Here is a 239,026-nt window from a genome sequence, read left to right as displayed (position 1 = left end):
GAGTCATGGCGTTGTTGTTGTTGGCCTAATCGTTGAACATCCAAGAGTAAGTTGTCACAATTGTTATACTCTGCGTGTAAATTAAATCTAATAGTTACATGAAAATAAAATCAGCTAAATGTTTACATTGTGTTCATTGTTATTTAAATACATAGACAAAAAGTACACACCATTACGATCATCTGCGCATCTGTAAAACCAATATTATGATATCTTCCAATTGCGAGTGCGAATTCTGAAATAGACTTTAGACGAAAGAGGACGCCATTCTTTAAAAGAGTCAAACCTTATAGGCCCCTACATTAACGGTTAGTGCATGCGCTAGTTGATTTAATTTTGATTAAAACATTTAACATCAAAATTGAACATGTAAATGCCTTTTTCAAATAACGTTCATAATCAGCCAAAGGAACATTTCTTAATCTGGGTTTAATCCACTAACGTAACGTAACGGTAATAGCTTAACCAACCAATTCAATTTATTTAATTCGTCAAGCACTCTGGCTATGGCGTTATATGTTATAAACATAATAAGAATATGATAAGATGGGTAAAATACAGACAGAACGACACCAAAGGATAAAATACAAATGCAACAAACACTAACATTTCAAGAAAGATTAAACATGAAAACATCATAAAACGGTTAGAAAACATGAGTGTCATATAAAAATTGGATTTAAAAAATTGCAATAAAAACCCTTATATAGCAGATATATATATAGTGTGAACCAGACTTTCAGACAAAAATGCAACAAATACTAACATTTCAAGAAAGATTAAAGATGAAAACATCATAATGGTTAGAAATATGAGTGTCATATAAAAATAGGATTTAAAAAATTGCAAAAATAATTACGTAATTATTATTATAGTGTGAACCAGACTTTCAGACAAAATTACGATTTAGGCCTACTATTAGACAGTCATTTCAATTTCTATTATTTCGGAAATTTCATCTATATCAACAAACAGAAAAAAAAAAGAAAATTCGCCAACTATCCTTAAATATATAAGGATACAATACATGTTTTAGTTATGGAGCATATGTTTGCAAAACACAAGCAACAAGAATATTACAACTGGTCAACATACACATTGCATGAAACATACTTTACTAGTGATATTCCTAATTATTTGTCATGATAGACGACGTGGTAACAGTTCCTTCAAGAGTTTTACACCTGATGTAACACATCTGTAATTTGTTTTCATAAATAAAAATGTGAATTAAAGACAATAAAACGACAAATATCTTTTAATGTAAAAACTACGAAAGCCATTTGAGCAATTAATTATTTTTCAACTGTTTTTTTATCATTATTTTCCACATTTGAAAAGCGCCATCTCTGCCGATTTGCATTATTATTATTGTACCACGTGTTATGATTATTTGGCAATGAATGTGTATATAGTTGTATATTTAACGTGTTAATAACCACAAAATAACATGGAGCTGAGAATGTCATTTAAATGGTTGAGATTGTTTTAATTTGTTACATAAATCAGTGCATATAAGTGGTTCAAAGACTAATTTATTGTTATTATTTTTTTAGGATCATTTTACAGAGCATTTATATGTCTCTATTTTTTAGTACACGGGTATAACCTGACACTAATGAAAAGTAGAAAAATAGTACGACTACAAGTTGTAGCAAACGGAGCATTTCGTCACTTTATACGTTTGTTATTGTATTTTAGGATCGCATTTCAATGTACACAATACATTTTATTACTGTCGTTTCAATTCTTCTTTTTTTTTTAAATTCCAAGTGGGTCTTTTTCGTGTTGCAAGTATGTTACGCCTTCTCTATCAATCAATCGCCGTTGTTTCCCCTTTACGATTCTGTTAAATCGGGGGGAAACCGAACAAGAAAATGGTATAATCCAAAAAACATGTATTTTTACCGTTTATATAATATCAATGCCTGCCAATTGTATATTAGTATACATTTACAGACATAAAGAAACACTGAACCACCCAGTGATATTATATACCGTAGTAATGAACGTTATTTATTTATAAACTTTTGAAAACGAGAAAATTTCGTGAGAATGAGAGAAAGCCAAACAAAGATGCGCGACAAAATCATAAAACCGATTTTCCACTAGGCGAATTATTTTCGCGCGAATCGAAAGCGTCAGCTTATACGCATGCGTAGAGACAGATATGGAAGATGGAAACATGAATACGCATGCGTATAAGTTGACGCTTTCGATTCGCGTGAACAAATTGGTCAAGTGGAAAATCGGCTAAATGTTCGATTTGCGCGAATATTTTCATGTAGTGGAAACCGGCTTTCATTTCGGTGCGCAGACGAAGTATGTGAGAGGTTCACTTTCGATTAACACGTAAAATATCGCGATATATGTGGAATAAATAATTATACTAATGGCTGTACAAAAGCAGAATTAAGTTGTTATTCACTTAGTGTACGACTTACAAATTAATTACTATTCATAAACCTATATCACGATAATTGCTTCGGACGAGTATTTAATTAATTTATATTACTTATCTAACCTACTAAAGGGTTGCAATTAATATTATAGTTTTTATTGTATTTGCATTATTTTGTGTATGATGATATTTATAGCAAGTTGGTAAGATATCTTTAGATTCATTGGTTACACGCTTTATTTGTATTCATTGTAATCAAATCAAAATGTAAACCAACCAACCAAATTTCATTTGTACCTCGTTGTTAAAGTGACAATAAACAAGGTCAACAGCCATAAGTCGCGTGCTAAACGCATAGTGATACCGGACCGACAGACAGACCGACAGACCGACCGACCGACCTACAAAGTGAACTATAGAGTCGTGTCCACGCGACTAATAATATTGTATCATATCCAGCTCCTCATTAATACATTCTTTCCCGACCGCCTATCAATTGTTCACTCACTTGTTGGCTCGTCATATAAAACTAAATTACAAGACTGATTAGTTTATGTTATTATCATCAATATTGCAATTTATGTCGACTTGACATGCGTGAAAGTTCCTCACAAAAAAATCATCAAAACATTGCTGTCTCAATGTTGTTATAAATCTTGATTTATGTGTTGGGCAATGCAATACCTCACCATAAAAACCATAAACTATTTTAAAGATATAAAAAAAATCCGTCTAATAATAATCCCAATGACGGGAGATTGTTCATGACGTCATCATGAAATATTTATGTACCGTTATTATCATTAATGATCACCCATGATAAATATGTAATCTTAATGAATAAAATTAAGTGAAAATATTCTAAGATTGGCCTTCCAAAATGAATATTGTTAATGTAAATGTTACAACCAAGCAATTAGCAATTTAAGCAGTTTAATGAATGGATATCAAACAGTTAGCCAAACCCTCGATCAGTTGGTCAGCCTATAAAACATTCCTGTTTGTTTCCGATGTCTTCATAACGAGTGGGTATTGCATCGGGTGTGTTTAGCTAAAACTCTCTACTACTACCTACGTGAAATCAACTGCAAATTGTGTGTAGCAAGCAAATTTATATATTTGAAGAATAATATTGAAGAAGCCGGGATACTGACCATGGAAATAAAAATACTTCACTTTGGCCTAGTTTTAGCAGTACTTTTCGTCACTTTCAGCCACACAACAGGTAGGTCATCTATATGTAATTGTAATTTATCATTAAAGTCACTTGTAATTTAGTAAAAAAAATATAAGGGTTTCAATGAACGTCTTTCACTCCATTGTTAAATTAAATAGGTCTATACGGCAATCATCATCATCACTCAGTTTGGTGAACACACTGTACCGGATGAAGTTCTTTACGAAAAATACATAATGTTTCCAGAATTGACAACGAATTGTATTAGTGTATGCTTAAATATTTATAATTTAAAAGAAAAATAACATACAAAGAATTATTCGTAGACGGAGATAAATAAATCCAAAATAATTTCATGTAGTTCGAATTTTAAACCATTTTAGGAAAAACTGTTTGACTATTCAATATGAAGAGAAAATAAACATTCTTCATAATAAGACATCTCTTGCCGCTCAGTCTAAACTCTAAAAACGTAAACCTTAAGCTCTGTCTACACTATCAAAAATTATGTGACAAAAATGTGATGTGCCCATATATGGACATGATGATGTCATATCACTACCATATATGGGCATATCACCACCATATTTGGGCACATTACACTTTTTTGTCAAACTATAAGTTTGATGTGTAGACAGACCTTTAGACTACACTTACGATGTAATTAAGCTTGAGTCGTTAAGCCTGACCATTTTTCTGAAAACGTCATTCTATTTGACTATAGACAAGATTTCCCTTCGTGTATACCAAAGATTGGATTATGTAATGGCGTTTAATAACTGAGATTAATATACTTTATATGCTTTAATTTTATATGTTATATATTTTGATTTTGTTTTAGCTGAATGTATAAACCTACTACCATGTTTGTTGAAGCCAGGAGCAAATCACGTCAAATGTTTTGATGAATGTTCAACAGTGAAAGGTGAGATTTAATAATTTTTTACAATTTTTTATTTATATTTATTATTTGTAACGGTGGTACTCACTACCTGTAGCTCAGTAAAAAAACTAAACCAAAATGAATAAAACGTAAAGAGCGAATTTGAACAAAATCAGTAACGTTTAACATGATTAGCCTATAACATACAGTACTAAAATTGTCCATTAGGCATAATTCGTTATTAGGCCTACTGGAAATTTGGACATTATATTTTATGAAGCTTGGTAGCTGAGCTCGGCTTTACCGATTCGAGGGTCCTAGGTTTAAACCCTGTCAGATACCAGTATTTATTCTCATGACAAATTTTCTCACGAGGTTTAAGATTTTCAAACCACATCACCCTCAATCATCACCCTCAATCTACACCCCCTCCCACCAGCCCAGAAAAGAGGAAAATCAACCCCAAATGTATTATACAATGAAAGTCTATGTTGCATGGTGATAATGTGTGGTGTAACCTCGTTTCACATGAGTCAAAAGAACTGAAATACAAGAGACATTTGAGATAACTAGATTAATTATAAATTGATTTTAAAGCGCCTTGAAAGGAAATATACATTTTTATTAAAAGACTAATGATTATTACATTATAAAACCAAAGCCTTGAAATGAAGGCGATATTTAACATATTAATGCACAAACTCGAATGGTTGGCTAGGCTATATATAACCTGTCAGATCCAATACAAAATAAAATACACATTTTACTGTATCAATTCGATTCTCTACAAGCCCCGACCGTCGTTTAAATGGCTTAATGAGAAAAGACGCGTTCAAAATGGTCCTGTTTGTAACTCCAGCAATTTGGAAAATAAGATGCATTTCCACGCAAAACAAAATTTTAAAAAATATTTTGTCTTCATCTGTTTTTTGATTTTTTTTAATGATTACTGAGTTTGTTTCTATAGGCCTAATCCAGGTCTTATGAAAGATAGCGTTAGAATAATTTGTTGCGCGCTCATGGATAAAAATGCGCAAAACCAACGTTTTCAAATCGTGCGAATATAATAAATTCGGCTATTGAACACAGGCTGGCAATGTATAGGCAATATTACCATGCAATTGTATTGAATGGTATTGGTAATTGTCAATTTCACATTTTAATTATTTGATAACGATGAATTTACTGTATGCAGACCAAATGCAGGAAAGCACTTCCAAAAGACAATTATAACCTATTACTGTAATTTCTTGGTGTAATGTTCTTTTTTTATTGTTATTTTTGACAACTCAAACATCCAATCTTTCTTCTTATCAACAAAATTATAATATCTATTTGTTGATCATTATTTCTAAAATTATTAAATTATTGCTCTGAAAACGGTTGAATTGTCACTTATATTTTCAATACTGATTAAATTGTTTTTAAATTATTTTCAATATGTTTTCTTTCAGAAAAACGAGCAGTCTCTTGCTCTGCTAAATGTAATGGCATAAGCAATTACAGTTTGTGTTTGCACATATGTAGAAGTAGGTTTAATACTAGACCAGTATGAAGTTAAAGGTATACCAAAACGTTGTATATATAGACCAGTTAGTAGTGGAGCTGTAGCTTGGTTGTTAGGGACTTCCCATCCTAGGTCTAGTGTTCAATCCTGACTAAGGTTGTCTAACTAAATTAATTTTCTACTCCACTCATTAAGACTCACTCAAATGAGAATGATGAACTAGGCCTACTATCTATACGACGGTAATTTGCGAGTTCTCACTGAAAAAACTACTTTGACTCTATAAATGTAATATATGGTTTAATACCAGATGTGACAAAATTACAGATATACTTTATTACCGGTTCTATTAATTGTCTTCTGATCAAAATAGGCACAACTAACGAATACTGTATATTATACTATACTATATATATAATACTACTGTACTTCACTTGCGAAATATAGGCTACATCTTATTACTATAATGTATAGGCCTACTTTATACCCACCGCGCGGCATTTAAAGAAAAACAGTTTGTTGTGGTATATGTCTTCGACGGCGTCCAGACGCGTATTCTAACTCAATACCAGTTACATATAATTAGAGTCTACATAATATATATTTTTTAAATCACTAAATTATTATTCATTTTTACTCTTATAGTCTTGTGGTCAATGCATTAATGAGGCAAAGCTGGAAGAACATCACCGACTTTAATCATCTGTCCATTACTGTACAACGAAGAGGACAACTCTACCATAGCAACGCGACGTTTTTAAACAGTTACACTTTAGATGAAAGTTTTATGTCTTTTGCACACAGAGCGGCGTCACATTAAATCACTATGTATATATTATAAGATTATAAACTAGAGTATCAAGTATTTCAGAGTCATGTTCGCCTGTTTCTTTATTAAGAATGTTGGTTAAATACTGAACTAGATTTAAATCTGTAAATAAAACATATTTTCACTAAATTCTGCTCTCATTTACAATACAGCATGTATTTTTGGGTATTGGGAATAACAATAATGGAACAAATAGATATGTTTTGGCAGCCGCTGAATTTTAGTTTTTTATAGTTAGCAATGCACATTGGTATTATATTACATCAAAGTTTAAATTATAGAAAATTAATTGTTAAAAGTAACTTATCAGAGAATTAGCACGTATAGCTCCAATGCAGATTTATGATTCTCAACCCTTTATTTAATATTTATACATATATATTTAATTTACAATATGCAAATATAGTCATATCATCATACCTTAAGGAAAAGTTGGTCAAAGGGTTCGGCTCAGGAAACAACAATAGTGACCGTTAAAGCAAGGAGGAAATTTCCTCCATGGTTGAGGCGATCTGATTCTCAGAGTTTTCCATCTCCACATTATACTATAGGCCTATGTGACCAGTATCATGGAATGTTTGCTAATACAGCATCGGAGAAATTTAGATACAGTACATATAACCGAGTGTATAGGTAGAGATGTTTTTTTTTACCTTAGAGAGAAATGTTACAACAAATTTGGTCCTTAATTCCTATCTAAATATATTATATATAGATTTTTTCTATTCAACTAAAATGCTTACTAATAAATAAAAAAATAAATTTGAAAATTACAGTCGTATCGTTTAATTCAATTTCAATTCCTTTATCGACTTTCACCTTGCTTTACATTCACATTACAGTACGTCATAAAATAACAAGAACACATAATAAAAAAATGAAACACAGGATGAAAACAACAAATAAATGTTTTTTAAAAAAGGATAGGAAAAGTATAAACAACCAAAATCATAATCGAGATTCATGCGTAATACTTAATATAAACGTTTCATGAATAAATTTGGTTGCATTCGTCGTAGTCAGCAAAGCCGATAATGCTTAAAAAATTATTATTTAAATTGTTAAATATTATTACTATTAGTCAGTGTTGATGATTATTGAATTATTTTTATCATTATCCACATATTACATTATTTGTTGCTCTGATTTAAAAATGAATAAAACTGCAAAGGCACAATGTCTAACTTCAAACTATAATAGTCCACAATCAGTTTGATTAATATGTCCATTGTAGAAAATGTTAGTTAATTTTCAATCAAATATAAACATTTAATAACACGTAGGAGGATAACTCTTTGTTAAATTTTAATTTGAGAAATCTAGAAACTATGGAGTTTCATGAACCATCAATCAAGACTATTAGGCCTATATAACATAATTGTTCTTTCAATGTGGAATGGTTTGTTTGGTTTCACAGTGCCTTTTATTTATAATGTTGCCATTGATTAATGAAAATCATTATCATGACAATCGGCAAATAGGTCATCTTTTCCACCGGATTATTCAGAGCGCCTTATTATTCATCCAAGTGAAATTGATAACTTGTATCAAATTACAAGCGTGGCCTGCAGCTATAATTATTATATCACATTTTCTACAAACTTAATAATACTCAATAGGAAATACATTTTACGACTGACAGGTAATGGATATAAGGAAAGATCATCTATTTTTAATTATAATTATTAGTCATTTTTTTTTTAATTCCAGAGAAAGTAGTAACAAAACTAGTGTTGTTCAGTTTAATTATAACTGCATGAACGGTCCCCTTAATTAGAGACAAATTATAATAGCATAGATTTTGTTTAGATTTCCTTATCGTGGCATATAACAATAACAATAACAACAACAGCAACCAACAACAACAACAACCAACAAAACCAACAAAAAAACAAACAACCGCACACTACACACAACACAAAATACAACACATAACATAACACACAACACAAAATACAACACACAACACAAAATACAACACACAACACAAAATACAACACACAACACAAAATACAACACACAACACACAACACACGATAAACAATAACAATAATAACAATGTACTGTACTGTACTTTCCAGAAAGAAAAGACACGTCACTACTTTAATTGATATATACCACTGGTATAATAAAGAAGCAATCCTGTATGGGATTTCTGGTTTCCTGTACATCTGTCCTAACGTGTACCATACGCACGAAGGATGTGTTCTATACTAAAATGTAGGTAAATGTATTTGCGGAATCGAAAAAGTTGATGCGTTACATCATGGAACTAAACATTAAGGTCCGTGGTATATATTCATTCTTCTCAAGCTAGGTTGTTCCCACTAGACTCAACGCAAGGATTTAAACCACAACGTCAGTAATTTTAACGGAATCCGAACGGTCGATTGTCATTGGTCAATTCGCTTGTGTAGCGCTTACGTCCTTCGTTGTGCCCTATAGAGTGTGGGATTCAAACTTTTAAGTTCCCGATATACACGCAACACAAGGACGTAACGCAGAGGAAAGAGAGATTTTACCAATTTCAAGCGATGGATTATTTTTAACATTTGCGTGTAGGCTGGTTTCCTGTCGACGTAAGAACATCACTTTTGTTGCGACTACGTCGATTTGTCGTAAGAAATGCGGATTTTACAGGAAACCGATTACGATCGAAAATTTATAAAATCGACGTAACGTAAGAAAAATGGTAACGACAAACGATTTTACAGGAAACCGATGACCTAACAATTGTTGCGTTACGACGTTTTCTTCCGATTTTACAGGAAACCGGGATTTTTTATCTTACGCTTGAATGAACGCCCTTGCGTCACGTTTCTTACGTCTCTTACGAAAGTTGACTTGAAGTCAACTTTCGCAAGAGACGTAAGCGCAATCGTAACAAGCAACCAATGAGCGACAAGAGTTATGACGTAATGTGTATGACCTTACAGTGAAATATAGCCGGACAATAACATTTGTATGTATTTATCGTACTACTACAATTTTAGCCCACTTTACGATGTTGTACAATGTACATACTTTACAAATGCACAGTAGTTTCAATATAATATTGTTCTAATCAGGAAGTTTACAACTCATATCAAAATATAATACTCTTATTTATGGACGTGCAATAAACAATCCGCATTGAAACCGACATTCTTCTGTTCTATTTGTCGGTAGAAACGTCGCGATAATGAACATTTGCAACAAGATAAGATATAGAAAGCCCTTGTAAGCAATATAATATTATTATGTAACTTTAACAAAAAATGTTTGCTTGATTTTGTATAATTTATATTGTTTTGTCAAATTTATTCTTATTATAGGTAAATAATGGGTATCTTACTGCGTTAGTACTATCTCATGCTCGATTAGAGTATGGTATGCCTGGGCCCATAGGTAGGTCTAATAATAATAGGAATCCCGAAATGATTTGCCGTTTTTTAATTTTGAAAACTATTTAAGGCTAGGCCTACTAAGGCCAGAATAATTAATTCATATTTTGGTTCATACAATAGTGCATAGGCCTAGCCTATTAGCCTGGCTCCTAGGCTAGTTTGATTATATTTTGGTCAAATCCATTCCTATTAGTACAGTATTAATTAAGTATTATTACTAATACTAGGGCCTAGCCTATCTACTAAAAATAATATGTTGGTGTGCTGCACTGACACTGAGTAGCTACAGGTACAATAACAACATTCAACATTTCGCGCGAAAAATGATAAAACCCGCTCTAAAAAGAAACACCAATCATAGATGTTGTTTCAAATACGTCATAAATCTGACCGACGAAAGAAAAAAATTTCAACTTTCGTAACAACACTAAAATCGACGTAAGCATACGACGTGTGTTTCACAGCCAAAATTTCAACTTTCGGGAGCAGCATAACTACAGATGTTTCTCTACGGCCTGACACGATCTTGACTAACGTCAACGACGTCAATTTTTTCTCAACTTTCGTAAGAGACGTAAGAAACGTATGAAACGCAAGAGTCGTTGCAAAATTCGACTTCTTACGTCGACAGGAAACCAGCCTTCTCGCTTGCGTTGCGTCTCTAAACCAAGATTTAAAGGGATCAATCCTGCTAGACAAAAAGAATACATTTATTGCCTATGCCTATTCAAGTCTGTTCAGTTGAGATATGGATACGATGGCGTCATATTATTATCACTACCATTATTATTTGGGCACATTATACTTTTTTGTCAAATTATCAATACTGATAGTGTAAATAGAACTTTAATCTAGAATTAGCTGATTTAACGATAGGCGATAACTAGATAATATAATAATAATATATAAGTACACATTAGGGTAGGGCATCACCGCAACCATGGACCTAGGTCCACACTGTAAGAGATGTCGCTAATTTTACGTTCACCGTAATTATACTGTAACGGTCCCGACCTTGAAACTTTATTTTTACGGTTTTGTATACAAAATTACAACGGAATTGTAAATTACCGGTTTAAAATCTCTGGTAATTTTAACTAAAACAATTACGGATGTCTGTAATTGTACATTCGTGCATATGGTTGTATTAAACAATTATGTTGGCAACGTATGGTCAAGCTCTGTCTACACTATCATAATAGTTTGACAAAAAAGTGTGATGTACCAAAATATGGTAGTAATATGCCTTAATGTGGTAGTGATATGACATCATCTTGTCCATATATGGGCACATCATTCATATTTTTTTGTCACATGAAGTTTGATAATGTAGACAGAGCTTTAGACTAAAGTTTACTTTAGAAATTAAAGATCTAAATTATTTAGGCCTATAAATAATAAACCACTACTACTGTATACAATCTGGCAAAAAAGGTTAATATCAAAACATGCTGTTTATTGATTGAAATAGATTAAAATATATATTTATACTGGGTAACCTCTTCAGCAAGACTGGTCTCCCAGAGGGCCCAGTTATAATCAGTGGCTGTGATGTACTAATACACCGGGGTAAACCCCTACTCGTCCCGAAAGATGTACTAAGTTCTTTAAAGTGCACACGAGCTAGATGTGTACACTGGACCTACGGTTTATAGTCTTTATTCGAGAAGACTCGTTCTACCACCAGAACCATGGAGTGCGTGAGCCTCGAAACCCTGTCGATGTTATGGCTGCGTAATTACGGTTCCATTGTCTTAACCGCTCGGCCACTCACTCACTTAGGGAATTAAACAGACTCTCTGTCTACACTCTCAAACTTTATGTCCATATATAGCCTAGGAGACACGATACATATCACTACCATATTTGGCACATCAACATTTTGATGATCATCTTATAGCTTTTATTTCTTCGAACATTTATAAATAAGTTATAATACAGGCCTAACTTCCTTTTGTCGGGGAAAACAAATAGTATAATGTCTTCTTAGTTTTCATTTGATAGTTGGCAATACAGTATTATAAAGAAAACAAACATTTCCAGAAGCGGCCAATATAAACCTGAAAAAGATGATGTACATAACTATACGTCCTATTGGTGTGTCAGCCGCGACACACTATACCCATGGATAAGGTCTATGCCATACCTAATAAATAAAGACAAAATGGTTTGTAAAAGACAAATCATAGTAGAAACTATTGTTTGTTCAATAAAGCTTTAAAAAAAAACCGCCCTTTAACGAAATACAAACTGTATTTGTCTTTTTATTGAAAACTAGTATGACAAAAATAGTGTGATGTGTCAAAAAATGGTAGTGGCCATGCCATGCCATGTGGAAACGCTGACTTGCGCGAAGCGCCCTGTTGTGACGCTTTTACTCAAAATTGGCCTATGGGCAAAATGTCACCCTTTAATAGGCTAGTACCTCAGTTTTCAATATTCAAAATATCAATTTTTAATACATTTATAATAACGTGAAAGTCCCATTTCCTGGATCCACCCCTGTCACCAAGTGTGAATGATGAATACAGCCACTGGTTTTTACAAGTTGTATGCCACTCTTTTGTTACTTAATACTACAGTGTTTAGCGGCAGTGTGTTTACAATTTTGCTTCAAGATTACTTACAAGGATTATGTAAAATCATTCTCGCAATTTCTCATAAATTTAAGATTTCAAAAACATGTTATTTAATCTATTCTATTGTGTTGGGCGCCATAATTAAAAAGTTGATTAGAAAACCTGATATTCCTAAATAATTACTTGACAACATAATAAACACATACACTAAACATTTTAAACATTAATGCTCTTTTAATTTTATAACAATCCAATCATCTTCCATGGGATTACATTACGTTTTTTAAATATTAGTTAGTTGCTATTTTTGCTATAATCAAAACTTCAAACCGGTTTTCATGGACAAAAGCTGGTTGTTGATTGGTTGAATTTCTAAATGTGATCGTAATGTTATTGAAAATCCATGCTGCCTAGATGAGAAGCATCAAGTGTGACTTCAGTCAAGAAGTAAACAGTTCCAATGTAAACAGTTTGTGATTGGTAATTTCATACACTCAATTTCTTTTAAAAACATTTTCTAAACTTCTAACCTGAAAAATATAAAACATGATTTGGGTAGTACTAACATGTATTTATTCTATTTTAAAATTAAACAGGAAAAACCAAATTTTTTTCAAAATCTGTGATTTCCTTAAATACATACAGTAGTAATTTCCATGAATCTAACCACAATTTATCTTGGGTGCACCTGAACCCACAGACTAAATCAATTTTCTGATTTTAACGGACGAATAATCGATAATAGGAAGATATTCGGAACTTTACATGTGTATGTTACAAAATACAGAGTAAAATAAACAAGAAATAAATAACAAAATTAATTTTCCCTACTAATTGCTTTACAAAATAGAATAAAACGGAATTAGAGCTTGCTTCATTAAGGGTCCATATTATTCTAGTACTGTAATCCTAAAATCTGACATGTAGTAATTATACAAATAGTTTAAATAAAAACCACATTTATAGGGATTTTATTATGAGTCAAATTACATAAAACTCAGTTTTCAAAGTCCTCATGCGCATACATACATGCTTGCACATATATACGCCAGAAGTACACATAAGAGACACACACACTTGCATTGTGAAGGCAAAGAGTCTATAATAATGGTTGATTAATGCCGTTTTTTCCCCTTGTATTGTTGTAATACAGTATATATGATAACGATTAATAAAAGTAATTAGACTAGTGAGAATTAGGTGTTGGATGATTAATTTACCTAGATTAAATAGGTTTAAAATAAATTCAATGTCTTATGCTTTTGTAAGGTCAATCCCTTTTCATTAGAATATTATTATTCAGTAAATATTTAGCTACTAGTAGAAGATAAAATGGTTACATAAAATATTGTAGCAATTTTTACCTTGAGGTGTGTAGTGAAGATCATCACTATGTATTACAGTAGTTCTAGCAAAAGCACTCTCAAATATATAAAAAACTTTTTATTTTATTTTAACCAATTAATATTTTACCTTGAATTAACTGCAAACGACAATGTGTTCTTTAATTTATTCTTTTTAATTTAATCAATCTAATCTAAATTTCAAATTAACTTTGCTGAAAAGTAATCATCAATTTTTTTTTGCGTCTTAAAATTGATTTGTGTTTATTTATAGAAATAATTTATCTTGTAAACACACGCAAACTCCTGGTAATCAATTTAAGTGCAACATGTTTATAAATACTCAAAAAAATGTAGCGCCAGATGAATGTGTTGCAAAGTTTGTTTTCCCTGTTCACAAAGCTGATAATACCAGTTTATTTTTATTTGCAATATTCTTTTTTTTTTATTTTCTTATAATTTATAACCATAATTTATTTCTATTTTCGTCATATGACTGGTTTGCACAAATAAATTAACTAGACCACCTGTGTTAATGCAAATTACCTCTCTGAACAGGTAAAAGGCAGTAAACAAGTCTTCAAGAAAAATATTGGGTGTTATTTGTAAGCAAAGAAGACAGTGACTGGCTGGACTGGATCGAAGAGCACAAAAATAAATCATTTAAAGTTTATATGTACTGTAATGTAACCTACTTTTTCTACATTTCTATTATTAGATTTCAATGCTTCTTCAGTTGGAATCGTACAAGTAGGAAAGGTGTTGCAAATCCAGCACCAAAAAATGTTGTCATCACTGCTAAAAGCCGCCACTTGTTTTCAATTTGAAATGGAAGATTCTGTTAAAAAATCAAATTTAGTTTAATAATAATAATTTATTTAATATTAATAATATCAATATAATAAAAATAAATACTGCTGAAAAGGAAGGCCTCGTAAATGTTTCAGCCGAGTCGGCCATAGTGCGGTTCCATTAGAATGGCACGGACCCTAAAATCGTTAAAATCGACCTAGGCCACATATAGCTGAGCTGCGAAAGCCTCATTAAAAGGTGTTGAGCCAACTATCGCCCCTGTGTATAATTTTAGTCATGAGAAAGAATGGTAGCCAATAATCAGTGAAGGAGGAGGCCTGATTGAATTGAGTGAGGAGTTTTTGCTTCGAATACGAGTAATCTATAATCAAAATAATGAATATCCATCTCATTATTGAACTTACACTTCCAGGTCCTTCTCCATAACCAGCCCTACGGACCAAAGAAGTTGTAAAATTACGTCTTGAAATTTGCAGAATTCTAGCCAACGCCATTTTTTTGCTGTTCCAACCAACAGGATGTGTTCAGTAGTTGTGAAAATTCTTCTTATGACCACTCCACAGTAAACAAACTCACCGATGATGGCGCATTACTATTTCACCAAAAAGATGATTATGAGAAAGATTATAGCTTATACTCTGTAGCTTGGTTTTTAGTCGCGTGGAAGCGACTCTATAGTTCACTATGTCGGTCGGTCGGTCTGTCTGTCTGTCGGTCTGTCTGTCGGTCTGTCTGTCTGTCGGTCCGGTATCACTATGCGTTTTATCGCTTTCTGACCTTATCTTGATATCAGTTTAATCTAGCTAGGTCAATTTTTCACAGTATATTCCTTATGGCCAGGAATCAATGTGGTTATGTCTTCACGGTGCGCAATAAAAAATTACGCGGTCTAAGCACGATTTAACGAAATCACGTTTGTAATCATATCTTCACAACCATGAATCACAATTAAATAAAATTTGGTACTCATAAATTTCAGGGCATAAATCATCATATTATGGCAATACAATTACGTGTATAGCGCATGTAACGCATGCGTACGCGCGCTTAACATTTTCAAAATTTATTTTCGATGAAATAAGAGTACATTTTTCAGGCAATTTTAAGCGTTTACAAAATTGCCATGAGTGCGCATATTTTTGCGCGCGCACTGCGCGTTAAATGTTATTGCGCACTCTTTTTGCCCGATTTCTGTTTTCTTGACTTACTTTTCAACTCGAAATTACGTTATACGAGCACGTCGAAAGTGACAGGCTACGAACGTGTAAATTAAAAAAAAATAAATGTTTTTAAACATTTCAACATTTTTAAACATGTTCAGTAATTTCGGTCAGTATAGTTCACTATGTCGGTCGGTCGGTCTCTCTGTCTGTCTGTCTGTCGGTCTGTCTGTCGGTCTGTCGGTCTGTCTGTCGGTCCGGTATCATGCATTGTGTAGCACGCGACTTAATGGCTGTTGGCCTTGTTAATAAAAGAAGACTATTGGTCGGTACCGCCAATTTATAAAGATCACGACTCTTTTCCTTCAACCAATTCTATTTCAGTACCCATACAATTAAATTCAAATTATAAGTCCTTTTTCTCCAAACTACACACAATGAATTTAATGTGCAAATTACGCATGGAGGTATTTATACATGGAGTAATTCTTTACTCCATGATTTATACCTCCATGATTTACGTTAATAAATTTGATTTATAGTAGTACAGAAAAGTTTATTTCCACCACCTAATATTAGACCACATTTTGCTTAATGTATACAATGAAACGTTGAGCAAATTCCTGCCTATCCCCCCCCCCTCCCCCACCTTAACCCTACTATTATTATACAAGTACAATTTTTAAATTGATTGCTATTTTTGGTTTGTCTCCTCAAGTTTTTAAAAATTGTTTATAGCGCCACCTATAGTTAAAACGATTTTTGGTGAAGAGAGAGTCTTCGAAACAACGAAAACCAACTCTTGAGTTCATACTTTGCAGTTGTCAAGTTATACTCAGGCAAGAATTAATTTTTCTGTGCTGACATTCGTGCAAAAGCTAGACAATTAAAGTGTCTGGTGGTTCCCTAAAAGTTCATTTTGTTTACTCTAGCATAAATTTCAACAACGCTTTGCAAAGAAAGTTACCGATTTGAATAGGCTAGGCGGCTAGGTATCAGTCAGTATACTTTTTTTGCAGTGGAAAAAGGCCGAACGCGACAAACGAACGATGGTGAAGCTTACCGAGGGGCTCGTCCTTGCCAGGGCTCGAGCTTCGGATTTGGAAAATGTTCGTAAGCTCAATTGCTGGTAAGTTCCTTTTTTAGTTATATAAATTAAACTTAGAAACATACTTTTCATTCTCTCATTTACTGTTAGTTGACCGTGATGATTATAAATTTTTGACAGACTGTGAGAGTGAGACAGGAGCAGAGTACTTCTGTTAGACTTAACACTTGTTGAATTTTTGTTTAATGTTGCCCTCTTTTCAATTTCTGTTATCACTGTGTGTGTTGTTTAAGGCCTCCTACAGTGTTATAAGAAAAGCAGATAGACCTAGTTTTAATATATTAATTATTCGTATATTACTGAATTTTTAAATTTGTAAATTGTACAAGTGTAGGCCTTAGGCCTACATCTGTGCCTAGTAGGCTAAAATAATATTGAATAAGGAGAGTAGTAGGTAGTGGATTAAGAATTTCATGATTTATAAATGTTTGCTTTTTTAAATACAATTTATTTATACTGTATCAATAATCATAAAGTATAGCTGTCTCCTTCATTTATCAGCGAAACTAACTTGCCTAGTTCTGTAAGATATCCACTGTAAATTTAAATAGTTTTTACAAAAATTTAAATGCTTGACTCATTGAATATCTTTCATTCAGAAAAATGGACAAAATTGTTACAGATCCGGTGCCTTTTTCTACCATAGTTTTTACACCAATCTCCTCTTCTCAAACCTACAGTACACCCCTTGGCATCTCCTGCTTCACTGGGCCGCATCTGTTGGCAAAACTGCAGTCTGTAGGAATCAACCACTTTAAAAAAATAAGTTATAACATAATTTTAAAACAAATTCAACACCTTTTCACACAAAAGAGATCACAACAATAAATGCACAAAATGTATTTTTTCTACATGAAAAAAAAACGCAGTGGCTAAAGATACGGTACCGTATCCTAACTTACGTTTGCTAAAGGTACGTCATAGTCCGCCAATGGGGGTGCTGGTACGTGTGTGACGTCATTGTATAAGGATTTTTTTTTCATATCGCGCCTGTTACAGAATGCCTATCGGCGGCACCAGGCTGCATGGATGTGTGCGCTGATGATTCTGTGACTCAGCCTCTGGGCTAGACCTAGTAATGTTGAATCCAGAATCGTCGATGCTGTATTTAGTAATAGAGCAAGATCATGTGGTTGGTGGACGTTACATAAAGCGTTTAAATCATGCACTCAATCTCAAATATTATTTCATTATACAACATTAAACACTACACTACAGTAGAAATATGTTGATAGCCAAATTAGAAGTAAAGGAATTATAATTCAATGTTGGAAATTGTGTTGCGTCTAGTTCATTCGTCCATTGGCCTATAGTTACTATGAGGGTTTTATTTTTATTCCAAATGGCCTATTTAGGCCTATATTTTTTAATAAACTTTGTTTACAGATGGTGACCATAAACAAAAAGCAAATGCGGACAATAAAGGGGCCCTCAAATACTATGATTTAGACAATATGCCTAGCCCCATTTCTTAGTCACAGAAATCAGCGCACATATGCAGCTGGCCCCAGCCTGGCAAACAAACTAATATACCGAGGCTATAGCATGGTTATAGTACGTAGTAGGCCTCTTTTGAAACGGTAAATTTCTGTATTCTAGAATTAAAATCAACATGTTTTTGCCTATCAATAATAACAGACATAGTAGTCAATGGGATTTAGACTTTTAACTCACACAAATTGCAAGAAAAGGTTTTTTTGATGAAATGTGTTCTTTAGACCCTACTGAACACATTTATTAACGTTAGGACATTTTTCGACAACAGGAAGTAGCCTAATTTGCATAATTAAAAATGGCCGCCATTTTTAATAACGTACTCTGTATCTTGGAAACCGCTAGTCACAGATATTTAATTATGGTGTCAAAATCGTTAGAATATATGTTTTTATATTCACTTTAATGAAAAAGTTTGTCCAAAAATGAATGGAAGTGCTATTTCTAACATTATTGACCTTTGACCTTGATTTATCATATCTCAGCAACCACTAATCGGAGATATACAAATTAGGGCTTAAATTGTTCAGAAACTACACATTTATATCCAGTCTAATGGCATGTTTTTGCAAAAAATGGCGGATTCTAACATTATTGACCTTTGACCTTGATTTATCATATCTTAGCAACCACTAATCTGAGAGACACACAATATGGCTCAAACTGTTCAAAAACTACATATTTATATTTAGTCTAATGGCATGTTTTTGCAAAAAATGGCCGATTCTAACATTATTGACCTTTGAACTTTGCACTACATAAAATCGCATAACTTTGAAAATATTGTACATATGAAATTATTTTTAGTGTCAAATTGTTCAGAACATACATGTTTCTATAGAATCCAATGACACATTATGTCCAATAATGGCCTATTGTATGGTTATTAACATTTGAACTATATTTGAAAAGTCTTTAAACCCGGAATCTTCTTCATGTGGACATCCATTAGAACATGTGATTTGGCACTCTAAAATGTAAGAGTTGCAACGTTGACTTATTATGTTTAGTTTAAAGTAGGCCATGGTACATTAAATTTATAAGCATAAACTATTGCATTCATCCATAAACTGCCTACAATACAAGTTTACACGTTTGTTTATTTTATTTCTTATCGTTTTCGGCAGCTGAAGCTGAATTACAAGATATTTATATTAAAAGCATTAAAATTTATGGTTAAAAAATGGTAAAAATGAAACCACATAGAAACATGGTACATACACAATACATTCACGTAAAAAAAGTACAAAAACAAGTTATAAAAGGTTAAAAACTATACACCACTAGTAGTCGTACTGTAGTACGGTTATTGAAATAAATAAATAAATTCCATAAGAAACTGAGGTTTTTACTGTATACGGCGAAAATATTGCAAGTGGTGGTCAGCCTAATTATGAGTCTCGATAGCCAATTAATTAAACTAAACTAAATATGTTGCATTAACATCGATCTTTTAAAATTCCAGTTGTCAACAATGCGTCTATTAGTAGAAAATGCCTTCTTAATAAGACTATGTTTCAACCTAAAAGAATGCCCTTAATAGTGATGCTATCCTTAGCAAAATATAAACTAAATAATCTTTAGAAATTTGTTTTTTTTTAATATGCCATTTAATGGCAATTTAATATGATCAAAAAATAAATTACTAACTTGAAAAAAACGTTAATAAACCTGCAAAATTGCATGGCCTATTTAAAGTATGTACAATATATCATTAAAAAAAATACATTTTTGTTGGCTCTGAGTGTCAACACCAACTTTCTCCTGAGTAAGATGTAAGACCGAATTAAAAATGTATTAATAATCCAAACCTATAATGTATGTATATATAGTCTAATATTTTTTTTTTTAAGTGAATATTTTCAGTTTTTAAATTTAATTTAAATCAACTGGTTACATGCACTTTAAATTACCACCATATTCTAAACAAGTAGTGCCAAATCACATGTTCTAATGAATGCCTACATGAAGAAGATTCCGGGTTTAAAAATCCTTTTCAATAGTTCAAATGTTAATAACCATACAATAGGTCATTATTGGACATAATGTGTCATTGGACTGTATAGAAACATGTATGTTCTGAATAATTTGACACTAAAAATAATTTCATATGTACAATATTTTCAAAGTTATGCAATTTTATGTAGTGCAAAGTTCAAAGGTCAATAATGTTAGAATCGGCCATTTTTTGCAAAAACATGCCATTAGACTAAATATAAATATGTAGTTTCTGAATAGTTTGAGCCATATTGTGTGTCTCTCAGATTAGTGGTTGCTAAGATATGATAAATCAAAGGTCAGTAATGTTAGAATCCGCCATTTTTTGCAAAAACATGCCATTAGACTGGATATAAATGTGTAGTTTCTGAACAATTTAAGCCCTAATTTGTATATCTCCGATTAGTGGTTGCTGAGATATGAGAATTCAAGGTCAAAGGTCAATAATGTTAGAAATAGCACTTCCATTCATTTTTGGACAAAATTTTTCAATAAAGTGAATATAAAAACATATATTCTAACGATTTTGACACCATAATTAAGTATCTGTGACTAGCGGTTTCCAAGATACAGAGTACGTTATTAAAAATGGCGGCCATTTTTAATTATGCAAATTAGGCTACTTCCCGTTGTCGAAAAATGTCCTAACGTTGATAAATGTGTTCAGTAGGGTCTAAAGAACACATTTCATCAAAAAAATTTTTTCTTGCAATTTGTGTGAGAAAAGGGTCATTTTTTAGCTAAATCCCATGGACTATAGGCCTAGGCTACATTTAGTTTTGTCACACGACGGAGATAATAGCGATAAATGAAGCATAATAAAGAAAATGTTAAGCAGCCGGTTGATCACTGTTTTCGCGATATGAAAAAGAATCCCAAGTCCTTATACGATGACGTCACACATACCAGCACCTCATTGGCTGATTATGAAGTAATGCAATTTTACCGTACCTTTATGCAAACGAAAGTTAGGATACGGTACCATATCTTTAGCCACGGCGAAAAAAAAATAAGTGCGAGAAAACTTGTCCTACAGTATTGATCCTTGGATGGCATGTAGTCCAGCGAAAAAAAAATAAGTGCGAGAGAACTTGTCCTATTGATCCTTGGATGGCATGTAGTCCAGTACAGACATCCTTTCCTTCTTCTTAAAGTATTTGTCAAGCATTATATTTTTAAGCTTTAGTGACATTTTAAAGCTAATCATATTATATGCATGCCTGGTTTTTCTTCAACTTAAAAACTAGCCTCAGTGGACAAGAATAATGAAGTATCTACTGTACTGTATATTCCCTCACTACCATCCAACTAGATTAAAAAGAACCTGCCTACAGTATACCATAGAGAAATGTTTCTTCCGTTCCTGCACATTTCTTTATTGGATATGGCTCATTAAACTGCAGAAATAAAAATTCATTAACTAAAGAATCTAAAAAGATAACAGTATGTGACCTACATAGTTTTTGTAAAAATCTTTGTCTAGATACAGTACTGTATGAAATTTGTATTGAAAATGCATTCCAGGGATTTGTGTACTGTATCTTTGGTCCGATCAAAAGTATTGTTAAACACGTTTATTGTATGTCCACTCTGATTGATGTACTGTAGTGTACAATGTTAAGTGTTCATTGAATTAACCTGTAGGTAAAGACAATTATGTACTTTTAAACGACTTATACAGTATTCACAAAGTTTGTTTTAATCCAGATATACTGTACTGTAGGTAGCATGTTTTAATCCAGATACTAAGTAGCGTTTCAGCCTAAACATAAGTAATTATACTTATACAGTTAGTTAATTTTTCAGAATAAAGGTTTTATTTCTTTTTTTTTATTTTACATTGTCAAGTCTCAACAACTAGTTTCGCTCCATACTTTTTTTTCTTATTTAATATGATTAAGATTTGTTTATTTTTGTTCTCATAAAATTTAAGAAATATTTTCTTAAATAATTTGTCTATCTGCCTGTTCTATACTGTAAAATGAAGATTTTCTGATTTAGTGTAAATTTTATCAGAAATGTATGTTTGTTGGCTGAAATCTGAGCATTTTTAATCTATTTGTCTAACTGCACTAAGCTTCTGAATCATCATTGTAATGGTTTTCTAAGCATTATGTTCATATGGTTGTAGAAACATGGATTTATTAGATTATCCTTCTTCATTCCTTATTGATGTAAAGAAAGAGGATTTACAGCAAATAAATCCAAAATGTTACTTTTTGTGTCTATTGCTCTAAATTCATAAGCTGTGACATTATTTCAAAGTGGATAAATGTAGGTCATATAATTCTAAATTTATTTAAGATGCTTAGTGCGAAATGAGTAATGTTCATAAAAAAACATTGAGTTAAAATTTACAGTATAGTATTTTAGTGCTTACTTTAATACCTACAGTACAGTATAATTCAATGTTAAACCTTTTGATATTAAAAAAAACTTGTTCTAGTTAAAAGTAGGTCAAACATGTACATTATTTTCTTTCAAATATATTGTGAAATATCAGCTTTCCGGTGCTCAGCATTATTCTCTACATATGTGACAAAAAAAAGTGTGATGTGCCCAAATATGGTAGTGATATGCTTAAATATGGTAGTGATATGACATTATCATGGTATATGGTATAGTGTAGACAGTAGTACAGTAACATTTTGCCATCTATTTTGCTAAATACTTTAGTGTTTACTGGATAACAGCCTGCATTGTTAACTCTGATACTCAAATAGATTTCAGAGTTGTTTCTGATGTACAGTACTAACTTCAACTTCAGAATATACAGTAGGTTTTAGAGCTAAATAAATCTTGGATGTTTTTTAACCAGTGTATTTTTTGCATTTGAATGCAAAACAAGCTTAGCAGCAGTGTAACTCTGATAGTCCGGAATTTAACTCTGATAAAGAAAAAAGCATGTAAACACTATGGAGTCATTAACTAGGAAATTTTCTCAAGACAACAAATATTATTAATCAAAAATGTTTTGCTTTTTCCTTCCCCCATGAGATTTTCGTCAGACATTAACACATTCTGTTTGTCATCACCTACTGCAAAGATGTTGTTTTCAGATTGAGCACATTTTTCTAAAAAGATGACTATTTTTAGAATGCTATTTACAATAATACGAGTTTATTCATGTCATGGTTGTTGAGAAAGGAGACAAAAAAATACTGTTCATGTTTCCTCAGTTTGGAATATAAAAAAATAGTTTGACATTTGGAATTATGAATTCAGTTTAAAACATTAAGATTAATTGTTATGTTACTACACAATATACAGTAGTTATAACTCTTTCCCCCCGATTCTCTGTAGTGTATCCCCACATATGGCATTCTGTCCAGTATCATAGGCAATTTCTGTAATACAGTATGTCACATACAGTACAGTACTATGTATCACACGTGGTGCCTATAGTGTATTTTAGGCTTATGACATACTACTGTATGCATTAATGTATGTGATACTGTACATGTGACGCTGTATCACAGAATTTGCCTACTGTATTATACTTTGTAACTGTACAAGTCGAGAATCAGCTTTATGGTTGACACGATGTCAAGCATTATAATACCTGTCATCTTCAGGCCACTATTGTACCTACTGGCTATTTCATGTTTGGAATGAAAATTACACATTAAAATACTCTTTGGCATTTAATAATGGTTAAAAGAACTTAATTGTATTCAAAGAGTGTATACCCCTATTAAAAACATTTGATATTTGCACACATTAGATTTCAAAAGATTATTTATGATGTCTTAGAATCAAACACAACGCCAATTAAATGACAAACTTTATGATGAAAACATAGTCATAACCACATATATCTACTCTATAAGCACAGGAACTATGAGTTAAATTATACTGTACATTATCTACAATACTGAAAAGTTGTATTTATATAGAAATTCATCATCATTCAACACCTATTTATTGTTCACTTTCTTGGACCTTATTGGGAAAAGGTAGATGCACAAAAAATACTTAGGGCAACACCTCTTGCATGACCATTGAGGATGCAGCGTACAGCGTACATACTGTAGGTGCTACTTACGTCTGGAGTATGACGTTGCATGCGCCAAGCTAATGTATATTGTGTATCTTGTATTATTTTTTGACTACACACATTTTAATAGAACTTTGAGTATCGTCGCTCAACCCAATCCTCAAGTTGGCAATTTATAGCCAGATATATTGCATTATGTTTCTGTATGACTGGATACCCATTATGCCAGGCTCATAATCAAATAATTCCTGTGAAGCGATTGGGAACTGGTTGTAAGAGGTGTGAAGAGCATTCTCAAGTCTAGCATTGCTTAAATTTGGTGCGCAATGTACAGTAAAACGTGTATTTTACGAACGTTCAGTTTACAAATCGTTGATTTTACGAATGGGTTGTATAAATTCCTCTTCAAATCATCAAAAGTTTCAGCAGTCCCTTTCCTGTGTTTATTAAGTAATGTTCCCGAATTCTGTAGTGGGCAATAACTTGCAAACTCTGGAGCATCAGCAGTACTTAATATTGTCCTGTCTTGTAGCTGTCAAAAAAACGTTGTAATAGAAATAAAGTTAAACTATTTAAGCTTAGAGTTTGCGATTTTTTTTTTGGGGATGAAAAATTTCCGAAATAAAAGAAATTGAGTTGAATTATAAACGACACCCATATTTGATCATGTACTTAATTGTACTTAATAATCAAATATCGTATAGATAGCCAAAACATGCTACCATCATTTTCACATGGGAATTTATTAGTAGATTACAGATATTGATTGTTCAATGTGAAGAAACCTACGTTTTCGCTATTTCACTGTTGATATAAGTTTGCAAGAATCAACCTCCTGTTCACACACATAATTTGATCGACATAAATCCCCGAGTGATTTACTGTATGTAATGTTGTTATGTTCTGTATATTATTAAGATTGAATCATTATTTGGACAAAAGACACGACTCGTTAATCTGTGACTCATAAGTGTTAGTGTACTGTCTGTCTTTCATCAAGTTCTACTTTTCTCATCTCTCAGACATGTTAATTGTCATTCTTAATTAAATCACATCATTACCAGTACTTGTATAAATTGGCAATCAGCATCATCTTCGCTCCTCGTTATCAAAGATCAAATAATACCTAGCACAGTAGCACAGCTTCCTGATGAACCTGTAAACCTTTTCATGACATTTAATACTCAAACCTGACAACGACCTATTTTTTTTCCCCATCAAAAATTGGTGTTCTGCGTGAACATTATGTACGTCTAGCATATTCGTCCATGTATAAAGCATTGCACTACAGTAGCAACTCTTTAAAATACTGTAATTAAATTGATATTTGATGTTAAGAATAAATTTGAAAGAAAATATCACCAAATGAGAATTAAAATAAAATGTTTCAAATATTATTTATCGCCTTGTGGAAAAATTCAGAATCATTAATGTAATTTTATAATGCTGTTCAACTAATGTAATAGTTACCAAGAATCCTTTGTTACCAAGATTTCTCATCAGCAATTTTAAGTCTTTGTTAGTAATCGCCTGTTGCACGTCATAGTTAATTATTCAAATACAGTGTGTATGTACTGTATATAAATAATTAATTTTAATAAATGAAAATGCATTGAAAATACTGTAGTACATTTGAGACAATAAGCAATTGTTTGTCACAGTACTTGTGAATTGAAAAAATAAATTCTTTTATTAATGACAATGAACTACACATAATAATTATAGGCGTGGTGGTGTAATTAAAGTGTGTAGCTTGCCTGGATCAATGCTTTAATATTCCTGGGTGGAGCCTTTCCGGAATGAATCATGGAATTTAATGGATGTTTCCTTAATAAACTCTGGATGAATCATAAGGCGGACAGGCAGGTGTTTAGTTTATTCATAACAATAGTTAATTTGATGGTTGTATTAATTTCTATCTATGGTAGATGTACTTTATTAGCTAGGTAGAACAGAAGATTTGATAAAAGGTCAATAAACTTTCATGTACTATACTGTAGCATTAGGATCTATATCAAATAGCTATTTTCAAGAGAGAGAAATGATAAAGAAGTGGTACGGGATGTTCATTTTTGCCTTTCGTATCGCAACATAAATGATATGATATATGATATACATTGAGTTTGGACCTGTGTGCCCTTCTTATTGCCTCGTCCTTCAATGGATTGTTGAAACATTAATCCCATGTACAGTACGATAAAAAACTTTGTATGGGATTTGAAGATAGTACAGTAGGAGCATCATCTCTGAGATCTCTCTCGATACATTGATTGTGACTGGAAACACATTCACTATCAGGTACTTACTGTAGATGAAAACCTGCGTACAATAGTTTAGTTTAACAATCAATCATTTATAAAAAAAATAGTAGATTCATAAAATATAAAATCAAGGTACAGTACAGTAATGAATAGATTGTTTTGGTATATCGCTTGAACAAAGTTACCAAATGGTTGAAAGTACTGTTTTGATAAGTTTTAAAATCAGATTGTATGTGAAGTACTGTAGTGCTACAAATTCCATGTCCGTTGAGGGGAAATTCAACACCCATTTCTGAGTATTCTTTTACACTTAACAATAGAAGCAACACACAAAAATTCAGAGGATTACAAAAGTGTTTAAAATCTTTGATTTTTTAATCTTGAAAGGAATGATTTATTCATTCAGATTTTGATTGATAGAAACTTCCATGTTTTCTTTAAAAATACAGACCCCAAGGCATTTAACGTTTCAAGACAGAGCTTCACTGCACTCGCCTTTATTCTTTACACTATACCATAGGAATGAAGAACCTGCAACCCATTCAAATGTGTACCGATTGAAAGCAAAATACGTTTGTAAATTGCCTGTAAACCTGTTGCATGTGCTTTCTTACGATTGAAAAATACTTCGTTAATGGTGAAAAGAACTCAAGAATTCCAGCGGTACAGCATTCGTAGCTTTCCCATAGATTAAGATAATTTTATCTGTCACCAAGTAAAAAATAATAAAAGTAAATTTGACTGGCACAATAAAAAATACCAATGATGTAAAAATTTAAACTGTATACAAATTAATCGCACACAAAAATAGAAGAGAAGACGACAGCGCCATAGGGAATTCTTTTAGTGGAATGATTCTGTACAAATGCAAATTATCATTAAATAAAAACTTTCTTTACTGTTTACATTATAAATTTAGTTTATTATTTTACAGTGAAATAGTCATGTACCTGTATTTTATCACTTTGTTGTGTGTGCCATAAATCTATTGTAAATTTTCTTTAAAAAAAAATGTAGGCCAATTTCTGAGAATGAAATTGTTTTATAACTTGTGTAAATTCAAGATGATATACATGAGTTATTTTTGGCTATAAATCTTTCTCTACATTTTGATCTGTAGTAAAACAGTATAATAATATATATTCTAATATTTGGTTATTTTAGTAAAACAAATTACTAACAATAAATATTAGACGATAAAAATGTAAAGTTCAATATAGCAATATTTAAAATATTAATCGATAATCTGCAATGGTATTTTAATGTGTGAAGTATGAAAGTTTCAGTTTATACAAACATTCACACTCTAAAGTTGTATGAGTACTGTATGATTTGAAAACCCAAGAAATTTCTTGCGGATTAATCAATACAAATTTATACAGTAGGTAGTAGAAATCAATTAATTTACAGTTGCACACCAATATTCATGATTAAAATTCTACATTGATTTCTTTGCCTTGATGGTTATTTTGTCACAGATTTCATCAAAATTCACCAAATCAGGCCACCAAACTGATGAGAATTTTTTTTTAGGAAGCATAACGCATGAGCAAGAGGTTGTTTCTCTTATAATACAAGTTCAGGTTGTCACAAAATCAAAAGTCACTATACTATTTAAACAGTACAGTAATATATTCTGTTGTTAGTTAGTTTGAAAAATATGGTACTTTGAAATGTGATCGCCATACAGTTGAGTACTACTACACTTACTACAGTAAATGTGCCATTCTTAAAATGCTCAAACTTTGATGAACCGTAATGTTGTTTGCTATTGGTAGTCTTTATGTCGGTGTATAACTATTTTGACTTGGAATATTGACAGTACTTCGCCTGTTTACTCCCAAGATAGCATTCTTTATAATTTTATACCACCAGGGCATTTGGTTGGTTTCTCATTAAAAGTACTACTATGTATTACTATTTAATATGGTTAATTAATAAGTGAAGTTATTAACCCATACATACAGTAGCATGTGTGTACTGTAGTCCAGATGAATTTATAATATTAAGTCTCAAACAACTAAAATGAATGTTTGCCAACTGGAATGAACTTGTATACTATGAGTATCCACAGAATAACAATGTCAAGCGGCAAAAAATCTTTTAAATCAAAATGTATACTTTTTAAAAAAAAATGTAATTCAAAAAAATGTTTTTTATAATAAAGCATTGCTGTGTAGATCAAAGCACACATATTGCAATCCAATGCTTGTATCCAGCGGGCAAATGTATAAAAGTAATTGATTTCTGAAAATAAATCCATAACAATTGTATAGGATTTCAGATTGATCAATAGGAAATGTTTCTGATCAGACAGTTGGTTATCATCATTCAGCATAGATGAACGATAGAGAGAATAGAATTGAACAAAAACCAATGATACTTGCACCACTCTATGCATTGGAGAATCAAAGTCATATTGTGTACTGTACTGTAAAACTGCCTTTATGCTATCAAATGTACTGTACTGTATAAGATTGTAGAAGTTTTCCACAGTGATAGGCAGTTTAGTTGTGTATTGTGCATTCAGATGTTGTCATATACCATACAGTCTTTTGGTATTGAATACCAGTGATAGGTTTCCAGTACTTTGATAGGTATATGATAGGCAGTTAAGTTGTGTATTGTGCATTCAGATGTTTTCATATACCATACAGTCCATTGATATTGAATACCAGAGAGATTTCGATTTGCGATGACCTAGAAGTCAAATTAAAATTACAGTATGCATTTACGTCATTGCTCCCAAGTCCACTAAAAACGCATACGATTTGTTAGCGCCGACTGTCAATGTGAACCAGAAGTACTGTACTGTACAGTAATTCACTTCATTAGACCTGTGATCTGTTCTGACAATGGTAATACATTACTTCCCACATAGAGCCTAGGGTTCTCCACACACTTTACTATTAAGTTCTAGAGACTTCCAGTTGTATTGTGGACTTGGGCTAGCTTATAATTACTAGGATTAATTATTAGTGATATATTGTGAAGAAACAGTATTTAACTGTCGTAACTATAGGTCATATCGGATCCTACCATTTATATTAGAGATTATTACTTATAGAAATAGACAGTGCTTTAGTAATGCACTACCGCCATAGCCCTGAAGCATTAATTCAACTTCTGCACCCAACATCATAATTATGTTTATGTATAATAACTATAGTTCATTGCGTCACCAGTAGACCATTTTATAGTATGTACTGTACAGTAGTCTGTACATTTTATATTATCTTTAATACTATTCAACATTGAAAATATTTATTCTTCTGAGAAACAAGATACTGTAAATCGATTTAAAGCATAACTAATATTTATTTTTAAATTGTAAAAAATAATTGGCCTAATTAATTTAACCATTATTATTACTATTATAGTGTAATGTAATATCAATATTCAAAGGCTGTAACAAAAGGCACATTGCCAGAAACCAAGTACTGGCTTTAAGTATGTGACATTCCAGACATAATCCTAAAGCATACCTCAAAGTGTATGTATAGATTATCATATTCACAGGTAAAGCCAGGTAAGCATGTATTAATAACAACATACAAAGGTCAAGCTAAGGACACATACAGAGAAAGATGCCAGAAATGTTTGTGTAGATTAATGTTTTATAATGCTAAACCTATTAAAGTCATGCGATTTTCTATCAATATTCATTGGTTTGTCACTTGATTTTCTGCTGATGCAATTGTTATAATACAGTCAACCTCGGATGTGTTTTACTGGAATAGCTTCGTTCTTATGTATTATAGCTAAGAAGAGCTTACATAAAAGCTGAGTTAAGCTGATCAGAATCACATATCCCAGATACAAGTGATGTTGTGCTTATGTGATCTCTTCCTAGTCATTGGAAAAATGGCAAATAGTTTCTAGTATTTTTATCAGATAATCTATATTGGTTTTACAACATTTGTAACATGACCACAGTGCTGATTTTGCCATTTTTCGTCTTTTGCAATTGAAACAACTTTTTAATAGCGAAAAGAGCTTGAAACTTAGCTTATTAGTGTTCCTTTCGACAGCTTATCAAATGGTTTAAATAAAAGAAATATGATGTTCTGTCATTGTTGAGTTATTGTATATTGTAGTCCTCTATTCAAACCTTACAGCATTAAATATGGTCCTCCTTAATATTCTCCCTGAAAGCTGCAAAACTTGAATGTAAGGATTTATAAACCATTAGTTAAATTCCAAGTGATTCAACTAGTATTTATTGTTAAATCAGCATAATCCTACTGTTGTTATTCTAACATGTTTTTACATCCTTAAATAACTGAAAATGTGTACAAATTGGAACAGTATTTAAAGCAGTTTGAGTAATTTTAAATGACAAAGTTTAAAAAAAAAAGACTGCTTTAAACTTCAGTACAGTTTAACTGAATCAACACAATAATTTTCAAGAGAACCTCCTGTGGCCCATCCTGTTCAACCAAATTTGGCACGTTTTGAAGTTCAACACCTGTACAGTATATTCTGAGAATATTGTACCATATGTTTTTCAGTTATCGTTTACTAACTTTAAATGAGAACTTAGTTGTTTTATATGAAACATAGCAAATAAATAAGTACAGTATATGGTTTGCAGCTATCGTTTTTGCTGTGGAAATAAATGAATAAATTCACCTAGTAAAATATTATTAGACTGAAAAGAGTAAACTCATGTTTAGCTACATCATTAAAAATGTATAAAAGTTTGATTCTAAAAAATACTATGCATTAAAGCTGTAAACTGATGAGTCATTTTTTTTACTCACCAGTAGTAAACATGTTTTTTATCTTGGTGCTTTAATTTAAAGACACGTCATTAAAATCACATAGAGGGATCAGTGCGTGCCGTTTTCACATTTGATAGATTTGGACTACACAAAGATGTAGGATGACCAATTAGATTTGTAAAAGCCAATTAGATTTTGAATAGACATTTGTTCGCTACAATTTTTAATATGTTCTACAGTTCTGTTTATTATAGTAGAACCTCTATTAAGGGGACAGCTGCAGCTATGGAACCAAACAAAATGTTCATTTAATACGTGTTGGCCTTTTTATTAAGAACAAAATGATTGGCCCTTGTTCATTTCACAGGAAAGTGTGCTCTTAATAGGCCATTTAAACCATTTTTACCATTTTTGTAATTAAACACAAAAACCCATAAATGTTTAATCAACAGAACCTCATGTGGCCCATCTTGTTCAACCAAATTTGGCACTTTGGCACAAAGTTGAACACCTGTACAGTATTTGAGAATGTTCTTGCTGAGGATGTTTTAATATTGTTTGCAAACTGGTTGTATGAAGCAGTTGGAAATATAATACATAGTTGTTGCATACAGGAAAAGTGGATAAATTAATAGTCTTTTATGGATTTACACTTGGGCTGCTCCAAAATCCGGTACAAATTTATTTGGAGGATTTATTTAATTCATTTTCTCAAGCCATTGTTCACGGTTCAATGCATAAACCGGCTTAAGCATAAAAGCTGCTCCTGGACCCACCTCGAGAAGTGGTCCAAGTCTCCCTCCGGCCTAGGGTCGGCCTAATTTTATGGCCTAACTTTATCGGCCCAAATCCTAAGCGTAACTGGGGTCTTTGTTAGTATTTTTTGTATAGTAAATAAAATATAACACTGCAAATACTAGCCTGGCTCCTGGTGCAAGTGCTGTTAACAAAATTTCTCTTCCTTTAAATTATACTTTTAGTGTTATTTCCCATTGAATAACAAACAGTCTTCTCCAATTATCACATTTTATTGTACAAAATTATCTGCCAGACAACTTGGCTATATAAGTTTTATGTAAATAGTTGGCGTTTTTAAATGAAACTCATTGATGCATTGCAACCATTTTCTTCGTTGTCATTTTTGTTGTGATTTATTTGACAGTCCTAATTGATAATTGATGTGTTTGGTAGTTCGTCAAGGACATCATATTGGAGCAATGTCATAATTACTGAAGAATATGGAGAAAATATCTGACAATATAGATTCATAAAGCTGTTTTCGTTTCTCTAATTCTAAATAAATTGTTCACTCTTTTTCTTAAATTTGTTTTTCTAATTTTCATTGCAGAATTGCTAATATTTCTCCATCTACCTAATCACCGCATGTGTTTATGTTTTCATAAGGTATACATTTGTTCCTGAAATAACACTTAATTTGGTTTTTTGCCAATTGTTGTAAGATGTTGCCGTCAGGCTCTCTTTCTTATTTTACCAGATTCAGCAATCTAGTCAGACTCTGTACTGTACTGTACATTAACTCGGAACAAAAACCTGTTCATTTTTTACATTATTATTCAATCATTTTCTACAACTACTGATAAGACCACCACCACTGATTTACAGTTACTATCTATTTAAAGGCTTAAATCCATAGCTGTGTTATCTTACAGATGTACAAACAAATATTTTTTAATATGAATTGTACACAGTATTAAATCAACATACATATTTTAATTAATATAATAATTACAGTAATATTATTATACACAAATCTATAATAATCTTCTTTCTAATCTTTTCTTTGTAATTAAATCTCAAATTACATAGAATTATAAATAAAAGATTAAAATGTATCTATATGTGTGACAGATATTTTTACAGCTGTTTTAATCATCATTTTTTTAAAAAGATAGATTATTTGTAAAAGCGTGATTTAAGAGCTGCTACCTTTACACACAATTAGTCATTGAACGTGTGGAAGTACAAGTTCATCAAACGCTGTACACCAATGTTTATTTATTGTAAGGTGGAAAGTTCTCTCCCAGGTGTTGACAGCTGGAGGGGTTTATATAGAGGCCTGTTGATTTCTAGGGGGCTTGCATTTGTAATTAATAAGCTTTTTAAATTGCTCTAGTATTGGAGAGAAATGTTAACTGCAGGCATTTTAATAGAATTAAGACAAACACATGTGATATACAATACTCTACCTGAAGCTTGTGTGTTGTATTATATCCTGAACTAAATTAATCAAATCATTGAAATTGATCGAATTTTAGTAGTCTTTAATGAAAACGAACGAATTAGAGTATTAGAAAATGAGGAGGCGAGGGCAATAAGAGAATGCATAGGACAAACTATTATATTAGAACACCCTCTGTCACTCAGTGCATTTTTCCATGTATATTTCTCTCAGTTTTTGACCACTTCATTTTTATTCGCCAGTTTATGATGTGTAGCAATTTCATCTTTTCTACAACTTGAACTTGAATATATACATATTAAAAAGACCAGAATAACAGAATTTCAAGAAGGAAGTCAAATATTCAAATATTTTTTTCAAAAGAATATGTATACAGAATTACCAGTTCATGATTTGGTTATTATGAGTCTATTACTCTGTATGATCATAAATATAGAAATCAGTTAAGCTCTCATGAAGCCCCTGGATATTACAGCTCTTTTTAGAAGGCCTTTATGGATTTGTTATGTTTATTATGGCTTTTCTATTTTAATATTTCGTTGTACATTTACAAGCTTCAACATCAAACGATCCTATTTGGATTTTTCTCAACTTTAATACCAATGTGTTAGATGTTTATTCTAGTTAAAGGAAGTTCAGTCAGTTTTTAAAGATGTTTATTTTTTGTATAATAAATGCTAAGTTAAATTGTTAAGAACAATTTTTTTGGAGTTCTGATTTGAAGCCATTACATTGAGATCATTCATGCTAAAGTTTAGGAATCTGTCAAATCACAATCGCAACTGTACAGTACCACTTTAAGATGCTAAATAGTAATGATTTATAATGCTTTACAGAGTACTTACTTTTTTATTACTGATTGGTTTAAGGTTACAGTTGTACACTAAGCTATGATCAATAAAAATAAATCTTATTTTATATCTAATTATCTAGAATTTTATACAATAAAATTTTCAGGAAATTCGCATTTTACGTAGTTGTCGCTATTTTACTTAAAATCTTGCCATCTTCCTAAGTAGTATAATCATGAATTTCCAGCAGTTTTTTGCAGGAAAAAATTGGTTGAAGAACTCCGGTAAAGAAAAGAGAAGAATGGAAAGTTGGAGGAAAAAACATCTATTGCTAAGATAAATGATACTAATAAAAATACAAGAAATATTTTTACAATTTTTACGATGACATTGACTGATTACCAACATCAATTATAAGAATTATAAGTGTATATAGGGTCAAGCAATTAAGTGTTATTGCCACTGTAATCACATTTTAGCCAACTAAAGTCATTTTTTATATCTTGCCACATATCTTGAGAATTTTAATACCACTGATTATTCTGTAGTAATTCAAATTGCGAATTTCCTCAACTGTTATAATGTTCACGTTTTAAATCGTTGATGTCTTGACAGGAATATGAATGTAGTTTGTTCATCAATCAGCATTATATTTAAAACTCTATACCACTGATTATTATTATGTGATTATTTGCGTCGAGAATTTCTACCAACCGTGATGTTCGGTTTTATGATTATCGACAACGTCTCGACAGGAATATGAATGTAGTTTGTTCATCAATCACCATTATATTTAAAACTTTATACCACTGATTTTATTATTATGTGATTATTTGCGTCGAGAATTTCTACCAACCGTTATGTTCGGTTTTACGATTATCGACAACGTCTCGACAGGAATTTGAATGTAGTTTTTTCATCAATCAGCATTATATTTAAAACTTTATACCACTGATTATTATTATGTGATTATTTGCGTCGAGAATTTCTACCAACCGTGATGTTCGGTTTTACGATTATCGACGTCTCGACAGGAATTTGAATGTAGTTTTTTCATCAATCATCATTATATTATAGTTAATATATTGTGTGTTCCAAATTCGTGTACATTACTTTGCATGATTGAAGCCTGATTCTGTTCTTATTCTTCATTATGGCAACTCATTTTTCATCATATTATAAAGCGTAATCTTTGTAATATTTTTAATAATGCCTGCATTATTCACTAGACTCAAACTGTTGCCAACATTTGTGTACAATTTTTTTTCAGATATAAATAAGGCATTTGTACAATACTTGTATCATGTGCAGACCCAGAGGTGTCCTTCACATGATCACATGATCACTGCACTTTTTTGTGCATTTTTTTGGTGAAATCAACAATGAAATTAACTAAACAAAATTTCTAGTTTTTCATGTGTACAAATTTGATCAATGAAGTTTATGAATAAAGATAACAAATATAAAAAGGATGTTTAGGTTTAATATCCCTAGCTGGCTTACTCCAAACATGATTAAAATCCTTTGAATTCTTTACTTAGGCCTATATATTCATAATTAAAATCTAGTAATTGGTGAACGCTAGTAATTTCTTCATGTTGTAAGTAACTCAATGCTTCCAAGCATCCAGTTTCAGGATGCGAGTAAAATAATGTCACTTATGGGAAATCACATTGTGAATTTAAACAGAAAACTGCAATTATAACATCAATTTGTTTTTGGTACTACAGGGTGACATATATCAGCTCTTCTTTTATCTATGCTTTTATTCAGCGATAATTGAAGAGGTTTTTAATTGCTTTTCATGTTTGTTTGTTTCCGTGTTTATTTCTAAAAGCCTCTTGTCTTGTGCATTAACTCTTCAAATTAATTATAAATTCCACATATTACTATTTCAATCCGTCATAATTGAGAAAATTAGAATCTACCAACCAGTTTTGTTTCATTTTCTTTCAACTGTAGTGTTGTAGGTTGAACCCTGTCTTAAGCTCTGTCTACACTATCAAATTAGTTTAGTATGGTCCTTGAAGTATGGTTGTGATATGCTCAAATATGGTACTATGATATGCCCAAATATGGTAGTGATATGCCCAAATATGGTAGTGATATGCCCAAATATGGTAGTGATATGCCCAAATATGGTAGTGATATGACATCATCATGTCTATATTTGGGCACATAACATTTTTTTTGTCACATAAAGTGTCATAGTGTAGACAAAGCTTTACATCAGTAAATTAGGAAGATAACAGCACTTACAATTTCAGTGTTAATTGACATATGTACTTTTCAATGTTTAATTTAACAAAGTTATCTTTCAGTGGTGCAGTAATATTATACTAACATAACATTATTGATTCATGGCCTTAATGTACATTTACCTAGATAATAATATGGTACCTGGATAACATCAACCTGAACATTACGTTTTAAATTAACCATCCAAAATGGTTTAATGAACACGATCAATTATATAAGATGGAAATGATGATACTTTGATGTTACTATTGAAAAAAAAAAAACTTGTAATTGGCTGATGTAATCGATCATTGGAGATTAGAAGATTGTAATTTAACGTACCTGGGAAAAACCTGTTCACAATTATATACTTAAAACATCTTATTTTTACATAATATTGTATTAAATAGAAGCTAATTCGAAGGTTCAAATTAAGAAACCTATGGACTACACATAAATGTGTTTGATGCCAGGGTATCAATTATGAATTAATGTTTTTTGTTGATATTAAATGGATGCCAAAGAGCTGCATTCAAGATGAGGATGGATGGTCCAGCTACTTGAGAGCTTGAGGTCACTGTTGTTGCCACATAATGTAGTATTGTTATGATGGACACTACTAAAAATGTAGTGTAAACATTTGTTTTTGTATAGTGTTGTTTATTAAACATTTTCCAAACGTTTTTATAAACATATTTCTTTTTTGATTAATAGTTGTTATAGTTTAATATCACTTCAAGCACTAAGTATAGAATTTCATTGTCATTAACTTTCACCCTAACTAATGAACTGTTTGTAGGTACTAATTATAGTCCTGTCTGTTTTGTTTATGATTGACAACTGTAGGTTAATAGATTGTTAAATTGCCTAGATGCAAGTTTACCTAGAAAAGCCAGGTAGTTAAAGTCAGTTGCATAGCTAATTAACTTTGCACGTTTCATAAATTTATGAAGATGTTAAATCCAGGGTAGGCCTACACATTATTAATGAGAATACTGTGTTGTGTTACCGATTAGCTACGATAAATTATTATAAATATACTGTAGTTTTCAAAAAATGTTCTGTAAAATCCTTTAAACAAGCGGAAAATCGGGCTGAGTGTTCTTAAAAAAATTATTATATTTTCCCTGTTAATTACTATGTATTTGAACACCTTCTCATCTTTAGGATGTGGTGACATAATGTAAACAATTCTATAACAATACATTACAATACTGACGCCCTAGCCTAGTTACACACCTCTATATGTGAGTAGCAGCACATTATCTTCAACAATGAATGTACAATAGTTCTACCGATGACATCAAGAACAAGAAAAAACATGAACAGGTGTCCTGTATTTATTTTCTTTACATAAATCTCTATGTATAAATAACTGTATTAAAAGCAGTTCGAACATTACACATCAGGCACTTCCCATTGGGATACATACTCATAGTTGAGTAAATATTTATTCCTTAGTCAGTCACATTCAGTTTGGCATGTCATTGCGACAGGTGATCATGTTTTTAATCTGTGTTCAAGACATGATTTATTTTGTAAAATTATTTCTTTAATTCATGAAAATTGTGATTTTATGTTTGATATATTTAACTTGATGAGAAAGGCCAAGTCATAAAGCATTTTTTTTAGCTGTCATAATTAAGCCAGATATAAAGAATTTTTAGTTTCTCGTTCAGATTGATTCACAGGATCATGATCATGCAATTTTTCGATGGAGAATTTAAGGGTTTTTTAATTTTGCATTTAATGAATATTGAAAATACAGCAGCAGGCAGCTCCAAAACGTGATGATAGTGGGAACATGAAGCTTTTTTTTTATTTGACCTAGACATTTAAAAAAAGAAGATTCACATTCAAAAATACTATCATTCACTCAATTCATATTGTTGAGATATTAATTATTGCCTAGATTTAAATATTTAAATTTAAAATTTTCTAGGACCATGTGTTAAATCCAAGAACCAGGAAATAGTTTTGGTGTCACAATATTTCTGTGGGTGTGAGATCCTCACACAAGTTCAAGATGCAGTCAATTTTTGCAAATAATGATTACTGCAAATTCTTAGCATTCTCAACCCAGTCTGTATCACCACATATCTATCTCCATACCCATTACATACTGTAGCACAATAAAACTACTTTTTATAGTACTGCTAATACAGTTTTATTCAGTGGATACCATTATTTACAGCCCATGGCTTACGATTATATAACTCACACATCTAAAAGATCAAAAGGTTGATTGCTTTCTTAATGGTAGAGATTTTTTTTATGGTTAAAATATTCTGTATTCTCAAAGAAAAGGAGCCTATTTTATCATGCCATCAGAGCATGTTGACTTTTGTGTATTCATCAAATACATTTCATGGAACATTAAACCTGAAATCTGTATAAAAATAAAATAAACTTTCTTTCTTTCCAATTCACTAAAATCTTGAGATAAAATTTCAATAGAGAGAATTTCTAAAAACCTGATTAGTAATGTTTGTTACTGAAGATTCACACTGCCTTGTGATCTATTGTTGGCGAGATTGATCTTTCATGGCAAGTCTTTTGTTCTTTTAGAAAATTGCATTTGTGGCCTAATTGTGTTTTACTTCATACAGATATCTTAGAAAACTGTGAATGCTTTAAATACAAAATAATCTATTTGTCTTTTTGATAGACATTTTAAACTACTTCCGTAAACATTTTAAAAGTTTTACTGTATTTTAGGCCTTTTAACTTGTCAGAAACTAAGCAACCGTGATAGAACAATTTTTCCATAATGACTTTTGAACCTACAGTACAGTAGTATACAAATGTGCTGTAATTCCTTTATATTTCTTTTTATTTATTTTGATTATATGTGTCATTGTAAAAACGCTTGTTGGATGAATGTTACCGATGCTGCTATAACTTAATAAAACATATTTTCATATTTTTCCACTTATTGCCTAAAGTTCAGATTTGTCTGTATTTGTTTCCACACATAATTGACAAAACCAGATTCCTAGTTGAAGATTTTTATAACTTAATTTACTCTATTTCTTTCAACAGATCCATGTATTATGTAATAATTTGTAGTGTTTCAGTATTCCTATTACTGCTGTGAATTGATTGATTTAATATCGTTTTGTAGTCGCATTCCCGAAAGTTACTCAATATTAACACTTTGAATGAAAGTGATATTTTTCTTTATTTGTTGTGTTTAACATTTCTTTTCTCTGGCACAATGACGATTGTAATTAATCAAAGACAATATGTTAATGTCGGCGGCGCTACAATATTAATTTGTAAAACGGAAAACACTATGGTTACAGTAGTTTGCAGCCTTTTGATTTTTAGCTATTTGAAACAAGATTTTCAAGGCTTTATTAAAACCTTTCAAACATCTTACAGTTAGAATAAAAATAAATCCTTCAGAACCTGTTTAAATTTTATTTCTTGTATTATAAGATCAAGTAAAAATATCTTGATGCTTAGTCATGTCAAAAAGAATCAATTTTGAAATTGCCTGAACATAAAATGTAATGCTATTTTAGGCATTTATTGTTTATGGTTGTTATATCATAATCCATCATGATCTAATTTGGAGTCCCTTGGTACAATATCTATAGAAAAATTTGAAAAGATTTTTGAATAATTTCTGATAGATTAAACTTTTTATTGAAATTGTTTTTATCATAAATTGACTGAGATAATCTGGATGAAGTTTTTTTTACTCAAATATGTTTATTTTAAAACGTATTCTTTTATTTTGAGTTGAATTTGTAAAGGGTCTTGTTGAATTCCAAACAGATTTAAGTCCAGAACTATGTACTCTGTTATTCCATAGAGGATTCCTCCCTGGTTAATCCCTGGAAATGTGAAGATGTTCTTAACATTAATATTCCTGATTGTTTAATATCTGACCATTCTTTCCTATAATTGTTTAGATTTTATTGCGTTTTCGCATAATATTACCTCATGTGGTCAAGGCTGTAACCACAATCGGCGATCCCTATAATTACGTATTGTTTATTCCTATTGTTGACTTGGTACAGGAGGACTTTACTTTTTATCTGTAATTGCACATTGTGAATACTCTGGGTACTCTGCTCCACTTAAGCCATTTGACATTCAATTAGTCTTGTACTGTACTACTACAAATTCACTCATGCCTGATATTTCATTAACTTTGTTCACAAAAAAAATTTATTAACTCAAATACAAACTACAATATTAATATTTATTTCCATAACAAAATACTTTAAAATACTGGCCCATGATAATTTATGAATAAATATATTAGAATCATACAAATACATTAGATAGTAGCAAAATACATCTTCACTCGTGCCTGATGTTTTATTAACTTTGTTCACAAAAATAATAAATAAATAACTTAAATACGAACCATACTACTACTAGTACTACAATGTGGCCAATAACAATAAATAAATCAAATAGATAATACTGTAGGAAAATATAGTGATTTAAAATTTAAAAAATTTCGCTATAAAATGCCCAATAATAAAGAAACCAGAACTTTGAAAAAAGCCTCCACACTGGAAGAACTGCTTGTAGTGCTGTTTTTTCGAACTGTAAACTAGTATAGTATCTATTCTTGTTGTCATTAACACATTCCCCTGTTATCTAATTTTCATGATTCAATGTAATCTATCTGCAAAAGCATTATAAATCATCTGGGACTGATATAAATACTATTATCAACTGATGACATGTTATATAATTAAGTAAGCATCCTCTATTTACATATCTGTATTGTCTTTACAATACATTGTATCTTCTCACTACAATATTGGCGACAGTAAACGATTGTATTTTACATCAATAGGTGCAAAACACACACTGGGATACAGTCGTTGCCATTTTGTGGCAGGCTTGTGTCGTCAAGCTTGAAATTTCATTCAGTGCGTTGTCTACGGCAGCTGTTTGAAGTCCTATTAAATTGGTTCATAACAAAAGCTTATTTTCAGCTTCATAGAAAGAAATTGCTTTGAAATAACTTCCTTTTAATTTTTGAAATCAAATTCCTTAGAAATTTCAAATATGATTGTTCAAGAAATAATGTTTATACTCTTCAATGAAAAAGAAAGCTTAGAGAGAAAGAGAAACTTTGATCTTATCGATTATTTTCTATAGTATTAAATACAAACTTACATTTATTTATATTTTTCCAAAAACATTGCAGTTTTCATATTCTATATATTTATTTTCCATGTATTATTTGGCCTATTTATACCGTATATTTTTGTAAATATCGATTCCCATTTGTCTTTCATTTTTCTTACATTTCGCATACCCAAAAACATTGAACATTCCATTATGTGAACATTTTTATAAATAAATAATAATGACATTTTTTGTTTATATCTTTCAGGGCTGCCTGTTTGACGGATGTAAGTATCTTTTTCTTACCAATTCGTATACGCCAAAGTTAATATTCGTTGGAAATACAACCTCTTGTATTAGAATGGATCACTTAATGGCGAAAACAGTGGATTAAATTGATAACCCACTTACTGCTAAGCAGAAAGCAATCATTAGATTTCATGAAATTCTCTCGATCCATCAACTGCTGTAAACCTTGATCGTAGTCCAACTTCTGTAGTGCATCATCGTCAGTCGTCTAGATATCATAAATTTTATACAGATAATACATATAAATTTAAACTTTGCTATCAAAGTATTAGTTACTGGTATAGTATGACAGGTTTATTGAGAAAAAAGGGGCTTGTTTCTTCCTCTTTTAAACATAATAAACTCTAACAATACCCGATTCTTCTCGATCATGTCCAAAATGTTTATCATTAAAAGCACATTTGCAGACTTTTTAGACAACCAAACAATAAGCCCAACCCAAGTGTGTCCGGTATTGAAGAGTTTACTGTAGTAATATATCTTAATAATCTGAATTTAAAATGGGTTAACTTACCTATTATGAATTGTACACAAACACATATTTATGTGTAATGTAAGATGTTCCATTCAATGAGAACATTTCTTTTTACTTTAAATGGGCTTTCCAATGTTACACATTATTACCAGGGCACTTACCCATGGCTGACTTAACACGTCCAAGTTAACAGCCCTGAGATTAGGCTTATTAAAGAAATATGATCATAAGTTATTCATAGCTTGGCTAATTGTGTTACAAATTCATATGTTCTGAGAATGCAAATATTGAAAATCAATAACAAATTGAAATATCTCATCTTCAAAACTAATTTACCCGCTTCAATAATAGTAATCTTATTAGGAAAGCAATTCTAGGTTTTGGCGACAAATAGTATTCCATGACTATTTCATCTTATGAATTTAGTCAGAGATCAAAAGTTTATTTCTTAATGTCATCAATGTATCCTTGCTATTTGATTGGTTAATTTTCTATCTCTTGCCATGCATTATTTGGATCTGTACCAGTACTGTACATTGCAAGTTCATGTTCTTGTAAAAAATTAGAGAAAGCTGTACTGGTGGCAATGCACATTCAAAAACTTACTTTTAAACCTGTATTGTGGACTGTTTTTATGTCAGAGGTACATCCAATGAACTTCAGAATGTATATTAATAGACAAGCACTTCCCATCATTTCTGCAATTTGATGTATTTTTTTTATTATTTTCTAAATTATTTTCTAAATTATGCCAAGCAAAATTAATTTCCATTTTACTAAGTGGACCAAAAAAAAATGTCTTGAATCTTGATACTGTATATCAGATTTATCTGCATTTAAGTACAGAACAAGTTAAACTGCAATGAAACTCCTATAGACCTCAATTTACCTCAATTTACCTCAATTTACCTCCAATAGAAAAAAGAGCCAATGAACGTAGCTAAAGTAGTTATATGATTAAACAAAGCCAAATAATAACAACTTTTCATCTTTCTGTTTCATTTAATTTGGTCTCCAATCAAAATATTATTTCTGTAAACTTAACATGGATTTTTAATTAATGAGGGCATTGACTGTAAGATCTCTAGGACAAGTTATCGCTGACTATATTAATATTATTATTGAACTGTTTCTTGTCCCTAGGCCTACCTATATATGACAAACTATTAACATATTGTTCGTGACTTGCCCCTGAGGGCTCTGTAAGTTGTTACAGTGTATTGTTCATATTAGACTCGATGTTGTTCTTTAGGCTTATAGACATTTTATAGCTTTTAATACATTGACTATACACATGATGGCAGTTAACCTCATTTTTGCAAATCCTGAACTTATCATTTACTACATCTACATCTCAATTATAAAAAGCTCTGTCTACTTGCATATGGATTTGGTATTAGTAATGCATTTTCCATTATTCTAATGCATAATATTTATACCTGTATTAATACAATTGTAACAATATATATTTAATAATGAAACTGTCCATTGCAATTTTATATTATGCAATATAAAAACCTTAAAAACATTTTGTGTCCAAAGATTTGATTCATACTTTAGTATAGTAACTGAAATTTATTTATATTTTTTCATAATAGCTAACTGCTATTAAGTTGAAATTTAATAGAAGTATATAATGTTATGTGTGAGTTTATTACCAGTTATAGTCTTTTACATAGATGCATGATTCCCATAAAACATGCCACAGTGCCTAGCTGCAGATCCAGGGATAGCAAAACATTATGCACCCTGGAATGGGCAGTAAATTTGCAACGAGATGTAAAAGTTATGCAAAATGAAGGAAGATAAAAAAGAAGTTGGGAAATAAGAGGATAAAAAAGATTGCGAAATCTAATACTCTGGACGCACCTTCATTCAGAAGTGTGCCAGTGACTTTTTCAAAAAGTGTACCTTCCTAACAAAGTATTATTATTAAAATTTAAATATAACATATACACATAAACAATTGCTTGGTACACTCCATAAGAGTAAAAAAGTAAAATATACCAATATTTCTCATTTTTACCACATAAGCAAACTTGTTTTGCAAGTTTATGAAATGAACCACAAACTCCTTCTATGCAGTTAAACAATTTTATAAATTTCATCATATTTTATTTGTGTTGCAATGTCTTTCAGGTGTCAATACTAAGACAGATGCCAAGTCTGGAAATAATTGGTTTAAGTGTCAACAGCCTCACCACTTTGGAAGACTTCACACACTGTCCGAACCTCGTCGAGTTATACATAAGAAAAAATTGCATTGCGGATTTGTCTGAGATCTGGTACTTGCGCAAACTTCCAAAGTTGAGGGTGTTGTGGCTGGCGGACAATCCCTGCGCCGCAGGTGACATGTACAGAATGACTGTGTTAAAAATTTTACCAAATTTACAAAGATTAGATAATGTTGGTAAGTGTTTTTGTGTGTTCATGGTTTGGATTTCATTTGCATCATAATGAGGCTATACTGGGATTAGGTGTACAGGAGATAAACTCCAGTTTAGCCCTATTCTTAATGTATAAATGACAAGATAATATACCAAATATAAGAGTGAGACAAATGAAAAAAGTATGACATGATGTAATGACATTTTTTAAAATGTTACCATTTACGTTTATGTAAGAATTATATTTGGAAATTATGAATAACAATTGATAAGAAAAGTTTTTAAAAAACAATGGTGTTATTTATTATTCTTTTCTTGAATGTTTTAATCATGTGAAAGTTATATTATTATACCAGCAAGATGGTTCATTTCATAGCATGGTGAAAAATATTTTGACTAGTGGAATGTTTTAGTGACGCTAAAAGGTTATTGTATGCGTTTAATGTCACCGCATTGCTGTATATTGTTAACAGAACCGAGGAATAACATCTTTTCATTGTTTTAATTTTTTTTTTTTTTTTTTTGTACCTAGCTGTCACCTCTGAAGAAGTTCATAGAGCGTTAGAAACTGGGGATGATTTACCTTGCCCCATCACAAAATTCAACTCAAATGGTAATATCTCATTGTACAAGGACAAACCTGATGGTCCTATTGAGCTTAGTCTTGGTGAAACCAAGTAAGTACACTAAAATACTAAGCTCTGTCTACACTATCAAATGTTATGTGACAGAAAATGTGATGTGCCCATATATGGACATGATGATGTCATATCACTACCATATTTGGGCATATAACTACCATATTTGAGCACATCAAATTAGTGTAGACAGAGCTTTATTTATTATAAACCATGCTTAAATAAACCATGAGTTTCCCATTTTCATTCAAAACTACTGAATCAAAAAAGAGACAGAAGTGATCAAAATGACGATTGATCGAAAAGCATTTGTATCCATAGATGTATTGTACCCCTAGAGTGTCAACTCCAGCACAATCACAGCTATAATAGCTGTCACGTAGTTACCTCTCTAGTTATATTTAAATGCTCTATGGTTGTTTTATAATCTCTTCCAAATTCCATATTAAAAATATTCAAAAAAATATTTAAGAAAGTTTTTACATTTTAAATATTAAAAGATGAATTTAATGCCTCAACTTCAAAACTTGACGTTAATAGTGATCCTTCTTTATATGACAGATAATCCACTTATTCAACACCATGTACATTTGAAGTCATAATGGCATTGTTTACAGCTGAATGCATTGTTCAAAATTAAGAGAGGGATTTAAAGGGATTTAGACTAAATGCAAAAAGGTCTATAACAGATTACACTAAATCTACAGTGCTCGAAAAAATTCAACTTTTTGGATTTGTTTCTTTTCTGAAGTTTTTCAATAATATTTTATTAGCAAACATGCATTTTACAAAACAATAAATTATATTTTAGAGATTTCAATGATTGTGAATGACAATTTGATCTTTTTGGAAAGATTGTTGAATTAACATGATTGACGGTTTTTATATTTTTTTTTGACAAAACTGGCTATAAATTGAAAAGTTTAATACTACTTGTTTAAACATTAATTTAAAAAAAAATTGAAATGCTATTCTTATAACTTTCATAGTAAGTCCAAATGCTTAATATTAATAAGAGACTTGAACCCAGGTGTTCCATTTGGTAAGCAGATGCCTCGTCATTAGACCAATCAGCAATTTGTCCACTGTCACCAATTTTTCATCTCATTACCGTAATGTTCTATAAAACCAGAATTCAATGTGTGAAAGTAATATTCTGTAGAAGATAGATTCAATGTTCTTGATAACCTGAGTTCAATGCTCTGTGACTAACATGTTATAAAGTGAACATAAACTAACATATGATGATGATTTAACTAATACAAAGTAGCTTTGCGTTAAATAAGTAAGTATGGTTTGTCCTGCTCTGTCGTGATTATGTTGAATGCTCAGTAGATTTGAGAGCACTTTTAAGGGAGTAATTCTCTGGTGAGACTGGAAGCTACAACCACCAGATCACTAGCTCGACTTGGATTCGAGCATGAGCATGAGGTAGCCGGATCAAGTCTCACATTCCCTAAAAGAGTGTTTCCAATATTGAGCATTCAGTACAAATACATCAGAGTAGGCCAAGCCTAACTTAACTAACATAAATAGTCTAAATCAATAACATTATTGTTGACTGTGCTTAAATATCATTAAATAAATTCTATCCTACATTAATAACGGTACCAAAAGAATAATTAATTTATAATCTAACTTTATCACCAGTAGAAAATCCAAGAACATCAATCCATAACAATATATGTAGACCACGACTCTAAAACTTAAAGACAATCGTTCTCTGTTTTATCACGACCTTCATTCATTAATGTCATATTTTATGTTTCTTAATATTACCAATGACATAAAAATCTCATCATGAGATATGACTGCAAAACAGATTTATGTTGCAAAGTTTGAAAGACAAAGCAACGAAAGATTCCCCAAGGGAATGATAGTATTGAAATGAGGCTATGGAGGTTATCATTGTACAATATAACTATAGTATTATTACATTAAATGCTTCAATATTTATTTAAAATTTTACATGTCTAGCTCATTTGCAATTATATTTGATCTAAATCGATAATGTAATGACTGTATTGTGTTTGACAGTACTGTAGTAGTTCTGTTTAATGCTTTTAAATATGTTATCTTTTATGGGCATAATACATCTGCAATTAAAAGTTTAACTCTACTTTATAAATTAATTATCGTATCATGATTTTTCTAAAATTGTCATAGAGCAGTACATATTTTTTTTAATGTGTTTTAAAATGAAAATGTTTCTTTTAGTTCATATTTTTTTTAATATAAATGTTTTTGAATTTTGTTCTTTATAGCAAGATTAGGCAACAACTAGGGTTACGAGCACTACCAGCTGAGAAAATATCACCATTAAAAAATCATCAACGTTCAGGAATTTCAAAAACAAGGGTAAGTAGGGGAAGGCTATCGAGCAGGACATAACAAATAAGCAATGGTGTGGTATATACTTGATACAACTTGCTTTTAACGGTCTCCTTGCTTTTATTTAACCTATTGTTTGGGCAAGTCAACTCCCCCATCGCAATATCATATGGAATGTGTTAATTGGATTTACCAGAAACCCCAAAAGTGTTATATTGTTTATATATATTTTTCAGCACTCAGCAGAGTGATTTACCACCTAAACATGAATACCACACAAGAAATTATTGAGAATTTAAAATAACATTATTGTACTAGAAATTGATTTTGTAAAGTAGTTTGAGGGATAATCAGATGGTTGGTGGTGTCTACCATATGTCAGGCAACAGTAACACCATACTGTACTTCCCCACCCACCTTGTCTATTTGTACTTTGATTCTATATTAGAGTGAGTTTGTATGGATTTCTGTTTTTTCCTGTTTCATGCATCCATACACATGGCGTTTCAAAATGGCTGGGAAGGTTTGAAAACACATTGGATGGGGAAGGGTAGCAGAAGCCGCCCTTGGGGTGGCGTTCTTTCCTAGTAACAGATAAATCCTATTAATCAACTTATTGTATTATTTATTAGTATCCTTGAATACTCATTAATTTTCTGCAAATCATTGTCAAATCTGCATCTGTAAAATTGATATTACATTTCCAATTTCTCTTCCTACTTCTAACATTGCCACGCTTGATAGCTAGTAATATATCTTTAATTTTTTTATCTTATGACCCTGTCATATTGCTAAGCCAATCTAATAACTATATGTATTGATTCATTCACTTGTGTGAAAGTTGACGAGGCAAAGAAAGCTATTGCAGTCCATTAGCTATTATCTAAACATCAACCAAGCTAGAATCAGTACTTTGACGCCTACATTATGTTTATTTTTATATCAAGGATCTTGTTTTTGTTTGGTAATTGCAAATTAAGATAAATTGTATAATTATGGATTAGGTTGTCTGGAGAGAAATAAATAATAAATTTGCCTTCAAATTTTCAGATCTTGGCTTCACATTAAAAGTAATTTTATACAGTATTATAATGTCATTTTATTTATTTTAATGCCCATATATACACACAAAAAGTTTAATTAGCTTAATTAATTAGTTTGGAATTGATTCGTACAAATTAGAATTTAGCAAGCAAATCTGTAATCTAATACATTTTGATTAACTTTTGCCCAATGAAATATTATCATAAACAATTATTTATAATCATCATAGTAGTAACATTTTTTGGCTGTTAATTTTCAGACTGAGATCCACTGATACTAAATCATCAATTCACACGTTGTGTTTATGTGTGAAGTAGATTGTGTTTATAAAAGTTAATTATAAATTAAAGAAGACTGTAATTCTATTCTTTGTTTATCAGATTTTTAAACAAAAGCAGTCAGAAATTCATTTAAATATTGTGCCATAGCATACTAATTTGATGGGATAAAACATGAATATGTAGAATAAAAACCTGTAATTTTATACAATATTTTACTTTGAACTTTCGAACGTGAGTTTGTTTGACTGCGTCACAATTTTCCGCCGGAAATTCTTAAATGTAAAGGATGTGTGTTGTGATTTATTGTTTTGTCTGTTACCCTGTAAGTGTGCCGGCTAGGAACAGGAAAATTATTTGTAAGGTAAGTGATTTATCCGTGTCTTGGGAAAGGCAGGAAAAAAACTAATGCAGCCAAGTTGACTGCGGATAGTTTACACCTACCAACAATGAACACTTGATGTGGTGTGTGTGATTGATTGAAAAAAAATTTACAAACATAACATTTTTTATATTAAAGTAAAGTACTATTTAAATATGTATACTATTAAGTATGAACAGGACTATTTTATGTTAATTTATATTTAAATATAAGGTATATTTATATTTCTTTATTTTAAAATCACAACCGAGTAAGTGAGTGACCGAACGGTTAAGACAATGGAACCGTAATTACGTAGCCATAACATCGGCAGGGGTTCGAGGCTCATTCACTCCATGGTTCTGGTGGTAGAACGAGTCTTCTCGGATAAGGACTATAAACCGTAGGTCCAGTGTAGACATCTAACTCGTGTGCACTTTAAAGAACCTAGTACATCTTTCGAGACGAGTAGGGGGTTACCCTGGTGTATTAGTACATCACAGCCACTGATCACCAACTGGGCCCTCTGGGAAACCAGTCTTTGACTGAAGAGGTTACCCAGTATAAATATAAATATATAAATTTTAAACAGCAAAACAAATTTGTCAATAATTATAATTTCAAATAAAGTAACATCTCTCAATGTTTACACCATTTGTTGCACCGAAAAACAATTTATTACAAAAAATCAAAACAACTTTAGAAAGCTGGTTTCATTATAATTAGTATTATCCCATTTAAAAATGCGTATCTTTTCACGTAAACACTGATGAGTAAAATTCAATGAAATCACCAGAAACGTGGTTGCGTAATGTACATCTAATTGCAACGTCGTTGGTCTTAAGATTGAACTTATAGGAAATGTATGAGTCAATAAAACATACGATAATAAGTAATAGCCAATGGGGACATCTGATATACGGCCATTGATTCTCACTTTATTTGAGATGTGATTTTTATAGACCAGTGCATGTCCAATCAATCATGAAAGATGGGTGAAGATTGGATAATGATACAAAAATATTGTCTATTGATAAAAGATCTAAAATAATTTGTAAGACAATATTGTTCAGTAATATTTAATTTTTATCCACTATATACAATAATTATATTACTATTGTCACGATGCCTGCGTCAATAAAAAAAAGTTGGGCATAAAGATGTTTTTAATACATTTAAATCAAATTGTTTTTATTCAAATTCTAAGAATCTTTTTTTAAAAGTAACTAAAATGTCTGTTACACTACAGTAACTTTTGGTTGTATGTGTGGTGTAAACTAATTATACTTTGTTGATCCAATAGATGGAAAAGTATTAAAAATTATATTTACACAGACGTTCAACATTTAGTTTGCTTTGTCAAGTAGACTGTTGATCTAGGTTACAGTCCGGTCAATACATCACCAAATGAAATTATTTCAAGATAATTATAACTTGTCAATAAAACGTGTCATAGAACATGAAATTTGCATTGACATTATAAAAATACAACACATTTAAAACATTAAACGAGCATTGAATTTTTATAATACTGAATGATGTTAGATTTTGTAATTAGAATTTATAATGTAATAACTATTGATGAATGTATACATAAAGTGAGAAAGAGGTTAGGTACTGAGTAGATTATGTCAGAAATTGTGATTGCTTTGTTATCCCATCACGTCATCGCTTGGATTGACAGGATTTGACATCGAGTTAAATTGCAAAAATAATTTAACTTCATTAATAGAATAGTGTAGATTTTGTTTTATAAAGTTTTAGAGTGGCAATTAGTTCAGGTGTATAAACTGATGATCCATATGTGACATCCAAAACAAAGTTTGCATTATGGAGTACTGCTAACTATTTGAAAACTGCATTTTAGTTGTTTTTGCCATTATTTCACCTTAATATCACATACTTTTTTAGACAATAGAAATAAGTTTGGTGCAAGACTTGGTTTTTATCCTATCCTTATCCTATTTTGCGATTTATCTAATAAAAAATCATTTTATTAATATTGATAATGACATTATTTCAAATTTATATCATTATTTCACACCAGTATACACATTGATTCATTAATATATTAAATTCTATGAAAAATAACAAACATAATAGTGATAGTGTAATCTGGCGACGCTAATCTTAAACCTTCAGAAAAATATGAAAACACAATAAATATTTATAATAAATAACTACTTTATTTATGTTATGTCAAAAAGACAAAATGTACATTATATGTCAGAAGAGAAAATGTTTACCTTTATTCCCCTCGTACAAAAACTGGGCTAAATTGCTCGCGTCACTTTCAATCAATCCACTACCAAATGCCAAGTTTCATCATCATCTATGAAAAAAACGACAGCGAACGACTCAAAATCACATGAACATGAGACTCATTTACAACCCAAATTCTTGCAAAGTAGTGATTGTACACGGCGGCATGCATACAGATTACTATCATATTTCAACGAATAATTTGTTTTTTTAGCCCTTAATTGTTCATCAACAGAATTTCTTCTTACATGGTATCATTTTAAAACATAACACATCCTTTGTTGCTCATTGTCTTAATGGAATCTCAAATTTTCTTCTCCCTATTGTTATTTTCTAAGTCTTTTCATTATTATCCCTGCGGTGGTTAAGGATAGTTTGTGTTTTTTAAAGCATCCGCTAAATGAATGTAAATGGATAGTTCTTCGCTACAAATCAAACTGCGAATGTTTAGTTTAATATTTAAGTGACAATTGGCTCAAATAGATATTACATGTGAAATGTAATATTCAACCCTTGTCATATCTTATCAGTAGAAGATTTATTAAACAAAATTATTCACATACCTCAAATTAGGTTTTCATGAACAGTATTTCATGATCGATCTAGGCCTAAAAAAGTATAAATTTACAGTATTTTAGTAATAATGTACAGTAGTAGAATTAGCCATTGCATCTAAAATATTAGAAAACTTTCTGATCATAATTATATTCTATGTTTTCTTCAGACAGCCATTTTAATAAACATTTTATCGCATCCTGTTAAGAGCTGGACTGGATACCCAGCGCCTCTTTATATCCACATTTACATACACTTGTTATTGCTTTGCACCAAAAACCCGCACATTTCTACTTAATTCAGTTTAGTTCAATAACGTCGAGCACACCATAACATACTATCAAACCATATTTTGTGACAATTTGTTAGCCTTGCCAGACAAATGTGGCGACAGAAAAGTGACATAGAGGTTGCAACTAATTGTCCAGTGTGTAATGTGTTTTATGATTACTTGCTGTTTTATTATCATGCTGGTTAGAGGTCACTCATCGAATAAAACATTTATTATAGTTTAATGGAGATGTCCTACATAATACATAATGTTTGCTTTGAAAGCTTGATCTGTGTAAAGGCTAGAATATTAAATCTCTGATTTATTACAATTACATTTTAAAAGCATACCATTTTCATCATCTTTCCATAATGCTTTGTGTTTTACTACTATGCTTTAAAAAGAGCTTCAAAGTAGAACTTATCTTTAATTGTATGATAGATAATCTAATAATAATAACCTAATATAGGTATAGTGTTTATTATGGTAGTCACTGTGTCATGTGCGTGAACTGGGGAAATCGTATTTGGTATTACCACATTGCTTCAACTTGTTTGGTATTGTCTGCTATTAAACCAGGTAATCTGACATATACTAATAAATAGTAATCTTACATTTTCTTTATTGTAATTTCAGAATTCTAATGTGTTGCAAGCAGTACTGGCGTTAGTGAAGGAACTTGATCAAGATAGTCTGGAAGTTGTGGCAAATGCTTGTCGTGACAAACTGGACTCATTGTAGACAGAACCAATTCAACATCGATATTGTACACAACTAAAAATCAGCAAAACAGTACCTGTAAATCTATTACACATTTTGAACAAAAACTGATTACAGTATTCTTAGCTTATATTTGATTACGGTGGTTATGAATGGATTTCCTCTACTCTATTGTTTATAAGACTTTCAATAAATATGGACATCAGCAGAGCCAGAAGAAGCATACAGCAAGTTTATTGTATGAGGCTGAATTTATACCAGATCCGGGTTTAAAGTTGGACAGCATCCACATGTGACATTTCCATTTTCTGTGATTGATTTGTGTTTCTTTTATTTTAGTCCACCTAAACCAAACTTGATTCCTTGATCCTGGTGAGATATTCCTATATAAGTAAAACCAGATGTGAGATAAATTGATTTTGATAAATTTGATATTGATAAATTGGTATTGATAAATTGATATTGATAAATTAATATTGATAAATTAATATTGATATTGATAAGTTTGTATATTGATTGGTATTGGTACAGTATCACATTGATATTAATTGGTAAAAAATATGTCTAAACAGTTAAACCAGATGTAAGGAAAATTAATTACAGAATGTTTATACATTTATATATTTTATATAATTATTTTATTTAGTTTTTAAAATTCATTTATTGGTTGTATAAATCTTATTTATATATAATTTACAGTATTATAAATTTCATTATGGATTTAAGGGTGTATTGTGTTATTATTTAAATAGCTAAAATTATTTTTTAAGAAATATTTTTTATTTTCAAGTCATAACAGATGTGTTTTTTGAGGTTGACATGTTGACACTGCTATGCAATAAATTATATAATTTTGATAATATAATTATATAATTTATTATAAAATAAGATATAATATGAACATGCTCAGTGTTAAATTCATTAATTTGATATGAAACTTTTCCCACTATTTCATTGTCATCCATTAAGTTTAGTAGAATATCAAAAGCAATATTGTTTTGGGGAATAAAATAATGTGTATGTTTTATGATGTGCCAGTGTGGTATTAAAGTAGTCAACCTCTATTAATTTAACATTTTTTTCATCCTGGTTCTGCCTGGTATGGCAGACAGCCAAGATTGTGTTTTGTGTATCTTTTAGAAAGCACAGATTCTTGTAAAACAAGACTTAATTTACAACTTGCCGGAAATGCTTTAGCTTACCCGTGAAAGTTCAGAAAACTGATTTCTGATGCTCATTATCTGTAGGTGGAAAATACCCCATACTTCCCCTCACAATCAGATTCTTAGATAGCTTTCATGAAGACAAGATACTACTGTACTATCATGGTCAATATATTGAGGTGTGAACTTTAATGTGCCATCCTTGTCAAAATCAATGAGTAGGCTAATTAAGAATTCATAGTTTTTAAACTCTTGGTTTTGCAAAACATTCTTGACTAATCACCTTTCCGTAATAAAAAAATCTTCACGAGATGAAATTTTATTTATTTATACTACTACTTCACCTAAAATGTGTGATCCTTCAAAATAAAGTGTATTTTTATTTTAAAATTTAAAAAATAATTTCCTATTTGAACATATAGTTGACCTTATATTAAAAAATATCTGCTTATAGTAATCCATATATTTATTACAAATCACCGTATATATCACCATCACCATTTTATTGGAACATACAATTATAAGGCATGAAATTAATAATTTATATGAAAATAATGAAATACACACCTTGCTATATATTGCACAAATATTTCACAATTTCATTTGGAAAAATACTGTAGATACTGTAATGTATACTATACAATGATATACATTTTTTGTTATTACGAATTGCTGTTATGTAAATATTGTAATGATACAAGGTAAAAACAAGTTTAATATTTTGAACGAAATACAAAGTTAATGTACAGTAAGGGTATAAAAAGGTACAATTGAAAGTATATAATAGTAAATTACTGTATATATATTAAATTCTATTATTATATTTTATTCGTATTGACAGGGATACATGCTAAATCCTGCTTCTAATGTGCTGCATGATTTATTTGTATCTCTTTTTATTAGGGTTTAAATCTTGGGGAGTGGTACACTTTATTCGTTGATTTCTCGATTGGACAAATTCTCATAAATTCTTTATAAACTTGTGTAATTTTTTCTACCGCTCATCCTGTGTTAAATTGTTTAAATGTTTTCATGGCGAAATCAATACTGATACAAAGTTTGCGTTACACACATTATATTAACTATAGTTCTGAACAGTTGAATTTAATGTTTCCTCACTCCTGAGGACGATCAAAGTGTATAGATCGAAATGTAGAGTAACCTCATCTGGTGTTCTATTGTTTAAAGGTTTGGCGATCAAATTGTATTGATCTAAACGTCTAGAAACTCTTCTTTCAGAACTAGTTAATATATAAGGTGTACCACAAACTTTAAATCACCTTGGTTTAAACATAAAACATAAAATAATTATAATTAATTAAATAAATATTACTTTTAAAAGATATAAATATTAAGTCATTGATTCATAAAGGAAGAAGGTTATCATTTTAAATTACGTCAATGTACATCATCATAATGGATAAACAAATTGTTTTTGCACAAACTCAAAATTTGTACAAACACCTGAATGTGCGATGTACCACCAAATCGTGAAGATGGATCCAAATTATGCACTGCATAATGTAATCCAACCAAATGGATACACTTACATTTTGACATATGTGGCTTCTCATACCCATACTTTAGAGCTAAAATTAGAATGAATAATATCAAAACATCCAATGTTAGTTTGCGCTACATTAAATGAAACAATATCTATATATTATCCTTTTATGAGAAAGACAATTGATTTTATAATGTTCATGTGAACTTTCAACTAATATTATTTAAAGGGTTTTGAAGTGAGTGCAATCCTTAGTATAATCTTTGATATTATTATTACCCATTTTTATTATTTAACCATGGAAAGGCAGTTTATGTATATTTTGTATTATAAAATCGAACAAGTTTAAAATAATATTGGAGATAAACAAAAGTGTACAGTGTTTATTGACTGTACTCTGTATGTTTTTTTTTTTTTTTTTTTTTGGAACTTAATACTAATAAAACTTATAAATAAACTATGATAGTAAAAATGGACCATTAAATAGTATAGAAATAATAATTGCAACTATTTTGTCAAAACGAATATGCCATAATAAAGGCAGTAAGAATGTATATGATATTCCAATTTATATCTTAGCATGCAACAGTCTTGTATTGGTATGTGTGCAGTGTTAATGCTTGTAAATAAATTTTCTGTCATACCTAATAATGTAGTTTTTCATTTTTGTTTATTGATGGAATGATTAATGTTGATGTGTTGATGGTCACATGATAAACAATTATTACTATACTATGAATATAAGAAACGTAGCTCTGGGGTTTAAAGTGGGTAACAATTTGTAATAAAACATGTTTGTGTGTAAAATTAATTGCTATTTAAATTTCTATACTTTAAAAAAAAAATTATTTAATGATTTTCCTATCATATACATTGAAAAGGCAGCAGCAGCACAACGGTACTTCTGTCAAACAAGCACGAATGTGCAATACTCGGGGTACAGCGAAAGAAGCTGTAATGACGTCATAAGACCGGATGTAACGTCACATACACATCAATAACCGCGCTACCAAATACGGCTATACGGTACCATCTTCGAGACGTGATATGGCTGCATCCGGTTTGAAATTAAAAAATCTGGCTCTATAGCTTTGAGGACATGTCACTGTAGTATATTCATGCTAAATCCGAGCTCAATACTACAACGAATAAGGGAGGAGTAGTACTTTATAAATCACACTTTTTGCTCAATAGTGTCTGGATGGTAGAAGAAGAGTAAAAGATGAGAGAGTCCTAGACTCAGGTACCCCGAGTAATAAAACGAGATATACTCTATATCATATTACGTATACAGTATATTTCACCATAAAGTTAAAGAAAAATAGGTTTTGCCAGGGCTCGAACAACCGGGACCTTCTGCGTGTTGTTAAGCAGACTTGACAACCACTACACTACGAAACCTCTTGCACTAAAAATGTGGGTTACACAAAGTTTTTTAATCCATTTACATTACAGAATAAATATTGTAATAAGCACAAAGCAAAAGAAACATGTGTAAAAGTGATAATTATCGATTACACAAAATAGTTATTAAAAAAAATAATAAAAATAAGATATACTGTGTATAATTATCATATTGCGTATACAGAACTTTTCACCATAAAATTTAAAAAAAAAGGTTTCGCCCGGGCTCGAACCAGGTACCTTCTGCGTGTTAAGCAAACGTGATAACCACTACGCCAAGAAGCCGCATATAACTACCTTACGCTGTGTGGTGTGTCACACATTGTGGCTTCTTAATTAAACAAATTAATTAACAAAAAAGCACGAATGTGCGATACTCGGGGTACAGCAAATGAAGCTGTAATGACGTCATAAGACGGGATGTGACGTCACATACACATCAATAACCTACCAAATACGGCTATATGGTACCATCTTCGAGACATCATATGGCTGCATCCGGTTTGAAATTTAAAAATCCGGCTCTATAGATTTGAGGACATGTCCCTGTAGTATATTCATGTCAAAACTAATAAGGGAGGAGTAGTACTTTAAAAATCGCACTTTTTACTCAATAGTGTCCAGATGGAGGAAGAGGAGGAGAAAATGAGTAAGTCCTAGACTCGGGTACCCCGAGTAAAAATAAGTGAAGTTATTATCTGTTGCCAATAAATATTAGGTTTAAACCCCGGAGCTACACTTTAATATTTATTCTGATCTTGCTATAGAGGGCGGTAGTAGTTGCTTAATTGTCATGGAAACACCTCCGCACTTGGTACGATTCTGTGGTCATCATCAAACTGTGAAATTAATTGGAAGAATCGATAAATAAATTAAGGCATAGCCTATAGCAGGGATCGTTTATGAGTCTTCGTTGAATCTTCTTTTTATACCTGTTTAATGTAAATTAATTCTGGGATATATGTTACGTTGCTTTTTTCTGTGGTATGTATAAAGCCTAGAGTATGAATTCTTAAAATTATTATCTTATTCTTACTTAATTAATTAAGGCTGTTCTTAGAAGTCACGTTACGTTACGTTACGAGGTAACTGTAGTATATCTAGCTAGGCCTACCTGTCAGATATATAATCACGGCGGCGCTCGTGGTCATACCGTCCATTTTCTCGGCAGAGAAATTAGCCTAGGCCCAGGGCTAGTACACGTAATTTTTAAAGTACATGAGCTTACAAAATATATACAATGCTTATACAATAATTATACTTACAATATAATGGGGAAATGAATATAATGGGGAAATGGATACTCTTAATTAATACTCTTATTAAATTAATATAAATCTGACAAAATTAATTATAATTAATTTAACGCCGTTGCTAAAGATACGGTACCGTATCCATGCTTTTAAAAACTAAAGATACGGTAATTATAGAGGGCGCTTCCGTTTGCTAAAAGTACGGTAAAATTGTATTCCTAAAACTCGTACCTAAATATAAAACTCGTTCCTAAATATAAAACTCCTTCCTAAATATTAAACTCCTTCCTAAATATTAAAAACCTAACCCTCTAAATAATCTCTCTTAAATTAAAAACTAAAAAAATAAAATAAAAAAAAGACGTCAAGAAGAGCATCGAACCCCCAACCCCTTAAGCCAAAGCCTCATCACATGCCCACTAGGCTACACAGCTAGCTTGCAGAAAACCAATGCAATAACCTATTTGATTAACATCCACATTACATAGCGCCCTCTATAATTACCGTACTTTTAGTTTTAAAAAGTATGGATACGGTACCGTATCTTTAGACATAACGTTAATTTAAACATAGGATATTTTAATATCTATATATATATATGATTTAAACTGGTTTTAACCTAGATTATTTGGCATTATTTATTTTTGTGTGTGAACGTAACGCACCGTAATTTAAGCACATAACAAAATTCCAGTTTAAAAAATAAAATATGTCAATAAAAATGAGGACATATGTTTATATTTCTTTGCACATGACGAAAGCTCTGTAAATGTTTCTGGCTGTTTGACTTTATCATTTTGATTTAGCTTTAAGTTTTTGTTTATTTTATTTTTGAGATCCAACCACTGATACATACAGCATTTTCAGTAATTTGCCTTTGGATTTATAATTAAGGAACATTTATAGTTTATTATACACTATGTCCTGATCGCTCCTAGTATATATTATTATATTATAATATTATATTACTAGAATTTGGAGAATGCAGAAGGGATAATGTAATATTAATAAACAACTGATGTTGTTATCACATACATTTTTAGGTAGAATGCAACTTGACAAATGGAAAGTCCTTCTAATTAAGGGTTAAATATAATAAAAGTTGTCATTTTTTTTTATTACCAAGAGGATGCAGTTTTTTATTACAAAAGAACTTATATTACGGAATCCTCTATAAATGTAAATAGAATATATTATACTTCAATATAAAAAGATAGATAAGTCTATTTTGTGCCTAGCTTACCCGGATTAACCGACATAGGTGAGAACATATCAAAAAGGAAAAATATTCTTAGTATTCCCCTCCAAGCCAGTGGTATCCTATTTTGATAGATAAATTAGCTCATTGTCCAAGGAAATGTGTGAGAACAGTATACTGCTATTATGGAGAAAATACAAGTTCTGACATCTAGGTAAACAATAATACTGCCCTCTATAGTTGGCCCTTTTAGTGAAACTTTAATAATATATCAATAATGTTTTGTACTGTATTATACTAAATCAATATGATTAACATTTCATTGAGTTTTTATGATGTTACTGAATGATAGATTAATACAAAAGTCTTTAATCCAATATATAAAAAAAATCAATATTTTAATATAGATAGAGGTTTATTGAGGTTGTTTTTTATTTATAGAAATTCCTTTTCATATAATATAACAAGTAATACAATTAGGCATAACCTAGTCAATGGCCATTTTAATAATGTGTAATAAATTAGTTTTATATACTGCATATATACAAATAATATATGTCGGAACAGAGAAAAATTTGAAAGACTGACTGTTCTATTATAAACATGCCAAATAACACAATTTTATTCAATTCAGGCGCTACACATGCAGTACATAAACGAACATTTAAATTTTAATTAATTTATGTACAATTTGAGAATATAAGCTTACTGAATCCTTGACATTTAAATATGCCTTTCTTTATATCAATATATTTTAATTTGCTGGTGATGACGTAAATGTACTGAAGCAAAATTAATAACATACTCTGATACTCAAGACAATAAATATGAATTGAATTATGAATAATTAATTTGTCCTGAATAGTATATGATATCAAAAATAATACATACATTTAAATATTGAATTGAAGGAACAGACTGTTTGGTGAGAGTATACATATACCTTCATCAGATTCCATTTTGATTTTTGTTCACAGGATTATTTAATATCAGAAACATGAAGCATAGCTTGTCAACTGCTTTGAATCAATCAATTCAGGAAGGCAGTACACTAAACCTGACTGTGAATAAGGTGGGACCAGAGGGCTTGGTAAAGAAGGAAAAAGTCGTCATTACCGCAAGAAGACCTAGAAAACGACGGACGTCTGGCAGCACTGTCAATCTTCTTAACCACAATGAGGTAAAACATCTCATTTGATTGTAATACAAAGAATTGGGTCACACCCAACACCCATCTATAGATTTGGAAAGTTGGCATAAATGGCCCTGAAAAATAATTTACTTTCTCAAAAACACGTCCATTGTTCAATTATTTATTTAAAAAAACAGTACTGTACAGAATGCATTTTTTTAAATCAGTTTATTTGGTAAGTTCCATTCAGCAGGAGATCCAGGATAGGGAGCGCTTAAATTAATATAATAATGACCTGCTTTGAATAAAACGAAGTAAGGAAGCCACGCTCCAAGTGCAGCTCTTGGATTCCTCTGACATTCCAACACACACAAAAAAAAATATTATTTTTAATTACATTTTTTCTGATTTAAAAAATCAAATCAAGTTGGTTTAATTTTGTATATACAGTATTTTATAATATTAGAATTAGGTCTACTGTGTATATGGTGTGGAAAGCAAGCTAATGCTAAGGATTTAGTTTATGCTAAGAACACGTACAATGCCTATCTTTTCAAGTATTATACAATAACTGTACACACATTCATTTAGCATCCATCTACAGTAGGTAGGGTGATTAGTAACAAAAAATATCCTCTATTGTGTTTTTTTTCTTTTTTTTTTACTGATGCAGAACTAAATAGGTTTGAAATGCAAATTCTGTTTTAGTTGTTTCTTTTTTAATAGTATTCATCAAATAGTTCCTACTTACTGCAATTCAAAGTTAGTTAAATATTCTCTGGAGAAAAAAAATAGGGTTGGATGAATGCCCAACAAACATTCCTGGTGGTCCTCAGTGGGCCTGTTTCTGCTGAGCAGAAATAATCGATTATTAACCGTTTATTTTTTTAATCGATTATTTTTGGGCAGCAGAAACGGCGCAAAATAAAATAACCGATTAAAAATAACCGATTAAAAACACTCAATCCATTGCGTGTTTTAATCGATTATTTCTTGTTTTAACCGATTATTGCGGAGCAGTTTTGAGCTGCAACACAAATAGCGATTATTGACCTCACTTTGACCTCTAGAGTATGACAAACTTATTCACGTCACAAAGCATGCTGTTTATTTGCGCGATATCGACGACGATCAGCAAAACCACGATCGCGATGTAGACCGAATAAAAATCAAATGTTAAACATTTGATTTTTATTATTTTGTGGGGGAGAATTATACCGAGAGACTCCGGGATTCTGTGTTACAAGTACACCCGTTACATACCACCAGTTCAGGCTAACGATGTTTTACATGTCATTTGTTAGTAGGCCTGTTGTCTGTTGACTTGTTTCGGTAGAAATATAATAGCCTCTAGGCATGGAGTAAAGAATAATGCCTCTAGGCCTAGCAGGCCGAAGGTAGAACCAACGAACGGCGAAACGAACCTTTTTCGCCGACGTGTCCTTATTAATATAACATCATCGGTAGTAGGCCTAGATGTTTATTTTAGAAATAATAAAGCTTTACGTAAGAGTAATTTTTAATCCTACATGTGAGAGTTTTAGGCAGCGATAGGATGTAAACAAACCAACTCTCATCGGCCTTTCATAACTTGAACTGCGCTGTGGGGGAATGATGACGTGATTTTAAAAACCGATTACCTGAATAACCGATTAAAGTCGTAGCAATTTTCAATTGCAACGCGATTATTTTTGTGGTTTGCGGTGACTGGAAAAAATCGATTATTTTGATTTTTTCAGCAGAAACAGACCCAGTGAAGTTTTCAGATCCTTGTATCCAATCTGAGTTAATATAAGTGACACTCATACCAGAAGTGATTCACCGACAGGAAATTATTCTGAGAGAGAAGTTAGAAATTATTTCAAATAAACTTCATTCAGTTTCATGATGGCTTTTAACACCATTGTCGATGACGAGTTTGAGATTGATTTTGATGATTTTGATGAGCTGGAAGATGAGGTTGGTTGTCAGGTTATTTTAATCAGTTTCTTTTGTAAATCTTTTTTAAACTTATACCTCATGTAGCTATATACGTTTGTAGTTATTTATTTATTTATAAGCATTATAATAGACCTACATCTAACCAGGATGTTCTATTCTGTTCTATCTATATATAAATTTACGTAAGGGCAAAATTCGGTAAATCGCGCCTTACTTCTATAATTTTTACTCGATGGTATATAAAGTTGGTTCGTACATTCGTGTTGTATATAGTAAATTATAATGTAAAGTAAGGGCTCTAAACACAGCGTGTACAACTAAACATTTATTCAGAAGAGAGAGAACAATTATGGCACGCCAAAGGCGTCGTTACAACATGCATATATAACACATCCTCCCTACCATTTTAAGAATAGTAAAGACTAGATTCTAGAGTTCTGTACTGTTCTGTAATCATTCGTAATTATAATGTTTCAATCAAAGTTTTCTGTATAATATCTTTCAATGCAATAATGAATAATAAAGTTCAACTAAAATCAACTTCTTGTTTCATGTCTATTTACAAGTCTAGTCTCTTTGGTGGGCGAATATTATTTCTTTTTGGATATCGACGTATGGGTGCAGTTTCTTGTGTAAGAGATGCGCTGCCAGTTGTAACAGGTGTGTCGGCGTTAACATTTCGAGTAAGGTTATCTGATTGTGGAGCGTCTGTTGGATTTAGTATTTCTGGAACATGGTCATCCTGGGTGAATATTTCTGTAGGAGTGACATTCACCATAGTTGGGTGTAGTTGATCAGCATGACGCCTCCATACTGTTCCAAGTCCTGTGTCAACTGTGTAAGATAGTGGACCAGTTTTTCCTTGTATTTGAGCTGGTATCCATTTCTGGTTTGTGTTACGATAATCACGGACCATTACTGATTGTCCGGGTTGAAACTCTCGGATACTGGTTCCACAATGTTTTGCAAACTTCATACGATCTTGACCTTTCAAGACAGTAGCTGTTAGATCCGGTTTCAAAAGATCCAAACGCGTTCGTAGATTGCGTCCGTAGAGTAATTTTGCAGGTGTTTCCTTGGTAAGTGTATGAGGAGTTGTTCTGTACTTAAACAGAAATGTACTCAGATGTTGCTGTAATGAACAACAACTGTTTCCTCTTGCTTGCTTAATGGCCAATTTAAACGTTTGCACAAATCTCTCTGCTAGGCCATTTGTTCTGGGGTGATATGGGGATGATGTGGTATGTCGAATACCATTTGCTTTCATGAAATCTGTAAATTCCTCCGACTTAAATTGAGGACCGTTGTCCGATACAATTTGTCTGGGAATACCATATTGGCTAAACATAATTCGCAATTTCTCAATAGTCAGTTGTGCTGTAGTAGATCTCATTGGATAAACTTCTGGCCATTTGCTATGGGCGTCAACAACAATTAAAAACATAGAGTTCATGAATGGCCCTGCAAAATCTATATGTAAGCGATCCCATGGGGCAGATGGCCACTCCCAAGGGTGTACTGGTGCGGATTTTGGCATTTTGCTTGTTTGCTGGCAACCGATACAAGATTTACAAACTTGTTCAATTTCGCAATCAATGTTAGGCCACCAGATGTAAGAGCGAGCTAAGTTTTTCATCTTAACAATCCCAATGTGTCCATCATGTATTTCATTAAGAATAGCAGCACGAAGTCTATCTGGAATTAGTACTCGATTTCCCCACATTAAACACCCTTGATGGCAAGTAAGTTCTGTAAGACGGCGCTTGTAGGGTGTGTACGCTTCTTTGTCAGGAAGTTTGTTAGTCCCTTTTAAAACAGTATCTAATACGTGTGACAGAATCTGATCTTTCTGTGTTTCTTTCCGTATTTCTGTACTTGATATCGGCAACCTTTCAATCTGGGAGGTGTAGAATGTAGATGCCTCATCGACGTAATCAATCACATCTGTAGGTATAGGCAATCTACTCAATCCATCAGCATTCCCATGAGCATGCGTGTTGCGATATTCGATATCATATGTATGTCCAGATAGGTAAAGGGCATATCTTTGTAGTCTTGCAGCAGTCATTGCTGGAATTGACTTTTGTGGATGCAAGATGCTTACTAGCGGCTTATGATCTGTAACCAAAGTAAAATGTCGGCCATGCAGGTAAGTATGAAACTTTTGTATTCCCCAATAAAGTCCTAATGCTTCCTTATCTATTTGGGCATAGCCCTTTTCAGCTTTTGTTAAGGAGCGAGAAGCAAATGCAATTGGTCTTTCCTTTCCGTCTGGCATAATATGTGAAAGAACGCTACCAAGGCCGTATGGCGATGCATCACAGGCTAGTTTAACTGTTAGTTCAGGATTATAGTGGCATAGAACTTGGTCTGAAGTTATAAGTTCTTTGACCGCTTTAAAAGCTTCATCACATGAATTTGTCCATTTCCAAGTTTTTTCATTTTGTAAGAGTTCATTCAGGGGTGCGACTATGGACGATAAGTTTGGCAAAAACCTACGATAGTAATTTATTAAACCCAAGAATGATCGCATTTGCTGTTTGTTGTCAGGTTTTGGCGCATTGATAACTGCATGTATCTTGTCAGGGGATTTCTGTAACCCTTTTTCAGTTATCACATGACCACAGTATGTGATGTCCTCTTTGAAAAACTCACATTTCTCACGATTTACTCTTAAGTTGTATTTCTCTAATCTCTCTAAAACTGTGTCCAAGTTTTTTTAAGTGTTCCTCAGTTGTTTTTCCGCTGATGATCATATCATCCAATATGCAAGATGTAAAGGGTACATTTTGCAGTACCTGGTCCATCGCTCTTTGCCAGATTGCAGGAGCTGAGGCTACACCAAATGGAAGTCGGTTATATCTAAATAACCCTTTATGCGTATTAATAGTTAACAGTTCCTTTGAAGTGTCTTCCACTTCCATCTGTAAATATGCTTGTTTAAGGTCAATTTTTGTAAATTTCTGACCTCCTGCTAGAGATGCAAAGATATCTTCTATTTTAGGTAATGGGTACTGTTCTACTTTCATCACAGGATTAATTGTAACTTTAAAGTCACCACAGATTCTAACTTGCCCTGACTTCTTCTGTACAGGTACAATGGGAGCTGCCCATTCGCTGTATTTCACAGGGCTAATAATCTCTTGATTTTGTAGTCCAAGCTCTTTTTCGACCTTGTCCCTCATTGAATATGGGACATTTCTTGGCTTGTGGAACTGTGGTTTGCTGTTTTCAGTTATGTAGATACTAGCTTTAATATTCTCCAGTTTCCCCAATTCATCTTTAAAAACAGCTTTATGTTTTTCTAAAATTTCATCCAGACCTTTAGTTGTTGCTTTTGCCTCATCAATGGCTTTTATTTCATGCCAATCTAATTTAAACTTCTTCAGCCAATCACGTCCGAATAAGGCTGGTCCGTTCAATGGAACGACCAATAACTCTGCAATTTCTTCATGATTGTTAAGACACACTTTAGTATTTAGCATGCCTATTGGTACAATAGTCTCACCAGAATATGTTTTCAACCTAATTGTAGTTTTCTGTAATGGTAACGACTGGAATGCTTTCTTGTAGGTCAACTCTGGAATCAGTGATACTGATGATCCAGTGTCCAATTCCATAGGGATTTTCTTTCCATTTATAGATGCAACCACTATAATTGGCTCCACTTTTGACTTATGATTTGCATATAGCATAGGTTCATAGTTGACTTCCTCTCCCTGTACATACTGTACATTCTTTTTAAGGTTACCAGTGTTAGGCTTTGACACATTATTGTCTTTCTTTTTCTTCATGCATACTTTTTCTAGATGTCCTTCCTTGGAACAGTAATTGCAAACAGTATGTATGTGCCTGCAGCGATCAGCTTTATGGCCTGTATTACCACATCTGTAACAGTGTGCAGATGCTTTACTTTGTTTATGACCTTGGTGTCTTTTAGATTGGTAATTTTTTGTAGTAAACTTATTTACATTGCTCTCACCTGTAGTATTTGGTGTCCTTGTTTTCTGAAATTCTGTAGCATCACGACTTGCTGTTTCCATAGCTACAGCGGTTTTAATTGCATCATCTAATTTAAGGTCATGAACCGCCAGTAAACGTTTCTGAATGTTCTCTTGACGCAACCCGCAGACGAAAATGTCTCGCAGTGTCGAGGTCAAAGTGTTTCCGAAATTGCAATGAATGGCTAACCTTCGTAGTTCAGCAATGTATGAAGCAATGCTTTCCCCGCTATGCTGTTCTCTTTTGTAGAACCGAAATCGTTCAGCGATTTCCGATGGCTTTGGGCAAAGATGTGTCGTGAGCTTTGTAATTAAATCTGCGTAAGACAGTGTCGCTGGTTTCTCCGGTGAACACAAATTCTTTAGTAGCGTGTACGTTTTCGGTCCGATGAGTGCAAGCAATGCCGGTACCTTCCGATCATCATCGACCTTGTTGGCTACAAAATATTGATCTAACCGTTCGGTATACGAATCCCAAGCTTCTAAAGATGAATCAAATTCTTCCACCTTTCCTATTATAACTGCCATGCTCATCCTCGTCGCCAAAATTTATGTTGTATATAGTAAATTATAATGTAAAGTAAGGGCTCTAAACACAGCGTGTACAACTAAACATTTATTCAGAAGAGAGAGAACAATTATGGCACGCCAAAGGCGTCGTTACAACATGCATATATAACAATTCGGTACTGATTTTAACCACCTGATGTAACCCTGTTTACTAATTAAATTAAGTTAGATAATAAGTTATTGACGGTTAAAACGAATTTAGGTTCCAAGATTTGCCCCAAATAGGGGTGTTTTCCGACCGTGGTATACACTGTATAATGGATGTCCATCTTCGCATTTTCCTATCTCCTCCTACGATAATTGTTTTTAATAGCTGAAAACCGGTTGAACAGCTAGAGTACACCATCATAATGTTGAAGACAGGCCGATTTTCTTTAAAAAATACTATTTTGATAGATTTAATATACGATTATACAAATCTATTGATTTGCGATGAATGGAACATCCCAATCTCTCAGTCTGCCAGAGCTTGGTTTAACACAAGTACTGTAGGTAAATTTATGAGCCCTTGGTTTAACACATACGGTAGGTAAATATATGGGCCCTTTGAGAATAAACTTGCGAGATTGTGGATAGGCTCTACTGTTAGATATATAAACACATTATTATATACAAATAAACTTTATACTGACAGTTCTTTCTCAACGTTTGTATTAATTAATAATTACCAAATATAAACGTCGTAGTGGTGTATCGTGACATGGTACTTTAATATTTCAATCGATTATGACAGTGACAGTTTTAACTAAACTAAATAAAGAATGTTCTCTAATATAATTAGGAATCTCTTGCCATACACGGGGAAAATTAGTGTACAATGAATATTTAAAAGAAATAAATAAATAAATAAAATAAAAAAAGTATTAAATCGCAAAAGTTTTACTGTATTTAGAGGTATATTATTTATAGGCCTATAAAACATGAAAAAAATATTTCGTTACTGAGTGGATAAAGAATATATTTAAAAATTGTTCCTCTTTGTACCTATCCGCTTTCCCATCCCTCAACCCTAATGTTACTATACAAAACACAAATTGGGTTTCTTTAAATGAGTCCAAATCAAAAACTTGGACTCATTTTGTGATAAGTTTCTCCTTCGGAAGTAATTCCCAGGGTGCTAATTTTAGTTGACTACATAAATCATCGTGTCTATTTATTCGTTTCTGTAAACGACAATGTATAGGCCTATAGTCCCGCCTATAGTCCTGCGGTACGTACATTTGAAATCGCCAGTTTTGTTACGCTGAAATTACTGTGTATTCGAGAACCATCTGTGGGCACGACCTAGATGGTACGCGAGCGAAGCAAGCGTACCATCTAGTTTCACTAAATTTTTACAGCAGGCTAACAAAAATGTTTATCAAATTTATGTTGTAATCTAGGGTTTGATGAAGTATTCAAACCTAGTAATACTATTTATTAAGTTTATTCTTAATTTTGGACCATTTTAAGGTAAGTTTTCCAACGCATACAAAACAATCTGAAGAAAGCAACAATGATTACATGTGTATGCCTATAATAATCAGAGCCAAAGCCAGCTTCGCCTCTTTTGCCATTTCAATTTTCACCACCCACCCTAGTTCCCCAGCACAGGTCGTCATATTTTATATTAATAATTAACTATATTTAAAGCATCTTTGCCTGGTCTGTTTTTATCCTCTCACTATGGCCTGGCTATAATACAGTATAAAGATTATATTTATATATAAATTGTTTAAAAGAAAAGGGACAGAAACTTATATCCATTCATTGGAAATTTTCTTTATACATATATGTATTTATTACTAAATCTCTGATCTAATTACAATCATGATTTATTACTGTACTGTACAGTAATTATTAGTATCTATAGACGTACAGCAGTACTTATACAATTGATATTGGGAATATGGCTATGCTTTAGCGGGAACCCTAGTTGAAGAAAACTTTAAATTGGTACTGTAGGTTTTAAAATAATATCAATATAAATGCCTTAAATATTAAAGACTTTTTCTCCAAGGAGGAAGTGAAAGTGCTTTATCAAAGAATCTAACTAGTTTCATTTCTGTCTTAAGAAAGTAAATAAAGCTTGTACAGATCCATTGTTCTTATTTCCTGTTTCTGTATTAATATTTGTCTTTATTTATCCTTGTTGTTGCGCAGTTTCAGCCCGGATGGGGGGGGGGGGGGAGTGGGTCGGGTCACTCTTAAATATTTCAATACGGGGAGGCGCCGCATTTACGTGTATATTTTCGAGGGCCTGGTAGCACAAGTGTGGCAAAATATGGAGAGTTGGTAGCACAAGTGTGGGAATTAAATGACAGGGTGAAATTAGTAGTTTAACACGTTCACTGCCACGGCGTATTTATACGTCAAAAATTGCGTGTCGCTACTTGCCAAGACGTAATACTACGTCAAAATCGTAGCACTTTTGTATTGTATGTAGAATCGCTGGCAGTGGTGATTGGAACAGGAATTATCGCATGGCAGTTTATGAATGATGTACGTAAACGATAATCTAAAAATAAATGTCATATGTTTGTTTGTGTTTATTCCCTCATGCATTGAATATGGTTGATACGATGGCGCCCTCACACTCAATATAATCATCTCAAACATGTCATAAATTGCACTAATAGTAAATAAAAATAATAAAGGATGAAATGATTCAGTGTGGTTTACTGTTTTTATCTCTCGATGATAGGTTTGACCGATTTTAGCGCGGAAAATCCCCGACGTATATTTACGTTCCTGGCAAAGTCAATAAAATTGTTGGACCATTGCCAGTGACGTATTTATACGTCTCAACGGTTTTTCCCGCCATCGTATTTTGAATGACATCATGATAGTCTGTGACCAGATGTTACACTTTCAAACTGTAATTTAATATGTAAACGGGACTTGGCACTGGGACAGAAATTACGGAAAATGCCTTGGCAGTCAATGTGTTAAGTCCCTGGCACGCCCACCTGTGTCAAAATGTCACGATTTATCGCCAAATTTTGCAGGGATTTTAGCATACTGGATGCTATAAGCCCATCGCTGGGCCCCAGGGGGGTCACTCTTAAATATTTCAATATGGGGAGGTGCCGCATTTACGGGTATATTTTCGAGGGCCTGGTAGCACAAGTGTGGGAAATCATGGAGAGTTGGTAGCACAAGTGTGGGAAATGACAGGGTGAAATTAGTAGTTTAATTAGTCCCTGGCCCGCCCACCCGTGTCAAAATGTCACGATTTATCGCCAAATTTTGCAGGTATTTTAGCATAATGGATGCTATAAGCCCGGCTATCGGCCGGCTATATAAGCCCATCGCTAAATACCCCTTTGAATAGGCCTAGGGCCTGTTCGTAGGGGTTGAAAATACCAGCTTTCCCAATTTCCGTTCACGTTGCCCAATTAACTTTTGCCTCAGGCTACAAAAAATGCGAGGCAAAATGTTCACCAAATTTGCAGGTTATTTCAGCGATAATCCAATTATACTCGGCCTTCGGGGATAATAAATCTCCGATAGAGGCGTTGTGTCAAATTTTGACCTTTCAATTTGTAAACAAAATTTTCTAGAACACAAACAGTCCACCAGTGGTCCGATCGGAATACAAACGTTCGCTGCCTAGGCCTGTCATTTCTCCTACGAAGCTCTTCTGTACACGCTACGAGAGCGATCGTCAGCTGGTGCTGTCCCTGTTGGTGTAGACCGCTTAGTAGGCCTAGCTGGTCGGTGGTGTTTCGTGTAACGTTGGGCTCAAATTCTTCGTCAAGGAGTAAAATAATGGTCGTCAGAAGAAGGCATATTTCGGCAGGATTATCGGCATTAAGAGGCATAAGGTTTGTCGCAAAGATAAGCAGTGTAAAAATTGTTATTGTAATGTAAAGAAAGATCGCGAGTAAAAAAAATACAACACGAAACTAGCGCGCGAAAATGGGGTCGTAGGTTACAGTATAAGGACAATTGACCTTGAAACGTAATTTCCAGTTCGTGATTCGTCGATTAAGCATTTAAGCGGTTAAATATTTCAAGTACGAATGACGCTCAATTTATAACCCAAGGCTATGGGTGAAATTAAGCGCTTATTTTAACCACCGTACGAACACGACCCTAGAGTTTTCGCATCAGCAGAAGAACACGAAACATAGCCTAGGACAAAATCATTCAACTGTGACCACTCTTGATCATCGTCGTCATGCACCGCGCGGACGAGCGATAAACTTGTCAAAACACGTTCGTGATTTTGCCATGTCTCTTTGGCCATGCGCAGATCATGCCGGGAACCAGTACAAATATTGCGCCCTCTCTGGCGTGGCCTTGTTTCTGCCGTCTTTTTAGAGAACACTGGATTTTGGTAAATGGTAGTTCAAGTCCATAGTATTTTTCAGTAAAATGGTTTATATACAAGTGACCCCCCGGGAGTTTCAGCTACAGTGTTCTTAAAAACTGTATATATATATATGAGGGTGTATCAATTTGATCTCTGGTGCGCGTGCGTACAACTGAGGACTAGTGCTGTTCCGCCGTACCACGCCGAGAATGTTAAAGAGTCGATATCCAATCGAGTTTGAACAATACCATGAAAGCCCAGTTGTCTAATGGTTAGGACATCTGCCTATCAAGCAGGCGGTCCGAGTTCGAGTCTCGGTTGGGGCGACTTTTTCTCATTCTCACAGATTTCCTCATCTTTATCGTTTCAAATTAATTAATTAAAAATTTCAGTACAGTATATCACCGGGCGGTTTAGAAATAATGTTCATTGCCTGATGTGTTTATATATATATATATATAAATCCAAAGGCAAATTACTGAACAAAATGACAATGCTGTGGGTATCAGTGGCTGGATCTCAATGGAGATACAAAAATAAAAAGCGAAAAGCTAAATCAAAACGATAAAGTAAACAGCCAGAAAAGTTAGCAGAGCTTTCGGGCAACACTATAGCCCTTCATCAGTGCAAGTGAAGGAATATATATAAATCCAAAGGCAAATTACTAAAAAAAAATAAAAATCTGTGGGTATCAGTGACTGGATCTCAATGGAGATACAAAAAAAAGCAAAAAAGCTAAATCAAAACGATAAGTAAAACAGCCAGAAAAGTTAGCAGAGCTTTCGGGCAACACTAGCCCTTCATCAGTGAATATATAAAATAAATAAAGAAGTTCATTTACTGCAGTTTTTAAAGTTTAAAAAATTTGTTAAAATATACCATCCTTCTTCCATGACTTAATTTAGGATTTTTAATCCGGGATATTTATTGAATACTCAACAAAAGAGAGCTACAGTATACACTACATCATGGAATATCCCTGTATTAACTTTGAAGGTCAACTGTTGTTAAACACATATGGAAAATTGGTTATTGACCAAAAAAATCCCAAAAATGTATAGACTCACACACCTTTTTTCATGCACAGCTAGTTTTCCAACTTTAATCTAAATAGCATATAGGGGAACAAGCAGGAACCATAATTTTAAAATCTGATTCTACGGTCAAAAACATAGTGGAATGTTTCTAATGCTGTAATTGTACATAGCTGTTGTAGCATGGAATAGTACACAGTAATTTGATGCCAATATTTGTTTTCACTGAACGCATGAATCAGCTTCAGTAATGAGGAAATCTGTTAGAAATGCTGGTAGCACTAGTAGCTACACTCAAGTAGATGACAACAGTATGGATACTGATGTGCAAATTGTTGTTCCAGTTATAGAAGAAACTGTAGGTCAACAACGATCATCTGTGCATAGGGTCAAGCGAGAGAGATCAGGAGGGGGTACATTTAAAAAAGAGATATCAATATTAGAAGTTGAGGATGATGTAAGTAATATGTGATGTGACCTTTGATAAGTGCTGCTTTGTTGGATAAGCATTAAGCTACAAATTACATGTGGGTAGGCCTTTTTCGCTAGTATACAGTAGTTATTATCATAAAACAATAAATGAAAAGGCATATTACAGGCATACGGTAGGCCTCGATCTCTTCTTGCTGTATAGGTAAATGAATGCATTTTTTGTTGTGAATGTTATTTATTAAGCCAATACAAATTTTATATGTATAATTTATCTATCTATTTATCAAGTCAATGTCATATTATTATAATAAGTGGCCATGGCCCATAGTGTTGATACTGTAGATAGAACAACCATTTCTGTTATTTAGTAACGTCTGCAGTAATACCCTGATTGTAGTTAAACAAACAAAATAAGTGATATAAATAGGCAGTTGTTTCTAGTAGGCAAGGTTTTATTCTTTGAATATTACTATTGTTATACTTTATGGTCAATTCAGGAAGCAAGGAGCATGGCATAAAAATAGATCCAAATACATAAAAAACTAAAAACAATTGTAAATATAATACAGTTTTTTTATCTTTATTAAGAATATTCACGGTGGGTGATTCAAAGGTAGGACTCCTTTAGATAAAATCCCCCCTAAAATTGTTCGATAAATTGTGACACAGGATAGGCCAGAGATTTAAACTACTAATTTCACCCCATCATTTCCCACACTTGTACCACCAATTAGTCCTCAGAAATATACCCAATGAATGTGTCACCATCACCATATTTTGCCACACTACAGTATACTACCAAGCCCATAAAATATACCCCGTAAAAACAGCACCTTCCCATATTTTCTCACACTACTACTACCAGGCCCACAAAATACATGCATTAAATGTGGTATCTCCCCATATTCAAAAATATAAAAGTGAACCCCCGCAAGAATTTTGAAACAGTATAACATAGGAAACTGCAGTATATTTCTTTCTGCTCATGTAATTTTGGTTAAATTAGTGGAATTGTGGAAAAGCCAATCATTTGGATAAAGGTGTAGGATACTAATTTCTGACTTTCTCTCATGAGATTGATGTCTTTCTGAATTCATGCTGCTGGATACAAATTTATGAGTGGAATTTATTTGTGATTGACTAATCCCCTGTCTGTAGCATTATGCTGATTAGCATTGCTTATTGAAGAATTGAGTAAACAAAAGAGATTTTGGTTTCTTCACATAATACTAATGGTTTATTGTCACTGTAGACAATATTAAAATGTTAGTTGAAAATAAGCTATTGATCATTCTCACAAGGCATTATTGTTCAAAACTGACAGTCTGATGATACAGTACCTTCAATCGTGGGAGTGTTATTATTGGTTTCAATAACCAATTGAAACTGCACAATTAATAAAGATGTGTTGTCCCCTAAAAACATTTGAATAGTCTATTTTGCAGTTTTTTTAAATAAAAATCATTTCTGTAGAAAAAAAATATTTTCACAAATAATAATATTATTGAATGTTAACCCTTTTTATTATTAATCAAATACATATTTCTAATAGACATACCGTACCGTAATTGTATACTAACGCTATTATAGAGTATAATCTAAATATATTCATTTTTAGTAATAATGGAAGATATATTGATTGCAATCAGACTTAACTACATTTTTCCTTTTCCTTATTTTAAATTTGAAGTTTATAGTATCTTGATTAGACTTTTTCTTTTTTATTTAGAAAAATCCTCAATGGATTCCAAATAACATTAATCAACGAGAATGCATTAACTACTCCCAACGACCGCCTGCAAAAAATGACGAGTAAGTAATTTTTAACCTTGATTCGTAAGTCTTGGGACTTCATGTTAAAATCTTAATGCTCTCACTGTCTGTTTCTGCTGAGAGCAAAAAGACGATTCATATTAACTGTGTGAATAAATTATAACCAATTTATTGGCAGTAGACAAACAGACAGATTTGTATATAACTGGTTAAATTGCCATTTCTCAAGTTAATCAGTTATCACTATGTATGCAACTACCTTTGTGAAATAGCAGTTATTTCATTGACTCCCATACATCTTGACTATTTAGCCACCAAAGTGCATTGTATGCTAGGTAATTTTGAGGTTTTATAGACTACTAATACCCCCTAATTATGGAAAATTGTAAAAAAAATTCTGAAAAATAAGTTATATTTTTTTTCGAATAAAAGTTTATTCAGCATTATGCAACAAAAACAGACTCTAAGCCAAATGCAATGTATTTATTAGTAGTATGATTTGAAATGTCATTTAGCAGGGAGGTATAACCTTTCTGATGTCATTAACTGACCTCATCATAAAAGTTAACAGAAAAAGGTTCTTCTGAAATACTACATTATTATTGTTTTTTTTAAATTATTGTATGATCACATTGGCCTACCTTTACTCTTTTCAGTTTAAATAATCCAACGTGCCATTGTGGAAATAAACGGTCATCTCATGATACACGGTATATTAACGAACAGATACATAAAACAGAATGGAAAACAGAATCACATACACAAATCACACAAACGAAGGCATACGGTGAAATAGAATTTGTAGGGGCTATTGGTAGCTCTGGAACGTTAAAACAGAAAAAGGTATGATTCTATGTTTTTAATTATTTAAAGATTTCCTAACTTTACTACACAGTCAGGAGTGGCTACCAAACAGTTCAACAGACAAATTTAATCTCAGTTTATATAATTTTAAGAATATCAATTTTACTTCTCTTTTGTAGTATGTACGATTAGATCACTTGACCAATCCAAACAAGGTACTTGAACTCCTTAGAGACCATTGGAAGTTAGGGGTACCTAAGCTTCTAATCTCAGTGACAGGAGGTGCTTTAAACTTTCATATGAACTTTAGGCTGCGAGAAGTATTTCGGAAAGGTCTGATCAAAGCAGCTCTTAGCACAGGTACTGTATTTCTCATTTCATTCAATTTTGTTATTCATATTAATAATGTTTAATATTCATATTAATAATGTTCATATTAAAAATGTTAGAGCTTTTGAGGGTACATTTTGTGATAGGTTGCATATCAACTAACAATCCATGAGATGTTATACGAGATATGTTATCAAGTTGGCTACATTTTTGTGATAGGTTGCATATCAACTAACAATCCATGAGATGTTATACGAGATATGTTATCAAGTTGGCTACATTTTTTCTATCATTCATAACATCCTTTTTTACAACATTATTTGTGTCCTGTGTCTATATAATCTTGAGGAAATAAGGATTACATTTTATTGATATCTAAATGCATTGAATATAATGACTGTGTTGTTGAAACTGGATGTCAATTTCCTTTCCTAGGAAGTTCTTAAGTTGGCCATTACACTACTAAGTGCATTATTATGTTACCCTTTGGGTTACCATCTAATGTCATTGACATGAATACAGGATAAAACTTGGTCTATAGCCATGTTGTTAAACTGAACAAGAAAGATTATCATTGTATATTGATTGTGGTATTTCAATTGATGGCAAGTTTTGTTGTAAATAAATTAACATTGACCTTTAAACCCTTTAATAGAAGATTTAAAAGCAGGAAGATGTGAAATACTAATGTATATAATGTAATTTCATTCTTCCTTGGTTAAAAGTTAAAATAATGGCCTACTGTCACATTTCAAGACGTTTTAGTCAGTATTATGCAAATATAGTAGGTTTAACTGATATTTATTCACAAACTACAGTATGCTCAACCTAAGCTTGTTTCTTATTTTGGACCATTGATAGCTTTAGAAAACCTATTTTTTTAGAATCTATTTATCATGGTTAACATTTAATTTTAATTATCTTATGGTTTTCAGGAGCATGGATTATCACAGGAGGCACCCATGCCGGTGTTATGAAGTATGTAGGCGATGCTGTGCGAGATTACGCTCTAGCAAGTGGCGCTATGACGAGGAACAGCGTGGTCGCAATTGGAATTCCATCTTGGGGTGTAATCAATCAAAAAGAGAAGCTTATCAAAGACATAAATGATGTATGTTTATTATAATATTTTTTTGTAGATATGACAATGGGATACATATTGACTACTGTATATAGAAATTTAAAAAAAATTAAGATCCTTCAATAAAACAATTATTAGTTCCTGCAGGTCTTTAATTTTGCATTATATTAGTCTTACAACCTCATGGAAGAACACACACTATACACATATTATTAAATAATTGATTGGAAACAAAATATTTAATTATTATTTATCAAATGTTGTTCTAGCCATACGCTCCAGCAAGTTATCGAATGGATCTTCCGGGAGGAGTCAAGCTTGACCCCAACCACACCCATTTCTTGCTTGTCGACAATGGTACATCTGGTAAATTTGGTGTCGAAATTAAACTTAGGGCAAAGATTGAGAAAGCAATTTCAGAACAAAGTATTGGTATTGGTAAAGATGGTAAGTTCAATGTATATGGGAATTTACAGGGTTAAAAAATTACTATTGAATTAAAATGTATAATTTTAAAATGAAAGTGATTCCATTATATGTTGAAGTTTATCTATATTATACTGACTAAGAATCTGTTTGTATATTAGTCCATCATACAGTAGAAGATTTCACCATGATTTGTCACTAACTTATACTGTACAAACACTCAATTATACAAACTTTGCTCTACTGTATGATAAAGGAACCATTATTACTTGAAATGGAAATTTGTCTTTATTATTAGGAATTGTAAATTGTGTAGTTAGGCCTATAACGTGTGTAATCATGCAGAAAATGTTGTACCTTAGTGATGACTAGCAAACAAACGCATCAGTGTAAGCATACATCATCAATAATGCTCTTTTTAATCAAATCAAGAATGTTATAAAGAGAGGACTTTAGGGTTTTCCTGAGTGTTTTCCAATGTCTGATAACCCAGGATGGTGTAAATAAAATCAAGCACAATAATGTGGTGATACCTACAATATTTTTAAATGGTGTGTGACGCAAATAGTTAGATTTAATTTATAACATTCACTTGTTCATTAGGGTTAGGGGTTTCAAGCCTGATACAAATTTTTTATCAAATATAAAAGTACTGTTGTGTTATTATTTTGATTATTATTATTATTGCAGAGAATGTATCTGTTCCTACGGTTTGTGTGGTGGTGGAGGGTGGTCCAAACACTATCTTCACTGTGCATCAGGCTGTTATGAATGGCACACCAGCTGTTATTGTAGCAGGGTCTGGAAGAGCTGCTAATATTCTTGCATTTGCTGCTCAAAGAGCAACAGAAGTTGAGGTTACAAACAGCACCGGCTCTAAAGAGTATGTATACAGTCAACTCTCCCAATACCGGACACCTTTGGGCCGGCCAAATAAGTCTGGTTTTCCGGAAAGTCTGGTATTCGGAATGTGTTTTTAATGGTAAATATAAATTTGGGACCTTGGTCCTCAAAAAAAGTCTGGTATTGGGAGAGTTTCTGGTTTTCAGAGAGTCCGATATTGGGAGAGTTGACTGTACATGTTTATAATTATGTAAGATTATCAAATGTTTATGAATTTTAAACAAAAATATGACTGGAAATAACTTTAATAAATATGAATTGATCTGCTAGAATTTAAAAAGCCATCCCTTCTAATTTGGTCTCTTCTACAGTATGTAGTATTGCAATTGTTTTCATTGAATTTAACAATTCGTACAATGTTTCGTCATTTTGTTTTTAGAAAAAAGATGGTTATTGGTCACAAGTTACGGGAAAAGTTAGCAGAAATTATCTCAAAAGAGTTCGGAGACAAAGAATTAGATACACATCTCACCCGTATACAAGAGTGCGTTGAGAAAAATGACCTATTTAATGTATACGACATGGATGCATCAACTGGGGTCAAGGACATTGATGAAGCCATTTTACATGCTTTACTACGAGGTAAGACTAAAAATATGTGACTTTCATAACTGTATAAGTTACTATCTGAAAGTTCTTAAGTTTGGGTTTGTGTGGACTTGAGCTGCAGTAAATTAGAATCAATCTAAATGACTATATAGATATTGATAAATGATTAAGCTTAAATATTGATAAAGATGATTACTTTATAATTTATATACAAATAATTTATTGAAATCTCTGTTGTCTAGCTAACAAGGGAAGCGTCCAAGACCAACTGAAATTGACCCTTGTGTGGAACCGTATTGACATCGCTAAAAGTGAACTGTTTACTGATGATAGAAATTGGAAGGTACTGTATAGTTGTGGAAATAATTTCTCCATGTTTATATTTATATCTTTAATTGATTAATATAGTATAGACGGTTTAACGCTTTCAATTGGTGTAATTTATTAACCACTTGTTTATGTGTATAAAGCTAGAGGTAATTTTTGATTAAAAAGTTGTAACCAGTGTTTTAAATGCATAATCCCGAAAAGGTTTTTAAAAAATATTTTGACCTATGTATATTGCGTCATTGAGTGAGGAAGCATGTGCCAATGCCCCAGCATGCCCGTAATGAATTAACATGACATGGGTCCTCGAGTGCAGTTTAAAAGCTCACTGTATGGCCTAGGAAGCAAATTATCTTTTTATCTATCACTGAATTTTGTTTATGATTTTATTTTACAGAAAGGAGAACTTCATTCTGCTCTACGTTATGCTCTTGTACACAATCAAGTTGACTTTGTCAAGTTGTTCCTAGAAAATGGTGTTAGTTTAAAAGATTATTTAACAGTGCGAGAATTGACTCTGTTGTACAATGAGGTAGGTATTTACTATCCTCAATGGGTAGTGTCTGCTATAGGATTACCTTTTTGTATTTTGGATTAACCCTGAACTTTCTTGCATTAATTTTATATAATTTTGTGTTGTATTTTTTACAATATCAAAAATTATGTGTTACTTATTCTCAATTTGTATTTTTGTGATTATAATAATATTCACTTCCTTACATACTAAAGGATTAAAAGAATTGTAACAAACTAAATTAAGAATTTATAATTTTGTCTTTCCAGTTGAAAGAAAAAACACTTGTTTATGAGCACCTGGACAAACAAAGAGGTGCCAAGGTTTGTATCATTTTAAATATTTCTTTCTTTTTCTCTAAGTATTTCTTGTAGATATTGGTCTTTTGCATGTGAAGAGAATTGTTGATATATTATTATAGTATATACATATACCCATTTATAATATACAGTAATGTCATGTACTGTTTTCAGCTTTGTACCTTAAAGTTATATTTTTTCTCTCATATATTTCTTTTCTTCTTTTTTTATTGTGTTGACACTTCAATGTTTCATTTTTAGTCCACTAGGAAATTCACACTAGGCGATGTTGGGAAGGTTATAGAGGAGATGACAATGGATTCGTATGAGCCACTTTACCTACAAGACCAGGCACGTTACGTATTGACAGAGGCTGATATTGTCAATGAACCAATAGTGGAAGGCGTAGATGACGGAGACACGGGAGCATTTGATTCGATGGCTCAAAATTCTTTATCAATGGGTATTGCACAGGCTACAACTGGTCTTATCCCTGGAGGTAAGTTTAAGAGCTCTAGATACTGTAGGTTATTTTTAATAAGAAATTGTTGGTAAAAGCCTTTTTGTAAATATTTTGTGATTTAAGCTTTGGTTCAGTTTCAGTTCAAAAAACATTTATTTGTTCAACAATGGCATTATACAGTATAATATATAGGTGTGTACATAAATGAAAACATGGTAATAAGCCATCATTTGGGGTCTTCTCTAGAAGAAATCAAGTTTCCATATATTACACCCAGCATGGTTTTTGGTTTTGTTTTGATTTTTATTATGTAACTTGAATAGTTTTAATTTACTATTTAGTACTTTTATTATATTCCTATAATTTACTTCAAAACATAATAAATATTTTGGCATTTATATACATATTTGTATCTGAAACACACTTAATATTTGTAATATTTTTTCCTACATTTAGCTGTGGGTAACTTTGGTAAGACTAGTTTTACATTAAGTATGAGCATGTTTATTCACTAAATTCAAATACAGTTTTTTTGTATATAACTCAATGATATCTGAATATATTACTTATATGGTGTATACTGAAATAACAAAATCCAAGTCATAAGTTATGCATGTGCACAATTAACTAACATCTAGGCCCTCTGAATATCGCATATCAAAAGCTGCGTATTAAGTTGTTCACACACAGGTTTTGGTACACAAGCCCGTAGCCAGGATTTTTACAGGGGGGTTCTTTTTTTCCCAAAAAGGCCCCTCTTATGGGAATTACCTCCGGTGTAACCAGCTTGTATGATTTAATATCAAACGATCAAAACACCAATGATATTGTTCACCAGCCACAAGAGCACCCCCTCTCCTAAGAGTTTCCTGCCCCAGGACCTTGGCCTCATCATGGTTGGGGCTGAGGTAAGAAACATTGGAAAAGATAGAGCGCTACAGGGGCGGTCGCAGACTTGCAGGACTATTTTAAGAGAATTGCCCAAAGACTCCAGTGCTGTAGACAATGAGTATTTGAGCAAGAAAATTGTTAAATGACACCCCTACATGGTACTCTCGCACGTAAAATTCATAATAAATTGCACCTCTAGTTCGACGGAAATGTCACTCACTCTATAGTGCGCTAGCAAACAGAAGATCGTAGCATAATGTTATTCGACCGGTAATAAAACATACGCAACTAACAATAGGCCTATAGGATAACATTTTTGTTTTCGTTCAATGCGAACGTCACGGGGAAGTTCCCGATGAAGGTACTTCTGGTACGGTATTACATTCTAATAACTCTACTCAATTATTGTAAATTTATTAGCAATTAATAATTTTAAAAAGTTATACAAAAAATATGAAGCTGCTGCTATAAATATATTGCGCAAAACGTTAAATTGTGTTATTTTCAATTAAATGCTAAATAAAGTCAGATGTTAAAACCACAATTTCAAAAATTATTTTTTTATTTATGCACTATAAACTTTTAAAAAGTGTTGTTTAAACCACACTCCAAAACAAAACAAAGAAAATTATGATATGACATTTGCAGAAGGAAGCAAACTTTGCTCTGCTACCGGTATTAAACACGGTTCAAATTTCAGAACTTCCATAAATTATTACGGAAATTCGGCCTAATATTTACGGACGTATGGAAGTGAAGATAAATAGGGTACTACACGCATCGGAAAAAAACTATACGCACAATTATGATTTGCCCTAAAAATTGGCCTTAGATTATGGAAAACCCCCGGCAAAACGCAATAATTATGGACAAATCGATTATCAGCCTTGGTAATATGCCTAATATTTAAAAGGAATGAATATAAGCTATATTTTTGTTTTGTCGCAAAGTTCATATGTGAATGCTTGATCTATTAGAGGTAATCTGATAATTTTTATTGTTTTTATTATAACACAAGTTCATTTTGGATTTTCAGTAAATTACCAATGGTAACACACTGTAACTAATCCCTCACTATTCAATCAAAAATTATTATACTACCATTGTTGAAAAATGGATTGCGTGATATCAAAATGGATTGATTTAAAACGTAACAAAGATACGACCTTGTCTGGTATTTATGCAGTGAGGAAGCGGAGGATTGTTTTTGTAGCGTTCCTTTTAAAATAATCTTTTTTTGTGAAATATTTTGGTTGAAATAAATTCGTTGGCGCCAGACTTACTTCTTTTACCAATTTTAACAATAAGCTAACAACAAAACATTGAACAATGATAAAATGCCGTAAAACTCTGTAACTACTTTATGACTAAGTCTATCAAGTTCCGAGTTTGCTCAGCTACCGACGCGGTATAATAATTCTCTGTTAATTCTGAAATTCGCCCTAATATTACGGACATATACGGAAATGAAGATAAACTGGGTACTACACGGAAAAATAAAACTATACGCAAAACTATGATTTGGCCTTAAATTATAGAAAAACGCAATAATTATGAACAAATTGACGACCTATATGACGGGTTTTTCCCGAACACAGTGTGTGTTGGCCTCCTTTCGTACCTCTCTTCAAGAGAGAGATACATCTCCCGGCTGTCTGACGCGCGCACAACAAGAAACTAATCAATCAGAAATTTGTTCTGCGTATGCCCAGAAACTTATCTACTTTTATCTGTGCGCGGTATAGTAGGCCTATTGGTGACTGCTGTGCCAATTTACAAATATTCTCTTTCAGACTGGACTTCTATAACGTATAAATATGGATATTGTATACGAAGAAATACTCAATTTTAATTTAGTGGCAGAAACAACATTTAGTATGAAATTAAGGGTGTTGCCCGGGCCACTAAGGCAACACCCCTGGGTCCGCCCCTGCGCTAGATGCTTGGAAATTAGTGTTATTGAAAATATCAGGATGTTTGGTAGAAAATATGCCGGATACTGTACACCGCACCGCGGCACCATACCAAACTGTTGCTGTCCGACATGACTGTGCCCTACACACACCTGGCATGTTTCAGTCCATCACGTCTCCTTGTGTTTTCGAAGAAATAATGACCCCCAACCCCCTACCCGGGGGTGGGGGCTGCAGCATACAGTCCAACAGTATAAAACAAGAAATAAGGCCATGGCCTAACTTGGCTGGGAGTCATTGGACAACTAGGTCTACTTGACCTGGCTGGGCTAGCTAAAGTAGGTGGGGATAGCCTAGCTAGGCCTAAAAAATCGGACAGAAAATGTGGAGTTATTTACATGTATTTGACTAATCACAGTACAAATATTTACATCACAGACACTGATCACCAACTGGGCCCTCTGGGAGACCAGTCATTGACTGAAGAGGTTACCCAGTATAAATATATATTTCAATTCAATTTCAATCAATATAACAAATTATAGCAAAATAGTCAACAAAATATTGATAATAAAAGGAGTTCTTAATTAGAACTCCCTATGTAAGCAGGCCTAAGAACCATACCACACACCACAAGTGGCGAACGTCCCCTACGGAAAGCAACACGTGCGCAGTGTAACTAAAATGAACTAACTTTTTTTGCGGGGCTAATACTAAAGTCAGAGACGGCAAATGATGTAAAATCACGAATTTTCTTTGTAAATAAATTGAAAATACACTGGAAACGGCGGGATTACTAGCCTAGCTATTTTATAATACGATCTTGCTATTTAGTAATAAAAGTAACATTTGCCTGCTGGCTATACTACAGAAAATGCACAAAATCATCATATGGGCTAGGCCTATGCCTAGGCTAGTCTGGTTTGAAAGGGCACTTCAGGAAAAAGGAGGTTCGTTCGAACGCTACGAACCCCCCTGGCTACGGGCTTGGGTACACTACCATTATCTAGTCTCCCATCTTCTGAGATCACATCATTTTATAGCGAGTTGGTATCTTTGTGCTTAAAGAAAAAATGCACTTAATTTAAATTTGCATCATCAATGTGTTTTCTTCCAGTCGCAAGATATATTGGTAAATATAAAATGTGCATATGGGTACACAATCATTGCATGAAAAACATGGTAACCGACATATAAATAGGGGAAATGTTCTGTTTTAAAATCAAGCATTTGATAAAGATCTGTGTCCATGATGAATTGTTGCATTTCTTACAAAATAAATAATTCTTCAATAACAGCAATAACATTTCATTCACATTTTTACTCAAACATTAAGAAAAGAACATGCAACTAATTTTACTTTAAGCACTATACTATTATTTGATTTATTAATATTATTAAATTATAAGTTTTTAAGGTGGGCTTTTAAGAATGTTTTATACAAACACATGGGCTATGTGAGTTGAAAGGTTCCTTTCATTTTAGAAAACATTTTCAGTTTTAGATTTTTTTTGTTTCTAAACTTGCAGTAGCATCATGAATTCACTAAAATGAATGTCATATATTTTCTGGGATAATAACATATAATATATATAATAACTTTATTAAGAATTATGCAAAATATATTTATTACATTTATACCGTCTTTAGTAATTATACTTTTTTAGCACAAGGTCATGCAAAACCAAAAATTTTTTTTTAGAATGCCACATTTTAGAATGATGAATGCTTGGCCAAAGTGTACCTCAACTAGGGTATTTGTAATGCTCTTATAATAACAAATGTATTAATAAATCACTTTTGTGTAAGAAATACAGTAATCTAATATGCTACCACATCTTTGGAAAATTCAGCAATTCAATAGCATTTTTCACTTCAAAATAAGAAGTGTTTAGGTGTAATATAATGTTGTAATATATAATACAGTAAATCATCTTTAACAACATCAATAAGAAAGCATTCTAGTTGAGAAGTAGATTTGGGAGATTTTTATTTTATTTTTTGTTACTCTTTGTTTAATCATTGTAGAATGAATTTATTTTAGATTTAGATCTTCAAAGAATGTTGTACAGATTACAACATTTTTTTATTTAATTTTCGTTTTCGATATAGAAATGTCAAATGTTTTTAATTCAACCAGTAAATTAAATTTCCTGATGTATTATAAGAAAAACAGGAAATTACATTGCCGCTCCTATTTGCCATGTAAACAGTCAAATTCTATTTTTCATCTCAGGCACTCGGTGTTGTTTTACATAATGAGAAAGAAATAATTATTTTTGTTTAAATCTAATTGATGAAAGATAACATAAATTATAAAGGGTGCTTTCACACACAAATCTTAGGCATTGGGAGAAAGTGCATTTTAGTTGGAAATGACGTAATTATAAGAAGACTCCCATGATTATCGGGAAAGTTTGGAGGTCTGTACATGTAATATTAATTAAATATATGTATTATTCTATTAATTTTTAGCTCAAAATTCAAGAGGGAATTTAAACACATTTGATAACCCAATACGAGAACTTTTAATCTGGTCCGTACTACAAGGTCGCAAAGAGATGTCTCAATTCTTTTGGGAGGAATGTAAAGAAATGATATCAGCGGCACTGACATCATCGATGATTCTTAAGTTTATGGCCGAGAAGGAAGATGATGCTGATTACAAAGAACACTTGGATGAACTTTCAGAGTAAGCTTTTTAACCATGTCTGCCAAGAACTAAAGCTCTGTCTACACTATCAAACTAGTTTGATGTGTGCAAGTATGGTAGTGATATGCCCAAATATGGTAGTGATATGATATCATCATGCCCATATATGGGCACATCACATTACATAAAGTTTGATGTAGACAGAGCTTTAGAAACATGTTTTTAAGCCCCTCCCACAAACTTAATTATGCACTGTAAGTATATGTAGATTTAATAATAAAGTATATTTAATTCAAACATGAACAACAACTAATTTTGGGTAGTAGACAGTCCAAATTATTTATTAAATTAAATTCTAATAACTCTCTTTTCAAATTTCTGTTTTATTATGAAATAGTTGGTTTGAAGACTTTGCAATCGGAGTCCTCAATGAGTGTTATAACGAAGACGAAGAAAGAACATCTATCATCCTCGTGCGCGAGCTTCGCCAATGGGGGCATGCTACATGTTTAAGTTTGGCCGTTAATGGAAATATGAAGAAGTTTGTTAGTCAGCAAGGCGTTCAAAATTTATTAACTGAAATCTGGATGGGAAAACTGTCGAAAGATAATAAAATGCATACTGTAAGTTTCTTGCATTTGCCTTAAAGATTAGAAATAGAAAGTATGTATTTTAAGTTGTTTTAATTAATATGAAACACAATTGCTTATTAACAGTTGGCCATTTGCGTGATTTTCCCACCACTCATCTACTCTCTCATAAAATTCCGTGAGGATGAGAACGATGAAGAAGAGGAAGAAAGTAATCTTGTAAGAAGATCTAGTTCAAAACGCAAAAGGTCAATGAAACAAGTAGTAAGTGCAATTTATTCAATCAATATATTATTACCAGTAATGAATACATTTCTGATTTGACCAAGATCTGTAAGATTGTCCTGCATAATGGAAAATTATTATACTGCAGTTATTGCAGTAACTACATTTGTTTAACTACATTTGTTTACCTTTAAACCTGTTTATAAAAATATATTTATGATCATACACATTGTTTATTGCAATGAATTTGTCATACATTTCTACATAAATTATACAAACAATAAAATCATACATTATTGCAGTAAAATAAATATAGTTACTGCAGTAACTGCTGTAATATAATTTGTCTGCTTGTCATTATAATACCTTCATCATTTTATAGTCAATATCTATGAACTCTATGTTTTCACCTTTTTTTCAACTAGTTTTATATGGTTAAATTCAACAAATAAAATTGCAATTAAATTTCTAGAATGGTAACAATATTGAAGGTGACCAACTTGGTGAAAGCCTAAAAATGGTGAAAGTCCAAGGGCCTACGGTGAATGGAACAGAAGCTGGAAAACAACACGAGTGAGTTTTTATTTAATATCCTTCTATTTATTTTTTCTAGAAAATCTGTTTTGATATTATAAAATGCAATCTAACGAATTAAGACTATGAATGAAAATCATAATGATTCTGAAAAACTTTCCTTTTTTTTTCAATTGATTAAAACAGGCCTCAACAAACTTATGAATATTTTTAATCTGAATGAAAAACATCTTTTTATATTTTGTAGGGATGATGAGTACTATCACACTACACATGATGTTGACATTCGAGACAGTGGAAAGGAACTCTCATGGTACCAACGTTTTAAACTGTTTTATGATTCTCCAAGAATTACATTTACTCATAACTTGGTAAGCTAACTATTCATTTAATGGATCACTTAGTATAAAGTACAATTACATCAGAGTAGGGTGAGATTCTGACCAATAATTAACTAAGCTCCCTGATGCAATGCTACTTCGAAATAGTTATTAAATTATCGTTATCATATCATATTCGTTTTTACATATACTGGTTGTCATTTCTATTGTCACCTAAGTACTGCTTAATGTAACCAAGGCAATCTATGAACCGGATGCTGAGCTCCAGAGATTAAAAAAGTTAACTACAACAATTCTTAATTTCAGATTTTTTACTTCTTATTCCTGGGGCTCTTCAGTTATATTATGTTGGCAAACTTTAATCCAAAAGTATCAGCTGCTGAATATGTTCTTGTCTTCTGGATGATAACGTTATTTACTGAAGAGTTTCGTCAGGTTAGTTGATTTATTAGCATTTTGTATTTTTACCAATTGCACATGGATTTAAATGGTTTCTATATTTTCTAATCATATAGCCAAAACCAAACTTTCTGATTAACACTGCTGAAGTAACATTGTTGATTTGACTGAAATTTATACTATATTGTATAATTATTGTATTGATATGTTTGTGCAAATAAATAAATGAGACGAAACGAAAACATTTCTTTTTTTGAATGTTTCAGATAGCACAAGGTGAATCGCATCGCTGGTGGCTACGTCTGCGGTTCTGGATCACAGATTATTGGAACTTAGTTGATCTGGCAACCATTATTCTCTTCAGTGTTGGTTTTGTTATGCGTTTGTATACGATAACGTTTTCTGCAGCTCGTGTCATCCTCGCAATTGACCTCATGATATTTTATATTCGTCTATTACAAGTGTTTTCTGTCAACAAGAATCTCGGACCGAAGTTGATCATGATCAGTAAAATGGTAAGTTTCGATCAATGTAATTGTTTTGATAACTGCTCATCTCTGGTTATGTTGTGTATCTTCCTTTTTTAAAATAAAGTGATGTTTTCTATTGCTGATTTATTTGTAAATATTTCTTACACAGATGGTGGATTTAGCCTTCTTCATGTGCATATTGTTTGTGTTCTTGATAGCCTACGGCGTTGCGTCTCAGGCCATCATGTTCCCAAACACGTCTGGATTCTTTCCAATAGTCAAAGGAATAATGTATAAGTCATACTTCCAGATGTACGGAGAACTTTTTCTTGAGGATATTGAAGGTAAAAAACTACTGAAATCACACATTTTATTTAAAATATATCAATAATAACCCAGGAGCAACTAGATACTGTATTATCTATCAATATAACATTGATTACGATTTTATTTATTTGCATCAAAGATTATATACAATTGAAAAAGCAAAAAGCATTTGCTATACTCAATGATTGAGATAAACAATCCATTAAATTCAATGTATTGTTTTCTGACTTCCACTTTCAACACATTGCCATCATTTCACTACATTGCAGTTGAAGAAGGAAGCTGTACTGTGTCTAATGGAGTTGTTGGTGATCTTGATGACCCTTGTCCTGAATTCACATGGGTCGCCATCATCCTTCTCAGTGGTTACATGTTGTTCAGCAATGTCTTACTTCTCAACCTCCTTATTGCAATGTTTAGGTACGTTTGTTAATATTTCATCAATTCCACACACATCAACATAGCTCTGTCTACACTATCAAACTTAATGTGTGTCCATGTATGGACATGATGATGTCATATCACTACCATATTTGGGCACATCACACTGTTTTTGTCAAACTAGTTTGTTTAGACCGAGCTTAAGTTAGACATACCTCTCATACCTGAACACAATATTGGGCGGGGAATTTTGATAACTAAAGCTCTGTCTACACTATCAAACTTTATGTGACAAAAAAAATGTGATGTATATCACTACCATATTTGGGCATATCACTACCATGTTTGGGCATATCAAACTTTTTTTTGTAAAACTGATTTGATAGTGTAAACAGAGCTTTAGACATTATATCATTTAATGGCACAATGAAATGGAAAAGTAATGATGACTATCAAATGTAGATTGAATGTTTGCTCCATTTACTGACATGTAGTGCTACTCTCTTTCAAATTGGAGTGTTCACTATTGGTTGCAGATCTCTAACACAGTGTAGGCCCAAGAATGTCTAGCAGGAGATGGCATAGGTGAAGATAACTAAATGCACTATGCCTTTTCCCCAAATTGCCATTCAACCATATACTAAATTATAATGTATACATATTTGCAGGGCTGTAGCCACCTGGTTTCGACCTGACCACTTTTTCACAGAGGCCCAGTGGCTTTCTTACAAAAACTGTACCACTTTATTTCTCGTGTCTAATTTGTGTTTTTTTCTTTCAGTTACACATTCTCAGCAGTTCAAGATAACACTGACCAATACTGGAAGTTCCAGCGTTTTGAGATTATTCAAGAGTATTTCAGTCGTCCACCTCTGGCACCCCCATTCATCGCCATATCGCATGTATACATTCTAATTGCGTATATTCTACGTCACTTTGGGAATTTAAAATGGTTAGATAGTTCCTCCGGAAGTCTCAGTAAGTATAATACCACACCTTTGTTTGACAAAATACTCCATGATAATATTTGTGGTTTTTTTACCCTTTTGCTTTAAATTATTTGTCTTAGAGCAACGAGTGTCAGAAGCTGAAATCAAACATTTGTCGTTGTGGGAGTCGCTGAACGGCGAGAATTACATGGCAGGAGAACGACAAAAACAGCAACAAGATATCAATGAAAGAGTGCTGTCATTGATGGAAAAGTATGTATCAATTATTACCATATAAATTGCCTAAAATAATTATGAAAATAACAAAACCCAGTGAGGCATGCACAGAAAATGAAAAAAACTTTTCTATTTAAAAATAGCAATTTTATTACTTCTAAAATGATATAGTGCCTTGTATGAATACTGCATAACAATTCCCCATTTGAATGTTCAAAACATTTAATTTGTTAATTTTTAGAGTTGATGAAATTAATCAGAAAGTAGAAGTAGGACCGCAACAGGCAGTACTTGGGGGAGCTGCTTCTAATGCACGAATCGATAGACTCGAAGATCAGGTTTCTGATTCTATGCTTTTTATAAAACTTCTTTTCCTTTTTGTTTATTTTATGCGAAGTTTTAAAAAAAACGGTTAGATAAATGTGATGCTTTATAAAACTGTAGAATCTAAAGACTTTTCAGAACGCTTACTATGGAACATTTTACAATATCAAAAATGTTAATATCACATGAATCATGTGATATTAACATTTTTGGTAATGAACCAATGTTAACTTTTTCCATTAACAGATGGATCGTATTAATATGGCAATAGACTGGTTAATCCAAGCACACATAGAACATGGAATAGGATGTAAAAGTGGTGCACCAAAATTAAAAGAGATTGCATACAAAGAAAGTGAGTACAATGGAAGTTGGATATAAAATGTGGTGTGGTTATTACAAATAATTTAAATAGCATGTGACCTTTACCCCTGCAACGATCACATTTAGTATATGAAATTCTAGCTGGCTCTTTGTCATGCTTTTTAGTTCACTATTACAATGAATAGAATTTGAATTAAACTGTTGTGATTATAGCTAGTGTTTTGGTACTAAATGCTATTTCCTTATAATTTTCCAGGCAAAGATGACTTCATTGCTGACGAGGAAGAGGCTTACAAAGTGCCCACAACTTTGGAAGAGATTGGTATCATGATCCACAAGAAAGCGCGACAGAGTCCGTACCCCGGAACAGCCATACGTAGGAGCTATGTGCCCGACAGTAAAGTTCCATGGGAGGTATTTGAACAATTTTTATATCTTATTATATTAAAGGTGGTACATTTTGAAATTACAATTTTTTTAAATAAATATAATTAAATGTTTTTTGTTTATAAAGGCGGATTTTTCTAATTACACACCAAAAGAATACACACATGAATGTGTTCTTGCAATGCCTCACTGGGCAGATGTTGACCTGATGGCCATGTCATCAGATAAACGACCCATGTTACCTTTCAACTGTGAAGATTCAACCTGTAAAGTTGATCGTAGAAGTTATTTACAAATTTACACTGTAAAGGATGGCCTTCCGTTGTAAGTTGTCATGTTTTAATGTTTCTCAACATTTCAATTTGAAACTATCAGTATTACTGAATTAATTATCAGGTTGTTCTGAGCCTCATTGGTATAAAGCACTATCAATGTGTGGAAAATGAGGCATAGAAGTGTTGTCATGTTTGTGGTTTAGCTTTGCTAAAGCTATGATTGATTTGTCTTGCAGGAATCCAAAAGGCAGAACTGGTATGACAGGCCGTGGTCTTCTTGGACGTTTTGGTCCAAATCATGCAGCAGATCCAATAGCAACAAGGTACAGTAAACAAACATAAAGAATTTCGTTTTTTTTTTTTAAATTATTGTCACATTAAAATATAAATATTTATAATTTATACACTATAAATAATTTTATAGAAACTTTGTTAAGGCAATCCTGAAATATTTAAGTTTTATTGTGAGCTCTATAAAGTTTCTAAATTCAGTTCTTATTTTCTGAATATTTCAATACATTTAATTGATTTGTGAAATGTATTTTAGATGGAAATTGAAAACAGATGGGTCACCATTGCTTGACAAAGACAAGAAAGTTCTGGAGTTTATAGCTATTCAACGCAAGGACAACCAACAATGGGCAATACCTGGAGTATGTACAGTATTTCTTACTTATTGGTTGGAAAATAAATTAAATTGTTTGTAACCAACTAACATATTATATTTGAATAGCATATTTATATAATGTCTGTTTTTTAATCAGGGTATGGTTGAACCAGGTCAGAAGGTCAGTGAAACCCTAAAACGTGAGTTTAGTGAAGAGGCTCTTGGCCAACTATCAAAAAGCGAGGAAGAGAGAGCGGAAATAGGGGAACATATTAAAACACTCTTTTCAAACGGAATTGAGGTAAGTGATCATGCTGTAGGCCTAGGCTTATCTATTGAGAAATTTGAAATGGAGAATATTAAATGCATGTACATTTATTAACCTTGAAAAAATTGTTCCTTGAATAGATTTACAGAGGGTATGTTGACGACCCTCGAAACACAGACAACGCCTGGATGGAAACGGTTGCTATGAACTTCCATGATGACACAGGGGCCGCATTTGGGGAGTTTAAACTTGAGGTAGGTAGAACATAAATGACCTCATCTGACAAAGGATAACCGAATTCATGCTCGATGTGAAAGCATTCTCAATGCTTGAGTGTATTTTAGTAAACACGGCCTGTCAGCACCAAACTGAATCTAGGCGTGATGTGAAAGCAGCTTTAAGCTGTATGCGACAATAATTACACACACACAAACTAAAATGGAATGAAAATGTTTATGGCTATTTTTCTCTTTGCAGGCTGGGGATGATGCCCAAAGTGTACGATGGCAACGAGTAAGTTCAAAGCTTCCGCTATTTGCTAGTCATACAGCAATGTTACGCAAAGTTGCTGAATTACATAATGCAGCTTTTTAACCAACAGGCAGACATTGGAAATTGTTTCTATAGATGGTACATTAACCTGGACACAGTGACTGAATACCCCAAATGTGTAGTAGCTTTCCTACAAAATAATTCATGGTGTTAGGGAACTCAGTACATCACATGGTCCTTAGGGGTGTGATTATAGGGTCTGTGTGTTGGTACTATTTTATATCGTGTGTAAGATAATATTATTGTGATATTTGGTTTTTTTATATTCTGTAAATTTAACATTTTCAGTTTTTTATGTTTACATTCCAAAAGTAAAAATATTAATTTTTTTAAACATTCATTTTATTATTTAAGTCATTTAGTTGATAAGTCACAATTTGATTAATATACCTTAAAGGCATTGTGAATAAGGTAACTATGGCTATTCCAGGTGTGTTTATACAAGTTATCTAAAGGTAGAACATTATTTTATTAATAGATAATATTACATGTGAAAAAGGACACAAACAAGACACCATTTTAGAATTCCTCAGATTGTGCCAAATTATTGACTAGGTATACTTTTTATTAAATATCTCTAAACAACTGATAAAAAAAGACATTTATAAGGTGTTATAATTGCTATTATGTCTGCAGAGAATGTAATTATAAACATAAAACAAATGTATAATTATGACAATGTGAATGATATTTTAAGAACTTCATAGAAATAGTATGTTATATCATATGAACAAATATATTATAAATGTAAAGTATTAGATTTAGTTAATATATTATAATTGAGTAAAATTTAATTAGTCTGGTGTCTGAAGTTAGAGGATAGTATTTGAATATACAGTATGACAATGGTGACGAGGGTGACGAGCACTAATGTAAAGTATCATGTGTCAAGAAAGTCATGCTATACAGTGCATTTAAAATGCATAGGATTATATATTGTATTATAGACACTTACATTGTGTTTTAATGTGATTTATTTTAGCAGTGTGTGATATATCTTTTTAGATTGTACAAATATTTTGTATGTATTTATAGCAGTTCATGTTGAAATATAAATTGGCATGTAAAGCAAGTTTCAATGGTTTTTTTAAAATGGGTTTGTAGGGAGAAACTAACACTTAAATCAACCGTGTGGACATAATTATTCCAAATATGAACAAAGCTGCAGTCAACTCAAAGTAGCACACAATTCCGCAGAATAGGTAATCATAAGCGGGGTTATGTTGTATCGAGTCGAAGATGTTTCGGAACTGATGAAAGGAGCTATATGCAACTAAAAACCATGAATTGTATCGTGCTTAATTATGGTTTTTTTGCCAATAGCACTATTGGGATGGTCTGTCTACAGCGATATTTTTTATTGCTTTTTGACAATCCGCTAGAATGGTGTCGTAGGGGTTTGTATTGTTATCTATCATGTTTACTTGTTGTTTTTTATTGTATGTGTTAATTATGTTTCTGGACAATAAATATGAATACATGCAGTATGGATGACCCCCGGTCAGTTTAATGTCAACATTAGCACTCGTGAACAGTGGTTCCTCTTTCAGCACACTGGTTCCTCTTTCAGCACACTGAATCTTTACAGTTTCTCGAAAGTTAACATAAACTCTCATGCACAAATGGTTCCAAGTTGACATAATCTTTAACGAAGACATAATTAATGCAAAAACAAAATAATTACTAGTATATTTAGTTTTTTTTAATTCAACATGAGTTTACAATGCTATACTTTGGAAACTCTATATACTGTACATTGCATTATTACTACTACAAATGTTTGCAAGGAAACTATGGTTACTGGCATAAATGGGTATAAAAATATTTAACAAATCTTTTTTTTTTTTTATTGAAAAAAGCGATTACAAAAATTCTTTGGCAACTACTTTTGTGATTACAGAGGGCAGCATACCCAGCACCTTTGATTCAAAATAAGGAAAATTCCCTGTTGGTAATTGCCATTTCATTCACAAAGCTGTAAAAGAAGACAGAAAAAAATGATACTTTATCATGACAAATTATTATTAAGGCCTTTGTTCAAAAGGTATGTTTACATTTAACTTAATCTTGCGTTACATACTATTGTTATAATGTTATTTCATACCTTTAATTTTTGTATAATTATTGAATTTATAAACTATTTATTATTATATTAATTAATAATATTAATAATAATATAGGCCTAGTCTAGTAATTACCTTGTCATCTCACTATTAACATGCCGATGTCGGGGTACGTGTGTCCAGGGTTCTCGTTTTTCTATGTTGTCTTTTTTATCCCACCATCCATGTCCTTGAGCGGATGTTAAAGGATTTCTATACAGGTCATTTGGTGCTAAAAAAAATGTAAAATGGAGAATCAGAATAGGCCTAAGCTAGGCCTAGAATATAATATTGAATAGGCCTAGCTAGCCTCTCTAGGCCTAGCTAGCCTCTATAGGCCCTAGGCCTAGACTTACAAACAACATTTTATTCTGTTACATAACCTATTCTAGACCCAGGCATAGGCCCTACCCCCGGGCCATACATACCATTTTGTGTTCTTGTATGCTTAGTTAGCCTTCTTGTGTATTCCACGTATGACCCCTTGTGTTCTGAATAATCGCCAGGTTGAACGACTTTGTTATGCTGATCCATGTTGATTGGTGGTAAACGCGAAGTCGGTGGCCTAAACGATACGTATGAATTGTCTGGGATTTTATGCACGAGACTGTACGAGTATTCTGGATTAGGATTGATAGCTTGAGCTCTAATAGGATCCTGGTAGCCCAAAGCAGTCACATTGAAGAAAGACATTTTCCGAGAAAAGGTAGAAAATTGGATAATAATAAAAGCCGTGTGTGCTCTCTGGCAGCAGCGTTTGTTTACCAATCGAAACAGGAAGTGATTTAATTGCGTCTATGGTTCCCACGGTAACTTCTATATGACCTATTCAGTCTGAAAAAATTCTAATTACCAACATTAATCTAAAAATTATCCCAATTACTTTTACAATCTAGTATATAAAACAATCAATAAAAATAATTTTAATTTACATAAAAAGAAATAGGGAAAAAAAAATAAAGATATCACTTTTTTTACCAGCAAGGTTCTGTATTTAAATATTTTGTACGCATGTCCATCTTAACTAGAAACCCAGTGACCCGTAACTGCACCGAGTGCGCGCATGGGGTTTGGTCGGTCGTCGTGTGTGTGTGGAGGATTCTAGAAGGATTTTTGGAAGAACGAAGTATAAAATCCGTTGTAATCGTATAGCTTTGTTCTCATTTCTTTCAAGAATTTAACACATTTGAAACCAAAATGAGTGGATCTATGGGTTCACTGGCATTTGATGAATATGGCAGACCGTTTATTATCATCAAAGATCAAGAATCCAAAACACGACTATCTGGAATTGATGCACACAAGGTAGCTAACTGTCCCACGGCTAGGCCTATAATGGGCTGCAGCCATGACTGATGGTCTAGGCTAGTGTAGGAGGGTATAGGCCATGCCTCTGCCAGCAATTGTTTATTTATCTAGGAGTAGACTAATGGCTAATTATGAGTAGGTAGGGCTAGCTAGAGTCTAGTAGGCTACCTAATAAAAAGATAGGCTAGGCCTAGACTCCTATCAGCCTAAAATAGGCTACTGCTAGCGAGTACGAGTTGGTTTGATCAAAGAATATATATAACAAGAATGAGTAATCCGCGATTTTCCCTGTAACAGTAATATTGTCCATGTGGTAGGGCGCCGCCATAAGTGAGGATGTATCTGGGATGTATACAACTGTTTGTGACGGTTTCACTAATCAAGGGCTGGACCACCGGTAGTATTTTCATGATAAAAAATGTTATCAACTACATGCCAACATCATGTTAAATGCTATTTGGATATTTAATTGTTCGTTTTATGCAATTTATTTAGTAAAAACTGCCGTATAAACAGTTCGCTTTATCAACCGGGCGCTACGATAGCGTGACCGGGCGTGTTGGTGTTTACGCATTTTCACGAAGGATAGTTTAATAATATTCCTATATTTAACTTGTTTCTGGTAAAACAAATAAATGTTAATGACATTTAACATTTTATCCTATAAATAACATGTATTTTATACTAATTTATATCATTAAAACAATACTTAATTTACCGGGCGTAGAGTAGTACGCTGCAATGGTAAAGAATAGGCCGTGCTGAGTAACGATTCGTTGATTTTGGTGTTGCTGTGTTAGGCCTTTTTTGTGAACTAATTTAGCATGTTAGTAAATAACTGTCTGTAAGTGAATGTACACTAGTTTGTTAATAAATATGTATTATAAAATAGTTTACAATTGCGAAATATATTATCATAATTCTATTTAATGTGACATGTACAATATCTATTAAATCAAGTCTTATTTAGTATGTACAGTACAGAAAGAAATTACTGCTTCGTATCTACGCGTAGGCTTTCGTAGGTAGATCGTAGGTAGAACGTAGGTCATTGTTCTCTCCTACGATGTATTGTTTGTAGCCTACGATGTATTGTTCTCTCCTACGATGTATTGTTCGTAGCCTACGATGTATTGTTCTCTCCTACCTACGATGTATTGTTCTCTCCTACGATGTATTGTTCGTAGCCTACGATGTATTGTTCTCTCCTACCTACGATGTATTGTTCGTAGCCTACGATGTATTGTTATGAAATCTAGGCTACGCCTCGATCGTAGGGTGGTTCGTAGAAGCATGGCATGGCATGGACAATGCAAACAAACAATGTATTGTTTGCTAATTAAAATCCTACCTAAAGATAGTAGGTCAATTTTTGTAGCCGCCCTACATCGTAGGCAATTGTTCTCTCCTACGATGTATTGTTTGTAGCCTACGATGTATTGTTTGTTATCCTAATTTGGACGGAAATCCGCCGACGAAACGACATCGGGCCGGTGGACATCAGCTCACGTAGAGAGAGTCGAGGCTAGGCTAGGCCTAACTAGCCTGTTTCGGCGGCCTACACTATAAATTATTTATTCCTACCTTGTTGGGTTAGCGAATTATAAAAACGACAACTAGGCTAGGACACCAACAAAATATATGCAAAATAAATATATATTCCATATTAAGATTTAACATAAATAAATAGGCCTTTTAAAATGATTACGACATGTATAAAGAAAAAGGCCCGACCAGAATTTGGAGGGGAAAAAACATGTGAGCTGAGCAGTTTAAAGAGAGTATTATGTTTCATGTCATGTGACACAAAATCCAGGTACACGATCTTAATTACTGTTTTATCGTCGTCAGACGGTAGCCACCCTAAAAAAAAAAAACATGTGAGAGATTGCGGGTAAGCAGAGAGTATCGCGTTTCATGCCAAGTGACCCAAAAAAAAACTAGGTCTGTATTAATTACGGTCGTTCTGTCGGCAGTCTTTTTGAACGACCGATTGAACGTCCTGATGCTATATTTAGAATGAATTGTTTACGATCTTTTTTTCTCGGCATCGTTTCTGGATGGGACGTTCGCTATATTATGTTTATTAGTTGGCCTGTTCATTGCGGTTCACCTGTGTTGGATCGTGTCTCTCTCTACGTTATACATCGTGGGAAATTTATATTTGCCGTTGAGTAGGTAAACACGCACGAAGGAAAATATTACGATTAAAAAATATTATTTATTTTTTATTAATTTACAACTTTGTCCTCCGCCAATTAAATTTAACACATTAATTTCACACCTTACTTCACTAAGAACATCGTAGGGTTGTTTATTTTGGTTACGAACTCCCTACGAAGTTCAGAACGTAGCTCATTGAAAGTTGTTTATTGAGGTTACGAAGCCAAACAATGGAACCTACGAAGCCAACAACGTAGCCTACGTTCTATCTACGAAGCTACTTCGTAGGTAAAGTTGCAGTATTTTCTTTCTGTACTCTATACATCCGCCCTTATGAGGGCGGGCATCACTCTCTGGAGCTCTCTGTTACAAATTTCTCATGGAAAAATCGCGGAATACTCATTCTTGTTATATATATTCTTTGGTTTGATTGATAAACACCTTTAAAAACTTGATAAATACCAAAAAAAATTAATATGAATTTGGTCTAAAGTGAGGCAAGTGAGACATTTCGGCCCACAAATTGGGATGTTTCGACCCAAAAGTTAAATGTTGCACGTTGTTACTTGTATTTTACTGTTCTAATTTTAAACGATATGGTTTGACCACATACATAGGCTACAAAGTATATCAGCTGTGCACTAAATAATGTTATGCTTGATTACTTTTCTCTTTGTTTTTTTTAGTCGCATATCATGGCAGCAAAAGCTGTAGCAAACACTTTAAAAACATCACTTGGACCAAATGGTGAGAACAATAGAAAGAAGTTGATCTGATTCATAATAAATATTTTCATTGTTAATTAATCAAGCAAATTTCTTCTACAGTATAAATTACTTTTTACCAGAGGTTATTATCAGGTATTTTCTCTTAAATATCTAGGTTTGGACAAATTAATAGTTAGTCCTGATGGTGATGTAACAGTCACAAACGATGGAGCCACTATTCTTGGACAAATGGATGTACAGCATCAAATAGCAAAGTTGATGGTGGAACTTTCCAAATCACAAGATGATGAAATTGGTGATGGCACAACAGGAGTTGTAGGTGAGGATGATTTTTTTTACAAAGAAAAACTCCAGTAACATTATCTCAATTTCACCTCCATCTGTTTTTGCCATTATTTTTTGCAATTAATAAGTTGTTATCCTATGTTTAAAGTGTTGGCTGGATCTTTACTTGAACAAGCTGAGCAACTTTTAGATCGTGGAATTCACCCGATTCGCATCGCCGATGGTTACGAATTAGCATCTCAAATTGCCAGTGCCAGGCTGGACAAGATAGCTGAAAGCTTTGAAGTTAGTAAGGATAACATAGAACCACTAGTGAAAGTGGCAATGACAACACTAGGTTCTAAAATGTAAGTATGGGAGTCTTCGTATAGTACCCATATTGAAGTGGGGACGTTTTGTTTACTAGGGATTCTAGTGTTAATAAATTTTCCACTTAAAGTGCATGACAAACAGGATTTCTAAGCATGTTATTTAATGTGTGTTTAGACCATATGTCATGCAAGATTAAAGCACCAAGAACCATTGTCGGGCAGCCTACCGTGCGTCCCTGCATACTGATTATGGTGCTACACTTCTAACAATTCATTGTGTAATGTTTAAATAAGTAAATATATTATTCACTTTAAACTATATTTTGTCCCTGTCCTACAGTATCAATCGTTGTCATAAGCAGATGGCAGAAATTGCTGTAAAAGCAATCATGTCTGTCGCAGACTTTGAAAGAAAAGATGTTGATTTTGAACTGATCAAAGTTGACGGCAAAGTAGGAGGAAAACTGGAAGACACAATGTTGGTGAAGGGAGTAGTAGTTGATAAAGATTTCAGCCACCCACAGATGCCAAAAGTAAGACATACCTCATTACCTCATGTTGTTTAGATACCTGTTATTAAGCTATATTTATTTAGCATGACAAACAGGATTTCTAATCATGCTATTTAATGTGTGTTTAGACCATATGTCATGCAAGATTAAAGCACCAAGAACCATTGTCGGGCAGCCTACCGTGTGCCCCTGCATACTGATTATGGTGCTACATCATAAGTACCTTAAATATTTATCAAGTGAAATTATCACTCTGAAAAATACTAAAAACTAGTTATGAAAAGTTTGCTTAGGTATATTAAATTCAATAAGTTGCAATAAAACTTTGCATGAATTATCACTTTAGGAAATCAAGGATGCGAAGATGGCCATTTTGACGTGTCCTTTTGAGCCACCGAAACCAAAGACGACGCACAAACTGGACATTAAGTCTGTTGAAGACTACAAAAAGCTGCAGGCTTACGAGAAAGAGAAGTTTACAGAGATGATCAAACAAGTGAAGGACACTGGAGCTAACCTAGCAATCTGTCAATGGGGATTTGATGATGAAGCCAATCATTTACTGTTACAGAATGAACTACCTGCTGTACGATGGGTTGGAGGACCGGAAATTGAGGTAATCAGTGATACCGCATTGTTGTTGTCGTAATGGTACTAGCTAGTTTGACAAAAAAATACCCAAATATGGTGGTATCCACATGGGCACATCACATTTTGTTGTCACATAAACTTTGATATGTGTAAAATTTACATGTTTCCAGTTTATTACAAAAGTAAATCAAGATTCTGCATGGCTATCGGAATTCCTGATTGGTTAATCTATAACTTTTCAGGCTAGAGTTCATGCTATAGCAACCAACAGTCTGAACCATTGTCGGGTCATTTATTGTAGGCCCTGCATACTGATATGACTGTGATAATAGTTACAATTCTGAATTTTCTTATTTCTTGTTTCAATTTACGTAATTGTATGAATAATGTTTCTCTTGTATTAATATTAATTGCAGTTAATTGCCATTGCAACCGGTGGAAGGATCGTACCCAGATTCCAAGAGTTAACGGCAGAAAAGCTTGGCACAGCTGGCATCGTAAGAGAGTTGTCATTTGGCACAACTAAAGACCACATGCTTGTCATAGAAGACTGTCCAAATACTAAAGCTGTTACCATCTTTATCAGAGGAGGAAACAGAATGGTGAGATAATTTCTTTTTTTTTTTAACATACATGTGGTGTGTAGAAATCTGCATGACTATCGGAATTCCTGATTGGTTAATTTGTAACTTTTCAGGCTAGAGTTCATGCTAAAGCAATCAACAGTCTGAACCATTGTCGGGTCATTTATTGTAGACCCTGCATACTGATATGACTGTAACATTACTGCAAATAATTATCTTGCATCTTATTCAAATTGAATTTATAATGAATAATGTACTATTTTCTTACAGATTATTGAAGAAGCTAAAAGAGCGCTGCATGATGCTCTGTGTGTTACACGTAATCTTGTACGTAGTAATCATATCGTGTATGGTGGCGGAGCTGCCGAGATTGCCTGTGCACTAGCAGTTAGCGAAAGAGCCGACAATGTAAGAGGACTTTGATTCATTCGCAAAGACAAACCATTCTAAAGAAATATACAGTATTTGGCAAATATGTATGCATGACAATCAGGATTTCTAATCATGCTATTTAATGTGTGTTTAGACCATATGTCATGCAAGATTAAAGCACCAAGAACCATTGTCGGGCAGCCTACCGTGCGCCCCTGCATACTGATTATGGTGCTACATTGTAACAGATACTCATCTTAGGAACTGTATTTAATATGTAAGACAGTGTTAATAGTAGTAATATTGATTGATACACATGTAAGCACACATTTTGATATTCTTTTTAGATATCCAGCATTGAACAGTATGCAATGAGAGCCTTTGCAGACGCTTTGGAAAGCATTCCAATGGCCCTGGCTGAGAACAGCGGCCTGCACCCGATTCGCACTCTATCGGAGGTGAAATCTAAACAGCTGAAAGAGAACAACCCACGTTTAGGTATTGATTGCCTCAACAGTGGTACCAATGGTAAGACACCATCATTCAATTTATATTTATACATAGTTACAGGTATTTTTTAAAATCATGAGACTGCATGACAAACAGGATTTCTAATCATGCTATTTAATGCGTGTTTAGACCATATGTTATGCGATATTAAAGCACCAAGAACCATTGTCGGGCAGCTTACCATGCGCCCTGCATACTGATTATGGTGCTACACTTGTAAATATATCATTGTACTTACATTTAGGTTCATTTTATATATATATATATACAGGTTGAAATTATCAGACCGTTAGGATAGAGTGCTCAATACCAAGGTAGAGCATAAATAAATAAAATAACAGCAGAAAACTTGGTTACTTCATTGTTTTAATCACTACAAATTTGTTTCATACGACCAGCATGTATCTGGCCGCACTGTTATATATATAACAGTTTCTTGCATTCAATAATAATAATATCGTACTTATTGCAGATATGAAGGAGCAACATGTTATAGAGACGCTAATAGGCAAAAAGCAACAGATTCAATTAGCCACGCAGTTGGTCAGAATGATTCTCAAAATCGATGACATCCGATCACCAGCAGAACAGTATTAAATGAAATTGTCTAATTGTTTGAAATGCTACTTGTGCTGTTATCAGATACTAAAGGATGCAGGAATACAGACACCCTTTAATTTACTCTTCTTTTTGTACAATAATTTATTATAATGTATTATTAGAAGATGATCTTCTGCATTTATAAATTTACAGATTTGATGACAATATATCAGTCTGAAACTTTTACTGTAGGAGTATTAATGTTGTCAGTGTTGTGGGTTTGTTGTTGCTAAAATGATAAGGATTCCCGATGCAGGTTTAATAATACACTGTGTAGACTCTACATGCGTTTAGTCAGGGATGCATAATAGCTTTTTTGAGCAGCTTTAAGTTTAGTTTTTTTACTTTATGACCATCTAAAAGCTTGGAAATTTCAAAGCAGATCCTGTGAAATGTGTGCCAAATATGTATGTTCTCTTTACATCGTTTAAATAATGTGTCCCATGCCAAATGTTATTCCCTACAAAGTGTATTTATCGATACTATTATCTAGGAATGTATGCACGGTAACTAGACTATCTGCCCTGTTATGTGCTCCTAGAATGGACTAAAGAGATTATCCACTCTTTTAATACGCAAACTGATATACTTGCAAAGCATTAGTGTATATAAAACATGGCCTCATGTTCACAGATAAAAATGTGCAATGAATAAATCCAGGCTAAAGCACTACTGTTACTACTGTGTAATTATTGTTTGTGTCAAAAAACAAAATGCCTTTTTAAAAGAATACAGTATGTCTGTCTGTCTGCATGTCAAATTGTGATATAGTAACCAGTTGTATCAAAAAATAAACATCCAAATTCGACCATTTTCCGTAAAATCCCTGTACTATACATACTTTATATAGTAACATTATAGTTTGTCAGATTATGATGTAACCAGTTAGGCCTGGTTTTCGAAAATGGCCAAAATATTTTTAAAATACTGTAGTATTAAGGTAATGTGCGGAACACATTATGATATAGTAACCATAGCAACCAGTTATTTTGAAAAATAAAGGGTTCTTAAAAATCCTGTACTATTATAGTACAGGGATTTCTTGCACCCTTATATACCTCTTTTACATAATAATTGGATTTGAAAAACGTCAAAATTTGGTGATTTTGCAAAAAATCCCTGTACTATAGTACAGGGATTTTCTCGAAAAATAACCAAATTTAGACCTTTTTATTTTTTACATAAAGTGGTCCCATGACTCTATAAGATGATGATATGGCGCTATACGTGCACATATAGCAATCTTACTGCATAATAATTGGATTTGAAAAAGGTCGAAAATTTGGTGATTTTGCAAAAAATCCCTGTAGATAGTACAGGGATTTTCTCGAAAAATGACAAAATTTTGAAATTTTTATTTTTCGACATAAAGTGGTCCCATGGCACTATAAGATGATGATATGGCGCTATACGTGCACATATAGCAATATTACTGCATAATAATTGGATTTGAAAAAGGTCGAAATTTGGGTGATTTGTGCAAAAAAATCCCTGTACAGGGATTTTCTCTAAAAATGACCAAATTTTGACCTTTTTATTTTCGACATAATTAAGTGGTCCCATGACACTATAAGATGATGATATGGCACTATACGTCCACATATAGCAATATTAGTGCATAATAATTGGATTTGAAAAAGGTCGAAATGTTGGTGTTTTTGCAAAAAAATCCCTGTAGGCCCTACTATAGTACATGGTTTCTCAAAAAATTACCAAAATTTTGAACTTTTTATTTTTAGACATAAAGTGGTACCTTGACACTATAAGATGATGACATGGCACTATACGTGCGCATATAGCAATATTAGTGCATAATGGCCAAAATATCGACCTTTTAAACGTGTTGAGGTATAATGCCCAGAACACATTATGTGCGTCTGCGCATGTCAGATTATGATAATAGTAACTATAGTTATGTCAAAAAATAAAAGGATCGAAATTTGACCATTTTCCGTAAAAATCACTGATTTTTTTCGTTAATTGCCAAAATATCGACCTTTTAAAATAGTATTAAAGGTAACATGCGCAGAACACATTATGATATAGGCCTACCGTAACCATTTGGGCATTTTTTGAAAATTCCTGTACTATTATAGTACAGGGATTTCTTAATCAATACTTTAATCAAGTTGATTAAAGACCGACAAGTAATTATAAGCGCATAATATAAAATTTCTCGAAAAACAAGCAAATTTTGATTTTGTGCGCCTCTTATTAGACAAGTCTTTATACAAAAGAGCCTATAGCGCCACATGTATTATTGATTAGATAGATATTGTTAGTGGTAAAGCAAATCAAACGAATTTCTATATTTGCCTGTCAGGAAACGATGTGATACGAAGACTATTGTATTATTTTACTGCAAATCGCTGTTCAGATTGATTTCAACTTTTTGTAGGTACTCTTGCAATCACTAATTTTGCAACAGTGAGTTTTGAAACACGACTATTTTTTTTAACATTTTGACTCATGGACAAACAACAGGTTATTTCTATTCCACCACTATGTTTCTGTTTTCCTTCCAACAATATCTTTACCATCCCTTTAATCCACTAGTATTCCCATATATTTCTACATATATACAACCTAATCATATTTTAATTTCATTTGTTTTCCAGGGTATGCTTCGGTTAATATTATTTCTCTTGCTGGGTTTGACTGTTAAAAGTACACCTAGTTGTCGACACGACCAAGTGCTATTGACAATAGACGGTATGCCTGCTTGTGTGAAAGTACTTGTTAGTGGAAGAAAATGCATTAGTTATCCAAACTTTTGGAAACTAACGGTACTCGCAGATAAACCGGGAACATTTGGTACAAAATGTTATACAAAAGGATCGCTGTCTGTGAGTGTAACACCAGGCGTAGACAATAACACATCTTTGACGTCAGGCGTTGGCGTGCGCATGGCATCTGTAACACCAGACGTCGACGAGAATACATCTTTGACGTCAGGCGTAGGCGTGCGTATGACATCTCTAACACCAGACGTTGACAGGAACACATCTTTGACGTCAGGCGTCGGCGTGCGTATGACATATGTAACACCAGACGTCGACAACAACACATCTTTGACGTCAGGCGTTGGTGTGCGTATGACATCTGTAACACCAGACGTTAATCAAAGCACCGTAGTAACTAATGATTCTGAAAGAAGTGACAATTTGTTGGCATACTATGCCTTTGAAGGAAACGTAGACGATGTTTCCGGAAACGCACGCCACGGCATCGTAACTGGGAACAACTTTACTTACGCTGATGGAGTGAAGGGTAGTGCTGGTGCGTTTACAGGTTCACAGACGCTCTTAATAGACGCTTTTCGTAATTTTAATTTTGGAGCAGATTTTTCCGTTAGTGCCTGGTACAAATACGACAATTCATGTTACAGAGCGTACATATTGAATAATGGTGGACATAAAATTAGCACATTTGAAATAATGATTGGTCATGGGTCAAAACCCGAAAGACTCAGAGCAAAACTATTTTCTATGAATAAAAATGACACCATTTTTGTCAACTCAACGCACGATGAATGGTATCACGTAGTTATGACATACAATGGAAGCGCGGTATTTATATACCTAAATGGACAAATAGTGGCTAACTCTGGTTGCTGCTCCGGTCCGATTCCACCACTTAACAGAACAGTCTGCATTGGAGGCTCAAACGTACGTATTCATCGTTGGTTTGTTGGATTGATTGATGAAGTCAAGTTTTATAATAAAGTTTTGTCTGAAAATGAAGTTAGCGATTATTATTATAACATCATAAATTAGTTATATGGGCCTTCGGTATTTAGAGACCTCCTCTCCTATTAACTAACAGAAACACCGCGTCAATCTGAAAAAAATGTATCATTTGAAATGGAGGAACACCACAGGTGGTTTACAGAAGTGACTCTTAATAAAAGTTACCAGGAAAATGGCTGAGCGGTTAATGGGTTACCGGCATAGTATATAAAATAGCCCCTGTATCAGGGAATTACCACCAAGTTATTGTAATCCTTAACCCTAACCCCTATAATAAAATAAAAACATAGGTCATCCGTTTTGCATGTATTTGAAATTTCGTTAATACACGGTCATATAATCAAAGTTAATTAAGATGAAATTAGTTCAGTTTAATGATTGATATACAATGTAACAGTTTATTGTAAATTCAACAAAAGTTCAGAGTAATCAATCTTTTTGATTCACTGATATTAGTTTTTGTAAATAAAATCGACAAATTGTGTTTAATATAGACACAATGTAAGAAGAATAAAAGGGCAAATGCATGGAATAAAATTAATCAGTATCAAGTTTTGTCTTTGATAATACAACTATAAGCACTGTATTGATCTCAAAGCAACTCTAATATGAACTAGTTTGACAAATTATAGGTCATCGTTGTGATTGAAGATAAAAGCGGAGATGGGTATCCACGCAAATGCAACATGAGCGCAAGAGAAATATAATGATGTTTGGCCCATAAGTCAATAGGACACCATCATCTATAAATTAGAATGCTGGGAAAATATCTAAATGAAACAGACAATAGTGTTATTATGTGTTATGTGTAATATTTATTCAAATACAATTATTTACAGTCGTCTAATACAACTTTCGAAACACATAGCTTTTGATTTGCGACGGTCTATGGCGTACTGTAGGCATAGGACCTATTCAGAGTCTACCAAAACTGGAATCACAGCGTAAATCGAAAGTCAAAAGTCCCAGACAGGAGACAGAGTGTGTTCAGACACATACTGTACCAGATTCTTGTGACACAAACTACAATCCATGCTTGCTATGTAAAAATGTGGTAGTGAAAATTTTCAATGTTTAAATCATAAAATGGCAATGGTTACAGTACTTTATTGTAGAAAATTAACAGGGAGTAATTTCGGTTTGATTAATTTAATCACTATCCGAATCATCTATTTTGTTAAACCGCTTTTTAATAGGTATATTGTCATCAGAATCTGAACTTGAACCTGAAAAAAAAACAACACAAAATATTAGGTACTAGAAAAACGACGACAGAGTGAGATGAGCATCAGACTTGGACTCTACCGATCTAACACACTGTGTCACACGCTCTTTATATATATATATATATGTCAGATGTGTCTATTAAATAGATAAAACATACCTTCATTTACATCACTAGTATTTGTCTTTGAATTTTCTTCTTCTACAGTTCTTGCTTTATCTAACTGTTCACTTTCGTCGTCCTCACTATCACTATCTAGTAACCATGACTTCTGCCTACGACTTGTTCTACCAACTGTTTCTTCCTTGTCCATCTGATTCCTGTCGTGTGATGTCATTTCCTCTTCGCTGTCACTGTATCTTAGCTTCATACTTTGATCAGAGGTGTTTTTTTTTATCTCTACATCATCTTCATCTTTTGAATGACTATCATTAACTGTGTCTTCTTCTACTTCACTATCACTTATCATCCTAAATTTATGTGCTCTCTTTGGTTCATTCGAATTGCCTTCATCATTTGACATTCTTTTCTCTTTATCTTGCTTCAAACTATCGGTCTTACCATCGACTTGATCAGATTTCTCATCCACAACCATGTTTTCTTCATCACTTGAAACCAATGACTTTTTTAATCTCTTGGAACTACTTTTTACATTTACACTATCTTCCTCATCATCACCTAATCCTACAGTTTTAGGTTGTTCATCTACAACCATGTCTTCTTCATCGCTTGAAATCAATGTCCTGTTCTGTTTTTTGGAACCACTTTTTGTAGTTACTTTTTCTTCTTCTTCACTGTCGCTCATTAACCTAGACTTCTTTGCTTGTTTAGAATGACTTCTTATCGCCTGCCCATCATCGCTGCTAGACGACTCACTCAGCATTCTCTTCTTAGATGCCCTCTCTACTGGAACGCTTGTTGAATTGATAGGTACATCATCCTCATCACTATCTCCTAGGTTATTTACGTTTGGTTGTTTTTTAGAAGGTTTTGATCTCAAATTAGACAATTTGTCATCACTGAAAACAATTAAATTTTAAACAATTGTATTTATTTTTAAATGACGAAGGTTTGGTTGAAAGGGAAGTTTGTAAAAATTCAAGATTTGATAAAGACTTACCTGTCACTGCTACTACTGTCTGCTGTTCTAATGATCTTGTTTTTCTGTTTTTTCCTCTTCTTTGACACTCCATTCTCTTTCACTACATCGCCTCCCTTTTCCTTAAAGAATTTCTTTCTCTGCTCTTCTCTCTTTCTTTCCCGTTCAGCTCTTTTTGCAGCTTTATTTTCCTTCCTTTTTGCTTTTGACATCTCTTTCAACATATCTTTACGAGATTGAGCTTTCTTGTCAACCTCGGTGATGTCATCTTTTGGTTCAATTTCATCGGCAAGCCTTCGAAGGTCAGCAGAAGTCAGATGACCTGGGATTCTCCAAAATTGTTCCTGTGTACAAAGAATTCATTCCAATCAATAACAAATATAATGTTATGAGTTATAAATGCAGGGTCAAAGGTTATAGTCGTATAAAAGACATTAATTTAGTTATTTATTAATTAGAAAAAGAGATGATTATGACACCAACCTGGTGATTAGATGGAGCCTTCACACCAAGTTGTTTGAGAAACTTCTGAAAAGTGCGGTTGCTAATAGCTGTGTTGTGCTCCTCGCTAAACGTCACAATGGGAACATCTTCCTCGTCATCATCATCTTCATCTAAAAACAAATAAAAAATACAGTTTCACTCTTCTTTTAAAAGATGTACATTGAGAACAATTAAGGATAAAGGAATACTATAAAGTGTGTAAATTATTAAAGAATCATAAATTATATGTAAAACATATTAACATGACTAAAACAGTAAAAGTCAAATTCTGTAGTCAAATTGTTGAAAATCATCATCATATATTATATACTATTGTCATTATAAATAACCATCTTATATACCTTCCTCATCTAAATCATTGGCAGTTGTTCTGAGCAGATCCTGTATCCACCTCACCTGATTGGTCAAACCTATTTCAAAAGAAATCAGAATAGTCAATAGCACTTTCAACATAGTCAACAGCAAAAGAAATTTCCATAAAAACATGATGTATTTTATAGCTTTACTGAATTGTGGTTAAAGTTCCATTTCTACATGAAAACAATCTAATCACTATAGCGAATCATGCATGATCTTTGTGACAAGTTTTAATACATTGTTAACAACTTACCTTCACGTTGAGCATTCATAAGCATTGATTCTGTTGTCTTGACCTCTCCATCACTTTCTGACCCAGAGTCTGAGGTTGCTGAAGCTTCTGGTTCTTCAAAGTCTGATGGCAGTCCCTCTACAGAAATGACAAAACAAAGTGTACTTTAAATCTGGGTCACGACAGTTTCTTTGTTTCACTCCAGTGGTATATTCAGAGGTAAAGAGGAGATGTTAACAGAGCTCACATCCATCCATCCCATATTCTCAGGTTAATGGTTTTAAATTTGTATAGCACAAAATACAAATAGTCTCTATGCGCTGTTTAACACACGTGTAAAAACAAATTGAACAAGACAACAGAAAAAAGTCAGAAAATGGAGTCTCACATCACCACACTGTTTCACTAACTTGTCAAGTGTCATGATGTGAGCATCTGACTATCCTGCCTAACAAACAATAAAATGAATAAAATGCAATGCATATAATGAATTCACACAGAACGAAACAAGTTTGAAGACCGAAACAGAGGGAGAATTTTGGAACAGCGATAACAAAAGATCACGCCCCTTATGACTTCAACCTACACTGTGAATAGTCAAAGAGTGGTTAAGTCAGATGTTGACCGGAGGGAACGAGTACAGGTTGCAGAACGAAAGTTGATTACCTCTGAAAAATGGCTCTAATCTGATCTTTATTTTGATGTTTCATTTAATACTGATTATTTACTAAATTCAAAAGTTCAAACTGTGTCACTTACGTTGAAATTCTAATGTTTTTGTGTTGTCAACTATGTCATCATCCTATAATATAAATATAAAAATGTAAATAAATATGTAGAATAAAAAATATGTTTTTAAAAGCTTCTCTCTTTCTAAATGTTCCTTCAGTGCTATGTTCCAATTTTCCATATTTCGGAAGATATGATTATTCTTGCAGACAATAGACACGTTTCGCGCTCGCGAGGTCACCGTCAGTTTGACCTTTTAGTGGGTATACAATGGTAAACAAACACAGCGAGAGGTATGTTAAAGCATGGGAGAACTGAGAGATGATCATCTTAAAAAGCAATCGTCAAAACTAGCCTTTTGATGGAATGGCATGGTAAGGATGTTATTTATTTTCTAAACTTATGTTTTATATTCACTGTAGAATTATTTGGGCATTTGGTTCGGAATCATCGACTTTATTTATGTATTGTCATTTTTGGTTTGACACATATATATTACGGTGCATTTAATACATGTTAACTGTTGATTTTATTTACAAATGTTGCGTAAATATATTAATTATTATCTTTCATTCTTCTTCATGCTCCTATTGCATCTTCCATGTATTATGTGATGTTCTTCGGCGCTTAAACAGACACCCAAGCCTCCTAGGCCTAGTAGACGAAGTACCGCATCAGGCAACGCCACCGGGCGGGCGGAGAGGCACGACCACATCGTGGACGTACCTTTCCTTGAAAAATTTCCAAGATTTTGCGCCACTATCCTTCGGAGCCGACGCAAACCACTCAGCAAGTGTTTGAAAATTAAAAACAGGAATATTATTCAGTGATTTTGTGTAGTTAAATTCACGATTTATCCAACATATACAACATTTATGATGCACCTTGCAACAAAAGCACTCGGCAGCCGCCATTTCGCTATGCTTCAACACGCACTAAGCGAGAGGTGTTCGATTTGTTTACAAATCTATACCCACTATTTCTGATTGGTCGCGAGCAATTAAACTTTATTTAACCATGGAGGCCAAGATCAACACATGGTTGTTCTTTCATGGGGCAAAAGAATATAAAGAAAAGTTGAAATGATTACCTCATCATCCTCATCACTTCCTTTCTTTCTTCTTCGTCGCCTTCCTTCATTTCCGGCCTTCTTCTCTCTTTTCTTGTAAAGTTCTTTTTTATCATTTACTAGTTCCATACTCATTATTTTCTCAATAACTTTGTTTTTCGATCGCTTTACTGTCATGTTTTCTAATATACTTCCAACAACGTCTAAGATGAAAATAAATAATAGCAATAGCAATTTAAGCTTCTGATCTTTTAAATTGCACAAGTGTCAAATCTATTTTGCGATGTAAAATTAAATCTTACCATTAGACCCTTTAAATTGGTCAAACAGATTTCTTAATTCATACTCGTGTTCTTCCAGCCAAACTCCTGGTCGCTTTTCTCTGTGAAAATATAATTAAAAAAATTTACCATAGAATTAAAAAGGCAATGCAAAGCAATACACACTTTTATATTGGTAAGTGTGCAATTATATATGTCATGTCATGTTATGTCAATATATATAGATCATAATGATAATAAAATAAAAAACTTAATAAATAAAAATTCTGACTTACACTCTTTTCTTTTTAATATCTTTGGTAGATGAGATAATGTCCATTCTGATGAGCTGCGCAATAATCTGATATGGGAATAAAACAAAAAGTAAGACTGAAACGTTTACGAAAAAAACAAAAACAAATCCCAAATATAAAGTTGGAAGCAATGTTTCCAAGCATCATTATTGTAGAATGAACTAAAATGTGGGATAGATTTGAACTCACTAAAAATATATATGATACCTAAAATAATATTGATATAAATCATTTACCTGTCTGCGTGTACGTCCCTGGTTGATAATGTCTTTCATAATATGATCCACAACATCTAACTCTGTGAAAAACAATAATGGATATATCGTATGAGAATAAGGCTGATTATGAAGCGAGAGACTGGAAACTACTCACAGACCAAGATTCTATTACTAGTACCAAAGAACTTATAACACAAGAATCTCCTGTTCTTCAATTTGCATTCAAAACACAGTATCGGAAGTACAGGGTTAAAAGGTCAAACTGGGCGACGCCATTTCACAGCATGGAGCAGCGCCCCCTCCAAACTAGGAAGTCAATTACTCTACCCCCCTAGAGTATTAGCAGATCCCCTCTATGATCTTGACTTTCTAATTTGATGCGGGCGCCCTACTCCATGGCTCACAATGGCGCTACCCATAGCTCTATTCTATCCCACAATGCCTTTCGAAATTGTTACGCGCTTCGGACGAACAGGAGATTCTTGTGTTATAAGTTCTTTGTTATTACTGATATTTTGAATTCTGATACAGTAGATATCTTTTGATGGGTTCTGAAGGTGTCCATATGAGGGTGCCTGAATATGGAGGAGGAAGGTGATCCACTTTATAAACTAACCTATATCTTCGTCTTCTTTGTCTTTATATTGATCATACAGCATTCGTAGTTCCTCCTCCTCTTCCTCTGCCCAGAAACTTGTCTTTTGTCTGTTTGCATTATCACTGGCTAGACTACCGTAGCCTTCTGAAAGCTCATACGCCTCTTTAACGTCCTTCCAAAATAGAATCTCAACATACAGTTTCTTGTTTGTCTCCAACTTCTCAAAGAATTTTCTCATAATGTACTTTGCAAATGTCACCATTTCCTAAATATAAAATAATAATAAACAACACAATATAAAATGCAGCACATCTTTATCATGGCACAGTTCAGGAAATGTTTAGCTATATCTATATTTAATAATAACGATAAAAAAAAGTTTTACCACATCCATGGGCAAAATCGAGTGCAATATATATGTTAAAAACCAAACAATGAATATTCTTCCCATTCAAGACATTCATTATTTATATACTCATTCAGTAATCAATTATTCAAAATGCTTAACCCACCTTGTATTCAGGTAACTTGGCCATTGAGTCGTTTAACAACTTCTGAAAGACGCGAAATAATGACAACTGGAAGAGAAGTGGTTCCATGTGAAGGTCAAAGGCAACACGATGTAACAGCTTCAAAATGCAGTGGTTGGTATGCGTTGAGTTTTTTCTAAAGAATTTCAACAGGTGCACATATGCCTGGATAATCTTGTAATGAGCAAATCTGAAATAAAAAAAAATTATTAAGAAAAAAAAATATCAAATTGGTTATCCAGTATTGCAATTCATGGACTAAAAAATCCATACAGTGATGGAAAATTTACTTGGCTTTGTTGCTTAAAGCTCTGTCTACACATTAAACTAGTTTGACAAAAAAAGTGTGATGTGCCCAAATATGGTAGTGATATGCCCAAATATGGTAGTGACATCATCATGTCTGTATATGGGCACATCAGATTTTCTGTCACATAAAAGTTTGATAGTGTAGGCTTAGCTTAATATGAATATTATTAGGAATCTATGTATTTTTGAAAATAGGAATACAACTTCCATACCTGTTTAAATATTGTTTAAGATTAAAGGTTTCCTCAGCATAGTTTGCCGTCATTAATTCATCTTCTTCGTCTTCCTCATCATCATCATCATCCTCTAACAAATGTGTAACAAATGTGTAACAAATTTATGAAACTAAAACAATACCACAATTTTGTCTACTACTGATGTGCATTCAATATTCATTTACCATTGATTTAAAGTTACGGAATATATGTATTATTAGTGGGAAAAAAAACAACAAACTCTATGACAGACAACAATTACCTTCTTCATTTATACTTCTGTCTTGTACAGTATTATCCACTGTAGAGAAAATAAAAAGAAAAAATAAGGGAAAACTATGAATGGTAATTGCAATGAAGTGCAGTGTTACTGTATATGTTCAGTAAAGCAAAATTTTACCATTTAGATTGGTTGTAAGAATTTCACGAAGTGCCATCAATTCTTCTTGTGGTTCAATATCCACTGCACCAAACACGTCTCCATCTGACCATACTTCCCTGAAGTATGATACAAAAATAACCTATTTTTAAATGTTCTGGATGCTTATAAACAATCAAATACACACAAGGAATCTCCCAATACACCTTTCTGAAGCATGAATCTAATCTAGCTGCTCTACTACTGTCATTCTATACTGCTGTAAACAGACTATCTCAAATCTACTCATTCTAATTACTCAAAGTAGATTCAAATCTATGAAGAATGACCCTATAATCCATCATTTTACATTATTGATGGCAGGTCTAAATCCCACAGCACTGTCTACACACTAACCTTGCTGCTCTAAGAAGTCCTAATGCTTCTCCTGCCTTGCCACTTTTAAGACATTGCTGGATTCTGACGACGGCATCTGATCTGAATAACAAAATAAAAAGTTAATTGTGGTCAGTAGTAAATTGATTATTGAAAAAAAAAATCTATGTGGCTACAACTATAAAAAATGTCTACCTTTGTTCTTCAACAGGACGATCAGAAGTTGCATCAAATGGAGTGATATCGTCAGGTACTTCCTCACTGCCCTCAACCATGGCTGACAGAGTGCTGGACACGCCACTCCATAGAGCATCCAAGTCTTCTTCAGGTTGACTGTTCTGCACATTGACTGAAAGTTAAAAGAAGTTAAGTTTAACCGATTTTTGCATAATGCAATTAAATGTACAATTTATGAGACTTTTATATGATACTAACCTTTCTTTTTCTTCTTGCGTTTCTTTCTGGCCTTTTTCTGCACAATAACTTTGTTCTTGTTCTTACAAAATGATTCCAGCATTTTCAGAAATACATGAGTTGTTTCAACAAGATCTTTTAAGTAAACTCTACAACAATAACAAATACATTTTAGAAACAATAAAAATGTTTCTCTTTCCAATTTGAGGTATTATGTATATATTACACTTTGAAGTAGCCTAAACAATAAAATTAATATTTTGTTAAACTCATGCACCTGGCTGATGAACTTTTTTTCTTAAGCTCTGTCACACTATCAAACTTTATGTGACAAAAAAATGTGCCATGCCAATATGTAGACATGTCATATCACTACCATATTTGTGCATATCACTACCATATTTGTGCATATCACTACCATATTTGTGCAATCACTACCATATTTGTGCATATCATTACCATATTTGATAGTGTAGATAGAGCTTTTACTCACTCTGTAAATTTAGTTTCATCAAACTTCTTCAATAGGCTAATAAAGACTTCTCTGTATTCTATAACATACACAACATTGCTGATGATAACATGTGCAGTATCGCGCAGAGACTCATCTTTTGATTGTCCCATAGTGTCAAGGGTCAAGAGGAGTTCCTTATAGCATCGAAGGCACATATGAAGTCTGTAAGTTAATTAGGATAATTAATAAGCTTGTTTAACTTCTTTGTGTTATACTGTACATATGTTATAACAACTTTTACACATTCTCTACAACTATGTTGACATTTTACATACAGTATTTGTTCATATTAAAAATGTTCTAAACATGAAATATTGTAATTACCTTCTGGACCAAGAAACCACTTCTTTCTTCTCTGTCATCATCATATCCAGGTATTTTGTGATTTGAGTCTCAATAAAATGGAAAGCTTGAACTGAGAATGTCTCACTAAGAGAAACCAGAAGCGTATATGAAAATGAATATGCAATATCAATGTGTTTTGTGTCTTAAAGTCAGTTTGATGGTGTTTGTTGCCACAGTTAATCTTTCATACAAGAATCTCATCTCCTTATATATATTTTCCCTTAGCAATAAGCTAAATCGTAAACGTCTCACCTGACAATATCAACTCTAAACTTGTATATTCTGTTGAACTCCATAAAGAAATGCATCACCCATAAATAGTAGGTCTCGTCATTTTGTTGTGCTCGATCATGCAAAATATGGTCCTAAATAAAAATTTAAAAATCACCTTCTCAAAAACTTGGCAAATTGCATAGAGGATGAAATGCAGAGAGCATACTATTTAATATTTCAGCCCATATTAAAGATAACTAAATATTTTAACAATATATATATATTTTTTAATCTTATAATTTGTTTCAAAATCATAGGTGTGATAAAGGCATTCACATAAAATCCTTTGGAGTCTATTGTTATGTGAACAAAGTGCTCACAAGGTCTAGATCAAATCTAAATGGTCTGAACATTGATTATAATGAGAATTATACCTTAACATTATGCATCAACGGGTTATAACAATTTTCTAAAAACAGCACACAAAAATCCTTCAGGAAAAGGCGAATACTGAGGGTTGATCGACGTGAGACAGATTTTTCCTTCATCGGCATACGGTTCTTTGCCTTCTTTGCTGGTTTCTTGTCAAGGTCAAAGTTGATTTGTTTTGCTTGATTCACTGAATGGTGATATACCAGATCACGGTCGCTGATTGATTTCATGTTCTTCACGCTAAACGATCCGCCAAATCTAGAATGCCTATAAAAAGATAAATGTAATGCTCATTTTAAAAATTATTATGAATAGCAGTTTCATTCCTTTCTTTACTTCATTCCTCCGATAATTTTACAATTTTATGCTACTCTTTTATACAGGATTTCAACAAACTGATAAAGGATAAATGTATGGTACAAATCCGGTCCTTTATTGGAAGGAGATACTGTATTTATGAAGAAGCAACATGCTGTTACCTTGAACTTCTCTTCATTACTACTTCTCTTTGCTTAGCAAGCTCCCTCTGTCGAATCGTCTCTAACTCACGCTGATCATTTTGCCTCTCGGTCAAGGACTTTGCCACTCCAGCTTTTGCTAACTGTTCTGGTGTCTTAGAATAAAACAGGCAATTAAAATACTTAAAATTAACTCTAATGTAAAATGAGATAACCATGACAGTAATTGATTTTTAAATCCAACTTGATGTGTAATCACCAATTGTAAATAAGAAATTCTTACCTGTTAGTGTTAATAGTGTACTTTAGTGTTGATTGTCAATAAGTAATTCTTACCTGTTAATAGTGTAATTTAGTGTTGATTGTCAATAAGTAATTCTTACCAGTTAATAGTGTAATTCAGTGTTGATTGTAAGTAAGTAATTCTTACCTGTTAATAGCATAATTTAGTGTTGATTGTAAGTAAGTAATGCTTACCTGTTAATAGCATAATTTAGTGTTGATTGTAAGTAAGTAATTCTTACCTGTAAATAGCATAATTTAGTGTTGATTGTCAATAAGTAATTCTTACCTGTTAATAGCATAATTTAGTGTTGATTGTAAGTAAGTAATTCTTACCTGTTAGTAGCATAATTTAGTGTTGATTGTAAGCAAGTAATTCTTACCTGTTAATAGTGTAATTTAGTGTTGATTGTAAGTAAGTAATTCTTACCTGTTAATAGTGTAATTTAGTGTTGATTGTCAATAAGTAATTCTTACCTGTTAATAGCATAATTTAGTGTTGATTGTAAGTAAGTAATTCTTACCTGTTAATAGCATAATTTAGTGTTGATTGTAAGTAAGTAATTCTTACCTGTTCTCTAAACATGAGAGACACAATTTCAACGGCATGCATACACCACTGTTGCTCATCATCTGAACTAGCAATGTACAGTATTAATTTATCCATTCCACTGATGTTGAACGCCCAAAGTACCTGGTCATGCACGGATGCATCATCATCGGTTCGCTTAACAAAAAAAATTAAGTTAAATACATGATTAACATATAGGTTATATTGACACTTGGAACAGAATTGGAGACGAAGTCATTTTGTTGAATGGTGCTTCCATTATGTGAACCAGAATAAGTATGAATATACAGTAGCTGATGGTTCAGTGTGAACAGGAGTTAGTGTAGCAATTAAGATTTGGAGACTATAGGATTGATAGCCATCATCATAACATCAGGCTGCAGCTGCACAAGGTGAACTACATTATTTAGCATGAGCAGGATCTTTGTTAAGCTTTTATATATGTCATCTCAAGGAATGAAGGACAGTGTCATTGAAATCTGTAAAGGTAACCTCAGGAAAAGACTATGCACAATCCTTATTTCAGCCATATACGCAGATGTATAAAAGCTTACCATCTCCTGTTCTGGATTAGCTGGAACATGAAGTATATTGCGAATTAAGAGCAGAATTCGCTCCATTAAAAGTGTATGCTCATCACGTCTGTCTTCCCATTCCTGGGAATATATACAAATCATCATAAAAAAAGAAGGAATGATGACATGTTACAAATTTAAGATTTAAATTTTTACTTTTGCAAGTACCATGGTTAAGAGATAGGCTGATTAATTTAATCTAAACTTTAGGCATATTACCAAGGATTACTCTCCTCAAACATGACAACCCTGTTCAGAAAACAAACATATACAGAGGATGCTCTACACAATATCTTATTACAAATCTTTTGGAATTAAGTTTATAAAAAATTCCTGTCAAGGATTTGAACCCATGAGATAGGTAGCCGAGCATCTTATAGTACATCTATCATGTTGGTGACTTTTTTTAGAATCCTTACCCTATCCAACAGTGACTTAAGCTTGGAAGCCAATATACTCATAAACTCATCATCTGTGTATGCTTCTTTGTACTGTTGAAGATGAGATATTATGTCAAGATAATACTGATGAAAGGTTTTATCCTCAGGAATTTTACCAAAACAAACCTCAGCTGGAGTAGTAATGTTAACCATCAACCTTTAAAAACAACAAAATAATATCACTGTATCGTGAACCTTGTTTCATAATTGCTTTGTGGAGGTTTTTATTTATCAAGCCAGTTCATTTATCTTATGAATTGGACCAGATCAAGCCAGTTCATTTATCTTATGAATTGGACCAGACCAAGCCAGTTCATTTATCTTATGAATTGGACCAGATTTAAGAAAAAGAATGTATACAGTAGGTTATTTTTTAAAATATTGCCTTAAAACAAAGTTAAATAATTTTTGTTTGCTAAGCACATTTAATAATCCTATCATTAACCTAATTCTGAAAATATTTTAGAAGATGACGATAGCATTCCAATTTTAACAACAATGACAAATTAATGGAAACCTGAATACCTACTATATTGTAAATCCTTTTCTCATAACAGGATTCTTATGTCAATAAGTTTATTTTGAATGAAAAAACTTGGTCCTGGAAAAATGTTACACTGACCTGATAGTTGCTTCAAATAGTGTCTCATCATTAGAATACTGCTTCACGATATGCAATAAATCACTCTGCAGAATTTGAGCCTGCCCAAGTTGGCGTCGGATCTCTTTTGTGTCATCTTCACGTCGTAAAAATTTTATAAGATCTTTAATAGTCTCTACAAACATACAATTATAAAAACATAAAGCATTTTCAGTTGAAGCATTCAAGTCGCCCTTTTTCCAACATGGCTATAGACTTATTAGTGTGTTCAATCGTTCACTTTTGTGTTATTTTATTGTTAAGACACTTTTTTTCCGATCAAATTTAATGTCACAAACTGCATTATATTTAAAAATAAATACTATATGGGCATATTGAGATAATTTTTTTCATCTTTAAACGATAGAAATGTGAAAAATAAGTCAATTCTAATAATTTAAGCAGCCCGCTATAAATACCAGCATGCTGCACTGCACGCGGATTGTAATAAAGATTGTTAAACAACATATGAATTATTATACATATAAAACCAATAGTTTGAATTAACTTTATTAAGTTATTAGTCATTTATACCTAAACAATCTGGTTCCTTTTTGTATATTCTTCCTTCTTCCAGAAATCCCAATCCATTACAAGTAGCTAGGAGTTCACAATCCATGTATGCTTTTGGTTTTAAATTACTAAAAATATTACAAGAAGAAAGTTTATTTCAAGATTTATAAAGTAAAAATTCTATTAGGTTTGACCTACTACTAGGCCCATTAGTAGTCTATACCAAATATCTTGCACACTACTACAACTAGGCCTGGCTCTTAATAGGCGGGTGGTTTTTAATATTAAAATATTACTCAACAACAAAAGTTGCAATCAAATCCAGGACAGGATAGCCTGTCTAGTAGTACGGTCTGTAGACTATTGATAATAATTCTGCTATAATCCGATCAAAAAAGTATATTGATTGAAATGTCGAGAAACTCGAGATTATTTTCAGAACTATTAATATTATTATAAATATAGAGCCTATGCCTAGTGTAGGTACAGTAGGCGTACGTAGGCTATATTATATATATGTGGTATGACCGTAAACTTTATATAACAAAATATAATACTATAAACAAGGCTAATTGATAGTAACTAGAGGGTGAGCTCGCTTCGCTCGCTCCCCCTCTAGGAAGTGTAGACGATGGTTCTCGGAATGATAATGTTCTCCTTATACATTTTCTGTCGGTTACCATTATTGAAAATGCTTGACATTCGTAAAACTAAACTACTTTGTTTCACAGTGTTTTAGATGATTAATAACATTTTAAAGTATAGTTTTTATTGTTTGGTAGGGCCCTTTGGGGAGGCGGAGGTCATTTGAGGGAGGTGCTTATTCGAGGGATATATGTTAAATTTTTTAGTTCTAATAATATGGTAACATTTATAATCAAATGAAATCCTCTCATAGATATGAAAAGTGGTAAAAAAGAATAACAAATGCTTGGTAAATTGCAGATAACAGTGCGGTGAATTCTACTACAAATAGTATAATTGTGTTATTATAAATATGTGGATGGACATTTATTAGATAGTTGGGTTATGGGGGGGGGGGGTTATTATTCAAAGTGATGTTTTATTGGAGAGGCGTTTATTCAAATGAATACCATCCTAATAATTATTAATACATTATTTAATTTAATCATCTTTTGAAACTAACTGCCGTGACAGAGTGGGCCCAAGAAAGAAGACATTACGGCTTGCAACATGGGCAGACATCTCGGTCCTAACGGGACACAGGAAGATAGCCTACAGTTATTCCTGCAAGCTTACTCAATAAAACTCAGCTATCGGGATTTCACTCGAAAAATGTCTTATCAAATCTCCCTATGTAATTTTATAATACTATTCCCCACAATATATTCTGATTCTTTATAGCGTATATTTAATTTGATCTTTATTAATTTGCAGTATAATTCCTATTATTTAACTACTGTACCTTCACACACGTGTGGTATGTTTTAAAATAAACAAAAAACTGAAATGGCTATGATTAATGGCCAATATTTTTTTCGTCTTCCAAAGGGACACTGTATTAAACCCGGAAATTACTTTGACCGGGAAGAATTGAAATTGAGAGGAAAATCCAATGTTGAAATCATAAATGTTGTTAAAAAACTCTTTATAATATCTTCCTAAGATATAAATATGGAACAATAGCGTCGGCGTGCACACTAATATTATCAAATCTACGTTTCGCGGTACATCTCGGATAGATAAGGTAGGTATCCAAGGCGGAGATTTGTACCGAAGTTTTTGCATTGTGCTCGCCTAGGCCTATGTCAGAATTAACCATAATTTATATATAGATACACCTCCACTATTTTGTAGTAGTAAGTGAGTGTGGCAGAGATCACGGCCTAGCAATCAAGGCTAGACTACCTTACTACAGTAGTCTCTAGAGAGGGGCGGGAATCCAGAGGGGCTAGCCCCTATATAATTATAAGGCTATACTATTAATTAGTATTACCTGCCGAACGAACGATCTGCATTTTCAATTAAGAACTCATAGGCCTAGCCTAGCCTACTTTATCTAATTAAATAGACAGGATCGATCCAATAGACATAATAATAATAGATAATCAGTATCAATGAAATAATAGTGTCACCTTTAATGGTTATTGATCACAATTTTTAAACCAAAAACAACGGAAACAACTACGAACCTCTTCGCTTTGGCAACTTCATGTTTCGCGCGAAATTTATCCCGTCAAAGTTCAAAGGTTACAACCTCAATATCCGGCTCACTGACGTCATTTTGTAAAGACAGATCGCCTTTTCTCGCCTAAAATAAAGTCTATTCGAACTCAGTCTCGTTATTTGTTGAGGTATTTTAATAAACTATCAAAGCAAATCAAGTAAACATTAAAAGCACAACAATTATTTTGTATAAGAGTAAATAATAATTGAGTAGGTATACGCACCTCAGTTCAATGACTTTGGCTCGATGGCCAAGTGGCAAGGCGTCTGTCTCGTAAACAGAAGATCGAGGGTTCAAATCCCTCTCGGGCCTTTCAATGTCAAGTTTTTTTTAATTATTTTTTTTTTAAAATTAAATGCGGAGAATTTATTTCACCTTATATTGTTATTGTACCATTCACTTTTTTTTTGTTGAAATATTTTTAATGATATTTTGTGTTTAGGAGACAAGCCCACCAACGTTATGCTTCTTGTGTATAGGGCATACCGTACGGTACCTGTGCTTATTGCTTTCTTCTCAACTGTTAAAAACTCCCTGGTTAGTGTACAGCTAAAAAAAATACACAATTTGGAATACATAATATTGTGTATATTCATAGGCTGATGCGGTAAATTCATCAACGATTCAAAGGTTTTTGCTTATTGTATAGGCCTACTATAAAAGGCAATTTTATTATAAATGAGAAATGTCATCACCACATCGTGTTCACAAGACGCGAGAGAGCTACAAAAAATTATCTTATTATTAGGTAATATACTAGGCCTATATATAAAAACGGCTTAAATATTTTCCTTATAATTATATGCGGCAATTTTGTCCTTTTGCAGCAGGCCCCGTGGGTGTGGATATGCGCGCAGCGTGCGCGCCAGCCCTGCGCCTGTAGAACAATTAACCAATAAGAATAGAACGCTTCACCTTTCATAGTTAAAGCGGTAATTTTAAAAGCACATGTTACAATCTTTTTTTAGACTCAATTATTTTAGCCAGGGCCTTATGCCACATATTTTATAGATTAGTAAAATAGACGTTAAAAACCTTTCACAATGCAAGTTGTTGCGAAGCAAGCGGGGAAACAGGTTGTCAAACAACAAGCTAAAAAGCAAGCAAAGAAACAGGTTAAAAAGCAAGTCAAGAAAAAGATGAAGCAACAAATGCAGAAGAAAATGAAACAAAAAGCAAAGAAGAAAGTAAAAGCTAAGGTTCAACAGAAGGTGAAAGACAAGGCTAAGAAGAAAGCGAAAGAAAAGGTGAAGAAAAAAGCAAAGGAAAAGGTGAAATCGAAGGTAAAAGACAAAGCTAAGAAGAAAGCAAAAGAAAAGGTAAAGAATAAGGTAAAGAAGAAAGTTAAAGAAAAGATTCGCGATGAAGTTGAAGACCGTATACAGGAGGCAGTGGAAGACGAGATAGGGGATTTCTTTGGTCGAAAAGACAAAAGCGGAATCCCACAGGAACAGTTTATGTTCCGAGAGAAGAAAAAACCGAAAGGAATACAAGGAAGGGTGGATAATATGGTAAGTTTTTATTAAACAAGTACCTAGGCCTAGGCATTTAGTCAGACACCATAATAAGCTAATTCTAACAGATGAAAACGTGTAATGTTTTACGTAGGCCTAGGCCTAATGTACGTTATTCTTTTTTTTCGTTTAAAGAAAAATGAAATGGTATCAGACTGCTGTGGGAGTATGTGCGCTCCGTGTATGTACTTCGTCAACGTAATCAAAAGAATATTTGCGCCTTGCATCAACGAGATAAAGCAGTACTGCACATGTACAGTTCGCACTGAATCGGACTGGTGGGTCACACGTATGTGCGTACCTGGCACGTACGAATATGAAGCTATTAGTAACGTCATAGGCTTCATAACGGGATGTTTTATGGTTTATATTTTCTATTACATATTTGTATTTGGAAAAGATTATGAACCGTACTTTGCACTTGCTGTTACGACTGTGATGGGAGGTGTTATGAGTTTCGGGATGGCGTTCTCAAAAGATGTGCGGTGCATCGTTTTGTTAACAGTTCCTCAACTTTTTTCCAGTAAGTTTGAATTGAAAAAAAACCCATCAAATAAACAACATTAAACAAAGCCAGTGGTGTCACATTCCAGGGCCGTAGCCAGGATTTGTCAAGGGGGGGTTCGGACACTAAGTATTTGGGTCAACCCCCCCCCCCCCCCTGGGGTGGGGCCTGAGGCGAAGCGAATTTTGTTAAATGACACCCCTAGATGGCCGGAAAAGACACTCTCATGCAGCATGAGCAAAACGATCGTACTTGGACTCGTGGACTATTTAAACGATAACATTTGTTGCCGTATGTTAGATGCGCGTGCTCTGTGCGGAGCCGCCGATTGTTTGATCATTTACTCGGTATTTTATTTTGCGTTCAAGTTCAATGCGAACGTACGTCTAGGAGAAGCCCCGAAAAAAGCACACTGGGTGAAGGCAAATGCAATTCTTATTATAGCTCTATCTGAATATTTATTTACAGCAATTTGTTGAGGAAATTAATTATGCCAATGTAAATAGGTGATATTGATACATTTGAGTACGTATCGGCTGGTGGTCTAGAAAAAAATAATCGGATGCCATAATGTGAACTACAGTACATGATACCATAGATATTATAGTGTAAAATATTAATATTCACTATAATCCTCTATGATACATTACACTTCATAGCCACACATAAATACTGATGTATGTCGGAAGGCTATATACTTTATGCATGCTGTCTGACTGCCAGTGATCTAAACAATTGGTACGCAGTTGTCTGGCGGTGTCCTTTGTACGAATCGTTCGTGCCCCAGCTCGCTGTGAGACGCGTCAATATCATGTTACATGCAGGGACCAAACATTTATTTTTCAGGTTAAAATCGGCAATTCATTTGCAAATCTTAGAAATTTACAGACACGTATCGCTCGAAGTACGCTCATACGGGGAAGAAGGTACTGTATGAGTTATTTCGAACGAGTTTACGAATTTTTCAATTTACGAACAACTTTTTGTACTGTGGGGCACGTATTTGGACGATTTTCGGAGATGAGGGTGAGGTATTGGGCATGTCGGGGATGGGGGTTCGCAGTCGGTTAAGGGGGTTCGCTGTAAAGGGGGGGGGGGGGGGTTCGCCCACCATAAAACCCCCCCCCCCCCTGGCTACGGGCCTGCTATTCCTTTTTTATTTGAATATTGCGGAGCTATATTATAATTTTATAATTACAAAATATTGTTGTTTTCAGGCAAGGGGCGTTCCATACTTATGGCATATGGATTCCTATTGGTCATGGCTGGTCCCATGGCAAACCTAACGGAGAATATGGATATTGCGAGTCAGAGTCAACTTTGCAGTGGTCAGTTAGCCGCCAACCAAACGCGGGAACTGTTTGAAATGGCAACAGCTCCACTTGCAGGTTTGGCTTCTCGGTCTTTTCCTATTTCAAAACTTCAAACAATTAACAGTTCAGTTCAATTTACATTTATTTATTCATCGTTTATAATTACAATTTCAGTATATTATAATTGATGACAAGGGTCCTGCATAAAAATGTTTACAATTCTGTTTTCGGAGGACCCTTTTACATAAAAACATAAAACAATAAAACACAACATAAATTAAATAAAGTTAGCAAGAAACGATATTTTACTATATACATTTTAGTGTTGTTCACAAGCATAAATAGTGTTTTTCAACATGTTGTTTATTTAGGCCTATACGTTTATTTTTTCTTTCAAAAATATTCAGTTTATTACCGCCAGTACATGTGAATTCTTTTCACAACTTTGGTCCATATAGGCCCATGTGTATAAATTGTTGACTAACAGTATTAAATAAAAAACTAAATAAAATCTCATTAACTATATGCGCATTCATTGTTTCGAAAGTTAAGTAGGTTTTTCCCAACTTTGACGTAAGCCGATGAATCAATACTGATCAGCAGTATTATTGAATTTTGTGACTTAATGTAATTACAGACACAAACCGCATAAACATATAACTTTATTTAAAATTACTTTTAGTTATCTTCGATCGTTTGACGCAAACGGTAGACGATGTGAAGAAAGTTACAGACAAAATTGCGGAATCCTTTCGTGCTTTGAATAAAGCACTTTCTTCTATAGGTAACATGTTGATTAATAGTATTTCTAGATTAACAACTTTAAATTATTGTAATTGATTACACTTGTAGGCCTAAATATGATGGTTGCAATTGTTTTCATAAACGAAGAATGTAAATACCTTCCATTTTACATTTTCACCTCAATCCTCATTTGAAAGCCGACATATTTTTTTTACAGGTGGTATAATGAACGATGTTCATAAATGGTTAAAGGATATTGTTACACGATGTAACGACAAGTTCGGAAAACCTGAGAGGGCGTGCTTAAATGCAATATACAAAGGAAAGAAAAATTGCGAAAAGAAGTTTCGTCTGAAATTTATGTGTAAAATAGTGAATATTGCTAAGCCCATATGCAACTTACTTAGAGGTATGCAGTTTTAATTAAATGGACCAAGCTCTGTAATTGGATGAGTTGTGCCCCAACCTTGCTATATTCGAATTTTTTTTTAATAGGCCTACTGTATTAAAAAAGAAAAGAAATAATTGATTAAAGCTATAATTGTTAACCACGACATATTCTGTTTAAATTACAGTTGGTAAATTACTTTGTTATATTCCCGGTAAAGTAATGAGCTACGCATCAACAAGTAAGTGATTTGATATTGAGTGTTTATCTTTTAGTTGAATCCTAAATACTTTTATTAGAAAAATCATCAAAAAAAAAACAACTAGTATAAACTTTATTCTTTTAGAGACTACAGGCATGGTTAATGAGATAAAAGACGAATTTTATGTTGAAATCAAATTAAAGCACAGTTTTACAATGGACAACACATTATCCCGTTCAGTGGGGAACATTACAGGTGGGATGATTGATGAAATCAAAAGTCGTACTAAACAGTTTCGATTCGTTCTCCGCATCATTAACCAGTTACTCACGCTTACTTTCATATGGCTCTTTGTAAAGTAAGTTTATTATTTAACAAACACATAAAAACAACAAAAATCACCAATATCACAAAATTAGACATCAACTGAGATGGTGTTGGTTTATTTGATCAGATGTTAATACTTAAATTGTCCGAACGGGTCTTAAGCGTGGTTCCCCCTAAAGCTTGGTTCCCACTAGAACGTAACGCAAGGACGTAAACGCAACGTAAGCGTTTTAACCAATGACAAACGAAGTTATAGACAGTTAGCAATCACAAGCGAATAAGCCATCGCTTGTGATTGGTCAATTCACTTGCGTTGCGTTACGTCCTTGCGTTGCGTCGCTAGTGGGAACCACGTTTAAGCTTAATTCCCACTAGAACGTAACGCAAGGGCGTAAACGCAACGCAAGCGTTTTAACCAATGACAAGCGAAGTTATAGACAGTTAAGCTTGGTTCCCACTAGAACGTAACGCAAGGACGTAAACGCAACGCAAGCGTGTTAACCAATGACAAGCGAAGTTATAGACAGTTAGCAATCGCAAGCGAATAAGCCATCGCTTGTGATTGGTCAATTCACTTGCGTTGCGTTACGTCCTTGTGTTGCGTCGCTAGTGGGAACCACGCTTTAGCAATCACAAGCGAATAAGTCATCGCTTGTGATTGGTCAATTCACTTGCGTTGCGTTACGTCCTTGCGTTGCGTCGCTAGTGGAAACCACGCTTTTTATCACAAACCTGGTTTTGGTATGCATGAGTATGTCAGTATTAACTACGTGATACAATTACGTCAGAGAAGAGCAAACATCTGATCAACTAACTCCCATAAAGTTAATAATAAAAATAATAATATCCTGGATTTAAATAGCGCCTAATGTTGTGAAACCTCTAAGCGCTGTACAAAAACTAATACGATAAAAGGGATTCCAACCATGCCAAAAAAAAAAAACACCCCAAAGCGAAGTAAGGGGATACGCCTTCGTCGCTAACCAGGGATCGGTCTAATTGAACACCGGTCAGCACCAGTTACTTATCATCATGGTGGTGATGATTATTACTTAAATAAATGAATGTTTTAATTTTTGCAGGGCTGCTATGTATCGGAAGAAATATTTGACAAAGGACAAATTCGACAATTGGTATATCACACCGGACTTTTTCAAGATCGAAGAGCGTCGGAAAGCACTTTTCAAGGAGACAATATTTCCACTTAAGTGGAAGGAGAGTTTTAATTACGTTCAGCCAAGTAAGCAACATTTGTATTACTTTGTACAAATTGGGTAGAATGAATAACACAGTTGATAATAAGTGAGATTTAGGAGAAAACATTAAAAAATCATTTGTTTTTCAGCTTCGTTTCGAATGGCTAAACCGGAAAAAAGAAAACTGTCGATAGGTCTGGTCATATGGTGTACTCACGCACTTTACACTGGAATGATAATTGGCACCGATTCTTTTATTTTTTGGTTTCTCACAGTCATACGAAAACATGCCAGTATCAAAATACAACTAGACGGTAAGATAAAATGCAGAAGAGTGAATTACTCGTGTTTAAACTAACAAATGATAAACACTTGAAAGATAGAACAAGGAAGAGAGAAATTCACTCTTTTCTGAATAAGCTAAAACAATGTGTTCTCAAACACCAATTTCCACTTGGAAATGAAGAGCGAAATTCACTCCTCTCTGGATAAACTAAAACAAATGTGTTTTCAAACACTAATTTCCACTTGGGAAAATAAACCAAGGAAGAGTGAAATTCACTCTTGATAAACTAAAATAAATGTGTTCTCAAACACTAATTTCCACTTGGAAAATAAACCAAGAGTGAAATTCACTCTTTTCTAGATGAACTATGTTTTCTTAACAGACATATCTCCAGTCCAGTGAAAAGCTATTAGAAATGTTCTCTGAACACTCATCTCCACTTCGATTTTAATAAAAGAGTAGCTTTTTTTACGCATTTTGTTTTCTATTTAAAGCACCGGCACCGTTTAAAGTACGCGTGGAGGGAGATGGTTTAATTGCAAACATTTACCGACGTCTGATAGATTCCTTTGAAGCACTTAACGAAGAAAATGTAACACTTGACGTGACAAAGTGTCTTCCAGAGCCGGTACCACCGAATTATGGCTCCTATGAAACGATAGGTACGTGTTCACTTGGGCGAGTGCTCCTCGCTTTGGACAGATGAAATGAACTATACATTTTTGATTTCTATTTTTGACAGAACAAAAATAAAATAAAATATAAAAAAATCCATGAGCCCCTGTTACACTAAAAAGGGTATAATCAAAATGTAGAGGGCATCTTCGAGTCAGCTTTTAGAGCTACCCATTTGCAATAAAGTAGAATAAATACAAATTAAATCTACAATAACTGACCGGAGAAACTGAAATTAATACTAATCTGCATGCACACAAAATCCGAAAAGGAATTTCGGTGGTCAAAAGGGGAGGAGGGGGTTGTGGTGTTCAGTTAATTAGCCATACCAAAACATTGGTGTGAATTTAACCTTTTGGACAAAAGTATGACGGGTTTGGTTTAGTAAGCATAGTCATGTTATATCTAAATTATATTTTTTAACAGTTATAGTTTTTGCATGTACTCTAATCATGGTTGTGACTGAAGCCTATGGGTTACGTCTTCGACGAGTGGTGACGTCATGGTACTATCCTCAAAGAGAACGACAACGGGTCGTATGGCTTTATAACAGCATCTTGAAAAAACGTGGAGGTTTTCTAAAGTATTTACGAAAACAGATGAAAGCCAAGTTTGACCCGACAGCAGATATAGAGAAAATTAGCATTGTGGATAGAATAGCGGCAAGGTAGGAAGATTCCAAAGTTGAAGCATACAGCCGAAACATTCTCACCCATAATTATTCTTTTTGTAAATACATGGTGTACCGCAAACGTAACTTTAAGCTCTGTCGACACTATCAAACTTTATGTGACGTGATGTGCCCATGGACATGATGATGTCATATCACTACCATAGTTGGGCATACCACTACCTTATTTAGGCACATCACACTTTTTTGTCAAACTAGTGTAGACAGAGCTTTAGATCAATAATATTTTCGATCAATAGTCATTATATTTTATCTAAGCATTTGATACTTATTTTACTTTTATAGATCGAAATTCTGGAGAAAAATATTTAAGTTTATGGGGCTGAAGTCCAAGAAATACTGCGTGGGTTGTGCGAAACCAGGGAAAAAGAAAGATAAGAAAAACTTTAGACACTGCGACAATCCAAATTGCAAAAGTAGGTTACGTTATATATTTTACAGATTTTGTTAGGATGTATATAAAGTGTACCTAAACAAGTATCGCATTTATTCATTTAGAAACTCGCTTGCCATATTTTCCGTGTGGTGTAATCGTGATGTTATTTTGTCGTTCACAGAAATTGCGAGCGTAAATTATTATGGATTTTTCGTGTTACCATTAATCCTGTTAATTTACTATTAAAATTAAAATGTGCATGTTCCTATGTGTGCACAATCTAGGCTACTTGACTTGTGCTAAAATCAGTGTCAACGTACACTACGAGTTTAGTAATTGACGGATGTGTATGAAATATATACATATATAAATATATGCGTGTCGATGCATTTATAAGTAGGCTAACAAGTATGATAGACTAAAATATTGCATCTTATGCAGGCCCTATTCTAGTTTGTATGTTTGTTTTTTTTTTTGTGGAAAGGGAAACATTTGCAATGATATGTGTTTTTTACAAGACATAAACGTTGAAATCAATCTACCTAAACAGAGTGTGGCTTTTAATTGTAGAGGTTTATTTTTAGCAAACTGAAAACAATTCTTTTAAATAAATAGAATAAATCTATTATCCCAATTTGTTATCTTTCGATTGCAGGTTGTTATTGTTTAGAATGTATGGCGGATTTGAACAACATGTGTTTGCTGTGTTACAGACCAATCGATATAGTTGGACTTGACGAACTAAGCGAGGAAAGGTACTATAACTTTTGGACAATTTCCTAGATTATAGTACTATCAATTTTTTATTATTTTTTTACAACAGGATTGGTTTCATATGACCTATAATTATACTAGGCCTACCAGTATTTATTATTTTATATATTATCATCTATTATATAAATAGCTGTAGCTCATAATATCTCACTTTCGATCTAGTTTCAGTCAGACAGTTCACTTTCAATACCATGTTTCTTGAATATATTTATTTATTCTCTGTTAATGTTATTCGTTATTTTCCATCTCACAAAATTCAGTGGTACTGTATTACCATTTTAAAATCATTATTTTAATTTTTGAATTGACTGAATATTGTTTTATTAACAGAGATTCAAGTGATGAAGAATATATCAAATAAATAAAATTATTGTCAAGTTTATCATCTGAAGACAATTTTGTAATCGATATGCCAGGGATGAGACAAGATGATGTACATAAATGCAATGATATCAGAGAACATATCTAGGTTCCAATTTCAGCACTTTATCTTTGGATATTAGCATGTATGATACAAAAAAAAATTGAAATTTAAATATAGGAAACTTCAATTATGACATACAACGTATATTGGAAACTGTGTTATTTGATATCCACCCCTTAATAGTACATTAAGATTACCCCTAAAGCTGTTCTCAATACCAATTTCGACATTTTGATGATACATGTTGGGCAGGTTCCATCAATGTTATTTACGATTTCCTTGTATATGTAATTTGAGAGTATAAGTTAAACATTTAGCATAGAGAAATGTGTTTTACTTTATCATCATTTCCTCTGATGATAAAGGGATAATGTTGAAATGTTGTAGGCATATTGTATAACAAATATTCTATTTTTATTATGTTTAAAATCACTCATAATTCTTTAACATAACGAATTCAATTTTTGTCTAGGGCCTAGTACTGTTAAAATACAAATAGAACAAATCAAATTGTGTATAATGGCAACTAAGGGGAAAAGATGGAAAATAGAATAAAGAGAAAATTGGCACAGGTTAAAATTAAAAGGTTAAAAAAAGTCATGGGAAAAAACATAACAAACTTGACTGTAAATCCGGTTGTGTTAAATAAATTAATTTTCTACTTTAAGGTTGCATGAATTTGAGTACGTCAAAAGCAATAATTGCCAAAATCTTAAACAGGAAATTCAAAGGTAATAATCTAGCGGTGTGTGTCTGTCCTGTCCTTGTCAAAGTCACCACTTTCATTAAATTTCCTTCAGAATTATTAACAATAAATTATTACCATAGCGATGTGTTCCAATTTGTGTAAAATCAAACGCCTGTTTTAGCTTCAAACGATGACAATGACATCAAATATGATATTATCAGTAACACTGTGATATTCATGTTTTAGAAATAAAAATAGTTCATGTAACGTTTTGTTTGTGAGGTAGTTTTAAATTTGTAATGATCTTGTTTCATATTCAGTAGAACCCTTCTATTGGGAAACCACAATTCAGTGGACAACTCCACTATTGAGTGCAGCTTTTCATTGTGAAATGATGAGAGGAAATGTTTTACACTATGGTAAACCCTGATTCAGGTGACACCCCTATTAATTGGATACACCTATTAAGGGTCTGTCCAGACATACAGGGTTATGCTTCCGTCGTATCGTACATGGCATACAACTCCATAGGTCTGAACCAGAAAAAGATTATGACACTGATCTTTTGTTCATTACAAACAGTCTAATGTACAAAATTAGTGAACGACATGAAGATCACACATCAACATTTTTGACCTCCAAATTTACATACCAGATGTTCGCCCAAATCGGTGACATTTCAGTTTCTAACGAAATGAGCGTTAGTCAAGCGAGTCTGAACACTTTGCTGTTATGAACCTAATTATAATATGACAATGCTTGCAATACGGAAGAATAACTCCATGGATCTGAACATACACTAAATGCTCACAGACTTAGGTTCCAAGGTGTCTCCTTAACAGAGGTTCTACTGTATTTAAATCTTCAAAATGATTTATGTCTAAAGTTAAGGAAGACTTCGATCTTGAATTGATTGCTAACTATTTAATATTAATAATTAGATTTGCTCATCCACAATAAATAAAAAAATATATTACTATTAAGTTGGTATGTAGAATTAAAGATGTATTGTCCCCAAAAAACATCAAAAATGAAGATTAATTAAATTAGACTTGGAATAGGTTATTTTGTAGATTTAACAAAGTTAATCACTTCTGTAGAAAAAAAAATACAAAGAAAAAAATGTTTTCACTATAAAATGACCAAAAAAAATGGTTAAATTCAACCAAAAATCCATTGGCTGGCAGCCAATTTGACTATTTTTTGCTTTAAATTTTTTCAGGTAAATAATTTTACTATATATACTATATATTACTATTATAATTAACTATTAAAATGGCATAATCAACAAAAAGTTGTTCAATAATTATTTTTTCAGGGCGACAATACATCTTTAAGCTTTTACAGGTTTACAAATGGAATCCAATTATCATCGAACCAGAAAAATAGCAACCCGCTTCAAAAGTTGTGATATATAAGGGTTTTATTCAAAGCAATACGGTCTACTGAATTCTGACAATATCTTTGTTCCATCATGTGTGGACATTGCAGAAAACAATATTAAAAGAAAAGTCTCTGTGTTTAATATTTATAATCACATTACATGCTTAGATTGACTTTGTTCGGAAACATGGCATAATTTAATTATTCTAGAAGGAGTCTTTTGACGCATTTTCTTAATTTTAGCCAGTAATCACTAGGCTTCCATTTAGCTTTTGATCTAATCTTTTCCTGTTTTTAAAGAATTCTATAAACGTTCTGATGATCTTTTTAAAATAAGCAAATATTTGCTACAGTACTCTGCTATTTCAAAATTGAGCAGTAAAAGACGTAAAAGAAACGTTGTGGTTGTTGTAAAATAAAAGGAAAAACATTTTATTGAAGCCCTTTGGAGCTCATTGAAAAGAAATTACAAGGCCTTTTGATTTGCCGAGGATGTAGTTAAATAAAAAATAAATGAGATTTAAATTGCTCCCTCTGGTTTAGTAAGGAGGTCTGGAAAATCATGGTAATTTTGTTGAATGTTTTATCAATGTTTTTCATTTACCTCAATTATCTAATGCATCCATTCATTTAATAGCAAATCTACTGCTGATTTGATATCACTACATACAGCACTGTGAAAAGGGTCAACTTTCTTATCGTCACCTTCTCTATACTTACCTAAAAACAAATAAATAGTTATAATTCATATTACAAGGTTTTTGAAATGTGCTTGGGAGAGTTGACTGTATAATATTTGTTTATAGTTTTTTTCTGATCTATAATTTTGATATATATTTCTGCATATACTCTTAAAAATAATATAAGGAAAATAAAGAAAGTCAAAATTGTTTGCATATAAATATAAAAAATGTTTCTTTATAAAATCAGTGGTATAGTTTGTTTGTGTTAAGCCATGATGATTATTTAAATGTCTCATCACATGAAAATTTGTTTAATCTTAAAAATCGGCAAGAACAAAAAAATATTCTTGCATAACAAGTTTTCCATCGAGGTAGTACATAATATTCATAATAGAAGTATTTTTAGACAATTTTAATGAGAAAACATGATTGCATTTGATGTCTACTTCATGTCTAATGAAAGTCTTAGTATCTGAATTTAATAACTTTCAGAATATTTTGAGCTATTTTTCTCATAAAACAAGAAACTAATGCATATTGATGTAAAAACAATGCATAATGATATCATGTTATTTGGTTAAACCACGGAACAAATTCCTTCATGGTTAAACTACATTGCTATTGTTAATACCGAAGAATAAGAAGTGTGAATGATACAAATATATTGTGGTTTTAGCCTACGTCAAAGTGTCATGTCAAATATATCCAAGCTAGGCTCTATAAAATAAAGAAGACAGAGCTCTGTTGAATAATTCATTCATAAGTAGAAACTTACCAGTTTTTACGAGAATGCTTTTCATTCCAATCTTATTTGCTCCTTCAACATCATCAGTTAGATCCTTTTAAGACATAATAAAGATTCCAGTCATCATTAAAAGAGAAATTATGTTAATCAGAAATTACCAAAAAGACTAATGAGATGGTTAATAGCCCACGTTATCTCTAGACTATGTCGTTAAATTAGCCTGGATGTGGTAACTGGTTCCATTTTTTCACTAGCCCACAAGGCACAAAGAATGATATATACAGATTGAATAATGTTTATGTGTTGAATGGGGAAAATATTTTCACGACTTTAAAGAGTAGGAATTCTACAATTGGCAATTCTAAAAATGTTTACAAAAAGCTACCATGTAATAGAATCATTAAATAGTACTGTGCTGTGCAATAGAACTAATAGTCAACCACATCTGACACAACTAATCAAATACATTCAGGTGAAGAATGTTAATAGATGTTATTTTACCTAAGATGTTTATGCATTAAAATTTGTTTGTCATCTGAAATCAAATAGCTGATATGGGAGAAGAACACTAGCTACAGCTACACTTACATCTCCAATCATTACTGCCTCGCAAGGCTTACAATTGACTGTCTTAAGAGCACTGAGAAAGAAAGCTTCTTGAGGCTTGCCAACCACTGTTGCGGTGGTACCAGTAGCAAACTCTAGACCACTAACAAACCCTCCTGGTCCTAGCGCTAGCCCATCTGGTCTCTTGTAATATCGGGCTTTATGTACAGCAATCAATGGGTGACCTTGCATTAATAATCTGAAATTAAAGAAAAACATAATAATTTAATATTGATTTATTTCAAAAACACAAACAACAACACAAATTTGCCAAAAATAAGTACAGTAGTAATAAAAATAAAATCACATTGTTTACCTAAAAGCAACATTAAGCTTCTCATAATTGAAACATCCAGGGGCTAAGCCAACTACAACTGAATTTAGGTTTTCTTGTGAAATTCCTGAAAAAAAAAACAAAAAAAGATAAGATAAAATACAACTGAAGTATTCATGGAAATTGAGTGCAATCATAATGAATTACAAAATACAAAAAAACTGTACATAGATAGATTAAATATGTTTATCATTTTCAGTGCAAATTGTAAATATATTATAGTTATACGCTTAACTTATTTAATATCATTCAAATTGAGGGTTCCCCTTCCCCACTACCTCACAAAAATATTAATACACAGGTTTATTGTGTATCTAAATTTTTAATTTACTGTAAAAAATTACTAGAGGCTGAGCTTTTGCCAACACTCCCAAATCTTATCACAAACTTGAGGAGGAGAAAACTGTTGCTTATTACTCTATTAATAAAAGAATCTTACTGTGACTAATGCAATAACAGAATCAATTTCCTATTGTGCCTAGATACATTGTTTTGGAATATCATCATTAAAGCATAAAATACTAATTATACAATCAATCCGAGTTAGTTTGAATAATGTTAACTCAGAACTAGTTTGACAAAAAAGTATGATATGGACGATGACATCTTATTACTACCATATTTGGGCACAACACACATTTTTTGTCAAACTAGTTTAATAGTGTAGACAGAGGTTCATTCCTGTACTAGTCCAGGGTTCATTCATGACCTAGGACAAGGGTTCATTCCTGCCCTAGGACCAGGGTTCATTCCTGTACTAGTCCAGGGTTCATTCTTGACCTACAGTAGGACCAGGGTTCATTCCTGTACTAGTCCAGGGTTTATTCCTGACCTACAATAGGACCAGGGTTCATTCCTGACCTACAGTAGGACCAGGGTTCATTCCTGACTTACAGTAGGACCAGGGTTCATTCCTGACCTAGAACCAGGGTTGTACCTCATCATTGTTTCTACTCCACTCCCTGACACTCATGATACCTACCTATAAATTATAGTTCATTCTCTGTAAATGTATATGAAATAACAAAACAGGATATAACTCAATCAATTTTACCCTCAAAGTCTTCCAATGCTTCATCTTCCAGAAGTAACATAGGCCTTAACTTCTGCTCATCAACCAAATTTCTTGCAGCAGTCAATGAAGTAAAAATCTCATTCTTTTGTATGTTAAACCCCAGACGATGAATTCTCTCATGAAGACGATTCTTGCTCTCTTTTGTTGTGTTTGTTACAAATTTCACATCAAGAGATGAATCTTTCAGTCTAGAATAAATGAAAAACATAATTATTACTGTTTGTAATGGTATGAAAATCAAACTTGTTTATATTTATTTATTTATTTATTTGGAATTACACCTTTAGATCGGTGGCACACTTACCACAAAGGTGCATCCTTCACAATATAAAATATAACAATTAACAGAAAAGTAAAAAAAGGCAAAAGCAACTATCAACCCCTATCCTACCCCCCCCCCCCCCATTTACATCGATACATACAGTAGATCATTACTTTACACAATGAATACAAAACAAGATATAGTAAAAGTGTATAAATAAAATCAACTGATAAACACAGCTTATTCACGAAATGGAATTCAGTGAATCATTTTGAAATTTCCATGCTTGTTTTAGGTATCTTTTACAAAAACTATCCAAAATATTTTCACACTCTTCATCAATTAAATTATCTGAGTATCCCAAAATATATTTAAGTTTGTCATTCTCATGAGAAGTATAAAAAGTATCAAACATATCTTTGCTGCCATTTCTATACATGTCCACATATAAATTAAATAATTCCTGATTACGTATATTATTTAAAGCTGGACAATTAAGGATGAAATGATGGATGTCTTCGTCCGAATTTGTACCGCATAATTTACATTTTTTATTATTATCAATATTCCAATTTGCAGTTCTATCATTCAAAGGTAGAGTATTTGAACGAGCTTTAAATTTTAATGCAGCACCTTCAAAATTAGTTTTATCCATTAGGTAATTTTCAAGTCAGGTTTTGATTTTAATGTTTCATAGATGTGGAGACTTGATTTATTTTGTAATTCAATTCTCCATTCATCTATCATTATATAGTTAAGTTTTCTTAAGATTTCAGAAATTGGAAAGTAGACTTCTTTATAATTTGAGAGAGTGGTGAAAATATTTTTGGATTCACAATTACACTTCAAGAGAATATAGTTTATACAAGATAGAAACTTATACCTTAAGTCTTTAAATTCACAATTAAGTTGTAGCATTCCAATAAACATAATTTTTGGCCATCGATAGTTTTCCATCTTTATAATTCTATGGAAGTATTTCATACGAAGAGCGTTATGAATCTTGTTAATTGGGATATAACGCGCCATTTGGAGCTGGAGACGCTCTAGTTTATCTATATCTATTCTACTACAGTACAGTACTAATCTGCTATAGATAGTGCAATCATTATTATTTGTCTCATCTTGCACACTGAATAGGGTATAAATGTGCTGCTCCTGTACAAACAAACGATAGAGGCATGAAGTAAGCCAGGCCTGAAAGGTATCAGTAAATATAAGTGTGAATATCTTTATTTAAACAAAAATTGTTGATTGGTAATTGACTTTGTTTCATTGATCTTAATATAAAATATGTATAGTCTTGTATGATTTGAGAAGTTAGGAGCTTATGCACTAAGCCTTCGCATTATGTGGTAGGGTGACCATTCCCGGTTCCACACTGCCTTATCCTCTCAACTATTTTCAACAACCAGATAGAGTTATAAAGGAAGGTTTTTATTAATATATGCAAATAATAGGTTGTAAAATATGTTTATATGATATGTATTAAATTATAATTTAATGAGAATTATTGGTAGTAGGTCTTATCAGTTGTAAAATAAATAGAGTTTATGATAAATTAGATACTGTATATTTCAAGTAGAAGGTTAAGTTAACGATCTCTTTTTAGTATACATATAAATTTAATATAATAATTATAATCTTTATTCCAAGAAATGACACACGCAGCCACTGGCTGAGACCGTAGTTGTATATATTATGGGCGTTGCCAGTCTTTGGACGGGCAAAATTTTCTACAAAGGAAATCCAATTTATATGTATGTTGTCCATGTTTTTATTGATTTAAAAAATAATTTGTTAAAATCAAGCTACAATTCTGTTAATTTAGGTTGATCACCATAATTGCTCCTTTGTCTTATATAAATTAACTATTTAGTAAACCTATATACAATATTATTATTAAGAGGAAACGATATTAATATATTTCATGGTTTTTACAAGTTTCATAGTTTACATTAACACTTCCTGGAATAGTGGTTTTAGTAGAATTGCCTATAATCAATTCCATACATTTATGACAAAGGAATTTGCTAATTAAATGTATTTTTAGCATGTGGTATCGATTAGCAACGTGACTCCAAGCTAAATAACTACAGAGTCTGTGGCTACTGTACACAAATACACTATCACTATGCTATTTGATGAATTTTAACATAAGGAAACTTTTCCTCTTTCAATTATTTTTTTCTTGTGCTTGAAAAAAAAAAAGATTAATGTACAACACATAAACTTGTTTTCAATTCCATTAAAAACAAATTTAGATTATTTAATATTCTAAGATCATGGAACAGTTAAAAATTGTGATTTGTTAAAAATGTTTACAAGGACATTGGGTGAAAATCCTATTTTTTCAATCCCGTTCTGATGTTGTGGAAATAAACAAACATCTTACAGTATTATTTTAATATAATATTTTAAAAGTAATCTAATAAATGTATATGTATTACTTATTATTTGACTACACAACAATGAATTTCAATTAGTCATTGGACTTTTGTATATAAAAATGTTTTTGTTATTTTTGTGTTCTATATCGATGTACAATAATGTGTATGTTTTAATATTTTTGTTCTGTATTTCTGCCATGAATGTAGGCATATGACTTGACTCAATAAACAAATCTGAATCTAATGACACAATTCATAACAATGATTATACAAAAACAAACGGAATGATTTCAACACCTATGAACAATTTAAAAAAAAGTAAATATACAGAGGGTATTGGCAAAAAGATACAAATATATACCGTTGAATAGCTTGTATTGCACCAGGTATTGCATAATCTTCAACATGGATAGTACTGCTCAAGTCAACAAGTACTGCTTTCAAACGACAGCCTGTTACCACTCTTGTCGTCATAGTTAGTAACTAATAGACCTCACCTGATGTCATTCCTTTTGTCTATTGTATAATAATAAAAGATATTGGAAAAAATGGGTGAACAATTGTTAAATTTTGTTACTGGCCGGTAATGTTTTGCGGTCAGTGAGCAACCGGGTCTTTTGAAACCTTTTTTAGGTCTTTTATCCTCTGGCTGGGTGACCAAAGGACAGGGGGCAATTGACAGAGTGGAACCCTAATCAGGGAGCTGTACCTAATAATAATAATATTCTTTATTAGGGCATGGAATAAAATAAGCTACCAAAGCAAGCAGCAAAGGCAGCAGCAAAAAGGCAAGGTGGTAATTTGTCACTGTCTGTCAGTGTCAGTTCATCATCTCCGAGTCTGAGAGAATGTGTTTATCATGATACTTCATATTTCTGTATACCTAATGCCATACGCTTTAAAGTGGAGATAATATAAAATATATATATAATACATTAGACTAACAAAGTACAGTAAAAGATTATAATATCATTAACAAAATATAATATAAATACTGTATAAACATTCAGTACTACTGACTATCTGGCCTCCTCTACTACACCTTGTATCTTTGTTGATGACGCCCTCAACCCAAACGACCTTTCAACACGCCCTCAATGTGTCAGAGTGGTGGGGGTTGTGCAATTATAACAACACGTGTCATCTGTTTTTACAAAAATACGTATATTTAATAGGCCTAATTCAGTAAATAAAATTTGACGGACGTGTAGTAAATAGATGTAAATTAGTACAATAATAGATGTAGGTATGCATTAATATATATAATTATTATGAATATTAAGCTAGGCCAATATGACCTCACACTTCTCTAAATTGTCATCCGGAGTAGGCTAGGCCTAGCTAGGCCTATATGCCTAGTAGGCTAGTAAATATTTAAGTAGTACTAGGTAGTAGGTAGGCTAATTTAAAATGAAGCTAGCCTATACTATAGTGTACCTATGCCTAGGCCTAAAAATATGTAGATAGGGAGGGGTGTTCTCTCTCTCGCCTTGATTGATCATCCGCCGGACCAATTAAGCCCGCCCGGCATCTTGACTCGCGTCACTGACGGGCCATATTAGCCTATAAACCATTAAACTCGCTAGTACGGATACTATAGTAGTAGAGTAGGGCTAGAGGCTAGGCCCCTGATTACTGTAGTTAGGTTTAATTTAAGCGTATTTTTTGTGTATTATTAATTATGATTTTTTCTGTATTATAATTAATAGGCCTAGCTAGGCCTAATAATTATTAATAATATATATATTTTTTAACTAATATAAAATTGCTAGGCTAATTACATTACACCTAGCTAGAGATATAATTATAATATAAGTAAAAAGTGTTGTGAACCATGCACAAATTGAGATTTTTTTATAAATTAATATTTATTTATTATTAGTTTAGTTGCACAACCACATAAACAAATGAGAAAAACAAATAAATAACAGCGTAAAAACTAAAAGTTATATATATATATATAATATATATATAATTAAAATGAGATTTTAATAAACTAACATTCCTTATTGCCTAAATTCAGTGAAATCAAATATTTGTTCTTAATAAGATGTTGACTAATTGTATACTGTACTGTAAACCCTTGAAAAGAAGCCTAGTTTTGCATTGCAATATTTAATCTTGAAATCAGTCCATCCCAAAACAAAGCCCACTCAAAAGTGTTTTAAATGGGCATCTTTTTGAGGTCATACAGTATCTAATTTGCTATTTTCACATCAGTAAATTAGACATGTTTTCATATCTCTCTGTACTAAATACAGTAAATAATAATTATTATAAATAATTCCTATCCATCACAAGTTTAAATTACAAACACGATGCAGCAAACTATGTATATACTGTACCATGGAGGAAATATATATATATAGATATTTTCTCTATTATTAAAGTACAGTACCTGTATTTATTACTACTACACTTTAACTTGTTAATAATTAATGCAAATTATTGTCTTGGTAAATTATATGATTGAAATTTTGCAATTATCCTCCTAGTTCTATTAACTTAAATTAATTATACAATACTACCAGCATATAAAGTATAACCTATAGAAGACAGTATTGACTTGCCTACTCTGCAGTTTATGAATCATTATAATTGGATATTCTGTACTTTTCCATCACTGTATACACGTTTCCTATTGACCTGCTGCAAAGCCTGATTGTTATTGTTCATTGTTGTCATTTTCCTTTTATAGTAATTTGAATTATAGTAATTTGAATTAACAATGTAAAATATTACTATTATTTGTTTGTTATTATTTGTTCAGAGAAGACTATCTCTACTGCTCTTCACAAATTTATCGTTATGAATTTGTCTTGTATTTTTATAATTTATCAAATATTAATTGATATCGTTAAAATAGAAAACATTAGCAATAATTGATAATATACAATTTTACACATTTTTGGAGTAAACTGGTGATTATTCTATTTAATATAAACTAACAATTTAACTTTTTTATTTTTTCAGATCATGATTTTCATCACAACATTGTTCCAAAATGAATGAACTCCAGAATACTAAGGCCTCTATTAAAAGGTCAAACCAAGCTCACTATGAACATTTAGCTAAAAAATCAAAGACGAATAGTTCAAAATTACTTCCTAGAAGAATTCAACGATTACTAAAATGGAAAGAAAAACAAAATAAAGTAAAGAAAAACAATGCAAATCATAAAATGTGCACAAATAAGAATGACTTAAACAAATATCCAGTCTTTACGGAGTTTATGAAAACGCACATTAAAAGCTATGATGCAAATAATTGTCTGTTAAATGAGCACGAAGATGACATAGTAGCATTGGACTGTGAGATGGTTGGCACAGGTATTAAAGGGTGTGTCAGCACACTAGCTAGATGCAGTATAGTTAACTATAAAGGTGATGTTATATATGACAAGTATGTTAAACCGTCAAATCCTGTTACGGATTATAGGACTAAATGGAGCGGCATTCGTGAGAAAGATCTTGCGGGGGCGCCTTGCTTCAATCAAGTTCAGACGGAAGTGAAGGACGTTCTTAATGGAAGCATTATTGTTGGACACAGTCTTCATCACGACTTTGCCGTACTTAAATTACGACACTCTCAACATCGTATAAGGGATACAGCCGAGTACGAACTACTGAAGGAGTTCACAAACATGGGTCAAAGTTCATGTACACCTTCGTTACGGTGTCTAGCCAGGTGCTTGCTAGGCCGGGACATTCAAGGGGGAGAGCACTGTTCAGTTGCAGATGCTAGGGCAGCACTGGACGTATATAAACTTGTTGAAAACCATTGGGAAGAAGAAGTTAAAAATCAAGAAAAGGAAAAAGATGAAGAAAATAATGTATCATACATGGATGATAAATTCTGGCCATCTGAAATATTTCTATAAGTTACAAATAAATTTTACATTGTTTTAATCAAAAATCACAAAATAAATGTTGTGTAACAAAATATATTAGAATTATTTAAATGTGTTTTAATTTATCCATTATAACTCAATAAATGAAATTGATTATAAAATTACAGAATTGTATTGTTTAAAGGAAAAATAATATTCTTTACCAGCATAGTAGCATAATTATTAAAGATAATATCTTTACCAGCATATTATAAGATATGCCTAAATTAAAAAAAATATTTATAATTTACATACTACTATACTGTAAGTGTGCAAAAGGAGTGGGCTATACTTAGTTGGTATAAAATAAAGAAATAAATTAGAATGTGTGTTTGTGGATTTGTTTTTTGTCTGTGTGCTTATTCTACCTTTTAAATACTGTCACTATTATGACAGTTAAAATGACAACAGTGGTATTAATATAATCTTGAAAGAATTTTGGATGTAATCTGCTATAAAGCTAACTTTAATGACAAACCTAACAAATGATCAAATGCAAATGGTATTCACATAACATGATACAGTAGTTCCTGCAACTAAGATTAAGTAATCTTACCTATGACCTTCCAAAGATTTACCTACAGTAAGCCTAGTATTGTATTTTACTGTTATGTGCTGTATAAGCATAGAGATATTAATATCTCTATGGTATAAGGTATTACAGTGTATAAAATACTATTAGTTCAGCTTCATAGAACACGAGGACTTTTGCTCTAATTATTATTTTTATAAATGTTAAAACTCAATTTTATAGTACATTCCCTTATAAACTTAAGTTCAAACTAAAGACAACAATTCAATCCCAGCAACTGAATCATTGCACCAAACAATAATGTATTCACAAGATTTTTACTCGGGGTACCCGAGTCTAGTACTTACTCATTTTCTCCTTCTCTTCCTCCATCTGGACACTATTGAGTAAAAAGTGCGATTTTTAAAGTCTCGGGGTACCCGAGTCTAGTACTTACTCATTTTCTCCTTCTCTTCCTCCATCTGGACACTATTGAGTAAAAAGTGCGATTTTTAAAGTACTACTCCTCCCTTATTCGTTATAGTATTGAGCTGGGATTTGGCATGAACATACTACAGGGACATGTCCTCAAAGCTATAGAGCCGGATTTTTAATTTTTTGTTAATTAATTTGTTTAATTAAGAAGCCACAATGTGTGACACACACCACAGCGTTATGTAGTTATATGGTTATATGCGGATTATTGGCGTAGTGGTTATCACGTTTGCTTAACACGCAGAAGGTACCTGGTTCGAGCCCGGACGAAACCTTTTTTTTTTACTTTATGGTGAAAAGTACTGTATACGCAATATGATAATTATACAGAGTATATTTTATTTTTATTATTTTTTAAAATACTTATTTTGTGTAATCGGTAATTATCACTTTTACACATGTTTATTTTGCTTTGTGCTTATTACCATTTATTTGTAATTTAAATGGATTAAAAAACTTTCTGTAACCCACATTTTTAATGTAAGAGGTTTCGTAGTGTAGTGGTTGTCAAGTCTGCTTAACACGCAGAAATTCCCGGTTCGAGCCCTGGCGAAACCTATTTTTCTTTACTTTCTAACTGTATACGTCTGTATACAGCTTCTTTCGCTGTACCCCGAGTATTGCACATTCGTGCTTGTTACTTTCATTAATAACAAAAGAATTGTCAATTTGGGCGTGACGTTCATATTCTGTTCTGTGTTATTGGGCGTGGTCAATACCAATCGGTAGTTAAAACTGGTTTTTTATTCCTTTTCTTTTTGGTAATAATTATTGTGGAAACATTTAATTGCTCCTGATACTATGGTACCAAATAAATGATATTTCAAAAATACAACATCGGACTAGATTAACGAATTATTTTCTTCTCCATGGCATGGATCGATTATTTAAAAAAGCTTTTGTAGCCATAGAAACATTCCTGACGAAGTCAAAATCGATGAAGCGTGGGGAAAACATTTCACTCGGTATGCCTATTTCACCGTGACAACCATCATGCATCACGAAAGCGTGTCAATCAGATTGCTATGAATATTCATTTGACCTCTTCTATGACTGGGTAATGAAAGCTGTCCATTCGTTGAACGGAGAAAAAATATGAGCAAATTCTTTTCCATCGCCATAACTGAAAAAACCCCATCGCGTAAGCAGCAACGCCTGGTCTTGTGAAAATAGAGATTTACTGAAAGCTATTACAAAACCATAATAAAAAGGTTCGTATTTTTTCCTTTTATAAGAATTCACTTGTTTACCAAACTTATTTTTGGTTATGATCATGCTTAAACCGCTTTTCGCTTTCTCAGAAGTACGTATTGTTAATTACTTTTATTTAGTGTTAAACCGATATATATTCTTGCAGTTTTATTATATAATACTGTACTTTATTTATTATACCAATTCGTTATTGCTCTATCTTAAGATATATACTATTATATATTGTACATTATTGGCAGATTAGTATGTACCTGTACTTTTATTTTTATTGAAGTAAATTAGGAAATAAATCTTTTGTTAAAAGAATGTCGTTGATGGTTAACACTTTTGGGCGGTGGCCAGCAGTGTTTATGCATGGTTTCTGTAAACGTACGTGTGTGGTAACAGTTATTGTAAAATCGTTGTATACGGATTCCATCAACGCACCGTATTTTACTAAGTACAATTCGTTGTTACATTAGTAATTTCGGATCCGTAATTTCTTTTATTTTAGGCTTATGTCGATATAGCGTCTCCGTCTTCTCACTTAAATCCCCGTCACTGTCTGCTACTCTGTATACAATAAAACATGTTTCCAATGAAGATATTTATGACTCAAACATTGCTTAAAGAATTTCTTCATTCCGCATATATTTTCGCGGGGTTTTCCTTTTGTCACATTGTTCCTTTTGTATGACGTCACACTACAAGACACTCGCGAACAATAACATGTGGAATTTTGTTCACACACTACCGATGAGAACAAACACACACGACCTACTCAAGTGTAGGTTAAACTCGGAGAAATTTTATATTGATTTTTACAGATTTTTTTCCGGTCAGTTGTCGTGTAAAGGCCATTTGTTCAATACGCTTGCGGGATTACGTTTCCAGTGGTCATTATTGTTATTGTTAATGTTTTTACTTGACCATGGCATTAATCTCGATGACCTTTTTTACATATACTACTTAATTTATCATTTATTCTTAAATAATCATTGTATATATTAGTAGTATTTGTTTTGTATAATTAAATACTGTTTGTTAAATCGCTTGGTGATGGGAAATCAATGGATTCTGAATTGATTAAATGGAGACCTTTTATTGATCGTGTTGTATTAAATATTGCGCAATATAATTCTTCTTTACCTCCTTCATGCTGTGGCGTTAAGAAACGTGGGGTTTTTTAAACGAAACGAATGTATACAGGTAATATTAATTTAATCGTTTTTATTCGTGCTTCATGTTCACTGTGTTCAACAAGGCAATTAAACAATACTGTCTTTGTCTTGGTTGTGTTTTCAGAAAGGTCAATACGATCAGGATACACTAGTGCAAGGGATGCAAATTTCTATATTGCGAAAAGCAAATTTCAAATTCTTTTTCCGGAAGAAACTCTTAACTAAACCACAGCAAAAGTATTCCATTCCACCTCCAGGGTTTAAATTTCACCAGTTGCTTGTTCCCAAATTCCAAATACATGACCCAGAGCAGAAGAAGCCCGAGAAAAGGCAATATTCCTGTACACGTATTAGGCCCACCATACGAATTTGCCAAAGCTTTCAAACATTGAACATGATCCCTTTAAAATGTCACTAATGCACAGCAATGTTATAAATCTTTTTATTATGTATACACACCAGGTGGACAACGGATTTCAGAAATACAGTAGTTACAAGTACCAGGGAGTTGTAAAATAATATTTACAGTACTGTATGTAGTCGGTATTCAAAATCCTTATACAAAATCACAACTCTGTTTACTAAGGTTCCACGACCTTTATGAATTAAAAGGAGGAAAGGTACGGATAATCTATTTTCTGTATAACTTCCGAAACGAAATTTTGTAAAAACCCCTTGTTGAAATTCGTTCATTGACCATGTCATAAACACAATAATATTTAATAACACTGTACAGTAGGTTTGAATTCGTCACGTGGCAAATTATAGGGATCATTCTTTGTTATTAAAAATCATTTTTCCCAAAAAACTTATTTGGTAGGTCATGAAAGATGATGGTTTCAGAATACATAATAATAAATGAGTTCCAAATATATTAATGTTGTTTTATATATGTTTTCATGTATTTCTCTGCCAAGAAAACAAGTACAACAATGCACTACTCCAATGAATAATAATAATAGTCCTACAAAATAGATAACAACCAAATATCAAATCAATCAATCAAACACCATATTGTAATTTGGCAGAAAATCAAGCAAACATGCCATCCGCTGTAACGAATATGACAGATAAAATCAAATTTTTACCATTTACTGATAGATGGCCGGATGTAACAATAATAAAATATGGTTATCAATAAACTGACTTTCAAGTTTTTTCCGAAATGGACCAGAATTAAAATTCGGATATAATCGCATTCTGGCAATCCGTCGCATGTGGCATTTGGAAGAACAACGGTTCGGATACTAAATCCCGAAATAATGTTCCTATTGTTATCCGATAATAATAATGTTAGATCGCGATTCAAATGTTGTTCAATAACAACTTATATAATAATATACTATTTATTTTGAACAACACTCTTTCAACAGTGGCACGCGTCCATACAAATTACAAAATTGAATACAAAAATAATGGAAAATAAAAACTGAAACTAAATCATTTTTCATATTTGATTATGAACTAAAAACATAAAATTTGACTCAACGCTATTACAAAACTATAATTAAAAAACTACTAATTTTGCAACAGCAATGGAAAAGAAAACACACATTTTTAAAATAAAACAGTTCAAAGTTGTGATAGTTGGATTAAATCTCAATCCAACTATCCGATTTAAAATAAATCTGAAAAGAATCACAGGACCAGAATTATAATTCTGATAAATCGCATTCTGACAATCCGTCGCATGTGACATTGGAAGAAGAACGGTTCGGATACTAAATCCCGAATAATGTTCTAATTTATCCGATAATTATGTTAGAGAGTCGCGATTCAAATGTTGTTCAATAACAACTTATATTATTTTTTTACTGTAATACTATTGTAATACCTCCCTGGTCCTGCTGCCAAGCTGGATTTGTATTAAATCTCAATACAACTATCCGATTTAAAATAAGAATCACAGGCCTACGTCTTTCCCTGGCTCAAATTGTCTTTTACCTTTTGTTGTTGCTACAAAATCATCTTTTGGTTTTGAAATTTGAACATCCCTGCTTGTCAATTTAATCCCGATTTTTGTTTGAAAAAAAATAAATAAATCTCCAAATAAACCGGCAGTGATACTTTAATATACTAATGCGAAACTTTCATTATTATAACGATTAGAAATTTGCCGCCGAGAGAGCGAAAACAATTCGTGTCGCCGAGAATCGAACTCTGTCTATTTGAAATTTATTTCACGTATCAGAACATTATCAGAATGATGTAATGGAAATTTTTGACATGTCATCTCATAAAATGAATAGCCCTGAATAAACAACTAAATTAATTACTACCGCAACAAATCACATATGTCATGAGTTCATGGCCAAATTAGTAAGCTTGATAATTCATGCATATGCAATTGATACAGAAAATAAAGGATTATTATAATATTCACCACATAGTATTATAGTATTTAGTTTAGGAGAAGAGCTCGTTTCTGTTTTTTTTTTTTTTTTTTAAGTGAGGCTAGTTTTAAAAAAGGGTTTGTTAGCGTACGGATGTTCCGAAAACTAATTATCGTAACAAATATGGGATAATTACTGAAATACGATATTGATTTGTAATATGCATGTTGCGCAATGATTACATGGAAATGTATTTTTAATAACGAACTTACCAGATTCTGTTTTAACTATTATATATACCAAATGTATTTTTTGAATAATCAAATATGTAGTTCCTACACAACTCTTTTAATTTTTAACATTATTTGTCAGGAGACGATATTGTTCCTATCCCTTCTGGTCATCAATTATAACGGTATTGTTGTTTTTGTATTGTTTGGTATGAATCAATACTGTGAGCCTCAAAATAGAAGCACACCATACCACCAAACATGCTTCATCACTTATCACGATCTGAAAGATTCTACTGGTGCATAACAATTATTGCCATTTTCCTTTCGCCTACGTAATAAGGTTTAATGAATAATGCATGAGTTCGCCATGCTCTTGGTTGGGGTTGGTCTTGACCGTGAATGCAATCGCGTTGTTCTAAAACCTGACATACGGAAGGAGAAGTCGTTGCTTACGAGGTAACATTCAGTTTGCCGCGCCTAAATTGTTAATAATATTTGCTAAAAACTACAAATTAACTTGTTTTGTGTATTTGACTATCATTTTCGGTAAGTAAATCGTAGCTTTTGTATTTTAAATCGCTGCTAAATGAACTTAAATTGTCGGCCATGTTGGGAGACACAAATCTATAATATACAAAAGGCCAGTACCGTATTCATTGAGTTGAATAACATCGACCGTTCCAAATTATCTTAAACAAAACCTGAGTAGTGAAAATGTATACATTAAGTAAGGTATTATTCGAGAAAAATAATGAATTAACCAAACATGTTTAAAATAAATTATTGACTAAATATAAATAAGATCTTTTGTTCTCGAACACGTGGTTATGAATTTTTCTTGCTATTTCCGCCTTAAAGTTTTTGTTGAAAGCATAAAAACCGACAGGCTTTAAAATGACCAAAGTTTCTTTTAATGCCCATTTACAGTATATTTTTGGGTGTTCTTTTTAAAGTGAGACTTTAAATGTATTTCCTCCTCATTGTACTAGAGTTTTTCGAACAATACTTATTATATCATGTTCTAATCATCGTTGGAATGATCTAGATACGTACATTACGATTCTTAATACAATTGAATATTAAATACTGTATTGACAATGTATCATTATCATCATAAATATGTTATTACATTTAATGCGTGCGGCTTTAAAGTGTATTGGATATTTTCATTGAATATGTTTTATACATTTCATTGTCGGCAAAACCATTTGAACATTTTGTTTGTGTTCTCTCAGTATGGATCAATTCCGGAAAAGTAAACCAACTTTTCTACCGACTCCAGGTGATTTCTTTACTCATATTATAATCATAAATCTGATCTATTTTTTTTTTGTGTTAACTGCAATTTTCGATCCAAAACATTCCGACTTTAATTTCAAGCCTGGCCTAGAAACAAAAGTAGGTCTATTAAATGTGTTTGTGTCTATAGAACTATACTGAATGTTTTACAAGGTGCATTAAAAAAAAAGGTTAATACCGGTTAGAGCCAATTTATTCCGGTAAATCTTACTGGCAAAACCTGCTTAGGAAGATTGATAAATGAACCTTCCATACAGCCAGCAGCGAACGAGGTGGAATATAAATACAGTACTCGGAAACAATAATGGGAGCCTACATCCGATATGGCTGACCTATGTCGTAATTATATTCTGTGGAATTTCAGCAAGGCATTCTTTTATGATGAAAAACTCGCGGCAGGGAATGCCTTCGGCGGAAAAATAGGACGGCACGAATATGGTTGTGTTTTATACGAAATATTTTTATAAGAACCCGCGGATGCTGCCGACCGAGAGAACGTGTGTAGTAAATATAAGGAAATAACTAATAATGTTGGTGACCGTTGTAAAAGCAAAGAGATTTTACAATGAAAAGGAAAACATTCAAATATTATCTTACGGCGACGCTATCGGTCGTGGCATCACCAATAGGCGCGCCTACTTCCTCTGAGGCACATTGGCTGAAAATACTGAGTAAGTTCCGTAAAAAATGAGATCTGGTTACAGGAATGATTAGGGCATCTTGTGACTGATCGTTTTACCTGTCCTCAACTATCTTTCCTTAAAATTGTATTACGAACCACCTGAAACTAATGTGGCCATTGCGACAAAAATAGATTTCAAAATAGAGCACATTCCCGTTGCGCCGCGACATTAAAGACAATCTGTAAAAACGTAACATTGTACTTGTTTACTTGATTTTTGTGAACAAAAAAGGTCAATACCCGCTCTTTAATTTATCATTAAAAGTTATTTATTAACAAAGGGTCAATTGCAGCGAAACTATAACTATATTTATTAAAGTGATAGATGAGATTGATTACATTATTCTAACATTTGAGATTCATTGACAAAAATCGGCAAGACAAATATTTACTTAGCGTTTCCTCAAGTGAAAACATCATATGCCTAAACCGGATGCATTCGTGTATCTCACAATATGAAATATATACAAATAATGTTCTTATTTTTATGATTGAAATGGCGAAATTTTGCCTTTATATACAGTATACAAAAAAACAACGGTTACGTAATGGAGAAACATTAAAGGAATACAATTTAGTTAGTTAAAAAATAATTTTTCGTTGAAACAGATTTTCGTGGAAATTCCGCATTTTAAAAATGCATGTATGGTGGTAATTTATTAGAAAACTACGGCTTTTGATGGATCATTATGGATATCAGCCGAAAAAAAGAAATCAACGATCATTTTCCAGAGTGGTGGATGACGAACCAATTAGCATCATTGCCCTATTTCTCAGAGGAAATTCCTAAACAACCCTGTTGGCCTCTTCGCACGATACACATTCCAGGAGTGCCAAAGCGATACGGCGAACTCCTGAAACATTACAGTGAAAAGAGAGCGCGATGAAATCGATCTTAATTAATGTGAACAGAAGTATCCGATACCGTGTATTGTATACTCCAAAATGAATTAGAAAAAAAATATAAATATGAATACTAGGCCTATATTGTTTTTTTGTAATCGCATCATCAATACATTTATCCGCCCGTGACACTTCCTTACCCAATTCCCATGATAAGCATGATAAAGTGTTTTATGAATATATGAAAATAAAATACGTGTGGTTTTTGAAAAATTGGTCCAGCAATTTACAATAAGAACTTGCATTATATTTTATTAAAAATCAATAATATAGCAACAAAATATAACCAAAATTGTTTCTGTCTTAACATTTTTAGAGGGCGCTTGACTTGACAACACGCGCGCGCATCGAAAAAAATATTTCATTAAAAATTCGATCACGCTATTTACATATATATACACACGACGCAAAAGTGACATGCTTTTTATATAGGCCTAGGCTAGGCTTATTGTGTTATTTAATAGTTTTTGTGATATTGCAGGTTGGTGATAGCTAGCTCTAGCTAGTACTATCTGGTTCTAAAAGTATACGAACACATTTTCAGAAAACATAAATAGTAGTTTTTATTATTTTTAGGTCTAAAATATGGACTTCTGTGATTCAATACTTTGGAATGGGACCACCGGTACTCTAGTTATCGATTCAGAGTCGCTTACCGTCTCAGTGGCCATTTGGATTACCCTCGCCTTCGCAGTTTTTGCAGTCATCTTAGCTAAAGGATTTACTTGGATAAGGTCGTACGTTTTTCAAGATAAGGTACTATAATATATAGCAATTTCATCTTTCCATAACAAATTCACCAAGAAATGAGATGTTTTTTTGCTAGTAAGAAATTTACAAACTTATATAGCCTAGGGCCTATAGGGTAAATTTAATGTAACTAGGGCGGCCTAGTAGGCCTAGCCTACTAGTACTAGCTAGGCTATATAGTAATAATATTTTTTTTTTACAAAAACAGGACAATCTAGACACAAGTTTTGATGCTGGTGGTAAAGTAAACATTGGCATTACTGCAGCAACAATTGTATCACAATGGACATGGGCAGCGACACTCCTTCAGTCATCATCAGTAGCAGCAAAGGTCTGTATAATTCATGAATAAATTAAATAATAAAATATAAATCATTCATACATCATCAACTCTTTAAAATCAAATAATTTATCAATTTTTATTTTTTAAATTTTGCAGTATGGTATAAGTGGTCCTTTCTGGTACGCAGCTGGAGCAACTGTCCAGCTATTGTTGTTTGCAGCATTGTCCGTCCAGCTAAAGATAAAGGCCCCTGGAGCAAAGACATTTTTACAAGTGACCTACGCACGATTTGGATCAAGAGTTCATCTTGTCTTCTGCTTCATGGCTCTCCTGACTAATTTCATAGTCACTGTCATGATGATGATGGGTACGTTAACAAATTTAAAAGCATTCATCATCGAAACTGTAAATAAATCTTTAATAAATATGGAGAAATGATGAATAGAGCCATTTATATTTTGTATTTAAAGTTTAGTAACTAATGCATTTTGACAGATCCATCAATACGATATAAAGTTGTTTTAAATTATTTTAAGTTGCCAATCCATCATAAAACAAGGCCTCTGGAAAAGTAAAATATAAAATGACCGTAGTTGAATAAAATCTTACAGAATTTAAAAGTTGAAAACACACCAATTAAGATATTGAAAAGAATCTTCCTGAAGCCTCTCCGTATGATTTTCAAATATCATTATTGCTTTAGTCTATTTTTATCTTTTAATTTGCAAATGTTCTGCTTGCTGTTGATGTCGGAATGAATTAAATAAATAATTCACAAGCAAGTGAGTGTTTTATGAAGACATGCTCTCGATATTAATGTAGGCCTCTCTGGGGATTTATACATTTCCATTGTTTGTAGAACAGATACAGTAGGTAGATGTTAATGTTAGTCAAAAAAATAATCTATATTTAAACATCTAATTGTAATAACAGGTGGTACAGCAGTTATGATGAATTTGGTTCCTGGCTTTAGCCTCGAAATGGCATCTCTCATTCTCGCCGCTATGATCGGTAGTTACACGTTTATTGGCGGTCTTGGTGCTACTTTTTACATGTCTTATTTCAACACTGGTATCATTTTCATCGGATTACTCGTTTTCCTTAGCAAAGTATACGTCAGTGCTTCTGATCCAGAATTTCCACTTGGTAAGTTTTATACATTACAAGATTCGATAATTTAAAGTGGAGCTACACTCAGACTTTCTCAGCTTATATTATGTTTAAGTATGTTTAATTGAAAGTGATTACATAAAAAAACCAGGAAAAATACGGAAATATTTTCCAAAAACTCATTTCTAAAAAATCGGTCAGAAAATAGTGTTTTTTAACAAATTACAGTTTTTCAGTAACTTAGGGGTTATTAGTTTACAATACGTCGCGAAACGCGTTACACTTAGCGACTGACGCGTTTTAGTCGCTGGTCAACGCATTGTGAAAATTTCTTCCCTTTGGTGAATTAGGTGTCGAAAAATGGGGAATAAATTTTATACACACAATTAATACGATTTGTTTAGGCCTAAGTAATATTTCCGATAAGAATGTCAGTATAATTTACATGTAACCTCATGATTTTCACTGTACAACAACAACAGCAGCATTATAATCTTATCAGATTGCTTTTAACTTTAAGCTAGGGTTAGGCCTAGCTAAGCCGTCTGCTCAGCCTAGCTAGGCTTGAATTTTTGTCTAGAGGCCTATGTATTCATAGACATGGTCGTTTCGCCCCATTTATCGTTCCTGGGTTTTCTCGCATATTAAGAACTGTGAAACACAAAATCCTATACAGAACAAGAGTAGTAAAGAATAGTAAAGCGATGTGCAAGCTTAGACCTGACTGAAAAGCAACTATTCAGGCACCCTATCATGGCCCATGGGTAGGCCAAGGTCGGGTGACAGCAAAACAAACTTCACTGCTGTCAGCCTAGCCTAGCTAGAGGCCAAGCCACTAAGCAGCATCGGTACATACCTACACTCTAGTAGGCCTAGCTTTATTGAATATAATATAGCCACATCTTTCTCAAATCTCGTTAAATTTGACATTTTAGTAATAGTCTCATAATCACATTATTACACTGTGAAACATAATAGGGTCACATTCAGAATGTTTTAATATACTTTTCGCCCGTCAAAAATAACATCGCGACAAAATAACAGATCGCCAGCTGCAGTAGTGTGTGATTGTGGAAAATGTCACGTGATCGGACTCCCTAGCAAAATAAAAAACCCAATTGGACCCGAACGGGGGAAAGTGTCTATTTACGCAAAATTGCGCAATGTATACGTGATAAAAATACCAGAAATAGAAAGATCTGGAAAAATTACATAAATATACATTTTACTTTTTTTTTTTGGTGAAGAAATGAATTTTTTAGGATTATTCAAATATACCCCCCTTTTGCATGTAAAAGAATAGGAAATTACAAGGTATCCCCCAAAAACGCAAAAAGGCATGATTTTCAAGAAAATCGTACTCATTGAAAAAAATTTCAAAAAAATATGAAGTATAAGGGATGATATTTTTAAATAATAGTTGAAATGTATGAAAAATAGTAATTTTCTGGGTGGAGCTCCACTTTAATACAGTTTGTATAAATGTTGATTTTGTTGTATTTCAGACCTTAGAATAGAAAAATGGTTAATTCTAATGTTGAATTTATTATTGACTTTAACAATGTATATTTTATTTTATTATTTGATTTATTGGTTACATTGTTAAATTGCAGGCTCTGTTGATAGTGTGTATGAATATATAACCTGTGGTGAGGTCACAAGTAGCTCGAACGAGCGTTACTTTTCTTTCCTCTCGTCGAATGGCCTCATGTTTGGTATTATCAACCTCGTTGGTAAGTAATCTTTCTACTTTTCTTACTTTGATTGTGGGTCTTGTGCATGTCATGCTCAGTGAAAATGTCTTTCCAAATTAATATTTTAAACACGGAGACAATTTCACAAGGAATGTGCACAGAAAGATTACACAAACCACTCGTATAAATAAATGTAGAATATCAAATCTTTATAAATTTATAAAAAAAGCAGTAAAAGAAACTGCATTTGTAAAACTGTTTTTTTTTTTCCTTCATTATCTATTTTTATAAAACAATCTGTGTACATACCTGGAATTTATAATGAGTGCTTTTCTTCAGAGCACATGCAATTTTTATTTACATTTATTTATTGAGTGCTGTCAATCATGTGTGCTGATTAGTAATAATACAGGCTCGTTGCCAGGGAATTTCCCATTTATCAAAATTTCTATAAAATGTAATATTAACTATGGTACCTTGGTTTATTTACATTTACACCTTCCCAACCTCTTTCCTCTGTTATACCTGGCTACCAGCCTGGAAAACTTGCATAGACATTTATTTTTTTTGTACATGTTTTATTTTAACTGACTAATAATCGGTGTAAGTGTAATAATTATTTATGATCAACATATTTTAAACTTTACTGTCAAATTTTATATAAAATCAAAACTTGGCGGTATATCATTATATTTTTATAAAATTAAATTTAAAAACATTCTTCAGTGCAACTACAGACTCTCTTTAAGCACCAAAATAAATATGTAAAACTTAACTCTAAATCTTGTGAATTTTCTACAGATCGAATGTGAATCACATTTTAAATTTTATCAAAATTATAATTTTTCTTTATTGGAAATTTTACAATTTTAAACACCTGTTTAAGCATAAGGAGAGTTGATTGCACTTTGATAAATTTAAAATTTTGCATTTTAAATGTGCACTTTTTTTAATAAATGGATGCAGAGTGCACCCGTTTTGGTACACTTTGGAAGGCGTACAAGACACAACTCACAATTGCCTAATGATGTTTGGTGAGATGTTTGCCTTCATTGTTTTAATTGTTATTTTAATTTATTTTTTTTTGTATTTCTGAGTGAGAGAGAAAGAGAGTGCAACCAATATTAAAGGCAACTAACATATGCTAAACTAAGATATTGTGTTTTAATGTGTGAATCCAGAAGCAGGGGTGATTTGGGGGTTGGAAATAATAATTGGAACCAAAATTGCAACAATGCATAGAGGAAATGATTTGAACGAAGGGAGGGGGGTTAATTGAAGGGAGGAATATTGAATTTTAAGGTGGGCATTAACAGTGCGTGTGTTAGGATGCAGAGTGTAGAGAGATAGTGTCAGAGGCTAAAACATCTCTATTAAATAATTCGTCTGGTATTAGAAGAAAGGAATTTAGATATCTACGTTTTTTAATTGTTTACGTTATCGATCAGTATTCTGCACCTACTAAGTTCCTTTCAGTGAAGGGCTGTTGGATAATGTATACGGATAGAACCGCTGGAAAGTTGACGTTCTCTCCATTTGGGACGTCCACGCACCACAACTGCAGCTAGAGATGATCACCAAGTCGGCAGAGATACCGTCGGTAATTGAAACGCTTTAAGCCACGATGACCGAACGAGTTAAGGCACTATTATGTGCTCAGAATTCCTTACTTCTATTGGACCTTACATAATATAATTAAAAACACTCCTAAAATGTCCTTTTCAAAAATTGTCACCCAATTTAATGTGGTTCCCAATGGAAATATAATTTAAATAAAATTAAAGGGTTCTATAACTTCCAATTTTCCAAATGAATTTTCCTTTTTTTAAAGTCCTGCACACCAATTTACTAATGATTAAGAAATATTTTATACTTGCCCACCTTCTTACAGATGCCGTCTCTATTTCCTTCTATACAACATTTTTAGAGGCTTTCTGTATCTAAATAGCTGTGAGATTTAATTATTGCTAATATTGCCCTTGCCCCATTTACACTGTGTCTAAATTGAATTTGTATGGTAATGTTAACTTAGCTCTTTTCCCTTCAGATATAATTAACTCATTCATGAATTCCTATGTCAAGTTCTGTAGTTTAATTACATGCATTTCTTTTTCCTCCTTTATTATAAAGCTTAAATTATGTTTTCAGGATAACAATTTAGGAAATAGATAAACTAACCATTGATATCTTGTTGTATTAGTTAGTGGGGTAATGTCATATTGATCTTTCTTTATATATAATATGCAAATTAAATTGTAAAATGTAACCATATGCATATGTATTATGCAAACTTAACAAATCCAATTGTCTTACTAATGATAGTTTAGTGGACTGTAGTTAATATAAAAATACATTGTATACAAACTAACGTAAGTCTATTATACTACTCTTAGGTAACTTTGGAACGGTATTTGTTGACCAATCGTACTGGCAGAGTGGAGTAGCAGCTAAGCCTAGGGAAGGCATGTGGGGCTTCATATCTGGAGGCCTTGTCTGGTTTGCCATCCCATTCACATTTGCTGCAACCATGGGCTTTTCCTTCTTGGCTCTCAGCTCTTACAGTGGAGAACAGTTAATCACAGATGACCAAATCAATGAAGGTATATGAAGGTTAAATTTATCCTACACAAATACATATTCAGTAGGCCATTCTCAACTGTAGAATTTTAAAAACTATATTATCTCGTTGTAGGACTTGTTGCTCCGACAATAGCAAGAGCATTGTTGGGTTATTATGGTGAAGTTCTCATGTTCATCATCATCTTGATGGCAGTGACATCAACTGGATCTGCAGAATGTATCGCTATCACATCCATCTTGGTGTACGATCTTTACAAGCTTCACTGGAAACCTTACAAAGTAGTTGAAGATGTCAATGCATGCGAGATCTGCGGAAAGAACAGGGGGCGCCATTCCAAAGATGCTAACCAATGCGTGTGTGTCAAAAAATCTGAGTGCCCATACTGCGTCACTGATGACAAGTAAGTTGTGTTTTTAAAAATAGGTTTATTAATTAAGACGTGCCTTTTGTGAATGAGAGTTTCCTTCAACATGTAACAACCTTGTATTATCTTATAAAACAGGATCCGTAATGATTGCAAGGATGCTGTCAGACCAGGATACAAATGTTCTGTACATGGTGAATACAGAGCTTACTTGGACTTCCTAGGGGATAAACGTGATTGGTGTGTTGTGCTAGTGTCTCTAGCAAATGTCCCCATTACACTGATCTTCGCTTTGCTAGATGTAAGTGTCTATCTTTATTTTATTCTATCGATAATATAATGTATTTTCTATGGTGAGATTCAGTGTAATTTCACCATAGACAAATACACAGGCTTCTGATACAGTTATTTTCTATGAATGATAAAAAAAGTAAAGTTTTCTTTTTTTTTTTCACTTTTGCAGCTGAAAATGGGATGGCTTTACACTTTCATGGGTATCCCAATTGCTTCGGCTGTTGTTCCAATCATCCTTAGTGTAACATGGGGAAGGTTGACCGGTAAAGGAATGATATTTGGCGCCATTGGTGGTATGGTACTTGGCGTTGTGACTCTACTTATTACTTCAAGTTTGGAAGAGGGTGGTCTTGGTAACGGAAAGTTCTTCGAAAACACTGGTAAAGAATTCAATATGTTGATGGGTAACATCGTGGCAATCGCAGGTGGAGCTGTTTTCTGTGTGGCCACGTCGCTTATCTATCAAAAGCCATTGACTGAAGAGGAAGAAGAGGAGGTGTGGGAGAAGACTCGAGACATTGACAACCCATTGATGCCATGGAGTGAGCATTACACAAGGTATAATTATTTCCTTTCAATTTAGGGCATTTTTTATACTGAGCATTAAATCCAGTTTAGATAATATATATTTAAAATACATATTGCAATAATTAATTTGTAATATTTGTTTCACAGAGAATTCAACATCCCAATTCATCTTAGCACAGATCGTCCAACTCTTGCGCAAATGAAACAAGTATTCAGGAAAACCAAGAGGGTGTCAATCGGCATCAGCATTGTTCTGTCCATCTTTCTTGTCATGATCTGGCCAGCTGTCATGGCATCACTCGGGGATCTCTCTTTAGGAGAGTTCACTTTCTGGATCGGTTTATCTCAAGCGTGGGCATACACAGCGGCAACATTCATCATCGTTGTACCCTTGGCACTTGAAATACATGACATATATGTACATTATAAAAGATTAAAAACCCCAGACAGGTGCACCGATAAGAAAAACGAAGTAGAGTTGGGAAATAATGTTGCGGCTGAATCAGATGGATTTTTACAAAATGGAAACGCAAACCACAAGGAGCCTTTGGCTTAGTGACAATATCTTGCAATTCTATAGTATTTTCCTGTTACTGTACATTTTGTAAACCCATGAAAATATATTTTGCACTCAAGACAAGACTGTAAGCCATTGAACTACCTGTAGGCTTATATCCGATGATCTGTCTATAGAAAAACACCTAGTATGCAATTATATTTATGTCTACATTATGATTCTAATATTAGAATGGAAAACGCACAAATGCAATGTATTATGCCTTAAAAATGGCTAGTTGCCTCCACACAAGTGTCGAGTACACAAGAAGCATGTAAGCACGTACAGTGCACAGAAGACAGTTTCTTGTGGAAACTGCCTTAAAAACAAAAAGAAAAAAAAAGAAGAAATTTATACATTATTTTTGTTTTGCTAACGTTGGGAATTATCGGAAACTAAGTACAGTAGTGTAATGGCGATTTTCTTTTAAAACAATAAGCCATTGTATTTTAAAATTCAGGTATTTCTTCCAAATTCCTTATTCCTTCTGGAATGGCAAGAAGGAATAATTTGTTTTATTGATATTTTTTTCATCTGACCTCAAGATGGTCGTTATGCGACTCTTGTACTATTTATATTAATTTATGTTTTATTAGGAATCTTGGCATAGGTTCATGACGTGCTTTCATTGGTCTATGTTCGTCGTGGCGCAAGCGATGCACTTTCTGACCAAACTAGTTGCAACAAGAAATGTTTTTTTTAAACTTTATTACAACTCTAAAATTTAGAATGGTAGGTAGGTAGGCACACAGCATAGTTTTAGCAACTGTCTCTTATAAGAATCTGGGAATTGAAAAATTGCAGAACAATATGTACAGTATGCATACTTTTCTGTAGAGATGTCTCAATCCAGCTAAAGTGTGCTTAGAATTATAATATCTCTGCTTTAATTATATCTTGTGATATTTCTCCTTCATTAAAACTAGTTAGCATAGCATATTCACATCTAGAAACAACAATATTACTATACAATAGTGTTTTTTTTATACATGACAAAATAACAATGTGTCACTCAATTTAACAATTAACATTTTTTGAAAAGAAAATAATTTTATACACCCGTACTTTGTAAAGGAACTTTTATATATTAAACCCAATGCATTTAAACTTTTCCAATACATCATAGACACCGTGTATGGACACAAACCTATTTATCTTTATTATGAGATAAATGTAAATGTCTACCTCCTACAAAAACATGTAAAAATGTGGCAAAATCTGAACATTTATTTAATATATTACGTGCTTAATTTGATTGAAGATGTGCTATTTTGCATTCAGTGTTTCTATGTTAAGATATGTACAGTATTATACTAGGGCAAGACATCAAAGAAGCCTCATGTAGTAAATATAGGGATATAATTTCAAATGAGCTTGTATATCAACCAACATGCATAGGGTAACTAACAAAACGTCCATCTATGATGTAGCCAATGATTACGATGTGGAATGTGTAAGCATTAAATATGCTTCAAGTACATAGGTGTAAATACCATAGAGAATCCTCTATGTAAATATTGTACAATTTGTTATATTATCATGCATTTGAGATTTACTGGGTAAATGTACCTGGAATTAGCGACAGACACCAATAGGTAGGTTAACCTTTCCTTAACCACAAGAGTTGCACCCGACATTCCTCTGCAGTCGTTGTGGAAGGACATGCCTCTCTCGCATCGGACTTGTAAGCCACAAACGAGCCTGCGACAGACGTGGACAAACCCCTTCATAAAATCTTCGTTCGCGAAGCAAAGCCAAGAAGAAGGTGACCTTTTGTACAACAGGACACCATTTAAATTATTGACATTTATTGCAGGGGGGTCTAACTAACCTAACGAATGGTTTTCAAACAAATTGATGATAACCATTACTGTTGTACACATTCTATGGCTCTATTTAGATCGTGGGTTTATGGTACATTGATAAATAATAGGACACACCATACACAATTAAGATTCAGGATTATGTTAAATGTTTATAATGAGCCGCTTGTATTAAAATCATGGAAACTCCAGTACTTTGTGGTAAATATACAATATAATGTACATATGATACATCCATGATTGTAACACTTTTTTTTGCTTTCAGCTACAGAATTTGAAAATTGTATGCGATTGTTTGAATTGAAATAAAGTAGTTTGGTCAAACATGAGTGTTAATTTCTCTAATTATGCCATTTCTGAAATACGGTAATTATAATCATTTTATAATGGATGGTTATTGAGTTAGTTGGCTAAGCCCAATTCAATAGTACATAGTATTTCCCCTCTTCTTACCCCCACCTACAAACCTACTATTCATTTAAACCCATGTATCCATCATGTTCATTAGGCCCGGCAGCATCTTTTTTTTTTTTTAAGTTTAAAAATTCATAAAATATACAGTACTAATAAAGTACAGTAGTCCTTATTCAATTTAACCAGTATATTATTATACTATTATAGTATTGTTTAAAATAAACAGAACATGCCATTCAATGAAATTCAAAATATACTATCAAAGCATCATAGGCCCTGTTTCTGCTGCCAACTAAATACCGTATATTTTACGGTATTTTTGAATACCGTATATATACGGTATATTTTTGGCAGCAGAAACTGCGCTCATAAAAAATATACCGTATTTTGTATACCGTATTTTCCTCACAAAAATTGTGGATAAAATATGGTATTTATACCGTATTTTTTGTACCCGTTTCTGCTGCCAATAAAAAATACCGTTTTTTTTTTACCTGTGACATGAGGTCAACATTCGTGTTTTATTTTCTGTCGCTGTCAGCTGTTTTACACACATAGATATATTCGGTGAAAATGTGGAGCGAAGACGTCACAGTTTTACTAAATAAATGTGTGTGGGGAAGCTAAAATGTCTGGCCAACTAAAAGGTAATAAAAGCGACAACCACATTTATAAAGACATTTCTAAAAAAATAAAGCAGGAGTATGGAATAGCCTGTGAAAGCAGTACAACATTGCAAAATACGATAACTCGGAGAGGGAACGAATTAATTGTCCCCATTACGATGTTTTCTGTGCTCTCACAACAACATCTCTATCACTAGGGCTAGGCTGTTGAAAGTGAGACGTAAAACTTCCTTTATTGCGACTTTTAATTATCGATCAAATAAATGAATGGCAATTTGGGTAAAAAAGATAAAATTTAACACGACCACCCAAGAAGTATTGTTAGCAGAAACGGGGTACTAAAAAACACGGTATAAAAAATACCGTATTTTATACCGTATTTTTATACCGTATTTTGAGCAGTTGCAGCAGAAACAGGCCCATAAGTATATTTGAGAGCCACCAAAACAAACAACAACACACTGAATCAATAAAATCTATCAGATTTCTGGAGTGACTTGGAGCAGATATATTTAAAACTATTTGAAAAAAAAACTAGAAATCAAAATTAGTTTATAATATTATTTATTCATAAATCATAGTCGCATCATAGGCGAACAATGTTTTATTTTACTGCAGTACCAGTATTACTACATTTTTTACTTAATAAATATATGATTTATTGTATTGTTTCAATGTAGAAGTTTATGAGGAAGTCACTGCAACAGTGTTGATATATGATATGATATATGATTTCAACATTATTGTTACTGTATTAACTGCAGTAAAAATAATATTGACATTCTTCCTAAATACAGCCTTACAGTATATTTACGGGTATTTTTTACAAGTATTAAAACTATTACAATTTTTATTGGTATTAAAATTTGCTCTATGCAACATTACACCAACATGTGAGCATGATGAATCCCCGGATGAATCCATACATCATTAATTAATTCGAATTCTGTTTATTTTAATTTGTAGCAGCTGGTTATTTTATGATTGGGCTCAATTTGAATTATATCCTAAAATATATTCAGTTTTCTCAGATCCAATTTAATTTATACAGTGAGTGGGAAGAAACATATTGTTGACTACCACATTTGATAATTATTATCAACCCAAAATAAACCATAACATAATATAATGCTCAGGCAAGATGTCGGAGATGTCCAGAATTACTTTTAAAAAATAGGAACATAGTACTGTAGGTGCTATATAATCAGTTTGTTTAAAACTACTGTATTAAAAAACAGACATTAATTAATTATGATATGCAACAGAATACAATAAGAAAACAATGATTTGATCATTTTATTAAATTATTTCATATTTAACACTCTTTGATTTGCCTTTTTTGCATTTAATTAATAACATTTATTTGACGGTTTTAAAACTTATCTTAGAACTACACTGTATATACACTGTATGTAATACAGTGTACTTTTTCAATAAAACACAATGTCTATGATGATAAACCAAATCATTATCTTTTTTGTGTGAACATAAAAAAACTCAACATACTGGATCTCATGAAACCTTTCATTATACATGTTACCTATTAACACTCCTGGCTGATGAGATGGTAATAAAGCCTCAAATCTCAATAACAAAATGTGTGCCAGATATTTTGATCTAGATATCCAATTAGCAGCTGGATCAATTGTCTATTCTATAGCGTCAGTTGTAAGCCTTTGTGAAACAGATCACATGACATTTATATAATCGCATTATGCGTTGCCTTGCAAGCAGACTTGTTGGTTTACATATGCAGCGTTGAATATGTATGTACTAATTAGCATAATATCATATGATCATATTTTATCAAAGTACTATATATATGTGTAATATAATAAATTGAAAAAAAAATGTTATCATCTAAGATAAATAACTTGGTATATATTGTGTGTTACAATAACAATTTAAATGATCAAATTGGTTCTATCAACACTGGACAGTTAGCACTTATTTTCCAAGCAAATGCACTAACATTTGTAAATTGTTCCTGTCAACACTCGATATTATTTCAACTCAAAATATGTTATGTCAGGCATGTTACTATGATAACAATTTCAAAAGTGTAAATTGTTTTTCAGCACCAAATTGTTTCACTATCATTTTTCACTGAAGTATATTTGCTACGAGAATAACATGAGTATTATTTTTCCGCTCAACAATTACAGCCTCCATTATTTCTTAAGCGTCTGTGATTAAATCAGTTCCATAATCACTACAAATCAGCCTGTAGATTACCACTTGACAATGGTCATGATTTGGGAAACAAATCAAGAACACGTTCTACTTGTTCGTGATATGGACCACTGGCCTGCTCCTTCATAATTTTATCAATTTTTTTTGGTGTTAAAAAAAGTAGAGCAATTCCCCATGGTGTAGTATTCAAGAAAGCAGCTTTGTCCATTACCCATAATGCTTCTGCAGCGGATGACTTTAATTTTGCGACAAGGGTTTTTGTAACATTTTTACAACAGTTCAAATTATCGACTAGTGGATTTTCAATAAACAGTGGAAAGTTTGTGTTATTGATAAAGTCTGAACCATGGCGAACAGATAGTCCTCGATTGTGGAACTCAAACTTCATACAGAAAACAAAAAACTCATGAAGTAAGTCAGCTGAAAGAAAAGATTGACATAGGTTTAAGAAAAAATAATGGAAACACTAGAGAAAAGAGTTAGACTTAAAGCTATCTAGGAGAAACTTAAGATTATTGTTAATTTCAAACAGGTTAATCCTTTTTCTCTCATTTGGTTGTCTTGTCTCTTGTGGTTTCTGAAGAACTTGTAGAGGCTTAGCCTGTGAAGCAACGTTGGTGGCTGAAATGGACGAGTAACACTACCAGTGGCATAATGGCTATGAGTGCTCACTGGCTAAACCCAGGGGCTCTGGAGCTTAAGGGGCCCCTGAGCAGTGCCCAGAGGAAAAAACAAGCATTCAAATATGTCGAAGGATGCCTCCAGCTTTGGAGGGACACTTAGGGAGAAAGAAAAGTGAAAGGAGAAGTAAGGGGAAAAAAAAGAGAGGAAAGAAAAAAAAAAATAAAAATAAAAAAAAAATAATAATAATAATAATGATAATTAATAATAATAATTATAAATAAATAAGGCAGTCAGTTTCTCTCTGTAAAAGAATAACTAAATAGAACAATAATACACAACCAAATACAGTAGAGCTAGCAAAACAGAGTTGGAGGAGCAGAGTCTTCACATATGAAGTTGGCTCCTAATACGAAGAAGAAGAAGAAGGGTCCTAAACCAGGAGCCTTGGGCCTCTGTGTTACCCCACTGAACACTACATGTATACTCTCTGAAAGATACACTGGGTTCTTTCTAAGAAAACTATTACCAATGAGTGCCTAGAACATGAGGCGATATTATGACTTGGGTTCGCGGTGATTCTGCTTGGGCTAAGTCAACTCAAAACCATCAAAAAGTGAGAGTGTAACCAGGAGTTTAAAACCTGGCTCAGAACCTGAAAATCACAACATGACTTTATAATTACTGATAGGTAACAGCTCTAATCCAGAAAATGTCAATAATATTTTGCTATACTACTGTACGTGTCCTAAAAAAAACCAGAAAAACCCATATTTAGCCCTTGTGTTACTTAAGGAAATTACTCTTCATTCTGCATGAATAAATCATTATACTTCATATTAATATGACAACACAATTTAGTTTAGATATATTAATGTGTACATATATCATGCATATTTTCTGACAAACTCGTCAACAAAAGCTTAGCTTGTCTGTGTCAGATTAAATATTAATATTGATAAGCTGTCCTTCAGTGGTTATATATATCTCTCTTGACAAACTTTCTCTAGTGGAGTATGAATATATATTGACTTAAATCATGTGTTGCGCGAAACATTCACAGATGAATAAATGTTCTAAATTTAAAGGTGTCTAGTCCAGGGTCTTATTTTAGCACTGCTCATGTCTGCGTTCCAAACACTGTAAATATGTTAAGGGTCACTGCTATATTTCAGAATTTAAATTAGTTCGAGATAACACAGTGTGATCTAATTAATACTTATTGAAAAAGGGGATTTAGTTTCTCATTACTATTTCACTAACTGTCTGTATATGTATTAAACATAGCAACTCAGCATTGTGTATGATAAATGAAGAAATTTGATGAATATTGACGACATGTTGATTACAATACATCTTTTGGATTTTTTGTTTATCTTTGATGAGATTCACTTTTTTTTTTTCATTCTTCATTATAATTAATCATAATCTTTATTAGGCCTCTGGTTATATAGTCACAGTACATTTCATTTCACTCATTTCTTTTTGAAAACAAATAACTGTTTTTGCTTTTCTTTATATTTTATAACTTCTCATATTATGCAGCAAACAGCTAGAAACCTTCCAATTTAAAGGATATATAAACTATAATGTATCAAGATTTGTTTTGTTTGTTTTTTTCATTAGTTATTGTTTTTAATGTTCTTCTTTCTGATCATCCTCATGTTTTTTTAAATAAGGAATACACATAAAACTGGTTTTTCACAGCAAATAACCAAGGAAAAAAAATATCTTCCTGGTATTGATGATGACGCTTATGTTGATAAGAATAATGATGCTAATTTTGTTGATGACAGTAATCTGTATTACAATCTCAAACATCAATTAACTACTGGACGTATGGACAGTGGTGTAACGGCCATGAGCGCTCACTGACTATACCCCAGAGCTTAAGGGATTCCAGAACTTATAAGGAGTCCGAGAGCTTAAGGGGTCTGAGCTTAAGGGGTCGAGACCTTAAGGGGTCGAGACCTTAAGGGGCCCAAAGCTTAAGGGGCCCCACAGAATGAGCAGCCTAATGCAACTACCCAGTGTTGGAGGATCCCTTAGTGCTAAACCAGAGGATTTTTTCCCATACATTAAACCACTGCATATGGATACATGAATCAAATCATGAATCCAATATCCTGAGATAGAACTTGATATTCAATGGAGACAAACATATATTTCCAACTGCATACGTGACAACATTAATAAATAACTTCATGTATACATTGATCTATGTATGAGTATCAATTTCCTATGATTAGCATTGGAAAACATCACTTTTCATAAGCTCGCTTTTAACCAGCTTCCAGATACATATTTCCAAACCAAGTCAAGTCCAATTATTACAACTGTTATTAAATTATTAAGATTACATAATACAAATATATCAAGGCTGATGTGCAAATAAATTTCATTTTTTTTTTTAATTTGGAAAAATTATACAGAGAATTCTGCATTTATAAATACCGCTCCCAATTGTTTGTGTAAAACCTGTTTTTTAACTAAAAAATAATTCAGTTTATGGTAATAATCACGAAAAAAAAACAGAAGCATTAATATTCATAAAGGAAATGAATGATTTCTGACTGAAAACAAACTAATTGGAAAATAACCAAAAAACAAAATTTAAAAAAAAGGACACTAAACACACCTAGAATTAACTTTCACATGATGGAAATATTTAGGCCGTTTTTTCAGAGTTATGCCAATTAACCGAGGCTTAAATCCATGCCTGACTGTTATCAACATTGAAAATGTTGTCCTTTGCTTGGGGTTTTTGTAGGAAAAATTGTTTAATGTTAATTATCCTGAAAGGAAAAACATTTGTCTTTATGTACATTTATAGAAACGTAAGTGTCGCATTGATACGAATTCACTAAATTAAATGATTTAAGATGTCAGTGAAAATGGGGTATTTAACACATACACGTGCTAAACTGTGTTTAATTATAGACAAATAAATCAAAATTTTGCAACAATTGCCAAGTAGAGCATGGTGATAGAATTGACATAAGAAATCACACATCACACACTATGGTATTCTCACAATGTTAAGAGAGAAAATTACAATGCGCAAGATCTGGTTGCCGACCAACACCAATAACAAGAAGACTTGTGGGCATTATTAGAAACACACATGTACTTTAAAATATTTAAATTTATTTAACTGGAATGGCCATAAAGAGCGATTTTGGAAGAGTTGAAAGCCTGTATGCATAATTACTCCTTGATGGTAATATACTCACTATTATGAAAAAAAAAATTGTTGGAAGCTGACATTGAAGTGAAACTAACTTGTTATGAGCAAGTTCTGATTTTAAATTTCAAGAAGATGTATTGATGCATTCAAACATAAAGTTGTTTATATTACTGAAATATAGTACGCTGACCTATTTTATAAAACTTGACCCACTTATTTTGACTTCTCTTCAAATGTATCGTTAATTAGTATAACACAAATTTCGGATACAATTTCATGCATAAAGTCAGTACTTACTGTATCAAGTCATATCTTGTTAGTGTCTGTCTCAAAGAGGTCAAATTTACAGAATAATCAGAAAAAAAAAGTAATTTACCTAAAGTTGTTTCATTAGCTTCTTGCAGAAAACCCTTTACATTTGGAAATGAATAATCAATGTCGTCAAAGGATGAATCTGAAAAAAACAAGAATATTGAATGGTTCTTTTAATAAGTGAAAAACATAGAATAAAATCATTCGGTTTTCTGTAGATTTGAAGTGCTTTAAAATTGGCATCAATAAAACAAATTCATCTTCAATCTTACCGAAACATTTATGACTAGATTTAATACATTAACAGTAATAAACAAAAAGCAATAAACAAGTATAGCAACATTAAAGAGCTTGATAACAGCAAGAAAGCTGTAAATTATTATTGTTATATATTATTTATGAAAAAGAATGGAATTTCATTGAAAGAAATATTGGGATAGATGTCACTTAATTTACAGTTAAGATTATCTGTTCTAAAGCTTTTTAAATGATTTAAAGATTTAAAGAATATTAATTTCATTATTTACGCAGTAATTTGCAGTAATTAAAGAAAAAGGGCTTTTTTTTGCAGAATGAAATATGAAGATAATAGACCATGATGTTGTAGTAGCAAATCATTCATCAAATCACATTTAAATGTCAAAAGTGTGTAGGCGTAAAAGAAAATATGCAAAAGTTTATATTAAAATATTGAAAACTCTTGAATGCTAGAATCAATGCAAGTAAAGAAGCATTTTTAAGATGCTCAGATAAAAACAATTCATAACATTTCAACTGTTATGTTATGTACAGTATATATATATACACTTGCACTGATACACTTGCACTGATACACTTGCACTGATGAAGGGCTAGTGTTGCCTGAAAAAGCTCTGCTAACTTTTCTGGCTGTTTTACTTCTGGTTTTGATTTAGCTTTTCGCTTTTATTTTGTATCTCCATTGAGATCCAGCCACTGATACCCACAGCATTGTCATTTTTTCAGTAATTTGCCTTTGGATTTATATATATACTGTATATATAAACACATTAGGCAATATATATATATAAAAAAGTTTTAATGAATTAACTAGTGTAGGTTTGTAGATAAGTGAATGGATAATTCCTCCTAGGCCTCAATGATAAAATGGAAGGCAGTCTTTTAATCTTACTTTCTATACATTATTCATTGCAACATTTAAAATGTGAATTTCAATCACATCATTAAAGTGTGTATATTATCAGGTGAGGCCATAACGGCTTTTCAAAGTCCATATATCAAACCGATTCCATCTTGTATGCAATTTCTATGAATTAATTAACACCATCATGCGTCATTCATTCAACTTTAATCTGACTATCCTCTTGCCTAGATATAAACAAGATGGCTATTCTTGTGCCTTCTCAAGCAGTCTGTGGTTGTTCTATTGCGCGCACATGCTCCCTCCACCACCAGCTTCGTAATTTCAAATTAAGTACGGTTTGAAGAGTATTGCATTATTTTCAAAATACGATTAAGGCCTTCAAAGAAATTTCTAATTTTATACGTGGTACAGAATATATTATGATTACAATTACTAATTATTAACTAGAAATGGAGAAGCTTTTAAAAAGTAAATGAACCCAGAAGAGTATTACTCACAATACTGTAAATATATACTGGTTTAAATATTAATACTGTGATTTAAGAGGGTTTGAATAATTGGTAGCTTTCTTAAAATTATTCATTTGTAACAGGAAAGAGTGATAACAACTGTAGAAGCATTACTGCTGAAGGCATTCATAGAAGTATAGAGGAAACAAAATCTATTTAATGGTTACACAGAAATCAGACTGCCGATAGTTAAAATGATTGTTGCTTTAAAAAAAGTTTAATAAGTTAATTGAACATACTATACCATAATGTATAATGTATATTATAAATTTATTTATTTATTTATTTATTTAGGTTTAAAAACACATACAAAACAGCAGCCATACATATACATATATATAAACTGGGGTTTCATACCTCGAGAGTTTTAATATTGGCAGCCTGTGGTCCATGGCTAAGTTTTTATTTATTTTTTATTATATTTTTGTGTAGTAGTGTAATAATAATAATAGTTAATTCTTATATAGCGCATATAAGCAAGCTCTCAATGCGCTGTACATAAATTAAAACAGACGAAAAGTGACTATAACATAAATTAATGACTATGTATTGAAATAGTTTAGAGTAGCACACTTTCTGATTGAAAGTGTAGATTTTTATTATAAGTTATATATTTTATATACGTGCACTTATTACGAAATAAAGAATAAATGAATGAAAAGAATGTTATAATCACACAAATAGTAATTTAGGTTTAAAGGTGCCTCTGACAATTAAGGTTATACCCTCTATGATTTATCTTTAACAAAACCATGCTGCTAGCTATCTATTTCTTTTCATTTTTATTTATCTACATTCATTTGCAGAATAAGCATATCCTGGTGTGAACAACGATCATGTTTACAGCAACAGCAGCTAATTAATTTAACACATGCCTATTGCAATGATTGCATTTCACAGTTGAAAGCTCGCTTAAATCATATGCATGTATGATGAATAGCCGCTAATGACTTTATAGTATTTTTGTAACAGGGATCATCAAATTGAGTTGTGAAATATTTAATAATCACATGACAGTATTGATTTAAATCGTGTTGTAATAATAAGTTTATTTCTCATTTCATTTCAAAGCATTCATCAGAATCATTCTTCTATTTGGATATAATATTTCAATTTAAAATTTGTTTTCACTTACTGTAAATGTTTTTGCATAAAGCTCTGTCTACACTATCAAACTTGATGTGACAAAAAAGTGTGATGTTCCAAAATATGGTAGTGATATTACATCACCCTGTCCGTATATGAGATCACATTTTTTCAGGCAATCTATAGCACCTATTTGTTTCAGTTTAAATAAGGTACTCAAACGTTGAGTGGTCCCATTGAACTGGCACTTACCTTTCAGTTGAGTATACATTAGTTACCTTATAGTTATACCTTATACCTTATAGTTGCAGGATAACATAACTCTTACATAAAACATGTTAAACAATAATTAAATATAAATGAATTAAATCATTAAATTTTTTCCATTACCTGTGCTAATTAAATCCAAAAACTTTGGTAGGATTGGAACTGGTCTTGTCTGCAGAAAAGCAACAACAAGCAGGGTTAAAGGGTAATTGGTAATCCACATCCCTGGACTCTTATTCGTTAGACCATGATAGCGCCCCCAGTGACGTATGAGGAACACGAGAGGTTGCACTCTCTTATCAAATTTACTATAAATGTGCAACATTTCTGAACTATGAATAGCACCTCTGAAAGAAAAGAAAATTTTTAATAGAACAATTATTCACAATATATACAGTACATGTGCTTAGCTGTCTAAACTATCAAAGTTTGACAAAGAAAGTGTGATATGCCCAAATATGGTAGTGATATGACATTATCATGTCCATATATATGCACATTACATTGTTTTGTCACATAAAGTTTGATAATGTAAACAGAGCTTTAAACTCATGATAAAACTCTGACCCTTGGTCTGATTGTGTTTTTACTGGATGTCTGCATCCGTTTGTGTTATTGGTCATACTTTAACATAGCGAAGGTTGCTAATACAAAATAGCTATAGAGTATCACGGTGTGACATCACAACGATAGAGGGCGCTGCATGATTGCTAGACAACCCAAAAATGCGTTCAGCGCTACTATGTTGATAAACAGTAAAGATCGTATTTCTATTAAATTATGTATCTTAGCTTGATTTTTTTAACTTAAACTGTAGTTGAAGAATAACTAGATTATTAAAAACAAATATTTAGTGATCTTTTGTAATTTTAGTTTGTTTTTATTGAAAATTATCAAGTTTTAAAATGACTACTTCAATAAGCCTATTCCAAACCATTGGTGATCTTGGAGTCACTCAGGCAGGCTGAACGCATTTTTGGTTGCGCTAGCAACCACGCAGCGCCACCTACCGTCGTGACGTCAGCACCGACCGTGATACTCTATAGTACAAAACTCTCAATGTTATATGGGCCTGTGCAAGAGGTTATTGAATACGTTGTAATTAAGACATAATTCATGGAACAGAATAGAACAATAGTGTACAAAAAAATGGAATGTAATTTTTCATATTATCTGCAGATATAATAGTAGGTCTACTATTATGTATCACATGTGCTTGTTTGTAAGTACAGTGCTTTTAATATTTCAAACAATTTGGCAATGAAGCAAACATGAGACATATACAGGCAGCTGGATACAATCTGTGTGAAAAGGAACAACGTGGTAAATAAACAAAGCTTGCAACATCATATCCCTCAACAATCAATAATGAACAGCAGTTTCACTGAATTAGTTATGGCCTTAAAAAAAAACATGGTTAAAGCAGGGAGTTGTTATAACAACTCCCTGGTTAAAGTTTCACCACCATTTATATGTTCACTCTCTTATCAAATGTTGGATGTGGTCCATTTTGCTATGAACTTTAATTTTTTTTTAAACAAAAATGGTTATATTTAGTTTTAAAAAATAAAAGAATTATTTTACTATAAATTGTATGATCACGTTCTATGGTTTATAAACAAAGACTACAATATGCTTCTCATGTTTGCGACAACACAATAGCTATTAGCCTAATATTACTGTACATATGGCATTAAACTATAAACATGCTAATACCGTTTTAAAGTCCCTCATAAAAAAATCAAATACAGGACATGAAACCAACGTTTATTTTTATTTGAGTCAAACGAAAGAAGAATTCAAACCTAGTAGATAAACACAAAATGTCTGCTTTCCATCTTGTGAAAATAATAAAGGCGTTTCTGATTACTTTACATACATGCTATGTTTTAATTACCATAAGGGATCACCTTCAATAAACTGAGAATACACCAAAAGGGTTAAAACCCAAGTGATGTCCTTTCCAACTTATCATCAATCATATTAATAACATTCCAAGTGAAAGTATTATGTTTCACCAATGATAGAACATGACAGATAGCAAATGTCATTAAACTTGGTTACCTAAGAACATGACATGACAAGAATCTATTGCTGTACTGTAAAACAGGGTCATAAGGTCACACTGCCAACACCATTGGACAGCATCCACCCACCCCACCTCCCTCCTCCTTAACTAAAAAGGAAAACTATTTCCTTATTATTAGTCACTATAGAGATCTCTATACAGGAAAATACAAAGCGTTCAAGCCAAAACAAGCGATTATATTATCCTATCTATACTATAGATACTGTAGGAGATGTCCTTCAACTCGGTTGTCTGTTCCTTCCAATTTCATAATTTTAACTGGCCACAATGCATATCAGTCAGATCGGCCACCCTAAACAGACATCAATAACTTTTGGTTTGAATGACCCTCTTCTGACACACTGATGATGAATGTGTGGGACCTCTTTCACACTAACGAACAAGAAACTTTAATTTACAGCAAAGAAATCAACAATGATAAATAAAAAATTGTTTGTACTGTACATACCGATTGTTTGCTGTCAAGTCACATGACAAACCAAGAGCTTGGTGTCTGAACTTGACAAGCGGACATGATGCGTGCAGAATATTGTAAACGTTGGTACAATGTGGAACACATTTTTTAAGATACTTTGACAAAGTTCTGAGAGTATTCTGTGTAGCAAAACGCTCATTGGTAGCCGACTCTTCATCAAAAACTACTTTGAAATTCGTGTTCTATCGAAAAGAAAGAAAAAATTTAAATTACTTTTTTTAGTTTATTGAAGCTAAATACTTTTTATTATATTGAACTTTTTTTTCTTTTACTTACCTAATTATAAACATTGCAAACACAAAAAATAATTATTATATCAAGGGAAGGGGTAAAAAATAGTTAATCTAATTGGTGATATGAACTGCTATTGACGAAGAACTTTAAATTAAATTGGCATTGACCAAGATCTAAAGAATACAGTACATGCCTAGCTGGTAATGTAGGTACAGCACTGCATAAACCTTGTTTAGTAGACTTTTGCGGTTATTAATCATGCCTTTGCAAGCCTGAATTAACCCTCTGGGGTTACAAACGAGTCTGTGAGTTTACCAGCTAACTAGCGATTTGTAAGTGCAGATATTTAGGTAGTTAATGCCACCACCCTGGGGTGTATATCCAGATAAACACCAACTTAATCTAGTAAAAACAGACAAATTCATCTTCATATAAAAAGTGCATGTTTTTAACAAGATGATGAATTACACAGTAGGTTTTTCTATTTATAAAGTACAATGTGTAAAGTACGTCCCATTAATCACTATTAGCTTAATTAGTTCTTTGCTGAGAAACATAATAAAGTAGAACACATAGAATTAATGTCACCAACATTATCATAAACCTTTTAGGGCATAAGTGCAAACAAAATACATTTGCATAGTATGTTGACATTTCTCATATAAACGAGTTCTATTATCAAAAGGGCATGGAAAGTGTTGTAATAAGTTTGCTTTGGCTGCTTGAGTGTTGGTCTGTCTGACTGTCTGTCATACTTAAAAACTAGCATTGAGACAGTAAAATCTTATTAACGTAAATTCTAAGCATAGAGACATAAATCTCTATGTTATAATAAAACAAATATTTACTCATACACTCGAAATTGCCTTTTATTAGTTTTCCTTGTATATAGAGGGCGCCATAGTAAAAATTAGCAGTACAGTATATCTGTAATCGTATATTCAGTTTCTGTTTTTGTACTTTCAGTATTTTCTTTATAAACGTCATAGGCATTAAGTAACACCAAGTTTATAATCACAATAATTGTTATCATCTAGAATTACAATTCAACTACAGTAAATATAAAGTTCTGTCTACTACTTTATGGTAGATATGCCCAAATATGGTATTGATATGACATCATCATGTCCATATATGGATAGATAGTGATAGTGTAGACAGAGCTTAACAAGACTGATGGTGACCAAGTAAACTTTATCATAGTTTATCTTCTTACAGATTAGGAATTAAACAATCTACAAGAGAAAGTGTACGTTTGTTGCTACTGCGTGCATCCAGACAATACAAAATGACTACAAGTGTATTGGAAAGGTTTTAACTCCATTTCAATTCCAATATCTTTTCTAGTACTTTATAATTTTACTACTCTATAATAAGTCTGATTTTAAACTGTTTGGTGGTTCCCATAACTTAATCTATTGCATATCTAATGAATCAACAACACAATTTAAATACAGTAGTAGATTTCAAGAATAGTTGGTTGGGGATACACCCTTATAATCTTTAATTATTATTTAATACTGAATGATGAATGATGTATTTTCTTTGGCTTTAATTCAAAGTATTACTGATTAAGTATATTAAGTATCATTTACCTTGAATTCCTTCCATTTTTTATATATACTGTATGTTTTGTAGATAGTTCCCTTTTTGTAAATGTGTGTGTACTATTGTAAATTACTTTGTTAAATGTTAGTTGTCTTTGAATTATTGTTATTATGTTGTTAATGTTTCTCTACTGATTGAACCACATTGGAAATCAATGCTTTAGCACTCAGTATAAAGACAGAATAAATAAGCAAATGGCAACTAAGCTGATTGCACCATCAGTCAATGCTTACATAAAATTCATACACAATAACTTTCTATCCAAAGAGCTATTTTAATCTACCATTATTGGTACTGACAAGGACGCCTTTACATATAATTTAACACTCTGTTGTTTCAATCTAACCCATTTTCGTCACAGCCACAACGTCAATAAATGTAACTATAGCAACTCACTTTAGAAAAGCAGACAAGCTGTAAGTGTAAAAATTATAAATGCATACCATATTGTTGTTTTAATGCTTTAGCGTCATTAAGCTGTATTGTTGTTGTTACCTAACACACATCAAAATCACATGGTCTATAAGAATCACATGATCTATGAACGAATCTGACTAATAGCCGCATAACATTATCATAGATTTTTAGTACCAGTCTTTTATCATTTTATTCTCTTTATTTTTTTAATTTGTGTACATTGCTTCTCCTTTACCTTTATCCTACACATTATTATTGATATAAAAATTCCAATTCAAATTTAAAGATGTATTGTCCCCCCAAAAAAATGAAGAGTAATAAATCAGACTTTAAATAGGCTATTTCGTCATTTCAATAAAGTTATTCACTTTAGGTAAATCATTTTTTTTTCCCGATCTAGTTTTTTTGGTCAAAGTGAATACTATTGCGTGACATTAAAATGTGAAAAAAAAAATATCTGTTAGGGGGATAATATATCTTTAAGGAATGTTTTATGCAGTCTTTTAATACTGTACAGTACATATTTCAAGAAATATTTTTAATCTTTTTTTTCTTGTCTTCTTGTCAATTCATTTTCTAAAAGGGAAAAAAATTAATTTTCTCTACAATTTTGAAAGGTTAGCAACAGGTACTAATGCACTCTTGTAAATACTTACTTGTATAATTGGAATCATACCAGGTTCCACATTTAGATCAAGGTACATATCAACATCACAGTTACGTTTTCCAAAATTATTAACAGACGACCCAAATGGCAGGACTTGACAATCGGGAAACATTGTTCGGCAGGCTTCCTCGATTAGTGTACACGAGAGAAAACGCATCCTAACTCCCTCGTCACGCAAGGCTTGCTCATTTGCTAGCATTTCAATTTGATGCGAGACCTTAAAAAAATAATTTATTATTGTTATTGTTCGTACCATATTCATTAATAAATATATTCTGAGAATCCTTCTCAGAATATGGGGGCATGAAAGAAAAATGATCTATAGGAAAAGACTTGACAGTAGCCAGTGGGAATTGTGATGGGCTGAAATAGATTGGTCATCACTATCACTGAGGAAACAACACACAACATTTGGGTATGCCCTGATTTGGAACCACAAAGGAAAATGATCTGAGGATGGCCAAGAAACCCCTTGAAGGTGAGAACTGGTCAAGGAGGTGAAAAATGCACCAGGATAGACATGAAAAGAAACACTCAGAACTGTTTGATATAGATACATTATGTAGTTTATAGATGCAAGGTGTAAGTAACAATGCTTAAGTACCAAGTTGGATTTCTTTTCAAGTGAAATTTTAAAAACATTTTATGATTTTAATTTTATGTGAGAACAGAAAAAAAACAAACAAAATATGCCATCATTTGTATGGTACCATGGATCTCTAAATCTGTATAAGGGAGATTTACATTTAAAAAACGCAATAATTTGTATGGTACAGTATTCCAGAGCTCTCTAAAGTTTAAATCCCAACCAACCAAGAGACATTATGGCGGTCTACAATTGATATCATGTCTAACACATTAATTACCAATTGCAAGATCTTTGGCAATAATCATATTTTGTATAATTTATTTATTAAAGTTTAAGCCATTTGGAGATTAGTATCGGTTAGTTAACAAAAAATTGCATTATCATTATTTATTTATACGTGAATAGTAGATGCTCAAGAAAATTATAATGTACTAAACAAAATCAGAAAAAAAAAACGATATTTGGTTATTTTGTAAAGTGGAACAACTAAATTAACTTTAATTAAGCATTATTTCTTAAAAATTAGCATCAAAAATGTTTTGAAGGGAATAATTTTTCCAGTTTAGCATGGCAAAAAGCTATAATAAACAACCTTATTGCTAAACATTTCTAAAATGTTGTAGCAAAAAATACAATACAAAAAGTATGCTTCGACTAAAAAATCTGTTTGATTAGCAATATTACTAAACAAATTTTTAAGCATTTAGGGATACTTGTTCAAAAATATCCAGATGACCTTATTTGTAGAAGTGAAAACAAAATTGACTTTTTATGAAATGCTCTATAAAAGTTGGCATTTAAATGCTCTATATTGATATTGACGTTGCTGCTGCGTGTGATATTAAATAAAATGTTGTCTGTTAGCAAGCAAACTAATTCTGACATGCGAAAAATTAACAGGATATTGAGACTAAAGGAAATAACAAGAACATTAAAAGTAACATATTAATTAAAATAAAATCTGTAACTTAAGATTTAAACTATGAATTATAACATAAGGTCAAATAAAAAAATGTTTACTTCCACATCATGGATTTGAACATATATTTTTTTTTATTTAAAAAAAAATGTTATTTAGTGATATCATCAATTAGAATAAATAAATAAATCCTTCATGATTAATTAATCTTTACACTTTCTGTGTTAATTTGTGTTTATATCCATTTTATGCCTAATTTGTTTGTTGCAAATTCTTGTTTTATCTTGTGTTACAGATATTTGAAATAGATCAAATCAAAATATTGAATATTACAAACGTGAGAATGATAGTTCAAAGGTCAATTCACCTCAAGTATGTTTTCCAAGAATTAGGAAAATTTATTTTCATGAATTAAAAGCATTTATGTATGCATATTCATTCTAAATTCCTTTCTGCAACAAATTCTAGTTTCAAGTTTTTTACTTCTGTGATAGAAATCGTAGGTATTTGCTCTTTTATAGTGGAAAGAGTATCGCAATTTTTATCTGCAAATTGGATTCACACAAAATTCAATTTGGCTAGTGGAAACCATGAACAATTGAACAGATTCTTTAAATTGACTGAATAGCCATTTTGAAAAGAAACAAAATAGATATTATAGTAAAAAAAAATGTTGCTTCAAAATTTTATAAGGAGGGGACATGAAACTAAGATTTGTTATTTGGCCTGTATAATTTAAAATACAACATTGATTTAGAAACTATGATAATGAAAACAAATAGTTCTTACTGAATCAGCATGACATATTGCTTTTATGAGATCTGAATTTAGAGGTTCTTTGTTGATGTAGTTCTTCTTCCGATGAGAAATTGAAACCTGATTCGACTTGATGTCATATTTAAAAAGACGATGGTAGATGAGTTCATTTTGAAACTGTTGCAATATATCAGGTTTGTATATTCTTTCACGTAACGATGATATACTTTCTTTCTTTTTGAATTCAATTATTGCATAGTAACCCTGAAAAAAAAAATTCAAATTAAAAATGAATGAATGACAGTACAGTAGTTGTACAGTATTTACAATACAATACTTTATTCTGTCCAATATACATGAAATACATACATATGGAAAATTAATTGGTTCCAATGTTAATAAATAATTAAATATACAATAAGTTACATACAAGAAAAATATAAGCAAATTAATGAAAATGTGTTAAAAGATATGATTTTAAGTAATGACATGAGATAATATGAATGTGAATAAAAGTGGTGTTTGTGCCACAAAAGAGGAAAAAAAAGTTACATACACAAAATTGAAATGGAGCTATGCAATTAGATTTTATAGCTCCATGGTATTTCCATATATTTATTTTAAGTTAAGTCTTTAAAGATGTATTGTCCCCATGAAATTTTTGTTGTTGAATATGACATTTAATGTCTCATAATACTTATCCACTTTGACCAAAATTTGGATCTAAACAAAATTTATTTACCTGAAAAAATGAAATTTAAAGCAAAAAATGGTCAAATTGGTTGTCAGCCAATAGGTTTTTGGTTGAATTTACGATTTATTTTGTCATTTTATAAACTTGTGAAAACATTTTTTTTTTCAGTTTTTTTTTCTACAGAAGTGATTAACTTTATTAAAACTACAAAATAACCTATTCAAAGTGTGATTTAATTAATCTTCATTTTTCATGTTTTTGGGGGGACAATACATCTTTAATAAAGTAAAATTGTCAACATGCTACCAATTCAAGATTCAATTTATTTTGTATACATTTATTGAAAATTGAAGGGCATTCCATCAAAAATATATTTAATGAATAAAATAAATGTAATAATAATAATTATGTAATGCTTATTATGCTGAGATTATATTATTTTCAAGAAGTATTTTTAATCATTTGTACAAATGGTTTTATAATATTTATTTACAAACACTTTTAATACGGAAGAAAGAAATAATGGAAACAAAATGCAGAAACAAAACAGTTAAAGAACTGTGTAAAAACATGTTGTAATTTACTAGAAAATTTTGAATTTAGAATATATTAAATTGAATAACACTGATTAAAAAACGAAATGCATGCATGACATTGTTTTTAGAGAATTCAATTTATAAATACTTTCAAAAATAATAAATAAAAACTTAAAATTGTTGTTAACATTATCTTAATTTGGTTCATAATGATGGAAGTTGGTTTCCTGTACCATTCATTATAATAAACACTCAAGATACGATAATAGACAGAGCTTAGGCCACAATTGTGTTGTTGCAACATTTAACATTGAGCACAACAGGGAATTGAATGTACATTTCTAATGAATAACATTAACAATGAATAATGTAATGTGATTGGTCATTACAACAATGGCAATATTTGATGGATACTGAAGTACTTACTGTACATAATACAAATGATAAATGATAAAAGTAGTTTAAAACACAATTTAATTTAGTAAACTTACATTTTGATAAAATTCAAAACAATTGTTTACTTTGCCATGAGTGTTACAACATTCTATCAGGTCCTCAATTGATGATTTCTCTGACAAGAAAAACAGAACGCTCCTAGACGCTTCACTACGTCTCCTTTTGACCATTTCCGAAAATGGTTCAAATTTTGATATTTTCCCTGTGTTATCTGTGAGATGAAAAAAATGTATACCGTTCTTGTTAGTAGATGGGATATAGACATGCTTAGCTAGGGTAGTTGGTCTACCCTACCTAGATAGAAAATTTGTTTAGTAAAATACCTTTTATTGAAGGGTTATGGCAAATTGTAAATAAATCGTTGTGCTCAAACAAAAGAAAATTTGTACTTTTTTCATATTGAGTAAAAACTATAGTATTATAAAAATACCATTAGGGCCTAGCCCTAGTAGGCCTACTCATAGTCTATGTTAAATAAAAACTATTAAAAATGTCCAAATTAATTGTAAATTCCTAAAACTCAGTAATCTGAATTTTAAAAACATCATGCGTGTCAATTGTCATCATGCCTTTCAAATCACTCGTTAGAGCCTAGCATATTGTTGCCACCTAAACCTCAAACATTTAAACCAGCTCTCTCCCTCCCATCTTCCTTGTTGATAGTCTGCATAAAAAGTGTGACACAGTGTGTGTTCATAAAATATTTCAGACATGATGACATGCCATTCATTCATGGGCCTGGTGGGCCTGCTGGCTGGCCCTGTCCTGGCTGGGCCAGCCTAGCTAAGCCTAGTAATCTATACTATCAAAGACAAAATGTACCTTTATTCTGAACAGAGGAAATTCTTCTAAGACTAATCGTGTTAAAAGAACATTCAAATTTAGGTGACATTATTTTAGATTTCGGGAAAAAATGTTGCAAACATAAATATCGTGTGTGAACTCTGTAGGCTGCCATTTTAGAAAATGTACAGACACTAGAGGGGGTACTACTACTGAAACTTGAAAGTTTTATCTATCTTTTTTTCTCATAAAGATAGAGTAAGTTACAGTGATCGTACTTTAATAAACACTAAGGCGGTTAGGCCTACTAATTATAATAATATATCGCAAATTATTTCATGTACCGTACGTTATTTTGCATACTAGTTTGAAAGTATATCAAGGTATTGATGTTAATCTGACAGTAAACCATTAAACATAAGATATACGCTGACATTTGAAACGTTAGTAGGCCTACATTAATCAGAAAGAAAGAGGGGATAGATCATGCATTAATTATGTCAAATTGTATGTCAATAATAGTATCTATTTTAGGTTGATATAATTTATTATGAGCTCTAATTCCAGTTTTCCTCCAAGTACCTAGTTAAAGTACAGTCACACTGGATTTGAAATCTTAAAAAACAAATTATGCTATAATTTTTTAAAAGTTGTAGAACTTCCGCTTTTTATGTTAGTTCTGCACTATTTAGCTCCTATTTAGTAGGGGTACCTGGAGAAGTATATGTATTTCCAGGGGCGTGTATTCGATCAACTGAAGATTGTGCGTGGGTTTTATGAGACTAATTCATTTTAATAGTATTGGAAACTTATAAGTTCGTTATACTTTTTTTATTAGGCCTACAGTAGCTGAGGTATGGCCGATCCCGAGCCGATAAACTTCATCGTAATCAATAAATGTCCACTCAGTAGAAAGCCTAACGAATAGTATTGCAGGTTGCAGGCATTCCAGACTAACAGAACAGTAAATGTAGATTTAACAATACAATTCAATATTTATTGAAATTATTTCTCCAGAAGTAACATTTTTGTATAAAGTATAGGCCTACAGAGAGAATATAGGGCCTATCATGCTTCAGCTACGATTTGCAGAAACTTTTTGCTGCGAATTCACCCGTTTAAGATATTGTATTTTATACACTCATAAAATTGTATAATGAAAATGCGGAACAATGAACACTATTTTGGTTTAAAATATGCCATATATAAACATTGCATCAAAATACAGGAAATGGGGATCGTTGCCACATAACAGATATTTATGCATAATAATAACTACGTATGCATTTTATTATTTGGCTAGTAAAATTATCTTGATAAGGGTAATTCATGTTAGAATAATTACAAGTATTTTGTAAGGTCACAGGTGTTGTTTTCCATTTCCCATGTTAATTTGAGCGTTAACTTTTATTCAATTGGCACTACTTACATTTTGATAAAATTGGTTTATTCAAAAATATTGGATTTATGGAGCCAGTCAACAGACTAGAAATCCTGGCGGTTTACAGCCTAAATTGACGACGAAAATATTTTTATTAAGATAAGTATAATATTGTAAAAAATAAATGGATAATGTAAAATGAAATGGTAGCATATGGAGTCTGGAGTCAACCAACAGACCGAGAAATTTTCAGCATCTGAACATAATGATTACATGACATAATATATAATACTTTTTATTAAGATAATCACAAGGAATATTGTGTTATACATTAATACATTAAAAGGATAGCAACCAATAGAGCAGAAATCCTTGAGGTTTAGATCTTAACATTTGTAAGAACGTGATATATTTTGATTAGCATGTAATGAATATTGCATAACATAAATGAAATAGCATAATGGTGAAGAATTGTAACATTCTATGCAATTTATGGGAATCAAATACAGTATAACAGGGACACCTATGTTAAGGGGAAATCCATATTAAAGGGACACTCATGTTAAGGGGACACTTCTATTCATGGGACACCCATGTTAAGGGGACACCCATATTAAAGGGACACTCATATGCATGGGACACCCATGTTAATGGGACACCCATGATGTTAAGGGGACATCCAGGGACACTCCTATTCATGGGACATCCATGTTAAGGGGACACCCATGATGTTAAGGGGACACCCATGATGTTAAGGGGACGTCCATATTAAAGGGACACTCCTATTCATGGGACACCCATATTAAGAGGACACCCATGTTAAGAGGACACCCATATTAAAAGGAACACTCCTATTCATGGGACACCCATGTTAAGGGGACATCCATATTAAAAGGAACACTCCCATTCATGGGACACCCATGTTAAGGGGACATCCATATTAAAAGGAACACTCCTATTCATGGGACACCCATGTTAAGGGGACATCCATATTAAAAGGAACATTCCTATTCATGGGACACCCATGTTAAGGGGACAACCATGATGTTAAGGGGACATCCATATTAAAAGGAACACTCCTATTCATGGGACACCCATGTTAAGGGGACAACCATGATGTTAAGGGGACAACCATGATGTTAAGGGGACATCCATATTAAAAGGAACACTCCTATTCATGGGACACCCATGTTAAGGGGACACCCATGTTAAGGGGACAACCATGATGTTAAGGGGACATCCAGTCAGCGAGTCATATGGCCGAGCGGTTAAGGCAGGGGCGCCGTTTACCGTATCTAAAGAGCCAACAACAACATCGGCAAGGGTTCGAGGCCGACTCGCTCCTAGTTCTGGTGGTGGAACAAGTCTTCTCGGATAAGGACTATAAACCGTAGGTCCAGTGTACACAGTTATAACCTGTGTGTACTTTAAAGAACCCAGTTCATTATTCGAAAAAGAGTAGGGGGTTACCCCGGTGAACTGGTTCACACAATAGCCCCTGTATCAGGAGGATTACCACCTATCTGATATAGTAGAGCAGTTAACGCCATAAAAATAGCCAAGTTGTGCACTTTATTACCAAAGCATGAAACTTTCCACAAAGTTTCTTTGATGTATATAGATTCAAAATATCGGGGGGTGCCAAGTGTCCAACGTCCGGTATGGCGGCCATCTTGATTTCAAAATGGCCACCATAAAAACAAAAAGTGTTCATATCTTGGCAACTATAAACAGTAGAGACTTGATTCTGGTGTTAAATTGTTCACAAACCACATATTTCTATTTGCTCTAATGAAAAGTTTCGTCCAAAAATGACCAGAAATGACGTTTCTTCCAGTTTGACCTTTGACCTCTTATCTGTGTATCTCAGTAACTACTGATCATTTTCAATCGATTTTGGTGTCATTTTGTTCAGAATAAAGACATTTATATTTGTAGTAATGAAACATTTTCACATAAAATGACTGGAAATACAATTTATAACCTTTGACATATATAATTATGTGAACATACTGTATGTGGTTAAATTGGTATAAATGCACCTAATTTTTTTACCAAAATAAATGACACAGAATTATTATTCTGAATTTTTAACCTTTGATGTGATAGGATAGGCATAAAGTATGACAGATCACTGAGCTCATCTATGCCGACATGTTTGCTAAACTGTGATGTGTCAATCGTTTTTTGTTGCATCTAAAAAAATGTACTCCATTCTTATGGTAATGGGCCTTTGCTGTAAACTTTTCATCTGAATCCTTTTCCTCGATTTTCTCTAGTCATTGATTTTTTAGCAAAATCCGAACTAAATCAATTCGTAAAAGACATCTCAATATAATTATTCAAGTAATCCTCAAATTAGTGACATGGACCTACAATATACTGTTCTGTACAAGACCTGTTTAGGCATCCACCTGTGGACTTTCACTTTAAAGGTCTTGGTTTCCTAATCATACAAGAAACAATGTCTAATTTAATCAATCAAAGTAGTAGGTCCAGACAAAGAAGGGGGTGTAAGACCATCCACAGACAAAGAGGGGGTGTAAGACCATCCACAGACAAAGAAGGGGTTGTAAGACCATCCACATACAAAGAAGAGGGTATAAGACCATCCACAGACAAAAAAGGAGGTGTAAGACCATCCACAGACAAAGAAGGGGGTGTAAGACCATCCACACACAAAGAAGGAGGTATAAGACCATCCACAGACAAAGAAAGAGGTGTAAGGCCATCTACAGACAAAGAAGGAGATGTAGGACCGTCCACAGACAAAGAAGGGGATATAAGACCATCCACTGACAAAAAAAGGGGTATAGGACCATCCACAGACAAAGAAAGAGGTGTAAGGCCATCTACAGACAAAGAAGGGGATGTAGGACCGTCCACAGACAAAGAAGGGGATATAAGACCATCCACTGACAAAAAAAGGGGTATATGACCATCCACAGACAAAGAAGGGGGCGTAGGACCGTCCACAGACAAAGAAGGGGGTGCAAGACCATCCACTGACAAAGAAAGGGGTATAGGACCACTTACAGACAAAGAAGAGGGTATAAGACCATCCCCAGACAAATAAGGGGTGTAGGACCATCCACAGACAAAGAAGGGGGTGTAGGACCATCCACAGACAAAGAAGGGGAGAAGACCATCCACAGACAAAGAAGGGGATATAAGACCATCCACAGACAAAGAAGGGGGTATAAAACCATCCACAGACAAAGAAATAAGACCATCCACAGACAAAGAAATAAGACCATCCACAGACAAAGAAATAAGACCATCCACAGACAAAGAAGGGGGTGTAAGACCATCCACAGACAAATTAAAGGAGTGCAAGACCATCCATACACAAAGGGGTGTATAAGACCATCCACATACAAAAAAGGGGTGTAATACCATCAACGGACAAAGAAAGGGGTGTTAATACCACCAACAGACAAAGAAGGGGGTATAAGATCACCCAAAGGCACAGAAGGGGTATAAAACCGTCCACAGAAAAAGAAAGGGGTGTAAGACCATCCACAGACAAAGAAGGGGGTGTAGAACCGTCCACAGACAAAGAAGGGGTGTAAGACCATCCACCACTGACAAAGAAAGGGGTATAGGACCACTTACAGACAAAGAAGGGCTATAAGACCATCCACAGACAAATTAAAGGAGTGCAAGACCAGCCATACAAAAAAAGTGGTGTAATACCATCAACGGACAAATAGAAAGGGGTGTAATACCATCAACAGACAAAGAAGGGGGTATAAGATCACCCACAGGCACAGAAAGGGGTATAAGACCGTCCACAGAAAAAGAAAGGGGTGTAAGACCATCCACAGACAAAGAAGGGGGTGTAGAACCGTCCACTGACAAAGAAAGGGGTATATGACCACTTACAGACAAAGAAGGGGTATAAGACCATCCACAGACAAAAAAGGAGGTGTAGGACCATCGGACCATCCACATACAAAGAAGGGATTATAAGACCATCTACAGACAAAGACAGGGGTGTAAGACCATCCACATACAAAGAAAGGGGTTTAATACCATCAACAGACAAAGAAAGGGGTTTAATACCATCAACAGACAAAGAAAGGGGTGTAATACCATCAACAGACAAAGAAAGGGGTGTAATACCATCAACAGACACAGAAGGGGGTATAAGACCATCCACAGACAAAGAAAAGGGTATAAGACCGTCCACAGACAAAGAAGGGTGCATAAGACTATCCACAGACAAAGAAGGGGGTGTAGGACCATCCACAGAAAAAGAAGGGGTGTAGGACCATCCACAGAAAAAGAAGGGAGTGTAGGACCATCCACAGACAAAGAAGGGGTGTAAGACCATCTACAGACAAAGAAATGGGTGTAATAATACCATCAACAGACACAGAAGCGGGTAAAGACCATCCACAGACAAAGAATGGGGTATAAGATCATCTACAGACAAAGAAGGAGGGTTAGGACCATATTAACCGAGGAAGCATACAAAAATAAGATGCAATCAAAATAGGCCTACCACTTGGAAAACAATAAATTGTAGAATAACTGTGGCTTAATTGTTGAAATAGAAAGGGTTCTTTGTAAGGTCATTAATAATATATTGATATAAACACGATCATCATACTAGTATTCATTTGACAATCAAATACAGTCTGTCTCGAAAAGAAGCTCATACTATCACCTTTTCGAGGTTTTACGGTATTCAATAACATGTATGTTATTTCCTCTGTCAAACTATTAAAACCTTTAGCGAATCAGAAGGTGCCAACATCATTGAACTAATGGTACCACCAAGCACAATGTTTACCAATTTTATGTACTATATACAATTTAAGTCCATTAATCATTTAATATAATTACGCCTATCAGGTTAAAGTTCAAAATTAGGTGCACTTTAGACCAACAAAAACCACCTACAGTATATTCACATTAAAAATCAATAAATTAATGTCAAAGGTCATAAATTGTATTTCCGGTCATTTTATGTGAAAATGTTTCATTACTACAAATATAAATGTATTTATTCTGAACAAAATGACACCAAAATCGATTGAAAATGACCAGTAGTTACAGAGATATACAAATACGAGGTCAAAGGTCAAACTGTAAGAAACGTCATTTCCGGTCATTTTTGGACGAAACTTTTCATTAGAGCAAATAGAAATATATAGTTTGTGAACAATTTGAGACCAGAATTAAGTCTCTAATGTGTATAGTTGCCAAGATATGAACATTTTTTGTTTTTATGGTGGCCATTTTGAAATCAAGATGGCCGCCATACCGGACGTTGGACACTTGGCACCCCCCGATATTTTGAATCTATATACATCAAAGAAACTTTGTGCCAAGTTTCATGTTTTGGTAATAAAATGCACAGCTCATGTCATTAACTGCTCTACTAATAGGACAGTGATTAATTCACTATTGGTAATCCTTGGCCACATTGCCTAAAGACATAAAATAAAATAAATAAATAAAAATAACTATTTGTTTTCTGCATTCAGAAATGTACAAGTTAAAAATAAAAGAAGACGACATGCTGTTTCAAAATTATTTTCTAAGCTACAGTACCCACTTTGTTCCTAGACAACTACAGCCTATTCAACCCCATTCGGTTGTAAGTTGCTTACTTCATAATATGCTTAAAATATATTTTCAGATACAAAAATTCCATGGAAACTTTTGCTATTTCTAAATTATTTTCTAAGTTTACAGGGACACTCCTATTCATAGGACATCCATGTTAAGGGGACACCCATGATGTTAAGGGGACATCCATATTAAAGGGACACTCCTATTCATGGGACACCCATGTTAATGGGACACCCATGTTAAGGGGACAACCATGATGTTAAGGGGACATCCATATTAAAAGGAACACTCCTATTCATGGGACACCCATGTTAAGGGGACACCCATGTTAAGGAGACACTCCTATTCAGGGGACACTCCTATTCAGGGGACATCCATGTTAAGGGGACACCCATGATGTTAAGAGGACATCCATATTAAAGGGACACTCCTATTCATGGGACACCCATGTTAAGGGGACAACCATGATGTTAAGGGGACATCCATATTAAAAGGAACACTCCTATTCATGGGACACCCATGTTAAGGGGACACCCATGTTAAGGGGACACTCCTATTCAGGGGACATCCATGTTAAGGGGACACTCCTATTCAGGGGACATCCATGTTAAGGGGACACCCATGTTAAGGGGACACTCCTATTCAGGGGACATCCATGTTAAGGGGACACTCCTATTCATGGGACACCCATGTTAAGGGGACTTCCAAAGGTGTCCCGTTAATAGGGGCTCAACCTTTTATCCATAATTAAAATTGAAAGAATAAATGTTTATTTGAATTGAATTTTTTTTAAAGGCATGCCAGTACTGTTTAACTATTTGTTTTCTGCATTCAGAAATGTACAAGTTAAAAATAAAAGAAGACGACATGCTGTTTCAAAATTATTTTCTAAGCTACAGTACCCACTTTGTTCCTAGACAACTACAGCCTATTCAACCCCATTCGGTTGTAAGTTGCTTACTTCATAATATGCTTAAAATATATTTTCAGATACAAAAATTCCATGGAAACTTTTGCTATTTCTAAATTATTTTCTAAGTTTACAGTACCCACTTGTCCCTACAAAACTACACCCCATTGAAGCCCTGATAGCTGCATGCTTCGTACACGATAATATTTTGTTGTAATTTGTAATGCTTAGAATAAATTTTCAGATAAAGGAGTCGGTATCAAACCGTTAATACAATACATCATTAGAAATTCAAAAATAAATTTCTCAAGGCAATTAGCATGTCTCCTTAGGCTCTCTTACGTGGGGTTAATTGCATCAACAAAAGCCTGAGTATTCTAATATACACGATCAATCGTTTTTCCTCCATCCATTAAGGATCAATAGTTTAGCCTTGAAGCATGTAAGCTCAAATCCCAAGGGTGGATACATATATACAGGCCTAGACACATGAATGATGTGTCCCTAGTTCTTGGTGGTTAACGATCTATAGCTTTGCCTTGTATAACTTGTGCTATGTCTGATGCTGTTAATGTCTCGTGCTTGAGTAGCGCAGACGCTAAATTATGATGCTCCTTTGTGTGTGTTTTTAATAATTGTTTTGCACGCTCATATGATTCCTACAAAATAAAACATTATTAAATTATAATTAATTTTACATGAATATAATAAGCATGAAATTGAATTGAAGTTGGATTTATGAAATTATATAAAGAACATTAATTTTTTGATGTGCATCTTCAAGTTAATACATAATCTAGTTTGTTTAAACAAAAGAAAGATTTGCTAACATCTATATTAATTAAATAGATATTAAATATTAGTCCATAATTTTATTTTAGCTGTAAAAAGGGGAAGCAATATCCCTGCATGTTGATATAGAGGGAGACAGAGACAAAGTCAGATACACTTGGTGATTGACTTAAAGTACAATACTGTATATCTGTATATGATATAATAATGAAATATAATTTTAAGCTGGGCTTACGAACTACAGTATAGAACGTCATTGCCTCTTACGAAGCTCAGACGATTTTGATAAAATAAATAAATGAAATATCAGTATCTTTGTACAAAAACACAATTAAATGATAGAATACAGAAACAGCAGTGTGCTGTTGAAATATCATATTTTACAAAATCAACATAAATATTTGATTACATTATCAATCACATAGAGTATAAAAACAAATTACACTACACATTAGCAATAACATTGTATATGTAAACAACCATAGTGTATTACCTTTAATAGTTTTCGTACTTCTTGTTCTATCATGGCTTGAGTTTCTGGACTTGGTTTATTTCCAGATGACGTGCCATTTTGATCATCACTAAATGTCATTATTCCCATCTAAAAACAAAATTACAATCAATTTATTATATCTTAAAATTCCTATTTACAACTACAACAATTCTAATTATTACATTCATATATTTCTGTCATGTTTATTTTTATTTATTTCATACGCATCCAACAGCGAGTAATTCACCATTTACAGGATGGATTAACTATTTTATAATTTATCATGCTTATAAACTATGTCTCATTTGAGGCTTAGGGAGTGGAGTTGGAGTAGAACGCTGCATTAGGTCAGGATTGAACCCTGGACCTTGGGATTGGAAGGCAAGCATGTTAACCACCAAGCTAAAGCTTCATTGCTCATGTCATAATGAGTTTACACTCCAATTATTTGCTTACTTTCTCACTCATTCCGAAGTTTGTCACCATGAGTTGTGCAATTCTTGTAGCCTGGTCAAAATCACTGGATGCACCAGTTGTTATATGGTCAGGACCAAAGATAAGCTCCTCGGCCACACGTCCACCCATGCAGATGTCCATCTGAGCAAGTAGCTGGGATTTAGTCTCATTCCACTGGTCTTTCTCAGGCAGCAGAGATACCTAAAACGAAAAATAAAATTAGTATGCATATAATTCAAAGTTGCAGGTGCTAAAATATGGAATAACTCACTATATGAAATTAATTATTCCCCAACAATTGCTTCATTCAAAGCTAGATATCGATCTCATTTTGTTCTCACAAAACATTTTCCCCCCGATTTAATTTGTTTGTTTGTCGACAGGACCACAATGCAAAACAGGTTCTCTTTTACCTGATTGTGCAATCCTGTATAAATAAATGTTGTTAAATAAATAAATAATGAATTATAATAAAGACTTTACCCATAAAGTGATTAAACTTACATGTCCCAGTGTTGGACCCCGTGGCATTATCGTAGCCTTGTTGATAGGTTTTGCATCTTTTGTATAGTATGCTACGAGTGCGTGACCGCCCTCATGGAACGCTGTGATTTCACGATTCTTCAGATCTATTGTGGCGCTCTTTCTTTCAGGACCTGTGAGTATAACAAGTAAGCATTGGTATTGGTATATTATACATTTTGGAAGAGTTCACAGAAAAAGATAAAAAATAAATTAAAAAACTCAAGAATTTGGAAAAAAAATAGTACAGTCAACTCTCTCAATATTGGACTCTCTAAAAACTCTCCCAAAACTATACTTTTTCTTGGAAACAAAAAGGTTTCAAATTTATTTTTACCATTAAAAACACATTCTTAATAACAGACTTTCCTGAAAATCAGACATATTAGGCCAGCGAAAGGTGTCTGGTATTGAGAGAGTTTAGATTTGTAATAATATATAAGTATAATTACCCATTAGTATCTTGTCTTTTGCAAATTCAAGATCATTCATATCAATGCATTTCTTACTTTCTCTGGCTGCTTGTAACGCAGCTTGATTCACAAGATTCTGCAGATCAGCACCTATTATACAAATAATGATAGAATTAAACACATTCAAACTCAAAAACTGGTCAATAACTCAAATACAGTCCACTATGAAAACATTTATTAGACTCTAGCCTGAGTGTATAGAAGAGAAGTGAATGAATATGAACATAAAATAATAAATCTATTTTATCTTTACCTGTAAATCCTACAGTCCCACGAGCAAGAACTTCAGCATCCACATCTAAAAAATAAAATGTTGCTGTTTTAATGGAATATAATTCAAAATAAACAGCTGATAAAACACCTGTTAAGTAAACCTTTTAGATTTAAAATAATATTATTATTATAAAAATAATGAATGTTTATGAGTGGAATGGTACAAATAATGCCATCATTAAATAGTGCGTACTATTGCATGCCAAGTGAACCCACAATCGTCCAATTAAATGACAGGAATTTATTTACAGTAGGTGTTATATAAAATAAATTTGATCCACCAATATGTAAATTACTTTGTGTTACTTACCAGAACCTATAGTCACCTTGTCCAAGTATAACTTAAGAATATCAACACGACCTTTGACATCTGGTTTTGGCACTGTAACCCGAACATCAAATCGTCCAGGTCTTGTTAACGCACTAAAAGAAATAGTTACAGTAATTATAAAGCAATATGTTTAGATCAAACTGTCTTGTAGGGAATTATTTTTATCAATTAAAAATTATTAATTTTTATTCAATAATTATATATATATATTATTATATTGAAAGTGGTTTGGGGTTGGATCTGTCCATCGTTTATTCAATGGCTAAAAAAAATACCGATATTTATTTTTTCCACAGTAATATTATTTAATTCTATTCAAATATTAAAAGAAATATGGTAACATATTACATACATTATACAATTACTTACGGATCAAGTGACTGTGGGAAATTTGTGGCAGCGAGTACAACAATGCCTTGATTCTGTTTAAAGCCATCCATTTCCGACAACAATTGGTTAATTGTTTGTCTAGCGTAAGGATGGAGTGGAGAATCCACTCTCTTACCACCCACAGAGTCAAGCTCATCTATGAATATTACACACGGTGCACTTATCTTTGCCTCAGCTGTAGATAAAACAATAAGAAGTTAAGACATTTTAATTTAAAGGATCTCCATTTCAGAATTCAAAAGATTTTTTTAGACATAGGAATAGCTATTAACTAGCTATCTTGGGATATTTGTATTGCATGGAATCACATATCTCCTCTTTTTACATTTATTGGCAAAATAAATTAAAGGCAGACATCAGAAGATGGTTTGATATTAAATGATGAGAACTCTCCCAAAAACCAAACTTTTCTTGAGGTTGAAATGGTCCTAAATTTCTTTTCTTATTGTTAAAAACATATTAGGAATGCAGCACCATACTTCCTGTAAAACCAGACATATAGGCCCTCCCAAGGGTGTCTTGAATTGGTCGACTGTAGAAATATATACAATGATGAATTAAATGTTAATTTCATAGAATTAACATAGAAAACCGAGAGACAATTTTACTTACAAAATATATCTCTAACTCTCTTGGCACCAGATCCAACAAACATGTTATCAAAATCTGAACCAGCCGCATAAAAGAATGGCACATTGGCCTCTCCAGCTACTGCTCGTGCTAGGAGGGTCTTGCCTGTCCCTGGGGAGCCAACTAGTAGCACACCTTTAGGCAGCTTACCCCCAAGGGATGTGTAACGTTCTGGGTCTGTCAAGTAATTGACAATGTCTTGCAGTTCAGATTTAGCCTCGTCAACCTATAAAATAATGTTAAGCTTATCAATGTAATGTAAACAATGTTGTAATTTGAATAATATTATCAAATATTATTATTATAATCCCTAGAATTAACTCAGAATAATAAGTCCAGATGAGCTTGTCCAAATTGAAATTCACTTACCCCTCTGACGTCATCAAAGCTAACATCTTTGACATTCAATGTATCAACGGATGATGTACCAATAAGAGAAACACGACCTGTAACATAATAAAAAAAAAAGAAATAAAGTAGAAATAAATAAATTACTACTACTACAGTAGTAATATAAAAATAAGTAATGTATTAAATGTTAATTCATTTGAGTACTAACTCAAAGCTAAGCTTAAAATACTCAATGGAAAAAATATACTAAAGGTGCCAATTGAATACCCAAAATGACAGGTCAAAACGTACAAGATGCTTTTTGATTATGAGACTCCTACCTAATAGGGTGTCCCCTGAATAAGGGTTGGCTGTAATATTAAAGCATATAGCCATTTATAGTCATTAGTTTCACAGAAAGTGTCTCCTCAATATGGATGTTCCAAAGGAGGGGTACTTGCTATCTACAACAAAGAAGGAAGTTCCTAAATGAAACATTTATTGAAAATAACTGTTGTTTACTAACCAAACATACTAGCAAGTTTAAAGCTGTAGTATATCAGAAGACTGAGAATGAGTATGTTGATCCAGGTTTTCATTCGGTCTGTCTTCTTTGGCTCATCACGACCTTTGACATAACCATCGATGTAGCCTGTCTTGAAACTGTCATGGTCGGATATCCTCTCCTCTTGAGCAGATAATGCACTTGATAATTTGCTGGCTAGTCCATCAGAATCTTTTGTTTGTTTAGTCTGAGAGACAAAAGTAACAATTTTTTGTTCTCAAGATAGAGAAACACAAGGTTAATTAAATGAAATTTATAGTTTTTGTTTTTTTAGAATTTTTTTTTCCAGGCGAGATACGAACCTACATCAACATCGCTAGCTTGATGATCATATTAAAATAGTTCTTGATGCAAGTTGTTTTGTTTCTTTGCCAAGTCCGACGAGATATGATGGTCATGTGAAAGGATTTTTTTGTGTTACATTCTCAATGTTATAAACCTACACAATCATTGATGACATCCTCCCAATTATCTTTACTTTTCTCTTTTCATTTACTTTGTATTTTGTTATTAATAACCATACAAATGCCTTGTGTTTCACTGGTGGCCTTAGCTTAAGTGACATTTTGTCCTATAATTCCAATTATCTTTACTTTTCTCTTTTCATTTACTTTGTATTTTGTTATTAATAACCATACAAATGCCTTGTGTTTCACTGGTGGCCTTAGCTTAAGTGACATTTTGTCCTATAATTCCAATTATCTTTACTTTTCTCTTTTCATTTACTTTGTATTTTGTTATTAATAACCATACAAATGCCTTGTGTTTCACTGGTGGCCTTAGCTTAAGTGACATTTTGTCCTATAAAGTCATCCTTCCATGTCATACTATTTCATTTTAATCTCAAAGTTTTGATCTACTTGTTTTATTTTGTATAATATGGAAATAAAATGAAAAAAGAAATAATGAAAAGGTAATGTCACTTACCCTAAACCATTTTGGAAGGATACTAGACTCATTTGGTTCATGTGATAATGATCCAACTCTCCCAATTGAGGCTGTTCTCGTCTTGAAACCTCTTGTTGACTGCAAACCTGCAACAAAAAGGATAAAGACATTTATATTTCTTAATAATTCTTTAATTCGTTATATTTGTTTTGAAAAAAATGGTAATACTGTATTATTGTCTTGAATTCAGAAGTAACATTTCTGAAAACCAGATGATGGTAAAATAGAATCATAATTGAACACGTGGAATTCATTACCTTATCACATTGTTTCAAGCCCAACACTTTCAAACGAACATATGACTCACACATAAAAACTATGAGAGGAGGCAGCCTATACGAGTAATACTCTTTTCCCCCTTATTTCACTTAAGGTAAGCATCACTTCTTAAGGTAAGTAAACTTACTAGATAAATCTACTAATCTTGAGAGAACACCTCTTGACGTTTTTGGTAAAGATTGATGGTCAAAAAATCCTGTAAAACCATTGCATGGTAAGAAACATTATTATTATTATTATATTAGGAAAGACAAATAATCATCTTTCTTTTCACATTTAGGCAAATTATTGCACATTTAAGCAAATTCATTTACTATCCTTCTTAAACGTGGCAATCCTGTTCACAAGACAAACATATACACAAGATGCTCTACATAAACAAAGTCTTATTACAAATCTTTGGGAGTGGAGTTAGGAACTAAACTCAGGACCCTTGGATTGGTAGCCAAGAATCATAACCACCAAGTCACAATTCCACTGTATTTTATTACAAACAAGGAGGTACCAACGTTGCTTAAAACTTGAACTGAAAAGATTACAGACTGTACATCCATGGAGAAGATTTTGGCATTGAATTTATGCAATAAAAACAGATTTTAATATTGAACATAGTTGTGTTACTTTACCATGCTTGTTGTAGAAAAATGAGCCGGAGGAGACATGAGATTCAGTCCATGTTTTTTGTGGATTCAACGTTGAAGGCAAAAGCGAGTCAAGTTTAATGTTTTCAGTACTAAGGTGTAATCCAAGCTCTTGCATGTTTAATAAAACCTATGAAATAAACAAACTATTTCAGAACTTATATTCATTGGACTTATAATTATATATATACAGTTTGTTTATGTGTATAAAATAATATATAATTATGAATGACCAACCTATGTACTGTACTGTAGTTGTACAGTGTGAAAAGTAGGGCACTGTCACCCAGTATTGTTTGAATTAAGTTTACTTATAAGGTATTTCAACAATCTTATTTTTATAACCATGTGGGCTTGCAAAATATTATTTATTATCATTAGGTCAGGTCTATTTCGAAGGATTGGTTTAAAAAATGGAGAAAAGATTGTCTGTGTTTAAACAGTGTGCAATTTACAATATGTTTATTGATCTTAAACTATTGCAATGTACCTAGCCTAGTATCATTTTATATAGCAAAAACTATGTTTCGTTTGGCTAATCAGTTGTTAATGACAATCTTCCATGAATACAATTTGGTTGAAGTGTGAAAAAAAGATATCTAATTAATTACATTGTCCAGACTTTCTGAGCAAATTGCATTCTTCTTTTTGTGTCCTGCATCCTCATGCTTCCTTCTTGACTTGCTGACAACACTGCTGCTGTTGGTTAATGTCTTTATGGCGTGAAATGTTGATGCTACTTGGGACAGTGACAGAATTTGCTAAGAAAACAACATAGAGAAATTATGATATTTATGTGCGAGATGGATTTTGAATGATTAATATATATATTAATTTAATAATTATAGTAATTTTGTATCTTATGCACAATTCGAAATTATATCATAATACTTGCGCAGATAATTTCATATAAAACCAAAACTTGTACCTCTACTGTAACCTGTGCGCATACATTCATAAATAATTAATGCAAGTGAAAAAGTAAAAGAATAAAATTAGGCTTGTATTTTAGGTCTAGCTAGACTATAAAATATTATACTATTGGCCTAGCCTAGCTAGTACTAGCCTATATACTCTATACTACTAAGGTTACCTCCAGTCATTTTTTGTTAGTAGGCCTAACCTAGGCCTTTAATAGACTAAGAGCCTCTAGGCTAGATAGAGGTAGGCTAGGCCTAGCTAGCTAGTCTAGGAGGGGCCTAGTTCACTGTAAATATAATATAATAAATAGCTTGTTTAGCCTAGTTAGTAGTAGGCCTATATAGTATGTATTGTAGTACTGTAGCTAAGAGTAAGACTACGAGGGTAGGCCTACCCTAGGCGGATAGCTAGCCTAGGCCCTATCTACTAGTAGTAGGCCAGCCTAGGCTAGGCCTACTAGGCTAGAGTAGAAAATAGAGGCCTTTAGTTGGCTCACAAAGTTAGGGTTCTCCCTCCCTCCGTACCTAGCCTAGGCCTAGCCTAATCAAATTCACAGAATTTATAAATCTCTAGTACTAGCCTAGATAATTAATTATTATTTACCTGTGAGCCAAGACTATTTATTGAAAACATTTTTTGTTTCCTGATGTACGGCGTCCACACGATCGACGACTCACTCTCTTATTACATCACACACACGTACATGACCTTTACACCATGACCTCCTATCGGGACGACAACCGTTTGTCTAATTCACTACTTTTCTATCGGCACGGCCGCCGTGCGTATAGTTTAATATACACAGTAAAGCCTATAAAAAAGCTTCACCGTTCCATGATCGAATCGGAACGTGTGGATGTAGCTTAATGCTTTCATAAAGAAATAATAAAAAAATAGAACTATAACTAAAGCTTTTATTATGATTGAAAATGTTCATCTGGTTTGTTAGTATAAGTATATTGAAAATATTCTTTTTTTCAAACCAGTAGTAAAAACTAATTAGTTTTTACTAATTATTGGTTTGAAAAAAAGAATATTTTCAATATAAAGCTTTTATTATTTCAAAACTGGCATACACAAAATATTACTATTGCTAAGTTGATAGAATATTAAATACCAGTATCTATAATGCACTATCTTTTAAAAGCATCAAAAAGAGCATAATAGTACCATATTTTTCTATAGTATTATATATTTTGTAGAAGATTTTGTTGAGAATCAGCTTTGCAGAAAAGAACAGAAAGTCATTGAGAAAATGACTATACAGTACATACTGTACAGTAACTAATGCAAAATTATAAAAATGAACTCTTTTTTGACACAACTGAATATTGTTGTTTATTTCAATTTGTGTACATTACTTCTCATTATTGTTCGTTTTGGAAAAAATTATATTTCGTAATTTTGTTTGGTCACAGCAAAAATGGAATTTCTGTACAATTATGGATAATACACTGTAAATACTAATATAAACTCTACATATTATTGGTAAATAATGAATAAATTCCCACAATCTTCTTTAAACAATAAGGTGAGATCAGTTTGTTGAAAAATTGTTTAACCTGCTAAAATAAAACACGTCTATAGAATCAGTGTTTCATTAATGATCATCAAATCCGGGCATTGGAAATGTACTGGCATATTCTTCTACTTCTTTTCGCAGCTCCGATATTCTTGATTTTATTTTTTCATCAGTCTGGACAAATTTGATGAATTCAGCAAGAGTTTTTCCTAAAAGAATTTTAAGTCAAGTATTAAAATATTTCATTTTTCATTTCATTTCATTTATTTATTTCACTTTACAACTATATAAATATAAAGTGGAGGAGCCTAAAAGAAAGCAAAGCTTGTGGTGAATAGGCTCCTCAAAACAAAAAAATAAAATATAAAATAATATATAACACAATATATAATTTTTTAAATCAAGTTCATTCATTCATTTAAAATATTAATTGGCTCTGTCTACACTATCAAATTAGGCCGGTTGTAATTGTATTAAACTAATGTGGAGTAGCTTTGCGTCGGGGAGTTGAGTAATTGGTCAGATGTTTTGCCCTACTCTGACGTAATTTGTACTTTATACTAAGTACATTGGAGAATACTTGCGAAATGTGGCCAAATATGGTAGTGATATGACATCATCGTGTTTATATATGGGCACATCACATTGTTTTGTCACATAAGGTTTGATAGTGTAGACAGAGCTTAAGAAATACAAAAAGGATCATTATCATAATAACATTGCCTCGAATAGAGGGAAATGGAAACTGCCAAGACATGTCAGGAATTATTAACATTAACAACATACTTTAAAAATTAAGCTGTGTATACGCATAGGGAAATTATTGCACCAAACTGATTTGAAACCAACTCGATTGTAGACATCTGTTCACCATTTCCCTCTATTGTGTCTGCAATTTCAAATTAGAAATCTAATAATTTTATTAAAAGCCTACCTGCTTGTGCCTTTGCATCAATGGTTATTTGGCAACCACGATCAAGAAATTTGGCAACTTCTCGGAAATCATTGTCTTTGAAATTCCTTGAAGTAAGCGCTGGTGCTCCTAAAAAACAATATTTTGGAGAATTTTAGAATGTTATATATTTACTTTTTTAGAAAAGTGTATAAGTTTCAGTTAATAATGTTACAGCCTCATAATGGACAGAGGAGTATAGAAATTTTATATTTATTTATTTCTTTCTTTTTTATGCTTGGTGACCTCTTCACTACAAGACTGTAGTATACAACTCACAAAACCGATACACACACAAACCTCCTCCTGAGAATAGCCATCAAAAAAGGCTTCAGTAAACTTACCAAGCCTTAGCCCACCTGGTACCAGAGCACTCTTATCACCTGGGCAGGTATTTTTGTTGACAGTGATTGAAGCAAGCTCTAAGACCTTTTCAGCTCTAGCACCATCGACTCCTTTAGGTCGTAGATCCAACAGCGCAAGATGGTTTTCAGTACCACCTAAAAATGAAATGATCACAGATTAGACAGATTAAACAGGTTCTAGAACTACAAGGTACAGTGTGTATAGACGGTGAAGGACTACTGTAAATGGAACTGTATTTATTTATTTATTTGCCCTCAGCCAAGAAAAAATGTGTATTAAACTCTATTCCAGCACCTACCATGAGAAGCACAAGAGAGAGATGACCCCTACTCTTTTCAAATAGTGTATTAAGTTCCTCTTTTATCGTGCACATGCACATTGGACCAGCGGCTTTACCTCCTAGCCGAAGGACAATGCTGTATAGCATCTTGGCTAAGGATACAAGCAATATGGCAGACAGGTCTCAACCTATGCCTCTCACATGATAGTACGATTCCCTTACATTTACCCCATATCACTTCCATTTAATGTTTATTTTTTACCTGATACAAGAGTATAGCCTAATGCTATAAGTTCCTCAGCCATGGCATTTGCATTCTTTAAGACTTGCTTCTGATAGTCAACAAACTTTTCACTGGAGGCCTATACAAAAGAAATGAAAAAAAAGTATATAAAAAGTTAAGCGAAAAAGCTAAATGTTGTGTATAAACACATTTGTATTCCAAGATGATATGTCAAAATGTCAGAATTATGAGAGACAACTAATAATAAACTTTACCTGTTTTAATGCAACAGCGACGCCAGCAATGTTGGGGTTATGTGGACCACCTTGTAATGAAGGGAACACAGCGAAGTTGATCTTATCCTCAAAATCATACTTTAATTCTTTTCCTGTTTTCTTGCTAATTCCTTTAACACCTCTACGGTAGAAGATCATACCAGCCCTGTTTTCATAATTAATAATTGCTTACGTTAGCGCTTTTCAAACTGGTTCACAACAGATTCATATGCAGTGGACACATGACAACTTTGTCTGCCCTAAAGGTCCCAACAAGGGCTGAGGAGGACCAGTATACCCTCCCTCTCCTCTGAAAGATGTACTGGGTTCTTTAAATTGCACACAATATAGATGTGTTGTACACTTGACCACCAGTTTCTTCAAGTCCTCATACAACCAGAACTCTACTAGTTGAGATATTGTGGCCAACATTGTGGCTATGGTTGCAGCGCCCCCCCCCCCCCTTCTGACCACTTACTTACTTCACTCAAATGTTAAATTTACAAAAATAAATATAGTATATAAATAATTTTATGTAGTTTGAATACAAACAATTCAAATTATTTTTTTTGGTATTGCTTCTCTGTGGAATTCACTTCCTTTATTAATATTAAGTCATCATAATCTGCTGAGCAGCTGTAGCCTTGGAATGAAATGCCATATGGACTATGTAACACATAGCCCCATTAAACCATAATCACAGACAGACAGCTTTTCTAAACAGACTGACCATACCTACCTAGTGCCTCGTAAACTCTTGTGTGTTGTAGTCGTCACAACATCAGAATGTTCAAATGGAGTAGGAAGAACTTTAGCAGCTACTAACCCACTGATATGAGCCATGTCTGATAATAATATTGCTTTTTGGTCATCACAGATCTGACAGACAACAATAATAAACACAACAGTAGTGTAGTACAGTGCATTAATAGTATATTACAATTACAATATTTATGGCCTACTTCTCCCATATGGCATATGCTTAAGTGTACATTATAGTATCTGTATAGTATTTTACAGGAGCTAATTGACTAAATATGGCTAAGTACAATTATCAAAATATGTCATACTTTTACGTTTATTTTCACTTTTGAACGCCATTCTGGATTCAAGATGGAAGATAATTTTGAAATGTATTTTAAACTTTCCCAGTACACTGTACAATTCCAGTCATTTTGATACTCCTGTGTGTGGATGTGTGCAATGGCAACAAGCAAATGCCTTCTCTTTTATTATATAGATAATGCATGTTCTTTTGGAAATACAGTACCTCTATTATTTTATTTAGCTAAAGTAGTACAGTACAGTAACAGGTGTAGTCACCATTTTGTTTAAATGTTGACAGTTATCTTCTCTTGTAAAATAGCATTTGTACTTACTTTCCTAAATCTAGCATAATCTAGTAACCTTGGATACGCACTGTATCCAGCAATGATAAGTTTTGGACGGAAAAGATTGGCAGTTTCTGCTAGTTTGTCATAGTCAATTAATCCAGTGGTTTCCTGTGAAGAAAGAGATATGACAAACAATATCATTTCTGGCACCTTAGCTTCAAGGGGATTAAAGGTGGGTTAGCTAACCAATATCAGTGCTGGACTTGAATTCCTCGCTCTATCAAAATACAGTATCCATATTTTCCAAAATAATGCCACTACCAAAACCTCATATATACAGTTAGTTATAGTTTAAAAAGCAGAGGTATGGCATAAGTTAAATTGATAATTTAACTGGTTGGATCTAGTAGGCTGTTGGATGTGGTTAAAGGAAAAAATCAACATGTGTTTAAAACCATTAATATTAATATACATAAATCTATATTTATTTATGCTAATATTTATTGTGATGATTTTGTACTATGCTTATTAATAATTATATCTTAAGTTTAATGCTGCTCCAAGCAATGTCTAGTCATGCAAATATAACCAACAGCATTTGAATGACTCTGCATGGATTATTGGATCACATGCATGTTAGTCACATAGTAGAACATAACATAACCATGATATAACAGTGACCCTTAATAGGAAAATTAGTATTTTGAATTATGGTAATTCCATTCATGCGTCAGTAATTTTCTTCCTCTTATTTTTGTCTTTATATTTACTCACATCAAGTCTATATGGCATGGATTCAAAGTAAATAGATGTGGCAGATATTCGTTTTGTATCCGTCATAAAGCCATGGGTAAGACTAAAAAGAAGAAAATAAACACCTTAGTTTATCTGAACACCGTGCATTCATTATTACAGTGTACAGTCTTACCACCAAAAGAGTCACACACAATAAATCTGAAGAAAATCTAATACATTAATTTACATATATCTTACGATCACAATCATTAAATAGCATTGATGGCCTTTTAATGTGTTTTGTATGTGTATTCTAAAAAAATGTATATTTAAGAATTTAAGAATGAGTTGTTCAATGGCAAAATTGAATGTAAATTAAAAAACACTTACTGTCCTCCATGGGGCAAGTCTAACCCCATTATTCTTTCATGAGGCTTTAATAGACCAGTATAGACTGCAAAGTTAGCAGGGGATCCAGAATATGGCTGCACGTTCACTCCCCATTTCTCAGGGTCCAAATCAAATGCATCCAACGCTCTCTGTTGACATAGTAATTCTATCTTGTCAATGACATACGTACCTCCATAGTATCTAAATAAAACATTTAATCACGTGTGAGGAAAATGGAAAACTCTGTCTACACTATCAAACATAATGTGACAAAAAAATGTGATGTGCCCATATATGGACATGATGATGTCATATCATTACCATATTTTGGCATATCACTACAATATTTGGGCACATCACATTTTTTTTTATTAAACTAGTTTGATAGTGTAGACAGAGCCTAAAGTTTATGAAATTAAAGGCAATTCAAATTGAGGTCTCTGGAAATAATCTTTAGGCAGAATGACATGGTAGGTACAGTACTAACCTTTGACCTGGATAACCTTCTGAATATTTATTGGTTAGACATGATCCCATTGCTTCAATTGCTGCCCGACTGCAAAAGTTCTAGAATTGAAGAATGACATAAATGAAATTAGAATCATAATAAATGTCTAAAATTATCTTTTCTAATAAATTTAAATGTTTTTGTTAGAAACTCCTTTTTATCTATTAAGTTTAGAATTTTAAAACAAAATATAAAACTGAGCATTCCATCAATTTATCTTGAATAAAATTGCTTAAATGAATAATGATAGAAATGAATATAATACCTCAGATGCAATAAGCTCCAGTCCACGCACTTGCCTCTTCTTTTCCTCTTTTATTAATGCAGAAATTTCTGGATCATCTTCTGTAAGTGGTTCTTGTAAAGTCCAAGTATCAGATGAAGAACTACGAAGAGCTGAATTAAGAATACCTCGGCAAGAAGACTACATACCAATGGAAAATAAATAATACTTAAATAAAACACGTCTTTATTGGGTAATTGATTAATTAATCAATAATATTTATATATCAATCAATAATTTTTTTAAATATTAATATTACTACTGCATGCAAGCATCTAGGCTAGTATGAGAGACTCATATTTTTGGAAAGTTGTGAAATCTTATCATTTCCAGATGTGGACATTATAAATATAAGCCTACAGAGATATGAAAGTATGACTAGTAGTAGGCCTAGGCCTAGTTACACACATTCAGATACAGAAATATGTGGTCTGACAGTGTGACGGCCTTCTTTTTGCTCCCACATTCCACCATGTCAATGATGGGGAGGTCTCCTGGGAACACACAAATATCAATAACTATAAATTAAAACAGACATAAAACCTACCGTGCGTAGTAATCGTAATGAAGGGAAAGACATGGTGTCTTAATAATTGTGATTCAATTGTTATCTAAAAAAATATCTTAGCTAGGCTTGAGAGAGTCAATCAATCAATCAATCAATCAATCCAGGGTCCCAAACTGCATCCTCCTCTGCTGTCTGTTGGGTGGATTGGTGTGTGTGATTGGTGTGTATGCTGGCTTTTCCCCAGCTGTGCGTCGTGGCGATCAAACTAGTGGCTCTATCAAAAAAGATGTACAGCGCTCTCTATAGTAATAATAGAATGATGGAGTTATGACGTCAGAATTTCTAAACTCAATCAATCGATTCGATCAATTGATCGAAATGAAATACTGCAACCAATACGGTGACAAATAATATTTGTAACTAATATTTTATACGACAGGTTACCGATAGAGTTACTAATTGGCTATGAACAAATTGATATTCAATAAAACATAAAAAATAAATCACAAAATTGTCTTGTTTTTTAAATTTTTATTTCAACTAAATGTTGGTGGGCATTTGAAATCGAGTTGAGTGCATCAATGACCACAATTATAACAATAACATTATATTCAAGTTTGTTTTAATCTACAAAACAGATCTAGAAGAGAAGAAACATATAACAGCACTCTACAGTATCTTACTAGTAGCAAAGAATATAATTATAGAAACAAAATAGTTATATAACTTAACTAGAACCTCTCCTCTATTCGGGGGCATAATGAAATGAATGAGGGGTATGCATGGTTTAACACTACGGCAAACCCATATTCAGGGGAGACCCCATTAAGGGGCCAATTTGTCGGGCTATAAACAGAAGTTCTACTGTATGCATTTGAGAATATTTATCAATTTTACACTGTGTGTGTATGAAAGATACAACACCATTATTTGTAGATCATAAAAATAAGTTTGAGCATTGCTTACTGCTGGTCACTTTCAGCATTTGAAAAGAAACATATGTTTAAAATGACATGATGATTCAACTAAAATAAGAGAAGTTGAAAATTCATTTTAGCACAAGTAAAAAATACTACAGAATGTTGTATATATGGAATTGATATACCTAACTTAAACCTAAACTTGGTTATTTGAACATTTACTCATAATGTGTGTCTCATGTTTAATTTGGTCTGGTATTATTATTCAGTAATATAAAATATTCTTTGACATTTTCTCTGTAGTTAAAACAATTACATATCACATAACATACTGAAGGAACAACTAAACAATTTATACAATGTAGTGATTATAGCCCAGTGTGTTGAATTGGCTAAATAGCAACCAAGGCAGTGAATAATTTGTAAATTTAAGGCAATTTTTGCATTTATCGGACACATATTTATTGTTCTAATGCTTCTTTTATTATTATCAAATACTACTAATTAACAACATTAAAGCTGACATGTTTTCCCTAAAAACTGTCCAATACAGTGATTTAACTGTAACTCCAAGTAAATATTAATATAATTTTAATATAATTGTTAAAAAACAACTAATGGCAAAAAAACGAACAATTAAGCTAACCTAACCCAAGGTTTGAATTATTTCAAGATTATCTAAATTTTAAGTTCTTAAATTTTATTTTATAAAAAAAATTCGCTTGTCTAAAGTAAAATAAAATGTACAACACCTAATTGTTTATGTATCATAATTGGAATAAATTTATCAAAATATATTTGTCTTCAATAATCCTCATACAATTTTAACAGAACTTTTATATTTCTCAATATAAAAAGATTGATTGATTGATATTTCAGAATTGTTTTAATTACTTCTGGGATAAACAATCTTAATTGTTGGTCCACTTTCATACTTGATCAAATAAAAAACTAATTTTAGTTATTAATTGATGTTATAGCTATAAGATTAAGTAATTTAATTTGCAATTTGTTAAGAAAATTAATAGAATAGCAAAAAAAAAAAGAAAAATGTTTGATATGTATGAATATACCAGCCAATCTTGGCTCTGTATCGTGAGTCATAGGCAATACAGTGTCACATGTGTATCATGTGATGTCTGAATCATAGGCCATAACTTTAATCAAACCCTAACATAATACTGGCACCATATGTGGTAATATGTGACAATGTATTACTGAATTTGCATAATGCCATATGTGGATTTACAATACAGACAATCTGGTGGAAATACAACATTAAGTGTCAAATATTGTTATGGTTACCTGGTTCAAATAAACACAACCCTCTACCAAAACTACCCAACATTGGAAAAAATTGGGAGGTATGAATTCTTAACCATTCTATTAAAAAAATGTGTGTTAATGCACAGAGTACCCAAAACCCAAAAAATATTTAAGCAATTGATTTAGCAACTAATATGTTTATTATTCAATCTAAAGTTTTCATTTTTTTGTGCTCTTCTTTTTTGAACGTGTTCTTTTCCCTCTTTTTACAACAGGTTTATTTTTAATGCTGCCTTTCTTCTTTTTTGAAGTCTGAAAAAGAAAATGATAAATGCTGTAACCATCTAGTATTAAAATTAATTCAGAAATAAATGTTGAGTATACAAATAAAGCAGAAAAATCTCAAATTATTAGAGAAAAAAATAAGCATACAATAGAACCATGAAACAGAACCAATAGAACGTTTATGTTTTACTTTTGTGCATTAAAACTAATAGTGAACGACACACGATACAAAATTAACCAATCAGAAAACCCATACCTTTTTGGTTATTGTGCTTGTTGTCTTTAACTTGGTTGATTTCTTAGCAGACTTGGCAGCGATACGGTTGTCAGGTTCAAGAACTCGATAAATCCGTACTAGCCAGTGCTCCGATGTAAAGGCTTCCTCTAGATGATGTAGACTGATATGTTTGTTGCCTATTTCTACATTACGTGTTCTATCATAGCCAGCTGGTGTCCGGAAATCAAGCTATTAAAGAATATTACATTAATATTAAGGCATTTTATAAACATTTTTAGAAAGAGACATATTTATTTTTTGGTAACAAAGCATAAAGCCTTGGAACCAAGGAAAACGCAAAGTGACATAGCATGATAAAATTACCAAAGAAATTCACATCAAGGTTATACCAATTAAATGAATAGCACAAATTATGACAGTTATGGAGTGGGTTGAAAATGGATAATGATGATGATGATGAATGCAGAAACTACTAAAAGCACCCAGAAAATTTAAGTATTGACCCAATTGAAAATTCCAAAATGATTAAAGATGTATTGTCCCCCAAAAACATGAAAAATGAAGATTAATTACGTCAGACTTTGAATACATGTAGGTTATTTTGTAGTTTTAATCAAGTTAAAACCGAAAAAATAATGTTTTTACTTATAAAATAACAAAATAAATGGTTAAAATAAACCAAAAATCCATTGGCTGGCAGCCAATTTGACTTTTTTTGCTTTAAATTATATTTTTTTCAGGTAAGTAAATTTGTTTTTGGCATATTCAACAAAAAAATTATTAATAATTATTTTTCAAGGGGACAATACATCTTTTTGAACACTTACCTGCAAGTCTCCAAATCTATAATAGCATAGTTTGTACATAAGGCAATTGAGGAGTGTAGGAGACCCAGCTTTGTCCACCCGGAACTCTCCTTGTGGTGTGAAGTAGTTAGATTCTTTTATATCTTTTGGATGTTCACCCTCTGCAATTCGAACCATCCAAAGAAATTTGTTGATATCATCTCCAGAGTAACCAATAACCCCACCAAATATAACTAGCACATAATTGACATCGAGGGAGCGCATTATTGTGTAAGCATCGGATTCGGTGGAGGACATTGCTTTGCCGACCTGAATAAAAGAAGTGTCGAATTTAAATATTTAATATTAAGGTATTTGTCTATCAGTAGAAAATCTATTCAGGAGACACTTTCTTGTGAAATAAATGAGGTATAATATATGTTTTAACACTATATGGCCAGTAACTATTGAGGGGACTCCTCTATTAAGAGGCCACATTGTAAGGTCCTAACACCTCTCTCTCTCTTGAAACGTTTCCGTCATTAAGGCATTATACTTTCCATGATTTGTTTCCATATTTTTTTGTTTTGGGTAAGATTGTTTATTATTGTGCTAAAGTCTACATTTTTTCCTTTTAAATCTTTTTTTATTTGGCTTTAATATCCATTTTTTTGTAAGTCTTCCTGGTAGACTTTTTACTTTCTTTTCAGTTTTCTTCATTGCTTGTTTAATTGGTGTATCATCATTATTATATGTGTATACCATTTTAATCTTCTTAACAATGTCCCCTTAATAGTGTGTTGAAAGGGCGATTTAATCATTATCTTCATTCCATATACAGCAAGTAAAAAAATTACCAGAGCTATATGGCTATTATTCCATGTATTGTTGTCCACAAGTGTGGTCTTGTTGCCCATACCAGCAATTTGATAGCCATAATCCCACCACGACATAATGCGAGCATTATCGTCCGTGTTTTGACGCAGCCAATAGTAAGCTTCTCGAAAGTCATCAAGAATATTTCTTGATCTGCAAATAAAACATTATACATTATTATATTAAATACCCTTTTAATAAATTTTAAAAAAATTAAAAATAGAATCATCATTGGAAATATTAATGTAAAACATTGGATTCTTTATTCAAGGTCTACTCTCAGCTTTCAAAATTACATTCAATACATTAATTTACATTGGATATCTGAACTAAAGAATGTAACACCTAAATCAAGCTATCAAGCAAGCAATCACCATTTCAACAGCTTTATAGGATCTTAGCAATCAATTTTTTTATGGGCGATCATACACAATATACTTATTGTTAATTAACAATTAATGGAATTAACCATTTCAGCAAGATATCACTTTCACATTTCATTCTTATATTACTTTTGTCATTGTTATATGCTACAACAATACTAGGAATAGAATATGCATTAATTTTAGCCAGATGTAAATATGTGATTGGCTGAAATGGCATCACATGACTACTGCTGTGAGAATTGCAATTGTTATAGATCCTCAAGCTATTTTTTGATTAATTTTGGTGTCCCTGTCATTAAAAACATAAAATCCAGCAAATTGTTGAGGACTTTACAGTATATTGACTGAGTTGCCTAAGCAGGCAATGTCTGTATACTAGGTACCCATATAGAATGTACAGCAAGCAATACTTACCCATCATTGTTATATGATGCTAGCACGATACTAGGACTAGAGTATGCATTACTAGTAACCCACGTACAATGAACAGCAAACATCATCAGCATCATTAAGATGGCTAGAACTACAAACACTTTAAGATTACTGCTCACACTCTCCTCATCCTCTTCTTTCTTTTTGTTTTTACTTGATGGTTTTTTATTACTACCAGCCTAAGAATAGGAAAGAACGTTAAAATGGATAAAAAAAAATGACCTAAATATATCAAGTAGTGATATGCCCAAATATGGTAGTGATGATGATGACATTACACGGAAAAATTTCATTTTGTAATTTTGTTTAGCAAAATTGCTAATCAAACTGATTTTTGAGTCAAGAAACATAGTTTTGTATTTTATTTTTTGCTACACAATTTTAGAAATGTGTAGCAATATTGTTGTTTTGTATAGCTTTTTGCTATGCTACACTGGCGAAATTATTCCCTGCATTAGCACATTTTCTTGTAACAAAGTTTGATAGTGTAGACAGAGCTTTACATGATATTGTTGTAAATATTGCGATATCATGTACCAAATAAAAGAACTGAACAATAACAATAACTAAGGAATTATATACTGTGCTCATAACATTGAAACAATTTTATGAATATTCTTTGCCTCCCATATTTTTCTTTTCAAATGTATATAGTATATGGTAAATATAATGATTATAAACAAATGCATTACCATGTTACATGAGACCATTGATGATCTTTCGGAATATAATTTACATTACAATACATTATAATTTATCTTTATTTTCAGTGTGAACTGTGCATCATCTTTACTTACACAATAAGAATGAGTTACTAACAACTAGCATACAAGTTATTTGACATGGATATTGTAAAGCAATTAGCATAAACAAGTCATTTGATACAAATATTGTAAAGCAATACAAGTCATTTAATAATAAATATGAACACTGCAAATCACAATTGTTATAATATAAACTAACAGTACAGTTAAGGTTGTACCAATCAGTTAAGGCAGTACCAATCAGTTAAGGCAGTGATGCCACAAACTATAGCTATAAAATGGGCACGGTAATGGTGGTCATTTTGAATTGGTAAACTTTGGATATGATGTTTACTTGGACCATATCAACCAGACAAAAAAAAAATCTGTTGCAATTTGTTCAAGGTTCACCCTTAGTCGGACTTATCTTTACTGGACTACGAGTCTCCTCAATCAAGGATTATTTTGGATAAAGGACTTAAAACTGGAGGTCCATTGTAGACTTCTTGCTCATATGAACTAGTGCACCATCCTAGTGTACCGGTCCATCTTACTTAGTCTGTGGACAGACAAGCGACTTGATGGCAGCCCTACTTAAATAGACTCATAGGATAATCCACATATGTAACTAATACTCAAACTGAGTATATATTACCTTATCATATAGCTTCTCTCTTCTTTTAATCTCTTCCTCATCATCCTCACTCTCACTCACACTTCTTTTTCTTTCAGGTGTTTCATCCAAAAGATATTCACTTAGTAACTTTGATATTGCGATTGATGATAGTATACATACAACAGGTGTTAAAGTCAACATCAGTCGGACCATGACACCGGCAAAATACACAGCACTTATTGCATATAAAACAACTGGAATCAAAGATAAAATTAAATTAAAAATGTTAATTTATTTATTGTTATTTTATTTATTTCGGCAAACACATTTATACAAACAAAACAAGACAAAAAATAGCTAGATTGCGCCAAAGAGTGGCAAAAGTGACCAACAGCTTCTGTCGCCGATTAGGCGTGCCACTCCCAACAAAAAAGTACAATCATAATATACTGTAGTAAAACATTAAAGGAACACTTTCCAGTGAACAAATGAGGGGAATATATATGTTAACACTACAACTAACTACTATTAATGGCATACCATTATTAAAGGGACACTTTCTCAAAAAACGAAGGGGAAATATATATGTTAACACTATGAGCAACTACTAACTGGACACCATTATTAAAGGGACACTTTTCCATGAAACAAACAAGCGTGAATATACAGTACATATTAACACTACACTAATATTAAGGGAATAGCTGTATAAACACTTTCTTTGGTCTTGAAGTTGTCCATATAATTTCATTTCATTTATTTATCTGACCAACAAAACATAATATACAATGTAAAAAGATGAAATTGGTCAGGGACTGCTAAAGTAATACGATTACTGTAACTACAAGAGTCAGCAGTCCCATATAATAAAGGTTCTAGTGTATTTATATGAAGTATTTTAGAATATATGTATGTTAACGGGGATTGCTAGAGAATTAAAAGATACTTACTGAAAACTCTTTCATCATTAATATCTTTAATTGTAAACCAAAGACCAGCAGGGAATGTACACACAAGTATATGAAGATCAAAGAAAAAAGATACCCAAGTTGTCGGCTGATGCTCAGACACTGATGCGATAATCGGTATGTGAATTTTAGCATATCTTGAAAGAAAACCGAGGAATTTAAATACATTAAGTCTTATTATATAAAAATTAAAATATCCATAAAACAACTTATTAAATGACATTTCAAACTTCTATCAACTAAAGCCGAAGTATAGTCATGTCCCAGGACCACTCTATAGCCACCACGAAGAGACTTTCTTCATCAGTGTTTCTATGAATGGATTTGGGGATCAGGAACGCTAGTAGACCAAACCCAGTGTCGTTTTGATTATAATCATTCGAGAAATGTCCTCATGAATAAAATATTACCATCCCAAAATGATGAGGTTGTAGATACATGGAGAAATCTAGATCAGAGATTCTTAAGGTAAATTATAAGCATTAAGTAATGGAAGTGTTCGATACTTAAGCTACCACAATTGTACCCCTGTCTAGGAATTGAATTCATTCAGATATTTTCACAGCATAAAATAAATGCAAAAATGTTTACTTACCCAGTATCATAAAGAGAATAAAATCTACCACTCCAGGGAGCAACATAACCTATACAAAAAAATGGGTGTATGTAACAATATCATTATTATTAAAATTAGCAAAAGAAAATACACAAACCAAAAGTAGTTTCTTTTCTCGGAGAGAATAGGCTAATTAAATGTAGGTTTATCCAGGTAAGCTAGGCACGAAATAGACTGATAAACATATGTGTAGAAGTTACTTACCACTGTATGTAAGAATAACAACACTAACAAAGACACCCCCAGCAGCAGCAAGAATTGAGAAGAAGAACAGTGATGTGAATTCTTGCTTTGTTAGGGTTTTCTGAATGTATTTAAAAAATGCGTAGGCTTGCAGCAAGACAAAAGTTCCTAAAACAAGAGAACAAATGTTGTATAAAAAAGTGGTGTAAATTATTAATTGGCTGGCCTTTAATCAAACGTAGACTAAGAACATAGACAAAAGGTTGACAAGATCAAATCTTTGTATAACTTGTTTAAGTTGCATACATTTTTAATTGGCCTTTAATCAAGAGCCTAGGCAAATCATTAATGTAATTAATCAGCAAACAACTCTTTTAAATCTGACTGCTCTATTTTGTTACAGGGGTTTTTAATGAGAAATAGTCTAATGTTGGTTTATCCAGGTATTAAAATAAACAACAAACTTAGTGTAACCTGGCAGACTGTCCTATTTTGTTACAGTGGCTTTTGATGAGAAATAGGCTAATGTTGGTTTATCCAGGTATTAAAATAAACAACAAAAACTTAGTGTGGCCTAGTAAACTGTTCTATTTTGCTATCAGAAAAATAGGTTAATTCTCTTGAACATTAACATATTCATTTGAACGTATACTAATGACATATTCCATACCTGCTGCAGCCATATGCTCACTTGTCCGAACTGGCTGAAAACCTACAAACGGCACTTGCATTGCAAATAATGTACCTAGTATATAGAATGTACTATATGCTGCAAAAAATAGAAACACTTCTTTGGTTAATAACATTTCATTATTTGTAAATGGCTTTTAATCTAAATGAGTCAACTGAAAGACTGGTTTTTGCATCAGGGTTCATTTGAAACCTGCACATAAAATATCTTGGATTATTCATATGTATGAACATACAGTTAAAATTCATAAGTCGGTATACTTAAACAGGAGTGTCCTTAGGGTTATCTTCAACTGGTCCCTCTTACCAGTAAATCAGTGTTTTTACTCGCAAATATTCAATTTTATTGGCAAAACTTGTTTTGTGTGTAAAAATCATGTATGGCATCTGTAAACGATTGACTGGTTAAATGGGCCAGTTACTGGAAAGCTTTACAGGCATGTCAGGAGTTTCACTGACTGTTGAAAAGAGGACATATACTTACCTACAAAGATTCTTTGAGAATACCTTCCCATCAACAAAAGAACGAACGTATGAAGTGGAATAAGGTTAATTATAAAAACATAACCACCCCAAGCTGAAACCTGCCACAAAAAAAAATTGTTTATATTAATGAGGTTTTAAAACGATAATTATACTATCCACTGGGACACATATTTAAGAGAGACTCATTTTGCAATATAGGATTTAACACTGCCAAGGGCACCTCTAATAAGAGGACAGTTTGTTTGGCCCAGAAGGTGTCCCCTTGATATTTTATATTTTACACTGAAACTGTAAAATGGGCAAAATAGAAATGAATACATTACATTTCTCAAAAACCTGATAATTCTTTTGCCTTCAAGTTCAAAAGTTCTAAAATTCAAAATGCATTCTGAAAACTAGACGGTTTATTTTCCGGACATGCTGGGTGTTTAGTTGATTATAAGTTTAGCAATTGCTATGTGTCTTTTTTGCAGATAGAACAAAAAAGTACAAATAGTCAAAATAGTACAAAATAACAGTTATCATGTGATTTACTGTAACCTACAATCAAATTACAAGATTGCTCACCATATAGAAGTATGAAAGAGCTGTTAATGCTGCCCATGAAACGGATCCATTCTTTACAGCTTTTACCTACAATAACAAAAAATATTAATAATTATTTACAAAAATTGACAAGTAACTAACTAAATGAAAAACTCAGCCAAAAACATTTAAATATCTTTTATGTTTAAATATACTACATTTATGGTCTTAATTTTGTAGGTAGAAGTATAGTACACCATGTTAAAAATAAAAATATACTGTATAATAAGTCTCAATAGTCTGAATAAGGTTTGTGGAAATTAGTGGATGGGATTACACAAGGATTGCATATATAACAAAGTTTTATGTTTAATTTATTCTAAATTCAGGGGTGGGATTATACTTGAGCATATCTAATTTATACCAATTAAATTGTGAAAGTACAAAATACTCACCCAGAGGTAATATGTAAAAATTAATGCAAAGATAGCAATTCCTTCATTATCATACGATCCAGCTACGGATCTTGATATATAACCTGGAACTATATAAAATACAGATAATACAAATGTTTAGAAATCTGTTTTTATGCTTTAATATCATCATTATTTCATGCTGCAATTGTTACAGTACATTATCATTGGAATAACATGTGGTAAAATTATAGAGAATGATAAAATCGAAACTCCAAGTAATTAATAATTAACCTAAATTTTCAATAGTATTAGATAATGATTACGTTAATCAAATAAAGATCATGTTTACTCGTTAACCAAGTTATTAGATTCTGATGCATCTTTTATCTTCATCATAAAATTGAAATTATCTAAATCCTTGAAATGTTCTAATAAAGTGAACCGCTCAGATGCAATTTACAGTACATTATTCTTTCTAAAAATACATTTGGTAATTAATTCATACTTGTATATTGCTGTAGTACTTTCGACAATATGACATAGGAATTCAAAATAAAACTACTACACAATATGACTTTGGTTACTCTGCTTTTCTTCTTTTTTGGTTATCTTATATAATATATAATTTTTGTTTTGTCTTTAGACGCTATATATGACTACATTATTGTTCTTAATATTTATCTATGATAGAATCATTTATTTTTTGTACTATTACATTATGAAGAAAAAAACAAAAACCAAACATTTCCTACTGTACCTATTGCAATACAGCATGCTGCTAATAAACCTGCACTAGAGCTCCACAGTTCAGAGGTCAACCCATATGTTGCCAAAGCTGTTAGACCACTACAAACAAAAATAATACAAAGTAAAAAATTAGTATACACAGTAAACATTAATTACAAATGAATGAAAAAAAACCCAAACAATAAAAAAAAAAAAATTATTGTAAAATTATCAAGAAATTTTCCATGTAAAATAATTTTCTGAAATTAAATTAAAAACCCACCTTTGACTGATTAGAATTTAGTTTAAAAAAGACCATCAAAAATTACTATGATTATTAACAATGAACGAACACATTAATGTAACAAGAGATTGTGAGAAGAAAAATGTATTAGGAAATTTCCTATAAATCCTAAGGGAATGCAATTAGGGATTTATAGCAGGTGCAAAACCGTTCAAAACATTCTAAAATAAGTCAATGCAAAGCTGGTTGACATTAGTGAGTTCAAAGCTGGAAAATGGCGAATAAAACAGGTGAGAATATTTTGTACCAATGGGACACCATTACTTCTAAGAAATACAGTCAACCTTCGTTTATGTACCCCATGGTCTGAGTGAGAGGCATTCATAAATGACAATAAATAACAAAATAGCACCCTCTAACATATTTGGTAAAACATGCCTTGAGGGTTGATGATGTCTTTGAATGCTGTTTGCAAATTTATTAAGCTCTATCTACACTATCAAACTAGTTTGACAAAAAAAGTGTGATGTGCCCAAATATGGTAATGATATGCTCAAGTATGGTAGTGATATAACATCATCATGTCCATGTAAGGGCACATCACATTTTTTTGTCACATAAAATTTGATAGTGTAGATTAAATTAGTAGTGGTGATATGATATATCATTTTTTTCCCTTTTTGCATACCTGAACAACGGTGCAAGGAATACACAGATATCACGTATATGAACAGGAATGTTGAGTGCGTGAAGAAACCAATGGATTGTTCCTGATGTTACCATCAAACCAGGATAAACCTAAAGGAAACAAATATTCTTGGTTTAAATCACAAGGCTTGTATAAAAACTACTGTAATTGTACCTTCTGTAATAAGCTTGAAAAGATTGGGTGACCTATGCAACACTACAGTATATTAAGCTACTGTACTGCATGATTGTTGACTATTTTCATTATGCAACAAAAAACTGTCTACAGTTTAGTTTGCTTCAGGCCTTGTCTTTTGAAAATCATAGGTCAGGGAAAAATTTCATTTTAAAATTTTGTTTAGCATTATTGCTAATCAAACTGATTTTTAGGCGAGAAACATAGTTTTGTATTGTCTTTTTTGCTACATAATTTTAGAAATGTGTAGCAATAAGGTTGTATTGTATAGCTTTTTGCTATGCTACACTGGCGAAATTATTCCCTGTAGGTGTGCTACAAATTGCACTCCTCAATACATTCAGGGGTGCTGTAGGTGTGCTGTTTGTATTTTTGTGTGTAGAAGTTTACCAAATTAAGGCGTGTTGTAAATCACACTCCTCAAGGGCAGTTTAGGAGTGTGACTGTTAGGTGAGAGTGATCGCACTCACTATCCTTAAAAGACAAGGCCTATTGCTTATATTAATAATTTGTGTGTTATAAACGCGTGTTGTGTTAATAACCAACACTCACTGTGCGATAATCATTTTTAGACAATTATATACAGTTTGAATGAACAGAACAACAGAAATTAATTATTTTGCATTTTGTTAAAATAAAACATTGTAATTTTTAATATGAAGAATAAATTCAGAAACTGAAAATGATTTATGACTACAAACTGTACACATAAATAATGCTAAATATGCATCAATTAACAGCAGGAAAAGTGTACACTTATCCTTTAAATTAAGTCGAATTGTATATGATTTATTAGTGTCTCCAATAATTTTTACTTTAACATAGACAGTCATATGATTTACTATTCAATTATAACACAATTAAAGCTCTTCTAAGAAATTATCATGTGTGAAATTCTTTTAACTGAACCAATAAAGGAAATATATTCATAGCCATTATAACTCTAACTACATGGATTGACCTGCTTTTGCAAAAATAATGTGAAATAACACTGCAGTGTGTAATAAATTATTATTTTATAGTTGTTCCTCAATGTAAAAAAAAAATATTCTGTAAGTAATGCTTTGGTCTGCATCACACTACATCTACAGTATAAAATACACTACAGCACAGAAAATGTCAGTGTGTTGGATTCATGTACTGTTGTACAATAATTGGTGATCATTCTTAATTTGAAGTAGGGAATGTTTTGGTACTACTGACACAACTTTGCGCTGATTACTAGCTGCATATATGGGAGTATGTTTCCATAGGTGTTTGATCAGGAAATGACTGGGGTAATAATGTTCAGCGCATTGAGAGCTTGCTTATATGCGCTATATAAGAATGAACTATTATTATTATTACTGTAGATGCATAGTAATAAGGTGGTATTCTATAGCCTTTGGCTATGCTACATCTTTATAATTCTTTGTTGCTTTTTGTCATCTTGTCTTGCTGAGGGCCCCATAATACTCTATCAACTCACGCTGGCTGGGTCTCCCTCTTGAAAAATGTTGAAATAAAAAGTAATACACTGACAGAAATATTCCCTGATTGCTGTATGTCTTCAAATTACCTCAAGAGGTAATTCCTTCAAAATATCACATGTTTGTTCAGCAAGTGTACAGTACCTGTACAATACTTGGTTGAGCAGCTTAATATTTACTCATTGTCAACATAGCTCAGTGTTTAAGTCAACTGTTTCATAGTGCTTTAAAACTTAACCCAATATATGCTGTCTTTTGTGATATCTGTGGCTGGGCTTCAGCCTCCACTTCCTACTACCCCCTCCCCCTCTTGGATCTGCCATGCAAAAAGCTAGGAATGTACATTGCATTCGATTGCTATGCTATGCTTTTTGTAATTACAGTAGATCATTAAAAAGAAAAGTTTTAAGCCTGGTTTTTAGCATGTATTCATAAATTTGGTATTTGAATGAAATCGTTGGTTTATATCATACTTACCGTTCCTCCTACAATCCTGCCAAGGGGATACCAAGCTCTTTCATCAAACCAGTTAAGAAAGTTATAGAAACCATGATTTACCATATGACGAGTGGCACGATAATTAAACCTGTAAGATTAGTTAAAAAGAAATTTATTAAAACATCAACAGTAAGTACATGTAGGCCTATGTGATTGCAGTAGGGCATAATTGGAGAATGCTTTTCTATAATTTCAAAATTATTAATCAAAAGGTAAGTTTCACATAATGTTATACTATAGATTCTAGGCCTAGGCCCTAGCTTAAAAAACATATAAAATAAAAACTAATTTAGTACATTTAAAAAATTTAAACAACTGCATATTCTAAATAATATTATTAAATATTAGTATTGAATAGGGCCTAGGCCTAGGCTAGTTACTATGTATGTATTTAATTGTGTTGACTGGCATGATGATGCCCCTCCCACTTCACAACCCTAATCTCATGAGGCTGTGTTTCTATAAAATGCTATACCACAGCTTCTACCAAATTTGTTTCTTAAGGCATAGCCACTAGGCCTAGGCTAGTGTGATTCCATATATTTAATACCCACCCACCCTCCCAACCAACGTATCACACTGCAACCGGCACCAGCAACCACCAGGAAACGCCGGTAGGCCCCTAGTTTTTCATAATTATCATGCTTGCAGCTTACCATGGATCGAACTCGTGAATGATGCTTTCGAACCGAATTACAGCAAACAGGCGAGAGCTAAATCCAGCTAAACAGGCCAATAGAAGAATAACAAATGTTAATAATCCTAAAACTGCATTTGAATTTGTAATATTCCTTCTATTTTCGGACCTATTTTCACTTTTTATAGCAATTGTGTCTTTCGCCACATCTTCCTTGGAGGTGGCCATTTTGACGAATCGGCTATAGCTGACATGCGCACAAGCTCGGCAACTTAGCCAAATTAATGAACAAAGAGCGTGAGAGATCAAAAGAACCAATATTATAATTTTACTATATTACATTTTGTTTAGATTCTTTTATGATAAAGAGTAACTGCATATATTGGAAATATACATTAAAAGACAAATGTTTACACTTTTAAAATTATGCGATCAATTCAAATTATTCCTAAATGTTATAAAACAATGAAAATATGAGCACATATAATTAACACCGTCACAGTATTGATTATCATATCATTCATTTTCATTCTTTTTACTCATTTATTTTTCAGGAAAACCTACTTTTGATACCTTTTACCATTAAAAAAATATATTTTCACTAAAAAAAATTATAGCCATTTTCCCATTAATATTAAATAACAAATGGTTATATGAAAGTTATACTTAATTTGTGACTAATCAAGTTGGGATACCTCCAACATGGGTGAACAGACACTTTTTTTATATTTCAGAAACTACAATCATTTTAATTGCTGCTTTGTCCATTATTCATATTCTAGTCAGCCAATATTATTAAACTATTTGTATACATAAATCAATATTATAACCAATGAATAATATGACAACGATGGCCTCTGGCAGAATTCATACGAAATTAATCCACACAAGTAAGAATATTATTTTTATTCATTTTTTTTTTATTAAAGTCTCATATAGTATTTCATTTACATGCATTTATTCAATATCAAATAACATAAAAAATATCAAATAAATATATGTATAAATTTGATACATAATTTGATAATAATGTATTTTCCCAATACCACCTCACAATAAAAATACAATATTATACATTATAAATAAGATGAACAAAGATTCGGAGGTATGTAGTACTAATCATTATGTGCGACAATCTTTTGAAATCGAATTATTTTTTTTTATCTAGTGGGACAATACAATGATTTAGTGTGTTCTGTAATATGCTAGTATAAGGCTATCCTAAAATACAGTATATAAAGTTCACCTACAAATTTAAGGGTAATTTTGAAAAAGACTGCATGCTAGTACTAAACCCGTCCCTATCAAATTAGTTCAATGGAGTTTGGTTTTACATACTGTATATCAAATTCATTTTTTTGTTCAATTTTGCTATTTATTTATTAATCCTGTACTGTAAATTAAGTAAAATTTAAAAACACTAGATAAATTGCTGACTTATAACACCACATTTTCGACTTTGATTTTATTTAGGCCGATAGATGAATCTTCATTCATTCATTCATTCAATCTTTTATTTCGGAAACTCTGGTCCATAGAAAGTAAATTACATATAAATGAAATAAATAAAATAAAAAAAATGTAATTAATTCTTTAAGGTATACTATTCCAGCAAAGTGGTTTAAAATTACTACCGATTGTAACACCAGTTTTATACAGACTCACAGACTCCATGTTTGCTAGGATCGCTACCACCACACCTCTGGGATGTGGTTTACGAGAGCCTAGATCATCTCTTTCCTTAGTCTCATCTGATGGCATCACAAGTAATACACTGCTGCCACCAATAGAGCCCCCTGTGTGTGATAGAACACTTTTGTTTTGTTTACATGACCCATGTTTCTGGTGATAATCAACTACACACCATCCCATACCATAAAACCCATCGCTGTCCCAAGAACATTTTGTATTTTTAACTGGTGTCCAAACATTTTTAATAGTTTCTGGTTTGAGATAACCTGGTAGTACATTGCAATCTGAAAATTTAAGAAAATACAGCAATTTAAGATGATTTAAAAAAAAACAAGATTCAGAGATAAAAAAACAATATTTTACTCCCAATTTCATATTAACACACTCGCACATTAATAGTATAGTCCATTTCTGACATGGTTTATCAAATTTCTATTTCATATATTGTATCCCGATTCTTATTTGAAATTGGTAAACAAAATAAAATTCATTTTTTTGGCATTAAAAAAAAAGCCCCAAAAACAAATGAAGAAACAAAACAGTGTATTCACAATAATTATATTTAGTTACCTTGATTGTTTGAGTTGTATTGAGAACTATACAGCATAGCGTTGCCAAATTTAACCAAGTCTGGTGCATTTGATATAAATCCACCACCAGCCCATTTGCAAGAATTGTCAACATACGCTGTATTCTCTAGACGACCACGGCTGTTCAATGCATACTGTCTGAAACAAATATTGATATTGTTCTTTATTTATATATCATTACAATAAACAAACTTTTGTTGCCATGTAATAATATAAATACGTTGATTATCATCAACAACCTGTGTAGTAGAAGAGCTACAGTACATCAATACTCTTGGAAAGGGAGAACCAAGCTCTTTGTTGTACTGTAAATGCAGTCTTTTTTCTTTATACAGACCTCTTTAGTACAAGTCGCTTCTCTCAGGGCCCAGTATAGGGCCTTTTTTCAAATAGTATACTTTTAGTGTAAATAGTATACAGTCAACTCTCCCAATACCGGACTCTCTGAAAACCAGAAACTCTCCCAATACCAGACTTTTTTTGAGGACCAAAAGGTCCCAAATTTATTTTTACCATTAAAAACGCATTCCGAATACCAGACTTTCCGGAAAACCAGACTTATTTGGCCGGCCCAAAGGTGTCCGGTATTGGGAGAGTTGACTGTATTTTAAAGTGCACACAGGGCCAATGGTCCATGTACCTTACCTACTAAGGATATACAAGCAATATGGTAAAAACAGATCTGGAAATCTATGCCTCTCACATGCTAGTACAATATCCCTTACAATTATCATTATTGAAGGTACGTTGCATTTTTATACAGTATATTCATTAAAAAAAATCATGGATACTGTTTACCTTGCTCTATGATATATTAGTGTTTTATGATACTCTGGTTGGGTGGATGCTAGGCCCAAATCAGCAAATATGGAAGTCATGTACTTGATAAAATCTTTTCCCGATGCAGCTTCAACTACTGCACTAACTAACGTCCACCCATTCGTTGTGTAGTAAAATTCAGTACCTACAAGGAAAATAATATCAATTTCAATTTACTTATTATTTTAAAACAAATATTGTACACTCTTTGATTTTTCCATGCAGTGATTTTCACTTTTGAAGATGAAAAAAAAAGTATTTCTTATCTTATAGGTTTTTATGATTACAGTGTAACCACTCGTTTGGATTACCCTATTCAGTCGATATACCTAAATGAATGAGAAGCAATTGTACGCTTTAAAACTAAAGCCAATCCCTAGTCACGGTGTGTACAGTTATTAGGCTTGGTTTCCACTATGACGCAATGCAAGGACGTAAGCGCAACCCACGTAATTTCTCCAATCCATAAATGTCGCTGATGATTGGTCAACATACTTTTGCATTGCACATATGTCATTGCATTGTACCCAAGTGGAAACCAAGCTTTAAATCGTACACTTAATAGTGGTTCTACCAACCAGTTTTACAATACCTGGTTTTTTAATCAATGGATCATTCTTAAATATTTCCAAGGCCTTTGCAATTGTTGGACATCCATTCTTGTTAAAGAATTCCTTATAAATAGAATCTCCAGATAGTTTCACTTTTGCTTCTTTTTTATCCTTTTTTCCATTTTCCTTTTCATTCACTTTATCCTTCTTTTTCTCTTCTTTTGCTTCACCATCTTTGCTTTCATCTTTTATGTATTTCTTGTCATAGTGACGAATACCTCCTAGATGAGATACAAGCTGTCTAGTTGTTATGGTAACCTAGAAAGTAGAAAATATGTTTATCTAAACGGATATTAACACATTACATTACATTGTTGAAAACTTTTTCAAAATTGTGTACAATCGTGTAAATCAAAAACAGATTTATTTTCCTTGGTCTCAAAAGTCTTTGCTGCTTTTACACTAGGACGATAACAATCGACGATAAATAGATAAACACACATTTTTCTTATATAAAACAAAAGAAATTTAAAGATGTATTGTCCCTTTGACTGATTCCAAAAACATTTTTTTTAATATTTCGAAAAAAAGTTGGTCATTTTGAAGTATCATAATACAGTAGTTATTAACTTTCACTAAAAATTAGTTGAAAAGAAAATCATTAAACTGAAATACAGACATTTATTTGTTCAAAAAATAACTTTGACTTCCAGTCAAAGTTTTCGATCAAAACATATCTCATAATGCAATGCGCTTGTTTGGCTACTCTGTATGCAGTCATAAAACTTCCTTGCGATCTGTGTGAAAACACCTTCTCAAACCGTGACGAGTTGTAAACAATCCTAACTAGCAGCATGCATAATGCATTCTCATGGTTTGAAATCTTGACAATAGATCTTTTAAAAAATTTCATTCTAGAACTATAGGATGACTGTTTATTGTATCTTTGATAAAAATCCCATCAAATTACATCATGATCCATAAGAACAATAAAATCGACCATGATATTATTGCTCTTATTAACCATAACGTCACTTGCTTGGACGCGTTTTCACCAAATAGCATAGATGGTTATCCTATAGTTCTAGGTTGAACAATGTTAATTTTTTTTTTTTTATAATTATAAGAAAAATGCATGTTTATGCATCATCGATCGTCCTAGTGTCCTTACTTACAGGTCATCTTCTAGTACTACCAGGTTTACCTTTTCATCTTTCCATGTTTTTTCAGGATAATCTGGCAAGTAGTGTTGTACAGGCTTATCTAAATCTAATTTGTCTTCTTCAACCAGTTTAGCCACAGCTACCATTGCCAATGGTTTACTAATACTTGCCGTTCTCATCACAGTCTGGGGTGTGCATGCTACTCGATTTTCAACATCTGCATATCCTATGCCTAGAATAAAATGTTGTTTTGTTATTATAATTCACATCCAACAAAACTTAAGATTACTGTGAGCTTTCTGTGAATCAAAATAAATAAAATTTGAAACTACCGGTATTCAAAAAAATGGAATTAGTTCATCAATGTATATTACTCATGTAAGTGACCTTTTTTTGGATTTTCTATCTTATACAGTGACAGAAAATGTGTGCGACATCACAAAAAGAAGTTTGAATTATTTAAATAGTCCTAAACACAGGCTTCTTTTACAGATTGACTTTAGGCCTATACCTTACCACATTTGTTGTATTTCTTTACAGTTTATTATCCACTAAAAATAAAAGGTAAAAAAATAAATCAAAAACTCAATTATAGCTTGCCTTCACTCCATACAGTCTCTCCATCAACACTGACTGAAATAGAGATTCCAGGTGAACACGTCTCATCCTAAAAGAAAACAATAAATATGTGTTTAAAAAATATTTGTCGATATAGTAAGTTATTTGAGATATTTAGATTTCTTCTGGCATGTAGACAGGAGTCGAAACCAGTTCAGGAAGATTTTCAACACAGTCTGAACATTTATTTGGCAAACCTTAATTCTTGTGAGTAAATCTTTGGATTTCTGGATGGCTTCATTCAGCGTTTGCGGTCTACAGGAGAGCAGATTTTCTTTTTCTATAAATTGGCTGTCACATGTTGCATGTTGTACCAACGATATACATGCTGAATTTTTGTTTCTTTTATTACTTATACTGTCATCATTGAAGATTGTAACAATAACTCCGCCACCAACTGTTGCTCCTAATAACCAATGAAAATGCTTAGATTTTAGGATGGTTGCTTTTTTTATCATATTCACAAATCTGAAATGAAACAATTTTGATGCATAATGTCATTATTATTAATAATTATGTGCAATTTGAAATTGCGCAAGGATTTTTTGCGCAATTTGAAATTGCAAAAGAATTTCAAATTGCATTGCACATTTTTAATTGCAGCAGCAGGCTTATATGACATCTTGCAAGTCCCATCTTGGAGAGTACGAGCTAGGGCCAAGGCCCAGCCCCCTGTTGTAGTAGGGAACCCTTGTAGTACTGCCTATCCTAGGCCTAGTTAGTTAGTATTAAAACTATTAACATGATAGAGTGTAGAGTAGCATCGGCTAGGTAGGTAGCCTACTGAACGAAGGCTAGGCTTTTAGGCTATAGTAGTAAGCCTCTAATAAGCCTCTCTCTGCTGTCTTTGCATCAAACACTCACCTACCTAACTATCACTTAATAAACTTATATACGAATAAAAGATTAGGACTATTGAAATGTGATTATATATGCTATTTTGGTTGTGGAACTATATAGGCTTAGGCCTAGCCCTACATATCCCAACACATGCACAACCTGGCCAGAGCAGGGGGGAGGGCCGATGATCAAAATAACGAAAAAAGTCTGGAAAGATAATTGCAATAGAGGGGGTACTTTAAAATAATGATCAGAGCATGGACCTACAGTATAAATAGGTCCATGATCAGAGCTATAATAATGGTTCTGATTAAATAATGAGAAACAAAAAGTAGAAACAACACAGTATTGTCATTATCATTAACCTTAACCTTACTTTATTTATTTTCATTAAATGAACATTATATACTGTACAGACTATCTATCATGTCATATATTGATATTCACATAGAAGAACATCGTACTGTACATATCTTGTCCAATACACCTGTTAGAGTTTATACTGTATTTCAGTTTTCAATTATAATTTTCTTATTTATGGAATGTATAATAGTACTCTAAAAAAAAGGTGATATTTTTTTTTAATACTGTTTAAAAACATTATTTTAACTACAATAATATAGATAAGTACCAAGTTGATTAGTGAACATTCTACTATTTTCAATAATTTACCAAAACATGATTTCTCTAAAAATTCTTTTTATTATAGCTCTGTAGGCCTATGCCAGACATGAGCTTATATATATTGATATACTGCTGTACAGTAATTAATTTACCTTTTATTAAATATAATAAAAAAACAGGATGGCCTAAAAAGATCCAGACTGGACATGGGTTCAAGATCCCTACACTATATTTAACAACTTTTTTTACTGAATTCATAGTAGTATTTTCAATATGGACACCCTCTGAGCTGGCCAAAATGGCAGTATACCATAGTAATTCTAAATAGTATGCAAGAATTATTGATAAATTACATAGACATTAAGTATGAAACGCCAGATGGTAACAAATTAATAATGCTGAATCAGCAATACCCATAAATACCAGAAAACTCTAGTAGAAATGACAATAAAACTATCAAGACATTTATATTTGAACGACCCTTATAGTATTTGTAAAGCCTTGACCTTTGCACCATCCAGAGATGTAGATGACACATGAACCATCTGAAAGGAAGCCTCGTTTTTTTGCAATCTCAGTCGCAAACGCAAATTCATCATCCATAGTCTTCTCAAAATCTACCTGGTCAGGTTTGTCATAAAAAATCGGGAAGCACCCTCGCCACAAATGTGACTGTCGGAGAACAACTTTGCTGCGACAAACTGTTAAGACTGGTGCTGCTGGCCGGTAACGTGATATCAGATGCGCAGACCTGTCATTGAGATACAAGTTATTACCTTTATTACGTCTTATCAAATTAGGCTTAAAATATATTTTCTAGATTAAAATAATATCTTCTATAGGTTTAAAATAATTGGATGAGGTTATTAGCATGAGAATGTTGTTTTGAAGATTTGTACCTTGAATTAACATAAAATACACTACCTTCCCGTCTCAGTAAGAACGATAATGGCTCCAGCTTGACATTTGAATGATGCACCTACTGCTGCTATTGCAATGGTCTCCGCTGGGTCAGTTGGAGCGCATATCTCATGAATTCGCTCTTCATATGTCTGTTTATAGTACATGGCTGCTTCAGCCTCACGAGCCACCTAGTAAATAAGTGATATATACAGTATTTATAACAACCATTTTATACCAAAAGACCCATGAGTTACCTAGATTGACAAATAGTATTGATTTTCTGTGTAAAATACTAATTATATAATGATTTTAATGAATGTTGTACTTACAGCATGCATCATTTTAACTGCTTCAACAGGGTATTTCCCTTTTGCTGTTTCTCCTGACAACATAACACAATCACATCCATCTAACACTGCATTAGCTACATCACTGGTCTCCGCTCTAGTTGGCCGTGGATTTTTAACCATGCTCTCTAGCATCTAAAAAAATGTATATTCAACATATCCATTAGAATAATGTTTTTCAGCAGAATGTTTTACTATTATTTTATTTTATTTGTGAAGAGTAGTTTTGCATTTTGTTTTTAATTGGCACCCTGTCAAGATAGTTCTATAGTATATCTAAAAACATAGAATTGTACCTGTGTTGCACAAATAACTGGCTTTCCAACCCGGTTGCATAAACTAATCATTTTTTTCTGTGCTAAGAAAACCAACTCGGCATCAATTTCAATACCAAGATCACCTCTAGCAACCATTATACCATCTGTCACCTCCAAAATTTCATCAAAACTAGAAAGATCAAAGAACTAATGATTATAATTGATGATTTTTACATTATGTTTGGATAATTATATGCACAAATATAATTTGCCTACCCTCAAGGCAGCAAGTAAACGAGGGAGAAGACACGGCACATGCGCAATGCCTCAAAATAATGTAATCATGTCGTGTCGACATGGTCAACTTGACACGATCTAAAAGTCCCTATTAATATGATTGATTGTGACAATGTCGGTGGATAATGGATTAGTTATAAATTATTTATAATTATTAAAAATAGTTCAACCAACTTTTTTAATCCCTCTTGGTTTTCAATCTTGCTTATAATCAGTATGTCCTTCCCAGCTTTCCCCAGGCATTCTCTAACTGCTAGTACATCTTCTTTTTTACGGATAAATGAAGCAAACACCATATCTACCTAAAAAAACACCCCAAACTATTATTAGTACTAGTTAATTCTTTGATGCCTGAGCAAAGAAGCCCTTAGGCACAGATTTTAGATTGGTTATAGGTGTTAACATAAGAGGATCTGTGTCAGAACAAAAACCTCTGCGTAGTGGTTTAATAAGATCATAAAGATAATGTGCAGCAGTGCCATAAAGGCACTTATATGAAAAGGTTGCAATCTTGTACTGTGTACACTCTGTAACAGGCAACGAGTAAAGTTGTGAAAAGAAGAGACATGATCAAATTTCCTTGCCTGGAAAACAAGTTTAGCAGCCCTAGTTGGTTCTCTCAACCATTTATTTCAATTGATAATAAAAATATATAAGATAAATTTGTTCATATGATCATGTCAATAAGTATGAAAACACTTGTCACGAGTATAAACACAAAATTAAAATTTACTAAAAAAATACAAGTCACGTAACAGACATACAAGACGAGATTGAAAATAAATTTAAACTAAATTGCTTGCTTAATATACTTACTCCATGTTTGATACCAAAACCAATATCAGCTTTATCTTTTACGGACAATGCAGGAAGATCAACGTTGGCTCCTGGTAAGTTTACACCTTTACGACTCCCAAGACTACCCCCATTTATAATGGTACAGTCTATAAACTTCAAATCTAAGATGTGAATGAAAGTAAAGTAAACTTCACAAAAATATCGTTGCCTATATCTGAACATTTGATATTTGTCAAAGTGAATAACTATAAAGAGAATTTATGAAAGCGTCAACAAATAAACTATTAAAAAATCATTTTTGTTTGTTACATAAAATTTAATGCGATACAGTAGGCAGAGAGCAAGGTCTTAAATTGTAGTACAGCCGAAGTAATACAATTATAAATGGTTTTTTTCCATGATATTAACAATGTTTCCGATTTTATGTTTTGAGCAAACATTAAAAAAAGATTAAAAAGAGGAAATGTTACCATCATCAATGCGATCAACTTTAAATGATAAAAGTCCATCATCTACATAAACAATAGAATCTTTGTCCAGAATCTTTGGCATGTTTTTGTAATCGACAAAGATGCACTCTTCTGTTCCGCATTCGGCATGGGCATCGTCGAATGACAGACGTATCTTGTTGTTAGATTTCAGGTCAACCTCGGCAGAACCACCCTGCAAGAGTAAAAACCAGAGAATGATGCAAACAATTCTACTCACTTGGAAGGAACGGAAAAAGAAGTTAAAAGATGGAAGGGTAGGAGAAAGAGATCGAAAAAAGAGTAAACTTCTTACCCCTGTTAAAAGCTACAGCAATTATCAAGTTTAAAAACACACAATAATACAACCAATATAATGTTAAATGACTTACACCCTTCAGTAGGCCAGTCCTAATCTCCGGACCTTTGGTATCCAATGCAATCGCTACATTTCTTGAAAATGTAAACCTTGATCTGGCTTCCTTAATTTTATTAACAATGCTTTCATGATACTAAAAAACAAACCTTTATATATTCAAAAAAAATAAAAATTCATACCAAAGTTGTATTTTACTTTTACTTTTTTGTATATTATGTAATACAGATTTTTTATTTTAGTGCTACCTATATATGAACATGCTTCAGTATAATGCCAGCCTGTAAATTAGGCTAAATTTATAAATAAGATTTCGTTAATCCAAGTATAATCTACTCTAAACGGTCATACACAGTAACGGTATTGTTCAACTGTTTATATTTATAGATAAATCATACATCATGTGTTCCATGTGAGAAGTTGAGTCGAGCTATGTTCATTCCTGCTTTGATCATGCTTTCAAGTTTGACAACATCATTTGAGGCTGGCCCTAAAATAAAACAGAATAACCATTTAAAATATTTAATTATTGTATATTAAATAAATTAGTGCTATACTTATTTATTGTTTTAATTGATTTGCATCATTTGACACCAAAGTACTGGGTGTCATCCCATCCTCCAGTAACAACATTTTCCCCCATGCCATTTTTGGAAAGAACTGGGAAATGGAACCTGGTCAGTCATTTTTTTTTCTGATAAAATACAACCAACATAAACAGATACTGTTCTTATATTATATGACTAAATATTATATATTTTTTTATTTTGCTAATGTAATGTACTCTCATGTCATCTGAGCCAGTTTCTGTATACTGTATTGATCATCTATGTTGTAACTTTGGCAATGAATGGTCTGTATACTTACTCACCTATCGTACAGATAATGCCACTTAAACGAACTTTGCCAGATGTGGAATGTACGTCCATTTTACTGTAATGATCTAGAAGTGAGTCGGCATTCATAGCTGCTTGGTGGGCATACAGTTGCGTGAAATGTTCATCATTCTCATGTTCAGGTTGTTGGTCAGCCATGATGTCTAGTTGGTGATTGGTCAAGGCTTCATACAATGTCAATACTGTACATTCAATACATTAAAAATTATGAGTTAAATTAATTATTGGATAGGCCTAGTTTAGGCTCGAATGGATATTCTGTAACCGTATGGTATGCAGATTCATTATGATACATTACAATACTACTAGGTAGGCTTAAAAATAACACATGCATTACATGTGCATCCACCGCATGTCACGAAACTGCATAGGCCCTAGGCCTCCTATATAGAGGCGCAAAAGGCCCACTTTCTTACCTCTCTAGCCTAGCCTAGCTAGCATAGGCCTCTATCTAGGCTAGGCCTAGAACTACAACTTACGTACGCCTACTACTTTATATAGGCTAGTTATATCGGACCCTAATAAGTACACTTACAGTAACTAGTTACCACACAAACAATGCTTTTCAGGAAATTCCAACAAACCTTTTTTTTATTTTCTTTCGGCCCCTGGATGGTGGGAGGAGATGAGCAGCAGCAGAGAAGCAGCAGCAGAGCAGCAGCAGAGACACACACGAGACGTAATGCCAAATAGCGCCCTCTTTAAATCGGAAGTCTGTTCTCGTTTGTAGTTAAGAAGTGTATTAGCAAAGACAGTGTAGTACTTGGTATTGACCCTATACATTTTTATTTTTTAACGTACACGTAACAAATAATGATGTTCCCAAATTAAATTATATTGGTTTAATCAATCCTTTATTTACAGCTAATTTCAATGATTTTTAATAAAAATGTAAATAACTATTACAGTCAACTCTCTAAATAGGCCTAATTAGTATCCCTAACTAAAGGTTTATCTGTGAAAAAATTTAAAAGAAGCAAATTTCAACTGATTTTGGTAGGTATGGGTATGGACAACTACCAAAAAAAAAGAAGGGAGCATAGGGGCTGGGGAAAATTTTTTATCGGAGGTCAAAGTTCATTGACCGTTGCCAAATAGCTATAATTCTTGTATGAATCATATTTCGTCACCAGAATATGGTATCTAAGTAAAATTGGTGTCAAAATGTACAGAATTAAAAAAGGAATAACACTTAAAATAGAAGTCATGTCTTTGGATCAAATCTTGACCACTAAAAATGAGGTCAAAGGTCAAAAAGTCAAATTTTCTACATAAAACGGCATATAATTGATATTCAGTAACATATAATGGTATATTGATGTTAAAATATGTAGAAAAAAAAGGAAAAAAACTTGGAACAAAAACAAACAACTTAAAAAATGAGGTCAAGGGTCAAAAGTATTTATTCTATCATGAACATGCTATTATGAGTGATTGTTTTTTTTTAAATTAACAAAAATCCCCAAAACATTACCTTTGACTTATTGAGGCGTACATGGTGTCAAAACGCACAGAATAAATGAGTCAAACTAAATTTGACAATGACCCTAAACCAAATCTTGACCACCAAATACAAGGTCAAGATAATGCTGATAATAACTTACAGTAACTATCACCAAAACAAAATAAATTAATAATTATAGTGCTTCCTCTTCATCGCTGTCAATTAGTTCTTCTGAATCTGTGTTATCCTTTCCATTCTCGCAATGTCCAATGCACACACCACATGCAGATACACACGACATGCCAGCTATCATGCAGCTGCATCTCATGGTTTGGCATTGCCTTTCGCTTTTCTTGCAATTGCAGCAGATTCCTTTGAGAAGGTTGTCTGGCGCAATACCACAAGAGAGCATCTTAGGTTTAAGTTTTCTGTTGGAGTCTAATTCCCATCCTTTTATTTTGGGTTCAAGAACCGAGATGTTCAGATGCCTCCATATTCCAACTAGAAGATGAACACGCAGGCCATCAAAGTCTTCTTGAAGATACAAGTTAGTACAGTCGATAGGTCTATGATAGCAGAGCAAAATCAAAATATCAGTGTCCTGGCCGACAACAATAACTGGGGAATTAACACTACGACCAAATCCATTGCAGATCTAACGATCAGTGTGTCACCATCATCCTTTGCTTGACGTACAGTGATATGCTGTCTTGCCATCTCTGTAGATATCATCGTGATCAAGGCTCCTTTGTTCTTCTCATTTGCCAGGAATACCTCTCTATCACATGACACAGTCAGGTCCAGTGTGACACTCAAGTCCGGAGAAACCTTCTTTCCAGCCATCCGGCGTATATGCTCATGGTCTTTCATTGATGATTCTTCCCCGTAGCCATCAAACACGACGGTAGCACTCTTGAATTTCGTGAGGTAATTTCCCGATTGATCGTAATCAAAACGGTACTGGGTATGGTCTATTAATTTTTCTGCTCCCAACCAATACATCCATTCATAGAAGCTTTGATGAAGTAAGCCTGCCTGGTGGTAACTATAGAACGGTCCCGAGATAACGACTAAATACTTTGGCTTTAGTCAATAGAAGATTGAAAAAAATGTTAGAGATAGAGTATACAATGTTTGATTATGTGTAGATGTGTGATTTTTTCTTTTATTCTAATGATAAAGAATTGGAGATAGTAGTTGGGTATAATATCGAATATAATATCATTATAATTATTTTTTATATCAATTAATTAAATTATCGTATACGTAGGTTGTATATTATGCGATAAATATTATTTAATCAATTTTTGATATATTATTATTATTATAATATTAATAAAAAGATATTTGTTAGTATAAATAAAAAATATAGATATAATGAAGAAAAGCAAAGAGATTATGGAGCTGCTGTACCAGAATATACAACACTAGGTATTGTAAAGTTAATATACAAAAAAATTAGGCGATCTTGTCAAAGGTCAAGCGCCTTCAGCCTGCCACGTTTCGACATTCAATATTGAACTTGACCTGACGTGGTTCCACAATATCTTTATATGAAAATGGCCTTAAAACAGATAACCCTCAGCCAAAACCTGTTTCTCAGGAGACCACCAATGGACCAAGCAGCAATGTAATTTCACAATAGACTGCATGATGAGGAAACCAAAAAAACATGAATTTGGCCAGATGCTAAAGAAGAAAGCTACAAAACTCGATGTAGACATGAACAGCAAGGTGCACGTGGTTGATGGAGGATGGATTCTTCATCAGGTAAAATGGGCCAGCGGAGCAACTGTCAAGGCTATAGTTGATTCTTATGTCAGGTATGTTGACAACAAATTCAAGAGTGCTACCGTCGTGTTTGATGACTACGGGGAAGAATCATCAACGAAAGACCATGAGCATATACGCCGGATGGCTGGAAAAGGTTTCTCCGGACTTGAGTGTCACACTGGACCTGACTGTGTCATGTGATAGAGAGGTATTCCTGGCAAATGAGAAGAACAAAGGAGCCTTAATCACGATGATATATACAGAGATGGCAAGACAGCATATCACTGTACGCCAAGCAAAGGATGATGGTGACACACTGATTGTTAGATCTGCAATGGATTTGGTCGTAGGTGTTAATTCACCAGTTGTTGTTGTCGCCCAGGACACTGATATTTTGATTTTGCTCTGCTATCATAGACCTATCGACTGTACTAACTTGTATCTTCAAGCAGATTTTGGTCTTTACGACATCTCTACCATAGACATCTGTGACCGCGAGGAGTTCCTCATCAAGTATGGCTGGTCTAGAAATGACACTGTTTCATGCATTCATGGACATACCAAATGTGCTCTTTACAAATCCAAATTTCCTGCCAGTGTCATCACAACATCTACATGTACCACTTCACCTGTCTCACAAATTCGAACAGCCGGATCAAAGGCAATGCAGATCACATATGGCTGTGGGGATACTCCTCTTGAAAAGCCTCGCTATCTTAAGTTCAAGAAGCAAGCAGCCAAAGGAAAGATCGATCCTGACCGTCTACCACCAACGGAATATGCAACCGCTCAACATTCCCTGCGTGTTCATCTTCAAGTTGGGATATGGAGGCATCTGAACACCTCGGTTCTTGAACCCAAAGGAAGAGGATGGGAATTAGACTCCAACTGAAAACTTAAACCTAAGATGCTCTCTTGTGGTATTGCGCCAGACAAGCTTCTCAAAGGAATCTCCTGCAATTGCAAGGAAGGCGAAAGGCAATGCCAAACCATGAGATGCAGCTGCATGAAAGCTAGCATGTCATGTGTATCTGCATGTGGTGTGTGCAGTGGACATTGCGAGAATGGAAAGGATAACACAGATGCAGAAGAACTAATTGACAGCGATGAAGATGAAGCACTATAATTATTAATTTATTTTGTTTTGGTGATAGTTACTGCAAGTTATTATCAGCATTATCTTGACCTTGTATTTGGTGGTCAAGACTTGGTTTAGGGTCATTGTCAAGTTAGTTTGACCCATTTATTCTGTGCGTTTTGACACCGTGTACGCCTCAATAAGTCAAAGTTAATGTTTTGGGGTTTTTTTTTCCAACAAAAAAAAAATAGTAATAGCAGCATGTTCATGATAGAATAAATAGTTTTGACCTTTGACCTCATTTTTTAAGTTGTTTGTTTTTGTTCCAAGTTTTATTCTTTTTTTTTTACATATTTTAACATCAATATACCATTATATGTTGCTGAAATATCAATTATATGCCATTTTATGTAGAAAATTTGACTTTTTGACCTTTGACCTCATTTTTAGTGGTCAAGATTTGATCCAAAGACATGACTTCTATTTTAAGTATTCTTCCTTTTTTACTTCTGCACATTTTGACACCAATTTTACTTAGATACCATATTCTGGTGACGAAATATGATTCCTCACCCTATAGGAGCACGTCTGGATAAAATGTTCATAAATATAATAATGTCCAAAACGTTAATATTACTATTATTATTTTCACCGGGATTTTCACACGCGGTTAATATTTCCATTTGGCAGCAAGGTGCGCGAGCGTTTAGTAAAATTGACTATGTGTGTTTAAAAACAAAATCTAACTTCTTTACTTTTGATTTACGTTCATGTAAATGTTACTTTCCGGTTTTCTGTAAATTACCCACGGTTCTTTGGTCACTCTCGTTGCGCGTGGTCGACGTCTCTCTTGTATTTTAGGCCTACTTAAGTGTTCTTCTGATGTCCGCATCTCTCTCGTTGGTCTTTGCAGCCTTTCATTTGTGTTTCTCATGTTTGTCATTAGGGTAATTGCGTCTTCATGTCCTGTTGCGGTACGGCCATGTTGTAGGCCTATTTTGTGAGCAGCTG

General features: G+C 32.8%; 15 protein-coding genes, 2 long non-coding RNA genes and 1 other non-coding gene across 32 annotated transcripts; 8 read left to right on the top strand and 10 right to left on the bottom strand.

Moving 5' to 3' along the window:
* The first annotated feature begins 3,376 nt into the window (after positions 1-3,376).
* Positions 3,377-7,561, top strand: LOC140039649 (uncharacterized). The gene is made up of 4 exons (XR_011842540.1): positions 3,377-3,626; positions 4,420-4,503; positions 5,916-6,024; positions 6,614-7,561. It is a non-coding gene; the product is annotated as an uncharacterized lncRNA (long non-coding RNA).
* A 9,298-nt stretch (positions 7,562-16,859) lies between these two features.
* LOC140040427 (cilia- and flagella-associated protein 410-like) lies at positions 16,860-53,670 on the top strand. The gene is made up of 6 exons (XM_072086349.1): positions 16,860-17,207; positions 42,258-42,276; positions 44,913-45,183; positions 45,693-45,837; positions 48,063-48,156; positions 53,537-53,670. Exons 1-6 carry the CDS (start codon positions 17,128-17,130, stop codon positions 53,639-53,641), a joined length of 714 nt encoding a protein of 237 aa, XP_071942450.1. The 5' UTR covers positions 16,860-17,127; the 3' UTR covers positions 53,642-53,670.
* On the bottom strand, positions 46,859-53,619 carry LOC140040428 (uncharacterized). Of its 2 annotated transcripts, none has more exons than XR_011842712.1 (4): positions 53,515-53,619; positions 52,638-52,682; positions 52,059-52,144; positions 46,859-46,918 (listed from the first exon to the last, which is right to left on the bottom strand). It is a non-coding gene; the product is annotated as an uncharacterized lncRNA (long non-coding RNA). The 2 variants fall into 2 exon arrangements; XR_011842713.1 differs by lacking the exon at positions 53,515-53,619 and adding an exon at positions 52,884-52,954.
* A 4,866-nt stretch (positions 53,671-58,536) lies between the features above and the next one.
* Positions 58,537-95,177, top strand: LOC140040426 (transient receptor potential cation channel subfamily M member-like 2). Of its 4 annotated transcripts, XM_072086347.1 has the most exons (34): positions 58,537-58,675; positions 61,120-61,322; positions 75,279-75,361; positions 75,979-76,165; positions 76,306-76,486; positions 77,392-77,567; positions 77,807-77,984; positions 78,654-78,846; positions 79,246-79,448; positions 79,658-79,758; positions 80,140-80,274; positions 80,526-80,579; positions 80,817-81,054; positions 81,475-81,489; positions 86,298-86,514; positions 86,873-87,098; positions 87,192-87,329; positions 87,763-87,863; positions 88,072-88,195; positions 88,472-88,600; positions 88,831-89,079; positions 89,204-89,378; positions 89,631-89,781; positions 90,524-90,720; positions 90,812-90,944; positions 91,150-91,246; positions 91,479-91,587; positions 91,813-91,970; positions 92,071-92,267; positions 92,455-92,541; positions 92,766-92,871; positions 92,983-93,126; positions 93,234-93,347; positions 93,571-95,176. In XM_072086347.1, the coding sequence occupies exons 2-34, from the start codon at positions 61,140-61,142 to the stop codon at positions 93,685-93,687; spliced, it is 4,896 nt and encodes a 1,631-aa protein (XP_071942448.1). In that variant the 5' UTR covers positions 58,537-58,675; positions 61,120-61,139; the 3' UTR covers positions 93,688-95,176. The 4 variants fall into 4 exon arrangements, with proteins under 4 accessions (XP_071942448.1, XP_071942449.1, XP_071942444.1 ...); XM_072086348.1 differs by lacking the exons at positions 58,537-58,675; positions 61,120-61,322 and adding an exon at positions 62,395-63,233 and having other exon boundaries at positions 93,571-95,175; XM_072086343.1 differs by lacking the exons at positions 58,537-58,675; positions 61,120-61,322 and adding an exon at positions 72,995-73,574 and having other exon boundaries at positions 93,571-95,177.
* Positions 95,178-95,376: 199 nt separating this feature from the next.
* LOC140039648 (sperm microtubule inner protein 11-like) lies at positions 95,377-96,509 on the bottom strand. The gene is made up of 3 exons (XM_072085270.1): positions 96,176-96,509; positions 95,844-95,979; positions 95,377-95,620 (listed from the first exon to the last, which is right to left on the bottom strand). Exons 1-3 carry the CDS (start codon positions 96,438-96,440, stop codon positions 95,572-95,574), a joined length of 450 nt encoding a protein of 149 aa, XP_071941371.1. The 5' UTR covers positions 96,441-96,509; the 3' UTR covers positions 95,377-95,571.
* Positions 96,510-96,795: 286 nt separating this feature from the next.
* Positions 96,796-104,380, top strand: LOC140040425 (T-complex protein 1 subunit epsilon-like). The gene is made up of 10 exons (XM_072086342.1): positions 96,796-97,052; positions 99,905-99,965; positions 100,101-100,265; positions 100,380-100,578; positions 100,883-101,075; positions 101,401-101,670; positions 102,062-102,247; positions 102,500-102,637; positions 102,949-103,129; positions 103,584-104,380. Exons 1-10 carry the CDS (start codon positions 96,945-96,947, stop codon positions 103,706-103,708), a joined length of 1,626 nt encoding a protein of 541 aa, XP_071942443.1. The 5' UTR covers positions 96,796-96,944; the 3' UTR covers positions 103,709-104,380.
* A 3,880-nt stretch (positions 104,381-108,260) lies between these two features.
* LOC140040419 (protein timeless homolog) lies at positions 108,261-123,441 on the bottom strand. Its single transcript, XM_072086329.1, has 30 exons — positions 123,424-123,441; positions 121,292-121,398; positions 120,740-120,893; positions 120,097-120,274; positions 119,657-119,758; positions 119,103-119,258; positions 118,271-118,404; positions 117,794-118,058; positions 117,399-117,511; positions 117,126-117,230; positions 116,781-116,963; positions 116,309-116,436; positions 116,069-116,222; positions 115,895-115,975; positions 115,520-115,617; positions 115,382-115,420; positions 115,117-115,210; positions 114,578-114,785; positions 114,084-114,330; positions 113,486-113,547; positions 113,232-113,296; positions 112,978-113,057; positions 112,697-112,878; positions 111,637-111,679; positions 110,899-111,015; positions 110,630-110,698; positions 110,268-110,398; positions 109,806-110,128; positions 108,845-109,704; positions 108,261-108,686 (listed from the first exon to the last, which is right to left on the bottom strand). The coding sequence occupies exons 2-30, from the start codon at positions 121,374-121,376 to the stop codon at positions 108,610-108,612; spliced, it is 4,533 nt and encodes a 1,510-aa protein (XP_071942430.1). The 5' UTR covers positions 121,377-121,398; positions 123,424-123,441; the 3' UTR covers positions 108,261-108,609.
* A 141-nt stretch (positions 123,442-123,582) lies between these two features.
* Positions 123,583-151,177, bottom strand: LOC140040422 (haloacid dehalogenase-like hydrolase domain-containing protein 2). Of its 6 annotated transcripts, none has more exons than XM_072086339.1 (8): positions 142,035-142,159; positions 141,401-141,555; positions 139,533-139,616; positions 138,367-138,575; positions 137,295-137,379; positions 136,961-137,177; positions 136,403-136,466; positions 123,583-124,007 (listed from the first exon to the last, which is right to left on the bottom strand). In XM_072086339.1, exons 2-8 carry the CDS (start codon positions 141,511-141,513, stop codon positions 123,997-123,999), a joined length of 783 nt encoding a protein of 260 aa, XP_071942440.1. In that variant the 5' UTR covers positions 141,514-141,555; positions 142,035-142,159; the 3' UTR covers positions 123,583-123,996. The 6 variants fall into 6 exon arrangements, with proteins under 6 accessions (XP_071942440.1, XP_071942437.1, XP_071942436.1 ...); XM_072086336.1 differs by lacking the exons at positions 123,583-124,007; positions 142,035-142,159 and adding exons at positions 134,761-135,664; positions 150,251-151,177; XM_072086335.1 differs by lacking the exon at positions 123,583-124,007 and adding an exon at positions 134,761-135,664 and having other exon boundaries at positions 142,060-142,162.
* Trnat-cgu (transfer RNA threonine (anticodon CGU)) lies at positions 123,699-123,770 on the top strand. The gene has a single exon. It is a non-coding gene; the product is annotated as a tRNA-Thr (tRNA).
* Positions 124,340-134,293, top strand: LOC140040418 (DC-STAMP domain-containing protein 2-like). The gene is made up of 14 exons (XM_072086328.1): positions 124,340-124,969; positions 125,108-125,495; positions 126,695-126,913; positions 127,473-127,574; positions 127,752-127,943; positions 128,110-128,163; positions 128,269-128,482; positions 129,534-129,691; positions 129,797-129,961; positions 130,428-130,595; positions 131,035-131,275; positions 131,585-131,715; positions 132,331-132,430; positions 132,780-134,293. The coding sequence occupies exons 1-14, from the start codon at positions 124,502-124,504 to the stop codon at positions 132,808-132,810; spliced, it is 2,631 nt and encodes an 876-aa protein (XP_071942429.1). The 5' UTR covers positions 124,340-124,501; the 3' UTR covers positions 132,811-134,293.
* Positions 142,151-146,937, top strand: LOC140040424 (apoptosis-enhancing nuclease-like). 2 transcript variants are annotated; one of them, XM_072086341.1, is made up of 2 exons: positions 142,151-142,285; positions 144,013-146,937. In XM_072086341.1, the coding sequence occupies exon 2, from the start codon at positions 144,044-144,046 to the stop codon at positions 144,917-144,919; it is 876 nt and encodes a 291-aa protein (XP_071942442.1). In that variant the 5' UTR covers positions 142,151-142,285; positions 144,013-144,043; the 3' UTR covers positions 144,920-146,937. The 2 variants fall into 2 exon arrangements, with proteins under 2 accessions (XP_071942442.1, XP_071942441.1); XM_072086340.1 differs by having other exon boundaries at positions 142,157-142,281.
* On the top strand, positions 147,059-164,063 carry LOC140040420 (uncharacterized). Of its 2 annotated transcripts, none has more exons than XM_072086331.1 (11): positions 147,059-147,145; positions 154,333-154,512; positions 154,715-154,837; positions 154,946-155,156; positions 155,723-155,935; positions 157,513-157,632; positions 159,987-160,193; positions 160,286-160,574; positions 160,677-160,839; positions 161,002-161,390; positions 161,508-164,063. In XM_072086331.1, exons 2-11 carry the CDS (start codon positions 154,342-154,344, stop codon positions 161,914-161,916), a joined length of 2,295 nt encoding a protein of 764 aa, XP_071942432.1. In that variant the 5' UTR covers positions 147,059-147,145; positions 154,333-154,341; the 3' UTR covers positions 161,917-164,063. The 2 variants fall into 2 exon arrangements, with proteins under 2 accessions (XP_071942432.1, XP_071942433.1); XM_072086332.1 differs by lacking the exon at positions 147,059-147,145 and adding an exon at positions 151,300-151,418.
* A 1,998-nt stretch (positions 164,064-166,061) lies between these two features.
* LOC140040421 (poly(A) RNA polymerase, mitochondrial-like) lies at positions 166,062-184,466 on the bottom strand. Its single transcript, XM_072086333.1, has 8 exons — positions 184,340-184,466; positions 183,553-183,728; positions 181,865-182,095; positions 179,557-179,784; positions 176,615-176,823; positions 174,201-174,424; positions 171,157-171,234; positions 166,062-167,392 (listed from the first exon to the last, which is right to left on the bottom strand). The coding sequence occupies exons 1-8, from the start codon at positions 184,407-184,409 to the stop codon at positions 167,028-167,030; spliced, it is 1,581 nt and encodes a 526-aa protein (XP_071942434.1). The 5' UTR covers positions 184,410-184,466; the 3' UTR covers positions 166,062-167,027.
* A 2,908-nt stretch (positions 184,467-187,374) lies between these two features.
* LOC140040417 (ATP-dependent zinc metalloprotease YME1L1-like) lies at positions 187,375-200,927 on the bottom strand. Its single transcript, XM_072086327.1, has 16 exons — positions 200,822-200,927; positions 199,909-200,058; positions 199,283-199,427; positions 198,784-198,852; positions 198,357-198,463; positions 197,391-197,616; positions 196,904-196,980; positions 196,517-196,760; positions 195,884-196,079; positions 195,494-195,606; positions 195,164-195,208; positions 194,890-195,000; positions 194,420-194,571; positions 193,916-194,116; positions 193,460-193,567; positions 187,375-192,833 (listed from the first exon to the last, which is right to left on the bottom strand). Exons 1-16 carry the CDS (start codon positions 200,849-200,851, stop codon positions 192,693-192,695), a joined length of 2,115 nt encoding a protein of 704 aa, XP_071942428.1. The 5' UTR covers positions 200,852-200,927; the 3' UTR covers positions 187,375-192,692.
* A 383-nt stretch (positions 200,928-201,310) lies between these two features.
* LOC140039646 (serine hydroxymethyltransferase, mitochondrial-like) lies at positions 201,311-207,875 on the bottom strand. The gene is made up of 12 exons (XM_072085269.1): positions 207,634-207,875; positions 207,069-207,227; positions 206,783-206,862; positions 206,296-206,496; positions 205,945-206,026; positions 205,216-205,338; positions 204,576-204,715; positions 203,837-204,002; positions 203,601-203,700; positions 203,037-203,192; positions 202,675-202,782; positions 201,311-201,949 (listed from the first exon to the last, which is right to left on the bottom strand). Exons 1-12 carry the CDS (start codon positions 207,664-207,666, stop codon positions 201,819-201,821), a joined length of 1,479 nt encoding a protein of 492 aa, XP_071941370.1. The 5' UTR covers positions 207,667-207,875; the 3' UTR covers positions 201,311-201,818.
* A 242-nt stretch (positions 207,876-208,117) lies between these two features.
* LOC140040414 (dolichyl-diphosphooligosaccharide--protein glycosyltransferase subunit STT3B-like) lies at positions 208,118-222,707 on the bottom strand. Its single transcript, XM_072086324.1, has 17 exons — positions 222,502-222,707; positions 221,825-221,933; positions 219,684-219,793; positions 218,783-218,871; positions 218,065-218,153; positions 217,652-217,717; positions 217,083-217,182; positions 216,579-216,677; positions 215,930-216,076; positions 215,705-215,753; positions 215,092-215,246; positions 214,181-214,395; positions 212,765-212,961; positions 211,946-212,117; positions 211,131-211,418; positions 210,322-210,531; positions 208,118-210,092 (listed from the first exon to the last, which is right to left on the bottom strand). The coding sequence occupies exons 2-17, from the start codon at positions 221,906-221,908 to the stop codon at positions 210,000-210,002; spliced, it is 2,163 nt and encodes a 720-aa protein (XP_071942425.1). The 5' UTR covers positions 221,909-221,933; positions 222,502-222,707; the 3' UTR covers positions 208,118-209,999.
* A 685-nt stretch (positions 222,708-223,392) lies between these two features.
* On the bottom strand, positions 223,393-228,905 carry LOC140040415 (serine beta-lactamase-like protein LACTB, mitochondrial). 2 transcript variants are annotated; one of them, XM_072086325.1, is made up of 8 exons: positions 228,784-228,905; positions 228,113-228,383; positions 227,898-227,964; positions 227,339-227,529; positions 226,176-226,452; positions 225,563-225,728; positions 224,745-224,902; positions 223,393-224,458 (listed from the first exon to the last, which is right to left on the bottom strand). In XM_072086325.1, the coding sequence occupies exons 2-8, from the start codon at positions 228,371-228,373 to the stop codon at positions 224,076-224,078; spliced, it is 1,503 nt and encodes a 500-aa protein (XP_071942426.1). In that variant the 5' UTR covers positions 228,374-228,383; positions 228,784-228,905; the 3' UTR covers positions 223,393-224,075. The 2 variants fall into 2 exon arrangements, with proteins under 2 accessions (XP_071942426.1, XP_071942427.1); XM_072086326.1 differs by having other exon boundaries at positions 228,780-228,902.
* A 206-nt stretch (positions 228,906-229,111) lies between these two features.
* LOC140039645 (pyruvate kinase PKM-like) lies at positions 229,112-234,380 on the bottom strand. 3 transcript variants are annotated; one of them, XM_072085268.1, is made up of 11 exons: positions 234,308-234,380; positions 233,696-233,904; positions 233,223-233,314; positions 232,841-232,960; positions 232,452-232,644; positions 232,000-232,142; positions 231,358-231,485; positions 230,926-231,076; positions 230,612-230,764; positions 230,304-230,470; positions 229,112-230,130 (listed from the first exon to the last, which is right to left on the bottom strand). In XM_072085268.1, the coding sequence occupies exons 2-11, from the start codon at positions 233,856-233,858 to the stop codon at positions 229,845-229,847; spliced, it is 1,596 nt and encodes a 531-aa protein (XP_071941369.1). In that variant the 5' UTR covers positions 233,859-233,904; positions 234,308-234,380; the 3' UTR covers positions 229,112-229,844. The 3 variants fall into 3 exon arrangements, with proteins under 3 accessions (XP_071941369.1, XP_071941367.1, XP_071941368.1); XM_072085266.1 differs by having other exon boundaries at positions 233,696-233,902; positions 234,305-234,371; XM_072085267.1 differs by having other exon boundaries at positions 233,696-233,902; positions 234,256-234,327.
* Between the last annotated feature and the right edge of the window lie 4,646 nt (positions 234,381-239,026).

Source organism: Antedon mediterranea, chromosome 2, assembly GCF_964355755.1.
Source record: "Antedon mediterranea chromosome 2, ecAntMedi1.1, whole genome shotgun sequence".
In the NCBI taxonomy this organism is placed as follows: domain Eukaryota; kingdom Metazoa; phylum Echinodermata; class Crinoidea; order Comatulida; family Antedonidae; genus Antedon; species Antedon mediterranea.
This window is presented reverse-complemented; position numbering and strand designations above follow the sequence as displayed.

Coding starts and splice junctions, on each gene's coding strand:
- LOC140040421 (XM_072086333.1), bottom strand. CDS start 184,409: ATGTCACCTAAATTTGAATGTTCTTTTAACACGATTAGTCTTAGAAGA. Junction 183,729..184,339: donor TTCCTCTGTTCAGAATAAAG/GTACATTTTGTC, acceptor TTCATCTCACAG/ATAACACAGGGAAAATATCA. Junction 176,824..179,556: donor GTATGATTCCAATTATACAA/GTAAGTATTTAC, acceptor TCTTTTCGATAG/AACACGAATTTCAAAGTAGT.
- LOC140040426 (XM_072086343.1), top strand. CDS start 73,368: ATGAGGAAATCTGTTAGAAATGCTGGTAGCACTAGTAGCTACACTCAA. Junction 87,099..87,191: donor AAGATAATAAAATGCATACT/GTAAGTTTCTTG, acceptor GCTTATTAACAG/TTGGCCATTTGCGTGATTTT. Junction 92,268..92,454: donor GTAAAGGATGGCCTTCCGTT/GTAAGTTGTCAT, acceptor TTTGTCTTGCAG/GAATCCAAAAGGCAGAACTG.
- LOC140040420 (XM_072086331.1), top strand. CDS start 154,342: ATGGACTTCTGTGATTCAATACTTTGGAATGGGACCACCGGTACTCTA. Junction 155,157..155,722: donor CACTGTCATGATGATGATGG/GTACGTTAACAA, acceptor TTGTAATAACAG/GTGGTACAGCAGTTATGATG. Junction 157,633..159,986: donor TGGTATTATCAACCTCGTTG/GTAAGTAATCTT, acceptor TACTACTCTTAG/GTAACTTTGGAACGGTATTT.
- LOC140040414 (XM_072086324.1), bottom strand. CDS start 221,908: ATGGTAAATCATGGTTTCTATAACTTTCTTAACTGGTTTGATGAAAGA. Junction 219,794..221,824: donor GCAGGATTGTAGGAGGAACG/GTAAGTATGATA, acceptor TGTTTCCTTTAG/GTTTATCCTGGTTTGATGGT. Junction 212,962..214,180: donor GAGAGAAGCTATATGATAAG/GTAATATATACT, acceptor TCCTATTCTTAG/GCTGGTAGTAATAAAAAACC.
- LOC140040427 (XM_072086349.1), top strand. CDS start 17,128: ATGGTGAAGCTTACCGAGGGGCTCGTCCTTGCCAGGGCTCGAGCTTCG. Junction 45,184..45,692: donor ACAAAGATTAGATAATGTTG/GTAAGTGTTTTT, acceptor TTTTGTACCTAG/CTGTCACCTCTGAAGAAGTT. Junction 45,838..48,062: donor CTTAGTCTTGGTGAAACCAA/GTAAGTACACTA, acceptor TGTTCTTTATAG/CAAGATTAGGCAACAACTAG.
- LOC140040422 (XM_072086336.1), bottom strand. CDS start 141,513: ATGACGACAAGAGTGGTAACAGGCTGTCGTTTGAAAGCAGTACTTGTT. Junction 138,576..139,532: donor TGTGAATTTAAAGACTTAAG/GTATAAGTTTCT, acceptor CATTTATTCTAG/ACTGAAAGATTCATCTCTTG. Junction 137,380..138,366: donor AGCATTGGAAGACTTTGAGG/GTAAAATTGATT, acceptor TTTTTTTTTCAG/GAATTTCACAAGAAAACCTA.
- LOC140039648 (XM_072085270.1), bottom strand. CDS start 96,440: ATGTCTTTCTTCAATGTGACTGCTTTGGGCTACCAGGATCCTATTAGA. Junction 95,980..96,175: donor GCATACAAGAACACAAAATG/GTATGTATGGCC, acceptor CATTTTTTTTAG/CACCAAATGACCTGTATAGA. Junction 95,621..95,843: donor GTTAATAGTGAGATGACAAG/GTAATTACTAGA, acceptor CTTCTTTTACAG/CTTTGTGAATGAAATGGCAA.
- LOC140039646 (XM_072085269.1), bottom strand. CDS start 207,666: ATGTCTTTCCCTTCATTACGATTACTACGCACG. Junction 206,027..206,295: donor GACTTGCCCCATGGAGGACA/GTAAGTGTTTTT, acceptor TCTTCTTTTTAG/TCTTACCCATGGCTTTATGA. Junction 203,701..203,836: donor TCGCTGTTGCATTAAAACAG/GTAAAGTTTATT, acceptor TCTTTTGTATAG/GCCTCCAGTGAAAAGTTTGT.
- LOC140039645 (XM_072085268.1), bottom strand. CDS start 233,858: ATGGCTGACCAACAACCTGAACATGAGAATGATGAACATTTCACGCAA. Junction 231,077..231,357: donor AACCAAGAGGGATTAAAAAA/GTTGGTTGAACT, acceptor TGATCTTTCTAG/TTTTGATGAAATTTTGGAGG. Junction 230,131..230,303: donor GTTCTTACTGAGACGGGAAG/GTAGTGTATTTT, acceptor TCTCAATGACAG/GTCTGCGCATCTGATATCAC.
- LOC140040417 (XM_072086327.1), bottom strand. CDS start 200,851: ATGTTTTCAATAAATAGTCTTGGCTCACAG. Junction 194,572..194,889: donor AAAAGACAAGATACTAATGG/GTAATTATACTT, acceptor TTATACTCACAG/GTCCTGAAAGAAAGAGCGCC. Junction 192,834..193,459: donor AAGTACGAAAACTATTAAAG/GTAATACACTAT, acceptor TTTATTTTGTAG/GAATCATATGAGCGTGCAAA.
- LOC140040418 (XM_072086328.1), top strand. CDS start 124,502: ATGCAAGTTGTTGCGAAGCAAGCGGGGAAACAGGTTGTCAAACAACAA. Junction 126,914..127,472: donor AAAACTTCAAACAATTAACA/GTTCAGTTCAAT, acceptor AATTACTTTTAG/TTATCTTCGATCGTTTGACG. Junction 127,575..127,751: donor TAAAGCACTTTCTTCTATAG/GTAACATGTTGA, acceptor TTTTTTTTACAG/GTGGTATAATGAACGATGTT.
- LOC140040425 (XM_072086342.1), top strand. CDS start 96,945: ATGAGTGGATCTATGGGTTCACTGGCATTTGATGAATATGGCAGACCG. Junction 99,966..100,100: donor AACATCACTTGGACCAAATG/GTGAGAACAATA, acceptor TTAAATATCTAG/GTTTGGACAAATTAATAGTT. Junction 100,579..100,882: donor ACAACACTAGGTTCTAAAAT/GTAAGTATGGGA, acceptor CCTGTCCTACAG/TATCAATCGTTGTCATAAGC.
- LOC140040419 (XM_072086329.1), bottom strand. CDS start 121,376: ATGGATTGTGAACTCCTAGCTACTTGTAATGGATTGGGATTTCTGGAA. Junction 118,059..118,270: donor GTAATGAAGAGAAGTTCAAG/GTAACAGCATGT, acceptor ATCTTTTTATAG/GCATTCTAGATTTGGCGGAT. Junction 115,618..115,894: donor GGACTTCTTAGAGCAGCAAG/GTTAGTGTGTAG, acceptor ATCATACTTCAG/GGAAGTATGGTCAGATGGAG.
- LOC140040415 (XM_072086325.1), bottom strand. CDS start 228,373: ATGATAAAAAAAGCAACCATCCTAAAATCTAAGCATTTTCATTGGTTA. Junction 227,530..227,897: donor AGAGACTGTATGGAGTGAAG/GCAAGCTATAAT, acceptor ATTTTATTCTAG/GCATAGGATATGCAGATGTT. Junction 225,729..226,175: donor TCCATTGATTAAAAAACCAG/GTATTGTAAAAC, acceptor TTTTCCTTGTAG/GTACTGAATTTTACTACACA.
- LOC140040424 (XM_072086341.1), top strand. CDS start 144,044: ATGAATGAACTCCAGAATACTAAGGCCTCTATTAAAAGGTCAAACCAA.